Source organism: Podarcis tiliguerta, assembly GCF_965153285.1.
Source record: "Podarcis tiliguerta genome assembly, chromosome: 2".
Classification (NCBI taxonomy): Eukaryota; Metazoa; Chordata; class Lepidosauria; order Squamata; family Lacertidae; genus Podarcis; species Podarcis tiliguerta.
This window is the reverse complement of record NC_139535.1, coordinates 44,351,234-44,639,591: the sequence shown is the minus strand read 5'-3', so window position 1 is coordinate 44,639,591 and position 288,358 is coordinate 44,351,234. Positions and strand designations below refer to the sequence as shown.

Sequence of the window (288,358 nt, the reverse complement as noted above, 5' to 3'; positions counted from 1 at the left end):
TCACCTTGGGCAGAATTTTCATGGGCATCGCCTCCCTCAGTAGCTAATCCAGAGCAGATGTCAGTGGACAAGGAAGCCTTGACAGAGCAGGGTTGCTGTGTCTGAACTGACTTTCCAAGTATGGCTGATGTGGACGAAGTTAGTGCTGCCGCTTCAGTAGAACCAGTCTGAGCTTTAGCATTTTCTTTAGCCAGAGTGTCTTTGCAGTCTGATACACTACCTAAAAAAGGAGACATGCAAAAATCACCAAACGCCAAGAAACAAGATTGGCTGCAACTAGCGGGTCATTACTGAAGAATGCTTCAAATATTTTGAAACAGTGCAAGAAATCTACAGCTGCATGAAGCTGCACAGTCGAAACACTTCCAACTGCAGGTAACCAACCTGCTGTTCAGTTTGCAAGTGTTGATGCCAATATAATATGAAATAACACTGACAGCAGCTTTACAATAGAAGTAGCTTTAAAACAGTAGCTTTACAATAGGCCCATAGCTAAGCTAAGCTATGGGCCTTTAGCTAAGCTATGGGCCTACAGGTATCCTTGGACTACAATTCCTATGATCCCTGACCAGTAGTGGGTGGCATAGTGGTACTCACCTGATCTCCCAACAGCTGAATCACTTCTCCTTTCCAAGAAGGAGAAGGTGAGGAGGTGGGAAGTTTGGCACAATGCAAACACACCACCAAAACCAATCTAGTGTTTGCACCGTGCTGACCTTCCTACCACCTCACCCTGGCACCACCTTCTAGTAAACAGCAGTGATTAAGTTGTCAATGGGTCAGGCAAGTGCAGCTGCTCCACCATACTGTCTACTAATGTCTCTGACCTGTGGTCATGCTGGCTAGAAACAATAGAAGTTGGTCCAACAAAATTTGCAGAGCCACCCCATTTTACATTTTTGGGGCATAAGCTGTGCTTGTATGCTGACTAACCCCACTGAATGCAGTGAGATTTTACATCTGAGTAGACCTACATAGGATTATTGATGGATGCCATGACTGAGAGAGCTACATTAGGTGATGGCAAAGGTTTTTCAGGACTTTTCCATTGCCATGTCCAAACTATTTTTTAAAAAGTGTATTTTAGAAATCTGGTGTATGTATGTGTTTGTGAAAGACTGCTGTTTGGGAAACACAAGATGAAAACTCCAATGGGGACACAAAACAGTGTTGTTATTGTCTGGATTCTTTAAGAGACATGGGACTTGAAAGAGTTACTCGCGGCCTCATCCTACGCATGACCACTCAGAAATAACTAAAAGCTTATGCAATGGGATTCACTCCCAAGTAGGTACATAAAGGATTAAAGTCTTAGTCCATCCAGAGTCTGGGTGGAATGCACCCCACCCCCAGCCACCCAAACTTAAACCCATTTTCACAGGAACTCATCTGGCCTTCCCTTAAAATGATCTCCAGGGAAAGGAGAGACCATCACTTCCCTGAAGAAGCTTGCTTCATTTCCCAACATCCTATGAATGAATAACCCTAGAAGAAGAAAAAACTGGATAAAGGGCAGAGATGAAACTGCACTTCTGCATTGTGAGAAAAAAAGCAATACTGCTCACCTGGGTTGAGGGCAGTTGGGGGGAAGACTGAAAGGAATCATTTCAGAAAAACAGTGCAAGATCGAGCCACTCTATCAGATGGAATGGCTGAGCAAAACCCGTCCTCCCTTTCTCCAGGAACTACAATGGCCTTCACATTTTTAAGTAGAAATTAGTGGGAAATAATAATTAAAATACTGAATTTCATTGTCCCATTCTCTGGAGAATAGAGATTAGGGAGAAAAGATGGTCTTCACCTATCAAGCCAAACCTCTTTCATCTGTATTCAATAAAGTTGTGGCCTGTTTCGATCCAAACCCAGTCTTAGTGGTCTTTTATTTATCTGAGGTTGAGGACTGGGGAGCACCATGCCTGGACCCGCAACTACTGAAATTAATGCACATAATGTGGTCATGTTCATTCATTTCAGTGGGTCTATTCTGCGTAAAAATTAGTTGAATACCACCCAACAGAAACAAAAAGCAACTAAATCATAAAACAGTCTGTAGGGTTTTTAAGTGCATTATGAGAATTAGGGTGGTCCCCCCCCCCCATTTTATTTTATTGCAAAAAATGGTGTTTTGCTATTACTATTACTGATGTTAATATAAATATATCCTATATAGGTACAGCCACATGTGGAGGAACTTGAATGTCATGCTTCTTCCGTGCATGCCACCCTCCACATGCCTACTAATGGCTTGGTGTGCCAAGAGGAAGAAAGACATAAGCAGAACTCTGTCGGGCCTGGTGCTTCCCCAATACTGAGCTGGATCATGCTCAGACCACAAAAACTAAGCTGCAACCAGGCAGAAGAATACCATTTTCTAATCAAGACACAGTCTTATACCTAGAAATAAGGTTTTACAAATGTTTCCGTATGCTGTTGCTGCGGTGGTGTTTAATGTTGCTTCAGTGCTGGATTTACATGTTAATTTACTCAACAGGAAAATGTGCTAAAGGTCAATCTAAGTAAATCCATTTTAACAGGCCTTCGTTTGTTCTGGGGTCAAATAGTGCAAATGTAAAAAAACCCCAAACCACTGCCTTACAAAAGAAGTCCTCAATTTGAAATCTTGAGTCTCTCTGCGAGAACAATGCAAATGTAAAATTGACACAGATGCTTTTCACTACACATCATGTGCACTTCATAAACATGTGGCAGCAAAAGGATAGCACTGGTAAAGCTACTCATAGGAGAAAGTTATCTGATGTACGTACTTGTACTGGATGTTGTTGTTTTGAGCTGTTGAACAACAGGATTTATTAATTTCCCAGTTTTTAATTTGCTCTTGCTGGTTCTTCGTCGACGGCCAGTTGGCGGGGCAGAATGAAGGAACCCAATATTTGGTGGTAAAGGCTTCCCCAGCCGGATGTACAGGGCTTCTATTTCTTTCTTCTGCTGAGTCTGCAGCTCAGTAATTTCTTTCATGTGTCTGAAGAACAGAAACAGGTTGTTACATCAAATTCAAAGCGCTGCTTAGATGTGTGTGTTGGAAAAGGTTCAGAAAAGCACCACGAAAATAATCAAGGGGATGGAGCAACTCCCCTATGAAGAAAGGTTGCAGTGCTTGGGAACTTTTTAGTTTAGAGAAAAGGTGAATAAGAGGTGACCTGAAAAGACATTTATAAAATGATGCAGAAAGCACATACAGAAAGGTCTTCCTCCCTCTCTCATAACACTGAAACTCATGGACCACTGATGAAGCTGAATGTTGGAAGATTCAGGACAGAGAAAATAAATGACTTCTTCACGCGGCGCAGAGCTGAACTATGGGACTCACTCCAACAGGAGGCAGTGATGGTCACCAAGCTGGATGGTTCTGAAAGAGGATTAGAGAGGTTTAAGTAGGAGAAGGCTATGGGATGCTACTAGCCATGATGGCTATGCTCTGCCTCCACAGTTGGAGGCAGCAATGATTTTGAATACTTGTTGCTGGAAACCACAGGAGGGGCGAGTGCTTGGATCCTGCCTGCAGATTTCCCACAGGCTTCTGTTTGGCAGCTGTAAGAACAGGATTCTGCGCTAGATGGGTCATTTGCCTGATCCAGAAGGCTGTGTGCATGTGTGTGCACGCGCACACACATAAAAGACACACACACACACACACACACACAGAGACAGCATATGTCTAATATATAATTTGTACATACTATCCACATTAGGATCACAGGCAGTCTTTTTCATGCACACTGCCTGGGATATATCCCAAACTCTGAGTTAAACAAATATTTCAGTAGAAAACCATTCATATAATACCACCTGGGACACACACATAAAATCCTGTGTAGGAAAAGAAAAAGAGGCATGACCATGAAGGCTATTAAAAGTTAATAATGAAAAGCTTGTGCATGATGCAGGAGTGGACAGGAAGCCAGTGCAGAGCTTTAAAAAGGAATGACACATAAGAAGAGCAATGAAAAGGGTGAATTATTTTGAAAGAGTGTGGAATAGAGGTGAGGGGACCAAGTTAAGAAAATGGAAAACCAAACAGGAGAAGGTTGCAGTAGTCATGATAAGAAATGGCGACGGATTGGCTGGAGGTGCACTGGTCCAGGATGCCAGGATTGAACAACTAACTGAATAGTCCTGGTTGCTCCTCCTTTTCTGAGGCTGTAGGCAACCCAAACAGGGTGGTAGTGGTAGCAACTACAGAATAGTAAAACCCAGCTGGCAGCACTGCAGGGCTGTTGGGCAGCTGTTGGACAAGAAATAGGTGTGCAAGGCTTTCCTGAGCATCCTCCCTTTCTCCACAAGGAAATTACTAGTGATTTGGGTGAAAGTAGCATTAGTGAAATGCTGAAGGTGGCCACTGTTGGGAGAAAGGGTGGTGTAGAAATTAAGTAATTAAATAAATGTAATGTAATGTGATCAACAGCAGAGTTGGAGGAAACAAAGTAAGAAGGAAGCTGAAATATGCAAAAAGGAGAAGTTAAAGGTCAGAAGAGAAATTGGAGAGGGAGACTGGGATATGAAATAGGGTGAGCAGAAGGGGAGGAGTTAGAGGAAAGGCATAGGTTGATACTGTGACGGAAAGGAGGAGAAATGACAGGCTATGTGGTTTTAGAAGAGGACAGGACCAAAGCTTCACATGAAGTTAGATGAGGGCAACAGAATAGTGAGAGAAAGAGGAACGGTTTTAGGGACATGTAGGAGAAGGGAGAGCTGGAAGATGCGTCCTGTTAATGGAAAGAAAAACTGTGTTTACTTTATATTAAGCTATCATCCACAAGTGTCATGGGTCATGATGACCTTGTTCCTTCTCAGATGTTCTGATATAGGCCTAGTTCTTACTGTGTCAGGACTCTACCACTTCAGACTAAGTGTATATAACATATAACAATTCTATCTTCAAGAATGGAAAAAACCTATAAAATAAAGAGAAGGGAAATAAGCTGCTCCAACTGAAGAACATAAACCAGAGCCTGCTAGACCAGCCACTGGGTCCACTCTCACAGTCGCCAACCAGATGCCCATGGGAAGTCTGCAAGCGGGACCTGAGCACAACAGCCCTCTCCTCTCCCGAATTCCAGCAACTGGTATTCAGAGGCATGCTGCCTCTTAACAATGGAGGTAGAACATAGGCATCAGTGTTAGCAGCCACTGACAGCCTCCATGTATTTGTCTAATCCTCCTTTGAAGCCATCCTTCAACCTCAGTCCTTCACCTTTAACCTTACGTGATGCCGTCCAGATACTTGAGTGCCAGCTCAGGAGAACTAGGCCAAAAGAAGGAAGTTGATTTACTTTGTAATATCAAGCAACTCCAACTTGTAATAAACGCACAGAAAAGAAACAGAAACTGATTAAATGCTGTAAAAATATCACAAACGCACAAAATGAACCAGGCATTCTGATGGAAATGAAACATACTTTTCCCTCAGGTGCTGCAATTCTTTCTTCATGTCTGCATCTTCAAACTCTGAGTCATTGTCACTGCTCACATATGATGATTGTGAATGGAAAGAAGTTATGTTGATGGTTGGGATTTTTGATCCATGACCATTAGGAGAATCAAGGCCTTGTGAACTGGACTTTCCAGACTTTTGCAGAAAAGATGAGGTCTTTTTCACGTAGTCATTTCCTGCACTACTGCTCTGTGGTGATGGTGGAGCTGCAGATGGTTTCCTCTGAAGAGATTCATCACCAGAATCACTAGAATCCTGACCACAAAGTACATCGATAGAGGATGCTGTCTGCACACGCCGCAAAGAAGTCTTCATATCAGGGCTAGAAGGTTGATCATCTAGATAAACATCTGGTGGCGCAGAGTATCTCAAGGAATGCACAGGTGGTAAAGTTAACTCATCCTGTGTACTGACCACTGAAAATCTGCCAATAGTTTTTGCTGGTGTGCTGTCGTGTGTTTCAGCTTGTTTCTCACTACAGCTCGAGTCCACAGAGTCATCCTTTTCAGATTTACTTTTCTCTTCAAGTAATGGCACAGTATTCTCCTTTTCACTCCTCTTAGAAGCATCTTTCTGAGCAACCTGAAGTAACATACAAGAACACAGTCTAGTGGGAGAACATGGGTTGTATCTAATGCTGCTGTTACACCTGTGTAACGGGCTTCCACTTATGCAATGGAACTTCCCTTTCCTCTTCCCTCGCCAGCCTACCACACACCCTCAAAATCTGCTCAATGATTGGGGACCCTCTGAATCAGATCTGTGGGTGCAGAGAAAGGGTGAGTGGCAGAAAAAGGGTGAGTAGCTTGTGCAGCGCTTGTGCAGCACATTATGTCACCAGCCCTAGTTTTGATGACTACACCAGAACATGGAAAGCTGCCTTGTGGTGTGCCGGATCATTTGTCAATTTCTGTATACTGATGGCAGCAACTCAGGGTATCTAGCAGGAGTCTTTTCCAACCCTATCTTGATATGGGAGAGATTGAATTTGGGACTTCTTGTATGTAAAGCAGGTGCTCTAACACCAAGTGCTGTAAGAATGAGATGAAAATGTAGAAAGGAAAACAATAATACACAGGTAAATTGTAAGTTCAGAATACCTGAGGGAGTCCTGATGGTGTGCCAACAGAAGCAGAAGTAATGATTGCAGCTTGTCCTGTTTAATGCATTGGAAACAAAAATGGACACACATATGAGCAGACATATTTTTTTAAAAAAGCACACACAACGCACACATAGCTTAATGGTATCGTGCATAGATGTTGCACAAGGCTGAAATCCCGGTGTCAATGGGTCATAGCAATGTGCAAGATTACAGCTCATGTCTATAGAACACCATGTAAATTATGATGGCAGATGCAAGTTTTGAAAGCATCCCAACATTCATGATGTAAGACTATAAGAAGAGCCTGCTGGCTCATCTGATCCAGCATTCTGTTGACACAAGTGACCAACCAGATGCCTGTGGGAAATCTGCAAGCAAGACCTAAGCACAGGAGCTCTCTCCCCCACCTTTGAATATTCTGACAGAAGTTCAGTTTAATGAACTGGGCATTTCCACATTTCTCTGTAGAATTGAATGAAAAAGGTTAAGAAGGCTTTAATGGAAAGAATTGGATGTTTATCTGCACGCAAGGGATATGCTTAGCAGCTCTGATAAGCCTTTTCCTTATAAAATCTTTTACACCCTATATTTTGGCCCTTAAAAGGGCTCCCTGGGCAGCACAACTGAATATATGTGATAAAGGAATGAGATCATAGCTGCTTGCCCTACCCACAGTGAGTACATGATCAGCCCCAGTGCCTGATCTGTGGGTGTTTGATTTGCAATAGAGCTTACACATAAAAACATCGAACATGTGTAAGCTTGAATTGTAGGCTTGATTCCAATACTATATGTGCGATAATTGTCCTTGCCTTTTCATGCATTCACCCTATGGAAGCAAGGTCTAAAGGAAGGAGATGTGCCCATGGTGGGTGAGTTTAATACATGTAGCTCCTCAGCAGATCAGGCTGCATCTACACATTTTACATCCTCCCAGTCCGTGACAAATTACTTTCAGTATTCTAGATTTCAAAATATGAGGGTGGACTGACTTTGAACACAATAGGTATATATGTTCAAACCTCCACCTTTTGCATCTAGGCTATAGCATCCAGTTCATACGGGGAAAGTTATGCAGATCACAGATGGTCATGCAGTCTGCACATGCGACCTCCGGCCACATTAAGAAGGGTCAGAGGTATATATTTACACAGGTCAGGTTATTTGGCAACTGGAAATATCAATCAGATTCTGCATAAAGATATCTATGATTTTTTCCTTAAACCTTTTCTTTGCTATTGTGACAGGTTGATATTGGCTGTTGTTGTTGTTGTTGATGATGATGATGATTTTTTTGCCCTGGATTAATAACACTTGTATAATGCTTGCCTCTTTTTAAAACATAATTATATTTGAAAGAATAAAGGTGCAATCTTAATCCATGATACTTGAAGGGATTAGGAGCTAGGGGGTTTCTCATCAGCAGGCAGGGGATAGGATCTCTGCCTCTGCAGAGGCCTGAGCTATAGCTGCAGAAAGCATGGCAGAGTCAATACTACCACTGATGGTATTCCTACCAGCAATAGCTGAAACGGGATGAAACAGCAGCATGTTGGGGGCAGAGTTGGTCTGGCCAAGAATCTGCTGGAGCCTAAGGGGTCCAGCTGCCAGAGATCTGGTACAGCAAAAAAGGGGAGGGGATTAAGTTCCCCTCTACCTTCTGCCTTGACCTGTGCAAGTGGCAAGGTTTCTAATGTGCCAGTAGTTCTGCTGTTCTATTCACCCTGTTGCTCCCAGAAAGGAGTTAGGATGCTCAAGAATGCATTTCAGTTACTAGCAAGAAAAACATTTCTCCATTTGCTTGAGATTCTGCATGGCGAAATATCAGTCAATATCTTTCAGATTCTAATTGGTACTAAAACAAAACCCTTTAAAAGGCACTCAGATATCTACAAAAACACCCAATGTGATTTTTTATTAAAAGCCATGACTTCCTTCTCATAAATAAATAAATAAATAAATAGGAGGTAGGATGAGTGCACTCCTCAGTATATTTGGAAATACTTTTCCCTACCTTCTGTCTGTGTGTAGAAAAAGACTTGTATAGCAGCTAGATCTATGCCAAAGTTGAATAGGGTGTATATACCGTATTTTTTGCTCTATAAGACTCACTTTTTCCCTCCTAAAAAGTAAGGGGAAATGTGTGTGCGTCTTATGGAGTGAATGCAGGCTGTGCAGCTATCCCAGAAGCCAGAACAGCAAGAGGGATCACTGCTTTCGCTGCGCAGTGATCCCTCTTGTTGTTCTGGCTTCTGAGATTCAGAATATTTTTTTTCATGTTTTCCTCCTCCAAAAACTAGGTGCGTCTTATGGTCTGGCGCATCTTATAGAGCAAAAAATACGGTGTATATATATATATATATATAATATAATGTTTATCGGCCAAGGCCATGTGGTCAAATTAATGTGATCTCATTCACACATTACATGTTGGAGCAAGTATTATCCAAACTGGGTTTAAATGTACCATATTTTGTATCATATGTTAAAAATTTAGATATATTATAACATATCCTTATGCATAACTAGTAAGTAGTTACATATGAATAAAGGCAAATATTTAAGTTTCTGATGTAGTTGCTGAAGCTATATCTGAAGGAACATTCCCAACTGCACATAATTTGATTCCTAGAATTGTTGCCAGTCATTGACGTTAGTTGGTCTGAAGGGTATCTATTAGGAAGAATAGACATTAAATTCACTGATGCTACCTGCTCTGCTTGTTGATCCATGATTTATTTCTGAGGGCTGGATGCTGGTAGAAGTAACTTCTGCTTTTCTCACCTTTAATAAAAGGACCATAATACAAATTAACCTTTCAAAAGAAAGCAGAATGTTTGATTTACATAGAAATATGTATGCATTGTCTCTCAAGCTTATTTCATATTTATCCTAAAACAGGTATATCACACATCAGTAACCTGCTTTCTTCCATTTTCCAGGTTCCATGTTAGTCTTTCTTAGATAGCTGAATCTGGGGGTCGTGGATCCTGTCTGATGCCCTGCTGGTGGCTAGGGCCATGGCACGACCCCCAGTGACATCAGGGGAAGCTTTCAGTTGTATTTGCATCAACAAGCTCCTCCCACTGTTTGTTAACCTTCAAATGACTCCCCACTGAGTTGGGTGGAGTCATATATTGATTGTTTGATCCAATGCCTAAGCCAATACCACTTACATGCTGTAACCAATAAAGCTGTGGCCTTATTTAGCCCATTAACCTAAAATACATGTGTCCTTGTGTCTTATTTATCCCTAAGTGGGTGGTGGGTTCTCGACTCACAAACACCAATTCATTAAATTCCAGTGTTTGAGTCATAAGTATGACATAATATGTGTGGAGTGTTAAGGTGTATGTTGCAATTTTTAGTAAATTCTGGGGGAATCTAGTTACGATTATGAAATCATCCATACGCCAAGGATAATCAATTGAATTTGTTATTCGCCTTTGGCCCACCCCTGATTAACGCCTTATAAAGAAGGTAGGCATTTCATGTGGTTATGGCACCCAGGAGGTGCCAGACTGCACTAATAGGGCACTATCAGCCAAAGTTGGTAGTGTGCCAAATCCTGGTTAAAGAGTGTAGGGACTAGCAAATGGCTAAAGCACATCTCTCTCATGGAACTAAGGCCTTTACCCTTAGCTGAATGAACCCATACACTGGAGAAAAGTTTCATAGGGTGGGATTCAACTAAGTATGCAATAGTGTGGATGTAATAATGAATTGTGTGAATAGTGTGGATGTAATAATGAAACTGCGGGAGGCAGTGGAAGACAGGAGTGCCTGGCGTGCTCTGGTCCATGGGGTCACGAAGAGTCGGACACGACTGAACGACTAAACAACAACAACAATAATGAATTCACAGAGCTAAAATTCAACATGTGTTCATGCTGCTGGGCAAAATAACATCACAACTGATATTAGGGTGGGCCCTATTAGGCTTTTGGCAGTTCAGGATCCCAACATGTAAATGGATTTTTTTGACAACTCAGCTCCATGTAGCTTTCATTTAAAAAACAAAAATCTGTTCACTTGTTAAAGGTAAAGGTAAAGGGACCCCTGACCATCAGGTCCAGTCGTGACCAACTCTGGGGTTGTGGCGCTCATCTCGCTTTATTGGCCGAGGGAGCCGGTGTACAGCTTCCAGGTCATGTGGCCAGCATGACTAAGCCGCTTCTGGCAAACCAGAGCAGCACATGGAAATGCCGTTTACCTTCCCACTGGAGTGGTACCTATTTATCTACTTGCACTTTGACATGCTTTCGAACTGCTATGTTGACAGGAGCAGGGATCGAGCAACAGGAGCTCACCCTGTCATGGGGATTTGAACCGCCGACCTTCTGATCGACAAGTCCTAGGCTCTGTGGTTTAACCCACAGCGCCACCCATGTCCCACACTTGTTACTTTGCCCCAAATTCTTTCCAGGGTGAGATTAGGAGCAGATGTCAGATTTGTGCACACCTCTCCTACTTCTATCACTACAGGAAGAAGTTAATAAATGTACTGATAAATGTGTTTATCGGAACAGGAAATCTTTCTTGGGAAATAGAACCCACTAGAAAGGGGCAAAAGATATTGCAGAGTCAATATCTACATGCAGACTTCTTCATTAGACTTGGGAAGAAGGAAGAGCACAGAATTCCTACCTTGATCTCACCTTTGGCAAAATCCTATACAGTGGTGCCTTGCAAGACGAAAAGAATCCGTTCCGCGAGTCTCTTCGTCTAGCGGTTTTTTCGTCTTGCGAAGCAAGCCCATTAGCGGATTAGCGGATTAGCGCTATTAGCGGTTTAGCGGCTATTAAAGGTTTAAGGGATTAGCTGCTAAAAGGCTATTAGCAGCTTAGTGCCTTAGAAAAAGGGGGTGGGGAGTGGAAAAAAAACCCAGGAATCGCAAGACATTTTCGTCTTGCGAAGCAAGCCCATAGGAAATTCGTTTTGCGAAGCACCTCCAAAATGGAAAACCCTTTCATCTAGCGGGTTTTCCGTCTTGCGAGGCATTCGTCTTGCGGGGCACCACTGTACATCAAATAATGAGCAGCCAGCCAAATGAGAGAAATAAGGCTATGAATGCAGTATACCTTATTTTCATTCTCATATTCCAATAAACAATCTCTTAGTTAAAAAAAATGTTAAGTTTAAAATAAGGCTTGGTTTCACCAATGTTCAGAAAGTAAGGGCCAATGGTAACAACACATTAGAATTTATTTTGATCATGGGCACCAGATTTTTCTCTCTGTGCATAGAACATTTTGAGTGGAGGAGGAAGTAAACTTTACTTTAAAAAAAAAATAAGAGGACTTTGTACTATCTTGGTAGTTAGACCTCAAGTAGCCTGAAACACAATGCACCTCTCTCAAATGACAAGTTTGGTTTTTGTCTCTTAAGGATAATGACAGTGAGTTTGCAATGTTTGATGAAGGCATGTATTGTACACCACAAAGAAAGAATATTTTTAAAATTTGCACCAATAACTGAGAACCATGTATTTGCTTTGTGAAGCAGACCACACAGCATAACAAGTGCAATAGTTTGAAAAAGGCTACCATCGGCTCTTCGTTTCTGAATTCTGGTTTACAAAGCCCATAAACTGCAGCACTCTTAGCAGAGGTTTGCATGATTTCTGTGTCAGTGGTACCACAGGCACCACAGCCACAGGTTGACTTGCCAGAACAGGAGACGTGGTGAGTTCAGGTTGATCCTCAGCTGACGTAACATCCATGCCAGCTGCAGGAACTTTCAGGTCCAACACAAGCGCAGGCAAAGGTGCCAAGTTAAATTCACCATCTCCTTGGTCTATAGGTACAAAGCTGTCCGGTGTTGCTGCAGATGCAGAAGATGTCGGGACATACTCCTGGTAGAGCAAGTTGCGCAGCTTCTCATCCAGACTCTTTATTGTGTTGTCAGCAAAATCAACTCTCGGTGGCCCTTCACCGTCTGATTCTACAGCACAAGGCGGCTGAGGCCCGCTAACTGCAAGGCCAGTGGATGATGAGGGCTGGGACTGGGCTTGTAACTGGGATGTAGCTGCTGATGAGTGAGGGGGACTTGAAAGCTGAGGTGCTGCTAGAATCAGAGGATCGGGGACAGCAGACACAGGAACTGCCTGGCTTGCAAAAGAAGGAGGCATCTGACTAGGCTGACTGCTGTCTGGCAAGTTGGGGATTTGTGTTGGAGGCTGGTGTTCCAAAATAGTCGCATCAGAGACAGCAGGGAGTGGGCAGGCTTCTGCTGCCTGTGCAGGAACAGTCTGGATCGGCTCTGGCAGCCCAGCAGTCCCCTGTTCAGCCTCTGTCTCAGAGACACACGGGTTTTCATCTATTCGTTGGAGTGCCTGCAATGGGGGATTGAGAGGAAGCTGAGCCTCAGGACGTTCTTCGAGTGAAGTTGCACTGGGGGCAGCAGGTGTACCAGGCTGACTGGATGCAACAGGCTGTTGTTGCGGAGGGTACTCTGGTTGGCCTGTGTTGTCAGCAACCTGTTCTGGAGCACATGGAGCCGTCACTGGGGGTGTTGCAGTGGATGTTTCTGGCTGGACCTGTGGAAGGGAGGTTGGTGCTGCAGTGGAGACTTGTGTCGGAGGAGCAGGAGTTGCTTTGGGGCTGTCCGTGGCGCTCCTTTGACCTGAAAGCTGCTGATGGGCTGTGTTTGTGGGTTTGTCTGTTGCTGTAGAGCTCTGCTGCTGATCATCCGACTGTTCCACATCTGTAAATAACAGAAAAGGAAACCCTGAGTTCAGAGAATGGCACTTCCGTTTGTAGCCTCAAATGGAGCCTCAAACATATGACCAGAAATGTAAGAGCAGAATGATAAAACGCTTTAAACAGCTGAAGTGCTCTACTTGTATTAAAGCAGTTTTAAAACAGATACTTTTCTGTATGTAAACAAGAATATTGTGCACATTTTGTTTTACATCTACAGCTAAAACGTGATCATAACGACAGGCTACTCTTGCTTACTATAACAGCTATATATAGCAATTTTTCTAATGCAAGATGTATTGCCTTTTATTGGCTATTAGTAGTAATGATGCACTGCCCCATTTCAACCAACTGGAAAATTGAGATTAATAACAAGGTGGTGCATGCATTACAGAGTCTTTAAAATTCATTTATGTGACAGGAACTTCAATTACATCTACGCATGTAAAACAAAAAGGATCAAGTTCAGTGTTCATAAATGCGTACTCTTTTGTAGCAAGGTTTTGACACTAATTTGCCTCTAACTTGTTCCGCTTGCCCTTGGCTATTCCAATTCTCTTGAGTAATGAATGATTGAAATAAATGCCTTTTCCGGGGAAAGCTAATTGCTACTTTAAAGCTAGGGGACCCACACATTTGTGGATGGCTTCTGCATGCAGCTGCCTCTGCATTATTGATTGTGGCCCATCAAACCCTGGTGACAAAAGAAATGAAAATCCTGAAGATGGTATCTTGAACAAATCCAAATATATTTTTATTGGCCACGTAGTTAGTTTTAAATGCTTTCCTGCTATTTCTTTTCACTTTCCCATGTGTTTCCTTTTTGAAAAATAGTAAATGAGTTTTTAAAAGGTAGCGAGTTTTCTATCTTATGCTATGATTTTTGTGTAACTGCCTGGAAGGACAGGAACATATAGGAATTCTATGATTTGTTCTTAAATCTTTAAAGTTCTCAAGTACCTGGAGCGTCGGCCTGTTTTGCACTTTGAGGAGCTGATGAAGTGAATTCTGGTGCTTCAGCCGCTGGATTTTCCACAACAGGACAAATGATAAACCACCGCTTTCCTGTATGCAGAACTAATCACAAAAGGAGGGTTGGAAAGGTCACTATTTCTATATCAAACACGGGCAAGAGGCTGATATTGCTCAAATGAAATCAGCACATCATGCAAAAGATACACTGTCTTTAATTTCAAGAAGAAATTCAAAAAACAATAATGCAGGACTACCACATTTAAATATGATGCTGCCACAAGGCTGATGGAAATAATGAAGTCTAGAGCAATGGCTACCGTCATGCTTGCAGCCTAACCCTAGACATGTTTCTTCAAGAACAGGGATGGGCAAACATGCCAATATCAGTTTCTCCCAATTTCTTATCCATCTTAAATTCAGTTCTCCACATTTCCATAGGAGTTTGATTTTTTTTTCTTTAAAAAAGTCATCATGAAAATTCATTAGTAAGTTTCTCCTAATATACACATTTTTGTACAGAGTTCTGTGGAATATGCGCAGAGCAATTTCCCCTGATATATTGCATTTTTATGCACATTTCATTGTAGTATATGCATTTTTGTAAACATTATTGGACTGGAGAACTGAATTGCAAAATTTGGAAAAGTCTGAATTCTGATGGATGGCAGTGTTTCGGTTCATATATTTTTTCAGAAAGGTCTGAGCAAGGTAGGTTCACTTTTAAATGCAAACAGAACTGAATTTCCCTGCCATCCCTACTCAGAAATAAATCTCACCGTGTGCCAGTAATTGTGCACAGAAACACAGTGTTGCATTCAGAACATGACAAGATTGGGTTCATTAATTTCAGCAGGCTTACTCTGAACAAAATTTAGAATAGCACCCATAATAAGTGAATTGAAAGCTAGAAGCAATCTTTGCAGGATTTTGAGGCTTAGTTATGTTTTAGATTTCATCTTCTGCCAAAACCTGTAGACTACCAGAAAGCCACAGTTAATATGCTTACACTTATCTTTTATGTCTGCAGTAGTGCATATATGCACATGTAGAGACAAACCTCTTTTGAGGTGGAAAGGTATCCTAAAGGATGGAAGTGTCACTAGCACAGTGCTACTATGATATTCATAACTGATTTGCCAACGTAAGTAAGTGTCAGGAAGAAACATTACTTGCAATAGGGAGAACAATCAGTCAGTGCTCATTTCCCTTTAATGTGATGGTGCCATCTAGCAAGACTAATAGCAGTTGGAAGACTGTTCCCCCGTGACACTAATCAGACTTAAGCTTGGGGCTTGCTCTGTAGAATGTTTAGTGGCTGGGCTGATGAACTCTAAAAATAGATAATTGTCAGTGATATCCAATATAGATTAATTGCTTTACAGGGTTTTTTAGGGGGGCGGGTTGACACATATAATCATAGAAACACTTTTACCATTCTGTTGGTACACTGGCATTCTTGCCTGGGATTGCCGATTCACCTATTTAAAATGAAAAAGACCATTAGTAGTCTGCAGGCATTTATCTGTGGTTGAAAGTTATGCTTAATGAAATAAGCAAAAAATATTATACTATCACATAGTTCTTTTAATGGAAGCTGTTGAAGACAATTAGAGTAGACTTTCATCTACCTTTGGTGGGTTGGGTTTTTTTTAGCAATACCTCATTGTTTTCCATCCTGCAGGTGTCTTGCTGAGGGCTTGCACCCTGATCAGAACTTCGTTCCCCTTCTGTATCTTCACTAAGCATATCTTCTGCTTTGTCAATTATTTCTTTCAGTTGCTCTATAAATATCTCTTTCTCAGTAGGCAATATAAATTCGTTTTCTACCTATAGGGATACACAGATAGATATATATTTATTTTTTTAAACTGCATTCTCTCTAGTGTTTGCTCTGTAGTAACTTCATAACAAGTAACTGTATGGCCAATTTAAATCTTTTAAATATAGCATGCAGTGGAAAGAAGTTCCACATATATGGAACTGGGTGTGTATGAACCGTAGTTTATGCTTTACATTTGAAATGAATGAATCTTTTCCCTGGCCAGCAGAGCTGAGCAAAGCTACAGAAATTATTCATTGCTCTTATGTAACTGACCTATCTTGATTAAGCAGTAAATGAATGCATTAGCGCATGAGAGGCATTTCAAAATATGCACAAGCTTCAAGGACAAGTTGATGGGACACTGGGAACTTTCAACTTGCCCTGCTTATGCCAGAGTGATTAAGGATAGCATATTGAATATCTCTGAGCCAAATTAGCAGCAGTATTCATGAACACCTGAAGCATCTGTTGCACATATGCAACAGCAATAAATTGTGACTAGCATGTATGAAGACCAGAGTAGTACCTCTCATCCCACATGGCACACTGACTTCCTAAACAGTAAAGAGAAGAGTGCAAAAGTGGGTCACTCATAGGGAGGTAAAAAACATCCCCTCTTACTATTAGCCTGTGTGTATAGACTAAGTCTAGCTTCCCCCCCCCTGCTTACCAGGCATCAACACAGAGACCCCTTTTTCTTTTATTCTTCTTCTGGGAGGATGAGCACACTGCAGAGCAAAGCATCAGCTTGCAGCCATCAGCCACCTTTGCTTCTTAAGAACTCCTCTGGGTCCATATGGGTCCCAGGGTCAATTTGAAGAGGCCAGTCCTTTGCTTTGACATGATCCCAGCCAACTCAGAAGGTTTAAAGAAGAAGTTAAAAATAGGAGGGGTAGGGAGCCTTGGCATGTGGTTTCTATGGGTGCCAGGGTGTCTATCAGCACCATACTGGGCACCAAACACACATCCAGAAATGGGATGCTAAACAGAAATCAGGCTGCGTCTCAATAGCTCCCTTCTGAATGATCAGAAATACTTTTCTGTGGCTGTACAAAGAAGGCTGTGGCATCAATTCAGCTAATGAATCTAAAGAAAGATCTTACCATGTAAGTAGCAATTTCTTCTGGTGCATCGCCATCTAAATCAAACTTAAATGTAACCATTTTGTGATTGTGTGTTTCTAGCTGGCATTCCACCATCTTATCCCCTGTGTTGCATACCTATAAAAAGAATCAATAATTATTTCTAACACTCCCAAAGGAGCCCAGGGTGGCAAAAACATCTCATTCATAAATATTCTGTCATCAAAGTAATTCTCCCAACCAGAAATTTCAGGGTTGCCAGGAATAGTATCTTTTACCCATGCGTGGGTAGAACAGGAATATAAATATATAAGTAAGTCTTAAGCAAATGTAGCTGACTTACATTTAAAATTGTCAGTTTGGGCCTGTTGGATTTTTCCTGGCGTGAACGAGTACGTGTTGATTTCTTATGCTTCTTGGAAGATTTTCCTTCTTGTTTACTACTTCCACTTGTTCCTTCAAAACTGTCACTCATCTCTTTACCAGAAGCCACATCAGGACTCATGTAACTTTGCAATAAGGAGTAAAATGAAGACAGAAGACAAATAGTATGAACATGAAGCATTCTTTTAAAAGCTCCCCCTCAAAATCAGCACAAACTCTTCAGAACATGCCTTTTTGCAAGAGATCAAAGGTCCAGCTCATTAGGTATTCCATCTCTAATGCCGCCAGCAAGATTTTTACTATGAATTTTAACTGCCATGTTCACTGACAGATCTATCCATCAATGTGTCTAAATTTAGTATTTCTTTTTATTTGTCCAGAACCTACTGAGAAGCAGTACTCACTTGGTGACCTACTGGCAAACTACATTTGGCTTGGAGGGTCCCAAGCTATGCATTGGTAGAAGAGGATATTTCTAAATAAAATATAAGATTCTGTGCTTCCTTTTTCATCCAGGCTTTGATTGCACAGAATTTGCTCAAATCAAAGTCCCTCATATCAAATTAGGAAACAGACATCAGATGGACAACTATTTCTTTCAGCTGTTTAAATGAATTTACATTTTTAAGTAAAAATATCCTCATGCTCTTCTCACAGTGTACCTTGGGAAACATAATGATTAAGAACAACAACAAAACTGAAGATTTTGGGGGGGTCTGGAACAGTGTTTTTAAAATGGTGTTCTGATGAGATGATCAATAGTGGAAGACAAGTTGTCCAAAATACAATTTCTCCACTATTAGTAAATGTTTCTGTGGTACACATCAGCACAGTCTTGGGAACTGCAGCAGCAGGGGTGTTGCTAGCCCCATGCTTGGTGTTTCGCAGGGGTTCTTTGGCTTCGTGTGCCTGTTTCTCTGGTGTAACAAGAATACACAAACCAAGGATGTAAATGACAGGCTTCTTTTTCCCCCAGTCCAGAGAGAGGGGAAAAATAAGTGCTTTTCCAGTCCTAGGCTCCTTGCTAGCCCCTGTTGTTTGGGAACAGCTAAGCATAGGGCCAGCAAAATGCTTCTTTCTCTAACCAGGAGTGGGGGGTGGGTGGGAGAAAGAAGCCTGCATTTTAAATACAGTGGTACCTCGGGTTACATACGCTTCAGGTTACAGACTCTGCTAACCCAGAAATAGTGCTTCAGGTTAAGAACTTTGCTTCAGGATAAGAACAGAAATCATGCCCTGGCGCCGCGGCGGCAGTAGGAGGCCCCATTAGCTAAAGTGGTGCTTCAGGTTAAGAACAGTTTCAGGTTAAGAACAGACCTCCGGAACAAATTAAGTACTTAACCCGAGGTACCACTGTATTCGCTTTGGCTGCATGTGCCTGTTCCCAGCAGGATTTAACCCCAGCTGTTGAGTAGAGGTTAATTCCTGCTTAGTTTGGCTGTGTGCACCTTCTGGAAACAGGCACCCACACCCAATGCAGAACTGAACCCTCATCCTCCCACCTATCAGGTGACATCACAAGGGATGTAGGATGATTGACAGGCTTGGGAAAATGGGTTTGTGGGCCAAACTGGACTCCTGAGTGGACAAAGATTGGCCCGCAAGTCGGAGGTTCTCCACCCCTGCCCTAGAAAACGTTTCAAATCCTCTTGTGTAGACATGATAACAGTTAATGATTGGTATGCCACTGTACTAGACAAATGGTGAGGATACCTTTCACAGCTCTGTGATAGTGACTGCTGCTTTTCCATTATTCCATGCTCCTAAAATGGAAAGAAGAAACAGTTTTTTCACCAGAGGCATGCTTCAAAATTAATATTTGTGTGCAAATCCAGCCACGGCTAGCACTTGTAATTCCCATTGATTTCAATGGCCAACTCTGTGCCAGCATAGCAAACAATCTCTGAGGACACCCTCTCTTTGAGGAAATTACTAGTCATAATGCCTTTGAAGCTGTTCCCCCCTATGGAGCAGCATCATGTGCTAGCACTGATATCAGATGAATCAGCTGGTAATATCCGCAGTGGCAAGTTTCAGCCAAAGACTAACAAAAGACCAATCTTTAAAATGCAGGACACTTTATATTATTATCACTATGCTATTGTGGTGGGAAACTGAATAAAGAAGCATTAGTTTATGGAAAGGAAGGTACTCAGAAAGCTGTGGAATGAATATAAATATGAAGAATGAAGATTTTGAATTATTTCTTTTAAAGAACTTATAAATGTCATTGAGAGGAGGATCATAAAAAATTCACAGGAGGTGAATTGATTTTAGGAGACTCTACCCTGGCAATTGAGAAAACAGCTCATTCAACTAGACCAATGAATTTTATGATAGTTAACAGCACTAAGGATTCCTTAGCAAAAAAACAAGTACTACCTCTTGAGAAGATTCTGTAGCCTGTGGCATAACTGGGCATGAAGTTTGGACCTGCTGGCCCAGAGGCTGGTGATTATCTGGCTGAGGCGGCAGATAACCAGTAGACTGGAGAGGCAGCCCATGATCTATAGGCATTGCTGCATTTGATGGAGCAATGGTGCTTTGTGGAAGACCTTCTGGACCAATACAGGGTTGCAATGCTTCAGGCTGCAACTGCAGTGGTGGTGACATAACTGCAGAAGGCTGCACTGGCAATGCAGGCATCTGGGTCCCAATATCCACAGTATACTGAGGGTGTCCAATAATCTGTTGCAACATAGCACACACCTGTTAGTAACATCAATTCCATTTATGATATTAATAATTCACATAGCTAAACTCATAACTGTTTTAAATAAAAAAAAAACCTTTTTAATACAAATCATTGCACTGTAGTGTGATGAAACCATACTTAAGTGCTTTTTGTTTTGAAAAACAAAGGAAGGAAGGAAGGAAGGAAGGAAGGAAGGAAGGAAGGAAGGAAGGCCCATTCAGACAAACAGTGACTTATCATATGCAACAACTCACCACTTAGATCTGAAAATTTTCAGCACACCACTGCAGATTACTAAAGGGAGTTGTGAGTTAAATCACCAGATCTGCATGGCAAGTTGCTGCACATGAATGCTTTATTTTATGAAGCAGCTTCTAAGAGCCCATACACATGTCTATTTCACCACACAGCTAAACCTCAGATCTATTCACACCTTCCTTACAACTTGTCAGGATGATAAAGATTACCAACTTATCCCGTGGTGAGAGAGCTCACATCAGGGAAGTTTAGTTGTATGTACAAGGTGAGAGTGGTTGCATTTCAGACAATCACAACATCGTTATTTCTGTGAAATGGAGCTCAGTTCAAGAGTTAGGAACTGGATCAAGTCATAATGTCTAAATGCTGGATGTAGATTTTTTAATATAAAACTAGGGTCCCCCCCCAATCAACAAAATAAGCATAATGTCACATCTTTACACATTGCTGACACTATACCTTTGTTTGCACGTAACACTAAGCCAAATCACGCCTCAGAATGAGTGAGCAAACTGCAGGCTTCCAGAGAGAAGTTATTTAGCAAAGCGCAACAACAAAATTGCTGGAGAGCAAAGAATTCGACACAATCTCTGCTCCACGAGCCCACACGTTTCCGTGTTTGCACTAAACCATGGTTTAGCACGTGGTGGTGGGAAAAACAGACTTCTGTTTCCTTGCACCTATTAATTTGGTTATTGCATTTGAAAACCACTTCAAATGTTTGGGGCAGAAAACAGAAACATAATGCCACTTATTCCACAAATCCCCTGTGTGGTATATGTGATGGTCTCTAGAGCAGCTTCAGATGAAATGGATTCTTCCAAGTTCTAAATCTAAAGGATGAGTTCTACTAATGCTTGTGTTATGCAACAGGTATTCTGCGCCAATTCCAGTCATTTTGTCATGAAAATCATGTGTTCAGGCCTTATATTACTGAATCCCACATAGTTAAAGAAGCAAACACCTCAAAGTGTTTGCGCTAAAGAGACTCACTGAAATGAGTGTTTAAGATTGGGCTGCAAGCCCTTTCTTTGTGTACAAATGACCTATGATTTACAGAATTATAAAATTGTAGAGTTGGAAGGGACCCCAGGGCCATCTAGTCCAACCCCTTGCAATGCAGTAACAAAAGGGAAGTTCTCCATAACAGCACTGAGTATGGGCACATCATTATGCATATATTTCTCCTTGGTACAAGAAGCTAGAACTGTGCAAGTTTCAAATGACTGAATCAAGCTTTACCTGAGCAGGAAGCTGAAGCAGGGATGGGATACAGAAGAGAGACACAATAGAAGAGGCAGCAGCAGCAAAGGAAAGCACAGAAGACAGAGAAAGTCACTTTTAGTACTATTAATGTGCCTTATAATCGATGTTTGTGTGCGTTTTATATGTAGTGTGTGTTGTGACGCCAAGACAGAAAGAAAAAAAATAGCCTGCATTGTTAGCATTCACTGCACATAGTTTTAAAGTAGTTTAAATTTAATATAAAGGGATGTTGTCAAGTTTACATAATTGTTTCATTTTGGGTGAAAATGAACAATGCTTCCTTGAAAGGAACATGTGGACACAACAGTCCAGTACAGCAGTTCTTTCACAATCTCCATGCGCTGGGGAAAGATGAGGAAAGCCTATATTTTTGATCCATTTTAAAAGACTGGCTTCTAGGCAATGCTAGCTCTGCTTGGAGTAGGCCTGCTGAAATCAATGGACTTCTCCTGTCTGTGGCTCTACTCTGAGTAGGACGAGTTATTGGCTACAACTCATTACAGTTAAATTACAGCCAAGGGAGTTCCAAGATTTCTAAATCTGAAGACAGAAACTAAGTGATCAGTGCAAGTGAAATAGAGACAATCTGGGATGCCAATTTTTTCACATTCCCATGGCAAGACATAAAACATAAACATCTTCTGGTCAAGGCTCCTCATCATGTACCACAAGTCTCCTTTGAGAACAAATAAGGAATCATGAATCTAAGTCAAAACTGATAGATGTTTATCAGTATGTGACAGGCAATGCTTAAAGAGCTACCAGGCCTGGTGCAACTATTATGGAATCCAATGGGAGTAATACCATTGGTTCAGTGGAGGGTAGGTGGGAATCACATGAACTTAAGTTCTTCACAAACAATCTATGTGTACCAAATATATGGCTGAAGACAGAAACTTAGATACAGTAAAGCTGAAGATACAGAACAATAGGTTGAGATGAAATGTTATGAATTTTAAGAAGGTGGACGATAATGATAAAATGCAATGGCTTCTTATAAAATTCCCATTTTTATCATTCTTAAGCAGTCTTCATTCTCATTATAATCTCATTTCTGCTCAAATTGTGGTTAATATTCTTTAATTCTATATTCTGTTATAAACTTGTTTTATTAAGAGACTCCTATTTTCGTCTCCGGTAAATGCTAAAGCCATAGGTTGCACTTCAGTGACCCTAAAAATCTGCAGTTGCAACAATGCAGAATAATATTTGTTACTATTATCTATAAATATCCTCAAAATAATATTTCTGAAATTAGTCCCGAGTAAAAATCCCTCTGTTGAAGAACAGTCTGCTTTTAAAGCAATTTTGGTGGTATATAAGCAAAATTATAAATGAATTAAATCTAAGTAGATCTGTGTAGATCACCTACTTATTTATTTCTTAATTGCAAAAGCAACATTTTCTTCACTGTTGATTGGACACTTGATGCATGTCCATCAACTATCATTTGCCAGCCACTTGCTATATTCTACTTTCCATCACCCTAAGACTTTTATTAAACAAATTCCTTTTCCAAAGTGACTGGTTTTCTGGTTCTACCTCCGCAGGGCAAATTCCCCTATTTGCTTTGATAATGAAACAGGCTACAGAACTGTTACTTAAGAGTGATACTCCTATGTTCTAGTACCGAGAAAGTCCAATGTCAAACAGATTACCTGATTACCAGCCCCAGATGCAGACATAGTCTGTTCTGAAGGATGAATTATGCTTGGTTGAAGTGACTGAGGAAGTGGAGGCAGCTGCTGTTGCTGCTGTTGTGAAACTGCTTGCATGTTCTGGGTGTGATGGGGAGAGGGAAGAACTTCGTTCTGAATTATCTGCTGGAGGGTAGCCTGGTACATCTGCTGCTGGGAGAGCTGGGCTACTGCATGATGTGCTGGCAAAGCTGACACTCCTGGTGGAGCTACAGCGAGTAATGGTACTGGAGCAGCCGACATATTTGGCACAATTGTTTGGCAGGGCAAGACCAAGGAAGCCACAGAAGTATGAGGAAGGTTGACGGCTTGCATGGGCAGGGCAGGGGAATTTGATGTCAGTGGCAGAGCAGGGTTCATGGGGAAGCTTGGTAAAATCACAGCTGGAGGAAAATACTGAGAAGGAGCAGGTATAGGGGGCGCATTTGCAGCAGGTATATCAGACAAGTTTGGAGGGTGGCTATCAAGTCCTGCCAGAGGAGTAACTGCAGGAATGACGGGAAACTGAGGAATCTGAAAAAAAATATAATATTACGTGAATTGCAAAGAGCGTTCCAGGCTGGCACATTTGCCTTACTAATATGATAAGTACGATGAATAGTGATTTCCGCCCATTTTCTTGGTGTACGCAGAGAGCAAGCAAGATTGATTTTAGAACAAACAGAGAAGAAGACTTGAAAGCAACTGCGTGTTAATCTGAGCAGTTCAAAATTATTGCAAAGGAAACTTACTAATCATGCAGCAATCTATTAATAATCACTCGTTCTATGTACCTGCACTAGAAACATCTTTGGGCAGGTGTTTTGCACATCTCCCACACACAGGTTCTAAATACCACTGCCCTGATTCAGAGTTTTTCTATACACATGTGTAAAGTGTGTGTGTATATATATGTGTGTGTGTATGTGTATATATATATGTGCATAATATATACATACTCTAGTGTATATGTAAATATGTATACTATACATACAGTATACATGGAGCTCCTATTTTCAACAGGCTTTCTTGTTCAGTTCAGCAGAGTGCCATGCTACACATAGAGACTCTTGTAACTTGAAGTGAAGGGAGAATTTCCTGACCCGAGCCAGCCCAGGCATTAGGCAGGGTGAGGCCCCACCACCTCCACCAGCATCATCAGCACCAATTTCAGGCAAGATCACATCCATTTTGGGCAATACCTCACTAAAAATTGGTGATCTTGCCTGAAATCAGGGTTGATGGCGGTGGTGCTTTTCTGCCAGCAGGGCGGAACTTCCAGTTTTGCCTTAAGCAGTGAAAAACGACACAACACCCCTGATTCTGCCCATATTGAAGTTTCTGCAAGTCACTGCAATGTTACAGCTAAGTCAGGGCAAACTTATTTTGTTCTGCATGCAGCTTAATGTTTTCCACAAATCAAAATACTGCAGTGTTTCTCAAACTAGAAGTCTGTGCAAGGGTTTGCATGTTGTATCGGTAGAAGACCTGCAAGTGTTAAAATTCAGCATTTTCCAAAGTGAGGATTGGAAATCCACTAGAATCCTTGATAAGGAAGATGGGGGTGTTGAAAGGTCCCAACTGCTGTAGGTTCTTTTATTCCAACTAGAGACGATGTGGTGTGGGGAAAGCAGGTATGCAAAGGATGGGGAGATAGAATACTGCAGTTTGTGTGGGTGGAAGCAATGCAGGGGATATAAGAGCTGGGAAAGCATCCTTAAGGAAGTTCAGGATGGGCAAAGCATGTTAGACTGAACACAATTAGAAGCTGGGATGCAATTACATATAGTTTGAGAAACACTTAACTTGCATAATAAGCCTCCAATGCATGCCATTCAAGGTACTACATTTTATACATTATACATTTTTAAAAACTGGGTGATAACTATATACATATGATTAATCCTAATCATTACAAGCAGATATGCACAAAAGTGTTCAGCATTGAACAATTAAAAAAACCTCATTTAATGCATATATATCACAGGATAGCGTCTACTGAAGATATTAATCCTTGGAGTTACAGGGATGCAAACTGACATGCATTTGAATTTTCAGCACTAAACCATTTTTGGAAGCTCCTGCTTCCCTCATTTAATGCACATTTAAGTATTATTGCACACTAGCTTGTGTTCTAAAGATACTGGGGTATATTTTTTTTTAAAAAAATTGCATGTATGTTTTAAAATAGTTTGCATTATTGAATAAAGGCATGATCGCTCGGTTGTGTGAAATTTTGGAAATGTTAAGATTGATTATACAAGGATACAAATTGCACTTCTTTCATCACTTATGGTGACTAACAGTTGTATCTAGGTATAGAATGCATTTCTACTCCCATGTTTGCTTCCATGTTGAATGCTCTAGGATTCAGCACTTGACAGAGATGAAGCTATTTACTGTCCACTCTTATCTCCCTTTGATAATCTTTCTTTCGTCTTTCTCTGAACAGCCAATCCATGCAGGTAAACACCAGAACTCTGAAAGCAATTAGCATTGGTGAGCACAAACTCTCTAACAGTATATGTACTATCTGAGGAGGCCTTGATTGGTAGCAGGAGAATTTAATTTGGGTATGGGATACAGGCCAAGTTACAAGCAACTCAGCTTCTGAAAAAGAGCAGCACAAGTACCGTATCTCCTCAAGTGGAAAAAAGGCAGGAGGGAATCTGAGCAGAAATCCAGAAGATAAGTGAGCCATTTTCCTTTGAGTAAGGAACAAAACCACTCTCTTCTTCTCTCTCTACCCCTCAATTATATGTCCATCTTATATATTAAGTTAAGCATTTAGGGGGAAAGAACCAATTTCCTGGAATCCTAATTTTAATTTGATGTGGGCTTTAAGAGCAGCTGAAATTTCCCACTTTGTGGAAAAAACCGAGGGAATCAGAGTGTGAAGGGACTTCTGAAAATATTGTCTGAGCAATGTGTATGCCTCACTGTGTTCTGCATTTTTACTTTTCTTGTTCTTTTAGTTTTAAAAACATGGTGAGTGGTTTGATATTGCCAGTCCTACTACTACTGACCTAAAAAATTTATTTGCCACCTCTTGAGAGCCAGTGTGGTGTAGTAGTTAAAAGCGGGAGACTCGTAATCTAGTGAACTGGGTTCGCGTCTCCGCTCCTCCACGTGCAGCTGCTGGGTGACCTTGGGCTAGTCACACTTCTTTGAAGTCTCTCAGCCCCACTCACCCCACAGAGTGTTTGCTGTGGGGGAGGAAGGGAAAGGAGAATGTTAGCCGCTTTGAGACTCCTTAAAGGGAGTAAAAGGCGGGATATCAAATCCAAACTCTTCTTCTTCTTCTTTATCCAAAATCACCAGTACAGACAATCACATTCTTTCTGGCGGACTGAGATCATAAGGACTTGTCTGTGTGTTTGCGCACGCGAGAATGCATGTGCAGTATGCACAGTGCCCAAAGTGCTTCTTTGTGGACATGGATTTGTCAATCTTTTCCTTCTTGTGCACCCTTTGTGTGTCATGGAATGCTGATCTCAAGAGTCACCCAACCTTACACTGGCTTTTGAGGAAAGGAAGGGGATGATGACAGGAAGCTGAAAAGCTAGTATTTGTGTGCAATATATTGCACACAACCATTGTCCTGAAGCAGAAAGTTTCCTTCACAAATACTGGTGGAGCAATTACACTAAATGCTCAAAATTTAAAAAGTTTGTTGCACTAGCAAAATAAATGGACATAACAACTGGTGTAACTGTTCAGAAATATTTTGCAGAGATGTTGGAAAAAATAAAAATTGTGCATTATAGAGAGATACACCGACACATTTTTTTAGATTCAAGAAAAAATATATGAAAATGTAAATGCTTTCAAAATATGTGAGCACCCTCTCTCTCTCTCTCTCTCTCTCTCTCTCTCTCTCTCTCTCTCTCTTTTTAGGTAAGAGGCAAATGCATTTGAACCCAACATAAGGCAGTGTCAGCTATTACTTAACATGTGGATTTAACACAGGAAACAAAGTGCAGAAAAATCTAATCAGGCCAGGGACCTTGTCTTCAATAGGCATCTTCTGTTCTGGAACAAAGCATTGTGGGTTCCCCCTCCCCCATTTTGATACAGTCAGAAAAAGAGCAAAGGTACTTGTTCAACTTCAACTTGGTTCAGAAAATCTATTATAAGCCACTGAAAAGCATCTATATTTCTGCTGCTGCTAAAGGAAGTAACAACCTGAGCACTACAATAAGAAATGAAGGCAGGGGAGGTGATGAAGGTAAGTGAGAGATCATGGGGGGAAATGGAGTCATATTTTGTCCATCATGCAAAATTTTCAGTATCCATGGCCTGTCTACCCTACTACTAATTAAATTTTCAACAAAACAATTCAGAAAAAATAAGACCAAATGGAGGACAAGGAATGTAAATAACACAATGTATTCAAAGAAGCCCAAACATTATCTTTATTGCTATCTATTTTGGTTCACTGGTTGATTGGTCTTTGTTTTTGCTTCTCTTTGGTAATCCCTTTGTGTCAGCTGTTCTGTTGTTTTCACTGTCCTGCTTTGCTTTTCCTGTGGCTGGAAGTCTCTTTCCACTGTTCCCGACCTCAGTTGTTTTTGCATACATTCAGAAAATGCAAAGCAATAACAACAAATGGAGTCTGAGGAAGATTAAAATACTAACTGGCTTATTATGGCACAGAACTTATTGTGGGCTAGAGGCCACGCTATCAGATCATAGACTCGTAGAGTTGGAAAGGAGCTTGAGGATCATCTAGTTCAACCCCCTGCAAGGCAGGAATTTGCAGCTGTCCCATATGGGGATCAAAATTGCAACCTTGGCATTATCAGCACCTTCAGTAAGATCGTCTTCCGTAAACACATTTTTAACAATGAGCCCGTAAGTGACTGTGGAGGCCAATTCTGGACCCACATGTCCTTCCACAGTGGGGACATTGGTTCCTGGGCAGGGGTTGATCACGATGTGGATTTGCCAAGCGTGCCTTCCTCCTAGCATGTTTCTCCCTTGTGTTCTGCGTTTGAGTGTCTTCAAAGCCCATGACACCTTTGGTAAAGGCTGTTCTCTAACTGGAATACTCACAGCCAGCGTTTCCCAGTTGTCAGTGTTTATACTACTTTTTTTTAAGATTTGCCTTGAGACAGTCTTTAAACCTCTCTTGTTGACCACCAGAATTACACTTTCCATTTTTAAGTTCAGAATAGAGTAGTTGCTTTGGAAGACGATAATCAGGCATCCCACACTCTAACCAACTGAGCTATCCAGGTTGATGCACAAAGCATCATTCTTTGCACATAACACAAAGCCAGTAAACCATGGCTTACTTCAACAGAACAGACGGTGGAAAGTGTGCCTCTGGATTTTTTCAGTAACAGTGGCCATGTCTGGGCTGGTTTCAACAACTGGAAGACCAGTTCCAGATACTGGTACTTAGAAACTACTCCTCAGCCCCACAGCATTTTTGGTATCACATCCTAGACGTTTCCATTTTATCTCCCATACTTTTAAACATCTATATGAATTGACTGCACTAGGTTATCCGGGGGTTTGGAACAACGCCTCATTTGTATGCAGATGATGCCCAGCTCAGTTTCTCCTTCATATCTGAGGCAACGGAAGTGCTAAATCAGTGACTGAGACCAATGATGGATGAGGTTCAATAAGCTGAAGTTCAATCCTGACAAGCCACAGTTTTGGTTCAAATACATTCTCTTTCTTCTCTTATAGTTAAAACCTAGAATTTTTGTTTGCTTTTCCTACTTTTATATTATTCTTGAGAGAGAAACAATTTGCTCTGCTTTATAAATGATACCGTTTGCATATTATAACCACCCCTTCTCTTTTGTGTCAGTATTTAGATTGAAAGTCTTCAGGCAATGATGTATCTCCTTTAACTTTTTTGGATGTGCTCAATTTATTTTATGCACTATACAATTAAGTAATAAAAATAAATTTCCTAAGCAAGATGCAAATGCACAGAAGCCACACACTAATTGCGAAGCCTGCCATACAAACTATTAGCTGTGAAGTTCTACCAAAATTAATTACTTATAACAAAATAAATAATGCTTATTGAATTTGAAGTTCAGCTTACCTGGCCAGGTGGGACTGTTGGAAGTTGCTGCACAGGGGGAATCTGCAGAGGTGTGAGAGATGCATTGCTAGCTGCCACCTGAGAACTGGGAGTTTGATACTGGGGCAATAGGTGAGGTGCAGGTTGCTGCACTGGGCAAATGGGCTGGTTGGCTAGAACATGCTGTAGAGGAGCTGGAGGTGGGATGGACTGCTGGTAGAGAGAAAAAGGGAATACACCTGTCAGAGCTGGCTCTTGGTCCCAGCTCACAAAGGACCAACGCTTGCCAGTAGTAAAGTATCAAAGTCTTTATTGAAGAATAGTTTCCATTTCCAAACCTCAGCGTCCCAGCTCTACGTCTGGAGTCTAGACCGGCGCAGCTCCGTCTGAGTCTCCGCCCCCTGTACACCAGTTTAAGACTCTAATCTTACTCCACCTCTCCCTTCTCTCCTTTCTCCTCTGGGTCCTGCTGCCCCCCGGGGTCTCCTCCCTCCTGGACTCCTCTGACGCAGACGTTGACCCTCCTGACTCCTCCCGCTCTCTTCGGCGGGCTTTAGGACTTGGCTCCCTACCCGGGCTGCCAACTGGGCCGCCTTCCTGTACATTTGAACTTGGCGCGCGCGCGCGTTTAACTTTCCTCTTAACCGTTTCCTCGCTCCCTGACGGAGGCGTGGTCAATCCTGCCTCATGTTCTCCCGCTGGTAGTGCGCCGCCTGATCCCGATGCCTGGGACTCCTCCCCCCTACTTCCCTCTGGTGTGGACGCTGGTCCAGATTTCCAGCTGCTGCTCTCTGAGTCCCCTCTGGCCCCTTCTCCCTGAAGTGCCCCCCTGGGTACTCCCCTTGCCCTGACCATGGGAGCCCCTTTTTGTGAATCCTCTGATTCACTGGACAGACTCAGCGACCTCGGATTGCTGTCATCGCTGACATTTCCTTCGGACTCCTCCCCTTCGCTCTCCATTTCCTCCCTCTCCTGTGCCTCTGCTCCTGAACCCCTGACAACACCGTAAGTTCCCAAAGTGCTCTGGCCATGGGGGATAACTTTATTTGTCATAGGCACCACCTGATACCTCAACATAGGTGCCAACAACAACAACAACAACAACAGCAACATTCTACCCCCCTCTCTGTACCAGCTAAAGTGCTAAGAAAATAATAAATTAACACTGTTAAGAGAAAAGTTGAGGGGGGAAAGCCATGTAGTCTAGGAAAAGCCATCGCCTACCACCTGCAGACTGGTTGAATCATGCCATAGTGATATAGCATCATTCCATTGTGCATTGTGTCCCAGGACTGCACCAGAGGAGCAGCATGTTCAGATTCCACATCCCCCACAGAAAATCACCAACTACCTCCCCGTTTTTGTGAGAAATGAAGCAACATGGAAACTGCAGAGGTGCTATCTGGGTCAGTACTAGGTAGGTCACCCAAAGTTATGATGGATGAAAACCTTATTTTCCATCTCCAAAGAATGAAATGTATCCTCTCCTCCTGGTCATGGAAGAAAATTGAGGAGATGAGCTGTGGAAAGGACCGCAGGTAGGGATGGAGGCTTAAAAATTCAGCGCTCCCTGTCTTTCTTGCATATTAAATGGATGCAGCATAATTATAATAACTCATTTTAGAATTTGAGCACTGCATTTGAAGATTACACCACACTTGTAATAATGCACAAGCAGGCTTGATATAAAGGGTAATAAAACAGCCTAGGTTTATTCAGCATCTTCACTTAAAAGCAAAACAACAACTAACTACTTACCTGCTGGCTGGCTAAAACAGGCTGTGATTGTCTCATCTGGACAGGGGCAACGGAGGTGGGATGGACGAGAGGGAATGGGATTGCTGGTTCTTGATAATGTTGTGGTCGCTGAGAGACAACAGCAGGTGGAGCCTGAACCACTGGAAGTCCAGGCTGAAGGGAAGAAAGGGGGGGAAACTACTTTAGGAAACTACAACCTGCAAAAATTATTGGCTGTCAGGACAGCCAAGCTGTGTTGTGAATCACTCCTTAAAGGCAACCTCGTAGCTGTTCAAGAAGTGAGGCCCATAAACTGAGTGGACCTTTTCCTATGGTAAGCAGCGACGACAAAACTCAACACCCAAGTTTTGTAATCCATACTTGGTAGAAAATACAGAAAAGACGGCACAGGAGTTATGGCTGAAAGGATGGAACGAAGCTGCTGGAACCTCAATTCCAGTGCTGTGATCCTATGAATACCTCGAATACAGTATACTCAAAATGTGTCCACAAGAAACAACAACGATGTATGCATACATGCTAAGAACATAACCTGCAGGTGCAGTAAATGTTTACTGGAGACCTCCGTGCTTCCCTTCTAAGTGGGCAAGGAGATTTCTTTCTTTCTCTTTTTCTAAAAAAAAAAAATCCTTAATAAGTATGAGCATTGGAGCAGAAAGTCACAGATGGCTTTCTGTTTTTTACAGCCTTCATTTACACTGTTCTCTGCCTTAACAATGCCCAAGCTGGCTGGTGTCATGGTGTCCACTGTTTCCACCAAGGCATGCAAACTTGCTACTCGAGCAATTAGCACTAAACGGAGGCAATTATCTTATGCCTGTGAGACAAGGCAAGAGTGGGATGAGACCTTATTTATTTATTTTACAACTGATGCAATCTGCCTTTCAGCCCATTATGGCTCACAAGAGAAGTATATTAAAATATGAACATTCAAACAAACAAATATTCACACTAAAGCAACTAGCAATAAAAGCAAGGTTGTAAAACCCAAGCATATTGCGTGATGCTTATACTTCCCTTTTCCCTATGACTCAGATGACAGGTGTGGGAAAACCCTGGAAGCATGATTATGGTACTGAGAAATGGTAGGGGGATTGAAGGGTAGGGGGAAAGAGAGTGGAGAGGAAACTGAGGCATGCTGACCTGCACTGAATCTCCAAGTCACCACCAACAGTTCCTAGCAGTTCCACATGAAGGTAAATAATGTATTTACAGTGCAGTAGTGACCATTTATTTCTTGGGATTGTCAGAATGAGTCAAACCAGATGGGGGATAGGAGATTTGCCATTAGATCGCCTGACCTTTTGAGTGTTTACATATTACTGGCTTAAAACACAGAAAGGCTCGTACTTATTTTCAATTCAGACTGGTTTTGGGGTTGAAATGCATCAGAACACAGTGTTTCAGAATAAATGACAGGATAGATATGGGTTGTGGCTAACTGCTTCTCAAACCAGAAGTGGATGCACTATAAATGGGAGTGTGTACACAGCCTTCCTTAAACCAACAAAAGCAAGCAAGGAGTATGTGTGTGTGTATGCAATTTGAGCAGGACCAGTTACAGGGGTAAGGGATATTAACTTCACGTATGCCAAATTTCCCCTCCCTGCAGAAGCTAATATTTTCCCCCTACATGAGGTCTAAACATACAGCCTACTTTTCAACCATCTTCCTTTTGTGGGTGGTGATTTTTGTTTTTTAAAGGAAATGCTGGAGCATCCCATCTAGTTGGACTCTAAGATGTTATGGGAGGGCGGGGGAGGTGGTGATAAAGCAGAGAGCAGGCACACTAGGGCATCCATGCACCAGTCAGATTGCAGAACAATGTTTAGTTTTTAAAAGGAGAGGTGTCAAAGACTCAACCCTTTCTGAGACCATTTTCACTATTTCCAAAATGTATGGCAGAGCGTGGACTGGTTGTGGTGAGGGGAAATCATTCCATTCATTCTCTCCAGGGCACTGAAAAGTAATAAATGAATAGCCCCATAAGCTGATGCCTGCCCACAGCATATTTCCTACCCCGACTGTAACTTCAGCGGTTGGGCACTAATGCCTTAGAGAAGTCTTGTTTATTCACTAGACGCCACTACCTGAACAGCTTATGCAACCATGAAAAATGCATATACAAAAATGACTTTAAAGAAAAGAGAATTGAAACACATAAAGCACACTTTACATTTTCATGAAAGGCAGGCAAGTGATTAAAAACAGCTGATAAACTTTGGGGGAGGAGGGGATTTGCAACTAAAAGCATGCTGTAACACATTAGGAAAGGGAGAAGTTACTACATATGTGAGTTGCTTTATATTTTTATGAATGAAAAAAACCATCCATGTTAGCACTAGGTAGTCTACGAGTCGATAAAGAGCAGCTTTTTTCAGAAATAAAAATGGCTAGCCAAAAACAAATAATGTCTTGTTAAAAAAAATTAAATAGCATTGTTATTTTTTTACAGAAATGCAGGAACCCTCTACAAAACATCAGAATGTATGTGGCTGGATGCTGAATGAAAACTTGATGAGTTAAAAGCCACATTACAAAGGATGACTTCTGGCACTTTTCTTTGTAAGTGATTAATAGGAATATGTTATATGTCAAAGAGACCTCATTAAAACATAATGTCATCTACTTGAAGTCTTACTCTGATGTAAACGGTGTTGAAGAAAAAAAATGAAACAAAACTGATCAAATATAAATAATTGTTGTGATGACTAAAATTAAGCAAAGTGCATCTTTATGAAAAAGTATTTTACTTTTTAAGAGTTTCCATTTAGATAAAAAAGCAATAACCAATGTTTCTCACAAATGTCAAGTTAAAAGTATTTTACTTTTTAAAGCTATCAGGAGTGTCACATCCATACTTCACAACTGAAAATCAAATGTTGGGTGGGCACTGAGGCACCCAGCTACATTGTTGAATTTTGCAATTGCACAAAGTTGCAGGCCTTTTGCTATATATAATAAAGCAGCAAGATAAGAATAAAACTTGCAAGGTAGTACATTTATCTGAGGAACCGTTGCAACAACAAAGGAAGGCTGGTACAATCACCAAAGCTATTCCCCTCCCCCGGGTTAAGAAAGCGATGCTGTCATGGAATTCATGGGACCATACAAACTAAGTACACCTTAGGTTAATTACAGGCATTTTGGAGAGAGAAAAGGGAAAAGTAGGGCAAGCATGACTTTTCTAATTGATTGAAAGTCATTCCAGGTCAAACAGGATGCATTCAGTATCATTCTTGGAATTGCTCAGTCTTCTAAGTCAAGCGAGGAAGGAATGAGGCATTCCACCTACCACAGCTCTGGCATCTTTTTTACAAGCTAGGCTGCTCCCAATGTTTGGCAGGCCTTGAGTCAGGTAGTCATTCTGCATCACTGAAGTCTGATCTGGACCAAGCTTGTGGCAACACTGGGTACATTCTGCCTTGCTGGCTTGTTCAGAAATAAATTCTGAACATGGGGCTTTCATAGGCGTGCCTGCTGTTTTTACTGAGGCAGAGCTATTTTGTGGGTTAATTAGATGCTGCACAGATTCATTTAATAAAGGCAGGTCTAAACTTTTGCCATAAAGCTTACTAGTTTCGTGATGTGGTTGAGCTGCAGAGCTGGTTTTTAGACTATTGCAGAGGACGGAAGGAATGTGTATAGCACATTTAAGAGGCATTAATAATTCAGTTTTGTTCAGATCTGCTCCAGAATGCAGCAGATGAGCCAAGCACTCGTGGCAGGTTGGTTTAATGAGCATAAACTCGGCAGAATTTGAAGACTTCCACAATCCCGGTAGCTGTGATTCACTGGTTTCATTTTCCTTCTCCTGCAATGGCTTTAGGCTTGATCCCAGCAGTTCTGCTGTGAGAGGCATCGCATTTGGTGTCAAAGCCACCACTGAATCACTATGGCGACGGCAGCTGAAGGAACTGCTGTGCAACGCAGGTAGCAAATACTGTCGCGTACAGAAGCACTGTGTCCCAGGGGTCTCTGAGGAGGAGCACACAAGGCACGTGGCAGCTTTGTCATTGAATAAGACTGAAGGTTCGTGTTCGGCTTCTCGCTGCTCTTCTTGCAGTAACAGTTCCATTAATTTTTGCTGGTTGTTGAAACAGGAGCATGAGAGCAAGTGTGAATGACTTCCTAGGTACTGGTTGTTAGATTTAGGAGCTTCTACAACGGAAGTGCTTCTTCGCCTCTCTGAAATATTCAGTCCAACGAAAGAGCTACACAGGTACTGAACAGATGCCTGCCCTTTAGAACAGCTGGAAGAAATATCTGACCCGAAAGATTCTTGAGAAAATGAAGGAACAATAATATGTGGCTATAGAGACAGCGAGAAAACACAACAAATGAGAGAATGCTTAAAACAATAACGTTTAGGGGTTCTACTTTGGTTACAGTTAAACTAATAAACAAATTTGGGTTGAATTTGGTATTGCACCTGCTTAGTTTGTTAGAGTACACAGCTAAAGCAAACATACATACTGAGTAGATAAGCATATGTGTTTTTATGGCACCAATTCATATATATGGGTGAGCTTCATATATTTATGTGGGGAAACTGGACTCAGAGTCTAGAATCTGAAAAAGAATTTGTTCTTAAAGGTTATATGTGGGGATCCATAAATACAAAGTATTTTAAGAAAACCGTTATACTTACAACGGAAGGCTGCTGGTAGGGTCCCAGCTGCTGAAGACCATGGGGCAAAGTCTGGCTTTCGCTGAGAGGTGGGCTATAAACCCGCTGAATTGCAGGAGGTATTGCATCAGGCATTGATGAGTAGATGACACTTTGCTGGCTGCTCTGGGTGTCTGAATACACGGTTGATCCCTGCCCACTGTCGAATGTGCTATCAGCTGAAGGATGATTAGGGGGAAATAAAGGGTGTGTTAAAAATCAAAGGAACTTAGTTCTGATCGCCAACTCACTGATGTCCCAGCTAGTCTGCAACAATGCAATGCCTATGTAATATCACAGCCTGTGCAATGGTGTGCTAGTGCAGTAGCCCATATACCTTCTCCTAAAATTGTAATGCGGGATGCGGGCGACGCTGTGGGTTAAACCAAAGAGCCTAGGACTTGCCGATCAGAAGGTCGGCGGTTTGAATCCCCGCAATGGGGTGAGCTCCCATTGCTCGGTTCTAGCTCCTGCCAACCTAGCAGTTCGAAAACACGTCAAAGTACAAGTAGATAAATAGGTACCGCTCTGGCGGGAAGGTAAACGGCATTTCCGTGTGCTGCTCTGGTTCACCAGAAGCGGCTTAGTCATGCTGACCACATGACCCGGAAGCTGTACGCCCGCTCCCTCAGCCACTAAAGCGAGATGAGCGCCGCAACTCCAGACTGGACCTAATGGTCAGGGGTCCCTTTACCTTTACTAAAATTGTAATGCATTTATCAGCTTGCACAGCATGTCTCAGAATTGGCCCGCGGCTCAAATTCACTTTAGTTCTTATACACTAAATGGCTGTTGGGTTACTTTCTCTACCAATTTTCTCATTGCCATCTTTATCTGGATAGAGCCATACTGAAAAATTCATGTCAAGGCTAGCATGTTTTGCTCGTTTATGTCTACCAGACACTATTACAGACCCATAGCACAGTGGATTTGATTATGATTTCAATGTGACATGAGTTAGCTGAACACCTTGCTGGAATATTTTTTTCTCCTGTATTTTTAATTCTCTTTTATTCAGTGATGATATTACAAATTCCAAGGGGCCATATATACAGGACTGAAGCAGTCGAGTGAGCTAGGATTTTGTTATTGTAAATTTCCTCTAAAGTAGGTGTGGAATTAGGGGAAAATGTTAAATGTAGGAGTGGGATGGACGGATGGATGAAAGGAAGGAACTGTTCAGCAGCCTGCTTGCATACTCCTCCCGTGCTTTGAACCTTAAATCAGCCTTTATGCTTTGACTTTATAGGAAATCATCATAGCCATAGCATGTCATTTAAGTTAATGTTAATGTGGAGTATTCAATAGATATTTCTTGGTGCAGTCCAAAGTCCTGGTCATGCTGACACTACAATCTCTTTTCTATACAGCTCAGTGCTTTGAATGAGAATGGATGTTGGTGATTCTGTGTTATATTTTCTCTGCTCATAGAAGGCAGCAAAGAAGCATAGAATATGGGCTGTATGCAAAAGAAGTGTGAGCAGACTCCGGCTTACTAATGCCCATCAGCAAAATAATTTTTTAATATATACTTTTAGTAAAGCTGAAGGACATGTAGTAGAAAAAAAAAACAGAAGTAATTTGGGTACATTACTTTCTGAGTGATAGAAATACAAAGAGTGCTTTGTTCTATTGTTATTTATTGCTGGAAGAAAAAAACTTAAGAATTCAAGTTCAAGTGCCACTTGCTCTGCAATGATACATGGTAAAGAACAGAGAACTTTCTAGTGAAAGAGTGAGTTCAGTTTAATTTATATCGGGGTGGAGAACCTCCAACCCAGGGGTCAGATCTGGTAAGGTTCCAATTTGGCCCACACCACCTTTCAACCCCAAACGATGTACACCTGCCCCACACCTGACACCATATGTGGTAATATGTGTGGGGCTGTGCAGAAATGGCTGGATTGGCTGCCCTACCAAGTTCCCTGCAAGGAGCTCAACCACATAGCCAATCCTTGCAGAAAGCAGTTTTGCTAGCCCTGTGCTTGATGCTTTTTCCAAGTATAGGGCTGGCAAAGCCCCAAGTACTGCGGTCCCCAAGCACCCAACAGCCAGCTGGCTGTCAAGTACTTGGGAAGCACTGTGGAAGAGACTTTGACAAGTGGGCAAGAGAATCTGCCTGTTAATGTCATAAGAACATCAGGTGACTGACAGGTCACTTGCCCAAGCTGGCCTGCAGAGTTGGGGGAGATGGTGGGCAAAGAAATTCCCCAACCCTGCTTTATACGAATGGTTCCTGACCTAGTTTCTTCATTTACAACAAGTACACTAGCTTATTTAACCATAACCCTAAAGCAATTTGATCCCAGCTAACCAAGCAATTTTTTTCCCTGCCCCAAGGCCCTACTGGTCTTGGCAGTGGCAGCAAAAAGAGGGGGGAGGGAATGAAAGCAGACACAGCACTGGGGATCAGATTGATCAGCTGATGAGCAGGGAACGGGCAACAGCACCCCCCCCCCCTTCTCAGCTGATGTGCTTTAAATATGTCTTTGGAGTGTGGAATGTTTAAACACTATGCTATGTTATTGTATAGCTGATATCAGCAGTCCAGCATCTCCAAGTTTGATAGGGTACTATATTATTAAAATAGTTTCTCTTTACAAAGCAGGGAAAGGAACATATGCCACACAATTCCTAACTGGAGCCAAAATCAAGATAAAGCTCAGGCTTAATAAAAGTATTTGGGAAGTTACATTTCTTCTGATTTTGGGGGTTTCAGTTCTAGCTCTTATAGGTTTGGGCCAAATCGAACCATTAGCTGATGAAAATTCATTGTGGTCCAATCAATCTTCCTTTTAGTGGGGTGGGAGAAGCCACTTCAAGTTTTGCTCATGTATTTGTTTATAATCAAGGCTCCATGTATTTTATAATGTAGAGATGTTTACAGCATAGATGTTTTAATCTATTACAGAAATTATTTGTAACCACAAATGGGGGGGGGGGAGTGTAACTATACAGAGCTGAAGTAGCAGTAGGAAGCCAAGTCTGGATTTTTATGGCTCATCATGTCGTACAGAGATGCTAAATTATTTATCTTCATTTCTGCCTTCTTTGAGTATCACAGGCAGCGTAAAGGAAATTATTTATAGGGCTTTTAGACACAAAAGCACTATGCTACCATCCAAATAGCATATGATACTGGTGCTTTAAAGTACACCCAAAAAAATAAAAAAATGGAAGTGGTGGGATTAAACGGCTTCTTATTTTTAAACATATTTATGTTTTGTAAGCAGCTCTCATTGAATAATTATTTTATAGCTAGATGTTTTAACTAATTTAGTTAAACTGTATATTGTTATTTGAGGTCTAGTTCTCATATTAGGAAATTTGATCTGTTTTACTGAAACATAAAATTATAGTTGTCCATTATGATATTATTTCAGTTATTTCTGTAGTCAAAAATATTGCATCTCATCTTCGAATACGGTGGCCTACAAGCTTCAGCAATGAAGCAGAATACTATTGTGCTGGTAAGAATATTCAATCCTGACCCAATCCATTGTGCTTGGACAGAACAGTTTCAGAATTGTAATTTTCTAGATAAGTTTTTGCAGGGGTCCTACATGACTCCTGCTGTAGGGACTATCTGCTACTATATAGCATTTTAATTCTATTAATGTTTAATTGCTTTCTCCCCTGTGTTTTAGCTGTTCTTATTTTATCTGTAAGCCACCTTGAGACCTGTCAGGGAAAAGGTTGGGGAATAATAATAATAATAATAATAATAATAATAATAATATTAATAGAACTATCTATGATGGCTGCTTGCCATATATTAGTTAGTGCTTCACTCTAGCAGGAAACACCACCTGGGATGAAAATAATAGGTGTGGAATATGTAATCTCATCAGGAAGTAAGTCGCAAGAACACCTCTGTTACTTGAAGCTCTACGCAAGGATATGCAGAGAGTGCTACCAAGCTGCAGGGGTCTTGTCTGACTAACATCCCCAGGAACAAGAAGGATGTCAGATAATGACAATGCTTTGCAGCTTTCTTTGAACTGTTTAATGAAATCTTTAGCCCTCATCCCATTTTCATGTTCACTGTGTTCCAGATTCAAAGGGAACCTCTGGCCCCTGGCAGAACACCACTTCCTTCCATTTCTCTTCTCAACTGGTTGTCCCTTTTTTCCATATTTCAAGTCAAATATTCCATGCCATTGTGAGCTTATGGGGATGGTTGTTTTTCCCCCCACCCTACTTTAAGATATTTTTTCCTGAAGATATTCTGAGCATCTGCAAGCCCCAGAGCTACTTTAAGCCTGCCAGCACCTCCGTCTTGTACATGGGTAGTGCTGTTTTGGCTACAGCTCCATGAACATAGGAAGATTTGAACAAGAAATACAGGTCATGATAACTATCTGCTGACCCTTGAGAAAATGTTTCTTTATAGATCACTTATTTATTTTAATCACAAATACGTGGAGCATTTGGAACCATGCATCCCAGTTGTTTTTCTTTCCCTGCTATCTTTCCAGCATAATTTACCTGTTTCACACTCTACAAATTTGCTGGCATGGTAACTGTGCCTATATGATTCTGCATTAGACTTTAATTAGTTTACATGCAGTGCTTTTTTCTTTAAAAAAATGTTTAGTGGTACTCTTATTTTGACTCAAGAAAATCAGCATTTTATATTGGGGAAAATAAATACAGTGGTACCTCTGGTTACGTACTTAATTTGTTCTGGAGGTCCGTTTTTAACCTGAAACCGTTCTTAACCTGAGGTACCACTTTAGCTAATGGGGCCTCCTGCTGCTGCTGCACTGCCGCTGCACGATTTCTGTTCTCATCCTGAGGTAAAATTCTTAACCTGAGGTACTACTTCTGGGTTAGCAGAGTCTGTAACCTGAAGTGTTTGTAACCCGAGGTGTTTGCAACCCAAGGTACCACACTGTATAGTAAATGGACAAAGGTACAAAGATTCACAAAATGTTTAGGGGTTTGTTTAGGTCCCCTTGCGTCCCCCCAGAAAAAAAGCACTGTTTACATGTATTATTCACCACCAGTGCCTTGTTATATACTCTCAGTTGGGCTTCTATGAATACTAAAACCAAGCAACTTACATGCAAGTGAAGTGACGCTTGTGGGAAGATTCTGCTGAGAAAGATGCTGGTCAGCTTCAGGCTCTTCTGGTTCTGACAGGATGTGATGACCAGTGTGAGAAAGGTACATAACCTGAACTGGTTGTGCTTGTGGAATCTTCATTTTTTCTAAACTCTCCGGATCCCGTTGTTCTTCTGATTGCAGGAGAGGCCAAATCCTCTCTCTTCTCCACTGTATTAATGCTACTCTGTCACGTATTGACTTTGCAACAATTTTGACATCGCTCTCATGAAAAAATCCAGCATCAACCTGAAATAAAGCCATGATTGTTCAACTGTGAATCCACATACATGTAGGTGTTCATTCAGCAGAGTATTTTCTAAAGAGTTTTCGAAGAAGTGTGATATAACGCATGCCACAGTTTTTCATAAAATAGTGACATAGCTGCAAAACCAGCACCAGATCAAGAAACTATTATTCTATTTAAACATATGTCTGTCAATCACTCTAATTTGAAGATCTCTGGAGCACCATATAAAATCAGTTGTTAGCGAGTGTTACTTTTCAGTCAAAGCATAACAGATGGCTGACAGGAAGGGGGCATTTATAGGAATAATTAAACCCAGTGCACACTGCCATCATATTTGGCATAATCTCAGATGTCTGCTTCATGAATAACCTACAATTTTTCCAAACTGCATTGCAGCTTAAGACTACAGCTTTTCAGGAACTAAACCTTACAGAGGCTACCTCTGTTTCAAGTTTTTCAGTAAGACAGGTTTGCAGAATGGAACTAGGCACCTAGGCCAGATATTCAAGTTGCAATGTTTAAGACAATCACTCATTTTATGCTGTCTTGCATCTGAAATCTACTTTACAATTTCATTGACATGTATTAATCTCTGTATCTGAAACAGAATGCATATCATAATGGAGAAAACATAGAACATATAACAAGAGCCAGTGTGGTGTAGTGGTTAGCGTGTTGGGCTAGGACCTGGGAGACCAGGGTTAAAATCTTCATTTGGACATGAAGCTCACTGGGTGACCGTTGGCCAGTCACTGCCTCTCAGCCTAACCTACCTCAGAGGGTTGCTGTGGGGATTAACTGAGGAGGGGGAGAACCATGAGCTCATTGGAGAAAAATTTGGGATATAAATTCAGTAAATAAATGCCTTTCCTACTGTGAATATATCATTTGTGCAGCTGCTCCTGCAAACGTAGGCTCACCAAGCCATGTACCAATCTTTAGGTACTATGTAAAAAAGTCATCTCATGTCACATTAACTACAATATAAGCATATTCAGCTGATAGCATTTCAAAAGCTCACTTGGCACTGATACAGTGGTGCCTCGCAAGACGAAAAGAATCCGTTCCGGGAGTCTTTTCGTCTTGCGGTTTTTTCGTCTTGCGAAGCAAGCCCATTAGCAGATTAGCGCTATTAGCGCTATTGGCACTTTAAGGGCTAAAAACGGCTTTTTTAGGTGTGGGGGATTAGCGGTTTTGCTGCTAAAATGCTTTTAGCAGCTTAGCGATTCAGAATAAGGGGTTTTGGAGCGGAAAAAAAATTCAAATTTTTTCGTCATTTTTCGTCTTGCGAAGCAAGCCCATAGGGAAATTCGTCTTGCGAAGCGCCTCTGCAGACGAAAAACCCTTTAGTCTTGCGGGTTTTCCGTCTTGCGAGGCATTCGTCTTGCGGGGCACCACTGTACTTTTACTTTTACCTCTTGGGTTAGTCTGTCTTTCACCCAATCAGAAATGTATGTATTTCCATATTTATGTTAGGGTCTAAGACGTGGTATGAAACTGAAACAAATTCACCCCATGATTTTTAAAATGAAACATTAAAATATTTAAACCAAAAGGACTCAGGTGTAAGTGTTTTGTGTAGTCTAATTAAGCCTTTTAAAATATATACGTGCTGATTAAAAAAACTGGCATATCAGCATTAGCTTGCTGGATGGAAAAGAAATGGAGTTTACTGCAAAAATCTCATTTATTCCTCAAGCAAGCAAATAGATTTGGGCCCAACTGATACTGCCTAGCTTATTGGAGCCAACCTGCTTTTCATTAAAGACATATTGATGGGAGAGACAGAAGAGTACAGAACAGTTTTGGCTAAGCAAGGCTACAGAGCTTCCTTGTTTCTTGCATAACTTCCACTGGCAACTTTACCAATGTATTTGCTAACACAGCAACTTTGTGCTTCACACAAGAGCTCTTCATACACCAAGCAAATTTATTCTATGTTGGTAAATCACAATATGACGGACCCTATGGCAAACAATCTGAAAAATACTATACTGTACTGGAACCAGTGAGAAAAGTTTTTTGGGGAAAAGCTTTCTTGTGAACAAATTCTGTTGGGAAACTGAGGGCTAACAGTCTTGCCCTGAGAAGACCCCAGAGGCATTCTAGCAGTGTTTTGTCAAAGGCTCAAGCACACTTACTCTGATCAGCGCCTCATATTACATATCATCTGAATGTCCACAAAAGTACATCATGCTCTTCCATATGTATGTGGGAAGAATAAAAATGTAAAGAACCAACTTGTAGTAGAACTGATGCAGCAGTGTTTTTGCTGCAACCATCAGAAGCTACACATAATTGTACTGAACAATGTGTATACAGTGGTACCTCTGGTTATGAACCAGAGGTCCATTCTTAACCTGAAACCGTTCTTAACCTGAGGTACCACTTTAGCTAATGGGGCTTCCCGCTGCTGCTGTGCTGCCGCAGCGCGATTTCTGTTCTCATCCTGAGGTAAAATTCTTAACCTGAGGTACTACTTCCAGGTTAGCAGACTCTGTAACCCGAAGTGTTTGTATCTCAAGGTGTTTGTAACCCGAGGTACCACTGTATAGGATTGCAACCCAAGAAATGCAGAACTAATGGTTATTTAATCATGGTTTCTTCATATCTGACTCCCCACCTTCTACTTGGGTAGCCATTTTTATGCATTGGCTGCTCAGTCCTTACACCTAAAGAAGAAATCAGATCCACAGTGCCTTCCTGATATTACAAAGAAATCTGTTCTCCTGACACTGTGATTAATCTATAAATTAAGAAAGGAGCATTTGTGTTGCCATTAGACTTTACTTTGTTTTATGTCCCTTCTTAATCAGCCATTGAACTGCCACATCTATTTTGTTGCTGTTGTTTAATCATAGATGGAGGGAAAGGGAAGGGGGGGGAGCAATATATATTCACCCAACGACAATAGGTATCTATCTATTCAGTATATAAAACAACTCAGCAGCAAACTTGACAAAGTTTATCCTAAAGGTATCAGTATTAAACCTTGAATAGCCCTTGTTCTTTGTTTCTGCAGTTTTTACCAAGAAATTAATTTGGACACATCTCATCTTACTGGAGAAAAAGTTAGAAATGGTGCAGACTCTATTCAGTACTCTAATTCAGGATCTTTTATTCTTTCTTACCCAAGCCTTCTAAATCTCTCTGAGCTGAATCTTTGGAATGGAATTTACTTTACCAGATTTGCTCCTGGTGTCCTTTGAGATTAATGTACTACTTATATATATATTTTTGTCAGGAGAAGTTTATTTTACCATTTCTTGTGCAACATCATCAGGAGTTTCCTTCTCCAGATCAAAAGTAAACTCAATGGCTCCATTATCTTTGGGTTTTCCTTTCAGTTTCTTAGGATCTTCTACCCAGAGTCTTAAGGCAATAGAGGATTTCCTACCATCATCTTCTTCTGCAAGTTCCACTCTTACCCCAGTATCTTCAGCAAAAAAGGCATGGCTTAGTAAATCTTTAATTTCATATCTGGAACAAGGACAAATTACAAAAACCGTATTAAGGCACTACAGATTTTAATACATTTTAAAACAAAACAAAACTGTGTATCACATAAAAACCAGCAGAGGGGCCTTCAGTAATTAAAACAAAAACTGAAGGAGCCTAACCAATAACAACGTAAACAATGGATATATTTTAGGAAAGAAGCCTGGAGCAAATGTCTGTCTAATGTTTTCAGGCTCCAGCAAAGTTTATAGATGTACATTAAACATTTGGGACAACATTTTTAGAATGTAAAAACAGTGATGCTAGATCAGTATAAGGAATGCAACTTCTTTTCAGCAGTGACCATCCAACAAGCTCACAAGCCTAATGGGAAATCCTCTGGCCTTTTCCTAATTTGTACCTCAGTAACAGATATTCAAAGGTAAACTTTCTTTGAACGTGGAGACTCCATTTTGCTACCATGGCTGATAGAACAGAATTGAGCTCCATTAATTTGCCTACTTTTAACACAATCTGATTAATTACTTTATTCATTTCTTTAAGTGGATTTATTCATTTCTATTTTATAGAGGCACCATATTAAAGAGGCACTAATTGCAACAGGCATGGCTTTGCCTGGAGTACTCTCTTGTTTCTTTGCCCACATCTAGTCCTTCCATAATCACAAGCAATGGTTTAGAACCTCCACCTTCCCTCTTGAGCCTGATGGGAAATAAAGGTGGAGCTGTGCATCATCAGCATACTGATGGCACAAAACTCCAAATCGCCAGGTGATCTCACCAGTGGTTTCATGTAGATGTTGAACAGTATAGGGGGTAGGATAAAACCTTGTGAAATACTGTATGCCAATGGCTACTGTGCCAAGCAAATATCCCCCAAAACTATTCCACAGGAAGAACCCAAACTACTGCAATCTGGTGCCCCTCAAATTAATCTTGTATAGGCAATCAAGTAGGATTGGTCTAGCAAAACCACCAGGAAAACACTCGCCTTGTCTAGCTACCAAGGGAACAGAACTGGGCCAGAACCAAACAGAAAAGAATCCAGATCACATGTTTTATCCAAGAAAACTTGTAGGAAAACCCTAAGCCTTAGAGTTGCATCAGCTGGAACAGGATATTCTCCTGTTCTCCTCTCTCTGCCACAAACACAAAAGTCAGTTTAATATCTACTCAGTGATGAAAAAATTTACTATTTGAAACACACCTCTCTTCTTTATTTTTGCAAATGCATTCTCCAATTATCTCCTTAATTTCAGGGTCGGTAACTTTATCAAAACTTGCTGGTTTGACACCCTGCAAGGAAAAACAAATCATCCATAGGTCTACTCAGAATAGATTTCAGTTCAATAGTATTGAATTACTAGCAAACTTACTTTGGGTAGCTATTTGGTCTAATGCAAAACAATAGTATAGTATCTTCTGTAATCATGGTAAAGTAAAGATCAAACTAATTTGAAACTTAAATGGTAGAATTCTTTTCTATGGCATCTTCTGAAATCAACATATGTGCATACAGAACAGCTTGGATCCATAGGAGAGGATTTGCATCCAACGTGTCCTTTCGCTCACAGAAGGTATCTTCCACAAGCAAAAGGGCAGCCTGCAATCCAAGCTAATATTAAGAAAATACATCAGAGGAAATTAATGAAGATACTGAGAAGGACAACGGTTCTATTTTCCATTTTAGAATGTTAACAGTCCTCTAGTTATGAGGTTCAACACAGATGTACAACATAACCAGATTTCAAGGATCAGATTTGTAGGATCATACACAACCTCCACTCACACAACCCAGGTTGAACATGGTGAATCTATAGTTCCAAAACATTACTATGTTGTGATTTCTAAGATTGTTGTAAATCAATTGTAGATTACACAGTATTATTTGAGATTAATTTCTATTGAGGTAGCAAAACAGAAAGTTCCAGTGCATTTCTTACCACATCAAGCTGAGGAGATTAACAAGAACCAATTATTTACGCATGCAACAAAGGCACGGTTGCTTTTTCTTTTCTTTTAATGAAAATTAGCTTTGGGCTCTATGGTTCTGATTACAGGGTAGGTGGAAATGGGAATGGGTGGGTGTGAAAATAGAACCTATTAAACCATTTTCTTAACAGTTATCATCCCCACCCCCCAAAATTGTCCACATACTTTCCTTGTCCTCCCTGTAGGGTTCCAGATGTGTGTTGATCCTAATAAACACCCATATTTATTTTGAACACAAAACAGCTAGTGGGGATAGATTAAGTGCCTATCCTAATGAAATAGTCATTCTGGAGAGGCCACTTGACATAAACAGAAGGGGCTGCTCCACACAGCGAGGTATTCATTTTAAGAAATCCTCATATGGGTTTGTTGCCACCTCTGTGCGAGAACTGCTCCACTACAAACTGTTTCAACAGAAATGCTTGGCTGAGGCACAGAAACCAACAGCGTGGCTGTTGCACATGAGAAAGAGGCTCCTCAGCTGAAACAGTCAGCGCTTTGTGCGACGACCATCTTATGTTAAACTTTCCTTATGCTATTAAAAGGAAAGCAGTTCTTCATTATACTTTTGAACACTTCCCCCCTGCTAACGCTTTATTCATCCCCCACCCCATTGAAGCCTTAGTCATCTTTTAAAGAACTGGATCAAAAATATATGAGGGATATGGAATCCTCCTTAATCCTAGAACAGAAGACTAAATGTTTCATGTATCATATAAGACACAATTTCAATATGGTGACATGAATGGGGGAGTATTGGCGAGTGAGGTTAAAATTCTAGACAAAACTGGCAGACTAATGGACAGTTCTGCTCAACCTGCCATAAAACACAACTCTAGAGAGCAATCAATTGTTTCAAAAATAGCAGTATGGCAGGCCACAGAGATGTTTTATGGCCTACAGAAAAACTCCCGAAGAGTGGGCATTGTTGGTTTTAGGAAACAGCAACTCGTTTCTACCGTCTTAGCATTTTAAACCATTTGTCTGTTGATCAGTTTAGTCATCAAATATCAGAAGATGACTTGCAACTGGAGGGGAGAGGATTCTGTCAGGACAAGAGAACTTGAAAATAAAAGCTGCCCAGTAAGCATCCTGAGCAAAACAAAAAAAAGCAAAAGCTAAACCCTTGACACAATGCCCACCCAAACCTATATATACCAGATGGATATACAAGCTGATTCATTAAGCCAGTTCTGAGTCCTGTCTAGAAAATGCCAATTTTGTATTATTTTTAAATGTTTTAAGTGCTTCATCCAGTGCTTCATGAATTTCAGCAGCTCATTCTCTTTTGAGGTATTGGAATTTCAAACAGGGATGAACTTACCAATCAATTTAGTAGTATGGTCAACTAGACCTTTAGTGGAGATGAGGGGAAGCAATTCTAATCAGCAAGGATGAAAGTTAAGGTCACGCTTTTTGGAAGTGGTTTTGATCCCTATGTTTTACTTAAATAGGTTTTGAAGAATAAAAATGGGGTTGTATCCATTGCTAGTCAGTAAAAAGGTAAAAGGTAAAGGTACCCCTGCCCATACGGGCCAGTCTTGACAGACTCTAGGGTTGTGCGCTCATCTCACTCTAGAGGCCGGGAGCCAGCACCATCCGCCGACACTTCCGGGTCACATGGCCAGTGTGACATCGCTGCTCTGGCGAGCCTGCACCAGCGCAGCACACGGAACGCCGTTTACCTTCCCGCTATAAAGCGGTACCTATTTATCTACTTGCACTTAAGGGTGCTTTCGAACTGCTAGGTGGGCAGGAGCTGGAACCGAAGGACGGAAGCTCACCCCGCCGCAGGGATTCGAACCACCGACCATACGATCGGCAAGTCCTAGGCACTGAGGTTTTACCCACAGTGCCACCCGCGTCCCCTTGCTAGTCAGTAGACCCATTAAAATTAATAAATTAAGTTAGGCATGCCAATTAATTTCAGTAGGGCTACTCCAAGTATGACTAACATTGATGCCAACCCTTAGTTTCCTGCTAACAATGAGCAAGTGTAAGTTTAATGAGTAAATGTAATAATTTCTCCACGATAAAGCACCTATCTTGAGCTTTATGCGACTTGCTAATTTATTTAAATTTAATCAATCAATCAGTTAAAAGGCAGGAAATTAAGCAGCTAAGATTTTTAACTGGCCACGAGCCTAATTCACATACATATATTGGCTTGCCCATTAAATTTCATAACCATTCTCTATCATTGTTGATAGCATTTGGGTTCAGATAAATGTTGTCTACACATTTTAAGTGTGTGCATTTTAGGGGCCTAATACATGGCTATAAAACAGTGGTTCCTTGTGAAATTGGCAACTGTGCCTCTACAACATGATTAGTGGGAAGAATAAGCTGTTGCCTTGTGCATTCTGACTATAATCCTATATGCAAGCAAGGCATGTATCCACACAAAGAGTGATACATATCATGTCACATGTCTTTTTTCTAGGCAGGCTATCTTTATCAAACATCTACATTTCTTCATCCAAAGAACATTTAATTCTACATTCAGAGTTTGGAGCATTGCATTTTCCACTGTGGACAGACTTAGGACAGTTATTTCAAGGTTTGAAAGCATACTTTGTATCACGGAGATTTAATCACTTTATGAAAGAGCTCCATTCTAGGCTATTCACAAAGGGCATTAACAAGAATCTGGCATAATAAACTAAATTATGTTGACAAAATGTACCCAACTAGGCAAAGATTTTGTCACATGAAAGAGAAGCACTAATAATTATGACTGGAATGTACATTGTTCTGTTTTCCTAAGACCTAAAATAATTAGCATTTCACATTATTTTGACTCAATAATCATCACAACAGCTCTGTAAGGTAGGCAACTATTATTAGCATCATGTTACAGACAGAAGCTCAGACTAAATATGAAAGAAAGAAAGAAAGAAAGAAAGAAAGAAAGAAAGAAAGAAAGAAAGAAAGAAAAGCAGTTGCCAAGGGCTGTATATTTGATTAGGGAAGTTATGGAGAATTAAGGACTACTTAATCTGTTTCCCAAGGGCCTTTTCTTAACAAGATGCTGTTCCACTAAGGGGAAATTATATATTTTACTTTACATGTCAAAAAAATATGGAAACATGAAGAAGACACTGAAAATTTCAGCAGTAACAGGACATTATGATCACTTTTATTTGAGCCATATTGTCTTCTTAATTATACAAAAATGTGACTTAACAATAAAAAAATACACCACAAGTTAAGAGAGGAAATGCCCATATTATGAAGTCACTTACACAGGTTACTTTCCTGTAAATTTGAGCAGCATTCTGGCATTCTGAATATGGATATTCTGAGGTAGCCATTTCCAACATACACATTCCAAAAGCATATACATCCACGGATTCATCATAGTGTTCTTCATACATCTCTGGAGCCATAAATTCTGGAGTACCTGAACATAAAGAAAAAGCATTTGACTTTGACTTAGAACGCTTGTCTCTTTGTGCATTTAGAAATAAGTGAATTCATCAAACCCAGAGCTATTGAGAGTTTGCTGTTTGGGATATCAATGTGTTTGAATGACTTTAATGTTCAGTTTTATCATGATAGTGTTGTGTATATGGCTTTGGTATTCGTTGTGTAGTTATTGTATGCCACTCTGGTATCACTGCTGATAAAGGACAGCCAACAGATTCAACCAATTGATCAATGAATACACTAGCTAATGCATCACGTTGGCTGTGTGATAGCAACCATGCTGCATTATTTAACACTATACTTTATATAATAGTTATGCCACTGTGTTCTGACACTATGAAGGAGCACTTCTTACATCCATCTAATGTGAAACCAAGGACTACTACAGAAGCTATATTCTACTGAAAGATTCTGAGCCCATGTGAAAGCCTGAATAAATAGCTTAATTACTGTTTCAAAACTTGGAGATGACAACTTTTATAAATAGGTGATTTACAAGCCTTGCATAATTTTCATTTAGGTAATAATAGTAGTAGTAGTAGTAGTAGTAGTAGTACTAGAACAGAAATCACATCAGTATAGAACAAAATCCACTCAGAGAGTTAACAGGAGCTTGGTAATTAAGATATGTTATATCAGAACAGTCTTGTCAAACAGGTAACAAACAGAACAATCTCTTCTTCCTTGGAGGCATGCAGCTCACCAACAATAGTGGGATACCCATAAGGAAATGTCCAGAACATTGTAACACAAAGCAATTAGGCATATTGTAAAACATGATGTATAGTATAACTAGAACATAAAAAGATCTGGGTGAGTAGAACGTTTGGTTAATGATGCAGTAAACGAAAGCGGCTGTGCAGAACAACAGAAGAACATGTGTGCATGCCCATAAAATGTGTTTTCAAATATGTTTATGCATCAATTCTTTTTCTGTACATCCCTAGGAAAGAGGAGAGAAATGTTATGAATTTAGTAATATGAAATTGGTTTAAATAAAGAAGACTTTATCCAAGGAATGCTACGGAGAATAAAACACGCAGCATTATTCCATAAATTAACAGTGGGACACTGTGTTTGTCTACTCAAATATTGAGCTCAATGGGACTAACTTCCAGATAAGTGTGTATAGCAGCATATCCTTAGGAAACCTCTCCAGGTCCTGACACCGTTCATTGCTTGCTGCCAAAACTGGGCTCCCCAGATTAAAGCTCCTCAGCACCTTCTCTTTACATACTGGACTGCTTGTTCAGGGTTTCGGTGGTGAGGCCGGAGCATTTCTCTGCCAATTTGCCTCATGCTGGCAGAGTGCTCTCAATACCTTACTTGCCCTATGACAAGGGGAGAAAGCTGCGACAAGATCCAGCCTCATCAGCTGCCTCGTTGTTCTTGTTGCCAAGATGCTCACGACTGGCACTGGCACTTATAATCACAGAGCCAGGAAGTACTGTAAAACTGCAGATTTCCTTCTGTGCTCTGACATCGACCCAACCCAGCCCACAGAGATAGAGAAGGGGTGGCTTTGAAGAGAGGCAGTCCAGGCAGAGAGAGAGAGAGAGAGAGAGAGAGAGAGAGAGAGAGAGAGAGACTGTATGTGAATCCCTACAGACCCTGCTTGCATGTTCTGGGGAGATGTGCCATTCCAAGGATAAATAGTGCCCTCAGGAGAACAATCTGCTACCACACACAAACAGAGCTCCACTGCAATGTCCTATCAGATTTCAGCCCTGCCCAGACCTGGAACCTGGGGATTCCTTAGACTCCTCAGAGGAGTAGTCGTGGAGCAGAACAATCCCACAGATCTCCATGTTGCATGCCCTGTGGCTGACTGCTATGCACCTGGTGAAGGCATTCTTAGCATGAAGCTGGAGGCGTAAGGGACACGATACCTGTTACCCTGCTGCCTGTCCTGATGTAGAACAGCCCTGACTGACAACTGCATGTATGTGTCTTCCTCTTTCAGGATCAGCTCAATCCCAGATGCTGATCAATGAAGTTTATGACTTTGCTATATATGTTGTTGTGGACTGTACTCAGTTTCTTGGGCAAGTTGCTCGTTTCCAAATCTCACCACTTTGCCTTCTATTAAATGGGTTTTGGGAACAGCAGCGAATACCATTAGTTTCACCTATTGCTAACCTTGGCTCTGCCTACCATTATTGGCCATGCCTTCCACTGCACCAGGCCCCATGGGCACAAGCTACATTGTTTAAAAAACCAGGCTCATCACAAATCTGGGCATTTTTGAATCTAATGGACTCATCCTGACCAGTTCCAGCAACCTCACGAAATGAAATGCAAAGTAAAAAACCATAAAAACTTAGCTGCCAGTATGCCACTGCTAGGATCAAGGTGCTGGTTTTGGTATACACAACCTTATACAGCTTGGGACCAGGAAATCTAAAAGATTCCCTCACCCTGGTGCATAGCCAACAGATCCCTGGTTTCCACAGAAGAGAGCCTCCTGCAGATGCCATCCTATCAGGAGGTTTGTTTGACAGTGGAATTTGCTGCCAAGGAGTGTGGTGGAGTCTCCTTCTTTGGAGGTCTTTAAGCAGAGGCTTGACAACCATATGTCAGGAGTGCTCTGATGGTGTTTCCTGCTTGGCAGGGGGTTGGACTCGATGGCCCTTGTGGTCTCTTCCAACTCTATGATTCTATGATTCTACATGATGTCAGGATCAGGCCTTCAGTGTGGTGTTACTTGTCCTTTACAATTCCTTCCCAATGCATATCGGACAGGTGCGTTCTCAATTGTCAATTCAGCACCTGTGAAAGGCATTCGTCTTTCAACAAGCCTCCTAAAATCTTTGTCCCAATTGGTATCTATCATGGAATTGTTTATGTATGTGCTAGTGTCTTAAACTATGTTTGTTTTTCTTATAATAAAAAGACTATTTGAAATTTGTGTGTGTTTGTGTGTGTGTGTACATATTTCAAATAGATAATATTTGAAGATTATATATATACATATATATATATGTAATTCTTCTATCCTTTTTTAATATACCAACTGTTTTATCTATGTCATTACAGTGGTACCTCAAGTTACAAACGCCTCAGGTTACAAACACTTCAGGTTACAAACTCCGCTAACCTGGAAGAGTTACCTCGAGTTGAGAACTTTGCCCCAGGATGAGAATGGAAATCGTGTGCCGGCGGTGCAGAGGCAGCAAGAGGCCCCATTAGCGAAAGCACACATCTAGTTAAGAACAGTTTCAGGTTAAGAACGGACCTCTGGAACAAATTAAGTTCGTAACTAGAGGTACCACTGTATATAATAAGTTGCTTTGGGATACCTCATGGAAAGTGATTCATAAATGAAATAAATAAACAAGCAAACAAAGCAGATAAAACATCAATATAACAGTTAAAATAAAATAGCTAGCTAAAACAGATCTTGAGCGCTTTTTTAAAAAAGTCCCTTTTTAAAAAAAATAAAAAAATATTTTTAATCCTGCCAATATACAGTCATCAGAGATGAAGCTAGCCAAGCTTCCCTTGGCACTGAGTTCTTGAGTCAGTTGAATCAGCCCCCCCCCCCCCCCGAGTATAATTATTACTGGTATGCTGGCTCCAGTAAAAAAGACAAAGTAATGTGATGATACCATATACTGAATCAAACTATTAGGGGGACATTAGTTAGCTCTTTGAAGAGCTCAAAGAACCAAAATCTTACTACAAATGCTAGGCTGAGAAAAGGCACGATCGTCCCATCATTGCAGCTAAATTGCACAGAAGATGATTTGGTTATGATTACATTAAGACTAAAATCCTTTACTCACTTGGCTGTTAGTAAGTCTCACTCTGTGCAGCTGACGACTGAGTAGGCATGTCTAGGTTTGCAGCATAAAGCAATTATGGTAAAAAAACAAAACCATAATTTTAACAAGATTATGGCTAAGTGAAGCCCACACAAAGTCTGAGCTTCTTCTATAACAAATATTTTTTTTATTTTTTTATTTTTTAGGAAATCCAACAGGATGAAAAATTATGAGTTAGGAAAACCTACCATTCCAGAAGCTGCCATAGGAAGATAATTTTATAGCAGTTGTAAGGCACTTCAACGTAGTTTCCACAAAAATTATAAAAAGTGATTTGTTTGTTTTTTGAGGGTCTGTTATCACTTATCCATGTTATAATAATTTACAGATTTGTAGATGGAAATACCTTGCTTATAAGACTGGAGGAGACAATTGCTAAGGAAAAATGTCTTACCTATTACACTTTTGGCAAATGAAGCTCTTTTGAGAGTTGCCAGACCTAAATCTCCTATCTTCACAGATCCAGTTGGTCCAGTTATAAAAATATTGTCACATTTTAAGTCTCTGTGAATGATTGGTGGAGTTCTAGTGTGCAGAAAATGGAGACCCTTCAGGATTTGCCGGCACCAGCTACGAAGGACTTTGGGTTTCATCACTTTAAATCTCTTCAAATAACTGGAATAAAAACATATCAGACAGAACAAAAATCAATGCTACATTGAGAATTTAAGACCGCACAACAGTGATGTTACATTAATATGTATTTTAGATAACTGCATTTGGTAAAAGGTAATATCTGTGTCTATTTTAGATACTAGACGGAGGTCTTACCATGGATGATCAATATTAACTCAGTCCACTCAGAGCCTAAAACATTAAAGACCATATATTCAAATGATATGAGGGATCATGTAAAATTTGAAACTGATGTATGAATACCTGCATTCTGCTGGCTCAGGGGAGGGGGAGTAGCTTTGCTGGAAAGTGCTTGCAAAACTACAGATTTGGTGCTAGTATGTGGCAGAAGTCCCTGCTATAAATTTACTGACATCTATCAACTCAAATCTAAGTAATTAAGAAGTAGTGCTATGGCCTTAAAATGTTGAGTGATGTGTTCATATGTTCATATACCAGGGGGTGGGGGAGGAATATATAGCGTATTCTCATGAGCAGCGGAACATTTATTCTTCTGATGCCATCATCAAGCTGAACATGATCATCAGCACCATAAACCATTAATTAGCATGATTCAGATTAACAAAACAAAATTAACAGTTTGGTTTCAATGAGGCAAATGCTTCTTTTCCTCCTCTCCCATCAGCAGAGGATTGGTTTATTGTGGCTTAATAATAAATTGTGTTGACGCTCTGAATCTCTACATTCATCTTTCATGTGTAAAACAGAGGGGAAGAGGAAATAAGGGCAGAACAGCTACTGGTTACATAACAAAACAGACTAGGACGGAAAGGCAGTGAAACTCTGCCTTCAGCTCAGTTAAGATCAAAGACAGATAAGCTATTAGAAGGAAAGATACCTTCAATTCATGATAATGGAATATTTTCAAATGAAGCGAGTGATTTGCCCAAATACGTCATTTGGTAAACTATGCACTGCTCAATTTGTCCAATGCTTACGTTTTCAGGGTTCCAGATGTCATCAGTTCTGTAACCAGCACAATACACCTCTTTCCTTTTAAACATGATTCCCAAAAGTCATAAAACCTAACAATGTTCGGATGCTGAAGACCTTTCAACATCTCTGCTTCCTCTTTAAATCTCTGCCGTTCCACTTTCGTCAGCTTTCGGTCCTGTGTTTCAGAAGAAATTGCTTATTAGTAGCTGGCTTAAGAAAACTGGCTTGGATCTAAGGATCCTACTGTGCTAGCAAAAAAACAACAACACACATTTCTGCTCACAGGATTTTACCCATGCCTCTAGAAAAGCTGCTCTGGAGCACCTGCTTGACCCTCTGGAGTTGGATTTTACATTGCTTTCAAAAAGACACAGGTGGGAAGAAAAATCAACAGCAGCACATATGAAGATGAGGTACCTACACAGTTAGATCTTTGAACCTAAGCCATTATCTTCACTATCAGTTAAATAGGAGCTACTGCAAATATATCTATAAAGGTCAACCCTGATTACAAATCTTTCTGGTTTAACATAAGAGCAGAGACCTGAATAATATGAATCAAAAGGTTTATCAAAAGGATTTTTATCCTAATTTTGCCGTAACTGGAATAGCATGCCTTCATTTAATTAAATTCAAAGGCAAAGGGGTATAATGAAGCAAGCATCTGATTATCTTAACATATTACAGTTTCTAACCAACATAATAATGTATGATTAGCAGAAGTGATACTCGCTTTATGATTCTAGCTTCAAAGAACTCTCATTCCAGGCTATTTTTCTCTATGACCGTGTTCAGGCATTCACAACTGTGGTTTCCCCCTATATTGCAGCATATGACCACTAACCCCATGGGTAGGCAAACTAAGGCCCGGGGGCTGGATCCGGCCCAACTGCCTTCTAAATCGGCCCACGGACGGTCCGGAAACCAGCGTGTTTTACATGAGTAGAATGTGTCCTTTTACTTAAAATGCATCTCTGGGTTATTTGTGGGACATAGGAATTCGCCCCCCCCCCCCAAAAAAAAATTAGTCTGGCCTCCCACAAGGTCTGAGGGACAGTGCACCGGCCCCCTGCTGAAAAAGTCTGCTGACCCCTGATCAACTCTAAGGGGGAAACAGCAGCCCAGAAAGTAGTACAGTAGTGACTTGGTGAAGGCAGAATTTAAGGTAATTTGTACTAGCCTATCAATCATTTGGCTACAGTCTTCTAGTGTTTACTAATGGTTCTTTTATCCATTAAATATGGGCACTGTTAAATAGGTTTCAGTCAAGTTTGAATCAAGTGTGAAGGCTGTTTGACCCAGAAGCTCAGTTCTCATTACAGAAATGATCTTACACCAAAATACTGGATTAAAGAGGAGCTTTATCTAAAAAAAAAAAAAACTAGAAAGATACCTCAAAATAGCCCTTTACCCAATTAATAAGTACTGGGCAGAATTAAAGATGGACTTTTGTTTGAAAAGTATTTGGCAGTACCTACATGGGTGGGCCATTTAACTCAACGAAGTATAGCTCACTATATTACAAGCACAATTATCACCTACCCACATAATTTATTCATTCAGTGCAGCAATACCTCAATATGCCACCTTCAATTATAAAAAGAATACTGTTAAGAGATATGGTTGTTCAAAAGATATTTAAAGTAATTTGACAGATGAATAAGAAACACTAAAAAGATAGCCCTTATTATCTTAGCACCAATATATTTTACTTTCTTTAGAATGCCAAGATACAAAAATATCTACATGGTGAATTTTCATTGCCTTATATTTAAGACTGGGATGCCGATTTCAGACCATACAGAAAATACTTTGCACTTCCATCACCTGTAAGTGCAAAGTATTTATAAACTAATGCAGGGGTAGAAAATCTGTGACCTTCCAGGTGTTACTGAACTCCAACTCCTATCAGCCCTAGCCAGCGTGTTCAGGGATAATGTGAGTTGTAGTCCAATAACACCTGCAGGGCCACATTCCTCTATCCTTGACCTAAAGATTCTTCACATTGATCAAAGTGTGCTATCAGTACGTAATCCAAAGGTTTCTTTGAAACACTGTGCATTTCTCAAAGGCAACACAGTCACACAGTGCTTCAATTCTCCCTAAGTGATGGTCCAAAATGTGGTGCTGCTGTTGCTGTGCAGTGCTTGGTTTTCTGTAGCTTTCATCAAGCAGAATTAGAAGAGTGATTTGATCCAGGGTTGCCTGGAGCAACAGTAGCAATCTATTCAATCAGGGCAGCTGTTTGCATCTTGGGGGGCATATCTGTTGTAATGAGTCAAGGCTAGATTGATGCAGTTGGCGCTCGCAGCACCATTACTCCTGACAGGATGTCATCAACCACAGTGATCCACCATCAGTAACAAGGCACCCTCACAGCTTCTTTTCTACATAACAAAAGATTCTGACAATGGAATGAAACCCCATGCAAGCCAGAAAGGATGGCAAAACCCTCCTGCCCTTCTCTCTTCCCAGTCTAAGCCAAGTTGATTAAGTCACTTCCCCACTTTAAAAAGGAAGAAGCTGGAGCAATTTCATGCATGAAAAGGAAAGATATGGTGGAAGTAAGCAACACTCTGATGATGAACAATAAGAAAGGCATTCAATATACTTGAAACCATACCTTTTACCACCAATTTATCTGAAAAGTCAGTGTATGACTGGCAAAACAATTGTGGCAGGATATACTGAAATGCCCAGTAAGTTATAATGCTATTTCAAAGTTATAATCATAAAATAATGAGTAATACATCAAGGCCAGTAGAGCAGAATGCACCTTGATCTTGTGTGTGTGATTGTGTAATACAGCTAGAGTCTTTGCCTGTGAATTTACAAATGATAAACACAATGTCAGCTCATAAAGGATAGGAACATTCTGAGAACCACAAGAGCCCATTTGAGAAGTGCAGGGGGGGTGTATAAATAAAATGCTGTTTCAGACTATGATGTCCCAGTCATACAAAGAGTATTTATAGATCACTTCTGGCCTAATGCCCTTGCCGAAGTTCATATTCAGATTGTATAAACACCCCAAGGGTGAACATGACACTGAAAGCAAGCCAAAGTCTTCTGTAAGAGGCTTAAAAGTTCAGCTTCTATGTGACACAAAGGAACTCCACCTAGTTGTGGTTTTCGGCTGAGTGCTTCACCCAGAGCAAGCCAAAACAACCACAAAGAATAAGCCAACATCACCACAAATGATAACCTTTATGTTTTCACAAACCATCCATGCCACATAAAGCAAATACTTACAGATAGTGAGATGATATTAAGAGGCTTTAATTTTAAATGCATAGCCCGGTAAATTTTGTGCGGGGGGGGGGGTATGGAACGGACCCCAAGCTACAGCTAACCTCCTTAAGGATATTGGGCGATTTATTCAGTGACTCACCTACTGAGGGAAGGAGCAGGAAACGGAAAGCTCTGCACAAAAGCTGTGTGTGGTAAAACATAAGCTTTTATGAAACATTGGGAATATTTCCAGGGAAATGCTCAATAGGATGCTAAGCAAAAATTGTTTAAAAGGGAGCAGGATGTTTGTGTCACAGCCTGCGTATTTCCTGTTCACAGGATGTTTCTGTTGTGTCTTTTGCTTTCGTTTCTCTCTCACTGCCGGAATCTCATGCAGGCAGTCATGGCTTTTCTTTGTTCTGATCAACACTGAATAAACCTCTAAATAATGCTCTCCTGTGTGCATCTTCCGTTGTGCAAATCTGCTGATAGAGCGTGCAAGAGCTCTGGATCTTTGGGAAGCTATTTCTGGAGCTCCTGTCGCTAATTGCTGATACTGCGTGTCTACGGGAGGTTGATGGATGTCCGGAGACGACGTGGAGTCAAGATGGACTTTATCTCCCTGGCAGTATCTCCCAACAACAAGGTTTCGGGCCCAGATAAACAGCATTTACAGGAGAGTAAGACTGCGACAGACTGCTGAGGTATGTGTGGGAAAGCGAAAGTAAGGCTTTTCGTTGCCGCGGCAAGTGCCTTTGATGTCCGGCTGGCTTAATTGGCCTGGGAGTCAAGCCAAAGGCTTCGTGATTTATGGGCAGCCAAGATAAGAAGCCCCTGAAGTTGAAAAGGGCTCGGCTAGAGTGAAAAGCTGGGATGGAGTCTTTCCAAGCTTCTCAAGCTGCTTCTGCTGCTGAGTGCCCAAAGCTAAATCGGCAAAATTATGAGGCATGGGCAGAGTGGTGTCAGAGTTTGCTGCGTCAGTTTGGAGTGTGGCATACTGTGAGTGAGGCCCCTCCAGTTCCTCTGACAGAGAGATGGAAGACTCAAGATTCAAGGGCCATTGACATAATAGTCTTGTCCGTCTCTCTGGAGGAAATTGCCACGCTGGCTGGCAACACCACAGCTCGTGGGATGTGGAATGCGTTGAAGCTGGCCCATCTGCCAGTCATCCCAGCCCAGAGTTTGACTGCATCGGAGGTCCTGGCTGTTTCCCGGAATGCAAGTGGATGCAGGGATGCCAAGGGGACCGGTTGCAAGCTCCAGGGGGAGCAATGTGGGACAGCATTCCAGCCTCCAGGGGGAGCCAAGGAGTCGGCAGATGAGAGCTCTGTTTCTCGTGGGAACCAAGGTCACCGCCTTTGCAGAGGCCGGAAGGCCAAAGGTAAACAGCGACAGATGCCTGCAGATGGCCAGAAGCAGAAGGGGGGTGAAGAGCCCACGCCAGTGGAAAACAAGGCTTTGTTTGCTGGCACAGCCTCACCAAAGGCTAAGTCTCATGGCCAGGAGCAGGGGGGCAAGCAGTTTAAGCCCACGCCGGTGGAAAACAAGATTTTGCTTGCCAGAAAAGCTGCTCCAAAGGCCAAGTCCAGATTTGTTGTAGATTCTGCAGCGACCCGGCATTTAACGAAAGATAAGCATCTGTTTATCTCCTTCAAACCTCAAGATGGTGAGGTCCACCTGGCTGACGGAAGGACGTTGCAGATCGCAGGAGAAGGGACTGTGAAACTTGCAAGTCTGCATACTACCATCAGAAATGTACTTTATGTTCCAGGTGCTGTGAACAATTTGCTCAGTGTCCCACAGCTAATTGGGCGTGGTTTTCAAGTTTCCTTCAAGAGGAGCGGCTGTGTCATCAGAAAAGGCAAAGAGGACATTTTGCATGCAAAGTTTATGGATGGTTTGTTCTGTATAACTTATGATGACAATGCTGTTGCTGTGTCTAATGTTGATTCTTGTTGTGTTGCACAAACTAACAAGGTTCTTCATGCAGGTTGTGTTCATGAAGCACACAGAAGATTTTGTCACATGTCTTGGCAGGCGCTGGCCAAGATGCCTGAACTGGTTGAGGGTTTGAACATCAAACCCTGTAAGTTTCACATGAAATGTGTATCTTGTGCAGAGAACAAGGTGAAGGTTGCTCCAAAAGGCAAGGAGTCTAGCAGGCAGGCTTCCAAACCCTACCAGCTTGTTCACGCAGACCTGGTTGGTCCTCTTGCGCCCTCTTTGGGTGGAGCAAGGTACTTCATGGTTCTAATTGATTCCTTTTCCAGGTACATTCATGTGTTTATGCTCGAGCAGAAATCGCAAGCGTTTCCTAGGTTCAAGGCATTCTGTGCTTGGTTGGAGAATGCTCACAGTAAACGTATCGGCTGTTTGTTTACTGGTCGAGGCGAGCAATTCACTTCTCAGCAGTTTGAAGCTTTCCTGACTGAGAAGGGAATTCAGCATAGCCTCTCAAGTCCTGGATCCCCATGGGAGGTTTGTGAGCAAGCAAAGCAAACATTGCTTCAAGGCATGAAAACCTTGTTGCATGATGCCAATCTCCCTGAGAAGTTTTGGGGGGAGTCTCTGTCGACGTATGTTTACACGTTTAATCGCAGATTGTCATCACCTATTGGTTGTACCCCCTATGAGAAGATGTTTGGTAAGAAACCAAATGTCAAGCACATGAGAATCTTTGGTTCTGACATGTGGGTACACACCCCACAAAGCAACAAGCTTGGGAAGCGTGGGGCACATGGTTTGTTCATGGGGTACGAAAAAGGAGCATACAGGGTATGGATGACTGACTCTAAGTCCATTAAGTTCACAAGGAGTGTTGAGTACAATCCTAAGTGGGGGGAAAATGTGGGAATTTTCCAGAGTTACCCAGAGGAGGATGAAGGTGATGTGAAAAAAGCAGGTGATGCTAAGGAAGCTGAGGATGATGATGATGATGTTGATGATGATCAGAGTTCGGATTCCAGTTCAGTGGGCGGCGCTGCTGCTGGTGTCAGTGACAGTGATGACACAGCAGACTACAAGAGCGCAAAGGCCTCAGTCAGACCATCTGATGCATCTGACAATGAACTGGAAGAACCACTGTTCACCATTGGTCGTTTTTCTCCTAAGAAGGAGGAGATGAGTCCAGAAGACTTGCGTCTAGTACGCAGATCTGAAAGGGCAACCAAGGGCAGACCTCCAAAGAGATTTGCTGATGAGTTTGCTAAGACAGCAACTGCTGTTCTTAGTAGCTCAGAGAAGGTATGGGAACCTTCAAGCTTCAAAGAGGTTCAGGAGTTAACCTCTAAAGATGCTGAGCCTTGGCTTGATGCCATGAAGGCTGAAGTTGATTCCTTGAACAGGAACCAAACTTGGGAATTGGTACCGGTAGTCCCAGGAATGAGACTGGTTGGCAGCAAATGGGTCTTCAAGGCCAAGACAGACCAGAATGGCAAGGTTGTCAGACACAAAGCCAGATTGGTTGCCAGAGGTTTTTTCACAGGTACCAGGACAGGATTACCACGAGACCTACTCGCCCACAGTCAAATATGAGAGCATTCGGCTGATGCTCAAGATTGCTGCGGAGGAGAAACTGCATGTTTCCCATCATGACATTAATACAGCTTTTTTGTATGGGAATTTGGCGGAGGAGCTGTATATGCTTCCACCTGATGGAATGCAGATACAGAAGGGAATGGTCTGTAAACTGCGGAAATCCTTGTATGGTCTCAAGCAGAGTGCCAGGTGTTGGAACACAAAACTCAAAGAGACATTGCTTTCTCTAGGTTTTCACCAGGGCAAGGCTGATCCATGTGTGTTTGTCAAGGAGGAGGGGCAAAACAAACTGTATTGTTTATGTTTTGTTGATGATCTTCTGATGTTCTGGAAGAATCAGGCTTTGTACCAAAGCACCCTAGCTCAGCTGAAGGAGCACTTTGACATGAAGGATCTTGGTGAGGTATCCAACTATCTTTCTCTGCAGGTGGAGAGGGACCAAGCAGGTAATTTTCTGGTTCACCAAACACAGAAAATTGCTGATGTATTAACCAGGTTGAATTTGGTTGATGCAAACCCAGCAGACACACCGATGGTGACAGGTTACCAGGTAGATAGTACTGCTGAAGCGTTTTCTGACACAACGCTGTACAGATGCATTCTAGGCAAATTGAATTTCATTGCTAGATGCTCAAGACCTGACATAGCTGTAAGCACGAACCTGCTTAGCAGACATGCTAATAATCCTACTGTTCAGGATTGGAAAGCTCTGAAGCGCATAGCCCGCTATTTGAAAGGGACTATGCACTACAGGCTGAGGTTCACCAGTCAGAAGACTGGAGGTCTTGAAATCTTTGCTGATGCAAGTTTTGGAAGTGACACCACGGATGGTACAAGCACTTCTGGAGTATGCTACATGTACAACCACTGTCTGTTTGACTGGCTGTGCAAGAAGCAGATGACAGTGAGCCTAAGTTCCTGTGAAGCAGAACTCAATGCTCTGTCATTTTCACTCATGGATTGTGAATGGTTGATGCAACTGTTTAAGGACATCAGGGTTTCTGTGAAATGTCCTATACAAGTGTATCAAGACAATAGATCTTGTTTGGCTTTGCTGAACTCAGAGAGTTGCAAGCAAAGAACCAAGTACTTGCAGATTAAGTTACATCGTGCAAGAGAGTGTATTCAGAAAGGACTTATTCAGGTGTCCTACATGCCAGGAAATGAAATTCCTGCTGATCTGTTTTCGAAGGTTGTTAACAGAGAACAACTTAAGGTTTATGCACAAAGGTTGCAATTGGGTTGAACCACAGGTACTACAGGTTACACGGAAAGGGGGAGGATGTTAGGATATTTCCGTTCCACCTTAAAAGGGAGCAGGATGTTTGTGTCACAGCCTGCGTATTTCCTGTTCACAGGATGTTTCTGTTGTGTCTTTTGCTTTCGTTTCTCTCTCACTGCCGGAATCTCATGCAGGCAGTCATGGCTTTTCTTTGTTCTGATCAACACTGAATAAACCTCTAAATAATGCTCTCCTGTGTGCATCTTCCGTTGTGCAAATCTGCTGATAGAGCGTGCAAGAGCTCTGGATCTTTGGGAAGCTATTTCTGGAGCTCCTGTCGCTAATTGCTGATACTGCGTGTCTACGGGAGGTTGATGGATGTCCGGAGACGACGTGGAGTCAAGATGGACTTTATCTCCCTGGCAGTATCTCCCAACAAAAATATGGTTTGGGAACAAGGGAATGGCCTGGGGACACTGAGCTGCAGAGAGAAATGGAAAATGTGAGATTGAGTGGCAGCTGTAGTTTAAGAGGGTGGGGTATGTCTGTAACTGTAACAAAATAGACTATACAGAACTGGGTCCTTATTGAAGGTGACCTGAACATAGAAACAGCTACACACCACCCAATATATTGATTTAGTCCCCTTTAGTTCAGACTAAACAGATTCACGTTTCCAATCCATTTGTGACAGAAATAAGTTGTGGTTAAAAATAGCCTGCTCAAGTCAATTTAACTGAACTTTCTTGTAGTTCTGTCATCCATTTGAATACACAGTATTTCATCTAGAATATTATTAGATAAATAATTTGCCCATTAATTACTCTAACCAGCTGATTAAGATAGAACAGATGGACAAAGATAAAGATAAATCCATTTATAAATCCTTCAGGCAGCTGCAGCCGTGGGTGCTGCCAGATTTCAGGGAGGAAGATACGCTCTGGAGCCATCACCACCCAATGTGCTCCCACCATTCTGGTAAGAAGTGAGGGGGGGGGAGTCCTGTTTTGCTTTTTCCCTTCAGAAACTTGAGTCTAAAGTGGTGCATTAATACTGCACTCACAGTAAAAACAAACGGATATGCCCTCGATGGAAGAGGGAAGGCAGGTCATCTGGGAGAAACTTTTTACTCAAGTGGGAATATGTGTATTTCAGATCCCACAGAACATGCTCTTCAGCTTGTTCTATTCCCTGCCACACATATTATCTTCCCACTGCCTGTTCCAACCATAACTGTGATTTGTATACTGCCTAGAAGAAATTCATTGGTTTCTTGTTTTCATGTCAAAGTGTACTAACAAAAGGAGGATAAACAAATGGATATATATACCCTTGATGAGCGAGGGCAGGACAACTGGGAGGGATGTTTTACTCATTTTACTCAAGCAGGAATATGTCTATTTCAGATGCCACAGAACCTGCCCTTCACCTTGTGTCACACACAGTCATGCATAATATAGCCCCACTACCTGTTCCAGGTGTTGATTGTGGTTTGAGTACTGCCTAGAAGAAATTCACTGATTGATGGTATACCAGGAAACAGCTATTCTTTTTCTCTTGTCAAAGTGCATGAATAAAAGGAGGTTCTTCATATTAGATAAACTGACAACAATAAATTAACAAACTACCTTAGCTTCCTTGTGTTAGAGCTGGCCTTGACCAGAGGTCATTTCATCAATATTATATAATCCAAACTACCAAACAAATTTATAGTGTTACATACACTAGGAATTACATTTGGAAAATGCTTCGGAGTGGGGGGGGGTTACGTTATTCAGAACAAATATACTTCTACTAAGGGGGTTTCTTTGATCCTCAATTGTATTCATTCATAATTCTACATCAGGCTGTTATTTTGACCAGGGAAGCAGTGCCGGGGCAGAGTTTATTAACCTTTTCCTTTTGTGCTATTTCCCTGGTTGAAATCATTCCTTCCTAGAAGCTGCTATTGTACTTTTGTGCTTTTTCCTCCCTACATTGCTAATGGGCTCTGGGCAAACTTAAGGAGCTGAAAGCTTTAGGCTAGTCGTGCTTTCCCAATTTAGCATTTCTGTTTGGCAAAGTCCCACATGAAATCCTGATCATGGATTTCTCACATCACAGTTAGGGTGCAGTCTTATACACTATTTGCTGGGGAATTAGTCCCACTGAAATCAATGCGGCTTATTTTAAAGAAGGCATGTAAAGGATTGCACTGCTATTTGAGCCCCGAGTTAGTGGCTCGCGTTGGCAAAACCAAGTACTGGATCCCTAATTAGAATCCAAGATGAGGTGCATAGCGCATCAGCTGTTTGAAAGCATGTTCCAGGATACATCCCAAAACAAGCAGCTGAAGCAGGCATACTGTTGATGAACCATGCTTATGGAGGTTTATATAATGCACTTTCCACCGGTCTTGCATGGGTTTTACAAGATGTGGAAAAGAATCCTGCACAAGTGGCTGATGATTCTCTAAAAGCCAAATTGAGTACCTACCAGCACTTGAAACAGAGACATGAAACCTAAACTTTAACATTTTAGTGCCACATAATGTTCCCCACCTACCTTATGTGATTGTTGGTAGCTAGTAAGCCAAATAGCAGTACACCCTTATTTGGCTTAACTCTCCCATCTGCCTTCATGGATAAAGAGACAATTAAAGCTGACGCTGACAGCAAATTATCCTCCAGAGAAATATAGTGTGGGAATGATTTATGCATTTGCTAAAGACAACCATACTCATTCTCTGATTACACAAGAGGCACAGAAGGCCATTTTTGGTTAAAGAAACGCTGTCAAGGTTCGGTGGTCTAAGTTTGTCCTATCTTGACAGGCAAGCATACTGCAGTGTTTCATTTTGAACTGGCATCTTACCAAACATATGTTTTTCAAATCGAAAGCATTTAGAAGAAAAATCAGGAAGGACTTATAAGGCTAAAATCTGTACACAAAGTGTCCAACGTGCTCTTCTCCCATCCCCACCCCGAAACTTGATTCACTGTTTTTCATATTTTGAATACATTACACATTTCTGAAACCATGTGGTCATTTTAGACTGTGATTTCATGTGTGAATGTGCACGTGTATTGTTACATGCATCATCAACAAAGCTATCAACTTCACAAAACAATATATCAACTTCCCACAGGCGATGGGTTCTTGTTGCTGCTGTTGCTGCTTTACCTGGGAGCAATTCCTACAGTTCCATTATGAACTGGTACAGTCTCCAGGGGAAGCTGCCATATATTGTTTCCTGAGCATTTAGATCAGCTCAGAAAAGCGTACACACCGAGAAGAGATGGCAAGACTACTGGTTTTGATGGAGCTGAGCCAGAGGAAGATAGGGTGTAAAGTACAGGCACTGTTAACCAAACTCATTAACAGGGAAAGCGAAGGACCCAGCCTACAATTCCTCTGATATATGTTACGGTTGATTCTTGCTTTATAGCATGAATGGCATCCTGCATGTCAAAGGGCACAGAAACCGAGGCTGTGTGAACCCCAAGCTGCTAGAGGTACAGCAACATGTTGATGCCCTCCCTCCCACACCTCTTAGCTCTAGGGGTTTAGCCTTTTTGCCACTAGGTCCTCCAGACAGGGAAGGGCAGGGCACCAGCATGCAAAGAAACCCAAATTTCCCCTAAGTTTTGTAGTGAAGTACACATGAAGTCTCTAAATCCAAAATCCAAAAAATAGCACGATCTGTTATGCTAATCTCTGATTGAAACAAATGATCAATATGCTGTTTAACCAGCATTCCTGCTTTATTAAAATAAAGAAGAGGAATATTGCACACTTGGGTAGCTCAACTATTTGATCTATAATTGATCCTAAAAGAAACTGCAGCTTATTCTGAGGGTTCTAATGGACCAATCTCTGTAATTAGAGGTTTGGATAACCTCCCTGGCTTAGGACAGATGCAGCTGGGATAGCCTGGCCACTGTCATCCATGCATTGTTGACTTCCAGACTGCAATGCTGAAATGTGCTCCTTGTGAGGCCACCCCTGAGGTTAGCCCAGAAGTTGCAGCTACTACAAAAAGCAACGCTCACCGAAGCAGAATATTGCTATTATACTGAAAGGCTTGACTGGCTGCCAGCTGGCTACCAGGCAAAGTTCAAGGTGCTGATACTGGCGTACAAATGGCTTGGGACCAGGATACCTAAGATTGTCTCGCATCTTATATACCCACTTAATCACTGCTCTCTGCAAGAGAGGGCTTCCGTTCCTACAGATATCACATCTTATCACATTTCAGAAAGAAAAGCAAGCAGGATCAGATGCTACTATTCTAAGAAGAACAGTAGACTAGCAAGGAAGAAATCCGAAGAAGAATCAGAGCTATGCAAAACCAGACCCAGGATGCAAGTTATATAGACACACGTGGTGGTTAAACACAACAGTTCAGGATCAAATTCATGAGGAAATGGGTAGTCAGGCTCAGAAATCATATAAAACACGAGGCGAAAAAGTGTTAGTAAGACCAAAAAGCAAGAGGGTTAGGCAAATGTTTGCCAGCGGATTTTAAAATCAGGAAATAAGGTCTGAGACTTGAGTATGAAGGTCATGCAACATTCAGAATTAAATAACTATCAAATCTAAGTTATTGGTAGGGTAACTGGCACTTATGGATGCTTACTGGGAAGACTTGTATATTCTGGACAGCTATGGAAATCCAGAGGAGTGCCCGTGAATCAAGGCTAAATGTTAGTGCATGGCTAGATTTTTTATAACTATTTACCTTTTTCGCAGATTATACCTTTTAAATAATAGATGTACGGTAATAGATTTAAGTCACAGAAACACAGTTAATTTCATATTAATCATGCTCCTATGTTTAATTTCTAAAAAAGAAAAAAAGGTTCTCAGGCTCAAAACTGCCTAGAAGCCATGTTGAAAAAATACGTAACCAGTTCTAGGTGTTTGTGTTTGACTGTTGGTGGAGGGCCAACAGCTTATGCGAAGAACAGAGTTCTTTATTATTACATGATTTAAACAAAGTCCAGGGCTCAGCTATGGAAAGCCTTGCAAGAGTTGGAGATCTCATTTTGAAAATGGCTTAGTGTAAAGTTACCAGATTTTTTTTCAATGAATCCGGGGACACTTTTCAACTTCAGTAGGAATGATAGGATTTTGTCAAGGGACTGGTTTGTAAATCTGGGGATTGTCCCCGGAAAACGGGGGTGTCTGGTAACCTTAGCTTAGGGTGCACCTTGAATTATGGTTCAGGACTAAAGTCATTGAGGCAATCTACTTAGGAGTTTCAGAAGTCTTAAGGTTTGAACAGTCTACAAGAATTTGTCCCTGCATGAAGGTGAAACTTTGACTCAGCCAAAGCATTTGGCAGTAATGAAAGACAATTGGAAGGCAACATATGGAAACAGGTTTTGTTTTTCAGTCACTTGGCTGCTAAAGACAATATTTTGCTGTTGCTCTGCAAGGTTACCAGTAGGGATTAGGAAAACACTGCATTAAGAAGTGACAGGTTTTAATCCTTTATTTGACAGGTTCAGTATTGTGATTCCTGCTTGCATACTGTGATTTCATATCTTGCTATCCTCCTACAAAAGCTGTATTTTCTTTTAAAACAAGCCATTAACCTTGACTTATGGAGTCAGTGTTTTAATTTAGAATATTTTATATTAGATTTTACAGGATACTAATGTTTGGCGTTGATCATTACTTTTATGCACTGGCCACAGCAGAAAAAAAAAAGATAAAAGGATTAACCATTATCTCCATTTGGTCAGGATCCAAAATTAAAAGCTTCACAATAACCTTATGTTCCCTATAGAGTTTTTAAAGGCCTATTAACTATATTAAGATGATGGTTTGGTTGCCTGCACTGTATCAGGAGGGGAAAATAATTTAATAGGCAATATTATATATTTTAAAATTTAGATTATAATAAATAATAATAATAATAATAATAATAATAATAATAATATGGACATCAATATTTAACATTAGCAAAATCAGCTTTGGCAATAGGAGCTAAGTACTTAGGAGACTCATATAGGAGACTGATGAGTTTTCAAGAGATATTCATTGAACAAAAGCCTACTGGACATGAAAGTATTGCAAGTTGTGACATAAACACATGTATGTAAAGTCTCATAAAACTTACTGCATGATACCAATAATTTATATTGTCCCACATCGGGAATTTGACAGCTCGAGAAATGTGAGCAGTTTAAAATGTGCTCAAAATAAAAGGTAAATTGTATATGTTCATTTAATAGTAAATGTTTTCTGTACTACACCATAAATCAAACTTTCAACGGGCCTTTTATTTACTACACATTCCACTTATTAGCTAACCCAGTTCAGATTATATTTTTGCTTTATCTTACTGTAAACTTCAAAGTATTTGGTGATGGAATTTAAGAGCACTTAATAGAGGTTGCGTTGACATTGGTAGTTTCTATTGTAATAGTATGGAGTGGAAGTGGGTGTCTGGCCTCTCCCAAAGAATTGTGCTGCCATTTGGACTACGATGGATTGGTGTTTGGCCACTGCCAAAGCTGAAGGGCAACATTGTGGTCTGGCTGATCATCTGGTGCTAGCCAAATAATTGGGTGCATGACAGACATCTAGTCTCGCCCAAATGAAGAGGGTGGGTTTTAGGACTCTTTTGGGCTTTTAGTGGGGAAACAATTAAACTAAAGGGGAACCACCTCGACCAAGGAAGAAGGCTGGTGACCTCAATCCTACAAAAAAACATAAAACTTTAAACTAGGGTAGCCAGATTTTTAAAAGAAGTAGTACAACTCATGCAACCCGTTGGCAACTAATATACATACAATAATTACCAAAATAATTATACATTCTTTATCCATCTTCTGAGAAAAATACAAAACCTAGTGTAAAGCTACAGAGACTTACGAACTACCCAACTTAAGATGAACTTATGTCTGGTTTCAATGTATTTTTCAAATGCTTAACTCAGGCTTTTATTTTCTTTATCTTTTTAGGTAAGTTCATGAAGATACTCACAAAGGATTTCACTATCGGTTGAAACTTATCTATGCACACAAAAAAAATAGAATTTTTTGTATACGGTAAGGACACAAACAGAAGGACACAGCATTTCAGCTTTATTCTCTTGCAAGTCTAGCATAGCTTCAGCTTCAGATCTTACAAAGCAGCTGTTAACTGGAGTAGACAATAATAAGCTAGATGGTCTGATGGTTTGACTGGGTCATACCATTGTTTTATAATCCCACAGGGAGAACTGTCCTTCAGCAAAGAACATGAAGTAGAATGAACTGTTCTGAGCCAGAACTTAAAAGCAAAGTTCAACAGCAGTTCTATTCAGACTACATCCTTTCCCCCAACAACCTTGGGTATACAGAAACATTACAGCAGTAATGACAAACTTTTATTCCTCTCCTTTTAGCTTGCTGCACACATGCGTGTGTCACCATGCGCAAGCTAAGGCAAACTGCGGTGACGTGTTTCCACCTGTTTGAGGCAACTATGATTCTGCAATGAGGAAACGAAGAAAATGAGGGTAGATAAGGCTTAAGGGTCAGATTACTGTATATGAGTTATAGTAGGATGCTGGACCTTTGTATACATGAGTGTGTCAATAAGAGAATCAGGTAAAGAGTGTGCTTTGGTAAAAGGCGACAAGCTCAAAACTCATTCATTTCAGTGTCCAGTAAAAAATTTGAGAAAGAGATAGTCACAAAGGATTTAGGTTTCTCATATTAGCGCAGGAAAAATGCACCAATTGTAGCTTCAAGGATCATTCTGAGCAGCTATCCTCCACTCCAAAACACACTTTTCTTTTGCCCAGGCAAAAAAAGAAAAAGCTGTTTCTGTGTATTCTCTGTATTTTGCAAAGTATAGGCACAGATTCAAACATGGGTCACTGGAGGATTGCAATGCCAGGTTGTAATTAGAGCTATTTGCTATTTGCTACTCCATGGCAGGCCATAAAGGCTTCAAGTGTGTCCTGAGACCAAAAACGGTTTCAATCAGTGTTTTAGTTGCTGGCCCCAATGACACTGAAACACACTGCCTTTGTGTAATTGTAATCAAAGATGTGGCATGCATGAAAAGGCCTCTCCAGGGTTTGGAGGCCCTACGCTGGTATGTAACCAGCTAACTGTGAAATAATTATAGCAAAGGCACCGTGGATTAACTGAAAAGGAGGCTTTCCTTTGTTACTTGGGCTCCTCCTACATACATGGACTGCACCTGTGTAAGACTTTTTATTATTCTTATTATTAATTGATTTATACACTGTTTACTTTCCGAAATGTCTTCTAACTGGCAAAATTAACTCCTGAAGCAGTATAACAGAATGGCAGAGTGTAGACGCAACTGGTAGGTGTCTGAGATTCCTGGCCCCTCACATTACCATTAACACCCCTGCACAAAGTAGGTGCATATGCATGGACTGTGCAAGACACTCCTCTTCTTCTGAGGCTCTTCTATGCTCAATGCCCTTCTGCCACCTTCACTGCTGCTCTTGGGTCCCATATCCTAGTCTACCACTATCCTGGCAGTTGCAAAGGAGAAAAGTGGAAGTACAAATGCACTCACTCCCTTCACAACCTTGTAGCAATATAGATGGACTGTGCCTTCTACTAAACCCTAGTCTGCATAAGCTCTGTGTTGGGATAGGACACAATGAAACTAGTGTAAATAGTAAACTTTAGACTTCTTTTTGCATGTAAATAGCAGCCAACTATGGCATGTTCACATTGTAAATGAGAAAAAGAAGCACAAAGAACTGCATTCTATTTTTGACATTTCACCCTCCCACATATACTACCATTTTATTTAGAAACTTATATCTTTATCCCACAATTGCCTAAAGCGCCATTCACAAGGCATTTTCATAACAGCTGTTGAATTATTATCCAGCTCTAACTTCATGGCAATAACAAAACTAACAAGGGACATGTTTAATCCTAAATAGTTTCACAATATTCTGTAATTCCTTTCTGAAAGAATTCTTATAAGAGTTCTGATAAACACAGATTACCTTAGTCCAGTCAATACTTCATTACAGATAGGAGTAAATGTATATTTTATTTTAGTACTGTAGCCACTAGATCTAAAATTGATGGCTAGCACCAGGATGGGAGTATTGATTTTCATCATCTGAACTAAGAGGAGTGTTTATAAAAATAAACAAGACATATACTCCTTAATGTGTACACATCTTCTGAGTAATATTTTCAGCTTGCATTAACTCTGTTTATCTCCAATAGGCCTTAGATTGAAAAAAACCTGGCTTAAAATAGTCATAGAAGACAATTTTAACAGAAAACTAATCTTGTAAAAATACCCGTTTTCACCTGCTTAACAAAAAGAGTAGCAGTGCATTCTGGGATGTGAAGATGTGAAGTTACTTTTCTATACTTGCAACTATATCTGTTCCTAAATTATTCCACTATTTCAAAATCTCACACATTTATATACATACACTCAAATATCCCAGTTTTCTACTTGCTGAAGCCAACCTTTGGAGCCAATTTGCATCTGCACATTACACAGACTTTGGCTATTAAACCTACAAGTCAACCAGAAGGTAAATCTTACCAGAGTGATTTAACTTTGCCATTTCTTGTAAGGGAAGCTTTTTCTTTTGTCCAAGAATATAAAGGGCCTGGAGACTGAGCATGTGATCCTGAAAATCAAGTCAGTTTCTTCAACCATTGTACACAAATAGCTCCATTTACTACAGTTAGCATTCAAGCCTTATTATTGCTATAAGACCCAATCCAGGGTTCCATCGAAATGGCAAATTAATGTTTAGGGTCAGCTGCAGCAACTACTTTGCCAGTTAAAGCCAGGTTGTGTGCTCTTAATGTTGGCAGTACAATTCAAGGCATTGGTCAGAAAGAATAACAGGGATAAACTGGCTTATCTGCTGAAAATTTGCAGGAGGGAGCACTAATTATTCCATTTGGTGCATATAAACCGCCTAAGCATTTCATGAGAATGTGTTTCTCTATTAACGTGTCAATGGTGAGAAAGAAAATAAAGGTTCTAAACAGACTGAAAGCCCTTTATTAAGTATTTACTGACTTGCAGTGAACACCAAAATGAAAGGAAATACTCACTCAGCTTGCTACTCATAAGCTCTTGTACAATTGCCAATTTGTACGCTATGTTTGTCCAAATAACATAAATTAATGCTTGTTGTATAAATATGTGCTTTGATTCTGTCATTACCTAACCTTAGTTAAATGTGTATCAAGCAGTTGAATCATGATAGCTATTAAGCAGACTTCTAAATACCACTAGTGATTATATTTATAACAGGTCCACACAGCACCAGCAACATTCAGCTTGAACTACATCACTGGTTTCTTTCATATATACTTTTTCTTCGTCCCAATGCTCTCTCGTAATTTGCAGAAATAACATACAAGCATGATCAGAGCTCTACACAAGAAAATATATTAATTGCATTACAACCGATCAATACTTAGAGGCACCATGCCATGAGTGACATGTCAATGCCTTTCCTCTTATTACAATATTCAGTATACAGTTAGGTAATATACCCCAACTTACACCCTGTTTTATAACCCCCATTGACCATTAAGTTTTTAAAATACAACACCATATCAAAGTCTGCCCTAACCTATATAAAGTGATGCTGGGTGTAAATGATATAGCAAAGCATAAATTTTATTACTGTTTGTCTCAATACTGACAGACAATAAGAGCTATTTGCTGCAGTTTAAGAGTTTCGAAAACTAGAATATTTCCAACTCTAATTTTTCTAAAAGTTAAATTAATATTTTATTCATAATGACAACAAACTGTACTATTTTATAGGCTGTTGACTATATTCCAGTCATGTTCTTGTAGTAAAAAAAAAGTTTAGATTTTATATGTAAACAAATGTTGCATATTTCAATTTTGCCCCAAACTTTAAAAGTGTCCATCTTCCTCCTAAAGTAGGATGAAGTAAAAATTTTCCCAGGATGCCTCTCTTTCTAAAAATGTTAATATCTAGTTAAACTAATGTTTTATTCTATATATTGAAATCAGTAGGACTTTAAATTACATTATTCTGACTAGTAATGTTTATATCAAAGCAGAAAGGCCCATGCTTCATCTCATGCTGATCAAAAGATCTAGTCTCATTGCACCGAGTTTGAAAGGCTAACAGAGAGAATTATGCAGCAACCAAACATGAGGATAAGGATTGGACTGCCAGCCCTTTTTCCAAATGTTTTAATGCTGTACACCTGCTACTTGTCATTAAGGTTTTTTAACCCCCAACATTTCACTAAAAACAACATACCCACACTTCGTTACATTGCTGAAACTGTGTTGCATATATTTACAAGTCACAGTTGCGTCAACAGAACATGTGTTTAGTGATGACATTCTAAACATTTTAGAAGTAATGACTGTATCACTAACTTAAGTCCTACCATCCGGAAATGCTCCTCGGGTTTTGGGTGACTGATCATCCAGTTGATTGATCTCCCAATCGCATGAAAAACCAACCTTATAGAGATGTTGTAACAACAGGATATGGGCAGGATGGCCATGTGCCCTACTTTATAGAAGACAGTCTTCTCTAGTCCAAGTCCAGTTTGAAGACAATGAATCATAAAAGCGGTGAGCATGGGCCTTGAAGCTACACATCAACAGCAGACCACGCAGGCACACAGGTGACAGTTTGCCCATATGGTGAGTAGTACAGTATTTGTATTTAAAATCCAGTAATTAAAATGCATTAATTGACATAGGCATCTTTTTTGATGATGCATTTTCTCCTCTTTTTCTCAAGAGCAGCCACAGTGGTGAGGTGATGCCACACCACTACCCTCCTGCTGATACTTATTAGGACGATGGGGGGGGGGGTGCTGTAGCTATGGGGGGGGGCTAGCCAGGGGGGGGGTTGCTCCAGGTGAAGCCTCCAGAGGGGCACCATTGAGGCTCCCAGCCTGTGTGTGTGTGTGTGTGCAAATGTGCATGGGTGGTGCCAAACTTTGTCTTTGACCCAAGTAAAATAAAGCCTAGTTTCACCCCTGGCGGGGTGGGGGAGAGTGCTGGATGGCAACAAGGTCAGGGTTGCAGCAAAGCACCAGCAGGAGTGCTGAATTGATTTTGTTCATGCATCATTGCAACCCTACAACACCCGTCCAGGAACGCTGCTGTTGAGAGGGTGGGCAGTACAGTACTGACTCCCGGCTTTCCTGCAATAATTCCTGTTTTTTGGCAATGCACAAATGGGACACTCCAAAGATAAAGAGCATGAGAAGAGAGAAATGATGCAAATTTGAAATCACAGATTAAGCTTTTGGATTTGACAAGAAGTGAAGTGCAATTCGAAGATGGGCAGAAGCATAAAGACGTTTATATAACTTTTGATAAAATGTACCATAACAAACAAGTTCAAAAGAACAAATAAAATCAGCGTGAAAAATGCAGACAGAAACAAATCAGACCGCCAGGATGAGAAAGCATGAAACATTATAGCCAGACACTGGAGAGACCTGTCAGGAGTAAGAAGGGCCATTGGTATCAAATAGGATGGGAAACAGCCTTACTAGAAAAACTAACCAATAAACTGAAACTGACAAGGGGACAAATAGAAGAAGACGCCTTCACCCCGGTATGGCTCCCCTTTATCACATACACAGCCCAACAAGACAACGACATGACTCCACCAACATAATCCAAATCAATATTGCTAACCTGATATAAAAACATCCACCTACCCCACTCACACATGAAAACAAAGTTCACCACAGCCAACCGCAAACAACCACACCCTAGGCCAACCCCAACCTCTCTCACCACCAAAGCAACACAAGCAAATATTAAAAAGAACCTGAACAAGCGATGCTGACACAAAACCCCACACATACATTAAGCAAAACAGAAGCAACGCCACCCAGCCCCAGCCCCACTCACCATGCCCCCCTCCACCTCTTTCCCCCTTTCTTTCCTAATGTAACACTAATGTCTCAACAAATGAAACTGATCTATAGAAAACGTAACTTGAAAAAGAGACATTGCACATACTTTTGTAAACCAAGAAATCTTTAATTAAAAATATGTTAAAAAGCAAACAAAAACTACAACTAAGATAATGGCCATCCCAATAAGATTCCCTGAAGCTATAAACCCATTACAGGTTCTGTTGTGCTTCAGTTTTAAGATCAAGTGTGGTTTGACTCCCTGCAATTAAGGCATCTATTAAGTCAGTGCAAGAGTTATTTACCATTACATCTCAGAAAATCCTATTAGGAAAAAGTTGACATTTTGACCTTCCTCCATCTTGTTTCCAATACCTGCTCACCGTTAACTTAAACCTCTTATAGAATTAGTTTACTTTGATAAAAGAATTGTTTGATTATTTCAAGACCCCATTAACTAAACTAATCAAAGCATGTATGAGTTTCCATCAAAAAACAAACAGATGCAGAAAATAATCACTCTAGGTAGACCAAAACTAGAGCGCGCTATATTAGATTCTGCCCTTAACAGCCGTACAGGATCCTTGAAAAGTGTTTTACGTCCTATTATAGCAAAAACCACTGACCAGCAAATGGGGCTAAAGCTCATATTACTCTCTGGCTGTTTACCTTCCCAACAATGGCTTTTCATTACTCATCCAGGATTGTGACATTTTATTTAAGCACAGCTCATGCAGCTGACACATTGCTATATCGGTTCATAACAGTTCTGGACCAAGACATTTTGCTGCTTGAAGTAGAACCCAAATGGCACACTGACACCCTCTATGCTACACATTTTATAGCTGCACCATTCAGACATCAGTTGCTGCCCTCACCCAAAACCAGCTCTACCATTAAACAAGGTGAGGTGACTACTGCAGGCGGCAGCTGCTGGGAGGGAATGCTTCCAGACATTCCTGTCCATTACAGTACAGAGCTGTGTATGTCTCCATCGCTTCATTGGTACAGAAGTAAGATTCAGTTGCCAGTCCAGTCAACTTTTGTATTAGGTTGGGGGAGAAACCCCATCTTGTTCTTTGCCTCAGGCAGCAAACTTTCTTGGGCCAGCTCTGCCACCACCTGAAGAAATCAGCTTCAGCTTACTACACAGTAGGGCCCGCTTGTTCACATCATAACTACCCTACTTTTTAAGCATATGCTCATCACTTTCCAAAACATGGTTGTAGCATTAAACATACTTCTTTACAACTAAATAGAGTTTCTGCATCCTCGTACTTCCTAAAAAGATGAATTGGAATTATATACACCTGAGCAATTGCACAGCTTTACATTTTAAGCTTTAGATTCCTCCTAACGGTTATGTTATGGGGATGCATGCTGTGCTTAGGAAAGAGCATGATTGTGGCTCTATGTACTTGTAATTGTGATAGGAAAAACAGTCCTGACTAGGCATTTACTGTGTACTATATTATTTTAGGTATTTACTGTGCTTCTACCTTCACTCCCCCAACAAAAAACAAATATCTGGCAAATAAAGCAGTCATAAAGCTTCAGGAATGGGTCAAGAAAGGTACTGTAGATGCACCTATCCCTGGCATCTATTATGAAATCAATAGCTGAAATTCTAGTGCAGGTCCTTGATAAATAGTTTTTTCTGCAACCAAGCACTCTCCTTTCATTACATAATTTTTAAAGGACCTCATTCCTGTAGTTCATTTCCACCCCCACATTCTCAAAGCTCCATGCTCACATAAACACCAGAATTTCATATGCAGACCAAATAGAAGCAAGCTTGCAAAGGGCTCATGCTGAGATATCTCTCTCATTAGTAATGGAAGGTTTGGCTATTTAAACATCTTGCAAACATTGTAGCGTCTCCAAAATGGACCGTTGAATGATCATATGCTAGAATGTAGGGTAGCAGTCCTTGACCTGCCCCCCTGACTCATAAAGAAACTTTGATTAAATTTGTACCAACTTGTAGAGATCATTTTCCTGTGTTATTACAAACAAACAATCTGATGATGATACGAAGGACTAACCCCAAATCAAGCTACCTAAAGTATCACTCAGTGCCGTAACAGTTTGCCATGACAGTTTAAAAGTTTAAAATAATATAGTACACAGTTGGCATTCATATCTGAGCTAAAGCTCTTGATTGAAGGGGATTAGTGCTCTTTGCTTCTACAGCTAACTGGTTTTAGGTAGGGATAGTGGAACACCTACTCCTATTCCTCTGTGAGGTCACTGTAGGTGTGACAAGTGAAGGAGAGAAGCAGAAAATGTTGAGGAAGAGGAAGAGGGGGAGAAAGAGGGGGTAAATACCAATCATGGATTTGCTCAAGCCAAAGATGGAGCTTCCATGAACATGATTAAGGAGAAGCAAATGGGAGCACTGTGCCATCCAATGAATTTTGAACTGAGCTGCACACAGTGAGCCTCTACTGTGTAACCCACAGGACCATGGATGCCGAACTAAAACCCACAAGTGCATGCGCAAATAGTTTGATGGGGATCAACCACCTGCATTTGTTGAAGCTATCATGTAAGTTGATTAAAATATTTAAATTCAATGCTATGCAGATTAATCCATGTGGATGAAGAAAATGATGACCCTGACCCTATAATGATAGCTGGTTCTATTTTATTCATCCGCTTGGAGGTTTTCTTCTGCAGCATTGTACGGCATGCAACTGAAATCTCTTCATTAGTATACATGATGGCTAACGGCACTTCATCTCTATCAAACCATGCAGGCATGCGCGTGTCGTTTTTATGACTCTGCATGTTGCACAACAGAGGCTCACTTTCCATGGCTCAGTTCCAAATCCCACAAACAATATTTGTCCATGGGTATTTTCTGCTGGATATCGGATATAAATATGTATATTCAATGACACCATCCTCCCATTACTCTTTTGCTCATGTTTAGAAGAGAACCATGTTATGCCAATCCTTCACTAAACCACCACCTACCAGCCCATTCTTCCATAGCTTTCCTGGCTTCTTTGCCTCGGCACATAAATTATTCCTTGGACTGCAACTCTTAACTTCCCTTGCCTCACTCTGAATCAGATACTGCATAGATCCCACAGATCCAACCCTGTTGCCCTAAATCACAACGGGGTAGATCCCTGCCAGCTAGCCTAGTTCCTGAAAGCTTGCAATGTGCTGAACAACTCTCATCATTTGGGTTCCTGTGCTCACCCCCAGTTCAATAGAATTAGAAATATTTGCTATTTCTTTCATTGTCTCCCACCCTACCTCCAAGAAGGAGGTGCCAACATATTAAGAGCAGCAACATAAAGAGATTTCTGTGATAATGTTTTTATTCTTAAATAAATTAAATAGGTTTATTTGTATAACAGAAGGCAAGACAGCAAGAGTACCCCCCCACACTATCTTTCATTTTTTATTACTGAGAACATAGAGTGTTCCTCCACCAGAAAAAGCTAAAGCAGTTTGCAAGATATACATAGAAACATTCCAACTATTCTAAATAAAGACGATAGAAATGCCAGCCAAAGAAAGAGTACAGATCTGTCCTTTTACAATCATGGTTTTGAACATGCCCTTAAAAGATTACATAACCCAACTATACACAAAACCCCATCTAAATGGAGGTTCTTGGCTATTTGCTTCTTTCAAACAAATAGCTGGAGATATATTCTGACATGGTGAGTTCAAGCCAAGATACACAGTCATCACATGCCTTCTTTAGTTTCAACCGTTTCATTTGTCAACAGAAATCTGAACGCTGTTTCACACATTGCATTTCCTCTGCTACATGAAAGAATATTTCACACAATTCTGTAACACTGCAATATGTTCATGCAAATGTATTACTTCCAGCCATGTGTATTACACAGAGAGATACAGACAGACACGACTGTGAACTTCAGATTTTATCTTAATACCATGGGGAATAATAATAATATTAATTTATTATTTATACTCCACCCATCCCGCTGAGTTTTCCCAGCCACTCTGGGTGGCTCCCAACAGATTAAAAACAGAATAAAACATCAAATATTAAAAACTTCCCTAAACAGACTGCCTTCAGATGTTTTCTAAAAGTCAGCTAGCTGTTTATTTCTTTGACATCTAATGGGAGGGCGTTTCACAGGGCGGGCACCACTACTGAGAAGGCCCTCTGCCTGGTTCCCTGTAACCTCACTTCTCACAGGGAGGGAACCGCCAGAAGGCCATCAGAGCTGGGCCGAGGCAGTTTAGGGCTTTAAAGGTCAGCACCAACACTGAATTGTGCTTGGAAACGTACTTTAAAAACTTTATTTTGCTGGACCTAACATGACAGCCACCACCAAAGATCAGAACCAAGAAGCAGCTCAGTTCTCATGCAAAATGCCACTGCCTGGTGGGTCATCATGTCTCGGGGGGGGGGGGGTAGACACTGAGTAAAATGAATGGCAGCCAGTGCCAGTAAGAGTTTGTGAGAGAGAAACTGTGGCAGAGTTAGCCGAAGTGCCTAGCAGGGGTCTCATGGCACCATGCTGCGGGCCTGTTAAAGCTGGGTGCTGGCCCCAGACAGGAGGATAGACATTTGATACATTTTGATGATCTATCACTGACTTTGTGAAAGGTCTTTCCATCCTCCTACATGATTTCCGTAATGTTATTCAACTTTCTATTATGTAGAGGGATTGTTCAGCTTACTGAATTATAACCGCTTAAGTTATTTTTTTAAAAAAACTGTAAAAGTACTCTGATTGTAAACACAGAAATAAAATCCTTTTAAAGAGTCTTGGTTGTAGCCAACTAAGATATACTCTCAGTAGACCCCCTGAAATTAACAGAATTAAGTTAGCAATCACCATTAATTTCAAAGGGCCTTCTGAATGTAGGGCTAACATTGGATACAATCCTGTAACTGTCACTCTTCTACATTATTGGAATTTCACTTATCAGGCTCTAAGACTTGCATTCGGACATAACACTAAACCACTGTTTGGCACTACTACAGGAATGAGCACAGGAGCTCAAGTACTCTATTCTCAACTTCCAGAGCTGCCAACTTCAAACCATGATTTACAAAATCACTGGCATTGCCAGGTGGGACCGGGCTGGGAAGATTGCCCTAGCTTGTTCAGCTAAACCATATTTAAAACCAACAACAGTTCCAGGTTTGGATATAATGACAAACCATAGTTAAGCTAAAAATGGGAGCAAAGTCTTCTAAGGAAGAGTGAGTGTAGAACCCAAGAGTAACCTAGGCTCATTCCCATGAGCATGATATTATTTACTGTTATTACCATTATTACTGTTGTTTAAATTTATACACCGCTCTTCATCCGAAGATCTCAGGCCCATCCACAAAATTAAAGATACAAGACAGAAGCACAAAATAAATAGCTAAAACAAAACAACAACACCTCTTGCACAAACACATTTAAAAGACCAGAGAGCAGGGTTTCCCAAACTTGGATCTCCTGCTGTTTTTGAACTGAAATTCCCATCAGCCCTGACCACTGGTCCTGGTAGCTAGGAATGATGGAAATGATAGGAATGTGGTGCAACAACAGCTGGAGACCCAAGTTTGGGGAACCTTGCCACAGAATATTACTCAGCCAAAGGCCTGGTTGAAGAGGAATGTTTTCAGCTGGTGCCTAAAGATGTATAATGAATGTGCCAGGTGAACCTCCCTGGTGAGAGTATTCCACAAATGGGGAGCTGCTGCAGAAAAGGCCCATTCTCATGTTGCCATGGCCTGGACATGGCCTGGACCTTTTGTGAATGAGGCACACCAAGAAGCTCCCCAGATGATGACTGCAGAGTCCTGGTCGGTTTATATTTATATTTGACATCCAATCAAAGTGAATAAACTCTTAGCACTTTCACAATTCAATGCACAACAGGACAGATAGTGTTTCCCAACACTGAGTGATTTCTCTCTGTTTCATACATAAAGGTAAAGGTAAAAGGAGCCCTGACAGTTAGGTCCAATCGTGGACGACTCTGGGGTTCCGGCGCTCATCTCGCTTTACTGGCCAAGGGAGCCGGCGTACAGCTTCTGGGTCATGTGGCCAGCATGACTAAGCCGCTTCTGGCGAACCAGAGCAGCGCAAGGAAACGCCATTTACCTTCCCACCGGAGCGGTACCTATTTATCTACTTGCACTTGACGTGCTTTCGAACTGCTAGGTGGGCAGGAGCAGGGACCGAGCAATGGGAGCTCACCCCGTCACAGGGATTCAAACTGCCGACCTTCTGATCGGCAAACCCTAGGCTCTGTGGCTTAACCCACAGTGCCACCCGCGTCCCGTTTCATACATACATCCTAAAATATATACCCTTTTAAAAAGGGGGCTATGCTTTGAACAATAGTTGTAAGGCAATCCCACTGTATACTTGGCAGTCTGGGGGCAGCTGGTAATTGCAAGTTGTTGGGGTTTATAGATACAATATCTTTATCAAAATACATATATACTGTTAGATCATTAAAAAAACAAAGCAGTTTACAACAGAAATTATATACAATTTTAAAAGTTGTGTTTTTTTTACAATGTAAAAATTTTAAACAAAATATCATTAACTAACCATTACAGAAATGTGTTTTCGTAATTGCTTACATAAGCTTGGCAGCATAGAGAAGTGTTCGGCAGGCATTTAAAGTTTAAAACAGAAGGTGCCAGCTGAATCTCTAGTGGCATGCCACAGGACTGCACTGATGACACCAAAGGCTCAATTTCTTGTTTTCAGATGAGCTTCGCCAACTCATCTTTTCAAAATGCGGATAACACACCTTACTAGAGTAGTACAAGAAAGGGTTCATTTCCTGCAAAAGGAACTCCTGGTGAATGGGATCAGGGATATACTAAGCAGGAGCAGGGAAGGTAAGAGTGCCTGGGGGATGGATTTAACCCCTAAAGATGTCATTTGCCTAACAGAAAGAAGGTACAAAAAGAGTGACCAAAATGATTAGGGGTATTGATCCATGCTATTTACATAGGAAATATTAAGATGGGGCTTTTTAATACAGTACAGGAGGGGGATTACTTGAGATAACATAGAAGTTATGAATAATGTGATTAAAAAGTAAACAAAGAGATGGGTTTTCCTCTCTTTTTTTTTAACACTTCAACTTTGTTGCACTCTATTAAACTGGATGGCCATAGGTTTAAATATTTTCAGATGCATAGGCTGCTATTATGGAATATTTTTAAACAGATGATTTTATAAAACTACCAAAGTCATGACTGACTCCAGACAAGCTACATTATAGCACTCGTATTTGTAACTGGAATGATCAAATGCTAAACTGGATTGGATAATACTTCCTCCCTCTCTCATAAACCTAAAATGAATACAGGATGCTGCCTTAAGACTTTGGTGATAAAGCAGAGCCAACAATACATGGGGTGGTAACCAATGCTAGTCCTACTCAGAGTAGATCAGCTGCAGTTAATAGGAATGACTTCGGTTCAGTCATTCCAGTGGGTCTAGAACTCAGTTGGATACAACCCTATAAATATACATAGCTTCCTTTCAACAATGGCATCTACTTCTGTTACTAATTCATGTGCTTGCTCTCCTACTAGTCTCCAGTTGCACAAAAGCTTCAACATTATTGCAATTTGTTCCATTATAAGTAGCTCAATCAAGTCTAATGTTGCAGGACATAACACTTTAGATTCAGTTTACAATCTGACCCCTACAAAGAGCAGGATAATTCAGGACCAAGGGTCTTTTTAAAAAAAAAAAAAGGTCTCATTCTGATACTCATACACAAGCTGGTCAGCATCAATTTTATAATTCAACATTACAGGTCTGCTGCATGAAATATCACAGAATACAGAATATCCTAAGTGATTAGAAAGACGTAACAACCAGTCATCATTCTATCATAGTTTAATGAAAAGTATGCATTCCTTGTTGTCTGCAACTTTGCAAAAAGTATTTGAAGCAGCTTTTTGCCCTATTAATCAACCATTGTTCCAAGACCCCATAAAGACTATTTCTGCAAAATAGCTTCACAAACAAAACAAAAACAAAAATGTGAATTATGACCAATTCCCACAGCCACATCATAAATATAATATGCAACAAAAATAGAGAAGGGAAAAGAGAAGTGGACTGTAAAGATCATAGATGCTTTTTCTCACTTGAGCATGTGTGGTAGAGAAGATAAAGGTCTATTATGAATAAAGACATAGAGGGGGGGAGAAAGGGGAAAGTCTATTCTGTTTTAGAAAGGGAAGTGAGGTTCAAAAAGTCATTTCAGTATCCTGCCATATAATTTACGTGACTTTTGACAAATAAATGTTAGCCACAGTTATGATTCCCTTTTTAAGTTAAACAGAAAGTCTTTTTTAGCAGGAGGGAACAGATGACACTACTGTGTTTAATAACAAATCAGATCCTTCAGTTAGATAAATGCTCATATTGAGCCAAAGTAACATTAATATTTCCATTTTCCAATTCATTCAGGACATTTAAAAGATCTTCATAATAAACAGTACAATCCTATGGCCATCTGGGATTACTCCCACCATATGCAAACTTCCTTAAGAGTAAAACCTGTTGGACCCAATGGAATCTGCTTCTTATTCAAACTCCATAGAATAACCCTGCCTGTGGAATTTTCTACAACTAAAGTAAGACAAAGCCTGCCACTGTAAAACCAAGAAATAATCCTGTGGTGCCTTTAACACTTACACAAGCATTGTAACAACTGCTTCAAGCAATTACTGTACATTCTTCCAAAATAAATTGAAAGTATTTTGCTGTGATTAAGTGCTACATTTTGTGGAATATTTAGTTCAGATTCTAGTAGCCCACAATGCAGCTGGTCCAGGAACATTTTAACCCTTTGGAGGCCCTTCTTGACATTTGTAGAGCAGCTTATTTTTAAAAATTCTAGTTTACACTAGAGGCACCTTGCCCTTGGCAAATCACAGGGCTGAGAGAGTTAAACCTGGGAGGAGTGTGTATGCATATGATGTGGGGGAAGGGACCGAACCAATGAAAACACGGGAGCTATAGTTAGCCCAGGAACAAGATAAGCTGTAGAGACGATTCCAACAAAGCTTTTTTAGATGACACTCTCCTGCACCCTGTCCTCAGCTTACAGGGCATTTAAGCACACACACCTCCCTCCCCCCCCAAAAAAGTCATTCAGATAGTTCCTGCCACTTACCTGGAGTTCGCACCAAGCCACTTCCACCCAGGTCTCCGTGTCCAGCCCCTTGTAGACTGTTTTGAAAGACCCTCTTCCGAGCTCGATATCAAACTTTAGAAACCTGCCATCGGGGGAGGTGGCCACCGCCTTCATGTCGGCCTCTTCCTCCTCCTCCTCCGCCTCCTCTTTCTTGGACTTGCTCTGCTCCTTGAGAGATTCCGCCGCCTCTTTCTTCTCCGCATCCTCCTTGCCGCTCCTCTCCTTCGGCTCCTCGGCTGCTGCTACTGCTGCTGCTGCTGAACTAGGTAGACCCTCCGGGGCGGCGGCCGCTTTCGCCGGCTCGGCGGGCTGCTCCCCGGGCTGCGCCTCTTCCACCACCGGCCTCTGCCCTGCTTTCACCCTCTCCGCGATTATCCTCCTGGTTTTGGAGAAGAGGATGATCTTTTTCTGCTGCGGCTGCTGCGGCTCGGGCGGCTCGAAGGTGGGCTCCTCCTGGTCGGAGTCCACCACGCTCCTCCGCAGGAAGCGCTGGTGGGCTGCTTTGGGATCCTTGGCGTAAGGCACTCGCAGGAAAGGGGCGGGGGCCGCGGGCCGGCCTCCTCGCGGCACTGCAGCAGGGTCCATGCCCGACGCGCTGCCGCCGCCGCCTGCTCCATCAATATTCATACCCTTTCCACCCGCAGGAGCGAAGGCAGCAGCCGCGGCAGCCGCTGGGAAGCCGGCGCGTTCTGCAGCGACAGCAGCTCCAACCTCGCCTCCCCGCCGCGGAGGTGCCGTCCTGGCCTCGCCCCCAGTTTCCATTACAGCTGAGCTCTCGGCAGCTGCCGCTAGAGGAGAAGGAGGTGGCGGGGCCGCCGCGGCCGTCGACGGTGCTCGTGCCGCCGCCGCTCGGTGGGAGTCATCACGGTGCATCCTTCCGGGGAAGCTCAGCCCAGCCACCTGCCAGGCGAAAGAGAGAAAGAGCGCGGTGAGGAGGCTGCGGGCCCCACCTGGCGAGGGACCAGGAGGAGGAGGCGGACACCTGCAAGGGGGGAATCGCCGCCGCCGCCGCCGCCCCCCAGCCAGACACGCAGGGCGCAACTCCGGAGAGGATCTCCTGACAGCCTCTCTACACGCTCGAGGGCGTGAGGAGCGCTGGAAGGAGCATCAAATGCAAACGCTCCCGAGAGGCAGAATGATGGAGAGACAGGGACTCTCCGAGGAATTTTGCTAGTGTTGTCTCCAACTGCAGGTCCCTCCCAGGCAACTCGAATCAATGGCTCACCCCTTTCCTTAGCCAGGATCCCGGTTCCAACCTCGCTCCCCCCGCCCCCAAATCCCAGCCTTTCAGCCACGAGCTGCTCAGACCCTTCTGCAACTCCACGTTATCCGTCCCTTTAAAGAGCAGAGCGCAGTCTCCGTCGCCCAGCTCCCCACCCCCCGCCATCCCCGCCCCCCTCTGCCCAAAGTCTCCAGCCGGGCTTCCCCTCTCGCCTCTCCCTCCGCCGCGACGCGCCCACGCAGAGCCTTCGAGACCCCCCGGGGCCGCTCACGCGCTCTCACCTCACCCCGGGCTTCCGCCTCCCCCGCTCCCTTTTGCCCACTTCAGTCATACTGCAGCTCCTCGGTGGAAAGCCATATTGAGGCTGGAAAATGGGAGAGGAGGGCGGGATGCGAGCAGCCGAGGCGAAGCTCGCCCGGCGGGAAGCCCCGACCGGACCTGCCGCTCCCCGACACCCCCCTCGCCGCAAGCTTCGAGCGGTAAAAAGACAGGCAGCGTCGCCGTCGTCAAATGAGCACGAGGACGGGGCTGGTCTTTCGCCCTGCCCAGCTCTGCGAGAGAAGCCGCCGCTTAGATAATAGCGCGCAACAGCGGCGGCGCCAGCGCGGGCAGGGAGCACAATCGAGGCAGCCGCAGCGAGCCGGGCTGAGGGGGAGGCGAGGGGCTGCGGCGGCGGCCGACGTCAAGTGCCACCACCGGGGCGCCCGCAAACCACGCCAAAGAAGAGGGTGGCGGCGGCGGCGGGCGGCTGGAGGAAGCAGGTGCCTCGGCTGCACAATGGAGCTGCTCACCTGCGCAGCCCGGGAAGGGAGAGAAGGCAGACAGGCAGGGAGATCTAACAACAAGACAGGTTCCTCGCGCGGACACCGGGGTGACTTACCAGGAGGAGAGGGGGCCCCCATCTTCACTGCCGCCCATGGAGGTTGGGGGCGGGCGGGTGGCAGAGGGACGGCTCGATTCTTCCGTTCCCAGTCATGGAGCCCCCGCAAGACGCGCGCCCGCCGCCGCCCTCACAGGCCGGGCTCTGCAGCCCCCGCCTCCCCTCCGCCGGGCAGCCTCGTCCTCTCGCAGCCCCCTCCGCCGGGGATCCTCTCGGTTTCGCGGCGACGTCCAAACGTCGTCTCAGGGGAGAGCTCCGGCGAGCCAACGGGCAGGCGCTGAGGAAAAGAAACAAGAATAATCCACCTCAGGCGAAAGAGCGCGCCTGCTCTCTCCCTCGCTGCTGCCGCTGCCGCCGCCTCGCCGAAGCCAGCGTGCAGGAAGCCTCGGCCCGCGCTTGCCCATGCGCCCCTCGAGCGCGTCCTCTTTTCCTCTTTCCCCCCCTCGGCGCTTTTGTCAATGGAAACTGCTCTCTAATGAGCGTCCCATTTAACGGACGGGCCGGGAGCCACGGGCATCGCCGAGCAGCCAATGAGAAGGGCTGGGAGGAGGTGGCCCCCTGCTAGACCCGCCTCGTGTCACCGGGGAATGAGGAGCGCGCCGGCTCGGCTCCCCCTCCTCAGCGGCGGAGAGCACGTCCCGACGACACACACCCCCCGCCTCCCTCTCCCCACAGCGCGGTTGCCTATTTCGCTGCTTCTCCTTCTTATAAAATAGCCTTCTTGTCGCTTCGCTTCCAGTTCGCTGGTGGCAACTGTTTGCGCATGCCCTCTGCCCGAGCCGCAGCCTGTGCTGACCCTTGCCCTCCCCTGGGGCTGTAAAGCGATGGGGGCAATGGGGGGGGGGTGAGGGCGTGCGTGCGTGTGTGCGCGCGCGCACGCGTCTGGGCTGAAGCGGCCACCGCGCGGAGCTGAGGGAGGCCTGGAGAGGGCGGGTCGTGACGAGCAGGCGATGCCAAGGCGCGGGTTTAGTCCTGCGAGTGGAAAGGCAACTGGGGGGGGGGGGGGGAAATTAGGGACAGACTGAAAAAAATGGCGGGGTGAGGTCGGGAGGAGGAGGAGGACGCGGGATGTTTCCATATGATTGTTTTGCTCTTCGCGGCGTGGTTTCCCCTGCCTGATGCAAGCTCGCCCCTCTGGGGACTTGGTTCGGCACAGCCCTATTTGCCATTTCCTCGCTGGGAGCTTTCTCCTTCCTCATAAATTGTTAGAAAACCACCTGCAGCTTCTCCGGGCCTGTTATTTATTTATTTCACGTCGCGCTTCATTCGGTGCACACGACGAGAAAAAATGAATAAGCAAGAGAGAGAAACGAGTCGTGTATCTCAAGCTGTGGGAACACCCCTGACTTCTGCAGGATTGCGCTGCTCTGCGCCTGCAGGGAGGGAAAGGAGGGAGAAGCTGCTCGGATACGGCTGTGGTTTTCACACCCCGAGGGAGACCTCCTCTTTCCCTTCAGTCGGTTATTTAACATAAACGCTGCGAATCAAGAGGGAGTGGTGTCCGCACCCCCATGGGCCGCCGCTTGCTGCGCTTCAGCCAGAATGAGGGCACCGCCTCTGGCGGCTAATTTGGGGTGTCATGAAAGGGCAGTAAATTGAGATTTATTATTGCATTCTTATTGCTTGTGGGATTTCCTTATGGGATTTGGGGCATCAGGTGCTGAAATATCTTGGCCAGCCTTGGTTGCTATGCTCCTTGACTGGGGGAAGGGGAGCACCGTTTGCTCTTTTGCCTCAGGCAGCAAAGTGTCTTGGGCTGGTCCCTCCCCCCACCTGCCATTTGTTCCATCAACCCTTCTACCTTCACTGCCAAATGCAATATCCCTCAGAATATCAGGTGCTGCTAATCATAGGTGGGCAGAGTGGTTGTTGCACGCAGGTCCTGCTTGTGGGCTTGCCACAGGCATCACTCAGCACCTGGCTAGCTCAGTTGGTTAGAGGAGGGTGCTGATAATGCCAAGGTCACAGGTACATATTCCTACATTGTGGGTGGTTGGACTAGATGATCCTCAGGGTCCCTTCCAACTTATCCTGAAAACTGGATTCCGGACTAGATGGGCTTTTGAACTGATCCAGCCAGGGCCCTTCTTGTGCATATTACCTATCTATCTACCTATCTGTCTATTAGTAGTGGACAAGATCTTGGGTGACCTGCCAGCTGAATCACTTCTGTTTACTGGGCAGAAGAGAGGGAATAAAGCAGCATGGGAGTTGGCACAGGGCAAACACACCAATGGGACCAATCCAGCTGTCCTGCTGGTGTGTTTGCACCACTACAAATTCCCCATTGCTTCACCCCACCTGCTAAAGAGCAGCAACTCAGCTGCCAGGAGGGTAGGTGAGTGCCCACCTTGCCATCCACTACATAGATGTAGATAGGCAGGTGCACGTGCTTCTAAGAAACCTGGACATTTATGCAATAATACAGATTGATTCCCCCACTCACCCTTAACTATAGTACCTAACTATAGCTTGATTGTGACTTGGGTTGGAAAAGAGTAGTGCCCCCTTCCCATATGCTATGATCTCAAGTAACAATTCAATTCCATGTACCTGTAATTAATTCAGGAAAGAGAATATAGTAGTAGTAGCTGCTCACTACACATAAGAGTAACATGTAGTTCAGCCTCAGGGCAAAATTTGCAACCCAAATTCTCCTTATGCTCCTTATGTGTTTTCTCTAGGGAGAGAAGCTGAAGGGCAGAGTGCACAATACACACATTCCAGAGTGGGACTCCCTTCTAACTGGTAGATGGAAAGCCTCATTAGTCCATAGCCTCTCAGACTGGCTGCGATGAAATTACATCTCCCACTCTCAGTTCCTCATCTGCAAAATGCCTCCTTGCAAACGAAAGTTAGGAATCAGGAAAAGACGTAACATTATGCCCAGAGATTTTTAAACATTATATCTATCTAAATAAAATAATTGGCCAACTAAGCATTCTCTGAACATGATCATTAGTTTTAATATCTGAACTGTTGTTATTACTGCTGATTGTACACTGCTACACATGCCACCTGTTTGTCAAGGAGTATGGTGTAAAAGGTTTGAAATAAATAAAGGTAAATGAATAATGGTAGCAAACAATATCTGAGCCAATCTGTTTGAAATGAGGACTGAGACTAGAAGTGACAACAAGGATATTCATTCTCTGTGTAAAAGAAAAAGAAATGTAACAATCCACTGAACATATTTTCTGAAAATTAAAAAAACCCATTACCTAGGCAACCACAGCTTTATTTTTCAAAATATACAACTAATTCTTCTTTTTAAATGAAAAACTTGAAGTTTAATCCGACAGATGGCTATTTTAAACTGTGTGGAAATTCTGGTGATTTCTTTGTTAAGAAATATAATTGATGTATTTGATAATGCGGTGTTAATTGGTGCACTGAAACTTGTTAAGGACCAAATCATTTATCGTTATTATTTATAATTTAATATGAACCTTTAAAAAATTGTTTAGGCTGCTCCAGAATCCTATAGATTTTTGATAGTTAAATTTTGCTAAATGAGAAAATTAAATGCTTGGAAGTCATAGGCTGCCTTTTTCAATCCACTTATATGTGGGTGCTTTCATACAACTTATATAGTGTGCACTGTCTGGAAGCCTGTTTGTCTGCACAGCTGTGTTCTCCTGAACCACTTGACTGGTTTAGGTAAGAAAAGCATCATCAGAACACTGAAAAGAAAGATAAGGCTCTGTTTGGAGGACCTGTGACATTTAGTCTAGCAAAAAGGGTCATAAGTAACCTGCAAACACTCCCTTTCTCTTGGGACTACTTCCATCAGATTAGATATGCATAGGATTGCACTGTCAATCTTTATTTTTCAGTGATATATGCTATCCTTGTCTAAAATGGCAGCTCCCTACTCCAGCCTCACTGGGCATAGGGTCACACACATGCCCAAGCATCTATTTTCCAAGCAACTATTTTCCAAGAAACAAATAAATTTGTCAATTTCTGAATAACTTGCCTGTTCCTAGTGGGCAAACATTCTGGTGGGCATTTCTGTACCGTATCCTGCAAAATTATCTTGTAATTTTGCTAAATGGCAATATAGCATTTTATTTTTGCATTGGCTGGAATATTTTCTGGCCTTGGTTTTCACAAGGAAATAAAATGTATGTTTATTCACCTGCATTATTATTGCCTTTTGTTTGTCTGCCTGAAAACCCACGTGGATGTTTTCATACTTACCTAGGGTTTCATGTGTGGTTGGCTGCAATTCTGTCTTCCTTCTCAGCACTGCTGCTCTCAGAAAGTGATGACTGTTTCTTATTCTAGTTCTGAGCCTCTAATTCCAAAGTTCACTGTGTCTATTTCTGTTTTATGCAAAAGTTTTTCCGAGTTTCTGTATAAGATGCTAAAAATAACTAAAAGCTTATAATATTCCTTGCTAAAATTAATTTCAGTCTGATGTATGAATCATAGGACTTTACATATATAACTCCTTCAACCAAGATGTTGGATGGGCTGTTATAACTAATAGGAACCTAAAGGGCTCCTCAAGAGATGCCAAGCGAGTGGCATTGAAGTAATATATAGCCATTATCCAGCCTAAGAAACAGTCTTCATGTGCTTTCTTATGTTGCTCTCCTTTGAGAGACATTTTAAATGCTATGGCTTACATGTGGAAGCAACCAAACATATAGCACTTCCATATGGTGGGGTCAACATCTGAAAACCACCACATATGTGGTCACTGCCATTGCATATGGTATCTCCATCCCAGTGATGCACAGGCAGCAAGTGCTTTCATGGGGTCCACTGCATGTGACTGGGGAGCAAAATGATACATTACAAATGAAACACGGGGGTTTCTAACCACCATGTTTCGTCTGTAATGCTTGTGTGGGTGTAGGTGGCATTTGCAATGGCTACTTTCCGGTTCATGCTTTCCAATGAAACACCATTTTTTATAAAATGAATCCACTGAGGATCTGGGAAATTAGAGGCTCATTAGCCTAATGTCTACCTCAGGAAAACCTGTGAAAAGTATGGTTAAAGATGAAACAGCAACAACAACAACAACAACAACAACAATATTTATTACTTATACCCCACCCACTCTGGGTGGCTTCCAACAAGAGATGAAAAATACATTAAAACATCAGTCATTAAAAACTTCCCTAAACCGGGCTGCCTTCAGATGTCTTCTGAACGTTAAATACTTGTTTATTTGTTTGACATCTGATGGGAGGGCATTCCACAGGGCGGGTGCCACTACCGAGAAGGCCTTTTGCCTGGTTCCCTGTAACTTTGCTTCTTGCAGTGAGGGAACTGCCAGAAGGCCCTCGGCACTGGACCTCAGTGTCTGGGCAGAATGATGGTTGTGGAGACGCTCCTTCAGGTATAGTGGGCCAAGGTCATTTAGGGCTTTAAAGATCAGCACCAACACTTTGAATTGTGGTCAGAAATGTACTGGGAACCAATGTAGGTATTTCAAGACCAGTTTTATGTGGTCTCTGCGGCCGCTCCCAGTCACCAGTCTAGCTGCCGCATTCTGGATTAGTTGCAGTTTCTGGGTCACCTTCAAAGGTAGCCCTACATAGAGCACATTGCAGTAGTCCAAGCAGGAGATAACTAGAGCATGCACCACTCTGGCAAGACAGTCTGCAAGCAGGTAGGGTCTCAGCCTGCAAACCAGATGGAGCTGGTAGACAGTTGCCCTGGACACAGAATTGACCTGCGCCTCCATGTACAGCTGTGAGTCCAAAATGACAACATACCTCATGACAGACCCCTGAGTAAGCTTAGCAGTCATGGAATAAGAGGATAAGTCATCTTGTGGATCAGGAATAGGCTAAGGAGCAGGAAGCAGAGACTTGGAATAAATGGACAATTCTCTGAATGGAGAGATGTATGAAGAGCAGTCCCCCAAGGACTGGTTTGGGACCTGGGACATCCAATGAGACTGAATGTGGAAGATTCAGGACAATTAAAAGAAAGTACATATTTACATAGTACATAGTTAAACTGTGGCATGTGTTCCCACAAAAGGTAGTGATGGTCATCAGTCTTGGAAGTAAACTCGGCTAGGGTAGGAAATGGCCTTGAGGATATTTGTTAAGGATAATTTATTCAATTTATTGCACCAAGCGGTTCAGGGAGGCATACATAGTCCCCTACCTCAGCACTCCCATTTTATCCTCGCATCAGCACTGTAAGGTAATACAAGCTGAATGACTGACCCGGTTCTCTTAAGCTTCATGGCTGAGTGTAGATTTGAACCAGGGTCTCCCTCAGTCCAATAGTCTAACCACAGCAGCACACTGGCTCTCTATCACTGAGTACTTACAGGGTTAAGTAGCCCTCTCTCACACCTGCTGATCTTCTCCTGCATTATATCAGGAAATGTGCATTTGCGAAGGGATATTTGCCAAGATACAGTGTAGTTCTGTCCTGTGGCATGCATCTATTACTATCAGAAACACTCACCATCCTGAGATGCTGTCATTTTCAGTATCTATCACAGGAGAGGCTACAACATTCGCCCCTAGAAGATCACCTCAATTGGAGATAGAAATGTGTTTGAAATATTTTCCCCACCCCAGGATACGTATCCTTTATTATGTATTGTTAGCCTCGCTGGGAATTTATTTGAAGGGCAGGGTATAAATTTATCTAATTAATGAATCAAGATCATTCATTGATCACTTAAATACAAGCTTTATTTGTGTTTTCAATCTGGAGGCCAATTTTTTTTTGGCCTGTATCACTGCTAACTTTTGAAGTGGTCTTATCAGTCATCACTTATCAGATGTTCAGCATGCTCTTAGGCAATTTTGTGAGGGTGGGGCATATGCCTCTTGTGTATCAGAGTTAACCGAAGTATATCCCAGGTGTGCATCCCAGTGAAGTTTAAATCCCACATGCTTATTAAACACAAATAATAGATCATTTAATAGATGAGTGACAAAAACTGCAATTCATATGCCACTTAGCCGGGAATAGACTCAGAGACATGTATCCATAAGACAATGAGTTGTGACTTGGAACCAATTTATTAGGCAGAAACAATATTTCTTATTATGTATTGATTGGCTGCAGAGTTCTGGCTGTTACATTCCCTAAATAAAATAGCATAGCAGGTTTAAATATTTGATGTCTTCTAGACTAGGTAGATTTCAAAGTAAAAATATTTCATCCCATGTTCTTACTTTATCTGCATATTCAAACGCATTTCCAGAGACTCCTGCTGTTCGGTAGGTGGCATTGACAGCAGTGGTTCATTTGGGATAAATTTTATTCATTAATTCATTAAAAAAAATAATTAACCTGCCCTTCACCATAAGGTCCTCTGGGCAGGTTTCAAATGGAACAGAACCAAAGCCAAACAGGTGGGTCCCCTAAGGAAAATACTTTAATTGTTAAATGCCTTTATGGTGAACAACTATGAAAACACCTAGTGATTCTGGCTTACTCAGTGACCTCTAGTGGTCAGGGCCTTGAGCAGGACACCAAAGGATGTCATCTGCAGTAGAGCCAGCCACATTGTTCATCCAGCCAGCCCAGTTCCACTTGCTCTGAATGGTAACAGTTCTCCCAAGAGATATTTTGAGTCCTTGTGCCCAACATCCATTGTAACTGAAACTAATCACTATTCTAGGGATTTTGTGTAAACAAAGTATCTAGTGCTAACTTATATGGTCCTTCCAGTTCTGTCTGCTTCAATGGATTTTACAGGAAAAACAATTCTTTTAAGCAGGGTGAGGATAAAGTAATTTCACGTAGCTGTGCATTATCCACAGGTGAACAGCCGCATTGCCTTCACATGAAACAGGTAGTTCTTCTGCATGCTCAGAGAGATATGCACCCCCCAGAAAGCTCTGGTGGGTTTTGTGTGCTTAGGAAGAGCACTAGAGTATTATCCTTAAGCTATGTGCTAGGTTGAATAAAACTGAACGTATTCTGTAAAAGGTTTAAGGCAGCCTTGAACTGGTCTCCTATATTTTAAAAGGTTTTACAAACAGAAATTGTATAGCACATGCTATTTATAAAGCTACAAACAAGGACAAGGCTCTATACCACTATTTTAGTTCCCTTGGTCCTTTAGAAAGTAAAAACTAGCTTTGAAAAAGAGGTGATCCAGGGATCAGGAACCTGGTTCCTTTTCCATGTCAGCATCATATGCATGGATAATGCCCCAGGTATTTCATATTAAAAGGAAATCAGGAAGCTGGGCTTGGAAAGACCTTTAGCTGAGAGCTTTTGGGAGCTGAAATGGACTATGAAGATCAATTTTGGGCTTATTCCATTGCATTGCAATTACATAATTTCATACACACACACACACACACACACACACACCCCACCCACTCTTGGCAGCTCCCAACAGAATATTATTAATAATGATGATGTTTGATAAAACATCAAACTTTAAAACTTCCCTAAACAGGGCTGCCTTCAGATGTCTTCTAAAATTCAGATAGTTGTTTATTTCATTGACATTTGATGGGAGGGCGTTCCACAGAGAGGGTGCCACTACCGAGAAGGCCCTTTGCCTAGTTCCCTGTAACCTTAGTTCTTGCAAGGAGGGAATCGCCAGAAGGCCCTTGGCGCTGAACCTCAGTGTCCGGGCAGAACAATGGGGGTGGAGACGCTCCTTCAGGTATACTGGGCCGAGGTCGTTTAGGGGTTTAAAGGTCAACACCAACACTTTGAATTGTGCTCGGAAACGTACTGGGAGCCAATGTAGGTCTTTCAGGACCGGTGTTATATGGTCTTGGTGACCACTCCCAGTCACCAGTCTAGCTGCCACATTCTGGATTACTATTCATGCTGCCAATATCATAATTAAAACCAGTTGTTTTGACAATATATTTACATTGATATCATCAAAAATAAGACCCTGATGTTGGGAAAGATGGAGGGCACAAGGAGAAGGGGACGACAGAGGACAGAGGACGAGATGGTTGGATAGTGGTCTTGAAGCTACCAGCATGAGTTTGACTAAACTGCGGGAGGCAGTAGAAGACAGGAGGGCCTGGCGTGCTCTGGTCCATGCAGTCACAAAGAGTCGGACATGACTAAACGACTAAACAACAACATCATCAAAAATATCCAGTAGCATTAATTTTGGACCACAAACACTAGTTTCTTTAGTAATATTTATCTGTCAAAATTAAATTCCAGAAACCTTGCATCAACTGACATTTCTACCATCAATGATGCACCACGTTTATTGCAAGATACGGCAATCATGAGTGAGTTTGCAGATGGTTTCCTTTTGTTCTCTTCCCAATGCCCTGCTGAGTTCATGAATGGCTGTGCATCCTTGAGCGTCTGTGAGAGACTCACAGGTGTGCATCACTATGGCAACCAGGTACAGAAGACAGTGGTGGGCTTGTCCCATCATGGCACCTGCTTGGGCTCCTCTTCAGACTGCACAATGGAAATGCAGGAAGTGGGAGTACCAAGAATGCATCAACTTGCCATCATCTGAAGGTAATCAGGCCATGTTTGTAAACAGGACTTGCTCTCAAATAAATATTCCAGCCATGCAGCGTGTTCCTGTTCACTGTAGGGAAACTGCCCTGGGTCTAATGAGATGTACTCCCCAAATAAGTGTGGGAAATAGATATTTCTTGGGAAATATTTATTGGGAAGTAGATAGGTTACTCTGCATTTCTTAAAGGCAGCTTTCTCGCTGAAGCACTAAGGGACTATATTAAGGGAATAGCTTATTTTCACAAATCCTCATTTGAAATATTAGGGTTGAACTGAAGCCAGTGACACACATGCATGCAGGTTCCATCATGACAGAACTAGTGTCATTGAACACTAGGATTTTGCTATGTTACTGTAAACATAACAGGACAGATAGGATGATCCTGTGAAATATCAGGCTGGCTATTTACAGGCCTCCCCAGAGACTCAAATATTATCTTTTGGTTACACTAAGAAAACCATCTGGAAGTTACAGATTTTTTTTCTCATGACACAGAGTCTCTGAGCAACCAAAGTGTTATTTTTTCTCATTCATCTGTGGACTGACCAGACAAAATTACTATGAAGCAAAGTTAAACCCATAACAAAAGGCAATGTGTTACGCTCAGCTTTTAATCGCTGTAGAGGACAATGCAGGGCTATTTTTCCACCCTCTCCCCCCACCCCCCATATGGATATGTCACTGTGGATAATGACAAGAACGTCACCACCACAGGAAACTAAAGCTGTTTTCATGTTCTGAAGTATAAAAATTGTGAGGGGAAATGCTTTTCAATATAAAGTTCCCATAGCAACGCATGCTCTCCATTTCCATTTTATGCCAGTTTCCCCCCGCAATGATGTCATATTAGTATTGCGTCAACATACCTCAGTGGCAGAGCGCATGCTTTCCACACAGGAAGTCCCAGGCTCAATCCCTAGCAGTTGCAGTCAAAAATATCAGATAAAGTGAAAGACCCAAGGCTAGCAGAGTGGACAATACAGTGGTACCTCGGGTTAAGAACTTAATTCGTTCTGGAGGTCCGTTCTTAACCTGAAACTGTTCTTAACCTGAAGCACCACTTTAGCTAATGGGGCCTCCCACTGCGGCTGTGCTGCCAACACACAGCACATCCTGTTCTCATCCTGAAGCAAAGTTCTTAACCCTGGGTACTACTTCCAGGTTAGTGGAGTCTGTAACCTGAAGCGTCTGTAACCCGAGGTACTACTGTACTGGCTTGGACTAAGAGTATGGACCTTGCATAAGGTAGCTGCCTGCAAACAATTTTAAGGGACAGCCAGTATGATTTACTTTTCTTGCAGACTGATCTTCTCTTGTGTACACCTCTTTCCATATGAACCTACTTAGAAGAGTGAATTGTATGCATGCATGTGCTAGTCATGATGACTATGCTCTCCTACCTCTGCTACCACATGCTGGGCTACTAGAGCAAGAGAGTGCTATTGTCCTCATGTCCCACTTCTGGGGATAAACATAGACATCTGGTTGGCCACTCTGGGACTAGAAAGGTCTCTTGTCAGATCCAGCAGGATTCTTCTCAGGTTCTTGCATTCTTATGTTCACATATCTGCAGCTATGTGAGCATTAATATTATAATATCAAGGAATATCATTACAAAATCAATCCTGTCCAATAGGCTTGTACTGAACAATGGGAGCATTTATGGGGTTTGTTATAGAAAATGAATAAGCCTGGGCATTCCATGGAACAAAAGCGACAGAAACCTTTTCAAGCTGGTTTCCTCCTAGCTTAGGGATAGGACTAAAGAAGATACAGAAAGGACCGATGGAATTTCTTGAAATTGTCGGTGTCGCGTGCCAATTAAGTATGAAAGGCCCTGCTTGCATTATCAAGGAAGTCCCAGAGGGAAAACACAAATAGGAATGAAAGGAACATTATGAGTTTTTCCTCTGGTAGCCTCTTTTATGAGAATGTACAACAGCAGATCCACAAAGTCTCTTTCTTAGCTCTATGAAAAGGGGATTGGCCTGGTAAATGTTACTTGAGGGATTCTCAAACTATTTTTAAGCAATGACAATTCCTATAAAAAGAACACACGTTTGCCCATGTTTCCTGACAATGTCCATTATTCTCTGTCTCTTATACACTGCCTCTTCTGCAATGTCCCTCCTATAGGGCTATTGCCTCAGATTTAGCCATTTTCAGTAATAAAATCATCCTCGTGATGCATTTCTTTGCATAAAAAGCTACGGTTTGCATAGAAAACATCTATTTGCAGGGAAAACTGCTTGGAACATAGGTTAAAGTATATATATATTATTGCTGAAAACAAAGCAAATGTAACTGCCTTCCAGCATATCTCATGCAGCGCCTTTTCCAATGGTCACAGTTGACAGTCAATGTGGCTGCCAGAGAGGAGGAACGTTCAAGGGTTTGGGATTGAAGATCCACCGGCTTCATGCAGAGCTCAGGACAAATCATTCCACATCCCACTTAATTTTGCAGCATCTCCACAATGGGAGAAAAGCCACCAATAAACTTATTTTTCCTGGATTGGTATACAAATACCAGATAGGTCACAACACAACTCATTTAGGTGCATTTGGCTGAATGAGTGTTCATGATGGCTTATGCCAAAATGGCGAAGATGACCATGAAGACCAGACACCAAAATGATTAAATTTTAGTCAAGAGTGGGGGGGGTACCTTAAAGACCAATGTAGATATTAAAAAAAAATAATTAGCAGGATTGTTATAACACTTATAATGTATAAGGTAAAAAAGGGAGACAAAATGAATTAAAAAAATGTAATTAGATGTAATAGAACGAATAAAAGAAATGGAAACGGGGGGGTGGGGGAAAGCCCAGGGATCCAAGTAATCCCAAATGTGTAAAAACTGAAAATGATTTGAATGTAAAAGAATATTGTTGAAAAAAATGAAAATATTATATATAGGGTGTTCACGTGTGGTCTAAGGGGAAAGTTTCCTGTGGACCACCAAGTGTCAAACCAGTATAGGACATACTTACTACACACCAAATATTTAGGGAAAATCAACATATTGATTATGCAGTGTAATGCAGTGTAGTTCTTTACATTTAAGTTGCATACACTGATAAAACACTTCAGGGTCATGTTGCTGCAATTAATTCTAACAGAGGTGCTTTTTTTAAAAAAAATGCAGGTCAGAGTGCACACAATGTAGCTGAATGGATGCAGCTGTGAAAGCAAAGCTTTTAAGTCTCCCGACTCTTCAATATAATGGCTAAATTGCTATGCAGAAACATTATATTTTCCCACCTTGACTGTCCTTGATAAATAGATTGGATTAAAAGAAAGTGCATTTGATGGTGCCATTCAATGGCAATCACATATTTAGCTATAGGACTGCTTGCATGTGGATTATTCAGTGTGAGAGCTCCAGCCAGTGTTGTTCTATTCTGCTCCAAATTTCATTAAGCTCAGTGGAACGTGCAAACGCCTGCATCAGGGATATGGAATCTGTGCCTCCTCCCCCGCCAAGATGTTGTTGAACTCCAGCTCCCATAATCCACTGGCTATGGTGGCTGGGGCTGATGAGAGTTGGTTTCCAACAACATCTGAAAGGCCAAAAGTTCTCCACCTCTATCCTAAATCATTAGGAGCTGAGCAGTGCTGATCCTAACACACACCACCGAAACAGCCTGATGTCACTGCAGAAGATACTTCAAGTCAGGGAACAGTAAGACATGCCAGTCCGTAGTTAAAAGCAAAAACAACAGTGGATGACATGCAACTATAAAAGGAAGAGACTGTGTTGCCATTGTTGCAGGGTTTTAGATGTTGTTGTATTCCCAAGCACAATTAATAACTGCAGCCCAGTTAGAGGGTGTACTTTGAAATATGTCACTGTGGAGGAGGCGGTTGTCTGCAGGGAAAACAATCAGGAGGTATAAACCCACTCAACAGTTTTTGAGAACATGTAATTCCTAACAAGAGGCAATTTGTTCACTCCACTCCTTAATTGTGCTACATTGTCTTCCCTTTTGGCAGAAGATAGTGGCTTCTTCAATAGGTTTCCTTTCTCTTCTTACTATTATGAAGCAAAGATAGGAAAACTACCTATTCCCTCTCCTTCAAGTGCAAAGTAAAAAAAGAAAAAAGAAATAGGTTGAATAGATCTGCACAATTATCTAGAAAATTAACTAGTCTTCATTAGTGCCTCCCATTCTTCTTCCCCCTTGAAGTTTGGAAAACGTTGGGTAGTTGTGAGCAGATGCATACCAAGTGCCTTTAATTCATGTCCCACCTACAGTTAGCCCAAAAAATGTCCCCAAAAAAGGCCAGGAAACCCAGATTTGCTCAAAGACATCGATCGTTAGGGTACTGTTACAGCACAGAAGCTTCAAAGATCCCAAGGGACTGCTATCTTGAGCAGAACAGGATTGGAATCAAAGAAAATCGAGGTAAATCAAGCATCCATTGTAGTTAGGTCATTTAGTGGTGTTAGATCTGCTTCTCCTTCAGTTCAAACCAATCTTCTTCCCACAGAGGCCTTCAGAGTCAGAAGCATTTCCAGGCGAGGGGTGAACAATGGTGGCCTCATTGGAACAAGCTAAGTATGTCTCAAGGCTTGGGATGTTGCAGGCTGGCTCCCACTAGTGGGACAACATAGTGTCTGAATGCCTTTCTGTTTGGAGTCCATCCAGTCCTGTCCCCCGGGACTGAGTACGAATTGACCTTCTATCTGGAGGTCCAGCTTGAGATCGCATTGGAAAGTGTTAAGACGTTTCCTGTGACACCTTGGAGAAGGTAAACCCTTTCCTCAGCTCTGCTAGGGAAGACCCTGGCTGGGTGGTTTTTCTGGGAGGAAACCCCTGTTTCCAATCCTGGTCCCTGTCCCCCCAGGCTGCAGTCTCCAACCAATATTCCTTAGCCAACACTGGAATATTTTGCCTCACTTCCTAGTTCTTGGCACCAGCTGGACTTCTTCCTACCCACTGGGCTGTCATGCACAGGACAGCCTTGCTCCTCTAGTTGGGCCTCTGTGGTGAGACTGCATTGGCTACCTAAAAGGCCAATCATAGTCTTTTAAAAGATGCATTTCACATGCGCAGAAGGGGCCAAACCTGGCTGTCCTCCACAGAAAGTCACTCAGAAAATGGGAATCATTGAAACAAATCCTCCCACTGCCAGCATCCAAAATGACTGCCAGCATCCAAATACTTTCTCATTATTTTACATGAAAATGAGTGATAATGGATGCGCCTCTAAGTGCAAGGCATGCTTCTGGATTTTTTTATTTTCAATTCCACCAAGAGAAAGGGGTTGATACAAGTGTTGTGGAAATTTCTCATTCCCTTTCGTAACTTGAAATCCGTAACTGGCCTGGTAACATCATTAGAAAAACAGCTCATTATTTTCTCATTATGTATGGAAGGAAATGGCTGCAAATGACACTAAGGAACCTCTTGTAGTGAAAAACTCAGCATTCATTTGGAGTGAGAAACAATCTGGCCACTTCCTTGCATGCTTCATACCTTCTACTTTTCTTATTTTTGAAAGACTGCCAAAAAAAAAGGCTTGCACAATGTCTTGACTTTGTTCCAAGTATGCCAGCCTTAAACCTGGCAAACAATAGATGACTCTTTTAGTCTCCTTATTTTGTTTGTTTGTGTGGACTACTTTAGCTAGTCATGATGTGATGTGTATCCTTCGCATCCACATTTGGTGCCTTGAACAAATCAGGAGAATTAAGAAAAGGCTTGCAATGATCCTGTGCTTCAGTTTCTACACGTTTGTAGCATTAGTGGCAATATCCCCAGTTACGGTGGAGGTGGAGGAATGGGGGGGAAAGAGTGCAGTAAGCAAGAAAGCCATGGAAGCATTAGTAAGAGTGTTTACAGAGGCCAGTGAGTTGCTTAGTTTGTGAACGAATCATTAGAATATTGCAAACAGGATGTTTGTTTCTTACTTATTGGATTTCCCCCGGAAAAGAGTAAATCTGGATTAAAGGAGGTGATATGTTCTGGCATTTCAGTGCCAATGACATTGCATGGGCACTGCACAAACAGCAGTAACCCCGGTCACAAAAAATGAGCCTGAAAGTTGCTGCCTCAGACAGGCATTATTTCACCTCAGAGCTTTTAGCATTTGGGATAGAGTTCATGGCCTCTTTCTCAGAATTAAATTGGCCACATTTTGTTTTCTTTCTTTCTTTCTTTGGTCGCATAGTTTTTATTCCTTTTCATCCTTCCAGCTGCAATTCTATGATTCTGTGATCTTTAAACTGTTTGACATGGTTGTATGGAGATGTATTTTTGTTTACATTAGAGCATATGGCATGCAACAATTTCATAAAATTAAAATCAAAATCAAAATAAACACTCAGATAAACCATTCCAAATATATTATCAAAGATGTGCCAAAGTGTATATACCAATATGATTGCATTTGTTCAGATATGAAATGGCATATAGTAAAGTGTATTGCTTAGACTGGTCATCATAAGCAGTGCTTTTTTTCTGGGGGCACACAGGGGTAAGCACACCTCTAAACATTTTGTGAATCGTTGTACTTGCATCCATGTACTGTATTTATTTTTCCCAATTTGAACTATAAAATTTTGATTTTCTTGAGTCAAAATGAGAATACCCCTAAACATTTTTTTAAAGAAAAAGAGCACTGACCATAAGTAAAAAGTAATTTGTATCAATAACAATTAGAATTTATAGGAAGCAGGGAGGGAGGGTAGAAGGAGAACAAAAATACAAGTACTTCAAGCACGCCACACTGTGCTGCAAACTATGGGTACTATTCTACCCCTATGCCTCATTATTTGCAGAATCAACAAACTCACACTAGACTACATAAAAATTGTCGTGCTTCTTTTGGTCTCTTGCTACTTTTAATTTTTGTGTCTGTTTTTCCAACTGTGCTGTTTGCCAAATGGCATTATCCCATTGGTCCATACCTAATAATCATAATGGTTTTGGCACATTTTGTTGCTATTTAAAACAACAGCCAATATCTGTAGGGAGGAAACGAAATGGTAATTGATGCTACTATAATCCTATTGACTCCAATGGTATGGCATGAAGGTCAGTGCACCAGTGCTCTGCACATGGGCTTGTGCAGTATATACAGCTGGTGCTATAGCTGTTCAAACAATAAAAACCTGCAGGCATAAGGCTATTCCTAACACTTCCCAAATCCCTTTTCAAACAACACTTGGTTTTTTCTAAACACTTTTCAGATAACACATGGTTACAGTATTTCAAAACACTTCTCAAATAGCACTTGGTTCTTTGCAACACTTTTCAAAGCCTATGAGAAACTCACCCCAGGCATTCCACAACTTCTCACATCATTTGGGAAGAATGCACCCTGATGGTCCCAGACTTTAAAAGAACAGATATTTAAGTTCCCTGCATATTAAGGCTGCATTTCTTGTAACCCGGCCAGCACACAGTATTTGCTATTTCCCATTCTAGTTATATGCATATAAGCAATTCATGCAAGACACCCAGTCACTTTAGAGTCAAACACTCTTTTCTGTTGAGAAACTAAAATAATAGTCACATCGCAGGGAGCTTATTTCCATTTGCAATTTTCACCCGGCATGAAGCATTTAGATTTTAAATTAGAGTCGAGAGTAATAGGAAATCCTAATCAAAAAATCCCAGTTAAAATACCTGAAGTATTTTATTGATCCTGCCTGCGTATAATTTCTTATATAGAAAACCCTCTGCTTTCATTTCTCTCTCCTAAATGAAGCTGTTTCTGGAACGCTATAGGCAGGGCAGTTTATATAAGTTTCTGAAAGCTAGGTCAAAAGTAGCACGGTTTTCTCTCTTAGCCAATTTTTACATTGCACTTCATACTCTGGCACAGATAATTAAGTACAAAATCCACACATCTCTCCCCCAAGTCTGAAAGGTGTGGGCAAGTTGGGGGGGGTAGCTGGTGGGGGTTGCTGGTACCTTTTCAATGATTAGAAGTGGTGAATAGGAAAGAATAGAATCTGAGTCCTTTTGACTTTATATTGAGCCACAACTTTGATACACTCTCACTTCCTAGCTGTATGATTCTTACCACAAAGTTGAGTTCATGCCTTTCCTTCAACCCACATTTTCTTGTGGCTGTGGTGATAACCCTGAGGATCTCTTGCCCTCAAAGGCTTTCTGCAGCTTCAGCACATATTGAATGTTTGGCAGCAACGCCTGATCTACCTGGCATACGCAACCAGTCCAGCACACAGAAGCAGCATGTTGGAAAAGCCAGTATATTTTGCATAAAAATGGTTCATAGCACTAAACAGCTCATCCACAGCACCTCCCAAATGATCCAAAGACTTTCCCCAACCACATAGAACTGGTCAAAAATTCTGGTCAAATCTGGTCAAAAATTCAGAAGCGAATCACACACATTTGGAATACAGAGCTGCACACGTACACAAACGTGTGCTCTTGCATACGCAAACACGGAAGATACAGACAAGATGCACATGACCTGGTGACTGTGAGGCTTCATTATTCAGGACCTTAAACATGGAAAGGGAGAGCTTGGATGGGCTGAAACAACTATTGTGCTTTATACTGTTGCCTTTGTTTATTAACCAGTGTGTGTGGACTGATTCATTATTGCTAAGATGGATACCTATGAACTTTCTTCTATTACAGCATACAGTCGTACCTTGGTTCTCAAATTTAATCCGTTCTGGGAGTCCATTCGACTCCCAAAATGGATCAGAAGCTGTGGAAGCCGTGTTGGATGTTTGGCTTCGAAAAAAATTTGCAAACCGGAACACTCACTTCCAGGTTTGTGACATTCGGGAGCCGATTTGTTCGACAACTAAGGCATTTGACTACCAAGGTACGACTGTACTGGGGATTCTCAGGTAGCCTCTTCTCTAGGCACTGACCAGAAGCAGACTTGTTTAGCTTAAGCAAGTGATATTTTTACATCATTGGTCCTCAACTAGTGGGCTGAGAAGCATTATTGGGTCGCAGCACTACACTGTACAAATATATGATAACAAAAAAAACAGAAGAAGTTGTTCCCAATACATGTTTGGTCGACTCTAAAAATAAGAAACAAGAGAGGTATTGAGAGGACAGAAGTCTACTGCTGTAGGCCTTGTCCTGTTATGGATATTTTGGTCCATATGCAGCTATTATGGTTTCATAATGGGATCATAGTTTCATCTTTTGTATTATAGTGGTACCTCGGGTTACATACGCTTCAGGTTACATACGCTTCAGGTTACACACTCTGCTAACCCAGAAAAAGTGCTTCAGGTTAAGAACTTTGCTTCAGGATGAGAACAGAAATCGTGCTCCAGCAGCGCGGCAGCAGCAGGAGGCCCAATTAGCTAAAGGTTAAGAACGGACCTATGGAACGAATTAAGTACTTAACCCGAGGTACCATTGTAATTCAAATAAATATATATTTTCAGCTAATCAAGCATTGCATAGTTATCTGAGTAAGAACCTTCAGAGTTTGGACTCATATTTTGCTTCCTAGAAAGGGCATTATGACCTTTGGGCGAGTGCTCTATAGTGGGTAACACTGAGAAAGAGAACAGAATTCATTTATTCAGTTTCATATTCTTATCATGGGTATTTCCACAACAGTCCTGCAATATTTCACTTTACAAAGTCTCGCTTTGTTTGTCTTTGCTCACTGTCAGTGGCCAGAAAGATGGCACAGTATCCTTTCACTTTATTTTGAGAAGGGCTGAATGATACACTACCTAACATGCACAAACTTTCCATTATTCAGTATGGCATTTGATACACAGATAAGGAGGACTGTAAAAAAAAGGTGGGCACTCTTCATTCCTTTTTTGAAGGGAAGGATGAATGCATCCTTTCTGGAGCTACAGAAGATCCGACTTTTAGGTGGCAGGCTTTCAGTAATAGGCTGAAGGATGTCTGCTTGATTAGTAGAGCAACGCAACAGCTGCATCACAAGCAATGTTCTCTCCAGCACCCCTTATTCCTTGTCACTCTGTAAAAGCAAGAAGTTTAATCCTAGTTCATCCCAGTGTTGCAAATCTGTTGCAGCAAAGGCAGAACCTCTCATGCTGCTGTTGATTCTCTCCCACAGTGCATTGGTTTACTTTTGCTAACATTTATACAAAGGAAGGAAGAAAATGGCCACATACACCACCACTCTAAACACAAAAGCCATGTGTTGATTTTATGTCTCTCCCTCACTGAGCCTTTATATACAGCATTTTAGGCTGTTGAAAGCAATTTGTGTATACCAGCGGTGGGAAGGTTCAGTCCCAGAGGCCAAATGCCTGCTGGCCGGATTCAAAGGTCACAACCTAGGCCACACACCCCACCAACCCTGCACTATGCTCTTCTTGAATGCTTTTGCCTGGCTGGAATGTGTCGTTGAACTGTGATACTGTTTCTTGCTTGCCTGAATGGAAGATGGAGATTATATGTGTGTGTTTGAGTAGAAACCACCGACTGGCTGGCATGGAGCCTACTGAACAAAGGTTTTGCCTCTGGCCCTTCCCACCACAGGCTTGGAAGGTTGCCCATGAGGAGATCCAGCCCCTGGGCTGCAAAAAGGCTTCCACATCCCTTTGAACACTCCTGTAAGGTATTGTCATACTATATTAATCATCACCATCCCATTTTATTACAATGACATTTGAGTCAGGAACTTCCCAGCTCAGACTCATAGTCACTTTGCTGCAATAGCTCCAAAGGAGGCCACTAATTTGTTGAGGTAGCCATGTAAAAGTATGCTGAGAGAGTATACTGTCTTCTAAACCAGGGGTTGGGTATTAGTGGCCTTCCAGATGTTATTAAATGCCAGATCCTATCAGCCCTAGCCAGCATAGCCAATGGCCACTATTGATGAAAGCAGCAGTCCAGTAACTTCTGGAGGGGCAAAAGTTCCTTATTCTGTTATAGACCATCAGTGCTAGAATTCATATAGACAAGCAACAAGCAGAACTGCATGTGGTCATTTCAGAGTTGGTTGGGTTTTATTGACCCTGGAGTAGGTGATTTTAAAGGAGGCGGGGAGCGACATTCCTATGATGCCATCATAGAATTTCTGCAAGCAAGAGCAACCTTAGTCTTCCAAGCCACACCTTGACTACACCACCTGGCAATTCCTCTATTGCTTTTTATAGGCTTATCACAAAATGAGGGACCAGATTGTAATTATCAGAACTACAGATTTAGAGGGAATGTTCTCAGAGGAAAATGTGAAATGTTCCCAAAGGAAAATATGCTGGATCAGTATGGTTGACTTAAATTAATTCACCATCTTTAAAACAAACAGGACCACCCCCTTCCCCCCCCAAAAGCAGTGTGCAAAATTCAGTCTGGATTTGGTAAGCAACAGGTGGCTTTTACATCTATGATTTCACTTTTAGTAGTTATTTTCTTTTCTTTTTAATGAACATGATTCCCAGATTGATCTATATTCTGAGAGGAATTCCAGTTCACATTCGCTGAAAATATTTCCAAAAAGAAAACTCCTTATTAAGGAAATGCCTATGGGGTTTTTCGGCTCCCAGATTATCATTATACATACATACATATATCCTAGGGCTGCCATATCGAGCAAGTCAACTGAGCTTAAAAAAGCTCAACAATTTTGGGGTATCCTGGGGTTTATTTAAATGGACATCATTGGGATCAAAATCCATTAAAACCCAGGGTTCACCTGAAACAATTTCATCAGTAAGAAAGCTATGTCTTGTAAAATTGTATTTGACCAAATTTCCCATGCTAAACTGGGGGAATCCTACTTTAAAAGTTGGTGGCGGATGTAGTATGGAAGAATTGGATGGCTGCAGGTAAACTAGACCAAGTGACAGATGAGAATGAAAAGAAAAACGCCAGTTATCGCATTTGGCCCAGTGGCAATATTTACGGCTGCAACATATGTTAACATCTTTATTTGGGCCAGTAGCTTTTAGCTGAGATATTAGAATAATTGGCTAAATCCACTGAGACTAAAAAGCCAGAGATTGTTTATTATAGATATCTGGTTTCAATTAATCGATTTGATGTACGAATGAATGGAATAGAGAACTGGAGATTCCTATTTTACCCATTCAGTGGGACAATGCTTTAACTTTGGTAGGCAATGTGTCATTAGATTATAAACTACATATTATACAACAAAAATAGTATTTAGAATACATTGGACTCTAATATGCTTGTACAAAAAGAGACTATCTACAACCACATGCTGCTGGTGATGTAATAAGGAAAATGCTTTTTTGGAACATGTTTATGCAATGCCTGATGCTTACAATTTTTTGGTGAAAAGTATTAAGATGTATAAATACTACTTTGGGGGGAAATTAAAATTGTCAGATGATAATATTCTCCTAACCCACATAACAACTATATGTGGTTTGACAGCAGCTCAACGTAAATGGACTCTCCACACCCATAATTCTGCTAAAAGACTATTGATACATTGGAACGATAATACCAAGGCCTCCTTTGAACAATGGATAGAAGATATGACTACTCTTGCAACAGATTGCTTTTAGATGTAGATTGTGTGGACAAATATAATGATATTTGGAATGCACTTATGATTCTAATATATGATCCCTTAAACAAAATAAGTTACTTAATATTTAAGCCATGAATTTGAAAAGAATGACAGAAAACTGTGTTTGCATTTAAACCGTTGTGTTTAAAATGTGTTATTTAGCTTGTCTATTATATAATGTGGAATTGTTTCTTGGTGGTGGTATTTTTAGAAATAAGCTGCATCAAGCAGTTACTGAGTCAATTCACGATGGGGGCTGCCAATGCAATGCCCTCCAGGATGTTGCTGGACTCCAGCTCCCATCAGCCCCTGTTATTGTGGTCAATGATCAGGGATGATGAGAGCTGCATTTCCCTGATTATGCAATTCCACTGATAGGAATTGGACTTCCTGTGCTATTTTTTCTCCCCTAATGCACAGGCTGATGCAAAGCCAAGACCCTGGAAATTTGTCAAATTATATCTACGGTACCTATTTTCCAGTTTGGAAAAAAAAAAAAGCTCAGGATTAAGTCTCCTAGTTTATGTGAAATCAAGCTATCAATATTAATCATGGATATGACCCTAGGGCTGAAGAAGGAAAGGGAAACTTTTTATTGCATATTGAATGAGAGATCAATCGTTTGTGAATGCATCCTCCTCCTCAGACAAGCTGGGCTGCAGCCATTGATTATGTCAAATGATGTACACAGAATTTATTATTCACTGAGTATGTAGGTGACCTGCTTCCAAGAGAGACAGAGAAAGCATCCTAGTGCTTCACCACCCCTCGTTGCAAGTCAAAGGGCAGGGGTGAGCGACCTTTCCAAATTGTCATGGAGATAGCTTGAGAGAAAACCTGCCCAGGCTTCTCTTCTGCAAACACAACACAGGCTTAACTCTGTGTCAATGAGATTGTCCGCAGCCTGAAGTGGAAAATGTCTGTGTTGGCAGATTCAGAGCCCAAGAGAACAAATCATCTAGGTGTCAGTATTATTAAACAATCAGGGCAAAATGTATTACTGGACTGGGATAGGGTAGATGGCTTATTTCTAGATGAATCTTGCGCACATCTCAGTGCATTTGTTAATGAACTGGATCCCAAGGACAGACCGTACACGAATTGTTACACAATGATATACAAGTGACTTCCTAGCTTTTATTCGGATAACATTTGCAAAAAAAAAGCATCTATTTCTCACTGAAAATTATGAGAAGCTGGTGGGATTTAATGTATACATGTACTTGTGTTTTAAATGACATAGCCCATACCTGCATATGAATTGTCAGGAAGAATCGTTATACTGCATAGTTGCTAAAATTTGCTGGCATTGTGAAATTAACAGGGCAGTCAACAGTTAACAAGTGTCACAATGCTTCAGCTGCATTTTAAGCACCAGAAAGAAAGTGGTTTAATTAGTCATTATTGAGATAAGTGGCCTTGAACTTGAGATTAAAGGGATCATTCTGCTTTTAAATGAAGGGTGGTAGTACTGGTTAAAGAAAAGCACCTCGAGCTACAAAATTGGACTGGATGTCTGTATTCACAGAACTAAAACTGGAATTTGCTTCCTACCACAAAGTGAGTTCTTGTGTTTACCTTGACTGCATAGTTGTAAGTACCAGGGTCTTGTGAATGGTTTAACATGTGTTGCTGGAGTGGGATAGACTTGGGTGTTTGTATCCAGAGTCTCAAGTTGTCAGGGTTCTAGGAACAGAAATGTCGGCACTGTGCTCAAGTTTCCTCTGTGTATGGTTGGGGAAGAACTGGAGATCTGTGATACAGCATCTGTCTTGCATGCAGAAGGTCCCAAATTCAAGCCCTAGCACAGGCTTCCTCAACCTTGGCCCTCCAGATGTTTCGAGATTACAATTCCCACCATCCCTGACCACTGGTCCTGCTAGCTAGGGATCTTGGGAGTTATAGGCCAAAAACATCTGGCGGGCCGAGCTTGAGGAAGCCTCCAGATATGCCTGGAACACGGAAGAGCCACTGCAAGTCAATGTAGGCAATACTGAGCCAAATGGACCAATGGCCTGACTCGGCATAAGGCAGCTGCCTATGTTCCTATGTGTTCTGAAGGAGAGCTGGCCCAAGGCATTTTGTTGTCTGAGGTGGTGCAACAAATGCCTCCCTGCACACATACACATCATGGCGCATGGTACCTAATGCTGGTCAAGTTATTTAGACACCTGACACAAAACCTTACAACTCCTGGGAGTAAAAATGCAACAGTAATGAAAAGCGAACAAGTTCATGGCACCCAAAATCTGCTGCCTGAAGCAGCTTCCTCACTCTGCCTAATGGTGGTCCTGTTCTGTGGACAGGCTTATTTTCAAAGGTTGCTCCCTTTTTGTGCACTGAGCAGCCTGTCCCCATAGTTTTCCCTCGCCACAGTTCTCTATTGGGAACACTAGCGTGTGTGAAATGAAGTCAGAGTGATACCACTGCATGCTGCATGCTCTATTGTTAAGCTGTGGTCTCTCTGCGTGGGGTTTTATACACTGGCAGTAGTGTGCTGTGATTGGCTGCTGAGCTAAACTGTATCCTACTGCTGTGGTGATATCGAAGAGTAGCTTGTTGACTTGTCGGCAGCTATTTTAAAATTCCCCTCCCACTATTGAAGTTAATGAGGACTGAAATCCTTTGTTCCCATATCTAGAGCTGGTGTAGAGTTACACAATGCTGGTGGCATAGCTGGCATTTCACTGGCATAGTAGGGCTTCCACCAAATCCAATAGACCCTCAGCTTGTGGATCTGGAATGTGAGATTGGACCCGAAGTTACTGATAGCTAAAGCCTTTATCCTAGCCAGACATGCTTACATTATCAATATTGTAATCAGAAACAGCAACAAATGTATTATACTGAAATTGACATGGTGCAGTAGAAGGAAACTTGATTTCCCATTAAATCTGACCCCAGGTTCATTTTCCTCATACAACAGGTGGGCATTTATTTACATGTTTACGAATTTACATATTTACACACATGCATACATACATACATCAAGTCTTGCGGTTTAACCAGAGGGAAAAAAATTATTAGCAATCATGTGTGGTTCTTAAGCACTCCAAATGAACTGATTTTGTACTTTCTGAATAGCTCCCTTTGTTTTCTTCAGCTGGAACTTTCTGTAAAGGACTGCCCTAAATAAAGGCACATTGCAAATGTATCAAATCCCTCATTATACACTGAAAAGTAGTTAAGTCCACCCGGGCCATAAATCAGTGCATAGCAGAAAGAACTGACCCTTTTATTCCCCCCCCCTCCTTTTTTGGCAGACTATGATAACAAGGCAGGGACCATTCATGGCTGCATTTCCGAACAGGGCTTCCACGCAACCAAAAACACTTCAAACATATTTTAAATTGTGGGGTTTTACATGTGAAAAATGTCAGGATAACACTGAGAAGCTGTACAGATTTTCAACTGTAAAAAAGAAATCTGTTGCCAGTTGCAAAATAATAAATAGCTGAGAGCACAATTCTTTCATTTTTATCAGTGACAACAAGGCTTTTCAGGATCATATGCATTTCCATTATGACACTCAGATAATTCTGTAAACTATGGTTGTATTTTAATCTTGTTTTTAAGTTGTATTCATTCAACTTGTTTTTATTATTGCTTGCTAGCTGCCCTGAGCCTGGCCTTGGCTGGGGAGGGAGGGGTATAAAAAAGTATTATTATTATTATTATTATTTTGAACTGCAGGCCTGTGCACAACTGACTCCCTTCTCTTTCATGGCTTTCTTCTCAATCACGTGTTTAGTGCTAACCATAGTTTGTCAGCCATTGCAGAGCTGACCAATTGTGGTCTAAAGCCCTTGCTCTCTAAACTAGAACCAGAACCCCACTTCCAAACCATGGTTTCTACTTCTAACTGGTGCAGAGCTAGCACAGGCTCTAGTTAGCTAACCACTTTTGACATATTCAGAGAAAAGCCAAGCACCAAAGGGGTAGAAGGAGAGAGCAGAGATCTCATTTCTGATCTCCAGAACTGAATCTTATTGCAGACTTTAAAAACAAACACCCCTAAAATAACAATGAAAACTAAAATTTTCTAAGGATTGCTCTAATATCAACTGTAAACTCAGTTAACCAATTTCACTTAACTATTTACTGAGCTATAAACACTGTAATTATCTAATAGATACAAGATATAGAAATATTCCTGGTTGTTCTGTCTGAAAATATCTCCAGGAAAGGGTGTGCATTTTTTTTATGGCTGGTTTGCTGGCTTAGATAACATGTTTACATAGAAGTAGGTTGGGTCTGTATTGCTTTTCCAGCTTGACAATATATTTCTAGGATAGCTCTTTATTATAACACACACACTCCCAAACTCCAGCTGTAAAGACAAAGCCTTCGCTGCAGTAGAAACCACCTGTATGACAAACCACAATTGCTCTCCTACTGTGGACACTCAAATTCATAATAAAGCCTTTCTTTGGTCTCTTTCTTTATGTTTTATTGAAGAGAATCAGGATACCTCAGGGGACATCCATTCCAGAGATGCCATTTGGGACAGAAAGTGTGCGTGAAAACTTGCTAGCTTACGTAAAAAGATTCCAGATATCAATTAAGAACTCCACGTTTGTGTCAGCAGAGACCCAACAGGGCCAGACTCAGAGAGGATTTAGGGAAAGAAAGGAAAACTTGGTGTCTATTTTCATCCATTCACATGCGTAAATGCAATTATTAATTAATTAATTGGATTTTATATGCCACCATTCATCAAAAGATCTCAGGGTGATTCACAAGATAAAATCACAAATAAATAGTTAAAACAGAAAAAAAACCCCAAAACAATAACCCTGCCTCCCACAAGCACATTTAAAAAGTTGTTGTTGCTGTTGTTTAGTCGTTTAGTCATTTAGTCATGTCCGACTCTTTGTGACCCCATGAACCAGAGCACTCCAGGCACTCCTGTCTTCCACATGTTAATCAGCCAAATGCACCTATAACCTAGCAAAACAACAGAGCTTGAACGCTTAATCATAGCATGGAAGTACCTAAAAAAATTGTCTCACCTATTATATACCCAAACAAGCATTGCAGTCCTGCAGATGCCATGCCACCAGGACGTCCATTCAGTACAATGCCAGAATGGGGCCTTTAAAATGGTGGCACCGATCCTTTAGCACTCCTTCGTTACATATATCTGTTGTTGTTTTTCAGTGCCTAATGAAGACCTTCCATTTTCAACAAACCTTTTAAAGTGGAGGATCTTATCTGTAGCTGTGCAGGATTGGAAATTGTTTTTATATAAGTTTTTATTGTTCATATTTTTACGGCTGGGTGTTTTTTTTATTGTTGGTCACTGCAGAATGCTTCACGGGAAGCAATACCGGCGGCTATTTGGAAGCAGCAGGGGCAGCTTTCCGCCGTTGCTGGAGCAAATGTTCCCTCTTCCCAATGGGTGAGCCGGCCCCCCTGGCTCCGAAGCTGGTTGGCTAGGCAGCGTGTCTAGGAATTCTACCTTTTGTTACGGTGCCAACCAGGCTGCTTTGCCTTTCTGCACATGAAAGGGAATTGAACTGAATTGGGTGGGGTGGAGGGGAGAATGTTCCTACCGCTGCTGCTGACACAGTCAAACATCAAAGGGAGAAGAGCACAGTGTTTTGTTTGTGTGTCCAGAATAAAGAGAAATTGGCACTGAGAAGCTGGGGGTAAACATAGACACCTACAAGGGCTGCTTCTTCTTTTTGTTCCAAGGCTGAAATCTGTTATTGTTCTTAGCAGAAGAATGCTGGGCAACAGGTAGTAAGTTTGCAATGGGAGCAATAGCTTCGGGACTCATTAACTTATTGTGCGCATGGCTGACTAATGTTATACGCAATATTCTTAGCGTTGCAATATGGAGATACAAGTGTTAGGAAGGATTAACACAATTGGGTCAAGGTTAATCCTAAACACGAAGTTAAACCCCATAGGAATGGAACTTTAAAGTTTGCATACATCTCGCTTCTCTGATGGATCTATATAAGTGTACGAAATCCTCCAGCTTAAAAAATATGTGTGGTAAATCCCACTGGAATTAGTGGAACTTACTTATAACTAAACATAACATAGGATGTTATAAATTAAGTTCACTATTAAATGGATTTATATTTTTATCTCAATTTTGACTATGGTAGTCTCTGTTCTCTTTTTTTCTGCAGTGCTTTGGTATTATATGTCATCACAAAGAGTCTAGAGAAGTTTCCATCTGGTCAGTTTTTTAAATGTAGGGATAGAAATATGATTATATATCACTTCTATGGCAGGCTTTTCCTCCCACAAAAGCTAAGGAACCCTTGGAGATTCATTTCATGGTGACTGATGTGGAATACAAGTAGGCGTCTCAGACATTAATGAGCTCCATAAATTAATTATACATTTTGCAAGAGTTTCTTCTTTCAGTGGTTTTAAATATGATACTCTTCAGTTTCACTGTCTATGGGTCTTTATACCATGAGCAAATAATTTAAGGTGTGCCTGTTCTACTATATTCCTCACAATTTCCATGTTAATCTCACTTTTATGCTAAAAGTCTTAAAGCCTGGATCTATACATGTTTTCTCAGATGTAACTCCAACTGAATTTAATGAGCTTACTCCTAAGTAATAGTACAGTTATGATTGCCATATTCTGAAGCGCAAAAAAGAGGACGCTATGACAACTCTCAGTTTAAATACCCCTACTATATGTAGGCTATAGAGGCTGTGATATATTGCTGAGGGGAGCAGGAGAAGAGAATAGGAAAGTTAAGTCTTCAGCTACCAGTTATGTCTATGTCTCATTAAGAAAGTATAGCCTGAGACATTTTGGCAAATTTAAAAGATCTAACTGGACAGAAATTTTACCCTTGAAAAAGAGGACATGTACATTATGACCTTGATCATTTCATTTTTTAATGACATACCTTCTACAGAGTTGGTGTTTTCTAAATTGTTTTTACACGTATTTTCTGAAATGCATCTCATGGCTCTTTGGAGAAAATACGACTCACGCAGAACATCAAATAACTTTAGGCAAAGTTTAGCAGGTGTTTTCTTAAATAAGATGATTTTCAAGTGCTGCTCAGTTTCAAAAGTGGCAGCATGTGGCATGGAGAACAAAAGGCCAAAGCTCCCTTCTGCATGGAAGAAAGAGAGCATCACAGTTCTTCGGATCACAGATAAATTAAGTCCCATTGCAATGACTCATACCATTGGTGGGCAACCTTCATCCAGGGAGCCCAACTGGGCCCACAAGACCCTTTATTTGGATTACCAAGTCATTTTGGCCAACAGACCTGCCCTGTCATCATAACATGAGGTGGTTGACAGGTGATGGCCCATGGGAGTTGGGGGACCTAAGAATTTGGCTCACCCGCTGAAGCTGGTTCCTGAAATATACAATGGCAGCAAACTTTTAATTAATACCTTGTGTTTTATTGTCTATGGATTACTACAAATCTAATTACTGTGGGGAGAGGTTGTTAGCCGCCCTGAGCCCGGCTTCGGCTGGGGAGGGCGGGATGTAAATAAAATTTATTATTATTATTATTATTAGTATTAGTATTAGTATTAGTATTAGTATTTCATGAGAATAAACTTAACAATATGAGAATATTTTACCTTGGTGCTTAGTTTAGAATGACACAATCTAGTTCTTCCTACTATGTGAGTGTGTCTATATTTACACAATACTTTACCACTCCATGTATGCTGATCTGACTTAAGAGATAGATAAACAGACACTCACATTCTTATTACATAGGCTCATGAATAAACACTGCTGTGTCGAACTGTCTGTCAGATAACTATATGTTTCAGATTAACAAACCTTCTATTGGATTATGCCTACCATTGAGGTGGCCATAAAGAGGAGAGAATTTTCTAAAGAGAAGGAAGAACTGGTTCAACCAGTTCCAGGACAGCATCTGCACAGGAGCCTCCTGGACAGCTGGAACGGGGACAAGAGCTGTTCATATGCAACCTGCTTCTTCCTTCTCCTCAAATGCCTTTTTTCTTCCCTTGATTAACACCAGGGAAATGTTCTGCAGAGACAGTTCTTCAAGAAAATGGGTATCTGAGATGGCTAAGAAACTAGACACCCAATTCTTTAGATGCCACCATATTCTTTCTCTAGCTATCACCCTAAACAGTACTTAAGTTCCATGAATAGCCTCTTTTGAGGGACTTTAATTTTACCCACCAGAAAAGCTGCTATCAAAATATCCTGGTTCTTAATAAAGCCCACCCTGTTCAATGCACAGTCAGAGTTGTGTGAGCCCGTAAACAATGAAATGTGCCTTCAACCATAGGCTAATATCTTCAAGAAGTCTAAAAGAAGTATGATATTCCTCTCCAAGCTAAAGTTCATTTAAAAAGAGCCAATCTGAAAAGCTCTAATTTCCTTGCCTTTATCTATATTTCTGCAGCTGCTTTTGTTCTATTTGTGAGGTTAATTAGTAACTAGTCTCGAAAGGCAGTTTATAATTTGAAACACACTATCATTGCTATAAAACATGCCCAGACTTTTATTACATTTGGGAGGAGTGTGAATCTATTTATGGATAAGCAAAATGATCTGGAGGGTGTATCCAGCAATCCAAACCTTCCTTTAAAATTAATGTTTTGTTTCAACATTATCTGACACACAACTAGTACCTGTATGTATGACGTATGACATATACATCTCTCTCTCTCTCTCTCTCTCTCTCTCTCTCTCTCTCTCTCTCTCTCCCTCTCCCTCTCTCTCTCTCTCTCTCAGCAACAAAATGGAGCATTTCCTTACTAACACAGGTTGATATAAATGCTTTTATAAGGATAACTGGTAAAATACCACTAATATAGGCAGTATTTGGCACTGTTGTACCGAAAAGAGAGAAATGTAATTTCCACTTCTGCCTCCAGTACTGCATAGTTCTTCAGAAACTATGGCCACCTCCAAAACATCAGGACTTTGCGGAATGGATTCAAGCACATGCTGGCAAATGTAGCTTCCTGCATTTAAAGTAGATTGAAGTGCTTTGTCACCTTAGTGCAACAAATCATGTTTTAGAAAAAGAAAGACTTTTGCAGTTAGGAAAGTGATGGGGAAATGCATTGGAAAGTGTAGAATGAACAAATGCTTGGCAGAAATACATAAACACCCCACAAACAAATCAGGATGAATATTCATTGTCATATAATCTCCCTGGTAACAAATCAGAAGGAAGGTTCAATAAAGAATGGATTTAATCTAAGCTCTGCATCGGATTTGGGACCACAAAATCAGGATGAATGCTCAATGTATTGGCTGTCTGGAGAAGCGCTAGACCACTCTGTGCATTCTAGCCATACAAAAGTCAGAGGTTTTTACTCTTGCCACGCACACATCCTCCTGCTTTAGATTAACAACATTCCCACAATGATTCCTTATTTAGAGCTCTACTTTGGAGCTTTGATGGGATTTAACGATATTGGAGGGTTGTGGTGGCACATGCAATAACTTAGCTGGATGCAACCTAGTATATTATTATTATTGTTGTGGTTATTATTAATGATAGAACTTACATATTATTATTAATATTTATTTGATTTCTTACCTACCCTTCACCCTAAGGTCCCAGGGCAGGTTACAACAATTTAAAATCCTAAAACAATTTAGAACACATTACAATCATGGAAATAGGACAGGTCCTGAAAACATGCATTTGATGTGTCAAAGGCCAGGGCTTCTCATGTTCCTTCTTTGTTAAGCTTCCTTTTCCAAGTGGTTTTATAGACAAAAACACACATACACACACACACAAAGTGTAGCCATAACCTGCTAAAGATATGGCCCACTGGGTTGTTTGGCAGCTGAATAATATCCGTCATGTGGCAAACTGGGAGAGGGCTTGTGGCAGTGCCCTGTCCTTGGAATGCCCTTCCCGCCAACCAACAGTCAGCAAACCTTTGCTAAGCTAGCCAAAGAAACACCCTTACACCCAGACTTGTGGTTGAGGCCTGCATTTTTCTATACGCTGTTGTCTGAACTGTGAATAAGTTCTGTTCGTTTTAATGGACCTCGCCCTGTTATCGTTTACTTGGTGGAGAACAGGTGATAAATCCTTTTTAATAAATAAGAGGAAATAAATAGCTTGAGCACGGTGCAAGAGTTCACATAGTCCTTTGATCAGCTTCTAATAACGAGAGGGGTAATTTAGAAGTTCACGCTAAAGGTATTTGCTGCTGGCGAAATGGCATTTGCTGAGGTGGAATTAAGTGGTTCTTTTAAAACACATGATTGCAGTAGGCAAGATGTATTCTCCGTTTTATGGACTCTTAAAGTCGCTGGCCTATGACACTGAGAGCCTGAGAATTAAGAAACCCTTTGAAAACCAGCATTCCAGTCAGCCGAAGTCACCTGACCGTTGAAGAGAGCCACTGTGTGGGACACGGTGACCAGACTGCCAGCCTTGAATGTGAGCGAGCCCAGGCTGAAACCACGGCTTCTCACAGGCACAAACCTCAGTGGGTGGCCTTTGGCTAAAGCGGCCTCCTGCGTTAATTGGGAAGGCAAAATGAGGGAACTCTGTGTACACCAGTGGAGGAAGGGAAGGATATAAATGCGAGAGATAAAAGAGAAGCCCTCATTCCGCATATAGCTAAAGGCTGCAGTCTAAAAGATCATATGCACACCATCTGCTACTCCACCAAACACCTCTGCTCGGAGCAGCTGCCTCCCTCAGAACCACCCAAATGAGGCTTCCTTCTATTTGGAATCATTTCAATAATTAGGATTCATTTCAATAATAAATACACGGCTGTGGCGGCTGCAAGAGAGATTTTGGATTGTATATTGCATTTAAAAAAAAGTTCTCTCTCTTTCTTTTAGGCTTCTGAACTAATAAAAGAAACTCCAGCCTACAGTATGTTTAAAAAAACAGCTTGGAGATAAAGTGTGAACGTTGCGAAGAACCATCTTCGCTTTAAGTTTGGGGGAGTTAAAAACAACAACAACAACAACAACAACAACAACTGTGGGGTGTTGTTCCTGGGAGGCAGATGCGGGGGAAACTTTCAGAAGAAAAACCTCCTGTTACTTATGCAGATGGAACATACATGCCTCCCTGGATTGCAGCCAACCAAGTCAGCTCTGGTAAAAACATAATTCTAAATTTAGCTTTGGCTGTAAAGAATTAGAACAAGGATCAAAGGAAATAGCAGTTAAATCTGGTCCCTTTCCCTTCCTTCTCAGGCCATATGATCTGTGCTTTCCATCATTGGTTACATGGGAATGGGGCATCGTGGGTGACTTTTGAGGCCAAAATGGCTACCTTTGGGCTTGCCCCCTCAAATTTTATTGGGATATGTGTGTGAAGACCCCTCAGCCCCTATGAGTTGGCTCCTATGTCTGAGCCCTATTTCCCAGGACCCCTTTCCTGCAACCCAGCACTAAAGGAATAAACAAGAGAAAGAAGCTTTGGATTTTTTGTTTCCCAAACCCAGTGGACACAGAACTTATAAAACCTTGTAAAACATTCCTCCTCACATCTCAAGGGATAGCATTAATGACCATGCAGTCAGTACATGGGTAAAGATTTTAGTGAGAAATCCCAGAAAATTGCCTTTGGAAACCAAAGAAGTGAAATGTCAAAACATAAAAGAATTTTATTAGGGGAAAGAGGGGAAAGGAAAGTCAACCATTCCTTTCACACACTTGGGTTTGCAAAGAAAATCAGTCTAGCCTAGCTTGCTACATTGTTAGCTGCTTGGGTAGAATCTTGGGTTCCAGAGCACGTGCAGAGTTCCTTGCAGAAGAGAGATGCAGAAAGAAAAAGAACATCTTTGGGTCCCTTGTCAGTTGTTTGTTTGTTTAACAATACCTAAGGTTGTATCCAGTTCTGCCATTCTGCTCATGCAATGGACTTCCTGCCTGCTCAGCTGCCTCTGCCACCAGTGGAGAAGCAGTGCCAGTTTCCTGTGAGATCTTGCAGAAATCTCACAAGATCTCACCAGAACCCGCTGCCGCCACCACTTTCCAGGTAGGGTAGGCTTCACAGGGGGCAGGACAGGGTAGTGGCATTTTCCCATTTTGCCTCAGGTGGCAAAACAGGACATTCCCCGCCCCCAACAGATTGTAGCACATCAGGCCTCCTGGATCTTCACTTCCCCACTCTTTCTTGTTCTCACAAGATACAAGAGCCATGAAGGGAGAGTGGTGTGTGGAATAAGAATTGAGTGAGAAATCTTACCACCAGTTTCCCCTGGGATGTTAAATGCATGTGAAATAATTCTGCATACTTTAAGAATATAACAGAAGACAAAAACGGTACACTGTGTGTGTGTGTGTGAGAGAGAGAGAGGGAGAGAGAGAGATTTGGGGTCGCAAAATGTTGATTGAAGGCAAGGCTATGCCCCCTGCCACTCACTTTTTGATTGACTCCAGTAGGCACAGCCTTTCACAATCTACATTGGCTGTTTCGTTACATGTCCTTACATGTAATGTGTAATACAGACCTTAGGTTTGGTAAAAATAAAATAAAATAAAAAGCAATGCTTGCCCCCATTTTCCTTCTCTGAAGCAAAAAGGCTGAAATGTTCCTTTTGCTGCCTCAGGGCTGCCATTGCTTCCATCAGCAGCAACATTTGCCAAGCATTGTGTCACGAGCGAATTAAGCTGTGCTAAAGGTTATTGATTTTAAACCGGTTGTCTTTTTTTAAAAAAAAAATATTAAAAGAAGGACGATGGAAACGCGTTGGTTTTTAATAAGACTTCCCCTCCCCCCTTCTCTGCTCAAACCAACAAGGCCAGATTAGTTAAATAAATGGTGAGATGAATTGTTGCCTAGTTCCATTTCATTCCTTGCTATTTAATGAATTATTAATCTTAATAACAGGGGATGCAAAGGACTGTTGGCAGCTTTCGCTGGAAGGTGTCGCAGTTCTCAGCTATCCCTGGTCTAATAATTAAATGGTAGCTTCTGGCACTAACTTGTACTTGAAGTAGAAAGTCCCAAGTTCAAAATGTAGCAGTGTAAAAAAGCAGGGAGGGGAATGCACAAAATTGATGGCTTTCATTCAGACTGGTGAGTTCCATTCACAGGTATGAGCACATGAAAATACTCAAGCACACAACCACATAGTCCTGATTCTGGAATTGTAAGTGGGTTTTTAAAACCTCTCATAAGTTATCACTTGTGCTGAAGGCTCATGGATTTCAATTGGATCACTATTGTTGTTGTTTAGTCATTTAGTCATGTCCAACTCTTCGTGACCCCATGGACCAGAGCACGCCAGGCACTTCTGTCTTCACTATTAGGATCACTATTAGGCCTGGGCAATGTACTGATACATCACCCAGGACCGGTTTGAGGGCCAAAGCACAATGGCACCTTCACTCGACAGTATATTGAGAGTGGAGTTTGCCTGAGCCTGATTCCCTCCGCTGCAAGTGCCCAGTGTGTGGAGGGAAGAACAAGCTGCATTGCGAGGCACCAGGATCAAATTGCCCCCACTCCCACTGAGGGAGCTATAGTTCGCTATAGGTGCTGAGAGGTGTCAGAAGACCCCTGTTCCCTTCCCACAGTTACAATTTCCAGAATGGTTTAACAGCCAGTCCCTCTTCATGGGAAACTCTGGGAACTGTAGGTCTTTGAGGGGAATAAGGGTCTCCTAACAAGTCTCAGGACCCAGAGCAAACTACAGCTCCCATAATTCCTTGGGGGAAGCCAGGACTGTTTAAAGTGGCACCAAAATGCATGTTGTGAAAGAAGCAGGTTCAAAGCTCCATTGACTGCAAAGCTCACAGTGCATGTGACCTCGGATTAATCACACAAGATTGCTACGAGGCTAGGAAGCGGTGGGTGGAAGACCTTGTGTGCTGCCTTCAGCTCCTCAGAAGAAAGTGGGCAGTAAATAAACAATGAGATTCCTCACTCACCCCTGACTTTGGATTGATGCAGTATTTGCCTTCTTACCATGCTGTATTTGCTTGTGCTTGTCTAAATACAGCCTAGCTGTCATATGAACCATGTCTGGCATATGAACCGTGATGATGGGGTAGGGAGAGTGGGGGTGCATAGGAAAGAGCAAGCTTCTTTTCTCCTCTGTTTGCTGACTTGAACCGCGTCCAGATGAAGGGATCTGACCAAACCCCTTCCCTCATTCTTCTCGGTTTATTCAGGAAGCAATAATTTGTCAGCAATAATTTGTCACTGGCAAAATGACATAATTGAGGACCGTGCCAGCAAATTCTCTCCGCTTGTGAAAGCTGCAGACTGTGCTCTCTGTGTTACAGCAGCTTCTCAGGGTTCAGAGCGTTAGCATAAAGGGAGAGTCCATCTTATGAACACATGAGGTTTCCATTTAAGCTCTAATGATCTAACGAAGGATTATCTGGAAGAAAATCCGATTGTCTCGAGCCCTTCAGTGTGGTAGGCGTTGAGCCAATTAATCTAGTTTATGTGTATCCTCTTATTTCTTCCTTCACAGACTGGCTTCTTTTTTTAGTAATTGTGCAAAAGAGTCTTGGTTTTGACAACACTTGTGGTATCACAAACGCCACTGCGTCACTCTGCTTGTGCATGAGATAAAATGAAATAATATAACATGAATAGGTACTTACTAAACTAAAGCTTTGTCCTCCCTCTATTCTCTGTGTTATTCCATGTCATGTGGGGATGTATATGCAATCCTTTATTATGCTTATTCAGAAAAAAAATTATTGCTTTGCTCAGTGGAACTTATCTCTGGGTATGTTATTTTATTTATTTATCTAGGAGCTCAAGGAGGCATACATGGTCCCTCCCCCCATTTAATCTCCACAAGAAGCCTGTGATCTAATAATAAGGTGAGAGAGGCAGTGACTGGCCCAAGGTCAACCAGTGAGCTTCTTGGCCAAAGTGGAGATTTGAACCCCAATCTCTTAGGTCCTAGTCTAACCCTCTAACCACACTGGATCACACAAATGGACATATACAAAAAAACCCCAGCCTGAACATATTCTAAGGTAACAGTGGTACCCAATGGACATTCTCCAAACCTTAATGGTACCCTGCCCCTGCAATATATACTGTAGCATGCAGAGATAAGCGCCTGTGATTATTATGGGCTGTGATTATTATTTCTTGGAAATTTATTTATTTTAAATAGTTACTACCTGCTCTTCCTTGCCAAGGCAATCCCAGAGAAAGGTATGTTAAAATAGTAGGCTTGTATCCACCCTAAATATAATTCTAGGCTCAGGCCTAGCCCAATGCAGTTTGCTGGCTGGCCATGTTATTTTGGCACCTAAAACCAAAACAACCAACCAACCAAAAAACCTACAAGCACCACACCCTGGCAAGAAATTTACAGTAATAAGTAACGGACAATCTGCAGCCCTTTCATGACACCCCAGATCAGCTGCTTCGCTCTTTCTGGTGGCAGGCCTGAACCTGATTTTAGTTCATTTCTTTACAATTCTGGAAGGGGATGCCAAGTTTGTAAGGCCCTGGGAAAGTTGCCATCTCAAGTCACACACATCCCAAGCTTTCCAAAGGAGAAAGAGGGGTGGGTGGGTGCGCACCAGACAGCAGGATGGATGAGCAGTGATGACTGTGTGGTCTTCTCCCAGCTTGGTGCTGTAAAGAAAAGTAAATGGGCAAGGCGCTCACCAGCACCCCTATCTACAGCAGGGATGGTGAACCTGAGGCCCTTCCAAGGCTGCTGGACTCCAGCTCCCAGCATCCCTCACCATTGGTCATCCTGGCTGAGGCTGATGGGACTTGGGAGTCCAACAAGATCTGGAGGGCCAGAGGGTTCCCATCTACATTACCCATAATGCCTCTGGAAGCTGACTCCAAAAACCAGCAGGGCCCAAATATTATTGGTTATAATGGCAGCTGCATCCACCTGGCCCAGAACTTCCCTTTATTGTAGTGTTTTTCCAAAAGGAAGTCAGCATTAGCCATGGCAGGTCAGACCCTCCAACACTTCTCCGATGAAAATAGAGTTGTCATATTTATGAAGAAGAAGAAGAAGAAGAAGAAGAAGAAGAAGAAGAAGAAGAAGAAGACGACGACCACTCTGGGCAGCTTCCAACACTTATAAAAACATAATAAAACATTAAACATTTTTTTAAAACTTCCCTATACAAAGCTGCCTTCAGATGTCTTCTAAAGGTTGTATAGTTACTTATCTCCTTGGCTTGGGGGGGTCCATATCCTCCAATATTTCTCTGATGAAAATAGGGATATCCTAAGGGAAAGTGGGACATTCCAGGATCAAATCAGAAACTGGGGTGGCTTCTGTAAATCCAGGACTGTCCCAGGAAAATAGGGAGATTTGGAGGGTCTGAGGTCTTGACATTTGCCTCTGCATTCTGGATGCCAAAGGAAGACCTGTCAGAAACTCTGCAGATTGCTAAAATTCACAGAGAAAGAAAACTGGCCATTTTTCTTTTCCATGTTAATATATTTCAATGCGTACAATTTTATACACTGCCCTTCAACTAACATTGAAGCTAATCTAAAAATAAAATGGCTGAGTGACAGAAAAAGAGAGGGGTGGGGGAGGAAACTGGTTTGGCTGGTTAAAAGCCGGACAGATGAGCCTTGCAACATCCCCTTTCATAGCCTTCCTCTGACAATCAACTTGGCCATGTTGTGGGAAAAGCCAGTTTTATTATTTGTTTTACAACAAATTAAAATATACACTATGGCTATACAATGAAACAGATTATGCAACAGAAAAGTCAGAGCACAGCAGTAAAAAATTAAATACATCCATAAAACTGAGACCAACACAGAGATCTACAGAGCATTCTCTGAGACCAACAGCCAGCCTATAACACAGTCAGAGGATTCCCAAAGCCCTTGGAAACAAAGCAGCCATTGTCAGGTATCTAAACACCACCAGGGGGAAAAACATCTCTATTAGAGGAGTCTCAGAGTTTTGGTACCACCACTGAAAAGGCCCTGCCTGCAGTAGTCATTCATTTCACTGCTAGACAATTTAGCCAAATGTATAGAATAAAGCTGTTTCATTTCCTCCCCGCCCCCCAAAGAAATACAGCCCCAGGAGTTGGACATTTTGAGGAGATGAATGTTGTACGTTCCCCACTGGTTACCTTTCTTGTAAAATCACCACGTCTGTTTTCCACTCACCATGGTTTCCCATGCCAGACTTCTGAACTAGACAGGGGAGCTCTCCAGACATGTCAGCAGTCCAAGAGTCTAGTGCTGAGCAAGAGAGGAGCTGTCCAGACAACTGCTAGGCTAAGAGCAGGTCTATGAATGCTGTTGTATTAGCAGCTTCCAGGAAGTAACTGAGGAAATGCTGCCCCGTCCTCCCTGGCTCCTCCCCACCAAGCAAGACACTAACAAGGGGGTGCCTTATATTGCCATGTGAGTGCTGACTGAGGCTCATTGCTCTTGCTGTTCTTCATGATCCTTTGGTGGCTGTGGATCATACAGAGTTGGGGAATGAGCCCCGTTGGGGCGGATAATGTCCTTCAATTTGTTAGCTTCCCTGTGTGTTATTCTCTTAGGATATTGTCTTAGAGGTTACCTTTGGGTCCTCTGCTTTCCCCTGCTCCTGGTTTATGCTAGGGACGCCTGGCAATTTCCTTCCAGGTAGAATCATAGCAAGTTTTACATACTTGACATCAAGGCTGCAATCCTAAACACACTGAATAGAGTGGGGCGTACTTCTAAAAACACATACAGGGCAGCAAAGTAAGGAAACCAGGGAAGTGGTTAGATTAAAAAGAATGGTACACAGCATAAAAGGCATTAGATCCAGTAAAACGGGTCATTCAAAGCTTTCTGAAAATTCTTGATCAGCCTAGACAGCTGATCCTCACCCAGCAAGACGTTCCAGAGATGTGTTCAAAATGATTCATTTGCATTGCCTGAGAACGGTTGTGTGGGATACACATTATATTGCCATTTCCCTGTAGCTGCTGAGAGACTGTGGCTGGCTGAAGGATAATGGCTTCACTGAGATCACATAGCTGAGATAGATGAGCAGATAACATCTAGACAAATATACCACAGTCTGTTCAAACATCCCACAGTCAGGAATGGAGGCAGGATTTCTGTTGTGGTGAATTATTCATCAGTTCCCTCTCCTAAGTCCATACCACCTGCCTAGGCACATAGGGCATAAAAAGACAACCCTGACTTGCTTCGTTAGTATTAAAATATAATCTTTTGCAAAGGAGGGAGCTTCGCATCAGGCTCAACACCACCGTCACAAAGCAGAAACTCTGGGGGAAGAAATACGCCCATTCTTACTTCTCTCTTGTCCAGGGCGTACACACAGGCTGAATTAATAATCGTGCTAAATATGTTACAGAGAAGGAATTCCCTGCCAATGCTTATGTACTGACCACTCTTCTGTATTGTTCTGTATCATTCTGCAAACAGTGTATGTTCAGTGATCCTATAATCACAGCTGTGCTCATATTCCTACAGGTTGAAAAATTTCATGTCGTCAGTTCATGAAGAAGTGTGTTCAGTGTGGCCCTTCTGCTCAGCCTGTACCATCACAAATGTCTGAGTTTCTTCTTTAAAAATCGCCCCCCAGGTTCCTAAACAGATCTTTTATTTCATTTTATTTCAAAAAAGCAGATTGGGGGAAAGTAAGACTGACATGAAATGAGGGCACCATCCATTAACTCCCTAATACCCCTCCCAATTTGTTCACCCCAGTTTTGGTGGGTTGGTGAGATTTTAAAAATGGCAATAGTTTGTGTTACTTTCTGAATTGGCTTCAAGATGTCTCTACATAGCCAGATCTGATTGGCTACATGGTGTCATCACAAAGGCAATTCAGAATGCTGGCAAGGAACCTTGCCCTCAGTGGATCTGTCTTTTTTATGCTAGACAGACACAAAAGGCGGCTATGCAAATCCAAGCCTGCAAAATTAGACTTAAGACTCTGAATTGGATGAGAGAGAGAAATGCATGTAAATGCTAAAGTGTATGCAAGAATAAAATGCAACACTCATCCCACAAAAGGTCTGAACGTATAATAAAGATATGGATAAAGTTACTAAAATACAATACAACTGTTCCCACACACACACTTTAAACCAGGGGTCAGGAAACTTTTTCAGCAGGGGGCCAGTCTACTGTCCCTCAGACCTTGTGGGGGGCCGGACTATATTTTTGGGGGGAAATGAACAAATTCCTATACCCTACAAATAACCCAGAGATGCATTTTAAACAAAAGGACACATTCTACTTATGTAAAAACACGCTGATTCCTGGACTGTCCGCGGGCCTGATTTAGAAGGCGATTGGGCCAGATCCGGCCCCAGGGCCTTAGTTTGGCTACCCATGCTTTCAACAATGTGATAAAAGCATTTAAAATGAATAAATATTTACTGCCAAATTCATTTTGTCTTGCATTATAAGTCTGTTTGAAGAGGTGTGCTGTTTGTCTGTCTCTGTTCACCCATCAGCCTGTGGTGGGGTTTAGGGGGTTGGATCCGTAATAAGAGAATACAGGTCAGCATTCGCTCTTCACAGTGTCTAATGAAGTGCAGGCCATGCCTGTTCCGCTGCTTTTCATGCTTAAGGATCCAGCCATCTTGGGAGTTTAATACAGGAAAACAGTATGAACCTCATTGCAGCTTAGTATATTTCTGCTTATATTTATCCACACATGTTCCAACAACGGAGACCAAATTTATATGCAAGTAGGAATGGAAAGATCCGTCAATTTCAGTTCTCTCCATTTCCCTGTTTTCCAATCATAAATTCCATTATCTGCTTTACTGCAGCAATTTGTATTTTTTTTAAAAAAAAAATCTCTTTTAGTGCAGATTTTTCCTGGAAAACACATTTATGTATGCAGTTTTGACTAACGTACACATTTTTGCAAGCAATTTCACCTAATATAATGCATTTTTGTATTTAATTTTTACGAATATATATTCCTTTTTATGCACACTTTCCCCAAATATATTCATTTTTTTATTTAAAAAATTGGTTGGGGAACTGCCATGCAAAATTCAAATAAGTTCAAATTTTGAAGGATGTCTGTGTTTTGGTTATCATGGTTTTCAGATTGTTTTGGAAAATGTGAATTTGATAGACTGATCATTTCCCCCCCTCCAGCTGCAAGACAAGCTTTTTCTACTGTGAAAAAGATCCTCCTGCAATTTACATGTTTAAAAACACCAGGAAAATTTTAGTGCTGTCATCGATCAGGGTTTTAAATACTGACAGCTGGGTGATAGATAAGCATCTTTAAAGAGGTTCTGATTACAGCTATCTAGACAAGAGATGAATAAAATACAAAGTCAGATTATTGACAGACCATCTTTTCTAGCGTGGCTGTGTGACTACATTGACCATTGCAGCAGGAATTTGATGGCTCAAGTAAGGCTTAACTGTTGCAGGATTGACAAGTACCTCCAAGCTACAAACCTAAACCTTCATGAGGAAATGAGACCCCATCCAGAACTGGTCCTATTTCCGGAACAGAAATTCTATTGTACAGAAATGCTATTTTGAGAGGGATTTTCCTTGCTCTTTGTTGCCATTGCTAGAAAAACAGATCGTGATTACCAACCTGATATCTTCTTCAATTCTTTGAACAAATAAATAAGGGGGGGAGGTGCTATTAAGAACTGTTGTCTCTTTCGCATTCCAATCCCTGTTCTCTTCCTTCTAAGAAAATTATATCATGCCTGCTTTGCCAATGCCAATATTTACTTCTAAAGACCCAAGAAATTCAAGCGGTTTATCCTGACTCTGTTTATTTGGGCAGCGTACCCTTCTGCTGCATAATCCACCTCTCTTCAAATTCTTGAAATAAACAGCAGATTTTAATTTTGTCTTCAAAGCCTGCACCTCCTTCAGTTCCTTGTTCAACAAAAACAATGCTATTTGCATTTGTTTCAAAATGAAATGTTGTGTCACCTGGAGCACCTAATCAGTTCCTCTGATGTTAGACCAGGCTTCCTCAACCTTGGCCTTCCATATGTTTTTTGGCCTACAACTCCCATGATCCCTAGCTAGCAGGACCAGTGGTCAGGAATGATGGGAATTGAAGTCTCAAAACATCTGGAGGGCGGAGGTTGAGGAAGTCTGTGTTAGACTTTCTGAGAATACATCATGAAAAGACAAAAGCAGCTCCCAAAAATATGTAAACATATTTTTAAAAACCCATTGTTACTTAAAACATCTGGGGGAGAGAGAGAGAGCACTGCTGTCAGGTATGCACATTTTTCTAGAATGTAGCATTTTCCAGATGTACAGTGACTTCCCCACAAATAATGTAATGCTGACAGAAATATGTCAGACACAAATGCAGCATTTGTAACAAATGCATTTTGTGAATGTGTGCATTGTACTAGCTGTATGTGCTTTTTCTAGGACAAGGGGTGCCAATGCCAGGTGGTCCCACAGTGTCTCCTCTCATCTCCAAAATTAGGCTTCAATGATGCATTCTGTTTGGCCTATAGAATAGGTTGTGGTGTGAACTTGGTTGTGGGGTGCACACAACAGTTTCTCTCACTTGCAAGTGGGCGCCCAAAAGTTTGGCAACCTGTGTTCTAAACCTGTTCTTGTTGGCATCCATCTGTCTTGAGAGACAATGGAGTTGGTCTCCGCAGGTGAAGTCAAACCACTGTGGCAGCAACACCGAAATGGCCTCCCTGGGACGCAAGCCTGGACAGTGTGTATGGAGGTCCTGGGCTGCCTCACTCTCACACTCGCTGATGTGGTCCAAAGGAAAGCAAAGGAATACAATTGGCACCAGCTTGGCTGCAGGAGTTGACAGAAGGTGGCATACAAGGCCCTAGTCAACCGTCTTAGGGACTCCACTCCGGATTTGTGAAGGGTTTACTCCTTAACCTTTTCTTCTCCTGAAGATTTTCTGCAAGGCAGTGGAGGTTTAGGATCAAAGTTTTCCTTCTCCTAGATGGGCTACCTTCCCAGGTTGATGAGCCCCATCTGCCCCATAATTCCCTCTCCAGCATGTGCCGAAACTGCCTTCTTGACCGCTGGACCTACAACTGCTTTCATATGCTCATTCTGCCAGAGCCTGTCTTTGCATGAAAGGGAAGTCCCTAACTTACCAAGGGCTTGAGACCCATCAGCTACCTTCACCCAGTTTAGCCAGCCAACTAAGCCATTCACAGGGTGTGGCCACTGTCACATGCTGACAGCTTCTAGGAGCCGCAGGTGAGAGCTGACTTCAGGGTGGGGATCAAAAGCAGACAGACTACCCCAAAAAGAGCACAACATGTCCCCCACCAGAGATACTACCCCTCCCCTAAGACCCATACACCCTGATTATTCTGATAGGATAAAAAAAATTCCCCTGATTATTATAGAAAGAATATGCTGCCATCTCCTGACTCCTATTGAAAGCAACAAGTAAACAGACTGATAAGCAATTTAGGTCCCATTAATTTCAATAGGAAGAGGATGCTACCAACATTCTGTGGATTGGAGTCACACTCCCCAAAAACCTAAGAACCAATTCAAATATGTGATGGGACTGTAGGTCTGCTTCTTTGAAAACATACATAGGTGAAAATTGCACCCCTCATTAAACCTTTCTCCTCTGAAGAAGAATGCTTTTAGCCAACTGTCGCTGAACCTTTCTGTTGGAAAGGTTCTTAACATGAGAAATCTGTTCATGAAATTGTCCGTAGATGATGGCATGCCTGTCATTCCTCCTTTGGTTACATTTTTATTTCTCTTTCAGTTCATCTTCAGTGATCCCAATTCAATACGGCCCTGCAAGCCACTGCAGACATTCTTTTGTATGGAATAAAGGATTAGCCACAAAGCTCATTTCCATTTCCTCATTATCCTATTGTACTAAAGTCAGCTGATATCAGCTATGGATGGAAGTGGTTTTTTATTTTTTTTGAGTTTATTAGTAACATGTTTTGGACTGCTTAGGAATGAAAAGGAAAAGAAAGCCAAAGAAGCATACAGGTTGCTGTTAAAAAACACACACAAAAGCACCTCTGTAAGCAAAATCTGAACAAGATTAAAAACCGGAAGTGGAGGCCGGAGAAAAGCAACACAAAACTTTTCAGAATAATCCTATGGTTTAACTAAAAATGCATGGACTCTTTCTTTGTTTATTATTTCAAGTGTGCAACCTGTTCGACCTTCCCAAAGTGCTTCATAATAATAAAATTACATTTTAAAAGTTCAGAGCAACACTATAATATACAGTGGTACCTCGGGTTAAGAACTTAATTCATTCTGTAGGTCCGTTCTTAACCTGAAACTGTTCTTAACCTGAGGCACCACTTTAGCTAATGGGGCCTCCTGCTGCTGCCACACTGCCGCCACACGATTTCTGTTCTCATCCTGAGGTAAAGTTCTTAACCCGAGGTACTACTTCTGGGTTAGCAGAGTCTGTAACCTGAAGCGTCTGTAACCCGAGGTACCACTGTACTACAAGCAGCAGCTGAAACCAACAGTGTAAAAAAAACCTCCATAAAACTGCCTGCCACCTGCCTGGATAAATAAAAAGACCTTTAGATGTTTCCTGAATGCAGGTATAGAGCGGAACTGCCTGAGTTCCTTTGGGATGGAGTTCCCATAGCTGGGGTTTGGTCAAATGAGCAGATTGCAAGAACAGGACCAGCCCTACCATTAGCCAAGGTAGTGAGGTGACTGATTGGCTTAGCAGGTGCTGGGAGTCAGGCCCTGGGTTTTCCTTCTGAGTCCCCAAACCATACCTCTCTGTTGCCACTTGGCCTGCCCTGAGCCTGGTAAACTGGGGCTAAAAAGGTAAGGAAGCATTTCATTCCTTTTTCATCAGAACAAAAAGTAGTTTCTGATTGAAACATAGATACTGTCGATCCAACTGAAAAGTAAGGTATTGTAAATTCTGGAAATAATGGTCATTGTTGGCTGTACAATTGAGTTTCCAACAGGGAACGTTGCCTAGATACTTGTTGAACCAAAATGTAATTGTTTTGCAGAAAACTACAGATCTGGAAATACTCAGAAGCCACCAGTCTTCGTAGCTTTCCATATAATGGTATAATTGGACTCAACTTCGCTCTGAACAGAAATCATTTTTCAGACATTCTTCCTATTTCAGCTCACACTTTTTGCTCTACATTTGCTTCAAGATATGTCAGGGCCAGAAAAAAAATCATAGAATCATAGAATCATAGAGTTGGAAGAGACCACAAGGGTCATCGAGTCCAACCCCCTGCCAAGCAGGAAACACCATCAGAGCACTCCTGACATATGGTTGTCAAGCCTCTGCTTAAAGACCTCCAAAGAAGGAGACTCCACCACACTCCTTGGCAGCAAATTCCACTGTCGAACAGCTCTTACTGTCAGGAAGTTCTTCCTAATGTTTAGGTGGAATCTTATTTCTTGTAGTTTGTATCCATTGCTCCGTGTCCGCTTCTCTGGAGCAGCAGAAAACAACCTTTCTCCCTCCTCTATGTGACATCCTTTTATATATTTGAACATGGCTATCATATCACCCCTTAACCTCCTCTTCTCCAGGCTAAACATGCCCAGCTCCCTTAGCCGATCCTCATAAGGCATTGTTTCCAGGCCTTTGACCATTTTGGTTGCCCTCCTCTGTACACGTTCTAGTTTGTCAGTGTCCTTCTTGAACTGTGGTGCCCAGAACTGGACACAGTACTCCAGGTGAGGTCTGACCAGAGCAGAATACAGTGGCACTATAACTTCCCTTGATCTAGATGCTATACTCCTATTGATGCAGCCCAGAATTGCAGGTCCTTTTTGTTGAAGTGCCCCGTAAGAATAGAATTGCATGGTGAGGGCAAACCACTAAGCATGGGTAGGCAAGAGGCATATAGTAGGCTGCCATCAGAAAAGAATAAAATAGTTTAATAGCTTAAATCAGCAGTTCCCACCACCTGCTTGGTTCCATAAACTCATCCCCAGTACCCCTTCTCTGTGAAAAGCCTAATTCATGACCCACTGAGGAAAATAATAACACAATAAAATTCAAAACAGAAACAATTAATTGCACATTTATTCCAAATCCCATTAAAACCATTTCATTTAATCAGTAAAATTGATGAATTTATCAGTGATAATCCTGCCATCCCCCAAAGTGTCGAGAATCGCTGGTTTAAGTGTAAACCTAAAATCACAATCCATGCAAGTGTAAACCACAAATCAAATCCATGCAAGGACTTCCGGGACAAGTTTTGGCACACGGGTTCAGTGAACAAAGGAAAGTATCACTTGCTGGTACTGAGATACTTAGCTTCCCTCTGCAGACACCCAGAACCAACCTGATAGCTTCTCAACTGCCCTCTTGCTGAGTATCTATTGAATTAATTCCCATGCTTCCTAAGCAGTCAGATCCACAGTCAGTTTCCTGACTAAAGCACTTGACGCATCAAGGATCTGAACATAATAAGTTTGATCTCGCAATACGCAATTATAGAGATGGGCAAATCCATCAATTTTAGTTTCTCTCATTTCTCATTTTCCCAATCTTAAATTCAGTTCTTCACATTTCCGCAGCTAGCTATTTATTTATTTGTTTATTAATTTATTTATAATTCTCATGAGAATTCATCAGCATTTAATGTGGATTTCTTGTAATATACACATTTTGTTTGCAGTTTTGAGTAATAGAAACTTTTTTGCAATATTTTTTGTTTTGTTTTCCAAAATAATACAACTTTTAACAACAATAACTGTGTACAAGTCTAGTTATATAATAAAATACTCACAAAAAAGAAACAATCTTTCATAATATTCTTCTATGTGATTTTTCACTAATGTATGCAATTTTATGCATGTTTTCCCTTAATACACGCACATTGTTTGGCTGGGAAATACTGCATGACAACATTCTGAGAAGTGTGAATTAGGTAGTTTCTCATTAAAATGCAAACAATATCAAATTTATTGGGCCGGATCTGGCCCACGGGCCTTAGGTTGCCTACCCCTGCTATAAAAGAAAAACTACAATTGGAAGAGAAGGGTAAGGAGTTCCTGCTATGGAATTATGTGCAAACCATAAAATGTATATCCGAACTGATATCAATTATTATTCAATGGCACTGTCTGGGGACTTATTACCCCATAAAAACAAAGCAACATGAACGAAACAGAAAATAGCAAATGAGCAAATACTTTTAAATATCAAGGGCAAGATCCAGCAAAAGCTATTCATTAATCAACTAAAACCCCAATTGCCTCGCTCTATTTGGAAGCCATGCCTACACAAGGAAGCCTACAAGTATGGGGGCAGGATCCTCTCTCTCTCCAAACCTTCCCCCCCCCCCCCGATGTCTGGATGGGGGTGGGGACAGTGGGAAGGAGATTTGACAATGGGGCTGGCAGGCTCAGCCCGGTAATTAGAACCACATGAGGAGATAATAACCAATTAAGGCTTCATGTTTCCTGGACTCTGTCCTTCCAACCCCCCCCCCCCAAAAAAAAGTTAAAATAAAATACAATGTCAACATTTGCAGTATGTGTTGTAAAAAAAAAAAAAAAAGCATTATATCTGGCTTTCTAATGTAAACACACATCTCCTATTTAATTCACAGGCTTTCTTCAGTTCAAATTTACAGAGTCATGCAGGAAACACATCCGTACAGTTAATTTGTGCCTTTGCCTAGCAACCAGTCTTCTCGGTGCTCAATCCTCTGAAGAATGACAGTTTCATTAACAACTAGGATTACAGTTCCTTTAAAAGGAAAAAAAAAATCCCCACCACTGATGACAGTAGAGAAAATGGAGTAAATGTTCACAAGGAAGGTCATATGAAGTTTATAATGTATTTTAATTGCTGCTGTGTGGAGTAAATCACCATGCTGTACTAATGACCTAATCCTTGGTGACATCACCAACTATATAAAAAAACCACCTGTTCCATAGTGCACTGTTTTTTATTGCTCTGCATTAGGTCAGAATGAAAGTCTATAATACCAAGTCTCTGGAGAAAGTCATATTTTAAATGATTTGCATTTAGAAATAATGTGAGGAATTCAGAGTCACGTTCTTCTGATTGTTCCATGAGCAAAAACATTTCAGCTTGCCTGTTGGGCTCATACACACCCCTTCTCCACCCATGTGCTTTTCTGCGGGTTCACACATTCCCCCCAGAGCCAATTTTGGGGGATGGGATGAGGGGAGGAATTCCTGTTCCACAAGCAGAAGTCCATTTTTGTAGCTTGAGGTATACTTTTAAGTGCCAGTACCATAGCCTTTTATTCACATGTTGGTATGTGTTAGCCCTGAGTGTTTCCCATAATTCCGCAGGCAGTATAATACCAGGCACTTTACTATACCCTAACATAATTTTTTTTACACCTTCTTTTCCTTTATCCACTGCTCTAAAATTTTTAATATATTTGGGCATGGTTCTGTTTTCTGGGAGGGATAGGGAGACATTTTGACAATTGGGCAAAATTCTTGGCAAGATTAAATTGAAAACAACCAGGACTTTTTAAAATAAATAAATAAATCCCAACATATGCTAAGGAAAAGTCAACAAATTACACATATCCTCACATATCCAGTAGTGTTTTCAAAATATCTACCTGAAAATACATATCTGTACTTTACTGAAATAAGACTGTAAAAATAGATACTATACATTTTTTAAGCACATTACCACCATATATATATCATCAGCAAAATATCATCAGCAAGGTTTAATACTATTATGTAATCCAATAAAAGCATGCTATTTTTCTAGCAAAGTGGTGCTTATTTTAATCCTTCCCTCCTGCAGCCATTTACACAGCAACCCTACATTACACCAGATGGAGAGATACTCTGCCACTATGCCAGTACATGGATCTCTTAACATAAGAGCATAAAAACATCAGGATAGTGTTGCTGGGTCAGGCCAGAGGCCCACCTAGCACACAGCATCCTGCTCTCATATGGCCAACCAGATGCCTATGGGAAGCCCACAAGCAGGAGATGATTACAACATTTCCCTCTCAACTTGTGGCTTTGTGGAGGTAGAGCATAGCCATCACGACTAGTGGCCATTTTAAAGAAACCCAAGTTGACTGCCGTCACTACATCCTGTGGGAGCAAATTCTATAGTCTGACACTGTGTGAGGAAGTTCCTACTTTTATCTGCCCTGAATCTTCCAATATTCAGCTTCTTTAGATGGTTTGAAGAATCCTCGGAATGACTGCTGGACCTTGCATGGGTAAGCCTAGCTTGAGGCCAAACTATTGCTGAATAAATATGAATCCTCCACTGACGCAGAGTAAAAGCATATGGCAACTTACCAAGTAATAACGTTGTGTTCATGTAACCGTTTGACAACCTCATCGCTGACAGCTTCCTGTCAAGTGGTGAGGAAAATCTTGCTACTCCCATGATTGCTTGGGTAACTGCTGAGATTTCCCTCGCTACTTGGATGGGCAATACAGATGACCAATTTACCAAGCGGCTACATTCTCAGCATGCTAATTTACCACACAGTAAAGCAAGAGGAAAATGGCTGGCCCTCACACTGTCGTTTCAAACATTTCAACTGTCATTTTCTGCTTTCTGCACTACCTTGATTTCATTGTGGGTCTAAAGTTGCTGTTTTTTCCTGGCAACATCCCCCTCCCCAGCAGTTGAGTGATTGGTATGCCGTTGTGACATGCTCCTGACACAGAAACTCTTAAGAGCCGCCTGGGCTGGAATCTGTGGTTGCTGTTGGGTTCTGAATCTCTTCACTCCCCATCAGGAATGAGGGGAGTTGTAGTCCAACAATATCTGGAAGACCACAGGATTCCCTCTTCTGTTTCAAGCCATAAGAAAGCTCTCAAAATTCACACATGCAACCTGGAAAGGTTATATGCCCATATTCATTACAAATTTCTTCCCTGGTTTTAACAGGCCTGATAGGACTTGGTTTTAGGATTAGGTCCAGGGTGTGGTTTTTGTTGTTGTTAACAGCAGTGAGTAGGGATGAAGCCAGGAAAGGGCACTGCAAAAGAAGAGGTGTAAGAAATGGTGAAAAGAAAGAGAAGACAAACAAAAGGGTGCAGTCACATAGAGCCATTTCCCTGGGCTGTTGTTTATTGGCATTGTAGCCTTTGCAGGAACTCCAGATAGCACATCATCTTAATGACAGTGTCACGGTGTGAAGGCAGGGGGCCAGCTCAGTGCAACTGCTGTGTAGGGGATGCTGCTGCTGCTGCTGGGGCGATAGACTACTGCTGTCTTCACTGATGGAGTTGGAAATGGACTTGCTGTCAAAAAGCAGATGTGCTTCTCCTTCATCTGAATATGAGTGTTTATGTTGCTTCGCTTATTCTCAGCCGTCTGAAAATTATGTACATGTTGGCAGAGGCATTTGCATTCTTTGACGGAGAGAGTTTTGACTCACTTGGGGGTATTCGAGTAAGTTTTGCTCAGAGTTAGATCTGTTGAAAGTAATGGACTCATCCACTTTCAAGTGGGGCTCATCCACACTTGTCATGTGCCTAGAAAGCACAGGTTCAAGTGGTTTTCTGTTTGTCCCACTAATTTCCCTGGGGAAACCTGCTCATTTGCTCCAATTCAGAGTTAAAGAGCAAGTTTTCCCAGAGAAAAGCAGCGAAACAAGTGCCAGTCTGGATAAGGCCCCAGTCATGTTCATTCATTTCAGTGGGTTTAACTCTAAATAAAACTTAGTTGAATGCCATCCTCTTTATAGATATCAATGACACACGTAATGTCCTTTTTCATAGCTCATTTGACAATACAACTATTGATAGTTCAATTATTGATGTTGTTATTAAAAACAATCAGGCTTGTGATGGGCTGTTTGGCCTTTTCTTTTTATGGATCTATTGTTTAGGAACTGTGGTGATCCAAAGGCCTACAAAAACTATCAATATGAAAAATTGCCCTTTTTTTGCATTTTTATTCATGGGTTATTAACCTTAAAGGGAGGTACATTTGTAAGCAACAGAGGAATCTGTTTTCCTCTATTAACAAAGCACGCACACACACCAAGTTGTGACAAAAACATGTCCACAGACTGCAACAGCATTGTTCACTCTCCACAGATAACACAGCTGCGGAATAAGCTTGAAAGGATTATGGACTTGTTAGCACATTGGAGACAAAAATTGATGGAACAATGGAGCAGCCAAAACAATGATAAGCAGAGGCACATTCACAGGCAGCTAGAAAGAATCAATTCACACACATGATCATATTGCCATAAAAACAGAATAATGAAGCAGAGGATTTGCTTCCCTTCCCCACTTTCCCTAACGCCAAAGGAATCTTGTTTTTGTGTACAGTGAAGTAGAGTAGACTTCACTGTTAGGACTGACAGCACTTCCTCAGCAACCTGCTAGAAGGGAGAGGAGGTTTGTACATTTGAAGAGAAAGTTGTTGTTGTTACTATTACATTTATTTGTGTTAGAGCTGGAATGTTAGTTGATTCATTAGTCAGTTAATGAATCAGAATATTCAAGCAAAGCTTTTTGACTAAAATGGTGCCCCCAGTTAATGGATTCGGACTCTTGAGTTTTTGGTTCCCCTGAAGGAGATATGGATGCAGACTCGTTATTTCAGTGCAGCGGAAGTCTCTTCACCAGAGCACTGGTGTCCAAGTGTATCGGATAACCCCTGCCTCAAAGCGGCTCTTTGTACTTGTTACTACAGTCCATCTGAAGTCAGCACACAATAGGCCCTGTGGTAAGGCTAGCTCTGTATGATGCCTTGTTCTTTGTTTTGCCTCCTTCAAGGCAGAGTTTCAGGGTTTTGTTTTGGAACTTGATCCTGTAGCACCCGCAGCACTTGTATAAGACACAAGGAAGGCATCCAGAAAATAGTCCCTTAGTCACTCTATAGAACATTATTGCTTGGGGTCGAGGGATGGGCAAATCTGTCAGTGTTGGTTTCTCTCGGTTTCTCATTTTTCCAGTCTTAAATTTGATTCTCTGCATTTCCACATTTTGTTTTATTTTTTCAAGTCCTCATGAAAATTCACCCCATTGTCGCATGCACTTTCCTCTAATACTATATACACATTTCGTGCAAAGTGTTTTTTTCCTTATGTAAAGTGTTTTTGTATGTTATTTTCCTAATATATACCATATTTTTTGCTCTATAAGACTTACTTTTTCCCTCCTAAAAAGTAAGGGGAAATGTGTGTGCATCTTATGGAGCGAATGCAGGCTGCGCAGCTATCCCAGAAGCCAGAACAGCAAGAGGGATTGCTGCTTTCACTGCGCAGCGATCCCTCTTGCTGTTCTGGCTTCTGAGATTCAGAATATATTTTTTCTTGTTTTCCTCCTCCAAATATGGTACATTCACATGAACATTTCACCCTGGTTTATGCATTTCTCTGTACGTTACTTGGCTGGAGAATTGTGTTGCAAAATTTGGAGAAATGCGACTCTGGAATGATGGCTGTGTTTCAGTCGGTGTTCTGTTTCAGAAAGTGGAAGGAAATTCACTAAGTTCACCTGTGAACTAGTTTTTCCACCATCCCTGTTGGGGCACAATCCACCAGCACAGGTCCCATTAAAATACATGTGCAAGAGGACCGCCATGAAGCCTTTGGGGACAGAACCTACCCTGACATTCTGTCACGCAAGATGCAGTGCAGTAAATGGGACCTGTACGAAATGTCAGTTCATGGAGCAACTTTAAGTTTTTGCATGTATTTGCATGTTTATTGAAAAATATGTATAGTCCGCTTTTCAGTTTAAATACATTCTTGCAACCAAAGACAAACCCTTAAAATATACTGAGGGCAATAAACTATAACAATACACCAGCCTTCGCCAACCCGGTGCCCTTCAACTGTTGACAGGGGCTGATGGGAGTTGCAGTCCTAAACATATGGAAGATATCAGCTTGGCAAAGGGTACAATACTCAAGAGGAAGAAATGCAATCAATACATGTAGGCTTTCCAGTAGCTTTTAAAAAAACCTTTACAAAAAATTCTACACACACACACACACACACATATATATATATATATATATATATATGAGAGAGAAATTAGAAAGATTGTTGGCGGCGGTGTCCGTCTGTCTCCAGAGACAATGGAGTGTGCCTCCAAGGGCTAAGTCAAACCGCTGTGTTAGCAGCACTGGAGTAACCGCCCTAGGGTAGTGGGTATGGAGGTTCTGAGCTGCCCAGAGAACAAGGCCCCCCTCTTGTCCTCACTGAGGTAGCCCAAAGGAAAGCAGACAAATATGTTTGGCACCAGCTTGGCTGCAGGGGTTGCTGGAAGGAGGCATACAAGGCGCCATCCAACCTTCTTAGGGACTCCATTCTGGATTTGCGTAGAGTTTATTACTTAGCCTAAGTACACAAATAAAGAAAGTAAAGAAAATAGAATTATCAGGCGTAAGACCCATACCAGCAATGTAATGAACATTATTCATGGCATTAATCACACTGTTTGCCCTTGAGTGCAATATTTTTCTTTCACAAACAGAGCCACAGTCCCTTCCAGATCAGGACCTTGGGGTGAGAAGTATCATCATCATTTTTACTCAGTGTGTTTCTAGACTTCAGGATCACAGCACAATTTTCAATCTTCATATTACAACAATAAAAACATCCATAAGCTAATAACTAATCCAATTCAAAAGTTTAAAACACTGTGTCAAATGCAAAGCAGAAAACAGTATTTCAGTTTCATTGAACAACTCAACTCAACATGCCCCCCAGAGGCCTAAGAGAAAAGGCAGGCGTTAAGGCCATTACAAAACCATACTAACTAAGGTATTCTATGTAGGCTGATGACTCGAGCTGCTGTGGAGAGTAAGTGGAGGATGAAAGGGTACAAGACAAGAACATAATGTGCACATTTTGCAGCTTCATAGAATAAAAATGCCTTTTATAACTTACCAGAGTTGCCCACTTAAGTTTCCATGAGATCAAAGGACCTGGCATGTGAATGGAAGAGGGGACTGTTGTCGAGGGAAGAGGAAGAGTGTCTGGTGTGGTGTCTTTGTTTGAGTACTGCCCGGTCCCCTGCACAGGCAATGGTTCACTTGGCTGCAGGCCTCAGTGAGTGAGTGGCCACTGCCAAATAAAACACAAATGTCCACATGGGAAGAAATCTATTTTCCTGCTGCACACAGTCTTAGTGCAGGTTTGCTCCATCTGCCCAGTGCCAGATTTTCTCAGTCAAAGCAATCCATTAATTTTCAGGTATACACCAGCAGTTCTGTATGGCGAAGCATTTTGGGGTCTGCAATAAGCAGGAGTTCAACTTCCTATTGCAAGTAGAAAGGTTTCAACCTTTTGCCCCTCCTGCAGTCCTGGTCCAGATCAGGCCACTCTCACCTGCTGCTTGCATCGGGGAAGGGGGTAGTTCAGGTGAGGGAAGTTCCCAATGGGCAATGTTTTCCCATGCAAACAGCAGGCATGAGGGATCAGGATCTGGAATAGGATCACAGTTGGTGCAGGGTCTAGTAGAGGGTCTTGGTCCAGATCAGGGGCCCTGTGCTGGCTGCTTGTGGGAAAGAAAAATACTGCATTCAAAAACAAGCCACATAATTAATGTGGCATGGAGTTTGGTCCTGAGTAAGGCTACATGAAACCTAACAGTAAGAATAAGAGTAAGGCTGACCTAGACAGCATCTTAAAAAGCAGAGACATCACCTTGCCGACAAAGGACCGTATAGTGAAAGCTATGGTTTTCCCAGTGGTGATGTATGGAAGTGAGAGCTGGACCATAAAGAAAACTGATTGCTGAAGAATTGATGCTTTTGAATTATGGTGCTGGAGGAGACTTGCAGTCCCATGGACTGCAAGAAGATCCAACGCATCCATTCTTAAGGAAATCAGCCCTGAGTACTCACTGGAAAGACAGATCCTGAAGCTGAGGCTCCAATACTTTGGCGTGCTCTGGTCCATGGGGTCACAAAGAGTCGGACACAACTAAACGACATAACTAAACAACAACAAGGCTACATCCACACCATGTGTTCAAAGCACACTTATGCCTCTTTAACAATCATGGCTTCCTCCAAAGAATCCTCCAGCCAGATGGATGGGGTATAAATAAATTGTTGTTGTTGTTGTTGTTGTTGTTGTTGTTGTTGTTGTTGTTGTTATTAAGCTACAGTTACCAGCACCCTTAACAAACGGCAATTCCCATGATTCTTGGGTGGGGGAAACCATGATTTTTAACCTGATTTATATCAGTGCTTTGGTTGTACTGCTGTACCTTGGAAGTCGAAGGGAATCTGTTCCGGAAATCCGTTTGACTTCCAAAACATTCGGAAACCAAAGCGCAGCGTCTGATTGGCTGCAGGAAGCTCCTGCAGCCAGTCAGAAGCTGCGGAAGCCCTGTCGGGTGTTCGGCTTCCAAAAATAGTTCACAAACCAACAGTCACTTCCAGGTTTGCGGCGTTCGGGAGCCAAAACATTCGGGAACTAAGCTGTTTGAAAACCAAGGTACAACTGTACATGATTCAGGACACTCTCTTGGGGGATGCTGTGGCATAGCTTCACCAGTTGCCCACAACCGTGTATACAGGATCTGAAAATTGCCCCAGGCTGCATCCTCAGCAACACTGCTATGGATGCTAGACTGCCCTTCACAGATGCTACATGACTTCGCCAGCACCCTTAAACATACTGTCCCCTCCTTGTGGAGTTGCAGAGGCCTGGCTTTTGTTTTGCGCCCTCCTCTCCTGAGGCTTGTGCCCTTTCATTTCCGCTGCCTCACAAAAGCTGCTTTTTAATCCACCAGTTTAATCCACTTTGGCCCAAGTTATTTATTTTCTTAAAGCTCTTCTGAAGGAAACTGTAGAAACCTTTCTGAACGCCTAATTAAATTACTCACGCCAAGTACCTCTTTATCAGCTGATTGGAAATCCTACCAAAAAATGTTAATATACTCAAAGAGTGTGCTATGCTCCCAGTTATGCTACTTTGTCACCCTCCTCTTAGGTTTATTATGCAGCTATTCGAGCCTCATGCTAATCTCTTCTATATTACACGTTTAATCAATTTCACAAGTGGAGCTAAACAAACTGCCCTGACAAGCAGGAATCTTAACTGTAACCAATGCAAGCCCAGGACCCTTAAGCCAGTTTTATGACACATCGTGGTGAGTCTTCGGCGGCAGAAGAAACTATTTCGGTACCAAATAAAGTTGTGAAATTATGGATGGAGGGCAGTTCTTTCCTTCTTCCCATCAGTGAGAAATGCCTCATTTTATTTTTATTTATCAGGGACAGAGCCATGGGTATGAGCCTCCCCAGCCTTCAATCAAGTGGTGTATAATTTTTATGAAACAAAGAAACAAACAAACCTGATGCCCTCCAGATTTTGACTGAGGCTAATGGAAGTTTTAGATCAAAATATCTGGAGGACACCAGACTGGCAAAGGCCACCATCCATGGAGGTTTGGTTCACATTACTACTTAGCACGCATCTGTGTCCTGATTTTCCAGGGACAGTCCTGGAATTACAAAAAACCATCCCAGCTTCTGATTTGATCCTGGAAAGTCTGCTTTTAAGGACTGAACCCTGACATCTTTTCCTTTTGCTAAGAGGTGCTGTGGAGTGTGTGTGTGTGCATGTATCTGATCTGAATTGGGGCCATGGTGCTGGGAGAGAAGGAGTCCAGCATTGTTTCCTAATGCAAATTACTCCCTGAAGTTGCTGTTAACTGTAGAGGGGGAAACATGCAAACACAGTGGGAGTACAGTGGTACCCCGCAAGACGAATGCCTCGGAAGACGAAAAACTCGCAAGACGAAAGGGTTTTTCGTTTTCTGAGGTGCTTCGCAAGACGGATTTTCCTAAGGGCTTGCTTCGCTAGACGAAACGGCCCTGCCTCTCGTGTCATGGCGACGGTCACTGCACGCACGCACGCTCGCTTCCCCGCTCCTCCGGCTCCCTCCCACCTTCCGGCTGACGGTTAGTGCCTCGCGCCGCTGCCCACCCCCCTCGCGCGCTCCCCTCAGAGAGCCGTTGCCGCCAGCGCCTCTCTCTCCCTGGAGTCGCGCTCCTGAACCCCGCCGCCCTCCAGCAGCTGCGTCGCACGGTGGCCACAACGCGCGGGTGAGTCTGAGGTACCGGCTGCGGCAGCTGTCCTGCTTCTCCCTGCCCCTCCCCGCCGTTGTCAGTGTTTAAATGCAGTGGTGCTTCGCAAGACGAAAAAACTCGTACAACGAAAAAACTCGCGGAACGAATTAATTTCGTCTTGCAAGGCACCACTGTATTTGCATCTGTCCTGAAACTACTGTCATTCGTTTTCATCGGTGCTCTCGTCCTATGCACCATGCATCATTTTATGCGCCTTTTATCACATTATTTATTTATTTTCTAAACTGAAAAGTCCCTGGTGCTTTAGCCTTTCCCCATGAACGTAAGGGAAACGTGAGCTGCTATGACCTAATCTAAAACAGGAGCAGTGTTACACTGACACTGCATAGCATAGGGCAGTCAGGACTATGTATGTGAGGCCTGTTGCAAGTGCTGTCTTCCTTGCTGCTGCAAGTTTATTCCATCAGTGCCATCAACGCTTCTGTGGCATTATTTCCGCTCGTTATGTTAATTGCACATTAGACGAGCTAGAGGGCGCTATGTTCTTTAAGCTGTTTTGCTAGCACTGCAGAAGACCGTTTACAAAACGGGGGAGAGAAAAAGAAAATGTTTTAAAAGAAATGAAAAGCATGGTTTTAACTTCCTCATTCTAGGGAGCCAGCTGCACAGTTGCAGGCTATCTAGTATTCATCATGAAACACAAAGGCAATATTCAACCTAATAGTTTGTCAATAAAATTGGCAAAGCTGAGTCTTCCAGAGACACAGAAAAGAACAGCCAGCTTTTTCTAAATAGGTTCCCACTCCTCAGACACCTCTAGAATGACAAGACTTCTCTAAAAACTTGGGGGATAAACACAAAGCGCTGTTTGGGACTCCAAATATTTAAGCGCCAATTTTAAACCTTATAAATAAAGGTAAAGGTAAAGGTACCCCTGCCCGTACGGGCCAGTCTTGACAGACTCTAGGGTTGTGCGCCCATCTCACTCAAGAGGTCGGGGGCCAGCACTGTCCGGAGACACTTCTGGGTCACGTGGCCAGCGTGACATCGCTGCTCTGGCGAGCCAGAGCCGCACACGGAAACGCCGTTTACCTTCCCGCTAGTAAGCGGTCCCTATTTATCTACTTGCACCCAGGAGTGCTTTCGAACTGCTAGGTTGGCAGGCGCTGGGACCGAACAGCGGGAGCGCACCCCGCCGCAGGGATTCAAACCGCTGACCTTTCGATCGGCAAGCCTTAGGCGCTGAGGCTTTTACCCACAGCGCCACCCTTAGTGCATAGGATTGACTAAAACCCACAGTGAAGGAGATATCTTAGTTGCACACCCTCCAACATTTCTCTGATGATAATAGGGACATCCCATTCCATAATGAAATTTTTTCTATTTATACCCCACACATCTTACTGGGATGCCCCAGCATTCTGGGCAGCTTCCAACAATTATAAAAACATAATAAAACATTAAACATTTAAAAAACTTCCCTATACAGGATTGCCTTCAGACGGCTCAAGGGTCGGATAACTCCATACCCTCCAACATTTCTCCAATGAAAATAGGGACATCCTAAGGAAAAGTGGAACATTCCAGGATAAAAACAGAAACTGGGACAGCTTCTGTAAATTAGGTATGTCCCTGGAAAATAGGGACACTTGGGGGGTCTGTAGTTGTAAGGGGCAGCTAGAATGTCACACAGGAGTGGAAAAGATTTTGAGGTCTCCAGAACTTTTCTTCAGCTGAATGTGAAGCCAAACAAGGAGGCTGGGAGACTGAAAAGCTGGCAGGCACGAGGAGAAACCTCCACACTTTGCTGTTTTGTAAGAGTCCTAAGATGGTGGGTTGAGAAGTTGAATCCATTTCACTTTTAAGGGAGAATCAAATTTAACACTTTCTGAAATAAGAGGGAAACCAAAACACTGCTGTCCTTCAAAATTCATGCTGCTCTGCATTTTTCAGTGTGGTTCTCCAGCCAAGTAACGTTTACAAAATAGGAGAGAAACGTGTTCATTAGAATGCTTATATTAGTAAAAAAATAACATTCAAATGCATAAAATTAGGGGAAACTGCCTTGCAAAAAAATGGATGTATTTGACAAAAATGCATACAAGCCTTTGAAGGCATTTGCTGATGACTTTTCATGAGAACTATTCAAAAAGCAAAAACCCAAACTGATGTGAGCACCCCCAGGGCTGTGCCCAGTCTAACCAAACCAGTCACACTCCCCTAAATCTGCCTCTGAAGCTATGCAGAGATGGGCTGGCTGTCAATAGACTGCAGTTTTGGTCCAGGGTAAGGGATGAGACAAAAACATGTCCCTGTTCCAGCTACTAGGTCACATAGTGGCTCACATGCACCCTTTGTGTACGCGTCTATGTTGCCGCCATTTGTTCCGATGTGGAAAAGTAAAGTACTGCACTTGAACACAGGGCCGAAACCTGCCGCTTCCCACAATGACACTGACAAGGACCCGGCATGGTGGGTGTGCATTGTATCATTTTGTGCAGAGTGCTCAGGCCACCCTCAGGGACTCCCCCCAAAATATACCTCGCTGCACATCGCCTGCCCCTTACAATGCTGGTTTGTAAACAAAGAGCCTGGGTAGCAGAATACTTTTGCCAGCACTGCACAAACGCCCTTGTTTGCCCCTTGTTTGCCACTGCTCTCTGACCGAGCATTTTCCATCCCCCCCCTTCCCATTTTGTTGATGTGAAGTGGCTCTTGGCAGGCAGCTGAAAGAGACCTTTTCTTTGAAACTAATGAAGGCTTGGATGAGCAGGCACTCGTCCCCCTCTCCTTTCAAAGTGCAACTTGAGTCCAGCTGATGATTTCTCCCTGAAATCCTCAAAGTGCTTGGTGGTGGCGGAGCTGTCTGTAGCATTGTCAAGTGCCTTCTTTTCACAGGCATTCCTTCATCCTTAAAAATGTGGAGCAGTCGAAAGGCTGCGGTGGACGGATGGCTATTTATATATAGATATGCACTATCAACATGATGGCCCTCACAGAAACATGCTGCTGATTAAAAGAGAGCAGGCCCAGGGGATAGAGACCGGCAAGGCAAGCACTAATGTTTGCAGGAATGCAAGTTCATGCAAGGACAACTTTCCCGGGGCAATGGCTGCTTTTTTGCTCGGAGAACAGGCTGCATTATTAAATAAATGTTAAATAAATCAAAAAGGCAGCATCGTGAAGATAAAACCCCTGCATTCGTCAGCTTTGCCACATATGGGTCTTCTCTATATACCTGGACAGTTCAATCTGATGGGCTGCTTCTGGTTTATAAAACATGTAGCATGGTTCATTTGCTGCCTGCATGGCTTTCTGTGTAGATAATGGCATCGATCCAACACAAGCTGAAAGACTAACGTTGCTGGGGGGCAGCGATGGGAAAGAGAAGAAGCAGAATCGCGACCCCTGTGGGTATGTTTCATTTGTATCACCCATCCTCAGAGGAGGGCAAAGAAAAGACTCAGCCCTCCTGATTTTTTTTATTTTTGTAACACAAATGAATGGTTATATAACAAAATATCTGGGTATTGTTGGAATGTAGGAGAGCTGATCCTTTGTCCATTAGTCTTCTTTTCAGAGGGCCAGCAGTTTGAAAAATAGACAGGGAAGAATCCATTTTAGGAGATCGAGACTTTGTCTCTAACATTTAAACACCACACTCATGCCAGTTTGAAGCTGTGACTTTCATTTTATGTTCTCAACACAATTTGATGTAGTGATGCTAAACACAACACGAGAGAGAGAGGTTGCAGGAACTTGTCCCAGTAGCAAGTCACAGAAATGTATTTTGTGGATTTGTGTGCTATTTAGTGATCTTCTCCTGATTATTCTGTCCACACCACTTCAATTACAGCATATGATTTTTTTTCATTTACTGTTCCAACTGCAAAAAAAAAAAAAACAGAAAGGAGGAAATAAGATCCGGCTTTACGTTTTAAGCAACAGCAGGAAACCCCAGACAAGCCGAGAGAAAGGAAGGAAAGGTTTGTTGACCAACATAGCTTGGCTTTTGCTTCGGAGTGTCACAATGCATTACTATGGAGGAGGAGAAAGAAAGTGCTCCCAAAAATCCCAAACCAGAAAAGCACACAGAGGCATGACAGGAAATCCATTGAAGCAATTTGTATTCATACTCTTACAGCCCCAAGGATATATAAACTGAACTGCACAAGTGCAATAAATTTCAGGGAAAAGGTGAAAGCCCTGAAGGAACAGCAACAGTTACTTACATCAAGCGTTGGATTTGTAATCTCTGTTCCCATGTGAATCAATGCTCCCCTCCACTTTCTTTGTATATCTATTGCTTTGTTTCTGTTGTGCATGAATGGGTGACATCCGTTTTTCCAAGTGAGAGAGAGTACTGTATCACATCAAGTTTGTTTAAACTTGTGCACTTGCTTGGACTCGCCAACTTATGTAACAAGCTTTTATAATGGCCACCTAGGTCAACTTTCAACAATGTTCTTTTCATTTTGGGAATCTCTTTGGACACTTTCTCCAGCCGCAGACGATTACGATTTAAAGGTTTTTTTAAAATATGAGTTTTCAAAAAGGAATAATTGGAGAACTATTTTTACTACAGCACCATTTTCTTCCCACTAAATAACCTGTCCTTTCATAAGAACTGTTGTCTTCATTGAAACCTCTTCCTCCCCAAACCTCAAAAGCCGATGTGTAGAGAAGAAAAATGATGTTTGAGTAAAGCAGGGATGGAGGAGCCCAAGGCATAGGAACAACTGCTAGGCTTTGGCCCCCACAATAAAATATTTGAGGGAGCTGGGCCCCCCCAAAGTTGATGGGCATTCCAATTCAAATAGAGTGTGTGCACTGCATCATGTGATTCATTATGTGGGGCAGGGCTTACCTGGGTCCCCACAATATTTTTTTTCAAGTTGGCACTCCTGCCCTAAGGTGTTGGTTTTTTTAAAAGTAAACAAAGAAACCCGTTTTAACAAGGAAAGCTAGAACAGATGGGTATAGCATAGAAGATAACACAACAGACCCTTTCCAACTCCCTTCTCGCTGTACAGTGGTTCCTCGGGTTAAGTACTTAATTTGTTCTGGAGGTCCGTTCTTAACCTGAAACTGTTCTTAACCTGAGGTACCACTTTAGCTAATGGGGCCTCCCGCTGACGCTGCGCAATTTCTGTTCTCATCCTGAAGTAAAGTTCTTAACCTGAGGTACTATTTCTTGGTTAGCGGAGTCTGTAACCTGAAGCATATGTAACCTGAAGCGTATGTAACCCGAGGTACCACTGTACTCAAATCTTGTTCAAAACTGCCACTTCCCCCCTCAGTGTCACCCCTGCTCGCTCTATGCAAACTCCCGCAATTGTTTAAAATTGCCACTTTCCCTCCTGTCAGTATCTTTCCATTCCTGCTTTACTCAAACCTCTGAGGTTGTTTAAAAATGCCATTTTCCTCTTCGTGTTACTCTACCTCTGCTCTTCTCAAACTTCTGCCTTTGTTTTAAACAGTTATTTTCCCCCCCCCCTAAGTATTTGTCCCTTCTCGCTGTACTCAGGTTTCTCTGTTGTCCATTTCTCAGCTGCCAAATGTGAGGGAGATAATAGATGAAAAGCCCTCAGTATTCCAACAACTCAAACAGCTGTTGTTGTTTAAAAGCATCCTTTTCCAGTGTGGTGTAGTGGTTAAGAGCGGTGGACTCATAATCTGGTGAACCGGGTTCGCGTCTCCGCTCCTCCACATGCAGCTGCTGGGTGACCTTGGGCCAGTCACACTTCTCTGAAGTCTCTCAGCCCTACTCACCTCACAGAGTGTTTGCTGTGGGGGAGGAAGGAAAGGAGAATGTTAGCCGCTTTGAGACTCCTTCGGGTAGTGATAAAGCGGGATATCAAATCCAAACTCTTCTTCTTCTTCTTCTCTCAGTTCTTTCAACCCCTGCTTTACTCAGATATCTGCCATTGCTTTTAACTACAATTCCCGCCCATCTCAAGGTTTCTCCTTTTTTGGTCCCATGCTATGGCCACTGCTGCTGTGCCTTCACGCTGGCTTCCCTGCCCTACCCTGATTTCATGCAAATCCAGAATTGTGACGCAACACTACATATACTCCAATGTGGGGTGCACAATGACATTGTTTCACTTTTATTATATAGAGAGAAATTCCTCTACTATTTCTTCATCTGATCTTGTAAAGCCTCCTTCCTCCTTTCTTGGAAGACTTGTTTTCAGCTGTTAGTCTAATAATCTAATACTTACTAGCCCATTCATAGGTTTTGTTTCATCAAGTTGAGCTTTTGATGTGGTTTATATTTCTAATTAACTATGTATGTATATATATATATATATTCAGCATTTCAAATGCTATGTTAGCATTTGTTTCATATGCTCTTTTTTCCTAATTTATCAGCTTCAGTTTGTAGCACTTAACAGTCCCCATACTCCCTTTAAAAGGATCCAAAAGAAACTGGATGTCCCTTGATAAATGTTTTGCTAGTATCTGAAACTACGCCTTCTGATACCTCCTAAGAATCATTTATAAGAATGAGTACATTGTAAATGGTTTCATTTATAGGAATAACCTCTGGGTTCATTAATTAAAAATATTCAGTTTCCACTGGCAATCCCCTCCTCCATATAATTCCATTGCTACAAGGTTATGATCAGCATGTGCACCTGTTTCAATACTGATTGGTAATACCGCTGATGTAACCCAGATCAGATCAGCTCTTGAATACAAATCATGTAATATTGAGTGCAATGTATAATCTCTCTCTTCTATGTTAAAGTATCTCCAAGAATCTATTAGCAATCAATCTTTCATGTTTATACATGCTTTTTTTCAGGATCCCAGCTTGTTTATGTTTCCTTACAGACTTTCTCTAAGCTCTGTGATCTGTCTACTTTAGGATTTGAAATGCCATTCATATCTCCTGCTAATAGGTTTTCATGTAATGCAAACTTTTAAAATTTAGTTTGATCATTATTCATTATTCAGAGCACAAATTCTGCAGTAATCATACCCAGTGATCCAGGGATAGGCAATATAACATAAATCTTCCTTCGGCATTCTACTTTCCATTCATTATTTTGCAAATATATAAAAACAAGTCTCTTGCTTCATTTGTACCATAGGCTTTGGATTTTGTTCCAGCTATTCTATTTTAAAGTAAATGGTCCTTTCATTTTCTTACATGTGTCTCCTGAAAGCAATGGATAGCTGTATACTTGCTTCCTTTTAATCATATCATTAATACCTCTGTTGGCAAAACAACCACTTTATTTTATGTACTTTCCCTTTGAAACAGCTTCAGTGACAGAAATTCCTAATGTTAGAGATCATTCAGGCAATTAGATATTAGATTAGATATAAAAGAAGATAAAGCAGCCTTAAAATAGTTAGGATGCTTTTTGTTGGCTAGAATGGCAGTTTTATAGAATTGACCTAGAAAGGTAGGGTAACAATAAGAGAATGTGCTGACCTACTAAATAGTTCGTTCTCTCTTTGCTTGGTGGGATGGTATGCATCCATGAGTAGAAAACATTGCAAAGAGTGTGTGCATGCAATGCTAGATTTATGCTTTTTCAGAAATCCACATGTTATGGTACCAACATCCTGGACTTTTGTTTTTAACAAAACAAAAAACTCAGATCATTTTTGAGTTTTTGAAGAAAATACACCCGGTCTTTCATGTATACATCTTTTAACATTTGATGGACCACACAGAGAGTTTGTACTAAGGAAAGTTTACCCAAGCACAAGAAGTGAGAATTGGCTCTATGAGTTCATTTAAAGACTGGTGCCTTTAACCTTTTTAGTAAACCATCTAAAACTACAAGTTAATACTCATATGTGGACCAGAAAGATAAATGTTTGGTTTTAGCAATACTGTACTTGGAAAGTGGAAACTATATTTAACCCTATTTTCAAGCAGCCCTGTCTCTGTGTAACCAAAATCCTAGCACATTCACCTCCAATAAAACTTGAGAAGAATCCAATTGCAAGGTGCAGAGAATAGCTATTTATTTGTTTATGTGTGTGCTTTGGGAAAGATTTGTGTGATCTTAATGATGTCAGAGTGTTAAATGTCAAGGTTGGAGACCTTCTGCTGTTACCATGTTGTAACCTTGGTAGCTGCTTAATGACAGGTTCTGAAAGGCACTCTCTTTTAGTATACAGTGGTACCTCGGGTTACATACGCTTCAGGTTACAGACGCTTCAGGTTACGGACTCTGCTAACCCAGAAATAGTACCCCGGGTTAAGAACTTTGCTACAGGATGAGAACAGAAATTGCGTGGCAGCGGTGCGGGAGGACCCATTAGCTAAAGTGGTGCTTCAGGTTAAGAACAGTTTCAGGTTAAGAACGGACCTCCAGAATGAATTAAGTTCTTAACCCGAAGTACCATTATAGTAATAACAGCAGAAGCAACCCCCATCAGCCACTAGGTGGTGCTGTTCTATATCCCTAGTGCTTAGCTAAGGTTCTTCTTGGTGTGTTGTCTTAGAAATGCTCCCATAAGGATCAGTGTTGTGCTGGAAGTCTGTGCTGTCAGTTTATCTGCCAGATATGTAATAAAGTGTTTTGTTCCAAGCCAATATCACAGTATTTATCAGGGCCGGATTTAGGTTTGATGAGGCCCTAAGCTACTGAAGGTAATGGGGCCCCTTATATGTCCAGCTGTCCTTTGGCAACAACAAATTGTTGCTTGTTTTGTGTTGAATATATGCTATAGGGTAATTTATGGACCTAATAGGTATCTAAGCCATTTGCACATAACAAAATATGTATTTTAATATTAGATAAACAGGTACAACAGCTTGACCTACATTCAACTGTGCTGCACTGCAGTCTGCAGTCACACGCTACATGTTGCCTGCAACTAGTCCATGCAGAATGTAGGCACCATATATATAGAAATGAGCAAAGCAGTGATATTTTAGGGAGCAGGCTAGCAGGCAGGGCCTATTACTAGGAGTCTACACAATACAAAACACTGTTGCTATATGTAGGTTTTATTTTATTTGTTTTTTATCTTATATTTTGGAAATGTACATCCAGGGGGTTTTTTCCCCTTTAATTCCCCCCCCCCAAGAGAGTGGGGCCCTAAGCTATAGCTTGTTTAGCTTATACATAAATCCAGCACATATAGATGGGGCCTATGATTTAGGTGGACTCATTGTTACTGGTCTGGGAAACAACAGATTCTGGCTGGCTGGAGGTTCTGCTACGTGAACAAAGAACAGTAAACTCAGCCGAAGTCAGCTACGGATCACATGCAAGCCTATTGGTTACTCCAGATATGGTCCATTTACCCGAACCCTACACCATCCTAAAATCAAGGACGAGTTCCCTAAAGTTCAGCATCCCTTTATTAAATACATTTAAGTAAAGGAACGTGATTGGCAGTTGCCCTATTGTCATGGATTCCTTTGGGAAAACATTTGTGTTTGTGAAGGAAAACTTTCTGAACTATAATGCAGCTTTGGGAATACCACCACTCCCTCCTTTCTTGCTTTGATCTTTATTGTTGTTATTATGTATCGCTTTTTGTTTTAGAAAATGAAAACAATACAGAAAGAAAGAACAGTAAATGGAGGTAAAAAAACAAAAACCCTTCAGTTTGTTGAAGATGGAGGTGTGAAATAAAGACCAGGGAAGTGAAGGTGGGTAGCTGAGGCCTGAATATTATGTAAGTTTAGGGTCCCCATTTGGCCATCGTAAACTGTGTCTGGATGGAAATAGCTGAAATGTCTGCTCTTGGAGGCAGCTGTGAGATGATAGTGACGATGACGGGGACTTGGATGTATGGGAAGCCATGTCTGCAGCGTACTTTTTCTGTGAATTTGCTTAAAAATAGCTCAAAATCTTCATTATAGATTTTTGAGATTTCACAAAAAAACTCAACAACTTTGGAGAAATACCCAAAGAAACTTTTTTTGTCCTGATTTTTGCCTTTGGAAATATGGGAACCCTATTTAAGCTATTCCTTCCCAGCGTGATAATCATACTTTGTTGCTGGTGATCAGAAGGGGTGGGTGTGTTAGGCTAAGAGGCTTTCTTACCAGAAGAGTGCACAAGCAGGCTTTTAAATGCAGGCCTTTCCCTTCTTGCCATTTGCCCACTCAAAATCACCTTGCCCAAGCTACCAGTACTTTTCTCCCTGCAAAGACAGATATTGCATTGCATTTTCATTGTACGCCACCTTGGGAGTGTTTTTCTCTCTTTAACAATGTCATTATAAAAGTTCAACTAACAATTAGAATACATAAATAAATACATTTTCCCCCATGCCAAGCAAGCAACTTGGCAAATTGTAGGCACTTTTGACTGGACAAAGGGCAAGAAGGCGTTCAGCTAAGATCATCCCACTGCTATTTCATCTGCTCCCTTATCAACCTCTGACAAGGGTTGATTCAAAGTGTCGGTGCTGACCTTTAAAGCCCTAAACGGCCTCGGCCCAGTATACCTAAAAGAGCGTCTCCACCTCCATCGTTCTACCGGGACACTGAGGTCCAGCTCTGAGGGCCTCCTGGCGGTTCCCTCACTACGAGAAGCCAAGTTACAGGGAACCAGGCAGAGTGCCTTCTCGGTAGTGGCACCCGCCCTGTGGAACGCCCTCCCATCAGATGTCAAGGAAATAAACAGATATCTGAGTTTTAGAAGACATCTGAAGACAACCCTGTTTAGGGAAGTTTTTAATGTTTAATAGGTTATTGTATTTTAGTGTTTTGTTGAAAGCCGCCCAGAGTGGCTGGGGAAACCCAACCAGATGGGCGGGGTATAAATAAATTATTATTATTATTATTATTATTATTATTATTATTATCTGAGGCTGCTTCTCAAGTAAAATAAAAGGTGGGAGGAACTGTGTGTAAATGTGTAGCTAGGCACTACGAAGAACTATCCAGACAAGAATAAGCAACATGTCAGGGTGTGTGTGTGGATTTCTTCTTGAAGATCTAGTTTGAAGAAGAGCCCTGTGTAAGCTTAAAGCTGCCTTAATGCATTGTGAAACGTAAATGGCTACTTTGGGACAGAATATACGGTACTTTGATCTACTGTCAGGGTGTCTTCCATCTCGCCATGTGGACTGCAGCACTATCAAAGAGCGCGCAAAATCCACTAGGATGATTAGGGAGCCAGCTGTCGTCTCCCTCCTTTGTTAGACGTCGAAGGGCTTAGCCGTCATCCTCTGGCGAGGAGGGCGGGCCGCTTTCCTGGAAAATAGGTATCGCGCCGGGCCGCCGGCTGAAGTCATTCTCTGGCAAGGAGAGCCCGACACGCGCCTGGCCCAGGTTGCACCAATAGCAGGAGCAGCAGCAGCAGAAGAAACTGCCCTTTGCAAACAGGAGCAGCGCGCCGTCGGCGCCGCCCCAGCAGGCAAAAGGGAAGTACCGCGGACCGCTCCCCATCTGTAGCAGCGCCCGGCCCTCGGAGGCGGGACGGGGCTTCCCCCCCTGCAAGGCTGCGGGGCGGGAAGGAAACCCGGCGCTCCGCTTTCTCGCTCCCTCCCTCCTCGCGCTCTCCAAAGTGCCCGTAGCCCACAGCGCGAGCGGAGCTCCCGGGCCTAGCAAGGCTCCCATTCCCGGCTGGCCAGGAAGAAAGGCGGAGAAGGCAGCTCCCACAGCAGCAGCAGCGGCGGCGGCGGCGACATGGGCTCCCCCACGGACACCCACGAGATGAATGGGCTGACCGCGGAGAACGGCGACGCGACGCCGCCCGAGCAAGTAAGGAACGCCCCGGGGGGAAAGGAGAGGGAGTGCGCGCGCGCGGAACGGCTTTGCAGTAGCCGCGGGCTATTGGGCGCGCTTGCCGCGAGTCCGGCGTCGCCGCCTGAGGGAGAAGAGGAACGCAGGCGATGCAGCAGGAGACGGGGAGCTGGCGTTTCAGACGCCGTGCGCCCTGAAGGGCCTTGTTTGTTTCCCGGGCGGCAAAACGGGCAAAGGTCCGCTCTGGGAGGCAGCTGGGGGGAGGACGGGGACGTAGAGGAGACCTGTCTTGCCTGGCCGGAAAGACTTTAGGAAAGCGGTGAGGTCAGTACCAGCCTGGCTGCTGCTTGGCAGGGATTTCCCGCAAATCTCAGCCAGCCTCCCACAAATCTCGGCCTCCAGGGAAGGGCAGGGAGTAAACAGCGAGGGCGGCTTCTGGGCGACGGAGGAGGGAAAAGGAGCCTCTGGGCCCAGGCTGGCAGGAGATTTGTGTTCCCTAGTTCTGCTGCGCTCACAGCTGCTTTTGCATAGTGTAGCCGGGGCAACTGCGGCAGACGGGTGGGGTACAAATTATTATTATTATTGCCCATCACTGTCACAGTGAAGAGTGTTGGAAATGAAAATAGCCCGAAAGAGGAGGAGCCAGAGGATAGCTTTCTTCTACTGATCTACAAAAGAATGTAAACAAGTGATCAGGTGACATGTAGACTTCAAAATGAGCAGGGAACTGCATCAGGCCCAGGAGGAATTCATGTCCTTAAGCTGAGGGCTTGCCAACTGGAGTTTACTTGTGTTTCCCCCATGACCCACCCAGTTACCATCTTGGAGAGAAAGGAGGTGTGGAGCGGTATCCGTGGCAACAGAACCTGATTTCACTGAAAGTCTGTTTTGAAGCACTGGTCCATCCTCCTAGATCAGGAGTCAGTAAACTTTTTCAGCAGGGGGCCAGACTAGATTTTTTTAAAAAATGAACGAATTCCTATGCCCCCCAACTAACCCAGAGATGCATTTTAAATAAAAGGACACATTCTACTCCTGTAAAAACACACTGATTCATCCATGACAGGTGGCCATCCAACCACTTTTTAAAAACATCCAAGGAAGGAGAGTCCACCATGCCTTGTGGGAGCCTGAACAGCTCTTACTGTCAGAAAGTTTTTCCAAATGTTTAGTTGGAATTTCCTTTCTTGCAATTTGAAGCTATTGGTTTGAGTAGTACCCTCCAGAGCAGGAGAAAACAAGCATGCTCCCTCCTCCATGTGACAGCATTTGAGATATTTGAAGATGGCCATCATATCTCTTCTCAGTTTCCTCTTTCCAAGGCTAAACATACCCAGCTCCTTCAAGCGCTCCTCATAAGGCTTACTTTCCAGACCCTTGATCATCTTCGTTGCCCTCCTCTGCAAGCATTCCAGCTTGTCAACAAATTTTATTATATTACATTGGTACTGTTTGCCCTGCCCTGCCCTGCTCATTTTCTTTTGATTTTCATACAAAAGCTTGCCCTTCCTCTTGTCAAATTTCCTTAGATCCAATTTCAGTTCCCCTTTCCCTCTGATGTGAGATATTGCTGGATGGGGAGCTGGTATCCACTTGCTCATTGGAGCTGTTTGTCCTGTCTGAAAAGGGCAGGAGGTCCTTTGTGCTAGGGTGCACCAAGGCTCAGCCCTGGCATTTATTTTAAGTGCCACAACTCAAAACAACACACAACAAGGGCGGAACAGATTCAAAGCCATAGATTCAAAGGCCAAGGCTTTGGCTTCCTAGGCAGCTCCTGCTCCCACCACCAACTTCATCCCCTCACCCAGTTCTACTGGCAAGTGCAGAAGACTTGGGAGAGGGAGGTGAGGATCTGTCTCATTTGTATTGGACTTTAGAGAACATCAACAAGATGTTCTCTTGTCCAAACCTTAGAAATAAACCCCTGTTAGTCTCCCAAGTCTTCTGCTTTTGCCCTAGAGTTTGGAAGAGATTTGGGGGTGGGGAGATGTTTCTCGTGTTGTTAGAATAGCGTAAGAATACTCCAAGGAGGGTATATGTGCTGCTGGGTTCTCTTCCTCAGAAGATTAGAAGCATTTGTCCCTGGTGATTTGTTGAGTAGATTTGTGGACACTTGAAAATGCCTCTAAGTCACAGAATGCATTTCAGTTACTACTGAGCAATTACTGAATCCCCCCTCCCCCATCATAGATTCAGTTCATAAGCGTGGTGTTTCAAGACAATCTCTTCTTTGTCTAAGAAAATTTAAGCATAAGCCTATCAGAGTGGGAGTTCTCATCATAACCGCCTTGAAAATGGATTATTGGCTGGTGGCGAATCCTCAAATTTTTGATTGGTTTCTTAGTTCACCTTTTTGGGGGAAACATGATTGAACTTGTAGTTATTTTGCAACTCTAAGCAACTTTGGGTGGTAGACCTTTTTTCGATATGCTTTAATCTGGTTTCTGGTTTGGCCCTCAGACTGAGATTTCTTTATTTGCCATGGGGAATGAGTGGTGCCTAGAGGCTGAGAAGTAGTAGAATCTTTTTGATTTTACTGGACCTGTCAACAGCTTTTGATCTAGAAGACCATGGCATTCCACTTGAGTACCTGATTGACCTGCCAAGAGTTAGGGGACTGCTTTTAAGTGGTTCCACTTCTCTCTGACAGGACAGTTTCTGAAATAGCCACCAGCCAACTGTTATTTTTAGTTCTCTGCAACTATCTGCACTTAAATGGTTTTATCCTAGCCATTTTTAACATCTGTATGAAACCGTTTGTAGAGAGAGCCTGAAGTTTTGGAGTGCAATGTTAGCAGCATTCTGTTGACACTCACCTCTATATTCTTCACATCCAGGAACACCAGTCTTAGAGCATAAAATGAGATTTGGTGGTCATGGAAAATTGAATGAAAACAAATAAGCTGACACTGAATTATTGCAAAGAAGAACTAGAAGTAGTGATGGTTTGAGAATTCTAGAATCTGTGGAGATCCACTGGAGATCACTAGAGCCGTAGCCCTGGTAGTGATCAAGTACAAATCAAGTGTCATACTGCAGATCATATTGTCCTAGGATAGAGAAGTACCTGTTCAGCATTCCTGAACAGGAATGAGGTCCGTGGTACTTTAGGGATCACCTGAACCCTTATATCCCAGCTCTGTCGCTAAGATCACTGTTGATTGTGTCCTGAGTTGGGGAGGCTCATCTGATGTCGACATGAAACCAAGTCTTTGTGTTATCATCCCAGTCCTGTGGAAAGCTCTTCCAGTAAATATTCGGCAGGCACCATCTGCATTAACTTTTAAATGTCTGCTGAAAACTTTGTTATGCTGCCAGGCTTATGCAGACAATTAGGAACAATATTTTTTTGGAATAAAGGTAAAGGTAAAGGTACCCCTGCCCGTACAGGCCAGTCGTGTCCGACTCTAGGGTTGTGCGCCCATCTCACTTAAGAGGCCGGGGGCCAGCACTGTCCGGATACACTTCCGGGTCACGTGGCCAGTGTGACGAAGCTGCTCTGGCGAGCCAGCACCAGCGCCGCACACAGAAACGCCGTTACCTTCCCGCTATAAAACGGTCCCTATTTATCTCCTTGCACTTAGGGGTGCTTTCAAACTGCTAGGTTGGCAGGAGCCAGGACCGAACGACGGGAGCTCACCCCGCTGCGGGGATTCGAACCGCCGACCTTACGATCGGCAAGTCCTAGGCACTGAGGTTTTACCCACAGCGCCACCTGCGTCCCCTTTTTTGGAATAGCTAGCTAGTAATTTGTGATTTTAATTTGTGAGGGGATTATATGGTTTTATTTACAACAGTCTGTATAACAGTTGAAAACTGCTTTTTAAAATTAAATTTGGCATATAAGTATTTTTTTTATAAACAAACTAATTAAAAGGCAAGCGTTAATTGCTAATTAACTGGCAAGTGGTAGCCTACATATCTCCAAGCATCCTGTTTACACCCACAAGCTCATTTTTCTTCCCCTGCCCCACATGAGTGTTTTGAGTAACTTCTGATCAGGTGTGAAAATAAAGAATGGACAGAGTGAGTTAAATATATAACAATTACAATCAATCAATCAATAATTTATGGAAGGTTTAGTTTTGCATTCCACCAGCTTCCGCCCCTCCCCCTCGCCCCGCCCAATTCAATGCGTTCTGAAGGCCAGTGGTAATATTAGTTGGGCCAGAAATGCATACTTGCATACCAAATTTACCATGCAGAATTAAACACTTAGGCTTGCTAGCTAACCATTTTTATTGCATATACATTTTCATAAGGCAGCTGCACACAGTTCAGTGGTTCTCATTTGTATGAAAGCAATCGCTAGCAGCACAGAACTGCTAGCCTGGTAGAATTTGACTTTCAGCTAATTACTCCATGCGTGAAGGCATTAGAAAATGCCTGTGTGTCATAACATTAATCCCATGACTCAGATCCCTGTTTATATTCTGAGTTTATGCAAATGTAGGTCTATGTGCAGGCATGAGTACTTCTGCAACATAATAGCATGCCCACAAGCCACAGCAAGATTCTGCTGGATATGATTTTTTTGGAACATCTTCCAAGAGAATATTCCTGAGTAAATTAAGACCTTGATATATAGACAGGATATAAAATGTAAAGGCCATATTTTGAGAAACTGCCATTCATCTCAGAAAGTCTGACCCACAGATGGGAATGTTTTCACATGTGGATCTACTATAATGCAAGGACACAACTGCACTGCTGTGAGTGTGAAATGCAGCAATTTCCCTGCAAACCTTTCCCTATTTCTTAGTACAACAGCTTCAGGAGTACTGTTTCTGGAGTTTGCATAATCAGGATCCAAATCTCTGAATACTTTTAAAAAAATGTTTTGTTTGCTTGAAATTTGTTTCAAAAAAGGAGATTTTTAAACATGTACTTTTAACGGAATGGCACAAGTCCTCGCTATGTTGAATCAAATGTTTGTTATAACAGGGTGGGGTTATTCATTTAAAACCACTGAGCTTCACATTTGAAGGCCAGGTGCAGCCTCGGCATAAGCAAGTCTGCAGCTTATACTTTCCCCCATGAGGTCACACATGCAGGATTTTGGGGTGAGACTGTCTACATGTTACCTTCCTTATAAAACAGAAGCTGGAAATGGTCTCCATGTGATGGGAGTCTTCATGTACTGTGTGCAATCATCCATCGCATAATTATTCTGTGGTGAGTTTCTGTCTCAGCACCAGCCATAATAATGTGCTGCTGACATAGAAACTCTCTGTGTAATGTGAAAGAATCAAAAGATAGTTAGGTACTGGTGTGAATGGTCCATTGTGTCACGGCTGCTTCTATGTACCTTCTTTGTGATGAAGCTATTTTGTAGACAAGTCCTCTAGAGCGGTTCTGCACAGTTTTAACGGCCTAACTATCTCTTACTTTAAATCTATGGTTTGGCACAGCATCAGTGTTACAACCATTAAACGTGGAAGTCTCCATGGGGACCATGTAGAGAAGCAGGGAAGTGGGGTATGGTCCACATTTCTTCTAGATTCTAGTCAAATATTTTAACAGGCTTTATTTATAAAGGAAAATCTTCTCATTGTAGTATTTTTCCATGTATAAGACTAGGTTTTCCCCCTTAAAAATAATGTCAAAAATTAGGGGGAGTCTTATACATGGATACATCTCCTCACATTTTCTTAAATCTGAGTCTCCAAAAATAGGGGGCGTCTTATACATGGGGGCATCTTATAGATGGAAAAATACGGCATTTAAATCATACTTTACCACAGGCTTACTAGCTTCCCTAGTGCAAATTCCTATCAAGAGTCTTCTTGTTGTTGTTGTTGTTTAGTCATGTCTGACTCTTCATGACCCCATGGACCAGAGCACGCCAGGCACTCCTGTCTTCCACTGCCTTCAGCAGTTTGGTCAAACTCATGTTAGTAGCTTCAAGAACACTGTCCTCTTTCGTCCCCTTCTCCTTGTGCCCTCAATCTTTCCCAGCATCAGGGTCTTTTCCACGGAGTCTTCTCTTCTCATGAGGTGGCCAAAGTATTGGAGCCTCAGCTTCAGGATCTGTCCTTCCAGTGAGCACTCAGGGTTGATTTCCTTCAGGATGGATCGGTTTGATCTTTCTGCAGTCCATGGGACTCTCAATAGTCTCCAGCACCACAATTCAAAAGCACCAGCCTTTTTTATGGTCCAGCTCTCACTTCCATACAACACTACTGGGAAAACCATAGCTTTAACTATACAAATCTTAATTCTGGCTTGGGATTCATCCAGTCCAGCCTTTCGCATGATGTATTCTGCATATAAGTTAAATAAGTAGGGAGACAATATACAGCGTTGTCGTACTCCATTCCCATTCTCCATTTTGAACCAATCAGTTGTTCCATATCCAGTTCTAACTGTTGCTTCTTGTCCCACATAGAGATTTCTCAAGAGACAGATGAGGTGGTCAGATCAAGAGTCTTAAGCATTACTTAAGAATACCAAAAAGAGATCTAAATAGAATATGGATGTTAAAAGACATGTATTCTGGGAAGCAGTCTATTGTGGTAATTAAGTGTTTGAGATTTCCAATTTAATTCTAATAAATTTGCATTTGCTACAAGTGAATTGTTTCTTTATGTTGATCTGTACTATGTTTTTCAGACATGCTTTTGGAAAAAGTCACTGATTTCTGAAGAGGCAAAGAAACACATGGCTAGAGTTTAACTGGATATCTTAAAAGCAGTTCAGGTCTTGATTCTGTTTAAGCCAGGGCTTAACTTATAGATGACCAATATTACACAATGCATACATAGAGCCATACTACCTTGAGGAGCCATGTCACATCCCATTAATATAGCCCTGCCTTAGCTCTTAAATGCTCAAGTTGGGAAAGTGAATAAGAAACAGATGAGCATGATAGTGTGAAAACATATGCTTGATGGGAACAGAGCACAAGATGCTAACCAGAACAATACCCACCCACATGCCAAGATTAAAACACCACTTTTAAGTGCTTAACAGATGTAAAGCTTTTTCTGGAAGAAAAGGCTAGTTAAAAAGAGAACAAGGAAGAGCTAAACAACACAGATCACAGTTTCAAAACGAATAAAATAATTCTGTACATCTCATGGTTCCAAAAACATTATAAGTAAACGAGATGTCTAATCCACCAGAAAAGCAGTTAGTATTAAAATGTATGTTTGCTAATCATAGGCTTATAATTGTGAAGACCAACATACAGCCCCAAAATAAGGAGTGGGAAATGATTTTCTTTCAGGTTGAAATGGGCTGCTGCATTGGAGCTGCAGGGAGGCACCTCTTCCTACACTCGAGTAGGACTCTGGCAGAGACACATGCCCGATTGGCATGTTCTCTCCCTCCTCCCTGTAATATCTCCCTCAAACAAAAGTCTCAGTTCTTTCCCCCACTACCCCGCTGTTTCAGCAGTTTTGATGCAAGCAATCAGAAATGAAAACATTCTCCTGTTCCGGGAATTAGGCAGGAGGGAGATGCCCAGCTCTGCCTCACTTCCTAAAAAGAAAAAGAAAAAAGTATCTCAGTGCTGGACTTCGTTGCTTGCGGCATTTAATTTTATTTCACTTCTTGTCCAACAGTTAATATTTGTGTGTTTTCTTCATGTATGTACTTGTTTATCCCAAAAAAGACGTCAGAAATGTATATTCCTGATAGAAACCTGGATAAATACTATGAAGGGTCATTTACAGATCTCTTAAAAATGCAGTGCAGGTTGTGTTCATGGGCCCAGAGGGGGTGGGGTGGGGAGTCAGTGTGGTGCAGTGGTTAGAGAGTTAGACTAGGGAGACCCAAATTCAAATGAGACCTACTTTGCCATGTAGCTTAATGGGTGACCTCGGCTGGCCTAAGCCATCTCACACGCTGTTATCAGGATAAAGTGGATGGTGTATGCCGTCTTGAGCTGCTTGGACAATGTATAAATATACTAACAAATCAAGACCCCTGACCTCACTTTAACAAGGAGTATGCCCCACCCTACATCATCCCACATGCACAGATGTGCAAAAAGATGATATTCAAAAAAGTGGGTGAATTTGCACAAAAACCAATGTAACTTGAAAAAAAGTTCTAATAACGGGGGGCGGGAGGCAGGATGGGGCAGTAGCAGGGAGGTGGGGAAACACATGCATTTAGTTTATATCAGGGGTCAGCAAACCTTTTCAGCAGGGGGCCGGTCCACTCCCTCAGACCTTGGGGGGGGGGTGGACTATATTTGGGGGGCGGGGTAAGAACAAATTCCTATGCCCCACAAATAAACCAGAGATTCATTCTAAATAGAAGCACACATTCTACTCATGTAAAAAAAACACCAGGCAAGCCCCACAAATAACCAGAGATGCATTTTAAATAAAAGGGCACATTCTACTCATGTAAAAACACACTGATTCCCGGACCGTCTGCGGGCTGGATTTAGAAGGCGATTGGGCTGGATTCGGCCCCCCAGGCCTTAGTTTGCCTACCCATGGTTTATAATAACAAGAAGACTTGTACCTCTTTAGTGAGGCAAGAAAGTAAAAATGAAGTGGAATGCTAATGGCTGGGAAAAGACAATATATTTATTTTCCAGATGGCGTCATAGAAGCTTTGTTGTCTTCTGTCTTGTGTCACCCTCATCCACTGCTGTCTCTGTTCACAGATTTTAATGTTTCTGTAATGCTTCAAAACTCTGCAAAATCTGTTTCACCAGAGTCAGTAATGGAACAAGAGAATTTCTGCATCCTGTTCCTATGAAACAAGATAACATCTGATTTTGTCCAGCTCCTAAGACTCAACCATAAAACAATATTCTTTCCCCTCACAAATTCTTCATAGGCTTGAAATGTTTTGCTGATCCAGGGCCAGTGTTTACCAGATGACAGTAGGATGAAAGTACTGTACATGCTGTACATATGTGTATCTTGGAAATATAGATGAAAGTTTTCAGGGTCCAGATATTGGGGTCCCCTCTTAGCCTTAGATATTTTGATTGCAGGGAAGGTCTGCCCAAGTGTGTATATTCTGCAAAAAGGTCAGAAACCTGTTTATTAAGTAAATGTTGGGAAATGCTTGCCAAAATATTGCACATTGAAGTTCCACTTCCCCCACAACTCGGAGCTTCCTTGATGGAGTAGGACCAAAAGTTCACATGGCACAGCATCCTGTTCCCAGCAGTCTCTGCTTCAGAGATGCCCACAAAGTTCACCACCCCAGCTCTGTTCCTTTGACATTAAGCTCTCCCATTCCTCCTTTCTGCAGAGCCAATGCAGCTTTTGCGTCCTGCTCTTATAACTGCTTCTAATCATTTCCTGTCTCCTCTCCTAGCCCTGTCTTACCCCATCCTATTCCATTCCACCCATCAGGAGGTGTGTTGGGCAGGAAGAAATGCAAAAAAGAGAGCTGTAATGACCAGAGAGCTGTTGCTTCTTTTCCACCCAGTGGCTCGCATGGGTCAGGGGAGGTACATATGTACTCCTTCTCCTGCCATATATACCACTCCTGTTTTCCTGGCAGCACTGTTCTTCTTCCTTATACTAAATGCATGTGGTCCATAGGTTAGGGTAGGGCACAGGAAGCAGGTGAAGCCTCTGCCTGCCCAGGGAAAGATGCACTATCTGTCCATGCCTTTAAGAATGTGTGGGATGTTGCTGTCCTCATTCATGGAGGTCCCTGTGGAACTGACCCTGGTTTAATGGCAAAAAGATCCACTGGCAGCAGATAGGCTTCCCTCAGGACACCTTGGCTCCCATGGTCCCCTCTCCTTTCACACACAAATGCCAAAGTTGTTCCCGCTTTGGCCAGCTGCGCATGTGCACAAGAGTGCTAGCGTGATGACAGTCATACATTCTTATGTATATAGGAAGATACTCTGAAATTAGGGCAAATCTACCCTATTAAATTATCTTCTTTTCCATTAGTGTGAAACACTGACTTCTTTTATGTTTTGTAACTAGTCATATAATTTCTTTCTGCCCAGAAAGTATCTTCTTGTAAACTGAAAAGCATGAGTCATACTGGGAAATTTCCAAAAACACACACACAAAAACCCCCCTCACTGCACATTGCATTGCATTGCATTGCAGCAATACTGAAGTGTCACGCTTCTCAAGGAGAGTTCCTTACCCCCAATTTAGAGCTCAAATAAAAGTGAAAGAAAGGAGAAGGGCATGCTGGAAGTCAGCAGAAAAAAAACCCCATCAAACTGATTTATGCTGTTAGGAAAAATCTCCAACTACATTTTACTGCAAATACATGATCTGTGATGACACAATTAACAAGCTTACTGGATGCTTAATTGCACACCTTGTTAACTTTTTGCTTGGTAAACTGAAATTTACCAGCTCATGATGGACAGGTCAATGTTCCATTTCCCATGAGCAACTTCCATGCTACAGTGAGGGAAACCGCATTTGCCTCAGCAGGTTGCTGATGTGCTGGTGAGGCCCACAATATTCTTTGATATTCAGATATTCAACAGGGGTAGAGGAGCAATGATTTGTGAGCAGGAGCTTCTGATCATCCATTGTCATTTGACAGGATGTCTCTCATTCAACCTGATTTTAATTCCACCCTGTGCCAGGAATTAATTTACCATAAGTATTAGAACAGACCCAAACTACAGTTTCTTCCAAACAAATGTCAAGACATTGGGATAGGGAAAGGATGCTGACATGACTAGTTATAGGAAGCAGCAAGGTGGCATAGATGCTGGGGCACAGAAGCACATGGCAGAGGGAAGGGCTGGTGCTGCAGCCTGACACAGACATGGAGGGGGCACTCTTCCCTTTGGAATAGGCAAAGTGAGGAGACAGAGAAGGAAGGGCCATCTGTCTTGGCAGGTGGGATGGGGCGAGCCGACAAAGGCAAAAGTGAAACCACTTCGTATGTATGTGGGGGTGGTTGAGCTAACCACAGATTGGCTGGCAGGCTGAGGGCATCTGTGGCGCAATGTGTGACACTTTAGAACCCTAAGGTCTGATGAAATGTATAACTTACAGAAGATTTCATCAAATGCCTGAAAGGACAAATCTCAACACTAATAGGGTTGCCATACATCCTATTTGGAATACTGTAGTGTCTGGGCTGAAACCAGCAAAAATGTCCAGGAAAATCCAGCCACATGGCAGCCCATTAAAATTGCCAAAAAAGGGCAAGTTTTAGTGATTTTTCCAGAAAAGCTTGACAACTTTGCAAAAAAAAAAAAAAAAAGCACCACAACTTTTCTGTCCAGATTTTCACTGTTTGGGATATGGCAATCCTAACTAAACTTGTTAGTGTAAACCAAATCGTGGTAATAAACTTCATTCTGCTATTGTGATGGGGCATGTTTGGTGATTTAAAAAATAGCTACAGGCAGCAGCGTATAAAACTTATCTTTGTCAAACAGTGCAACTTTCTCAAAGTAGTTCTGAAGCTCTTACTTCCTACAGTTTAATCAGGACTTTACATGAATATCCATCTTACTCACTTTTTCCTAGAATATAACTTTTCAAATGGTGAAGGAGAGCTGCTTTCAACCATGAAACAACCATGACCAGTTGGTGTTCTGTATTTATGTCACACTGTCCTGCCATAGAGCACAGAAGGGCTTATATGGGGTCTCCCATCTCAGCACTGCTCACAGCCTGTGCAACCTGCTTCCCATATAATGTATTTTTAAACACGGCTGTAGCTGATAGGAAGCAGGGTATTATCACACACTGACCATGCTTCTAATGCTGCCTGAATCATGACTCTTTGAAATGTTGTGCCTTTCAGCCTCGAACACAATGGCTGCAGAGAAACAGACAAATTAACATCAACCATTATGCCAATAAGAAGAGTGCGGCAGAAAGTATGTTGGACATTGCTTTGCTTATGGCGAATGCATCCCAGCTCAAAGCAGTTGTGGACCAAGGACCTACCTTTTCAACCTACGTTCCACTTGTTGTCCTCATCGGCATCTCGCTCTCACTTCAGATCATAGTAGGCGTGCTTCTAATATTCCTTGGTATGTATAGTCACATGGATTTCTTCTGATTTTGTGCCGTTTATAGTATTCGTTTCTCTGTTTCAAAAGAGGCATGCTCATATTTTACAAAAATAATTGTTACAATCTTGGTGTTCATTTTTCCATTTTAAAATGGGCGTGTAAAAAGAAACTTCTTTAAAAAATAGCTATATCCTACTCTTTTAACAAAGTTCCTTTAAATAGTTCCATATAAGTGGATGGGTATATTATTACATTTTTTATTATTATTATTATTATTATTATTATTATTATCATCATCATCATCATCATCATCATCGTGTTCTTATCAGATTCTGTGCACTGCATGAGAGACAAAATGAATACATATAATACATGAATAAATACAATATAGGACCAGTTCTCTTTGAATAAGAATATTATTGATTAGCTCCTTTCAGGTAGTCCCCTTGATGTTATTGCAGTTGTGTCAATGGGGAAGGTGGAGCCAACTGCTAGCCTAATCCATACGTCCCTCACAGGTCGTATCCCCACACTTGTGAGGGACATCAACAAAGGAAAGCAGACTGTGTGCCCTGTGTGATCAGGTTTCCCATTCATGAAGAAAATAGGCTTCCATCAGACCACGAACATGTGCAGGTTAGGAAATATATGAGCAAATGCTACAGTAACTTTTGTTGGGTTATTTTGCAAGGCTGCCATGGAATTATTTACATGAAATATTTACTGAAATAAGATACTAAATATATTCTTTTCTGAAAGCTTCCCTGAATTTTACCATTCATGTTGTGGAAAAGAAGTATCAAAAGACTACAGTTATGACATTTGTTTCTGAGGAGTAATTTTTAGCTCAAGAAGTATATAGGAACTGTCCTTCCAAACCCTGAATTTATGTAGCCTGAACTATACTTTTCTTCCATCTGAACTATACTCTTCTTCCATGCTAAGGAAGTCATACTCAGTATTTTAACTACTCTGTCATTTTCTCTATAAATAGTTTTACTTTGGCTTATAGCATTACAACACTACAGTCTCATTAGGAAATAAAAGTAATTGCATCAAAAGCAAGCCTTCCAAGGTTTTGAAAAGGAAAATAGTAAATATGGCTTGGAAGCCAAGGACTTGTGACTGGAAAACTCCAAAGCTTGTATAGCCTTTCACCACAATGGGTTTATTATACAGGATTCCCTTGGGCATCTTATCAACGTCACAATAGTTTTCTATTACATAATGTTCCGAGGTACTTACGAAAGTAGCTAAATGACATTTCTGCTTCTGCAACAGGAGATAATCAGTCACTGACCACATTTTGCTTTTACTTTTAAAGAATATTTATAAACCACCAGCTCATAATAAATATCATGAAATATCATAACTAAATATCCTAATTAAATAATTATGAAACCATAAAATGCGCAACAAGTGACCAACACTGAATAAAATTCATTCTCTAATGAGGAAAACGAAAATGTTTTAAGCAGGCAACAAACTATCAGGATTGTAGATGCTTGTCTGATTGCAATAGGAACATTGTTCCAAATTACTAGTGCTACTATGCTTGGTTTACGCAGAAATGAAACAAATGTTCATCTGTTTAGAAAGTGTAAACATGAGGTCAATTTATAAGGAAGAAAAGCAGCTTAAGATTCTGTCCCCCTCCATGTCAGCTGGTCAGGAAGGGGATAATGTTTCTCAAACACCTTGTGGAACATTGAGTTAGATCCAAATTTGCTCAGAGCAGACGTCTCTGAACTAAATGCTCCCAAGAGCAAAAGCAGAGAAGGCAGTTTGGGGCAATTCCTCTTTCTCCATACAGCCACCTATCCTCCCTAACCCCCCCCCTTTCCAAAAATCCACTTTACGCAGAAGAGTGAGTCTATACCCAACCGGAAGTTTTCATCAAATGCTGTGATTTTATATTTTGTTTGTATGAAATGAAAGCACATTGTGAGGGCTTGGCTTTAAAAAGCACTTTTACACTTTAAAAAAAAAAAGATTTTAAATACGTAACAAATAATGTTGGTAGAGTATGAGATTCTTAATCCTGGCATCGTGGGTTCAAGCCCCACATTGGGCAAAAAGATTCCTGCATACCCATCCAGTACAAAAGGCAGAGTTGAAAACATTGGTTTATTGGCAGCCTCAGTTTCACCTCAAAGTTTGCCTTCCGTAATCATTTTTCTTGATTCAGGGTAGAACTGGGTAGTCCAAATGTTGGGCTACTTTCCCCCCTACCCACACAGTGATATTGAGAGGTTTATAGGAGCAGCTCACTTTGCTTGTTATCAGGCCTGTTCATTTTAGGGCAGAAAGGGAAGGAAGGAAGTGGTCAGATCCCTAGCCAGAGAGATGTTTTGTTCCAAATGTTGGCCTGGCAGCTTCTCTTGCCAGATTCCAAGCCTATATTTTAGCAGTAGGACTCTTCCCCTCCCCCTTTACAGTGGTACCTCAGGTTAAGAACTTAATTTGTTCTGGGGGTCCGTTCTTAACCTGAAACTGTTCTTAACCTGAAGCACCACTTTAGCTAATGGGGCCTCCCACACCGCCGCTGCGCGATTTCTGTTCTCATCCTGAAGCAAAGTTCTTAACCTGAGGTACTATTTCTGGGTTAGGGGAGTCTGTAACCTGAAGCATATGTAACCTGAAGCGTATGTAACCCGAGGTACCACTGTATCTGTCTTTTAAATTGCGAGAGCCAGAGAAGTTTAAATCCTGCACCCCTGTGTCCTGTATTGCCATGCTGCAAATGAGAGCATAGATTTGCTTTCCTTGATCCAAGTTGAATTGGGAATTGAGCTAAAGCGAACTATTAACCTGTTTTAAAATGCCAAGATTACCTGCCCAGATCACACTTTAAAAAAAAGAGAGAGCAAACGCTCTGTATGTGGAATGTCTCCTTTTGGTGGCACTGAAGTTCAAATTTATTCATCAGGCAACCAAATACAGACATTCATCCCATAGATTCTGTAGTACCAAAAACCCTTTTGTAAGACCTTTTTCATTGGCAGGGGGATGAAATAGATTAGGCTACATGAAATGACAGTGGGATTGGATTACTATAATAAAATGCTTAACAGTACCTGTACTTAAGAATGGTTTCAAGTTTAGCTCTATTGTGTAGTACTACAATAATGAAATAAGATTACTGCAATTCCCTCTGAAAGCTCGGAGCCTAGCTTTGTTAATAGACAGTGTTGCATTTTTTAAAAAAATAATCAGACCCATGCTTTATATCTCCAGTGCTGGTGAATCATCTGAAACTGGGTGATGTCTGAATGCATAAACCAGAGAGTTACACCCTGAGCTCACTGGTTTCTTTCCTGCCAGCAGCCCACCTCATTGATTAGAGCATTACAGTATTATTATTTTCTAACAGCTGTGTCAGCTCTTAAAAATCATGTTGTGTAATAGCAGTCACTCTGGACTGCTTGCATTTCTTGGAATCATATTATTGTGATTTTAGAAGAAAGAGGATAGCATCCACATGATTGAGTCTGTACTCCAAAGTTAATTTTAGGGCATGCATTTCCCACAGAGAGCAGCTCTTCCTATCATACAATATACTGCTTTTGAAATTTTTGGGAGTTTCCAAAGCTGATAGTGATGTAATATGGGAAGTCTTCTGTTCAAATAAAGAAAAAGAGATTTCGTTGAACCTGCACATGCTTCAATCTGGCATTTCTCAACAGGTTCTTTGAATCATGGTTCATATCATATCAGCTGCAAACTTTATTTTGAAAAGTCTGAATTTAAAATTAAGCATTTTTGGATCCTCTCCAGTCACTTCATGGTGCTTTTATCTGTCTCAATATGAGGCTATGTTACCCATCCTGCCTAATGCTTTTGAAAAAAGTATCTTGCTCTTTGTTGATTGAACTTTGTTACTATTTTTTTTCATAGTACTCTGCTCTGTAATAGATTGATTGTGCTGTATCAACAGCTTATCACATTTGAATACTGAAATAACTGAGCCTCGTTTCTCCCTTATTACTCCTAATTCCTCATAGAATGCAGTGTTCTGGCAATTAGGGGAGCCTGGTCTGTTGCATTGTTAGGAATTTGATTGTGGAGAAATGTGGCCGGGTTTAATTTCGGAGGACCAGGAGGTTCACATATAGCACCCATGGGTCATGGTTCACTGATTCTTTAGATTGTTCCTCATGTCTGTGCAAACTTTATTTTTAAAACTCTGAATTAAATATTAAGCAATTTTACATTGTTTCCAGACAAGTGAGAGCATTTTGAAAAGCAGTATTTATAAAACATGAAGAATCTGTGTAGTTGGAATTTTTATTGTGCTTCTTATTTTGTACAAGCCACTTTAAACAATTCAAAATAAGAGGAGACTTTGGTGCTAAGTCTTTGCTAATGCCAATTTCTCCCATTCATATTCTCACAATAGTTTCCGTCTCACAAATTTCTGTGGTAGGAAAAACGAGACAAAACCATCACTGCTCAAGTTGCCCTAGTCATCTCCTGCCTTATGGAAAATCTGCTCATAGAAGGTCGTCTGAGGAGAGCCTTCACTCTCTCCAAATGTGGAGCAGTTCCTTCAGACTTCATGCAATTCCATACAAGAGCATGCATATTTAATACGGCCCATTTATACATTTTTCAAAACCTGGAAGTAAAAATAACAGGATGCAAATCCCATCTCTCTTTTCATCCTGCTCTCTTTCCACCTCAGCCACTCAGGCAAAGAAAAAATGCAAGAAAACAGCAGGTAATTGTGATTCACACCACTGAAGCCCATCGCTTGCAAGTCCATGTCATTTAGCTGAGCAGGCATAAATGTTTTCTTTAGTAAAAAATAAAGCAGTAGGAAGTGAGCAGTGAGCTCATTTAGAATTCAAAGGTCGGAGAGACCAGGCAGAAACCTGTGGTAGAGGCTTTTAAATAATCTTAAGCAGCACTGCCTCTGGTAACAAGGTATCAAGAAATGGATAAAGCAAAGCAAATGACAAAATGTCACATAAAATTAGGGAAACTCTAGAAGCATTCTAGCTTAGGATAGAAGACCTCAGGCCTGGTGCAGTCAGGTTGAGGGAACATTCTTTCATATGTGGTGGCCCTGTAAAAGGGTAAAAGAGTATTGGGAAATAATCCACAATGATTTGAAAATTTAAAGTATTTTCCCAAAAAAACCAGAGTCCTTTTTGTTGGGGATAACTCAGACGGAAATTCCCAGGTGTCAAAAAAGGTCATTTATGTATGCCACTACTGCGGCCCATGTTTTGTTAGCCCCAAAACTGAAAACGAGCGAGGTCCCAACTAAAGAAGAGTGGCAACTTCAACTCATGAAAGATGCGCAGCTTGGTGACCTAACATATAGAATGAGAAGACAAGAAGAACATACATTTAAAGAAGACTGGGAAATGTTTATTGAATATATGGGGAAGAATTGTGTACACTTGAAATCGTTGGCAGCATTAAGATAAACTCAACAATGTAGACAGGTTTTGAGGGATGCAATAATGGAATACTGAGTGGTTTAGTTCATGTAAAATTTGCAGGGATTTATGATATGCAAAATGAACCATGGAAAGAGAAGGGAAGTCACTGATATTTTAAGGTTGTTTAAATGAATATTTTAAATTGTAAAACATTTGGTGTTCTCTTCAGGCCATGTCTTATCAAGCCACACCTCCTCACCAGGCCTGCTCCAAGCCACCCTCAAGAGCTTGAAGGTGTCCTTGAACTGTGACAATGCTTGCCTGGATGGAGAACAGGGACAGGTGCATGCGTGTGAGTGTGTATGTGTAGAAACCTGGCTTTTGTGGCTGGAATGTAGCCCACTTATGCAAAGAAAAGCACTCCAGCAGTTGCTCCACCCACTTTGCCTCTGGCTTGTGGCCTCCGAAGATTGCCAACTAAAAAATAATGTCCCTCAGGCTGAAAAAGTTTCCCTGGCTGTTGTAGTTGATAAAGCCTAGTTTGTATGGATGAGTAAAGTAATCATTTCCTTAATAAAAAAAGCATTTCATTTCACCTACTACTTCAGATATTGGCCTGTGATTGCAAATTCTTTGTCAAGACAGCCACTGAAAAGCATCCAAGAATAATGTTTTTTTGCTTTTTTATTATTCAGATAGTTGGCGCACATATCTCTCTTGAGTTCTACTGGCACACAAATTTTGTTACCTTCCCTTGCTGATATCTCCCCCCCCCCCAGCAGAATTCCAATAATAACAACAACATAGTTCTCATATTTGTGCTTGTTTCTCATTGGTAATACTTCTTTTGTTATTTCCCCCCATTGCAGTCAAATATGACCTTAATAATCCTGCAAAACATAGCAAGCTGGATTTCCTCAATAATCTGACAACTGGACTGGTGTTTATTATAGTGGTTGTGAATATCTTCATTACGGCCTTTGGAGTTCAGAAGCCAATGGACTCAAAAGTATAGGTCATAGAAGGTGAGTTCCTACCCATAATATAGTTTCCCGATTATTTTTCATCTGTGATGTGGGCCTCTGTGTCTGAGGAACATGGAAAAGTCCCCAGATCTGAGGCATTGAGGGAGCCCCTCCCTTGAATGGAGCAGCCCGTATTTCCTCCTCATCTGTATTTTCCTCACGATTTTCCTGCCACAGTTGTGGCAGGCATGTAATTTAGCATCCCATGCACAAACCTGAGGCTTCTGGGCTTTCTTTTCCCACAATGAGACTAGAAACTTTCCCTTCCATTTTCAGCTACCCTTGGTTTGTTATTAGGGCAAAACCCTAACAACAGAGTTGTGATTATCCAAACTGTGGTTTAGGGAAACAAGACAGGCTTTGAAGTTGTGCTTTGAGGATGGCTTCTTTCACTAAACCGTAGTTAAGTTTGACTAGTGTTGTCTGGGTTCACCCATAACAACAAGCTGCAGTTAGTTGAAAATGGAAGCAAAAGCTTCTGAAGTCTTCACAGTCCCAGCAAGTTATAAGTCTGAGGCTTGTTTGTGTAATGTTAAGCTATGATTTAGCATTGTGTTTGAATGCAGCCACTGAATCAGAATGTGGATAAAGATTTAGAGTGCAAAAAGGAGGAATAACTAGTGGTCTTTTAGCCCTTCTTTCCCCCTCCCCTTGTCATAAATGACATTCTCTCAGAAGCAGAAATGTTTTCTCTTCACTGTTGTCCATGAGTGAAAGCACAGTAAAATTAATTTCCTCTGTCATTATATTGTAATAAATAACCTTTTAATACAGTCACAAATTTGCATTAAACCACATCTGTAAGCATTAAATATGTGGGAGACTCATTCTGACGTAACCTAAATATGCAGTTTTAGACTGGGCAGTGTTTCCCCCTGCTCAATACACTTCACCTCGTCTCTACAGGAAACCCAGCCTAGGAAATTCTGAACCACAGTTTGAACCACGTATTTGTGGAAACTTAGAACTGTTTGGGATTTTTCCTCACTAGATCACTTTAAGAAAACCAAGATGCCTCAAAGCACCACCCTCCCCCCCCCCCCCTTGTAAAGGGTCAAAGTCAGTGCCTGGTTAATATAAGAAATCATTATGGAAATTCACACCTTCCACAAATACTCATTTACTACCAGCGCTCCACATTTAGCCCTTCCAAAGGCAGCAGAAAGGCAGAAGTGCAGAGCAGGCAGTGAGCTGATCAAGTATGAGAATGCTAAAGGAATGGAGTCAGCAAATTGTTAGAAAAGCAGAACCCAGCACTGTACCACTGTGAAGGAGGAAGTGGGACAAGGGGGTGGCGGGGATGTAGACAGACAGACAGACACTCAGAGAGAGAGAGAGCAGCAGTGAGTGGAAAAGACCAACCAGTGGAAATGGGTGGCTCCTTGCTTACACAATCTTCTCATCTACAGGGAGCTGGTAAAATTTGGGCTCCTCCCTTGAGGGACTGTGAAGGGTGTCTTCGCACCCCTCACCCTTGTTGACACAAACGTTAACAAGTTCAGGTTATTTTGGAGCAAGCTGGAATTTCTAGGCTCTCTGACGGTACACGTACTCTCAAATGCCACATTGCCTTGTCAAAATACTAGCACCAACATTTGCTGACACCATCTATCAAAGTGACAGGAGGAGAAACCGTATTTCAGGTAGCATGTTATCTGGGAGACGTTAGCTTATATTAAGGCAAATGAGTTGTAAGGAGCTACTGGGCCACCTGGAGAGCTCTGCATTCTGGGGTGTGCCAGAAAGGGTGTGGCGAGGCCACAGGCAGGAAAGAAGAAAGGCATGTAGTCACCAGCCAACCTGGTAACTGCCTGAAGCAAAAACACTAAATACAGAAGCCTGGTCATGAGATAGTATCCTCATCTGAGGCAGCAGACTAATTTAGAGGGGTAGGCCACCTGCATGCCCAGTATTAGAACATAAGAAGAGCCTGTTGGATCAGGCCAATGACCCATCTAGTCCAGCATCCTGTCCTCCCTGTGGCCAACTGATGCTTGTGGGAAGCATGAAAGCAGGACCAGAGCTCAACAACACTATGTCCACCTGCAGTATTCACACTTCCTCCAACAGTGATGGAACATCATGGCCAGTAGCCATTGACAGCCTTATCCTCCGTGAATTTGTCTAATCTCCTTTTAAAGCCATCTGGGTTGGTGGCCATCACTGCTTCCTGTGGCAGCGAGTTCCATAGTTCCATTACATGGAGAAGTAATGTATTTTATCCCATCTTGAATTGTCAAACATTCAGTCACATTTGGATGTCCACAAGGTCTAGATGGAGAATAACTTTTCTCTAACTACTTTCCTCATAGGGGAGTTGTTCCATCCCCTTGATTATTTTCATTAGCTGACAAAAAAGACGAATGGCTGGGGAGGAACAGCTGGAGGCTGTTGCCATTCCCCCCAACATCTGTTGCCTGGGGTGGTTGCTTACTCTGTCTAACGGCAGGTTCAGGCCCAACAATTCAGATTGGAAGCTCTTCATGTTCTCTTACACTTTGTAAAATGGCATGCCCATTTCTAGTTTAACGAAAGTGGTGCTGTCGCTGGTGCAATCTACTGGGTGCAATCGGCACAGTGTGACCCAGTTGTGGGTCATGACTCACCAACTGAAGGTCAATAATTTTATATACTTATCCTCGTATTTAGCATACTCTGTAGAACAGTAGGAATCAAAAAGGACTGGAAGGTCATATGGGAATTTTGGGGTGAAATGTTGAAGTGACTTCAAAAGGGAATGTCTGTTTTACAAAATAGTCACCATTCTGCTTATAATAATCATAATAACAACAATTTCTTATTTATACCCCGCCCATCTGGCTGGGCTTCCCCAGCCACTCTGGGCGGCTTCCAACAAAATATTAAAATACTGTAATGCATCAAACATTAAAAGCTTCCCTAACAAGGCTGCCTTCAGATGTCTTCTAAAAGTCTGGTAGTTGTTGTTCTCTTTGACATCTGCTTGCATCCTTTTAACTACTTTATTTTCTTTTCTTTTTACAGAGACCCAAGATCTTAAATGTTGGGAGATAAATGTTATGAACTTGAGCCAGTATCTCTTAAATGGAAAACATGAAGAACCTGAAGCAATTCAAAAAAACATTATTCTCTTTCAATTGAACTGTTTCTCCGGGAACTGTTATCCCATGCCTCCATTGGCAGCTCAGAATTCCTTGCTCTCTGTGCCTTATATGTTGAACAGAGAAAGAGGTGATTTCTACACTTGAAAGTATGGGCTTCACAGGAGTAGAAAGACAGCTGAAAATTCTGCACTAAAGGAAGGCTAGTTCATCTTGCAAAACTCAACTTTCTGATCCCAATATTTAACACAAATGAACTAATTTTTGTAATTTTTTCTTTACATAATTCTAGCCGTAAAATGTCTCGTATTTGGAGCTTTTTCTCTTCTGCAAAGGCCATTATACCTCATGCTCCTTCAGAACTCAAGTGTTCCAAGAAACAAGGCTTCGGCCCCCCAGTTCTTTTTAGAAATAATTTGCTGTACTTCTTTCTGAGGCCTTACAGAAGTGTTGGCGTAAACTCTACTGCTTTGAGAGCAGTATCTTAAAATACAGCCCGTAGCATACACTTCTCAGTGCAATCCCAGCTTATGATCAGTCATTTAACAGTGTTGATAGATAATAGTAGCATACTTAGCTGATCACAACTCTAAAGAGATATCCCCAGCCACCCTCTAGATTTACTCTAAGGACTGCACACATCACATTTATAAAGACATGTATGAGGGGAAATGTGTACCCTAGTGCTCTGTTGGATGTGAAGATGCCGCATGGTTGTAGACTCGTGCTCACTAGGATATTTATTTGGATTTATAGTTTATCAGACTTGAGGGCTCAGGTGGCCACGAATTTCAGTTCTGTAAAAGAATGACAATAAAAACAAATGATATAAGGAGATCCAGAAGGAGAGAAAATTAAAAAGGGGGAGGCAATATTCCCAAACCCTCTCTAAATATATATAAATATCATATGTGAAATAACCCTTATTGGGGAGGAGAAAAGGCTAAAGAGTAAATCCAAAGTGGTCCCAAAGGCAGTTGGATGGTGTCTTGTATGCCCCTTTCTGGCAACTCCTGCAGCCAAGCTGGTGCCAAATGTATTGCTTTGCTTTGGACCACATCAGCAAGGCCAAGAGGGGTTCTTGTTGTCTGGGCAACCCAGGCCCTCCATGCAAACGGCCTGGACTTGCACCCCAGAAAGGCTTCCTTTCAGTTCTTTATTACAATAACCAAAAAGTTTCTAATTCAGACAGTGATTCTAACAATGTCGACTCATTGAAGGCTTATTGAATTCAATGGGGCTTACTCCCAGGTAAGTGGAGTTAGGATTGCAGCATTAGTCAACATTATCTCTCCACTGAAAGGTCCTCTGTCTTTTGATAGCACTTCTCGTATGATCCTTGTTGTACAACGATTTTCACAGAGGACTTCTTAGAGGAAAGTCTTAAAGCTTTCCTTATTTTTAGTGCTTCAGGGGGGGAAAGGCCAGAGACTTTTCATTCCCAGACTCTATTAAAGAGGCTCTGTTCAGACCTCTTTGATTCTGCAGTGATATACTTGAGAAATCTACTTTTACTTGAGTTAACTCTCAGGTTCACTCTACAAAAGCCATGGTGCATTTATTCCAGACTTCCAAAGGTAACTCTCAAATTGTAAGCAAAGGTCATCTTCAGTAGGAAAGACAGTTATGCATGCTTACCCATCGAAATGGGCTTTAGGGCTTCTAACTCTCTGCTGGACTATCACCATTCCCCCCCCCCCATGTGATTTCTTATTTTCAGTGCTTTTTTGGGTAATTCTGCATGAACACAAGAAACAAAACTATTCTTGAATATATACTGTTGCTGGCAATTGTATGCATCACACGTATTTTCTATAAGAAAATATACTCAATATTTTTCTTAATGTACTATATGTTAGAACCTGCTCCTAAGATATAGCTATGTAATTATTGTATTCCGCTATTGTTTTCATTTATTATATGTATAAATATTTAAATGTACATAGAACTTAAGGTAATTAGTCAGAAAGTGTGGCATTTTCATTTACCATTTCAGTTGCTATTTTCCCCCACTGATTGTAAGAATAGCAGATTATTAGGAACTAATTTTTGGAGTAATATTCAATGGTAGGCATCCTCAGAGTAGACCCGCTTAAGTATACTTACTTAAGTTTATCGATTTCACTGTGTGTACTTTGAGGATGACTGAAGTTGGCTATCACCAAAAGAATTATTATTATTTTTCTGTTTTGCCAGTAGGAAAATAGAGAATAAGAAGAGCACAGATGTCTCTTGAGATGAGGTGGTTCTATTTCAGTGAAACTGGTTGGATTTTTCTAAAACTGTATGTTAGTGAGAAGAGGAATGTGTCGTAAGACATGCAATGTACAGTGTCTTCTTGTTAGAGTATAAATGTTACTTAAAGGGCTGCAGAATTAAGGAGTGGTTTGGCTAACATGTATTGTGCTTTCTCATCCATTTCAGCTGCTTAAATAATGCAGCAAAATATTCAACCCTTGGGGCGCAGTGAATGGTGCAATAAAATAAGATTTCTCATTTATAGAAGAAGTGCAATGCTTTTTTATGATCTATAGAGGTAGTGCAGGTTTTTTTGTGAACTTTTTCAAGAACAGAATGTATAGCACTGATTTTACAGATTTTTAAAGAAAGCTTTAGAAATATAGTTACTTAAACTTTTGTGGCATTAAGGATGCAATCTTAAAGAATACTTACTTGGAAGAGACTTTTAAGCAGATATGCTTAGCATTTGCCTTTGCCTTCCATGCTCCTGGTTGCTTGCAATTAATGTGGAGTGGAGTGCATTTATTCCCGTAAGCTTAAACATGCTTTTTAATTCAATATTGTGTTAAGGCTGTAAGTCCTGTACTGTACACATTGACCTGGAAGAAAGGACTATTAAACTCAATGGGACTTTCTTCTGAGTAGACGTATAGAGCACTGTACAGCATAAAACATATACATACAATTTTTTAAAATGGGAGAAGTGTGCAGGGGAGGAAGGAGAAAGCTAATGACTTCCAAGCCATAGAGGACCAGAATTTTCTATCCTGAGTGCCTCATCCCAAAGCTTGTAAATGCCCACTGCTGGAGGCAGGAACTGCAGTGCTTCCGATCCTTCTTCTCAGGTTGGGATCTTTATTTTTTCACTGCCGCTGAAACAGTGATGAAGATGAATTTTCTTTCTCTGATAAATAAAGCATTTTTGTTCATTGTGTATACCATTTGTTTCATTTCATCTGCACTGACCCTCTGATCCATTTGCAGTACTTAAAACATGAATCTGGTGTGAATGAGGACCCCCGTGAGTGCAGGCGGAAACTCAGTTGAGTGCTCCAGGCATCTCTCTGTCCCTTGCAACTCTCCCCCAGCAAGACACCCTCACTGACCCTGCTGTGCACCCTCCTCAAGTGTTTATGCCTGGCTAGAACGTGCCATTGAACACTGACAATGCTTCTTGCTTGCTTGGATGAAGAGTGTGGGGTGGTTGAATGGGTGGAAATTAGCCTACTGTACAAATGGAGTCCAGTTTGTGGGTAAAAGCCTCAGTGCCTAGGGCTTGCCGATCGAAAGGTCGGCGGTTCGAATCCCCGCGGCGGGGTGCGCTCCTGTTGCTCGGTCCCAGCGCCTGCCAACCTAGCAGTTCGAAAGCACCCGCGGGTGCAAGTAGATAAATAGGGACCGCTTACTGGCGGGAAGGTAAACAGTGTTTCCGTGTGCTGCACTGGCTCGCCAGATGCAGCTTTGTCACGCTGGCCACGTGACCCGGAAGTGTCTCCGGACAGCGCTGGCCCTCGGCCTCTTAAGTGAGATGGGCGCACAACCCTAGAGTCTGTCAAGACTGGCCCGTACGGGCAGGGGTACCTTTACCTTTATTAACCTTATCTTCTCATGAAGAAGATCTTTTCATGAGAAGAGAATACTCCCTGGAAAAGACCCTGATGTTGGGAAAGATTGAGGGCACAAGGAGAAGGGGACGGCAGAGGACGAGATGGTTGGACAGTGTTCTCGAAGCTACAAACATGAGATTGACCAAACTGTGGGAGGTAAGTGAAGACAGGAGTGCTTGGCGTGCTCTGGTCCATGGGGTCACGAAAAGTCGGACACGACTAAACAACAACAACATTAACCTCATCAGGTATTCAAGGAACTGGCTCTTTCCGATCGACTTTCTCCACAAAGTATGGTCTGGTGAGATAGAAACACATTTGGTGAGGAGAACAAAGCTTTAAAATGCTCTCATTTGTTTCCCATTCAAGGAATTCTTGCCTTGCCTTTACCCTGTAACTTCTCCGTTCCCCCCACCCCAGTGCCAGAAACTGTGCTAATATGGCCCACTGAAGCATACCCCTGTTCTTTTCTGTAATCCCTTCTCAGCTGACCTTGCTGACTTTACACATGATCACAGAGTTGGAAGGGACTTCAGATGTCATCCAAGCTACCCTTGCTTGATGTAGGCTGCACCTACAGCATCCCTGAAAGGTGGCCGTCCAGCCTCTGCCTAAATACTTTCAGTGAGAGAAATCCCAGCACCTCCCAAGGCAGCCTGTTCCACAGTCCAACTATCTCCTAATGCTTGAGATTTGCCTCCATGTAATTTCTGCCCTTCCTTTTAACATGCCCTGCGACTGGGCCTTCAAGAGCAGGTTGATATAGGATATACAGCAGTTAGCAAGTCGCTCTGTGGTTGCGGTTTTCTTTTTTTATCTTCCTATTATGAAAAGCCTCATCGCCTGGTGGCTGCAGTCTGTCGCAGGCTGCTCCCAGCAACAACCTCTTAGTGATGCCATAATATGCAGTTGTGAATGTTTCCCACCACTGGCCCAGTACAATCCCCAAACTTACTTTTATTTAAGCCAGCAATGGACTGGGCCCTGGGGCTGGCACAGAGCTGTGTTGCTTACCTCCCTATGCACACCTGGGAGAAGAACACAGACAGGTGCCTGCATGCACCTGGAACCACTGAAGCAAGAATTGGGAAATCTCTGTTACTAGGCTGGCAGTTGGACTAGATCAGGTATGGGGCTCCTGTGTCCCTCCAGATGTTGCTGACAGCTGCCATCATCCCTGGCCCTTGACCATGCTGGCTGGGGCTGATGGGGTTGTAATTCAGCAACATCTGGAGGGCCAAAGATTCTGGGCTAGGTAGCTGACAAAGCCCCTCCAGCCCTTATGATTTCATATGGCGAAGGTGGCCAAGATTATAGGATTTGTTTCATAATCCCCACTTCCCGAACGAGCACTAAAGCAGCCGCAATAAGCTGCTGCTAACACTGCTAAGAAACCTCTCGTTTTACAGGAATCTGCACAGTAAGTGACTTAAGGGTTGTATTGTTTTGCTTCCCTTACAACTTTTTTTTTTGTTTAATCTGCTCTCTACATTATCGCTGTTTCCACATTTGCGCCATTCCTGCTCACTATGCCTATCTCTCATGTTCCGTTTCCTCATATCTCCCCAGAATATCCCATTCAACGCCTCCCATTTCCTTTGCGTGGTAGTTTGAGCCTCATAAAACAAAATTCCAACTATGAAGAAACACGATTACCCAAAAGGAAGCACGTTTTTATTGTCAGCACTTCCTGCCTCAGGGCTCAATGTCCTGGTTATGGGAGACACCATTTAGCACTATCTCTTGACAACATGAAGTACACAAAAGTCACTATACATTTTCTTCTATTTAGTGCCAAGCTAAAACTGGCCTAAATTCTGCACCCCAACCCCCGAAACATACATTTGTAAATTGGTGACAGGGAGGAGGATGCTATGGCATACTGCAATTTAGGAGCAAAATCTACACATCTTTTTTTATGTTGTAAATTGTTTTAACTTTTTTATCGATAATTGTAATATTTCTTGCATACCGCTTAGGGTTTTACCACAATTAGGCAGCATACATTACTTTGGTTAATTGCAATAAACATTTTTTGTTTAGGCAGGCCTTCTCAGTAGTGGCACCTGCCCTGTGGAACGCCCTCCCTTCAGATGTCAAGGAAACAAAACAACTATCGTGGCTTTTAGAAGTCATCTGAAGGCAACCCTGTTTAGGGAAGTTTTTAATGTCTAGTTTTCCCCCCCATTTTTTATGTGCTGTAAGCCGCCCAGAGTGGCTGGGAAAACCCAGTCAGATGGGCAGGGTATAAATAAAAATATTATTATTATTATTATTATTATTATTATTCAGAAACTGAGGTGCTGACCTGTTTCAAACTTTTTTACTGTTAATTTTATTTATTTTCAAACGTTTTTTTAAAAAACAAATTTAGCATTTCTTGTAAACTGCTTAGAGGTTTTGTGACAACCAAGTGGTATATAATTGTGCTAAATCACTAAATAAAAATATCAGATTACTCTTATATCCCATTTAAAGCTCGCATAAATAGGCATTTTTAGTTGGCATTTCAACACCACCAAAGAGCATTTTGGTGAATAGACTTTTTTTGTGGGGTGAGGGGTGGAATGCCACAGACAAGGTAACACAAGTGAAATGGCACCGTCCCTTACTGCCAGCCACCTCCCTTCAAGGGTGGAGAGCTTTAATAGTGAGGCAGGTTCAAATGGGAACAGATCTCAAGCTATTTAGGGCTTCATTGGTCAAAGTCGCCACAGCGAATTGTGCCTGGACACATAAAATGGAGGTCAGCAAAGCTCCTTTAAGTACTGGCAAAATACAAGCCCTGTTGCCAATACTACTTAACAGCTTTCCCACTGTGTCCTGGACGAAATTAAGTTTTGAAAACAAGTCTTCAGAGACAGGGAAGTGCCTTGCAATAATTTAGTCTAGATGTGGTGAGATCCTGTATTGAAAGAAACAGGAAGCCTCAGCTGGCATAAAAGGTAAAGGTAAAGGGACCCCTGACCATTAGGTCCAGTCGTGATCGACTCTGGGGTTGCGGCGCTCATCTCGCTTTATTGGCCAAGGGAGCCGGCGTACAGCTTCCGGGTTATGTGGCCAGCATGACTAAGCCGCTTCTGGCGAAACAGAGCAGCACACAGAAACACCGTTTACCTTCCCGCTGGAGCAGTACCTATTTATCTACTTGCACTTTGACGTGCTTTTGAACTGCTAGGTTGGCAGGAGCAGGGTCCGAGCAACAGGAGCTCACCCCTCACGGGGATTCAAACCGCCGACCTTCTGATCGGCAAGCCCAAGAGGCTCTGTGGTTTTACCCACAGCGCCAAACTCCCTAAAGGTATTACTGACCATGGAGAATACGCAAGAACCCATCTGTAAGGCTGATGATTACCTAAGATGACTGGGTCTTCACCCATCCTTGTTCTCAGTGAAATTTTGGAGGGTGTTCGGTCCCCTCTGATGCTTGCTCCAATGCCTCTTACTCGCCTCCACTTCTTCCATTCAGCACATATGTGCTCCCAACCCCTGAGGTTGTTATCCTGCCACAATTCAACCACCTCCACCTCTGCCTGCCCCCCCCCCTTTTTATTCCCTTCAAACTGACTGGGCTTTATCGTCATTCCAACAGTGGAGAATTATGGCTTGCATCCATTCTGTCAGATCTCCAGCTTAAACCCAACTCCCCAAACCCAAGCCCTAGTAACCTTTAAATAAATACATAAATAAAGTAGTCAGCCCTGTATGAAAAAACCTGCTATCCAGCAATGCTAATAAATACAACATACTAAAAAGCAGATTCCAAAGAGAGATCATTTTCAAGATTGAATGGAGACACTTTTATTTTGCTTTTAACACAAATGTTCTTAAAGCCACACAACCATGTTCAGTCAACATTACTTTTTTAAAAAAAGAAAGAAGCATTTTATAGTGGACATTACACAAACTTGGTTTTTGTTTTCTTTCGCTCATACTGGCCATACACTTAAGAATGTCATTATCAGAAATAAGTAAAAACTCCAAAGTGTCAAATGCTTTGATTATTATTTTTTTGGAAATTTGTGCACACAGAGACCCCAAAAGCTGTATAAGTGATATTTATATCTAAGGTTTCTTGTTTTTTGTTTTTGTTTTTTTAGAAATAGACATAACCCTGGGATTCATTTTAAGAAATGGAATCTGAGCCCCCAATCAAGTCAAATACTGTAGGAGCTGCAGCAGATACCTGAGAGAATCAGAATCTGAGAGTGAAGATACTCATCCCTGAAAACTACATCACTGCATTCACTTAATTTATACTCAGTCCTCCTTAGGGTCCAGCTCAGGGGGAGAGGCTCTGCAAATTCCAAGCAGATGAGCCTGTGATGTCACACAGTCATAGAATTTTGGTGTTAGAAGGAATCCCGAGGGTCATCTAGCCCAACCCGCTGCAATGCAGGAAGCTCAACTAGATCATACGGAATCACCTTCGCCAAGAACACTCCCCAATCCCTATATGAAACATGTGCCAGCATTTGATTTGCTGGCATGCATACCTGTCATTTTGCTGCGAAGGCATCCTTGCAGAGCTACTGGAGAACTTGCTGTGAATTCTGTTTTTATGTTATGACTATCTTCACCACTAGCATATTTATTGATAGCAAAGACATGTTTACATCAGCGTAGTGCCCTTATTCAACCTGAATTGGTGCAAATCCAACTGCAGGCCTGTCATTTAAACATTATTCCCTTTGCATGTTCATCGTGCCAAAACATCTATTCATATGAGCTTCTTTCTCCAAGTCAGCATATACAACCAATATGTGCTGAGAATGTGAGTTGTAACAGCCCTTTAGGGAAGTTCAGCCAGGGCTGGTCTGAAACGCCTTAGGCCAACAATGATTGATTCAGTTGAGTAACATTTCCCACACCCACTTCCAATGCACTTAAAGAGAAGCTTTAGAACAATGTGGCAAATATGAGCGGAGAAATAAACAGGTAAATAAATACTGCATGGTGAAGGGATGGTGTGAAGCTTCCTTAGATTTTTGAAACCCGCCACCTTAACACACCAATTTGGTTGTGTGAATGATTTTGGTTAGAAGTTGTTCTTCTCCTCTGGAAGCAAGTCAGTCGAGAAAACAATAACCCAGCTCTAAAGCATTGTGAGGCACTTTGATTGTTACATTAATAACAACACACAACATTTAGAACAGAGCACCGCTAGCGGTCAAATCACGACAGTAATCTAAAATTTAACCAGGGACAATGCGACAAACAAAACGAGTTGGTTTGGACCCTGCCTTCATCCTGCTTGAATGCACACAAAAACACGTCACTGGCAGTGCTCCTCCAGCAGCAACATGCAAGAGACGGAAATTGTGCCAAGAACACAGAGCTGGCAAGCATTGCTGAGCAGCTATTCCACAGTTTTGCCTTTGAAAGCAAAGGGTAGCTATATTCCAGGAGTACAAACCACAAACTGAGCAGAATAGAAACCTTGATGCTATAGGCAAGAAAGCCCTCCTAGGGTTAAAAAAAAAAAAAAAAGCATCACCAGAACAAGCCAGATTTGCATAAAACTGGAGAGGGTAGGGTTTTCCTTCCCCAGCAATGGATGGAATAAATTAAGAAAGCATTCGCCAAAATCAGTATTAGTCCGTAGTTAATACAAAACTACACAATCAGTACGTTTTAAGGTTGTCACTGACATCAGTGAGGCTCGATCTTGTCGTCCGGGCAACCCAGGAGGCTCCATACCTCCTGCCCAGGCTTGCACCCAGGAGATGTCACTTCTAAGCTGCAATTGCAGTGATTTGACTTCAGGCACAGAGGCACACTCCACTGTCTCGAGACAGACAGATGCCAACAACGACAAGCTTTTATGGAGCACAGTCCATCAGATGCAAATGTTATCCTGAGTTACAGGAATATATAATTGGGGCTGGTGTGGGGGAAGACTTGAGGAAATGAAATCCAGAAAGTATGTGCCTTTCTGCTAGGTATCATTTCACCCAAAGATTGAACCATGCATTTTGGCATCGTACTTGCAAGTAGGCTACAGAAGCAACATGTTAAGTGAGCCTCTGTCTGACACAATGCATAAAAGACCCAGGCATTTCTATGTACATATACAACATCAAAATGCTTTATTCCCTGTCCCTGCAAGGAGTGTGTGAGAGAGAGAAATCCGGAATTCTACCTGCTCTTTAACTCTTCTCAGTATTGCTCAGAGAGAAAAAATGCAATTTCTCTTTCTAGATGCTTCTAGCATAATGGCGTGAGTTGTTTACTTTGGAGCTGGTTGATATATTGGCCACATAGCCAGTGTGACACTTTAAAACTACTTTCAATCCTCGCTGGAGCCATAGCTTAACTTTCAAACCTGATTTATTTGTCTTTAACTTTGATACTAAAAGTAAACTTTGAAGCTGCTCGAGATTTCTAAGAATTCTGAGGTACACACTGCCCTGTCGCAGCCTCCATTACAGCATGTTCTGAAACATAAGTAATACCCTTTTTCTAAATAAATCCCCTGACTTAACTCCTAAGGTTCCACTGGTGGAAGAGTCCTGTAAGCAGCCGTCTGTTCACAGAATAATCCTATTAATTGAATGGGGGTGTAGTTTTCACTGATCTTCCTTTTTAACTGCAGCTCTTTTGTCCCTCAAATCTTCTGGGTCTCTTGGGAGCGACATGAGAAACGGAACAGGGCAGTTAAGTGAAAAACGCCACTCTGCCCCAGGAGCCTCCACAAGACCCCAGTTTCCCCCATGACTGCAAGAAGCTCTTTAGTTTCCAGATGGTCAAAATCTTTATTTCCAAAAGGTTAAGTGGACAATATCCTTTCCACACTAGGAATTAGATACTCCTATCTCAAAACTGTCGATTGTCTTTAAAATGACTAACGGCTAAGCACTTGACTCCTACTGCTGTGTAGAATATAAGTGGCTGACGCCTCGATTTAAAAGACATTATTTTGTAACTAAGACTCATTTATTTAATTGGAAAATCCAGGTAGCAATCAGAAACACAGCTCAGTTGACAGGTCTAATTCTTACTTTATAACATGGGGAGTATAGGGAGATAATTTTTTTAAACTCTTCCATACAGATTGCCTAAATCCTAAGCAGTAAGTGAACTGATGTTTCATTTTAAATTATATTTGCTAACATTAAATCCAAGTGCCTCTCTGTTGGCATATCTGAAACCTCTGTGTTCTTTTCAATCCACACAGGAAATACTAGAACAGGCACAGGCAAACTTGGCCCTCCAGATGTTTTGGGACTACAACTCCCATCATCCCTAGCTAACAGGACCAGTGGTCAGGGATGATGGGAGTTGTAATCCCAAAACATCTGGAGGGCCAAGACTGCCTATGCCTTTCCTAGAACATAAATCTGATGAAAGGAACATGTCTAACTAGAATTCCCCAGCACAGACACAACAGTGCTTCTCTTAGCCAAGCTAAGAACAAGACTGAATTAACAATCTAGTGTTTCTATACTGGCCTCTCTTGCAATGCATGCAAAAAGCTGTGTGTAGTTTATTGCAAAGTAATTCACACACAGGTTGTGGTGCTCCTTCTCCCTCTCGTGGTGATTCTAGGAAATGCATGTAGATGAAGCTGCTGCTGGGTGTGGTCTCAGCTGTTTTTGCTCAGTCTCTTTAGGTGGCCGTGACACCTTATATCTGATATATCTGTAAGGTAAACCCTGAAAAGAGGCTATGGCTATAGCCATAAAGTCAAATGCCTGTTCAAGTTACACAATAGTGCAGATATCTCAAAGGAAATAAATCAACACAAGTGAGGCTAAATTAAAAAAAAAAAAAAAACCCATCCATCCATCATAACCTTGATGATGTCATTTTAACTTTAAGGTCTGCCGAGCAATAGTGAAAATTGGTAAGTAAAAAGTTTTTTGCACCTATGAATGGTGTTCTGATTTAAATTATACAAACAGCATGAAAAGCCTAATCCCACAGCCCCAGAGCTTCCTATGGTCATTCTCCACCTTCCCACATTTTATGGCCTCAATAATTACATTGAGTCTCAGACTCATCAGCTTCCCTTACACACCCATGAGGAAACCAGAAGCTTCCACTTTCATTCAAAACAATGGTGTATTGAAACAGGGAAACTTCAAACTGTTGCTTATGAAATTAGGCTGTACTGTATGCTTAAACCATAGTAAAGATTAGCCAGTTCATGTCAGAGGGAAAGGGTTAAGGGGGGGGGAAGCACCCACATGCCTAAACATGTTCACATTGTGTCTGAATCCGGCCCTTAGCAAAAGAAAAAACAATGAGGTGTCTACAATTCTATTATTGTGGCACATTAAAGAAAAAAACGAATTTATTATGGCACAAGGTATCATAGACTAGAGTCCATTTCATCCAATCATGAAGTAGGCTCTAGTCCTAAAAAAGCTTATGCCATAAATAAACCTGTTAACGTGCCACAATACCTCTTACTGCTTTTGTTTCAACAGACTAACGTAACTACCCTTCTGGAAGTCGAACGAAAACTGTCCTTAGAAACCTACACAAAGAAGGTGAAACCTAGCAGAGAATCATTTAGGGAGGATGAGAGAATATTTGCATGTACATGTACATACACACACACACACACACACACACACACGTTTCAGACCACAAGTTATGCTTTAGTAATCTTTCTATTTCTGGCCAGCTCACTGGTTTTATGAGAGTTTTCACAAACAATGAGATGGTGCTATAGAATAGGTACACATTCCAGAGGCACCAATTAATGTGGGTCCCACCCAGCTTCAAAAAAGCATGGGGGGTGGCTTTGGTTTAGGGTTGTGGTGGTGCTTGTTGTTGATGTTGCCTTACTAGTAACACTGTTATAGGTATCATGAGGTACAAAAACAAAAGCTCTTAAAATGCACAATCCACCCTCCTCAAATTAGCCTTGAACATATGCAGGTCAGGATTTTTGACCCTGCTAAATTTCTTCCCCCTCCCCTCCTACCTTAAACAGGGCACCTGGAATCTGGCCTAGGATAGGCAGTAAATATTGCACAGATGGACTAGCAAACAAAAAGACAGGCGTTTGTTTTTTTGAATTCTTGCACACAAAGTACAGAAAGAACATGTAGTCTACCATTTAAAACAAAGAAGAAGAAGAAGAAGAAGAAGAAGAAGAAGAAGAAGAAGAAGAAGAAGAAGTTAATTTGTTTCAAGTGTTGCTCTAAAGTTAGCATTTTTTAAAAAAGGTTCCCTTGTCTGAAGCCACCTGAGTTTACAGAGGATCTCCCACCATTGCTAATGGATTAACTGATGCACCAAGCATGATGTCTTCTGAGGAAACTTCAACCAGCAGTAACACAAAGTTTACACTGATATTCAGGGGAATCCTTCTGTTTGTTCTCTGTGAAGCAGGGAAACGCAGAGGCCTTCTATGTGGATTTCATAGCTGTCTGGATAAAGATCGCCCGCCCCCAGCCAGCAGGTATTAGGGTTCAAACACTGAGCAAAAGCTCTCTGCCTATCTTGGAGAGGGAATCACTTTTTGGTAGGCCTCTAGACCAGAATAGAATACAAATACAGGACATGGGAGGACTTTTAAGACTTTGCAATGACTTAGGGCACATGTTTAAAAGCTTGCATTAAAAATTATTATTATTTTAAATTCAAGTGATAAATAGTTTAAGCTTGTACAAAAATAAAAACATCCACTCCCACAAGTAAAAGGCATATATAGCTGACCCTTGGAAAGGCATATAAAGCTGACCCTTTGAAAGCCCTTGGAAGCAGCAAATATACACTGCTGAAGCCACAGGTTGGTTATATCTTTGGTATAAGAAAATAGCATATCTTTTGACAATGTAGCTCTTCTGCCGGCAGGAAAATTTCATGCTAGACTGGTGAGCCAGTTTATGCTTATTTGTTTCTTGGTGCGTCTTCCATGTACAACATGCAAATATTCCTAACATGTCTTCCTATGATGATTGGAGAAAACCCCAGTATCTTCTTGGCTCCTCCTAGGACTTTTGAATCTAGAATGAAACATGAACAGGGGGGAGGGGATGGAAATGAGAAAAAAGCTGAAGTAAGTCAGATTTGCAGCCATAATGGGTTTTGTTTCCACAAATGATATTTGACACACACACAAAAAAACTTGCCGGAATTTTGGCCAAGGAGAATTGCTCTATTCTATGACTTGCAAATTATGTAACAGAAGAAATTGTGATTTGTAAAAAGAAGAGTTCTTCACCTAATTTTGAGTGACTGATTATTTTTGTCATGAATAAAATATTCATTCAAATCACTGCTTCTGCTGAAGTCTACAATTAGCTATAAATCAACTCCGCAGCTTTGACAACCAAATTGTAGGGATAATAAAAAGTTTTCCGCATGTTTTATACCAGCCTGATGATTTTGTACTATGGAGTATCTTTCCCACTGGTCTTGCCTCGTCAGGTTTGGACCCCAAAAACGCTTTGTTTTCCATATTACCAAACTCATACAGAAAGCTTCCCAAGACTAGCAGTACAGGATTAAGGAATCACCACAAAAAAAGCCCAAATAATAAATGGGTCACAGGGTTAAACAAAAAAGGAACACTTCTGTTTACAAGGCCACACACGGTAGAGCAGAGGCAGAAAGAAGTGGATTGGAAATTGCTGGTTGATCTCTGTGTAATCTGCAGTAGATCAACAAGGGTTTCCGTGACTCCCAACCACCCAACAATAGACAAAAACTAACACACACACACGCCTCCCAAGATTAGGTTGCTGAAAAATAATAATTGTGGGAGGAAACCAGGACCGGGGATTTTGTATGAAAGAACTTCCTCAGCTACTAGAGGAGCTCAATTCTATCTAGCACTGATCACCAATGTAGTGATCCTTAGCATATGTCCACTTGGTTGAACCACTAGGTAAAGGTAAAGGGACCCCTGACCATTAGTCGTCCAGTCGTGACCGACTCTGGGGTTGCGGCACTCATCTTGCTTTATTGGCCGAGGGAGCCGGCGTACAGCTTCCGGATCATGTGGCCAGCATGACTAAGCCACTTCTGGCGAACCAGAGCAGCGCACGGAAACGCCGTTTACCTTCCTGCCGGAGTGGTAACTATTTATCTACTTGCACTTTGACATGCTTTCGAACTGCTAGGTTGGCAGGAGCTGGGACCGAGCAATGGGAGCTCACCCAGTCGTGGGGATTCGAACCGCCGACCTTCTGATTGGCAAGTCCTAGGCTCTGTGGTTTAGACCACAGCGCCACCCGCGTCCCTTAGGTTGAACCACTACTTAACACCATTTCTGCTTCAGTTTATTAACCCTCCTCCATTCCCTCACTTACTGCAGACACTGGTCCAAGACTTACACTGCCTCAACTTATTCAGATGTTACAGAGAGGTAGAGCTGAGTGTCATCAGCATACCTGTGACAACCTTGCCACAAATAGCTTTCATGTAGGTGTTACATAGCATTAGGGACCAGATGGCACAACAGCACAACTTTTGGGGGCATGAAAGACAATCACTGAATGTAACTACCTGAAAATAACCTGAGAGTTAGGATCAGAGCCAATGCAAATCAGTTTTTAAATACATTTGTAAATCACCTTGAGATTCAGGTAAAAGGCAATCCATTAAACGTATGTATGTATGTATGTATAACCCAGTGAAAGATTAAATAAGAAGAACAGGGCCCCTCTCTCAATAATGATCATTCATCAGGGAAAGCAAGGCCGATTCAGTCCCCAAAACCAAATCTGAATCCAGACTGGAATGGATCAAGATAATTGGTTTCATTCCAGAATACCTGCAACAGTTGTGCCACAAATGTTGGGGGGGGGGGGTACTTGTTCTGGCAAACCAGAGTGGGACCTAGATGGGCTTTTTCAGAATTGTCAGATCACCACCTCTTTCAAAATGTCCAGGGCCACAAAGATGTGTTGACCACATCCTGGATCTCCCCCAGCCATACCCCCTCAGCAAGCCAGGATGGGTAAGTGTCATCTGTTGGCTGTGTTGCTGTAGGCCCCTTGTAGACACCATCAGGCTACATCAACTGAAACTGATCCCATGACACCACACTGGAGACTGCAGTGAATGCACATGTAGTCATAGAATCATAGAATCATAGAGTTGGAAGAGACCACAAGGGCCATCGAGTCCAACCCCCTGCCAAGCAGGAAACACCATCAGAGCACTCCTGACATATGGTTGTCAAGCCTCTGCTTAAAGGCCTCCAAAGAAGGAGACTCCACCACACTCCTTGGCAGCAAATTCCACTGTCGAACAGCTCTTACTGTAGTGTCAAGGTATATGACAAGAGTCATATCTTCCTCACCCAGTTTATATTTCTGACTTCCAGGCAGCTTATGAAGAACTTGTCAGTCTTGCCAAAATGTGTAGCCATGAATTATATAGCTGGGGCCCCACACATCAGCCTTTTCTGGTGTGTTCTTTCATGTTCCTGATGCAAAAACACTTCCAAAACATGTTTTATGCCAAGATAAACAGGTTAACAAGACAACTACTAAACCCATCCTCTCAGAAAGAAAGAAAAAACCGCAAGAGTTATTTACCTGAGTTACAGCAATACATGTAGAAAGCTAATCCTGCGGCGATGCTGAAACAGGCAAGGAAGAATGTAGGACCTAGAGAATAAAAAACCGGCAGAGGATTAAAATTATGTGTTCAAATTAATGGTTCATCAGTTATCATTGTTGTTACTGTGACTACAGTGATTCAAATGTAACTGGCACAATTATGTTTGCTTTGGGCTTCATCTACTATAATATATAATCATCATTTCCTGCAGCAATTATTTTTTATTACAATTATTATTACCATTGTGAAGGTTTCTATTGCTTGTAGCCCACTTATTTTTCTTTTTTTGAAAAATTAATCCTTATTAAAAACTTGCAGGGCAAGAGAAGAAATTTTAGGGTGGCATTTAATAGTGTCCTTGTATAAATGGAGCAGAATTCCACCTGAGAATTGGAATTTCCCCTTCCTCTTCTCCTGTGCATATCCCAAAAGTGCTCTGAAGGGTTGTGAGGAACCTCTGGAGAACAACTGGTGGGATGCAGTGAGAGGAGAGGAAGGAGAAATTCTGCCTGCTCATGCAACAATGGATATAACCCAGAAATTTTAATATCTTCTAGCCTTTAAAATTAAATCAGGCTTGTCATTAGCTACTTATGTGAATATAATAATTAAAACATTATTCAAGCAACCAAATGATTCCTATAGAAATACCACAGGGCTTCTCTATGATGATCATAGGATAACACATGATGCTTAATATTAGAGTAATGGGTTCGAGCCCCACAGTGGGCAAAATACATCTGCATTGAAGGGGGATGGCCTAGATGATCCTTGTGGTCCCTTCCAACTCTACCATCCTGTGTTTCTGTCTTTGGTTGTTTCTCCCTTCCCCCCTCCTTAGCCTCCCTTCTACCCTTAACTATGTGAGTTTTGTGTGCAACTATTATAAGGCAGTTAAACACCTGCTCTAGCAGTAGAACAAAAAGGGCTACTTCTCTCTTCCTAGCCTAAGAACCCCATATATGCTATTTGGGTCCAAATGAGCAGTCCCAGCGTTGCCCTCCACATGCTCAAAGGCACCCTTTGCACAGAAACGACCTTTCATTTCCCAGGGTCCTGGGTCATGCATACCTGAGCCTTCAGACATATGCACATGTAGGCTCTGTGAAAACAGCATCTCTGAATGTGTAGAGGTCAAGGCAGGGTCCATGGGCGCAGTGCTGACTGTACCCAAAATTTAACTTTGTTAAAAAGGAGGTTTTAGAACAGAAAAGCCAAGAGTGTGCAGGTGATCACTGCACTCTGTATTTCCATGATGCAACGTTAACTGTAACTGCATGCCCGGTGCCCCGCCCTGCCTTCTGGCTTTAAATGTGCACAATGAGGGCCAAAGGGAGGGAGCAAGAGCATTAGGAGGGTGGAACAGCTCGGCTGAGTGGAGCAGGCATCTTTAATATTATTTGCACTGCTGCCTTAAGCTTATCCACTGCACAGATCTGCAAACTCAGAAGCTCCACAAAACAAACCCAGCAGCTGTACCAAGAAAAATCATGGGCATGGGTTAACATTGAGTCGCCACTTAAAGGTAGAAACTAACTGAAGCCTATGCAAATGTTTAAAAATGCCAACACAAATGTGATGTAAAAGGCTGTGCCCCACTGTAGTTAGTACTTTAGAGATCAGGGACACAGTTTTCCTGTGCATGCCCCAGTGAGATAAATGGGGTCAACAAGCTCTTGCACAACGCCTATTAATTGCAGTGGTGTCTAGATTATTTCCTAAACACATCCCTAGAAAATTTTGGATTTTATATTACAGAAAATGGGAAGTGGTTATGGGTTTTTCTTTGTTTTTGTTTTATTATGTATTTTGTATTTTTATGTTGTGAAATGCTCTGTGATCTTCGGATAAAGGACAGCAAGCAAATTTAATTAATAACAATAATCATCATCAGTTTGAACAACCCAGAAATTACTACTGGGGAAAAAATCTTGATTATACGTGTATATCTTTCATTTATTAAAGCCAAAGCACATGCCCAGAGCAAACACACTTAGAATTAGTATCATGACATTCAACTGCAACATATATTTTTATATATTATTTTCCTTGTTAACCTTACTGTCCAATATTGATTTAGCCAACAATACTTTACACGCATTATTTACCCCTGTCATTTAGAATACATTTCTCCTTCTCAGGGTTTATCCCTGTGGAATCTGAGGTTTCTAGAAACAAAAGCAACACACCAAAGAGTTAGTGTAATATTCAGCGCAACACACGTCTGAAGCATGTCATGCACAGTGGGAGGAAAGCAAGGACCAGTTTTCAAAGTACCGCATTTACTCGAGCCTAATGCGCCATCAGATCTAATGCGCACCTCAATTTTCAGAACCTTGAAACAAAACAAAGTATTTGCTGGCGAATGTCACTGTGCCATTGAATCTAATGTGCGCCTTAATTTTCGCAACGTATTTTGGCCAACAAAGATGAGCATTAGATTTGAGTAAATATGGTAATACAATAACGCAACATAAAATGGCTGCTAATTCCCCCATCCCAACTTTATGTGACGTTAGTGTTCAAATTATGACAGGAGTGCGGGTGACCTTAATGTAAGGTTACCAGATTTTATTCAATGAATCCGGGGACACTATTCTACTTTCTACTAAATAGATGGGTTTTGTCAGGGGACTGATTTGTAAATCCGGGGACTGTCCCTGGGAAACAGGGACATCTGGTAACCTTACCTTAATGACACCCGCAACCCATGCTCTCCCTGATTCCCTCCAGTTTTAGCCAAATAATGCTGTTCTCGAAGAAGCAGCTAAGGAGCGGTCCTGCCCCCCTCTAACTCACTTGAAACTGAGCAACCCATTCTACCCCATGGGAGCCCATTGCACACAGGTTTGTCTACCAAGGGACTCCTGCACAGCTGACATAGCACCCCTCAGTGCGGCAGATGAACACTGAAGACAGAGGAGTATTCTAGGGAGACACTCCATTCACATCAGATTCTGGGCAGGCTAAAAGTGCATCTAGATCACAACCAATATACCCCCTGTGGTTGTGCATTCTAGGGAAAGCTCAATAATGTCGACTACTATTGATCTTCTCATTGGGTAACCTGTGACGAATCACAGGGGTCTCCTAATACCACTGGTATAATTATGGCCATTGACATATGAACAAAAAAAGGTAAAGGTACCCCTGCCCGAACGGGCCAGTCTTGACAGACTCTAGGGTTGTGCGCCCATCTCACTTAAGAGGCCAAGGGCCAGCGTTGTCCGGAGACACTTCTGGGTCACGTGGCCAGCGTGACAAAGCTGCATCTGGCGAGCCAGCGCAGCACACGGAAACGCCGTTTACCTTCCCGCCAGTAAGCGGTCCCTATTTATCTACTTGCACCCAAGGGTGCTTTCGAACTGCTAGGTTGGCAGGCGCTGGGACCGAACGACGGGAGCGCACCCCGCCGCAGGGATTCGAACCGCCGACCTTTCAATCGGCAAGCCCTAGGCACTGAGGCTTTTACCCACAGCGCCACCTGGGTCCCCAATATGAACAAAAGGCAGTGGTAAAATACATCGGCTTAAACATTTATATAGGTTGATCTGCAAGTGTAGGGCCAAAGGCAACCAGCTTATCATCTTTGTGCGTTTCATATGCAAAGTTGGCAAACAAACAACATTTAAAAGTGGGGTGGTAGAGAACTTTCATGATAGGCCGAGTATTAAACCACCTATCTATTTTCTTTCCATGCTAAATAAGTTTTAATTACAGGCAATGCCATTGTTTAAGCCAACAATTGCTGTCTTCCAAGGTCACTCAAATCTTTGTGCTCTTTACAGTCAATTGACACCTTGTGGTATTTTCCAAGGACTTTTTCTCCTTAGTTGCACCTGCAGATCAACCTTCATGCTGCTCTCTGTAGAAGCATTGGAGTGCTGTGCACCAGCCTGCCACATGGATCCCACCCTGCCAATTTCTGAAAAACGCTTTCAAGCACACTTTTCAGCCAACATCAGGAACATCTGGTGAAGCAGGTTGCTTGGCACGACAAAGATTAATTTAGCTGCAATAACGCAAGCGCTGATTTTCATTCCACTTTCACCCAGCTCATGTGCAATGCAGACATCTCAAAAGTTTATGTGCACATCAAGTCTAGAAGATGCATAGCGAGATAAATGCCTGTGTTTAGAAGAATCTTGAGCAAACCTGTGTTTTTCGTTTTCTCTCAAACTGTTAAGCATTTTCCTGGCACCATTTGATAATACACTGGTTTGAATGGAGCTGGAACGTGCAATTTGTGCATCTCTCAAACATTTGTTTAAACACCAGTCACTTTCCCCATAAACTCCTCTTCCCTCCTACTTCTTTTTCCATGCATTTTCCCAGACCCAAGTTGGCCAGGTATGGATGAGTCTGGAAGGCTACAATACTAGCAAGGCTAAAATGCAGTTATGAGTGTGCATGCGGGAATAGTATTAGAGGGAAAATGGCTGGTGGGAAGGGATCCAGTGTTCCTCAAACTTGGGTCTCCAGCTGTTGTTGGACTACAACTCCCATCATCCCTGACCACTGGTCTTGCTAGCTAGGGCTGATGGGAGCTGTAGTGTAACAACAACTGGAGACCCGAGTTTGAGGAACACTGGACTTTGCAGTTGTGAATTGTCTCCTTCAAACTTGAAGGCATTTTGCAACTGGGATGAAGTCCTCTGGGGTTTCATTACACACAGCTGCAGTGTAGCATACTGCTTGCTGGAAAGCATCATGCAAAAGGTTTATTTGACACAAGTGGAAAATGGCCTAGAACTCAAGTTTGGAATGAAGCTACTTCACCTTTAAACATAGCCAAAAGTATCTGTTGCGACTGATCTTTTCACTTTCTTACTTGAACATGCTGCCCCTCAGCTACAGATGGACTCAATTAATGTTTGCGTTCTCACAAAGGCTAAAGGTTTCCAGTACTACATGGTTTCTGAAAGTCAGAAAAGCAGAGTTCTGGAAAATATGCTGGCTTTTGAAGACAGTTAACTTCTGGCTAGTTCAGCAATGTGTAATTGGCACAAAGGCTATCGCTGAAGAAATATGTCCATTGGCTGTCAACCATGGTCTTCAATTTGCAAACTGGGTTGCTAATGTATTGAGTCAAAGATTCAGATTAGCTGACACCATCCAGTCCGTGATATATTTCTAATATGGGCCCTTGGTGCTAAATACATTGTCAGCTCCTGAATTAATCTTTCCTATGACACAAAGAAATATATTAAGTGAACATAACTAGGTATTTTATAGCCACAGGTGTCAAAGCCAAAGACTGATTTCTTCCCATGATACTGCGGTTCCATTTCATGAACAGTGCAATCCTATGTATGTCCACATAGAAGGAAGTTTTACTCAGGTCTGTGAGACTTGGGGCTTATCCACATTTCCATTTCATCCACACTTTCCAGGTGATTTAAACAAAACCTGAATTGTCATCTGTTGTGCTTCAGCTATAAAGGGTGGGTTTTTCTACTGGGGGGGGGGGTGCTCTGACATGGAGCTTTAAAAGCATGGACCAGTTCCTAGAATGTGCACGGTAAAAGTTAAGTGTGGATAAGCCCTTACTCCCAAGTAAATGTGCATAGGTCTTCACCTTAACTGCCCAATCCTATGCAGGTTGACTTGGAAGTAAGTTCCACTCAGCTCAATGAGGTTTGTTCCCAGGTAATTGTGGATACGACTGCAGACTTGTAGCACCATCACAGTACGAGGTGCTTTATCAGAGGGGTGGCCAGCCTTTAACTCTCCAGATGTTGTTGGACTACAACTCCCATCATCCCTTTCCATTGGCCATGCTGGTTGGAAATGATGGAAGTTGGAGTCCAACAACATCTGGAGGGCTGCAGTGTAAACAGAGTTGCAAAAACGGGAAAAGCCAGTCTCCACACGAAAGGCATCATAAATCTGGCATTACTTTCCAGAATTCCTTTGTTCTCCATGTCTGGTGTCAATGGCTAAGGAGCTGGGCTGGCACAAGGGAAGACCAGCTTCAACTTACTGTTCAGAGATGCCTCTTCTGTTAAATTCTTAGGCATAAACCTAAGACTTAAAATGAAGGCGACAAAGTATGTTTGGAAAATGAAGGTACTGTGCAGATATGCATATAAAAGGCAGCCAAGACTGGCTGCAGCTCCCTGTTAACGCCTACACCTAACATCACAAATCTGAGTTTGCTGCTGCGTTGTGTGTAGAATGGCCCTGGGCTCACTGGATAGCCTTGGGCAAGTCTCTCTCTCTCCCTCCCTCTCTCTCCCTCTCCCTTTCTCTCAATCTTGCCTGCCTTACAGTTGTTGTTGCTGATCTGAATTCCTTGGAGAAAGGACAGAATACAAATATGATTATTAAATCCAGCTCTGAACATATTCAGCATGTCTCAGTGCAGGAGAAAGAGCAGTCCCAGAATGTTGTTATTTTCTTACTGTCTATACAAGTGTTATGTGCTCTTCTGTACAACAGAAAATTATTTCCATGTAACCCAGTACACAGGGACATAATATAGCAAGGATTGGTTCCTATCCACCCCCACTGCCTTTCTGGAAGAGCAGCCTGGTACTACTAACCTTGATGCCATTTTAGCTAAAGAGGTATTCCAGGAACTAAGTCTATTTGATTCATGTTTTGTCTTAATCACCTCAGGAGAAGGGAGTTGGTACAATGTAGTATGTGGCTGCACAAGAGGAAAGGGCACCAACTGGATGGTAGAGACTGGCTTCATTCAGCTCTAACACTGAACCATGGCTTAGCATTGTGAGAACAAATCTCCACAAACCTTGGGATCACATATTCCTCCCCACAGCAATGGTGCAGCTTGAGAAGATTAGAGGTTTCTACTTCCATTTTGAATTACCCAGTTTATGGTTCTATTTATGGACATGCTAAACTGTGGCGAATCTTAACTATGGTTAGATGAAACAAGCCTGCTTTATAAACTATGGTTTGAAGTTAGTTTGCTTCAACAAGCCATCACTACGTTTCACCATAATTTGGATGACAAAGTGAGCTGAAGTGAAAATTTCCAAATTCCTCCTCACAGCTATGGAGAGAAGGAGAAAGGAGGGGGAGCACGCAAGGCAAAGGTTTATTCTTTTGATGCTAACCCATGGTTTAGTGCTGAGTCCAAATGAGACCATGATAGTGCTTCTTCACTTTGCCTGCACCATTTTGTGAATTTATTTATTTTTTAAAGACATTCTTCAGAGCAGGTGTAGAAAATCTGTGGGTCTCCAGATGCTGCCTGACTATCCCTCCCACCTTACCTGGTCACTGACTGTGGTGGTTGGGGCCAATAGAATACACTTGGGTGGGGGCTCAGTCAATCAATACCTCCAGGTATAGGGCAGTATATAAATTGAATAAATAATGATAATGATGACACCCCCTCCCCCTTTCTATGCCTGCTGAAAGCCCTCTGCCCCATTTTTTATTAAGATTAACTTGGACCTGCCCTATTCCTTTTCCCAGAATGCCTCTGGGCCCCACATGGAAGAGGACAGGGCTGTTGTAGGCCTTGGCCTTGCTTTCCAGCAGGCTGGCAACCCCAACTACCCTAAAAAGGAGGGTCACTGCATGGCAGCAGAGTGTCCTTGGAGGTTGGGTGTTTTTTCACAAATTTTCAGCATGCCCCCAGCACACATAGGAACGCCGCCACAGGGGTCTACAGGGGCTTTAGCTCTTTGCCCTCCACAGTAATCTGCATTGAAGTAAAGGTACCACAGAATGGTCACTTTTAAAAATGCAGCTGCAGGGACGGGAGCCTCTAACTGGATCAGGGCCACAAGGGGAAACAAAGGGTTGCAGCCTTTCCAGCCCTGCATGCTAGGATCCTAGGATGAGACAGAGACACAGAGGTTGTAGGCAGACACTTAAAAACAACAGAACCCTGTCGGGTCACACCAAAAGCCTGTCTAGTCCGGCCTGCTGCTCTCACAGTGGCCCACCAGGTTCTTATGGGAAGCTTGTAAGCAGGTTCCGAGCACAACAACACACTTCTCACTCATGATTCCCAGGAACTGGCATTCAGAGGTAGACTGCTTCTAACACTGGGGGTATAAGATAGGCAAACGTATCCTCCATGACTTCTTTGCCTAATCTTCCTTTAAAGGTAAAGGTACCCCTGCCCGTACAGGCCAGTCGTGTCTGACTCTAAGGTTGTGCGCTCATCTCACTCTAGAGGCCGGGAGCCAGCGCTCTCCGCAGACACGTGACCAGCGTAACGAAGCTGCTCTGGCGAGCCAGCACCAGCGCAGCACACGGAAATGCCACTTACCTTCCCGCTATAAAGCGGTACCTATTTATCTACTTGCACTTAGGGGTGCTTTCGAACTGCTAGGTGGGCAGGAGCTGGGACCGAAGGCGGGAACTCACCCCGCCGCGGGGATTCGAACCGCCGACCATACGATCGGCAAGTCCTAGGCACTGAGGTTTTACCCACAGCGCCACCCGCGTCCCAATCCTTTAGAGCCATTCAAATTAGTGGCTGTCACTACATCTTGTAAGAGTAAGTTTCATATTTTTAACTACGTGCTACAACTTCCTTTCGTCTGTCTTGAATCTTTCAGCACCGGATGCCCCCAGTTCTAGGATTAGAAAAGAAAGAGAAAAACACCTCTCGATCCACTTTCTCCACAATGTGAATAATCGTTATAGACCTCGATTATATGTGGCTCCCCTCGCTCACTCACATTTTCTCTAAACTTAACTAAATCTGTTATCTTTCCTCCTAGGGGAGTTACTCCAGCCTCTTAGTCATTTTCTGCACCTTTTTTTCCTCACTGTGGTTTTGTTTGAGGAGTTGGTGTCCCCACGAAACAGTTTTGCATGTTTCCAAATGCACCCCCCCCCCCCCGAAGAATCACAGGGCAGTTTCAGCAATGCGGTATGCCTAGCATTAACAACACACATACACAACTGCAAAACACTCTGAAAATGCCAAAACTGTCTAGGCCAAAAAGGACTAAATAGATTCCAGACCAGTCTAGATATAGCTGAGGTAAGTATGTTCCTAGCTGGCCTGTAACTGTTTATCTCATTTGTCTAGAGTTGAACACAGCACTTTTCTTGCTTAACATTCTGTGAGTTTAGAAACAAGGGTGATACAGGATTATTTATTTAACTATAACTGGCTATTACTAATGACTCTCAAAGTCATTAGTAATAGCCAGTTATATTTAAATAAATAAATATTTAAATATAGTAAATATAGTAAAGCTGGGTAAAAACAGAAATCCCCCTGAAAGTTATTGGGAAACGATATCAACCTCAGTTGTTTATATGACTGGCTGATTATTTATGTAGCTACATTTGCCTTTAAAATAAGTATTAACAGAAAACAAAAGCCTGGGCCTTGGAGATATCCCTTGTGGAAGAAAAGTTGGCCACTGCAGTTTTGAGCTGACTACATAGAAAAACAACCTGGACTCAAAATAATCTCACATTGATCCTGTGCAAAAGCGGGAGAAAGACCCTGGATAGAATAAAAACACTCCAAGCCAAGCACTGAATCGCTTTTCCTGGGCAACAACACCACTTTAGTCCGGAATCCAGCCTTTGCAGCTCATAAAGGGAACACAAAATATCTGAAAAGGTTGCAAAGCTGCCAGATTTATTATTCATATATAAAACAAAAATTCATAATTGCCAGATTGGTGTGCATGTACAACTGCAGCAGCTATAAATAAGCATTTGTCTGCCACATATAATTTGGTCAGTTTTTAGGTATATCAAAGAAACAGCACGCAGAAAGTTCCATTTAGTTCCTGAAGAGGCAGCATTGTAACAGGGCACCCAAAGAAATCTGCTAGCACTCCGACTTACTTAGAATTCTTCTGCTTGGCAAGTTGTTATACAGCTGTTCAGCATTGATCTGCAAAGCACGGTAAAATTCTTGACAGGGTTTGTCGCCTTCCTTCTGCAAGTGGGCTAGAAGGTTTGACAGCCGACTATGAAGTGAAGCTTTGGGATTTCGGAACTGCAGGGAGGGTGGGAACACATTTATTAGCAAGGATGTAAAAAACAAACACCAATGTTAAAGCAACCTCTGCCTCCCTTCGATGGTACGTGAAAGAATATAAATGTAGCTTTATATTTTTGTTTAAAAGTTCTTTATAGCAGAGCGTAAGATCACGAGAGTTAGCTATTCCAAATAAGAATAAATAACAGACTTTCTCTATTGTACATAATAGGACAAAGAAGCAGCGGTGTCCGTCTTTCTACTATTTGCAGATCTAAAAGGCTATACGTTCAGCACTAAAGTGAAATCACATATAAATATTTTAGATATTATTTTAATCTTATCGGTCTTTGTTGTATATGGCTTGTGCAAAGGGTGGCATATAAATAATATACAAATAAGCTTTAGAAGAGGATCAGAGGTCAGATGGACAGAGAAGTAATGGTGAAGACCGTCTCCCCAGCCTGACCCTTCCAGAGAAGAAGGCAGTTCAGAATTACAACAGGGGTTTGAGGGGCTCAGAGGAAGATGAGGGGGAAAGTTGGGAAATAATGGGAGAGGAGGAGGCGGCAGAGCCAGAGCAGCTGGCTGACACGTTATCACTAGAAAGCATTCCAGACCCACCATCTCCTAGAACTGGCGAGCCTTAAAAATAGGAGAGCAAAGGACTCAGAAGCAAAGGGCCCTCGGTGCCAACCGTAGAAGGGATGGTGCATAAGGAAGTGGGAGAGAAGGGGAGAGGAGATTTCCGCCATTATTCCAAGAGGCTGCCTTTCTAAGCCTCTTGTCTGTGAATATTGAATAAAAAGCAATTGGCAAGAACTTCCTTGTGTTATCCATTAGAGGCAACCTACCGTGGGGGTTGGATCCTCTGACACTTGACATCAGACAAATTCATGAAGGGTAAGACTACCCATGGCTACTAAGCCTGAGGGCTATGCCTTACCTGTACTGCTGGACGCAGTAATGCTTCTGAATACCAGTTGCTGGAAAACGCAGGAGGGGAGAACGTTGCTGTGCTCATGTCTTGCTTGTTGACCACTGTGAAAACAGGACACTGGACAAGGTGGGTCACTGGCCTGATCTAGCAGGGCTCTTATGTTCTTTATTTATGTTCTTACCAACTCCAGTTCCCAGCAAGTCAACAGCTGCCTATAAAGAGCCCTACTGGATTAAATCAAGGGCCGCATCTCATTTCCACAATGGCCAGTCAGATAGTGCCAAGATTGGTATTCAGAAGTATTCTGCGACCGAGCACAGAGTCCGCATAAGGATGTTCCATGGACGTGATGTATACTGATCTATGGCACAGTTCAGCCATTTCCTTAATTCCAGTTTGTGTATAAGAACTTTTTGGTGATCTTGATCAATGCCACATGCTACACCTTCCTGCCTCTTTAACAAAAATTCCCAGATATACAGAGATTGGCCTAACCGGCCACAAATTGGACCTGCTCAGAAATAAGAATCTAAGATCGCAGCGTCGTCAGTCATAAACATTCGCATTAGGCAGTGGGAAAAAGATTTATCTGTCTTTACAGCGGCACACTTTTTCTTAGGAATCCAATAGTTATTTCATTAGTGTGAAAATGCGTACTTGTCTGTGAATGCAAAAAGAGATAATTGAATCTGGTGAGACAGACAAAATTCTGTTCCTAACGGGATGTTTGGATTGCAAACAGAGGACTACACTGCCTCATGAATATGAATGAACACATGGAAATGTTTACTGTAATTTCAGAAGAAGAGTTCAAACGCTGTGGGTGTACGATCACAGCATTTTGAGACCTGGGGCTTGTTTACATAAACATTTATGGTTTGTCTTGACAAAACAACTTTAGCTTAAGGTATTATAATAGGGATCTATGAAGTGGGTGCCATTTTCCACCTTCTGCATAAAATTCCCTACCTATTTACGGATGTCACTGGGCTTCATCACTCCTTGGACTGCAGATTGCAGTTACTTGTTAACTCTCTCCTCAAACAAGAGACAAACATTACAACACAGAGCCCTCTTGAGATCTCCCCTAATTTAGATTTTAATTCAAACGAAAGAAGAACTCACATTTCTCTCCTTAACCCTCACCCGACCCTCTGTTCCAGTTCCACTCATGGGAGGAAGGAACCACAACAGCCTGTGAAGTGCCAGGAATGCAATAACTTTTTCTGGAACTTGGCTTAGCAGTGCAAGTGCCAGCAAGCAGGCAGGAGAGGGAGATCTCTTCACCAACAGAGCTGGAGCCACAGCTGCTGCTGCTGCCGCCACCCCCATAAGGAAAGTGGAAGAAGGGAGGTTAAAAGGTAGCTGGTGAAGCAATCGGACCTTATTGCAACTGATGGGATCCAGTTTAGCGCAGATATGCTTAGAATTAGCCAAGCTATTTGCCAAATGGGAGACGGTTGGAACCGTTCAGCTTATTCTAAGAAAATCTGAGAAGAACCAGGGGAGAAAGCAGTTTGCTCACCCCTCTCTCCTCATTTTGCCAAGGAGCTGATCTCAGAAGGATTCTCTATTTTAAAAAACCTAAATTATTGCAGCTATTTTTATACCACTTAATCACTTAAGTGTCTAAGTGGTATTGTAAGAACTTGCTGTTGGAACTGGTTTTAAACAACCAGAATTAAACAGATGTGAGGGGGTTTTCTCTGCTCAGGTATACGTGTGTGTGTGTGTGTGTATGCACATGAGAGGGAGTGCTATGCAATTATCTGCATAGGTTCACTCACCATCAGGGTTGGCGTTCCTATGCTATAAAAGGGTATAATCCTAGACACACTTACTTGGGAGTAAGCCTGCTTAGATTTAACTGGACTCCCCTTTGATTGGTTTCTACAGATGATAAAGAAGGGGTGCTTGCATTCAGAATTCTCTTCAATGGCTTTACTGATTAAAAAGAGCTGCCATTCCCCAACATCCCTGGCAAGAGAGACTGAGTGTTAAATCGCGAGGGTCATCTAGTCCAACCCCCTGCAATGCAGGAATCTCAACACACGATCCCCCATCCAGTTTGAAACCATACTGGACTCTTGTTTAGTTTCACAAATGTGCTAGCAGTTGTAGTTCTGTGAAGGTGGTCATCTAACAATTCTCAACAAACTACAGTTCCCAAGATTCTTTGAGGGAAATTGTGGCCGTACGATACTGCTTTAAATGTATAGTACAGTAATCTGGGAAGTGTTTTCTGTGTGATTATTCAAGTGTTCACTTCACATGTGGAGTCTAAACTTGGCTCATTTTCTTATCTGCTTGAATTTATCAGGTCCACAGTTTTGGTGTGGTTTGTGTTAAGAGGAACATTGAAGAGCGGGGAAGGGCTGATATCATGTGCAGAGAGGATTTTAATGAAGCTCAATCGCTGTATACCTTAGCTGAACAAATACCGTATTTTTTGCTCTATAAGACTCACTTTTTACCTCCTAAAAAGTAAGGGGAAATGTGTGTGCGTCTTACGGAGCAAATGCAGGCTGCACAGCTATCCCAGAAGCCAGAACAGCAAGAGGGATTGCTGCTTTCACTGTGGAGCGATCCCTTTTGCTGTTCTGGCTTCTGGGATTCAGAATATTTTTTTTCTTGTTTTCCTCCTCCAAAAACTAGGTGCGTCTTATGGTCTGGTGCGCCTTATAGAGCGAAAAATACGGTAGTTTTTCCTCCGGTTCCCATTGTCAGTCCTATTAGAGAAGGCCCCAGAGCTGCCTTTGGCTCTCCTGGGTGCCACCACCCCTAGTCTCAATGAGGTACCAGAAGTTTTGCATTTAAAAAAACCAGCAATCCTAATCCTGGGTCAAATGAGCTACAGCAATAGCAAAGAAACACTGCAGGCGGGATTCCTTCAATTACCTTTTCTGCTTCTTTATTGGTAAGAATTTGAGGGTAAACTCTGTTCAGCTGAAGGATAATTTTGTCAACCAGCTGCTCGCTCAGCCTGCCGTTGCTTGTTAGGAATGCCATGTCCTGCCGTAAACGATCACAGTAAGTCGGATCTACAAAACAGAAGCAACACATTTAAAAACAGGCCCCTGGTATCACAAAGTGCAACTGGATGGAAGTGCCATATAATTCACATCAGCTACCAAATGTTTCACACTAGGACATGATTTTGTGTGCACTGTCAAGCTTCAGGAACATCCTGGGTGCGCCATAAATGCTCTCAGGAACCATTAAGAGCGGCTGACATTCATGAAAGATGAATAATACAAATACTGAGCATTCATAGGGTGTATTTCACATACAATGCAATCTTTACACATTGCGTAGTACAAGATCTCAGATAAAACCAACAAGCCATGAGGTCTCATCAGTGGCAGCCCACCAAAACCATGTGTGTGTGTGTAGTGAGGCATTTCCAAGTGGTTTAAATTTCAACATAGCAGCCCTCCCAGGCTACAACATAGCAGCTACTCTCCCATCCTGCTTGTGGTCTCATGTGTTCCTTCACGTTCCTGAACTCTACATGTGAACTCACCTCTTCCTTTTCTTTTCAGAGCCAACCATGGTCAGAATCACAGTTGCAGTTTTGCAACCATGATCAAAAGTGAGTTTGCAGGGGGCTGAGCCAGGCATCCCCAAACCTGGCCATCCAGTTTGGGGACTACAATTCCCATCACCCCGACCACTGGTCCTGTTAGCTAGGGATGATGGGAGTTGTAGTCCCAAAACATCTGGAGGGCCGAGTTTGGGGGTGCCTGGGCTGAGCTAATGGTTAGAAAACAAAGCTGCATATAAGTCTTGTTACCTTTGAAAATGAAAAGATACAGAGGAAGACAGAGAGGGAGAGGGAAGACGCAGACAAGCTCAGCAGAGAAATAACAGAACAGAGTTGGGGAGCTCCTGATCTCCTATATATGTTTAGGAGACTGGACAATATCACATCTGAACAGGCCTCAGTAAAAAATGCATTTTTTAAAGGTTGGAATGCTCAATTTTTATATCTGCCTTCAAATCCTAGCCACTAAAAGGGAAACTGTGCAGTCTAACCTGACCTCAGAACAATTTCAATTGCTGTATTTTTATTGCTGCATAGCCGAGCATGGGATTTGTTTGCTAATCAGTGCTTCAAAATCCAGAGATTCTGCTATAAAAACAGCGGGATGGCCTTAAAAGAGGGTGATTTTGCTGTTCAACTTTAAACCTTTCATTGCCTTCAGATTCTGTCCTCTCTTTTTAAATAATGTGATATTCCCCAAAAAAAATTCATAAAAACCTCCATGATTATTGTAATAAGCAAAGGCTTTTTGAGAGCCTGAGTCATTCCCATTAAAATGAAAAAAAGAAAAGCTTTCTACAGGCATTGCACAACTTTTGCAATTCCATAAGTATCAACTGGATTTCCAGCAGACTGTTACCATTCACCCCATAAAATTAATGGTTCAAATGGCAAGCAAAGCATCTTTTCTGCATTGTCTCAATGCACCTCAATAAAATCCATGTGCTTCATTATACTGTTTGCTAAAATTCTTTTCCAGTTGAGATGTTATATAGTCTTTATGTTTCAAGATGCGATGAGAAAGGAAGATTGAAGAGGTCAGAAGTCAAGTCAAGAGCTACGTTCTGAAAGATGTACTGAGAATACATGGATGGGGATATGGAGAAACCGAAGACAAACATAGAGATGGTGACAACACAGCATATCAATGATTAGGGTTGTTTCACATAGGACAACATTTCCCACAACTATATTCTGTCCCCAGGGGTGAAATTAGCAGTGGCTCGCAAATTACAGTGGTACCTCAGGTTACATATGCTTCAAGTTACAGGCTCCGCTAACCCAGAAATAGTGCTTCAGGTTAAGAACTTCGCTTCAGGATGAGAACAGAAATTGTGCTCCGGCGGCGCAGCAGCAGCAGGAAGCCCCATTAGCTAAAGTGGTGCTTCAGGTTAAGAACAGTTTCAGGTTAAGAACGGACCTCCAGAACAAACTAAGTACTTAACCCGAGGTACCACTGTAGTCATCTCCTTCCTATGCTGTCCCCTCACCCCTTGCCCACTTTGAACCTAGGACTCAGCTACATTAGTCAAAAAACAGTGTTTTGAATGCGTTATAAACAGACGCTGTAGAGCACAAAACCTTTCTATTTGTTTTTACATAGTGTTTTTTTTCTTTTCTTATAAAAATTTATGATTTATTTTTAGCGTTTCCCCCTCATGTGTAGACCCCCCCTAGACTGTACACTTCTGAAGGCAGGGAACAGTACCATTTCAGAAAATCAAGAACACCTGATTCTCCCCGTCAGAAACTTCCTAACATGATAATTGAAATGTCTTTGAAAGAGGCTTCACATGACATGACACAATTGTCCTTCCATATGAACTCCTCACAGTATACGTCAAGAAAATTAGACCTCAAATTCATGTAATTTCCCTGCATTGGGCATCCAGTGAGGTTTTAAAAATGAAACTCCTGCCACATCACAAACTTTTTTTGACGCCACCCTAAGTTCCCTAAGACATTTGCTGCGCTGCTTAAGAAATCGAGGCCAAGGTACTCTTGAGAGTCTGGAGTTCTCTAGTTCCAAGGTTTACCTGTGAGAATGGCCCAATGAACGAGGTAGAACTTGTGTCTAAGGCTACAATACATACCACAAAGTTAAAACACATTTAATGCACATTCCCTCTTTCAAAGAATCCTGGGAACTGTGGTTTGTTAAGGGTGCTGTCTACACTGCCATTCTTGGGATTCCTTTTTGGGGGGAGCAGGGAGGAATGTGCTTTAAATATGTGGTGTGTATGTAGTCTAAGTGCTGTGAATGAACAGGAAAGCAAGGCGAGCTCAGGGTGGCTTCCCTCCCTTGGCTCTCTCCGATGTCTTCTGCTACAAGTCACATATGCAACAACATACAAGAGCATATTAGCAGCAAAAAGAGTTTACATCAGTTAAGCCTCTCTCTTTTTTAAAAATGTATTTCAGTAAACTGGAATTCTGCCTACAACTGCAGCTCTTTAAATTATGCCTCCAAACAACTGTTATTATCTGCTTTGTGCTGACCCATACAAATCTTGTATTTTATGCAGCACACATAATTATGCAATGTAAGCTTCTCTGGGATTTTAGGCAAGGCTCCTTTTTATTTTCTTCAATCAACGGCAAATGCAAGGCAGCATTATGTAAAGGGCAAGTCCCCCTCCCCACTACGCTACCTTTCTATAAGTTCCCTCTGCTGAAAATCCTTACATGCAATTAAAATGTCTTAACCTTAACCTTCAAGCATAACGATAAATGTATGGTAGTTAGCCTTTTCAGGCCAGCGGACACATACAGAATTCTGAAAAAGTGCTGCGAGCACTTGGTCTGTCCACCATTACTGATCTTCCCGTTGCAAACTTCCAAGGAACTCTACCTTCCAAAGTACAGAATTTGGATGTTTCGACTAAACACACCCCAGTCCCATCAAGTGTGCTCCTGGACCTTTCACAGTTCCTTCAGAAATAGCTCTGAGGGTGTCAATTACTGCCATTAAAATCAAGTTTTGTCACTGACTTTATCTGAATACATCACAACACACAAGACAATTTGCAAACAATGGCTTCATAACCCTTGGAAGATTTCTAATCAGTCTCTTATTATTTAGGAGCGCACAGAATGCAGAATTTCAAATGGTAAATAGGACTCCTATTGTACTGTTTTTGTCTATTGTACGTGCCAACAGCTAAATAAAAATGTGTTGTTGTTAAAAATCATTGTAGATCAACTATTTCATTTTTCTTTCTTTGACAACTGCTCTATCACCATTAACAAAATGAGTTTTTGAAAATATCCAGCCCGTACTCTTTTAATCCGGCCCTAGCTTTATTCCCTCATGAAACTGTAAGCATAGACGATCACAGACTCTGAAATCGCTAGATGCTGAAATGAATTCAGCCTTATCTTGGACTCCACCGTGGAAACAGATATGCAAGGTAGACTAGAGGTATTTCAATGAAACTTGACTGACATAATGTTTTTTAAAGCACTGGTATTTTTTTTATCAGAGAAATGATGAGGAAAGAAATCCAAGGCAGGAAGAAATCTCAGTGTTTCATTGCACTGGAGAGACGTATACAGTTCAGTACCTCCCATGCTTGAGGAATGTTTACAGAATTGCTAGCTACAGACCTGAGTTTTGTCCTGCAGCAGCCTTACCAATTGTCAATGTTCAATGCTTTGTTCACTTGTCTTATTCTCCCGTCTGCTGCAGGCTCCAGGGAGTAAAATGCCAGCAGTGAGCCCAGGGAATGCAGAGGTCACTAGTGCTGCAGAAGGACCTGTCAAATCGCAAGTCACAGTAACTATGGCTTCTCAGGACTCCCCTCCCAGGGAAAAGCTTGAATCCACTTTGCTCCTAAACTCCGCAAAGCCAAGGTCTGGCTTAGAGTGTTGTCTGAACGCAGTACAGTGGTACCTCGGGTTAAGAACTTAATTCATTCTGGAGGTCCGTTCTTAATCTGAAACTGTTCTTAACCTGAAGCACCGCTTTAGCTAACGGGGCCTCCCACTGCCGCCGCACGATTTCTGTTCTCATCCTGAACCCAAGGTACTATTTCCGGGTTAGCAGAGTCTGTATCCTGAAGCGTCTGTAACCCGAGGTACCACTATATCATGGTTAAACTCGTTACTCCTTAACCACAATCTGTAGCCAAGTGTTGTTCTTGGTTAAAGAGGACAGAGCACCAGAGGACACAGCAAGCGAAACCTTGGCTTAGCTTCTATGGGTGCTAAGAGGACTCAGAGAAGAGCAAAGTTGGCACCAGTAGGTTCATGCTAAGCCATGGTTTGCCTCAGTGCTACATGCAAACATGGCCCCTGTTGTCATCACCCTGGAGCTCTTAAAGATACACACTCTGGTGTAATCTACACACATAAAAAAAAAACGCTTTGAAAATGGCTTTCAAAAAACGTTTTGAAAAATACACTGAATTTTGCATAGCTCACTGTCGCCATCTAGTGTCACATTTGTATATTGCACTTTACAACACATTTAAAATATTTTTTTTGCAGTTGTATAGCTGAGTTCACTGTTTCCAAGGCTTGCACTCTACACCCTTAATGCTTAGCACTTTCCTTGGCCAATTATGGCAAACTGGAGATATATATTGTATGTATACTACCATGAACACATTTATGTTTGGCATGTGTAAACATGCCGGACACAATTTTTAAAAAAAACCACATGCAAAGAGCTCATTCAACATTTAATCCAAAGCCTATCCCAAAACAAACCACATCCCCACAGTTTACATCGTCAAAGCAATTCAGCAATACTGAAAACAATAATGCAACTATTTTAGTACACCAAACAACAAGCAATGCTAACAAAGCAAAATGCTCATCATTTTGGCCTTCAGGCAGATCATAAAATGAGAGAAGATTACTCTTCCCACAAAGCAGGCAATTATAGCACTAACAATGATTGTTGAATGACCAGGTCATTATGATAACTGCAGATGGTTTAAAGCTTTCTCCCCACTTCCATTCATTCTGTTCTTGGAAAGAATCAAACAAATCCATAGTTTGGTGCAGATTCTGCAAACAGACTGAGGATTTTATTGCTGCTGGCAGCCAAACATAAAGAGGAGATCATTTTATGAAAGTAAGATGTTACAAAGCCATTAAAAATCAGGAGGTTTTCCAGATATAGATTTGGAGAGCACTCTTATTTGTTTTTGTTTTGCCTCATTTATGTCCTGTCTGCATATTTTTTGGGTGTTCTCTCAGATATCCAGACACTGGAGGCAAGCAGTGGGGAATGGCTATCTCTATCTTGCTTGACTTAGGAACTGGTTTCCATTTAAGATGCTGGTATCAACTTTTAAAGCATCTTGTTTGGTTGGAGTGTTGCCTGCTTTTTTGGTCGTGTGTGTGTGTGTGTTGGTAGGGGGGATCTGAGCATCACCAGCTTTCCTTCTGTGAAACTTTTTTGTGGTGTCCACAACAGTTTCTCAGGTTTCCAAATATGCCCCCAAATCCAAAAAGGTTGAAGACCCTGAAGGGTAAGTGTTCAGGGGTAAACACCTGAGGGAACTCATAGAGGTGCAAACTAGCTTCCCAATTTTCATTGGCTCCTAGGCTTCCCAACTCAGGGGTTGGTGGGGTTGTGAGGGAGCTAAATAGCAGACATCTGTCCTTGGAGATACAGTTCAAATGCTCCACAATTGCTTCGCATCAGGGAACAGCCGGCCGATGCTGATAAGTTTCAGTCTCCAATGATCTAAGCTGGATTTGAAGTGATGCCTTCTAAGTGAAAGGTCAAGCAACCAGCCATGTGAAACACGCGGGCATTAGCTCAAGAAAATAGTGTATCTGAAGGTCAGCATTTAAAATAAAGACTATACAGGGTAGCAGAATCAGCAAACCATTTCTGTATAGGCCAAAAGCACTGCCTCTGATCATTGCAATCTTACGTCTGCTTAACTTTTGTCTCACCTTCACACAAGAGCTAAAATAAATGTTTCCATCTCAAGCATCCGCATGTTCAGATTCTTCTAGCATGAGCAACTTGAACATCACAGCTATTTTTGGAAAAGTAGTTTCTACAGTCTATTATACTAACCTGGCTCACAGTAAACGCTGCTGTTTAATATATATATAACAAGTTACGTGTGTTACTGTCTCAAACCTTTTACTTACACAACCAAATTATCTTCTTGCGTTTATTTACAAGATCAATTCCGCCAAAGCTTCCTGTAGCTGTAGTTGTGTGTGTTTTTGTACATCTGCGCAACAAGTGAGTAGCAAGTCAAATATTATTATTGTTATTAATGGCAATTCTATTGCTTTAACCAGTGGCATCACTCTAGTTACATGATGACCAATGGCTATGTAAGCAGCATTGCAAAAAGTAATGAATATGCAGCACTATTATGTGCAGAGCCTACTCCTGATTTAAATGCCACACCCCCCCATTTACCGTATTTTTCCGTGTATAAGACTAGATTTTTTCCCTTTAAAATAATGTCAAGAATGTGTGGGTGTCTTATACACGGAGGCCATCTCTCCCCCCCCCCCCATTTTCTTAAATCAGAGTCCCCAAAAATAGGGGGTGTCTTATACTTGGGGGTGTCTTATAGAAGGAAAAATATTATATTATTATATATTATATAATAATATAATGCAATTATTCATTGGACATCTTGAGACCAAGCAACATACTGCTCAACAGATGATACCTCAGTAGTAGGGTTGGGGAAAACCAGTAGCACTCTAAATGTTGAATGACTTTAAAAGAGAATTAGATAAATTCACGGAGGAGAGAACTATTAATGGCAACCAGTCATGATGGCTATACTCTGCCGCCACAGTTCAACACAGCAATGCTTCTGAACACCAGCTGGCAGAAGCCCCAGGAGGGGAGAGTGCTCTTGTATTCAAATGCATTTTGTTGGTTTCCCACAGTACAGTGGTACTTCAGGTTACAGACACTTCAGGTTACAGACTATGCTAACCCAGAAATAGTACCTCGGGTTAAGAACTTTGCTTCAGGATGAGAACAGAAATCGTGTGGCAGCAGTGGGAGGCTCCATTAGCTAAAGTGGTACCTCAGGTTAAGAACAGTTTCAGGTTAAGAACGGACCTCCAGAACGAATTAAATTCTTAACCCAAGGTACCACTGTACTCTGGTTGACCACTGTGGGATGCTGGCCTAGATCACTAGATTCACTCATCCAGCAGGCTCTTCTTAGGTTCTTATATTATTAAAGTTTATTCAAGTCGTATTTACTTGCTTGCCCACAGTGTACTACACAGAGGCTGCCTGTTACCGAGGCTGATGACTCAGGCGGAGAAGCTGACTCACTTGGCATCAATTACTTCCATCTTTTGGAACTCCTGCTCTGAAAAAGTGCCCTGCCTTGCCCATTGTGTTATGCTGTTAGCAAGAGAACTCGACGTTTTTAAAGGCGGGTGACAATCAAGAAACTCTAAAAAACACAAAGCTTGTAAGCAGCTGCCGCGAGCAAACCAATGTCTAAAAGCAACGGTAACTGTGCAGTCCCATTAAGATCGACGCGGCTGGTAACAGGGTGTAGGACTGCAGACTTAAGACAACAAACAGAAATGCAGGTTTAAACAAATTCCTTCCACGGGAGAGGCATCTCCCAAAATACTGAAGGCTGTCTTTCAAAGGGAGGGTGCTAAGTTGTGCAGGGCACATTCTTCCGTCGCCTTGCAAGGCAGTCGTGGGCTGACCTCCGCAGAGCTTACTTCTGAGTAAACACGCCTAAGATCGGGCTGCTTAAACGCACCCGCGGAGAGGAACGCCCCGAGCGAACATGCAGGCGGAGGCACTGCACGTCTGCAACCTCGCGCACGCTTCCTCGGAAATAAAACGCGAGCAAGCACCCACGGACGAGATCGGGATGCACAATGGTAAGAGGAGACCTCGGCTCCGGTGCATGCAAAAGCGAGGCGAAAGTCTCCTCTAGCAGTGCCTGGGGCTTCCTTTGCACACACCCGCCCTCCGAGGTGTCCCTGCCGCCCTGCTCTGTGCGCCCCCTGCAGCCGGGACTTGGCGGCGGCCCGCCGTCCTCTCCCTCCTCCGAGGGGCGTACGAACCTGGCATAATGGCGTCCAGCGGGAAGGAGGGCCGGCCCGGCAAGGTTGGGAAGGTTCCTCGAGCTGCCGCCGCCGCTGCCAGTCCCGCCCCTGCGAGCTCTGGCGGGCGCGTCTTGCTCCTTCCTCCCGGGCATGCAAGCAGGCAGGAGGCCTTCCGGACGCGACGCGACTCTCCGCTTGCAGGCCGGCCTCGGCCACGCGGCGCTCAGGCAAAGTTGCCAGAAGGGCCGCCGCAGGAGGAGCCGCCGCCCGGCTGACAAGGGGGGCAAGAAAGCGGCTTCTCCCTCGCAGCTCCTCGACGGAAGAGTCTCGCGCTTTCCCTTCTCACTTGTCTGGGCAGGAGGAAAAGGAGCTGCCTCGCCATTCTCGTGCGCAGCGAGGAGCAGGGAGTTGCACACGCTGCTGCTATCCCAAGTGCTCATGTTGGGGCCCGGGGCCCTGGGCTTCCTTTCTCCCAAGCGCCATGTTTTCCTTGGGAGTTCATCAATGTGCGGAGCAAAAGGGCAAACGGTGTGGTAAACGTAAAAAAATGAGCCTTGTTAGGGAAGAATCTGATAACATGTTGTGGTCTCCCAGTCTGGATAAATCAAGTGCCTCCTTCCAGAAGCAGCACCCATCCACACTTCCTAGATCAGGGGTAGGCAACCTAAGGCCCGTGGGCCGGATGCGGCCCAATCGCCTTCTCAATCTGGCCCACGGACAGTCTGGGAATCAGAGTGTGTTTACATGAGTAGAATGTGTGCTTTTATTTAAAATGCATCTCTGGGTTATTTGTGAGGCCTGCCTGGTGTTTTTTACATGAGTAGAATGTGTGCTTTTATTTAAAATGCATCTCTGGGTTATTTGTGCAGCACAGGAATTCATTCATTATTATTTTTCAAAATATAGTCTGGCCCCCCACAAGGTCTGAGGGATGGTGGACCAGCCCATGGCTGAAAAAGGTTGCTGACCCCTGTCCTAGATAGCTGGACCTGAGCAGAAAACTTGTACAGTCATACCTCTTGTTACATTCGGTTCAGGTTACGTTCTTTTAGGATACGTCCCGCAGCGACCTGGAAGTAATGGAATGGGTTACTTCCGGGTTTCGCCGCTCACGCATGCATAGACGCTCAAAATGACGTCATGCGCAGAAGCGGCGAATTGCGACCTGCACAGATGCGGGTTACATTCTGCTCATGTTGTGAACGGGGCTCCGGAACGGATCCAGTTCGCAACCAGAGGTACCACTGTAATGCTGTTAAAATGAATTGGGGGCAGAACTGCACATGCCATACCAGCCCCAACTGCCACAGCCACTACACAAAACCTATGCTCACATGCAAGCACAAGGGGGGGGGGGCTCCAGAGGTGTTAAGGTAAAGGAACCCCTGACCATTAGGTCCAGTCGTGGCCGACTCTGGGTTTGCGGCGCTCATCTTGCTTTACTGGCCGAGGGAGCCGGCGTACAGCTTCCGGGTCATGTGGCCAGCATGACTAAGCCGCTTCTGGTGAACCAGAGCAGCGCACGGAAATGCCATTTACCTTCCCGCTGGAGCGGTACCTATTTATCTACTTGCACTTTGACGTGCTTTCGAACTGCTAGGTTGGCAGGAGCAGGGACTGAGCAACGGGAGCTCACCCCGTTGCAGGGATTTGAACCGCCGACCTTCTGATCGGCAAGTCCTAGGCTCTGTGGTTTAACCCACAGCACCACCTGTGTCCCAGGCTGTGTAACCAGAGGTGCTACACCCACCCAAAAACACTGAAACAAATCATCTTTGACTCCCAAGTGAAGTGGTTCAGAACCCAATTCTCCCCAGTTTATCAGATTATCCCCATAATTGGGTAAACCTGAATTTACAGGGGGAAAGCATGAAGTCTGGTGTTTGAAGGTAACATCATCTGGATTACTCAAACTAAATAGGAATGTAAACGCTGTAGGTCCCATTGAAAGCAGAAGTTATAAATGGCCAGTGTGGGGGGTTCAACCTCAAAGAATTTGCACCATCTGCTAGCAGTGACCTTTCTTATATAGGGGGACCTCATGTGTGGGCTATATCCAAAGTTGCTCTAAGTGCACTTTCATGGAAGAAAACTGGAAATCATGTGACTGCGTTTCCCAATGGCATATGAGGATTTATTCAAATGTGCCTAGGGCAGGGGTTATAATCTCTACATAGGCATCCACACACACATAGGCTGTCACAAAGTGAGCCACTTCAGTGCAATGGATGGAGTATTTGATTCATTGTCATTCTAAGTCTCCTATGTAGAGTGCTTTTTTTCTTAAAAAATGTTTAGGGGGTACTCATTTTCCTACTTATCTTGAAATACTGCTGCTCAATGAGGCCAAACTTAGATTCACAAAATATTTAGGGGTCTGCGTACCCCCAGAAAAAAGCACTGCCTATGTGTATTTACTTCCCAAGTGACATGCATGGAATTGCTCTGTAAAACATTTTCTGTAGTTGTAATTATTTCTTTCTAATGGTATAATTATCAAAGTTCTAAAAGGTTAAATTTGTAACCAATTTGAAATGCTTAGATAGGAACAATATTGAACCGAAGGACAAAATTCTATCAGCGTTTCCATTTCCATTTCTTGTCCTGTGAATTGAAATATAATTCATGACTATAAATAAGAGCTGATGGCACATTTAATTTTCTTGTAGTTTGAACGGTGAACATAAATTTAGACACAGAAAATTAATTGCCACTTTTGGAAACAATTGTACAATTTCAAACAACATAATTTATTTTTTCACATAAGTTCTCAAATTTAAAAAAATTCTACATTTTTCTGATTTGCATATGCAGTTTATTATTATTATTAGAAACATGAGCTCATCCATTTGTGTGCAGCTAGGAGATAAAATGCACTTTGATACGTTTCGTAGTATAAAAAAGCACTTCCCTAGCTAGGATTTGATGCTGCAATCCCAGGCCTCCTTCTTGTAAGTAACCTTCATTACAAGTAAGCAGGGTGTAATTCCATCTGCACCACAGTGTCTCTTTAGATACCCACAAATAAAGTTTGCAAAAATGCAGATAAAAATAGAAACTTACAAATATAAGTTTGTAAAAAGAAATAAATCTGTATGGATTATGGCGTATATGCAAAAGTGTTGTGTATGCATTATTTGGTTATTGCTAAACGGTATAGGCTATGATCACAGTGTATATATGCAAACCCACAACACTCCACTGTCCGCAAAAAAATATACATGCATGTATCATTGGGGCAGTGCCACATAGGCAACACTGGCTAAATACAGATCTAAGAGAGAAAGCAGAAATCACACTGATCCAACACTCTAATTTCCTATCCTGGGCATCTGATTAGCACTGTCATTAACATTAAATATGTTCAACATTAAATATGAAACTAAATATTATTTTAACGACATAAAACTGACCTGTTGCTGACCTGATTGACAACCTACAGCTCAGACCTCAGGATAATAAAATCAGCTGTTTCATAAGAAACTGGGCATCTATATCTTCTCACCTGGGAGTAAGCCCAATGGAATTCAGTGGGACTTCTCTCTGAGCAAAGAATTGTTCGATAAGTCTGCTAGGGAGTGCAACATATTTGTCTCAGGATTGGAAAGCAATTTGTGATAATGAGGGATGCATAACTTGGTAAGGATTGATTAACATTTGCTCATCTTCATTCTTCAAAATGAGTCCTCTGCATAAACTAACCAAATGAACCACCCTGGTGTGAGACCTTTCAGCTGAGAAATCCTCAGAGGTTGTAAGCTTCTGAGAGCCCTAAACCATTAGGATGTGCAGCAGAAGCTATTGAAGGCCCAGCAGCCACTTTGGGGGCCAAACCACATACGTGTCCCCCAGGCCATTTGTATTCAAAAATCCTCATATAACTAGAGCTATACATGCTTTGCACTCTAAGGGATCTTCATTGGGGCACAACAAATTTTTGGACATATAATTGGATATTACAATGTTAGGGCAGTATCAAACTAACATACACCCATCACTGCAAGGATTTCTGCTTGCACAGCTGGACTCATAATCTCCCTCCATGTACACCCTGTGTCCTTCCCAAATCTGCTCTGGAAGGTTGGCGAAAACCCCTAGAACTGATTTAGGAGGCACGTGGGGGGAGGAGAGGGGGAAAGTCCCATAGTGCAGGCAGAAATATTTGAACGGATGGGACAAACTTGTGCTACTTTGGATACAACTCTTGATATGTTAAAAACTGTACTGAGCAGGTAGTCAGACCTGTGTTTCTTTGCCAAGCCAAACAACTTTCCAGCTTATGACTGCCAGGTGTATGTACCCAAGCATGGGCATAGCCAGGATTTTTGTTAGGGGCGGCTGGACTTTGGGGGTGGGGGCAGAATCAATGGGATAGGTCAGTTAAGTATTTCTATTGTTTTACATGATGGGGAGGCAGCTGCCCCCCCTTGGCTATGCCCATGTCCCCAAATGTTTAGAGATGTACTTCTCTTCTTTTACACCTCAATGGTTCTTGGCAGAGAACTCTGGATGTTCCTGAGCTGGCTTAGAGTTGTCATTTGAATATTGGGTTGCCATGCCCAGACACAACACGGACAATTACATCACACCGGCAATGTTTTCATACTCATTCCCAGCGTGATGCTTGAATTGTTGCACATTAAAATAATCGGTCCATTTTGCTATAAGTTTATAACTAACCCCTGGATAAACATGGTTGCTACGCATGATTTGAACCACCACCCTCCCATCAGCCGCAGTCAAAGCATCAGGAGGGCGCAAGGTTGAGGAATGCTGCCCTTATTTCAATCATGAATCATTTTTTAATATGAAAGGAAATATAGGTAAAGATCAGAGCCTGAACTAATCAGAAGCTCTCCTCACTTTGGCATAACTGGCCATGGGAACAATGCCAGGCTTGTTGTTTCAGATAGAATGAGTTGGGTGGAGTTCACAAATTGAAATGGCAGTCGGAGTTGCATTAGATATTAACCCGGGCCACAACCTTAGAAACAAATAACCCTCTGTTGCGCCTGCATTTCACAGACATTCTTAGATCAACATGGTAGGGCGTTGCCTTATAGCTTATGCAGTCCTCATGCTGAGCTCTCGCTGTCTCTGATGCACCAGCGGGGATGAGGAGAAGCAGTGGGAAAGTATTGTTGGGAAGAGTGTGATTCATAGATTTTTGAGTTTTTATCTACTGGTGAAAATGCTTTGGCTGGGGGATGGAAGCAGTACAGTGTGATGCTACTGCTAGTTCTGCAATCCAGATGTCAACAGGTCTAGAAGCAAGGAATTACAAACACTCAAGGGACCCCATTTAGTAGCCAATGTTTACCATCATTATACTAGCAACCAAGGAGTTGTTGCAAACTAATCATGTCAATCCATGTCCTGGTGAACTGATAAGGTGGCTAATGTGGAATAGGAACCAAGAGCAACATCTGAAGCAGCCTTGGTATGGCAGATTATGTAAGAGGACCCTTAAAGTTCGCCATAGCTAAGGAACTGTGTGTCGCCCCCTCCCCTAAACCCTCCATTTTACAGAAAGGACTGGGGAAAGTGCTTTGGGGGGCGGGGTACAGTTGTACTTCCAAGCTGGAAGGAAAACACTAATCTAAATAATTTTGAAAGCAAACCCACAGCCATCACATGATAATATTGGTCACAGTAGCAATTCTGGAAGAATGTGCGTCTATTTTTGATCCGCAAATAAAATTATCAGTGTGGAAACCTTTCCCTTCAAGCATAATGTTTCATTGCATGTCCTTGTGATGTGCTAAATATATACTAAAATATTATGTTAACAAAAGCAGAAAGCTTTATACTGAAGAACAAGTCCCAAAATACTATTTTCAGTTGAAAAGGGTTAGCAGACCATATGACTACTATTTTCCTATCATCGCTGTACAGACAGATTCTTTGTTAAAGATAATGAACAGGAAGAATGACATATCCCAGCAACAAGAATGCAAAAGACATTCACACAAAAAGGACCAAGTCTGGGTGAATCAGACTTGCAGGCAGGCACTCCCTTTCCCCCCAAAGTCATTTACAGCTGCTCTTGTTTTCAAAGCAAGGCTTTTTGTCTTGTCTTTTTAAAAATCCCACCTCTTTATGAACATAAGCTTTAGGAAAAATAATTCACTATGACTTACATTTTCTGAAGAGCATTGTCCATGGGTTTGGCAGCTTTTCCTGCTATGGCTGAAAGAAATCCATGAAATCGGGCAAGTTGAATATCTGTCCCCTTACTGAAGTTGCTGTCAGGAACGGAAGTTCAGTGACGACTTCGGGAGGGCGAAAAGCGAAAGTAAAATCTGAGAGCCAACTTAAGGCTTTGGCCAGCAGAGGTCTTCATTCCGCCCTTGGAAAATAAATGGATGCGTACTCTAAACGGTTCACAACGGAAGAAAAGGGTCACCGTGACCTGATCACATTTGTCCTTTAATATCAAGCAGTGAGGCTTTTGCAGTTTTAAAAACACTTGAGTAAAGCTATTAAATATGTACGCACACAATCGCTTCTATTGAACTTCTCCAGCCTGTTCCAACAATCGCTTCTGCAAAAGCTGCCTTAAGTGCTTAAAATGGGATGTGCCAACAGGTGTACAGGCACACACTGTAACAAAACATTGCATACTTCCCACAGAAGTTTTGTGTTCCTGGCAGAAACGTTTTAAAAAACGACTGTGAAACCTTTTTACAAATTTTCCATGGCATAGTTCCAGGTATCTAAATAGCAGGACTACAATGTTTAATATGACAGATTAATCAGATTTAAAACTATTAATCAACCTAAAAGGTGCCCCAAATTAATAACTGCAACAGTTTTTTTTTAAATTAAAAAACTATACATTTAATACTTTAAAAAAATGAAGGTGGCAAGTACCATATTATTGAGCTTGCTGCTTTTTTCTCTTATGCGGGAAGAAACAGTTCTTCTCAGAATATCTCAGCCATGACTCATAGACACAGAATCTTAAAGTTGGAAGGTACATGAATCCTGCCCACAGTCTCAAACACCAACCTTCTTGTTAACAGCCAGATGCCCTAATCCACTACTCTACCGGGGAGGTCTAAGCATCTAAGCTTGAAAAAGTTCACGTCTTGCTTCAGAAATCATGTTTACCCATATGCAAGTTCAATGAACAGATTAACCATGAAACTCATATGAATGATTAAATGCATTACTTATTCCTGAGGTGGGAAGGCTCTGGCCCACAGCCTAATTAGGTCTAGCATCAGACCCCTGATGTGATAGTACCCCTTTGTAGGTCTGGTAAAACCACAGTGTCCGATTAACCCATAAATGTATACAAACCAGAACTACCTTAGATAACAATGGGCCATCCAGGGTAAAAGGTACCTGGGTAGCCTAATCATACCCTGGAGGCCTTTGCCCTACAGAATCAAAGATTGTAGAGTTGGAATATATCCCAAGGGTCCAACCCACTACAACCACACCCCCAAGAATCTGGCCAGAGAGCACTAGTGGGATTGAAGGTGGGCCAGTGGAAGTTCTCATTCTAGAAGTCCTCATTCTTTCAGTGCCTTTATGGACTTATTTGGGCTCCTGTTGGAAGCGGCTTGGCTCGCCCTGCTAGGACCAACAGAAAGCCAGTAACATCTTGTACAGATTGTGTAGTGGGAGCTCAGAGATGGGGACTTCCCTGGAAGGACGGCTTGTCCAGGACTGAATGCTCTTTTGTGCTGCCACTGCAAAAGTGAACCCACAAGAGCTGCCTGCCGAAGTTCATTAGATGGTAAACACTGGAAGAGGTTAATTTAATGAACGGGTTCTCTTTATGTGTTGACTTAATACTCTCCACTGCTCTCATCTTTCTCATGCACTTTTTTCTGATGATAAGTAATTTTTACATGAGCAATAAAGCAAGTCCCGGGGGGATAGCTGTCACAAAAAAAGCATATTCGCAGGCATCACCAAATGATCTGAGTGCAGTTTATATATATAGCTGTAACTCTGCAGTTAATAGTACCAGATTGTTTATATAAATTACAGTGTTCTAATATTGTCACTTCTGTATACACACCTATTGCTTCACATTAGTCCTTATCTCTTGCTCCAGCCATTTCTTGCCTGCTCACAAGGCACATGACACATGCCCCAAACCTGTAGCAATATCGCCACTCCTGCCACCTTCATTCTGGGTTTTTTCATCCTACTTTTATGATAACGTTTATGGTGACTTGAATTGTTCTACTGCTATGGCTTTCCATGTGAACCAGCTGGTCACTATTACTGCTATTGTTATAGGTTTTTGGGAGAATGGGATCCACCTAAACCCAAGAAATTAATAAATGGTAAGATTTTGCCAACAAAGGTCTGTATAGTAATAGCTATGGTTTTCCCAGTAGTGATGTATGGAAGTGAAAGCTGGACCATAAAGAAGGCTGATCGCCGAAGAATTGATGCTTTTGAATTATGGTGCTGGAGGAGACTCTTGAGAGTCCCATGGACTGCAAGAAGATCAAACGTATCCATTCTTAAGGAAATCAGCACTCACTGGAAGGACAGATCGTGAGGCTGAGGCTCCAATACTTTGGCCATCTCATGAGAAGAGAAGACTCCCTGGAAAAGACCCTGATGTTGGGAAAGATGGAGGGCACAAGGAGAAGGGGACGACAGAGGACGAGATGGTTGGATAGTGTTCTTGAAGCTACCAGCATGAGTTTGACCAAACTGCAGGAGGCAGTGGAAGACAGAAGTGCTCTGGTCCATGGGGTCACGAAGAGTCAGACACGACTAAACAACTAAACAACAACAACAACAAGATTTTGACCATTTGGGATAAGATGGGAGAAATTTTAGCTGCAGAGGAATTCCTAGGCCAGCCTATACAAAGTGACCTGTCCAAGCTAGAACCATTAAGAAACAATACAGGCTATTGAGGGCCATTGGCAATTCAAGAGAACTGTCTCTCCCCCCCCCCCGAAGTGTAAACAAAGATGGGATTTGGAAGGTTGCCAGGGTAACTGGGCATGATGTCATAGGAAGAGTTTGGGGCCTTTGGCAGAAAACTTGGGATAGCTGAGAGAAGCCCATAACCATTTTGGCAGGCTGGCTGAAGGCAAGTAGGGAGAGAGAAGCCTTGGACTCCACTGCTGCACTGCTGTGGGGAACAAGCCCCTCTTGAGATGACCATGTAGTAAGATCTGGACTCCCTCCATTTAGATTCAGGTGTAAATATGTGAATAAATCATATTTTTAAAAGCTACTATAGCCTCCTCTGCATTCTCAGTTCTCCAAAGAAGCACAGACACTGGTTGGGGGTCAAGACCCCTGGAATCCCGTAGACGAGTGGCCTGTTACCCTATAATCTATAATTGGTGTGCATAGATTTGATCCTGCAGAGCTGGTTCTACACCACTCTCATCTCGGCACAGCCAGATTTAGGGCAGTGAGGGCAGTTCTCATGCACAGAATATAATAAAATTAGTAGTAGTAGTAGTACCTACTCAAAGTTGGGGGTGGGGTGCACCCAATTTTGTCCTCGCTCAGGGCAACACATTACCAAAGCGCCCCCCCCCCAACTTCCTATCTTCAACCTTTAACTTTGAGGATGGAAGGTGGGAGTGAATTTGTAGGTATGAGGTTTATGTTCCATTTTACTCTCAACAACTGGACAGTCCTCCTCAGTTTTGTTTAATGCTACTTCTCAGTGCCATGTAGATATCTGTGCTTAATTTGAAAGCTCTTTCCCCTGAACCTTCCATTTTAACTGGGGGTGAAGCTACACTTGTGATTGTGTGAGGAATGTGATTACGCTGGTAGTACGGGTTTTCCATAAACAGTTGGTAGGGAGGGAGAACCTCACACTCTCCAGTCAGGACCCTGTTACCCCAAGTGTCATTGAGTGTGGGCTTCTCCTCCTCCTCCCAGTTGTTAATGGGGCCGAGTCTCTTCTTTTTCTATTAACTCCCATTGGGAAAGGGCAATCTCCCCATAAACTTGCAGGCAGAAGGGAGAAGATGCTGTACCTCAAAAACAGCTGGGGTGGGATTTTCTTCCCCATACAAGTTAAAGTAAAGATTGCACTCTCCATTAACTTGCATTAACTGTCAGTGCACATAGGTTAAGGGACGCGGGTGGCGCTGTGGGTTAAAGCCTCAGTGCCTAGGACTTGCCGATCGAAAGGTCGGCGGTTCGAATCCCCGTGGCGGGGTGCGCTCCCGTCGTTCGGTCCCAGCGCCTGCCAAGGTTCAAAAGCACCTTCGGGTGCAAGTAGATAAATAGGGACCGCTTACCAGCGGGAAGGTAAACGGCGTTCCGTGTGCTGCGCTGGCTCGCCAGAGCAGCTTCATCACGTTGGCCACGTGACCCGGAAGTGTCTGCGGACAGCGCTGGCTCCCGGCCTATAGAGTGAGATGAGCGCACAACCCTAGAGTCTGGCAAGACTGGCCCGTACGGGCAGGGGTACCTTTACCTTTACCTTTCTTAACTTGCATTAACTGTCAGTGCACATAGGTTTTTTAAAGGTGTCCTTTCAAGCCCCACCCGATCCCCACGTGACTTAAGGCTCTCCTCCTTTTTAGTGCCCTCTGAATGCATTATAAGCAAGGCTGATGCCGTGTAGTACGCTGTGCCCCATGAGCGGCGATTCATTCGTGCAAAACAGCAGCACAGCAGTACCTCTGCCACAAATGAAAGGGACTTCATGTAGACCATACCTTACCTTTTCTGTATCGGTTCAGCCAACGAGTCATTTCCATTTTGAATTTCCCATCTAGAAGTATAATATGTTATAAGCATCCCTGTAGCTTCCCCCTCTCTGTTCATCACTCTGTCTTCAAGTTCCTGTGGAAGAGCCATTCGACGAGCAAAAACCCATCACAAACACTTCCCCTCCCGTGGTTTCCAGCCTATAAGCAGAGCCTGAACACAGCAGCACTCTCCCCTTCTGCGGTTTCCAGAAACTGGTATTGAGAAGTACAGTGCCTCTAGCAGTGAAGGGAGAACATATCCATCAGGGTTAGGAGCCACTGATAATCTCTTCTTTCACAAATTTGTCTAATCCTCTTTTAAAGCCCTCCAAGATGGTGGTCAGCAATGTCTCCAAAGCTTAATTATGCAGTGTGTGAATAAATACCTACTTTTGTCTATACCGGTATTTGCATCCCTCAGCCCCCTAAATGAGTCCATTTGAACACAGATAACATAATGCCTGAATTATTTTGAGCATCTGATGAAAGCTTTTGTTCACCAAAGGCTTTCAAGGGTTTGAGTTTATGAATAAGCTTTCATTCTATCCGAAGTGATTGCAGCTTTTCGTCTGATGTTTTAGTTTGATTTTTGCCTTCAAACTGTTGTTTTGTTTTAATTGTATGCCAACTGCCTTGGTAAAGGTAAGATAAAGGCAGTGGCGTAGTGTGGGTTGTCAGCACCCGGGGCAAGGCAAGTAATTTGCGCCCACTAACCTGTGGATTTGCGCCCCCTAACCCGTGGATTTGCGCCCCCTAACCCTAACCCCCAGATGTTGTGCCCGGTGCGGCCGGCCCCCCCCTGCACCCCCCACGCTATGCCACTGGATAAAGGACCCCTGGGTGGTTAAGCCCAGTCAAAGGCAATTATGGGGTGTGGTGCCAAGGATCCCAGTGTTTGTCCACAGACAGCTTTCTGGGTCATGTGGCCAGCATGACTAAACCGCTTCTGGCACAACGGGACACTGTGACGGAAACCAAAGCACACGGAAACAGCGTTTACCTTCCCCCTGTAGCAGTATTTATTTATCTACTTGCACTGGCATGCTTTCAAACTGCTAGGTTGGCAGGAGCTGGGACAGAGCAATGGGAGCTCACCCCGTTGCGGCGATTCGAAACGCCGACCTTCTGATCAGCAAGCCCAAGAGGCTCAGTGGTTTAGACTACAGTGCCACCCGTGTCCCCAGCTGCCTTGGACAGCCATATGTGGGAAAGGCAGGATGGAAATCTTTTAAATAAATGGATGCCTTTAATATGGGCTAGCTGACGTATGAGAAACTAAAAAGTTAGAAATGGAAGGTTTCCTCAGAATCTGAGCAATGAAATCACAGCTAAATTTGACATTTTTTTCTTAATTAAAAATCTTTATTATAATCCCCTCATATTTATTGTGAAAAAATACATTTCATGAATTATCTGATATGCTTATAAAAACAGAGGATAAAATAAATTTGCAGTCATGTGCATTTGTCCTTGTTGCTGTCAAAAACCTTCAAAGGCAGCAAAAGCACAAACTGTTAAGAACAGAGATACAGAAACATATACCGGATATACGTGTTTCCTTGTTTTCATGATAGGATCACCTTCTTTTTGGGAAAGCAAATTGCTGTTAAATTCTGAGATGTACTGTTTAATTTAAAAACAAAAAAAACAGAATGTATTTTCAAATAACATTTGTCAGATCTGTTAAATCTGTCGGTATTCTGACGTTTATTGTAACTGATACATGGGAACAATGCAGTGATTCATTTCTATACAGTGTTTTAAGGCACATTCAGCAGGTATCTCTATTCACATTTGGCTTTGGTCCAGCAAATCCTTCGTTGCGTTGATGAGACTGCCTATCCAGGTAAATGAGTATCCATTGTCCCCTGCGGGTCCTTTTCATGCCCATAGACCTCGACAACATGTATCGTACTTATGGTATGTATGGCAACGTTATGCCCCGGTCCCAGCTGTCTACCAAGTGCACTGCTGGGTTTGGCTGGTTTGCTGTGTAAATCGTTTTCTCCAAAACAGCCAGTCTCTGTGATGCCTCCAGCCCATTTGTCATGGAAACTGGAAAAGAAAAGAAACCTTTTAAAAATTTAGATAAAACTATAGCCTTGATACTGTCATTGGATTTCTCTCTCCCCACCACCACCACCGCAGTAAAGAAGTTGTCAATAAATAGCAGAGCAGATAAAAATCTAGAATACCCAATAAATATAGCACGCCTCGCCCAGGTCTGTCAACCACAAGATAGGGAGTTGTCCTTTCCTTGGGAGGTTCGGTTACCTCCCTCACTGTTTAGATTTGCTTATCATATCTATACATAAATTTTATTAAGTTTTCTGTTTTACAATTTAAAATACTCATATTACATCCTTTAGATGTCAATGATTTCCCTTCTCCTTTTTCCCTGGTTCATTTTACATATCATAAATCCCTGAACGTTTTACAAAAACTATACCACTCAGTATTCCATTATTGCATCCATCAAAACTTGTTTATACTGTTGGATTTATCTTAATGCTGCCAGCGTTTTCAGCTGTATACAATTATTTACCATATATTCAATAAACATTGTCCAATCTTCTTTAAACGTATGTTCTTCTTGATCTCTTATTCTATATGTTAAGTCTGCAAGTTGTGCATATTCTGTCAACTTAAGTTGCCATTTTTCTTTAGTTGGGACCTCGCTTGTTTTCCATTTTGGGGCTAACAAAACACGGGCCACAGTAGAAGCATACATAAATAACCTTTTTTAAAATTAAAAGGGGGGGGGGATTTGCTTATTCATTCTGTCTACAGCAGATCTTACCAGCTTGCTTATACATTTATTTATAACATTCCTAGATCTTGTATTTCCACCTTGTGGCGCTCTTCCTAGATCAGGTCTGGGGACCCTTTTTCAGTCTGAGGCCTTATTCAGTTCTGGGCACCTGGTGGTAGCGGGAACCACACCCCAGTGGTGGAAGGTGCCAGAGGCAAAAATGAGTAGAGCAACTAAATTTTACCTCTGTACAGGTAAAATTTTACATCTTTGCATGTTTCTACGCATACCTCTGTATCCTCCATCCCAGCAAGCAAGAGACATTCTCAGAGTTCAAGGACACATTCCAGCCAGGCAAAAACACTTAAGGAAGGGCAATGCAAGGTAGTGAGGAATGTGACCTGAGGAGAAGCCTGTAGGCTACATAGGGAGGTCTGGAGGACCATGTGTGGCCTATGGGCCTGAAATTTCCCACTCCTGTTCTAAATGGAGATTTTATAAGTTTCTGCACAGATAAAAAAACACACAAATGCTTTTATGGCAGACAATTTGATGCCTGCATAAAAGCTCAATATATTTTTTAGATAAGACAGTTGTACCTTGGTTTTCAAACAGAATGGGTTCCGACAGTCTGTTCGACTTCCAAAACATTCAGAAAGCAAGGCACAGTTTCCAATTGGCTGCAGGAGTGTTCTGCAGCCAATTGGAAATTGTGCCAGACATTTGGCTTCCGAGGCAAAGTTTGCAAACCAGAACACCTGCTTCCGGGTTTGTGGCATTCAAATTCCAAGTTGTTTGTGAACTAAGCTGTTCAAAAACCAAGGTACGACTGTACTAGACAAATACAAGTCTTTTCTAATAATAATAATAATAATAATAATAATAATAATAATAAGTCATTCATGTAGGCTACTGGAACCATATTAGAGATCCCTGAAGCTATTTCTCAGAAGAGACATCTACTTTTTTCTCATATTAGCTTAGCACAGCCAAAGAGGAAATCAATATATTTCAACAGGAAGTACTGTAGAGGTGTGCAGATTGCTTAACAACTGCCGTTCAAGGGCAACACGTTGTAAAATACACGGTTCAAAAGCAAGTACTTTGAGAAGCCACAGAAAAATCAAAGGATAAAGATTTTCCAATCAAACGTTGGAAACCGACATCCAACACAAAATGTTATTGACCTAATTTTTGACTTATAAGAATCAGCTTTGGAGGAGGGGGAAGGCTACAGCAGTTACAGGTAACATTTTCCTTTATCCCGTATGTTGTCAAAAGCACGTGCTTCCCCTATTGTGTCATATACAGAATTCAATTTTCTTGAGGTAATAATACAAGTGGTTGCAGGTCAAAAGCCAAAGTGATATAACGACAAGGGAGGAAAGGAGGCAGGAAGATAAAGATTACTTCAGGGAAAAGGTGTGGTTGCTTTCTGCATTTATATCTGATTGCTAGATACCAGGTGACACATAAAAACTACTTTTATTTTCAAGGCCTCTGTCAGGAGGAGTGCTTTTTAAAAAAAGAAAAAGAAGAAGAAGTTACGTTCTCTTTACACTACAGTTGCTTTCCAACTTCTATAATTGATCCCAGAGTGATAGTGTTCTCTGAAGCTTTATGTTGGAGTGTTGAAGAGTCTTTTGGAGAGTGTCAAAGAAAACAAATGATATCTGGATAAACGATGCCCTTTGCATGTGGCTAGATAGTGTGCAAATACCACCAAGGACTAGATATGTAAACCTTGATAAATTCGAATTGACTCAAATAACAACAATCTGACACAGTATGATTTGTCCACTGCAGGTATAAACGCTGGAAGTTGTGGGACAGGAGGGAGATAGGAATGTGTTTTCACAAATTTTGACCCTACCACATACACACAAAATCTTGTTTCCCTCAGCCATATCATTGGTTCCTTTTACTGTCAACTCTTTATAGCAATCGCAACATAGTGTACAATTATATTATATGCCCTTGCATTCTGTTGAAATCAAGGCCACTTCTGCACATCTAACTCAGTGCCTGGTTCTGCTCAGTGTCTAAAGGAAATTGCCTGGCCAAATTCTTCACTTGCATCAGCATATAAAATCCTAGTAACAATTTCACCTGTTAGAGGTTAAGAGACTCCCCTGTCATCATGGGCCATGATTCTGCTGAAGAGATAAGCAACTAGTTGTGTATTAATGTCTGGTGCCCAAGTTGCACCTCCCCACTGGAAATGTCTCCACTGTGCTTGAAGGGGTATAAGGCTTTTGGGATTAATGGCACATGCAGAAGGAATGTGAACATGCGATAAGATTTGGGGGTAACATGAGAGAGATCATGAAATGGCAGGCTGGAAGGACTCATATGCCAGCTCTTTAAAGAGAGGTGCATGTATGGGATATCGTGAAATATTGCCACACCTGGTGACTTTGATAAAACATGGCATCCCTTTATCAGAAGGATGGTTTCATAGACCACCACAAGCTTGGATACTTGTATGAAAAGGAACTCTAGGATTTCTAAAAAATGCCCATGGACACTAAGAGGGTAGAAGTGCTATATGGGATGTATTATTTGCACGCTTTGGCCACTCTGTCTGATTGATCATTGTTCATTCTTCTCAACACTTTGGTAAGTCTATTTGGTTTTTAAAAATGCATTTCTCCAATTCATTAGTGTTCTGATGAGAATCCACATGAACAGCCATATCAGCAAATGCATGCAGAAGGTTGCATTCATAAGCAGATCTGTCTTGCTGGATCAGCGGGAGGCTGTCTTATTTTGTTGTTGTGTGCAGCTTTGATCTCCGTTTGCATCCCTCCATTCATTATAAAACAGATAGACAAAAAGACAAGTGATCACCAGCTGAGTTCAGAAGAATCAACTTAATTCCCCTTTGTGTTCTTCCTAATGATAATAATGTGAACAGGACTTGCAATAAGACTTCAGCACTGTAAGACATAACAAGTATGCTCTTCTGTTTCCTGACTGACATTGGAAATTGCTTTGCACAGGAATTTCTTCTGAAAGGTGGCGGGTAGAAATTTTTGCTTGTGTTACAATACACAACATTTTGGTGGGAATAATGCAGCTGTTGTGGAAACAATAATGGCTTGAATATGACAAAGCATACAGAGTACAATGTTTGCAACAAGATTTTATAACATAATTTCATGGTTATAATACAACTAACTTTATCTTAATCAAAGGGTTTGGGAAGAGTATACCAAAAGCCCTATTTATTTTGAGCTTTTATCCTGCATTTTTATCTTGTGAACTACCCTGAAATATTTGGGTGAAGGGTGGTATATAAATTTAATGAATAATAAAATGATAATATTCATATCCAGAGTTCAAATCATCCAGATTTCACTAGGTGATGTTACAGCCAAAATAAGTTCTCCAGCAACTCACAGGGGCAGATGCTCCTCCAGATTATGGAGTCCCAAGCCGTTTGGGGCTTTAACAAAAGCACCTTGAATTAGGTTCACTACAAGCAGCCTGTGCGGATCTTTCGAGCACAGTGTTCTATGGTTTCATGCAGCTGTGCTGATCAGCAATCTCTCAGCTGCATTTTGCACTACCTGCAATTTCGGAACCCTGTTCAAAAGCAATCTCACAAAGATCACATTGTCATAGTCAACCCTGGCACATGGATTACTGTACTAAGGTATCCCTGTCCCTGAACAGTCAGAACTAGTAAACCAGCCAAACTGGGAAACAGATGCTCTGCACCACCACAGCCATGAGCCTCCAGCAACAAGGTTCAAGGAAGAACCCCAGACTACGCACCTGATCCTTCAGGGGTATGCAATGCCATCCAGAAGAAGAAGAAGAAGAAGAAGAAGAAGAAGAAGAAGAAGAAGAGTTTGGATTTGATATCCCGCCTTTCACTCCCTTTAAGGAGTCTCAAAGCGGCTAACATTCTCCTTTCCCTTCCTCCCCCACAACAAACACTCTGTGAGGTGAGTGGGGCTGAGAGACTTCAAGAAGTGTGACTGGCCCAAGGTCACCCAGCAGCTGCATGTGGAGGAGCGGAGACGCGAACCCGGTTCCCCAGATTACGAGACTACCGCTCTTAACCACTACACCACACTGGCTGATCATCCAAATCTCAGACCTGATCTACAACACCTCCATCTTGTCAGAAGCCAACTTCAGTTTATTGGCCCTCATCCAATTCATTGACAGCCCAAACTCTGACTTAGCACTTGAGCAGCTTCTCCTGACTCTTACTGAAAAGGGAGCTGGATGTTATCAGCATACCAATGACACTTCATCCTCAATCCCTTGATAATCACTTCAAATGGCTTCTTAACTATCATAAATAACATGAGAGGCAAGCTGGATCCCTGTGAGGCCCCACAGCACAATTGCCATGGGGCTGAGTAAAAGTTCCCAAACTTGGTCCTGAAGCTAGAGGCAGAACGACCAGAATCTCATATCTTTTGATTCCCAGCCCACAGAGCCTATCCAGGAAGATACTGTGGTATTTAAGTCTGTTGCAAGATGAGGGGAATTAGCAGGGTCACCCTCTCCACATCCTTCTCCCAATACAGACAGATCATCAGTCAGGATGACCAAAGCTGTTTCATACCAAAACCAAGTCTGAAGTTGGATTGAAAAGCATCCAGCTAATTGGCCTCCTTTAAGTATGCCTGGCACTGAACAGCCACCACCCTTTGGAGTTTGGGGCCCTCAAAGGGGATATGAAGGCTGGATGGCTCAACTGGTGAGAGCATGAGTAACTGGGTGGAAGTTGTCAGACACACTTCTGGGTCCAGAGAGTGCTTCTGAAGGAATTTAACTGGGACTAAGCCCTGTTTTGTGGAAGAAAAGGAGAATATATTTTCTGAGTAGAAGCAATGAAGTTAGTGTCTGCAGCCATGTTCATGCCCGGCTGGCTGCCCTCTAACAAGAAAATGCTTTTGAACATAAGAAGAAAGGAAGGATGCTGCAATGCCCAGCTGCAGTGACTAGTATCTGCCCGAGTGGGCCCTCTTTTGTCCATGATGGTGCAGATGTTGCTTCCATCATCTGCCAACTTCCTGAGTTCCAGCGCCAGCTGTGTTGCAGCAGACTTTGGATGTGCCTAAAAGCAACTGGGCAAGTACTTGGTGAAGGCAAAGGATGGAATCATCAGGTTAAAAAGAAATCCCCTTGCCTTCTAGGAACACCAAGTAGCATCAAGTCTTAAAGGGCACCAGAGGACAAAAACCTTCTGAACACAGAGGGAAAAAGAGAATTTTGATATTTGACAATAAAAAACCAAAATTTTAAAATGCAGCTTAACTTTCTAAAGTTAACTTTCCAATCTTTTCACTTACAGTACACCATCTTGAAAAATACATTTGACCCTATTTCACAAAGATTGCAACCTTTATAAAAAATTTTTTAACTTGCTACCAATTTGACAGCCTACTCCCTTAATTTGCCCCCACAATGCTGCTAAGTACTGAGGTGTTGAAGCCTACTCATAGCACTTTAACTGTCACTTTTATATATATATATATAAAGTTTAAGCACATGTAAATTCTTGGTTAATTTGTGAATTTTCTGCCAAAGGATACATCAATGGCCACCAGCTTAGATGCCTTTAATAGCTGACTAAAACTTAGTGGAATCCTAAGAGCAGAAGATCTGGCCAAAGGCCTGTCTAGGCCAGCATCCTGTTCTCACAGTGGCCAACCAAATGCCTATGGGAACAAGCAGGGCCTGAGCACAACAGGCCTCTCCCCACTTTGTGGTTCCCAGCAACTGCTATTCAAAGGCTAGGCCTACTCAGAAGTAACTCCCTCTTCATCACATATAACCTGTACAGTCCTATATACATAGTTTGGGCCAGGTTCGACTAAATAGCTGTGTTAGTGGGAGCCACTGCAATGAGTCCCACTAGTGTAATGGGACTTTCCACACGTCTCACTTCTGTCCCCGTTTCCTCCTCAGTACTGCTTGGGAAGGTCAGGAGGTCTGCCCAGAACACCCAACAGGAAGGAGGAGAGAGGAGATTGTTCCATCAAGCAAGCAGAAACACTTGGGCTGATGGAACCATCGCCTTAGTGTGACATTGAATTCCACACTTTATATTCCTACCATAAAAATAAAAAACGGGGAGATCAGTTCCCTAATCTGACTTTGCACTTCTTTCCCCTAATTTGTGGCTATGCTTGGCTGCGACAGCAAAACATTTTTTAGCTCTTTAAGGGGCTTGTGTCGCTGTCTGTGCTAAAAGCACTGTGTAGATACCCTGGTGGCATGTTCATACTCTCTGTCAGTGCAGGGGTTTCACTGACATTTGCCCACAGTTAACAGACAAGAGTGTTTATTTGAGGAGCAGTAAAACAAATCCAAAGTAAACTGAAGTGTGGGATGAATTAGTAAGAACTACTAATCTCTGAAACCTATTCCCGGTCAGTTAATACCTCTGCTTCCCACCCTCTCTATCTCTTGCAACAGTCCTCTGACATAAATTCCAACCATCACTCCAACTGTCATTCTATTCTCTCTTCCGTTCCACCTCCCACTTACCCCTAATCTTCCATACTCCAAGTGATCTCCACCCTCTGATCCCAAACATGGTCGACTCACTTATTTTTTGCATAGCCTCTCGCAGGCAACAGCCCATTTCATTGTGTACATTTATTCCTTCCTTTCCAAATGCAGCCAGGATATTGCTGTTTTGTTTTTGTTTTCCCCCTGGATGCTTGCTTTGCTTGTTTTTGCTAAACAGGCCACTTGGTTGTTAAGAGATTTTCCCTTTTTTGTTCATAACACACAGCGCTAAAGCATTCTGAATCAACGCTTCAGAAAAGCCACAGCATCTCAGTCCTTCAGAGGCAACTTCTAAAAATACCCAGTAAATACTTCTTTAGGAGTGCACCAATTAGCAGCCCTACAAAAAAAAAAAAGAAAGCAAGATTTTTCATGGAAATACACGCCAGCTGCTCCTAATGGAGAAAACGCAGCCTCTTACACCTAGAGTCAAATGCACAGCCTTTACAAGTCACCCAGCAATTAGTTCACTGAACCAGGGCTTTTTCGCCATTAGCATTTCAGCTAGATAAAATTGTGGCAAAGTGGGGAATGTTAAGCCTTTGAAAAGTGGGATGATGTGCAGTGTGTGTGTAGCATTCAAATCTTCTGAAAACAATCATGCCAGAAAATATATAAATATAACAATACTCAGCATCTACAGCTTTGAAGGCCAAACTAGATTAACATTCATCGGCTTAGGAAGCTACTTTATGCCATCAGATGATTTACCCATCTAGTCCAGAATTATCCACTATTGAGGGTCTTAAATTGTTTACACCATCATCTGCTTAGCTGGTCCTTTAAAACTGGAAATACTAAGGACTGGACTTTGGGCTTCTTGTATGTGATGCATAGGCTCAGCCACGGAGCTATGGCCCTGCTCCTAAAATCTTTCTCTGAATATCTCTTTACACGCTTTGGTTAAAAGTAGGAATGGCTGGGGCTCTTGTCCTATCCACCTCCTCTCTTCAGCTAACAGAAGCTTTGGGACACAATTTCCACTGGAATATCCTTTGGAGTGGGGAGAGAGATAAATTCCTCCTGCCAAGCTCCAGCTCTCAAATCCAAATCACACCTGTTCCATGGCTGCTTTGACCAAAGGGAAAGAAAACATGACATTGCCAGTCCCCCACATCACACTGAGTTTGGCCCTTTAAAAAATGCGTGTCTCTTACTTGAAAAGACTGGATGTCAAATGCAAAACATTTTCTTTAGGTTCTTGTTTGCATTTGCCCCATGTGCTCAACAGCCATTGCCTCAAGAGGTAATGGAAAGAAGAGCCATTTCTGAACACTGGGCAAGGAAAAAGCTTTCGGTTTGTCAAGGGCAGATATGGGCCCTCTCTATCTGGCTCTTAGAACTCTTCCCCCCCTGGTCCTTGAGTGTTTTTGCCTAGGTGGGATGCATCCTTGAGCTCTGATCATGCCTCTTGCTTCCCTGGATGGATGGAGGGGTATGTGAGGCTGTATAGGAACTAGCCTACTGTACAAAGGTAAAAATCACATTTGTTGCTCCACCCACTTTTGCCTTTAGCCCTGCCCACCCCTGGAAAGTGTCCCTTGAGGTGAAAAAGGTTCCACACTCTTGGTCAAGGGGAACTTGGCTAGAAAAGGGAAGTGTCTGACTTTTAATGTAAGAAGTCCAGTTCAGTCTTTTCAGAACAGCACCGCCTGTAGGCCCAGGGAGGGATTTCCTGCAGTGAATGAATGTGCAGCCAACTCCATAACATGAGGCTTTTTCACACAACAGCCTTAGATTTCAGTGGCACAACCATGTGGTGAAAGTCAGAACCGAGGGAGGGAGGACAGAGACCTTGAAAAACAATGTGTTACAATGACACTTCATTTGTTGACTTCCAATTTCATTTGTTATATAATGCATTACAAGGCTGCTTCAGACTGCACTTACTCTGCAAATTCCTCTTTACTGCCTTGCTATTTGCAATAATTTATGTGTTCAGGATGAAGAAGAAGATTTGATTCTGTCTAATTCATTACAAAACAAATGTCCCTTAAGTGATGCACAAAGCTGTCACCCCATTTGTCAGCTTCAAGGCATGCCACATAATACATTGGACCCATGGCTGTTAAGTCATTTAGTGAATATAGATTTGCATTCAAGAACTTACTACATTGCCCAAAAGAGTTAGGCGTTTTTGATTAATGGGCCATAGGCTGGCCCTACCATTAGGGAAAATGAGGTTCCAACTCAAGCAATGAAGTAAGGGCAACGTTTGCAGCAAAAGGCTCTTGTCCAGTCTCCTGTAGGCACCTCCAACTATTTCTGTCCACTAGAACCACCACCATCTCCCAGGGAATCACTTTAACAGAAGACCTTAACAGATTGGGGAACTGGGCCCAAACTAACAAAATGCATTTCAGTAGGGACAAATGTAAGGCCCAGCATTTAGGCAGGAAGAATCAGCTGCACAGATATAAGATGGGGAACACTTGGCTTACCAGTAGTACCTGTGAAAAGGATCTGCAGCTCTTGGTGGACCACAAACTTAACATGAGTCAACAGTGTGATGCAGCAGCAGCAGCAGCAAGGGGGGGGGAGGTAATGCAATGCTCCAGGCACCTGGCATCTGGCCCCCAAAATATTGCACAGATGGAAATGTGGCCCATGGACTGAGGTCTTCCCACCCCTGGTTTAAGGTGATATACAAACCAGGGCAAAGTGTGCAGAGCATGGACTCAACCTCAGACATGTCTTTCCATAACACATGAATGGAGCCACAGGAGAATGACAGAATGGAGCCAGGAAGTGTGGCCTTGCTCATCCCTTCATATCCCTGAAACCAAGTGAGGGCTATAGTAAAACAGTCTGTGCTCCGCAGAGATTAGCACAGAACAGAGACAGAGCCGTAGCTAGGTGATCTTGCACCCCTTGCAGAACTGTCCAGATTGTGCCCCCTAGGGAATGTGGCACAGAAAGAAATAGGGGGAAACAGGGCCCCCGCATATCATATAAATACCCTCTATTTAAAACATTTTCTTAAGAGGCAATAATTGATATTTTTATTTATAGACATATTTATGGAAATATTTTTAGCAGATTTTGCGCCCCCTCCTTGCCTGGGCCCCTGGCGGGGGCCTTCCTCACCACCCCCTAGCTACGGCCCTGAATAGAGATTTTAGTGAAACAGACTGTTGCATGCCAAGTATTTGCTGCTTTATATATTTTATTTGTGTTTAAATTGAAAACAACTGTCCTGCTTAGTAAACAAAATGGTACAAATTCCAGAAATGTAAATATGGACTGCATATTCATCTAATCTCAGCACTTCATTACATGCAGGTGTCTAAAATTTAAAGCAAGCTCTTAATCCTTTTGACGAAGTGCCTTAGGATATAATCACTGTGTAATTAGCTTTTTAAGTATATGTAAAACCCCTCAAAACTCAAAAATTGATTAAGTAGCCACTAGACCTTGTACCAAACGTACCATTTCCCGTGTTTTTTTACAGGTGCATCACACTAGTTTAAAGCTTGTGTTAAACTATACAGTAATTAATTGAATTTGCTGTGGTCAATCCTGAACTCTTTTAAATGCCAAGCTAATGCTTACACTAGAATCTGCTATCAAAAGTAATTTTAAAAAATACCTCACCACCATATGAAGCAAGAAGTTTTAATTTATTTGTTTATTATTTTGTTTATGTTATGTATGCGCTGCCCAATGACAAAAGGTTCTCTGAGATTACTCTGAGTATGATTTAGTTGGCTATCCCCAATATAATACAATAAAAAGACAAGAATGTAAAATGCGGCATTAGAACTTCAGGTAACATCAGGAGCAGAACAGAGAGCAAAGAATAAAAATCAACAAAGCTAAAATAGAGTTGAAAGTGACAAGATTTTTTTTTAAAAAAGCAGTGGCACCCCGTTTACAAAGACCCTTTCACTTTTAGCCACCTGCCAGCTCAGTGGGCTGAGACCTTTTAATAAAGGCCTCAGGTGAAGACCTCAGGTTTGGGCAAGGAAATATGGGCTTGCAATACATAGCTCATTTCCGTTTTTGTATGTTAGATAGAAATGGGACACGTCCATGCCTCAGTCACAGATTTGATCCTAAGGAGGGAGCTAAACACTGGAGAGTTGCCACTGCAGCCATTCACACTGTTGAGGTCGCTGGCATCCATTTGTCTTAAGAGGCAATGGAGTGTGCCTCCGGGGATGAAGTCAAACCACTGCATTAGCAGCACCAGGCTCCAAGCCTAGGCAAGTGTTATGGAGGTCCTGAGCTGCCTAGATGACAAGAAACCCCTCTTGGCCTCACTGATGTGGTGCGAAAGAAAGCAGAACACGTGGCACCAGCTGGGCTGCAGGAGGTGCCAGAATAATGCATACAAAGCGCCATCCAACCATCTCAGGGACTCCACTCTGGATTGGTGTAGGGCAGGCATAGGCAAACGGCCCTCCAGATGTTTTGGGACTACAACTCCCATCATCCCTTACCACTGGTCCTGTTAGCTAGGGATGATGGGAGTTGTAGTCCCAAAACATCTGGAGGGCCCAGTTTGTCCATGCCTGGTGTAGGGTTTACTCCTCAGCCTTTTTCCCCTCTCCCAATGAAATCACACAAGGCAGCAAAGGTTTAGGATCAGAGTTTTATTGACTGTTGGACCCACTATTGGTCTCGTCCACTCAATCTGCCAGAGCCTGTCTTTGCACGCAGGGCAAGTCCCTAACTCACTGAGCATTTGAGACCCATCGGTGACCCTCACCTGGTTTAGCAGCCCAGTCAAAGCCATTCCCAGGGTGGGGCCGCTATCGCATGCTGGCAGCTTCTGGGAGCCACAAGTGAAAGCTGAGTGCAGGGTAGGAATCAAAAGTGGACAAACTATCCCAGAAGGAGCCTGACCTGCCCCACACCAGAGGTACTACTCCATCCCTAACACCCCACCATTCACACTAACCACATTTTAAAAAAGCAATTCCACCAGAAAAAATGGGGGCCTAATAGGAAAAACAATATGCAGTTCCAGGGATGGCTACTAGAAAACAGGAATGGTTGGTGCATGGTGGAACCTAGCAGTAGGGTTCCTGCTTTGCAATCAGCAGGTCCCAGTTTTCATCCTTGGCATCTCTAGTTAAAAGGATCAGGCAGCAACTAATGAGAGAGACCTGTGCCTGAGACCCTGGAAAGTGGCTGCCACTCACAGCAGGCAACAGATGGAGGAAAAAGTCTGACCTAGTACAAAGCAGCTGAAGTGGTACTGCTGATGCCAAGATGACCTCCAAGGAGATCCCCAACAGCTTAAGAACTGTTAAGAGAGCTCCCTGTGCTATGCAGACCAGAGTCTGCAGGCTAGGGGATTTCCTGTAAAATGTTGCAGTGCATGAACACATATGCCTCCCTCAAAGTACCTTCCTGTGCTGCAGCACAAGGCTGTGCTGAGCAAAGCAGTGGCCAGGATTGGCCTATGAGTCAGAACCAGGCATCCGTCAAAGCAGGAGCTGAATTGAATGTACCGTAATTTATTTGCATTATCTCCTCCGACCCTCTCAGCCTGAGTGTTATTGCAACATGCATCTGCCATTTAAACTGTTCGCTCTCCTCCAGCTACTAGCAGCAAAAAAAGCAGCAGTAATAAATTCAAAAACAAAGAGTGGAATATCTGACAATAAAAACAATTGCTATTATGGGGTAGCTTATAGAGCTCAGCTCCCCGCTGCTCTAAATAAATCTCCTTCCCAGAAAAATTGCAGACTGCGCCTACACTCTTTATTCAACCAAATAAAACCTCCACAACAAGTAAAACGACTCCTTTAAAAACCCTAAATGAGGAGTAGACACACTGCCTTCATGGGCAGCCTTCCAGGGGCTGCAAGCCAGAGGTAGTGGGCCAGCCGGAGACAAAGAAGTGGGCAGGGCAAGGAAGGGGACTCTGATTTTTGGACAGGGGCTACATTTGAGTCACACAGGTCAGTAGTTTCTACATACAAATCTCTCCATCTGGGCAAGCAGCAGGGACACATTCCTGCCAAGCAAATTCACTTCAGGGTGGTGTGGAGCAGAGGAATGTGGCCTAGGAAAAGTGCTAAAGACCAGTTAATAAGGCTTGGCAGGATGGAATTGGCCCAAGGTTCCCCACCAATGCCCTCAATGGAAATGAAGGCATTGGCCTACTGTTGTTATCACTCAGGGGCACTAAAGACTGGCCTGCCTCCTTAGCCAAGAATGGAAGAAGAGGCAAATGACATTAGTTTTTTTTTTAAAAATATTGCTTTAAGTTGGGGGTCATAGAATCCTAGAGTTGGAAGAGTCCACGAGGGCAGGAATCTGTTGCCCAACATGGGGCTCAAACCCATGACCCTGTCTCATGCTCTACCAACTGAGCTATCCTACATTCCATCATAAGCAGTCTTCTGGTGGCTGGAAGCCAGAGGCAAAAAATGGTGAGTGCAACAGAGGTTTCCATACACCTCTCTGAGAGGCATTGCCAGAGTTCAAGGAGACATTCCAGTCACGCAAAAGCATGAGAAAATGGTTTGTGAAAGGGCATGGCCTGAGGAGAGTTCCACAGGCTGGGCAGAGATACGTGGAGGGTTGCATTCAGCCCAGGGGGGCTCAGGTGCTGTTTCTCTCCTTTAACTATTCTGAAGAAGCAACCAGTTGGCTGGTTAGTGCTCCTGTAGGACAGATAAGTATGGAACAGGGAGATGACCCAAATGAATGCAGTGGCCTCAGAGAGATATCAACAAAAGTTTCCCGCCCCCCCAAAAAAAAGAATCTATCCAACTTTGCTCTATCAGATTTTGTATTCTGATTTAACCAGATTTTGATTTCCTCCCACGAAGGGAGAGAAGCATTGAGTGAAAGGGTGCAGATTCCATCAGCACATACACCTCGAATGGACTTTGCATCCCATGAACTGGGTGTGCCCATGGCCCAGGGAAAGCAGAATCTGATGTGTATGCAAGCATCAGATGACAATCGTGGTCACAAAAGGTAATAAGGCTGAACTTTCTGTTACTACATCCAAATCAGAGTCACTGACCAGTTCGAATTACATAGCCCCAATGTATACACAATCAGGACTATAGCGTCATACTGTGTTCTATGTTGCATTATCCCAAATAAAACTGCATCACGTAGGTAATATATATTAAGTTAAACCAGTGAATCATGACATGTAGACAAAGACTGGAGGCACGATGCCAAGAATGATCAAAGGTTTTCATTTTGAACTGTGTTTTTTGTTTGGAGAACAGAGGCATTTTATCACTATCTGAATGGAGCCCATACAGTCAAACAATGTACTATATGATAAAGGGCTTTGTATGAACACCAGAGAAGTCAGTCATTAGCCGCTGTCTAGTACAGGGGTCCACAGACCTAAAGAATTGGTTCAGACCCTGATTTGGCAAACAGCCTACCTCAGTGCAAGGTACTTTGTAGACTGTTCAATGTGTTAAAGAGTTTTGGTCTTGCAAAGCTGCATAACCCAGTACCCTGGGCTACCTTACCTGCAGAAGCCTCGGTTGTCGTACGCCATATTACTACCATCATCAAATACTGGCTTATTCTTTATTTTGTTATTGTTGTTATTTCTGCCTTTAAAACCAAAGTAAGCCGCTTGCATGTTTTCCAGTTCTTCACTTCTGAGCTGGTACCATAGTTGCATATCCCTGTAAAAATGGATACAGAGGAAAGGATAAACATGGGCGGCAGCAGTGTCGTTAGCCAGGCAGGTGACTGAGCTAAAAAGGTTTCAGTAGCACAGGCAAAGAGCAAAGCAAAGAAGAGTTTCAAAGGAAGGACACCCAAATATGAAGAGCACCCATGAGAAGAGACCACGTGACATCAACAGGCAGAAAATAAATAGGAAACAGTATTAAATCTGCAGGGGATACTTTCAATTTTTTATTTTTACTGCCATTCCTCTTTTTCTGCTACTGCTTTAGAAAGTATACACCCTTCATGTAGACACGTATGGGGCTGTGAATGAGTGACAGGGGGACAGGGAGCTTTTCATGCTCCTTGAGCTCATGGTAGCTTTTGACACCATCAGTCACACTATCAGGACTTCTGGAACAGCTGTGCAATTTGGATGTGGGTGGTTTTATTGTGTGTATTTGCAATTGTAGCAAACAACTAATAAATCTGGAAAATAATAACGCATATTATTAAATAATATCAGGGTGGGTAAAGGTGCCATTTGGGAAGCAGGAAGTGTTTAAATTATGGTAAGAGCTTGTTGCTCTGTCCCAGCTCCTGCCAACCTAGCAGTTCAAAAGCATACCAGTGTGAGCAGATAAATAGGTGCCGCTGCAGCGGGAAGGTAAACGGCATTTCTGTGTGCTCTAGTTTCCATCACGGTGTTCTGTTATGCCAGAAGTGGTTTAGTCATGCTGGCCACATGACCTGGAAAGCTGTCTGTGGACAAACACTGGCAACCCTCGGCCTGAAAGCGAGATGAGTGCCACAACTCCATAGTCACCTTTGACTGGACTTAACCATCCAGGGGTCCTTTACCTTTCACCTTTTAAGAGACTGTGAACATGACAACGGCTGGGAGCAGAGCAAGCTGCCACATGCATTAACGAAGTGTCATTGCAGACAGACAGATGGGACAACTTTCACCAGAGTTCCAATAGCCACATTTAGATTACTTTTAGAAACTTTTATTGCGGTTTTCTGCAATAAACGCAGGAAAATTGCCATCACAAAACAAACTTCTGATTTTGAAGCAAAACGGTGTTTTGTTTTGTTTTGTTTGTTAACCTTTGGCATACAGACTAAACCCACCCCCAAAAGAAGATCTTCATGTGTGTGAGGGGGCTGCTTGTAGTGGATAAGAATGAGAAGGATCCAGCAGGGTACTAAGGATCCCTAGTATCTAATCCACTAAATACTTGCATAAACAAGAATTTGGCATTTGGGAAAGTCCAATACAATTCTCAGGAGATGTAAGAACAAATGACAGGTGTCAAAAACCCTTCAATTATATAATATGGAAGCACTAGTATTTCAGAAATTAAACTATAATTGCCATTATCTGCCTTCCTGAACAGCACTTATATAAACAAGCTGTGCTGCTGTCACTGGCTGTTTCCAGCTAAAAAAATAATTTAATTGGTTTCATGGCTTTCATTCTTTTACATTAAAGCACTGACGACCCACCTGTTGCCCTCTCACCACAGGCCTATATTTGCAGGACATAATACTGATTAACTTCCTCCTCATACATAATAGTTAAATCTTTAACAAAAGGGACACATCTCTCACCCCTCCATGGTTCAGTCAGGTGATAGAATTAAAAGTCTGTTCTTTTTCTTGGTAATATTTGTGAGTTCTTTGCTTCTGCCCTATCTACATTATTTAAAAAATCAAGGTGTGTTTGTGGCCTTTGTACGACCCTCACAAATAGCATTGGAGATTATAAAAAGCTGGGCTACACATAACATTTGCCAACTGGAGATGCCCAGCTACAAAAATTATATACAGAAATTACACACCATGCCTCTTGAAGAATCTCACACCCCTCCTTTCCCAGACCATACCCCTAAACTTTGAGCCCCTCCTTGGGTATTTCTGCCTGGCTAGAATGTGTTACTGAGCTCTGATAATGGCTTCTCCTTGGCTGGATCAAGGACAGAGAGGGGTTTGAGAATAATTTGGCATATATTGCTCCACCCACTCTTTCTTCTGGTCCCGCCTACCACTTGCATGTGGCCCCCAGAAGGTTGCTTAGAAGGGACTGTGGCCCTCAGGCTGTAAAAGTTTTTCTGTCCCTGCTCAATAAGTTTCTCCTGAAATTATTCCTATTATAAATTAAATTTGTTACTCACTTCATCTTGCTCAGGGCAACTCATCTGTCCCTTTTTTAAGCCAGTTCCTCAAGAAAAATTGTGTGTGTTTAGGATTGTCATATGTCCTCTTTTTCCAGGACACACCCTCTTTTTCATGGGTAGAGTTGTCATACCGTTCCATAGTTAAAAGTAGAAGTTGGCAAATATGTTCTCTTTTTTGCTCTTCAAAATATGGTAACCCTAGTAGAAACTACTGTATAAAGGGAAAGTATACATTTGTTGGTCCAGCCACTTTTGTCTCTGGCCCTGCCCACCACCTATGTGTGGCCTCCAGAAGGGAATGAGGCCATATGTCTGTAAAGGGCCCCCTGGCCTAGTCTACAATTTGTTACTACAGGACTCAGCTGCTGCTGCTGTTACATCAGGGCTCAGAACCATTCTGGGGAAATGAAAATGGTGGTGGTTATTGCAGTAGTTTGCCACACACTTCTCTTCACAGTGCCAGGCTGAGTACTGCCGCTCTCCAAATATATATATTAATATATATTATATTAAAGGAAGTCAGTGAGCAGCCTCAGCTGCAGTGGGAGCCCAAAATTTGCTTCCCTAAGCCCAGTCCTCATGTCAGGCCTGCTCTGTTCCACTGACCCTGCCCATGATTGTTCAGCATGGTGTAAACATTGTTTCCAAGGCAGCAGCAGGAGAAGAATGGCTGCTGATATGGCAGGGAGTGTTGCACAGATTGGACGAGTCGTGGCTTCCTTGAGGTATGCTGCCTCTCCCTAGACACAGCAAACACTGGGGTATCATCACTAGAATCAAGCTGAGAGCTGTCAAAATCAAACAATGCTTTAAACACTTGTTTTGTTATCAGTTATTCCAGAGCCAAAAATGATGTGCAATGCTAGCACATAACTGGCTTTCTTCCCCTCAGCAAAGTACATCCCCAAATTTTCAGACACTGTAGCATGGGAAACCAAGGGAATCTTCCACTTTGCACGTCCATACTACACCAACAACAACATTGCAGAGGGTTGGACTGCAATGTTGGGGTCCCTTCCAACTCTACAATTCTACAAGTACAGTGAAAGTCTCAAAGAAAATCAGCAGTAGAACAATAACATGCTATCTCTCGTATAGCTGAGCCTTCAAGTTACCTCTCTTAAACCTTTCCCCTGAAACAACGTTCCCTGTCAAACATGACATACCTTTGAGCTCTTCTTCTCTCACTTTTCTTAACACACTTGATAAGACAGCAGGTTAAAAAAGCCATCGACATCAGCAGAATAATGGCGCAGCTCACAATGGAGGCAATGACGGCAACTTTAAATCCAAAGGTTTCGTATTTGGAAACGGCTGCAATACAGCAAACACAGTCAGAGATTGACATCCGCCTTGATATCTACCTCCTTTGTATTCCTGCTAATGAACCCCTCACTTTCGTATGTGCTGACAAGTGGAGTGTTTTGGCTTCAGTTCAACCTGGGAGCATCTCAAGGCAGACTATTTAAAAGCGTCCTATTTATAAGTGAGCAATGAAATACTCACAAGTAACTTGGCACAGTAACTAATCCTGCAGAGAAGAAGATTGGAAAAAAGAAGGCAGAGGGAAGCACTCTGTCTATATGCACAGCTTGTGGCACAGGCCTGGCGCCAGGGACTGGCATTGTCAGGCACCCTGTCCAGAACCATGCCTCAATAAGGGTCCCGTCGCCAATTCCTGGAGTCTCCTGGTTGTGCTACTGCCCTTCTTCCTGCTGCTGAGTGTTCACCTTCCATCTCCAAGAAAGCAAAGAGTATGTACCTTGTCTTCTTCCTCTAGAAGGCAGTGCTGATTGGGCCCAGAGGGAACAACCAACCAATCAGCAACAGCGGCAAGAAGAGGAAGTTAAAGTACTCAGCGAGGAGGGCACTGATAGCATATTTTCCAATATAGCCCATCAAATTCAGAACCGACACGGCCAGGGTCGGCCCAAGACATTTTGCTGCCTGAGGCAAAAGGCAAGATGCCTTTCCATGAACAGAAGTTGACTGAACTGGCAGCTGAATCTTACTTTGGCACTGGTGATGGGATAGCATCCCCCATACACCTGAAGCAGCAGGTCAACGTAGGCAGTTCATGAGAAACATACATCTCTGCCTTCCGACAGAGCAGAATGGACAGGTGGCTCAGGAGAAGCAGGCAGCTGCCGCTGCTGCCCCGCAACACCTGCTGCCTAAAGCAGTTGCCTCATTTGGCCTAATGGGAGGGCCGGCCCTGGGCGCTGTTGTGGCACGCCAATCCAAACACAGTCTACCGGTTAGGTCTTTGCAGCCTGTTCAGTGCTAGATTGTTTCTTTATTCTTTCAGTCCTAGGGAGGGTGGTGGTGGGGACACTAGGATGTTTATGAAGCCCTTGGTCGGACACCACATAAGTAGGTCGCATGCTGTACAGTCTTGAATCAATACAATGCATGCATTTGAATTTTTAAAGGAATGACATTAACAAATCCTAGAGCTACCAAAAAAAATGGGTGGAGGGGAATGATGGGAGGCAAACCTTTAAAGAAGTTAATGGTTAGGACAGCTCTTTAATTTAATTGTATACTTCGCCTGGCAGCTGATATTTAACGGGTTATGTTTATGGATAACAGTGTCAGGGTTCATCTTCCCAGCAAGCAAAGCTATAACACTGCCCAGGGTCACACTTTTTCAAATCTAAGGAGGTGTAAGAGATTGTCCGTCATCAATGCAATATTGGTAGGCATACTTGTGATGCTTCAGCACACCAAAGAATAGGGAGCAGGAAGGATCAAGGGGCAAACAATAAGAAAAGTGATACTCCTAATATTAGAAAGGAACATGTAAAGGGCTAGTTGTGAGGCACAGACAGGTAAGCAGCAGTCATTGTCTGCTGTGCCATCCTGCTGGCAGTTTCACATATTACACTGGGGTAGAATAATTCCTCGGGCTATTTCTTTCAGTTAGCTTGGACCTAGGTAGATATCAGGCACATGTGAATACCGTAATCTTTGGTTCTGCTATATCACCTGCTGCATCCGCTAAAGTCAGCACACAAAACTAGGCACCCTTGATGGCTTGTATGAGGGTCAGTGGCGTCACAACAGGGGTGGTGGTTTGCCCCGGGTTCCATGTCTGGGGGGGGGGTGTGACAAGAAGGCACCCCGTGGGGGCTCGCGGCGGTGCCAGCAGCCATTGTGCTGCCGCAGCCACATGTGAAGGATCCTCTGTTCGCGGCTGCAGCCGCAAGCAGAGGATCCCAGCACTGGCAGCAAACCGCTATGTACAGCGCATGTGTGGTGTCGCTACGTACGGCACATGCACATGAACATACGATGCTGCACATGCGCCCTATGTAGTGACGCCCCGCCCCAGGTGTCCCGACACCTTCGTTCGCCGCAGACTTTGGTGGCCCGGTGTCCTCTCTCTGAAGGGCTATCAGATGAGAATCTTCTATTTGATGGGCTGTTTACTCCAGCTGTGGTTTGAAGTTCAAGAACCGCAAGAAGGGAGATCCAGGGCCATGAACATATTGGCCATCAATAGTGATATCAGACTAAGCAGCCCACAATCTACAGGTACACCAGAGTGCAAAGAAAAGGAGGAACAGAACCGAGCATAATGTGTATGTTGATTTATTTGAATAAGTGGATGTCAAGACTTTAACATGAGGCTCAGATATTTAGGTAATATCTTATTAAGACACCTTCCAAAGATGACTTTTATACTCTTTAGAGTAGCTGTTGCTGCCAGCATCTTGCTGTGATTGGAAACACAATTAACCAGGAATGCACCACTGTGGTTCAGCTTTGCAAGCAAATTTCAGATGAGTGGGCAAGCCACGCAGTCCCTTGTCATTTTAAAATTAGATGTGGATGCACTTCCAGTCTATTTAGGATTGATAGCAACTTGCTGAAATCCTATGGCTTGGCTGCAGCCTCTTTTCCCCCAGTTGGACCATTACCACTGATAGAATAAATAAGAAAAAGAACAGAGTGAAAAGGGGCTAATATTGTTGCCATTTAAGGCCCATTGTCAATGTGACAGCCTCTTCTTTCTGCTATCTACCGGCAGTAGCCTAATTGCGCTTTACAGAACTATCCATATTTTTAGGAGATGAATCAATTTTTTTCCTAAAAGCCTAGCATTAAATTAAAGAGAGCGAGCGAGAGCTATTCACAGACAAGTTATATAAAAATTCAGCCTGATTGGTCAGACCTCAAGTTTTCTGAGAAAGGCTACAGAACATGTCTCACAGTTGCAAAAATGAAACAAGTACAAGGGTAAGCATTTATATCCCTCATAATGCTCTCCACAAGCCTTTCTTTGATGGTAGCTGGTAATATCAGAATGTGACTCAAGTATTCTTGCATATGGTAGTACCATATTTTTCCATCTATAAGATGGGGCCCCCCATCTATTTTGGGGGCCTCAAAACTTAGAAAATAGGGGGGATTGAGCTTGTGGGGAGGATTATTTGGGGGGGTGTGTTGAAAATGGCTCACCTGCCAGAATGCAGCACACAGCCGCTCGCGTCACTTACAGTTGCTGCTTATGATCTCGGGCTTGCACTTCGTTCTGACGGGTGTGTGATTTTCGGCATCTGCCCCCCCCCCCCAACAATCAAGTGGCCAATCTCCACTTAAAAACTTGGGCTCGCGCTTTGTTCGGGCGGGTGAGCGATTTTCGGCATTGGCCGCTTGATTGTTGTGGGGGGGAATCCGAAAAATCGCTCACCCACCAGAACGCAGAACACAACTGCTTGCTTCACAGCTGCCTGATCACCGCCATTAGCCCTCCTGCTTGCCGCTGTGGCAGCCAATAGACAGCTGCCTTTGTCAGAGCAAGCAGAGAGTGATTGGTGGCCGCTGGCAGCGATCGGGGAGCTGATAGGTGGTTTCTGTGACACAAGCGGCAATTGTAAGTGATGCGAGCGGTTGTGTGCTGCATACTGACGGGTGAGTGATTTTACGCATCCCCCCCCCCCAAGAAATCAAGCGACCAATCGCTTTCAATCTCAGGCTCGCGCCAAAAAATCATTCGCACGTCCCCCCTCAGCACTACCCGTGTATAAGACGAGCCTAAATTTTGAACCTCATTTTTGGGTCAAAAAAGCTCATCTTATACACAGAAAAATACAGTAACAATCATTCATTGTCCCCCTACACATCCATCATCAGCTTTGCCAGTGTTATGGATCAAGTCAGAAAAGATAAGGTAAAAGAATTGTCCATATCAGTTGAGGGAAAGCACTTACGTTTACAAGAAGGAATGTCTGCTGTCCACTGTGTGCTGTTTCCTTTCCAAATGCATGTGACAACGCCCTGTCCAATCAGCTGGTGTTCTGCAGAACACTGGAATGTTATTACTGTGCCAACGGTGGTACCATTGCCATGGATTATCTGTGATGTGCCAAGGTGAGGTGGGAATATTCGGCTGCATTGTCCTATTAAAAGGAGAGAGTAAATAGCTGCTATGCTTTTATCAGCATGTTCCTTCAGCAGACCTGAAACATCTTTGGCATTAGCCCATTCCCGTATTACCATCAGATTAAAATGGCCATTGATATATGGTGCAGAACAGTGAAGACACATAGGTGCACTATAATTCCAAAATTTCTGCGTTCAGATCAACTCAATAGCACGCACACGTGTACATATACACACAAACACTGAGTGAGGCTAGCGTCTCAGCCTCAGTTTCCCATTTGCAAGAGGGAGATAATGTGCTGCCCTACATTACAAAGCTGGCAATAAAGATTACTCAGATGATGCATAGAACTGCTTTACATGCTTGAAATGTGCTCTATAAATGCTAAGTAGTAGCATTAGAATATCAGAGATGAGGGAGAAGATTTACTAGCTCTCGATCTCAGCTACGAAAAGCAAACAAGCTAACTGGATTGTAAGTGCATAGCTGTCAGACTCTGACAATCTCAAAAAGATAAATGGTGGTCCCTCTCTTCTTCAGCAAGGAGCCTGGTCCCTATCTCATGCTGAAACCAAAGCCAGGTACATTAAGCCAAAGATTTCCATATCTAAATTAAAGGTTTATTCTTAGAAGAATGTTCAGACACAAAGCAATTTGTAAACACTTCACATTGTTGTATGTATGTTAAGGCTAAAAAGTATACTGACATGCTTTTCATTGACTAATTAAATAAACATCTAGCTAAAAGCATCTAGTCTTAAACATACCACTACAGGATGATTATGGCAGCAATCCTATGCACAGTTTCCTGGGAATAATGTGCCTATGTTTTTGAGAAAACGTGCATAGGATTATGCTGTAATTCAGTTTAATTGAATGCAGTGCTTGATATAAATACTAAATTGTATAACCATGGCATTTATTTCAAAGGTTTTAGTAGTATTGCGGCATTTTCTTCTATTCTGGGATTCACTTGAATAGCAATCTCTTTCATTCTGTACATATTAGGCCCGTTTTTATGAAGACTAGGGTGCTCAAGTCTCCAGCTGCAACAGCAGCATCTTCATCACCAGCAAAATAAAAACGAAAGACTGGTACAGGAAAACCATTAGGAGTGTTAGACAATTACATCCAACTCATTTCCCAGTTTAAAATAAGTCGTGATCTTCTCGTTCCGTTTAATTAGAGGACACTTATCAGTAAAATTGATCACAGCAGTACAGCGCATTCAAAATGAAGATACCATTAGAAGCGTTTTGCTCCCATGAACAGTTTTACACCAACACTGCCAGCCAGCCCCCAAAGAGCAGCCACCGCAACAATCCACCCCTTACTCTATGTCCTTGGCGTCACTAGTAAGTACATTGTTGGCAGCAGTCACGGCCATTACTTCAGCTGGAGAAACCCAGGATGGAATTTATCACTACATCAAATCTCCCAGTACAGCTGTTTACTATACTACTGAAAGAAGAAGAAGAAAAGGGTGGCTACAACAAATGGGATCAACCAGTTTATGAAAGGAAATCTTATGAATTTTGATGGAACTTGACCCTATGTTCAATTTAAGCCACATTATATAATATATATTGGGGGAGACACAGGTGTACATCTAATGTGAGGTCCCACAAGAGTTGTAGGGTTGTATCTGTATAGGCTTCTTCAAGATGAAGAAGTCCACAGCCTAAGGAGGAGTCTCCATTCACAGGTGGGGTGGTGTCAGCGAGGACAGTGGTGACAAGAGATATGATCTCTGATGAAAGAAGCAAGATCAGCCATCACAAAGCAATCCAAAAACTCAAAAAGGGGAGCAAAGTGTGAGTCTAAGACGGGCTGGAAAGGAAGAGGAATTAAGACTATTCTTCTAGGTCAGATCCTCAGAACCCATTCCTTCAGAAGAACTGAGAAACATCACGAATGTCAAGAATAAGACCTGCTGGCTCCAAACCAACAAAAGCTTCATAAATCGGCCACACACATTCCCTTTCATTAGCCTACATCTGACAGGAGTGGGGTGGGGGCCACTCAGGGTGGCTGGTTCTGAAGAAAACCTCACTCTCTGCACTCACTTTCTGGTTGTAATGCACAACCAGGCTGAGTAGGACAAAGTAATATGTGGACTGGTCCTAACAAAGAAAGCTTTATTGATTTGAGGAATAAACAAAGGGGAAAGAGGGAAATCAGATGGGTGGACAAAAAGAAATTAAAAGATTCCAACTGTTCTTCCTAGGGCTGATTGCTGTGCAGAAAATCTTGAATAGTACTGATTTAGATAAATGTAGACAACACTCATCACAACATATTAAAATGACTTGCCAAATGGCAAATTAATGTCTGGAAAATGATGTCCATGAGGTGGCATGCTTGATTTTTTATCTGTTGTCATTTACCTGCAGTCGTATTTGTAGAATAATTAAAAAGTACAGTGGTACCTCGGGTTACATACGCTTCAGGTTACATACGCTTCAGGTTACAGACTCCGCTAACCCAGAAATAGTGCTTCAGGATGAGAACAGAAATTGTGCTCAGGTGGCGCGGCGGCAGCAGGAGGCCCCATAGGCTTAAGTGGTGCTTCAGGTTAAGAACAGTTTCAGGTTAAGCACGGACCTCCGGAACGAATTAAGTACTTAACCTGGGGTACCATTGTATTAAGCTTGTAGGCTTTTCTTCCTGAGCCATGTATTTTCAAACGTTATCTTCTCCTGTTCCCTTCAAAGGGTGCTTAGGACTAGTCAGTCGATGGCCCATTAAGCTACATGTCCTTTGCCTGACAGGCCCTTCCTGCCCTAATAGTATTATGTCATTACTACTTGTATGTGTGGACTAGATTAAAAGGGGAGCCAATTTGTCACGAAGGGTGTGTTTTCAAAGATTTAATACCTGTGTTCAAAAGAGCATCTCAACATTTAAACGTCTATCTGAAAGGTGTTCCAGTGACTTAGCTCTCTGATCTAGAGAGACAGCTTAGAGTCTTCCTTGATCAGACTCAGTGTTTCTTCCCTGGGACTGAGTTGTATTCAAACACGCCAATGAAGGCGCCCATGTGTCCATGTGCAATGCTCTCTTTGAGGGACTTCTCTCTGAAGGCTTGTCTAGTCCAGGTCCAACTGAAAGATAAAGGACCCTAAGATGAGAGAGTAGGGAAGGACCTTGAAGTCGCCCATCAATATCTCCGTCTTCTTTGCCATGGTGAGATGTATTGTATTTCTGCTAATTGTCAATAACCGCTTCTAAATTTGCATAGATACATACATTGCTTTTTTTCTTAAAATATGTTTAGGGGTACTCTCATTTTGACTCAAGAAAATACCATTTTGTACTTCAAATTGGGGGAAATAAATACAGTAAATTACACAGCTGACAGCTCATAGTAACTTCCACATTAGCATGAGGTTGTGTGCACTAACATCTTCCCGATTCCTCTGCTTGTGTCTGAGACTCAGGAAACACCGGGCAAGGAAATGAAGCTGCCATCGGAGGTGGAAACTACGAAACTGACCAATCACCATGCTCAATTCCATGTCCTACTTCACACACTAAACGCTCGCTTCCGTCTGAGACTCAGGAAACACCATGACAGGAAATGAGGCTGCCATCGGGGGTAGCAACGGAACTGATGATTCACTGTGCTAGAGAAGAAACTAAAAATTTTAGGGTTTTTTTTAGTTTTTTCTCCCGTTAGATTCACAAAATGTTTCTGGGTACATGTACCCCTATGCCCCCTGAGAAAAAAAGCACTGGATACATATAAATTAGCAAATTTAATGCAATCCAGTGCCCCATTTGCCCTCTTCTTTACTGGTACAGTTCCTCCTTCTTGTGATTATCCAGAATCCAACTATCCCTGTTTGTCAGGCATTGTCCCTATTTATTAGTCCCTGGTAAAACACTGTCTCAGCTTTTTGCTTTTTCTCTGTCTTTATCTTCTGTCTGCACTTCACAAGAGCTGTCATTTTTCAAGTTTCGGTTTCCTCCCCAGGGCCATCTCTAGAAGTTATATATCCGAGTCGGTGAATGAAGACATTTTGGCTTCAGCTCACATGTAGGCCAGTGGGCATGCGTGAATACCAAGGCACCGTGCAGTGCACAGCCAGATTTACACACACACACACACACACACACACACACAGAGAGAGAGCAGCTGTCTTGAATACTGATCACATATGGTAGAAAATGTGTTTTCCCAAGTATCTCTTTAACACCTTCCTGGGTTTTCTCTGGTGGAACACAGAGAACTGCAAAGAGAATGAAGACTGAATAGAGAAAGTGGAGGAAAGCCAGGAAGGAGAGAAGGTAGCCTGGGCAGTGATCCTTGGGAAGTGGGGTGTCACAAGGATGTCCCCATTTTCACTTGTGACATATTGGAAGGTATATACCAAACGCTACATCAGCATATCTTTTGCATTGGAATCTCATGTTATGCTCAAATTTGAACAGGAGCATATGATGGGAAGAAAGGATTAACTAGTCCCATTGCCATTCGCTCTTCCAAATGAGCTGGCAGCTGCCATGGTTTGTATTTCAAGAAAGGAAATACTAGGAAGCAAATCCTTGGGTCCTGTCATAACATGTGGGGGGTGTTTTGAACCTCTGGCTGCTTTAGTTGGGTAATGAGAAAATCATTTTACAAGACGTTTGCTAAGCAGAGACATCGGACAGAATCAGTTTTCCATAAAGGCTCACATTTTATGGTTGCTCATTAGTCTTAAATGATTACATATTCTTGGTCATAGTCTGAAAAACCAGCAAACTTTGCTTTGTCTGTTAACACAAGCCTAGGCTTATTCTACTTTGAAGGTTGAATTGACTCTTAGGGTGTGCTTAAACTTGCTTTGTGATTCCCCCTACACACGCACATTCATTTGCATCCAATAAGGCCACTTTAGAATAGATGGTAAAAGGTAAAGGGACCCCTGACCATTAGGTCCAGTCGTGACTGACTCTGGGGTTGCGGCGCTCATCTCGCTTTATTGGCCGAGGGAGCCAGCGTACAGCTTCCGGGTCATGTGGCCAGCATGACTAAGCCACTTCTGGCGAACCAGAGCAGCGCACGGAAACACTGTTTACCTTCCCGCCACTGTTTACCTTACCTATTTATCTACTTGCACTTTGACGTGCTTTCGAACTGCTAGATTGGCAGGAGCAGGGACTGAGCAACGGGAGCTCACCCCGTCGCAGGGATTTGAATTGCTGACCTTCTGATCGGCAAGTCCTAGGCTCTGTGGTTTAACCCACAGCGCCACCTGCGTCCCTAGAATAGATGGGGCCAGATACAGTTAGCCTGCAATAAGGGGCAAGCTGAAATGCTTGCACTGATGAAACAGTCTCCTTAGCACTATGCTGAATTCCACCCTACAGTTTTATACAACAAACTTTCAAGATACCAGAGTAAACATCCTTAATATTGCAATCCTATGGATGTATATTCAGAAGTAAGCACCACTGATTTCAAAAGTTTTGAGCTTTTGACCAGGTTACTTTAATAATCCCCTTCTCTCACTTAAATCTCCCCTGGATCTCCCCACCTTTAAACATAAATGTGACCTTTGGCAGGGTCTTTACAGTTGTGGCACCACATCTCCGGAATGTTCTCCCTGAGACTTGCCTGGCACAGACTTTGATTTATTTATTCTTTGCCTTCAGATAAATACCTTTTTTAAAGTTTGAATCCAACTCACTGTTCTTGTTTTAATCTCCGCTGCTAAAGATTTTGTAAAGTTTTATATTATAATATTGTACTTACATTTCAGATTTTATTAGCTGCTCTAAAACTTCATTTTTTAAAAACGTAGAAAAAAGTTTATTTTAATCTGAAAAATGCCATGTACATTTTTCAAACCAATAAGTTAATAAATAGATTATAAGTTATATATGTGAATTTTATATACACAAAGAAGGAAAAGTTAAGAATGAGCAGAGTTTTAGGGAGAACGCCATATATATTCCAGATACTGAAAAATGAACAAATGAAATCTACCAGGACTTAAATGAGCTCAAAACATAATCTCATCCTGTGCAATGCCTGTATGATTTGCATAGTAGGAGGACTTCTTAGAAACACTTACCATATGGTTTCACTGCTGGTAAGCTGTGGATTTAGCTTTGTTGATGAGAAAACAAAAGACGAGAGAGCAATTTCACAATACCTACCTATAAAGCATTTGTATGGTACCAACAAAAAAAGGGACAGAAAAAGACAAATGGAAAATTCCTTTAAAAGATGGGCAATTAATGGAAGAATAACACTAATTAAAATCCTAATTAGTTTGTGGAAGTTTAATTATAATAGACACAATAGGTTGCACCCAAAAGTTGCGTGACCAGAAGAAGGCTGTGCATATAGCAGATCTTCCTAGACTTTTCTCTCTCCTTCAGTCCTCCTATGCCCTCTGAAAAGTATATTCTAGGGGGAGGACCCACAGAACCAAGGAGGAGCTGCACAGGCATTTTATTCTTATTACTATTATTAAATTTGTATACAGCCCTTCATCAGTTGATCTCAGGGCAGATTCAGTCCAGTCTGCAACCCCCTCAGCTTCTCAGTAAGCAAATATCTGTGTTGTTTTAATTTAACATCTTGAAGATATGTTATTCCAACCTGACTTTAGTAACCATCACTCAATTACCAAATTCCAGGCCCTTAAAATATTATATCTATGGTGCACTTTTGTGAATTAGAGCCCAAGCAGTGCGAAGTGTTATCCTTAGCTGGTAGGGGGATGCACACACACAGATGCAGGGTAAAGGAAAAGTAACCACTAGGTGTTGGGGAGCAGAGACTCTTAGTAAAAAAAGTAAATCCAAAAGGCGAGGCAAAAGGTGTCAGTATTATTTGCACGCAGAGCCCAGAAAAGACAAGAACCCATTGATGATAATGCTATCCTACTCAGCGTTGTGGGCCCAGTTCTGTGGAACTACCTCCTGGTGGAGATCAGACAGGTCAAACTTCCATTTCAGCAGGCATTTTAAAGAAGCTAACAATAACAATAACAATAATAATAATAATTTATTATTTGTGCCCCACCCATCTGGCTGGGTTTCCCCAGCCACTCTGGGCAGCTTCCAAGATTAAAAATACATTAAAATATCACACATTAAAAACTTCCCTAAACAGGGCTGCCTTTTTAATTTTATTATTACGTACTTTTAAATTGGTTTTATCCACCGTGTGCTTTATGTAACCCTTCTGAACACCGCTTAGAAACCCTTGTGCCCCTGTGGCATAAAAACAGCTGAAATAAACAGACAATATATTACGCCACCATTGAGCCGCACAAATTGCACGGTCTTCGTGGATAAAGGTGTTAGGGGCGAACTTATTTGCTTGTGCAACCTCAAATAATTAGCTGACTCCTAGGATTCGCCACAGCTAGAAGGGTACATGCCCAGCTAGCATAGCCCCTTACGGGAGATGTTATTCACCAGGCACTCCTAATTTCACTGGGTTCTACTGCTGTTGGCATAAACACAATTTCACGCAATAGCACAGTTTCATATTGTTCTTCAACCATAGCAAATACATTGTATCTATGCAGATAATCCTCAAATCACATCAAGCATTATGAGGAAATGTTATCCAGCTGAACCAGCAGGTGTTAGGTAGGCTATACATCTGAGCAAATAATTAAAAAGTTATCCTCTCAAGACAATTTACTACAACAGGGAAATCTCAATTTCACATCCACAACACAGAGGCTGTGTACACACTAACCATTTTGTAGCACAAAAATGTATTTATTTGTTTTTTCCCAATACCGACGCATTCACACTTGTCCTCAACATGCTGTATTCAATGTAGATGGATTCTAGAGACTGCCTTCCACAAGGGTGGGTATGGTTTCTTGACCGGCATTTGAAAATCCTCCCGTTGATTGGGTTATTCATGCCTTTCCCACCCTGCTGATGGGGAATGAAGAAAGAGTGGCAACTGCAGATTTGGGATATGCGCATTCACAACATCATTGGGTAGGAGTGGACACTCATACACACATCCCTATTGCCAGTACTGCATACATCTGTTTTCAATGCAATTGATGCATTGTGAGGTAATGCAGAGTCAATCAGAATGAAAACAGTTTCTCAAGAAGTGCTTTTGGGGGCCAAAAAACATGCAGTAGATCTCTAGATTACATGAGTAGACTAGGTAGAACAAAGGAATGCCAAGTTTCCATTGACTCTAGAATAAAATGTAATAGGTGTACACAGCCAAAATCTTTGGGGCCTGTAGGTTACTTAGTCTAAGTCAGGCATAGGCAAAGTCAGCCCTCCAGGTGCTTTTGGGACTACAACTCCCACCATCCCTAGCTAACAGGACCAGTGGTCAGAGATGATGGGAATTGTAGTCTCAAAACATATGGATGGCTGAGTTTGCCTATGCCTGGTCTAAGTCCACAACTGATGCAGAAAATCCAGAGTTAGAGGAATCCCATCAGATGGCTGACCCAACTTTTGCTTGAAGACTTCCAGCAAGGCTGAACCCACTACCACTCTAGGAGGTAATTGGTTTCGTTTTGGAAGAGCTTGCCCCTTCAAAAACAAAAATGGGTCTGGAAAACCTCAAGCCCAGGGGCTGCATGTGGCCCTCCAGGCCTCTCTGTGTGGCCCTCTGAACTACCCTCAGGCTACATCCCTCACCATTCCTGCTTTGCTCCCTCCTTGAGTGTTTCCGCCTGTCTAGAATGTGTCCTTGAACTCCATTAATGCGTCTTACTTGACTGGAAGAAAGGGTAGTGAGGGCTGTGTGAGTAAATTAGTATTTGTTGCTCCAACTACTTTGGCTTCTGGCCCTGCCCATGTGACCCCAGAAGATTGCCTAGAAGGTCCTGTGGCCTTCAGGCTGAAAAGAAAGTCCTACCCTCCCTGCTCTAGAAGTTTCTCCCAATGTTCAGGTGAAATCTGTGCTTCTGTATTGTTAGCCTGTTATGAGCTAAGAATCTCCTAAAGAAATTTTCAGTATTTCAATTGAAAGAGAGACTAGTGCATCTTCTCTTGTCAGAGTACGTGGAATCTTAACAGGGAGATTCTTTCCTGTGCCTTTTATGTTACTTTCTGAGGAATGGGTTTTTTCCTTCCAGCTGCTAAGTTTTATTATGTACATCGAAGCCAGATGTTCAATAAGACGTTGTTCTCTGTCATGGAGCAGCATGGAAACTGAATCTTCCTGTCCTTCCTTTGCTGAATTCAACCGTTTGAAGAAGAAAAAACCAGCCAAATTAGTCTATTTAAAGATGAAAACCTCCAAATGCATCAAAACATCCATCAACATAGAAAAAGCTCTTATAATAAAACACCTCAGATAATTATAGAGATGGTCCAATTAAAAGAAATCCAAAAGGTGTTATAGAGTTACATCTTGACTGTTATTTTCTAGTTAAAAATAGGCTGCAACGGGTATTGTCGGAACAATTATGCTTCTGTGCAATGCCATCTGCAAATCTGAATTACTCACAGAAGAGATGTAAAGTGCCCATTCTTTCATTCATTTCTTTTGCAATTAACATATATCACTAGTTGCTAACTCTTGAGTTTTCTTCCTTTGCCACTGGGGACAATTTAATCACGTTATATACTTTCAATCATTCCACTGCAAAGTAAATAGAGAGTAGAAAGATGAAGTATTTACCGAATCACTTAATTTCTGGGCTTTTAAACAGAAAGTCTAAAGAGGATTGAACTGAAAACAAGCTCTGAAAGAGAAGAACACGACTGCTTGTTCATCATCCTAAGAACCAGTACATGGACTTAAAGAAGAAGTATTTTCCCCACCCCAAATATCAGCACAGTCTAATAGCCCAATGAGGCTGACTAAATACTGTGCGCAGCCATCATGTACAGGGCCATTGAGATGATGGTGGAAGACCGCAACCTCACTGCAACCCATTGATTGTCCACAGAGCATCCATGGGTTATACTGAATGTCACAAGAGTGGACCTTCCTCTTCCTCCTCCTTGGGTTCCCCAAGCCTCCAGAGCAGATTAGGAGTTGTGTGTGTGGTTCATAAGGGACAGAAAGAAGCAGATGTTGCATTCAATGGGCAGTAGATCAAGGGGCTGTAGCAAATAACCTATGATGGAAGGTTATAATTGTGAGCCTTAAGCTGCTGCAGAATAAGGCACCAGTCGGAGTAGACAATAGTGGGTTGGGTGGACATAGAAAACAATCTGACTTCATATAAGGCAGTTTCCTATGGTCAAGTGTCAAACAGGAGCCCCACCCCTTGGGATTGTTTTTTCCAGGGATCACTGCAAAAGGCAATTAAAGTGTTAATGGGCCAGTGTGATCCTTGATTGGTTAGTATTGTCTATATTGCCTATAATCTACATTAGAAGTGCTCCCCCTACTTCATTTGCCCTCAAAGACATCAGGATATAGCCAAATCTGATTGGATTATTAGCACGAAGACATCACCATCCAGTGTCCAGTTTATTTAAGGCTACCATACACCCAGAATTTTCCAGACATAGCCGGTATTCGCCCGTTGAAAATGGCATCTGGGCAGAATTATCTGAAAGCGGCAAAAATGTCCATATCGGAAGTGTTGATTTTTTTTCGCAATTTCCACCCCAAATAGAAGAGTTTAGATTTGATATCCCGCTTTATCACTACCCGAAGGAGTCTCAAAGCGGAAGGAGTCTCTCCTTTCTTTTCTTCCCCCACAATAAACACTCTGTGAGGTGAGTGGGGCTGAGAGACTTCAGAGAAGTTTGACTAGCCCAAGGTCACTCAGCAGCTGCATGTGGAGGAGCGGAGATGCAAACCTGGTTCACCAGATTACGAGTCTACTGCTCTTAACCACTACACCATGCTGGCTCTCAAAAATAGGCAAAATACTTCTTTCTTTTTTGTTTTTGAGATTTTGCAGAAAAAGCTCAATAAATTTGGCCAAAAACAGATTTTCACTTTTTGAACTATGGCAAGCCCAGTTTATTGGATAATGCCACTCAAGAAGAAATAAAACTGATTATTTTTAAAATATATATAAAGTGGCACTGAAGCACCACGAGAGAATGGAAACATACAAGTTGCTACTAGCAACCATGAAAAAATGCAGTATTAAAGATTAAACACGGGGATAGGGCCAGACACCCCAAATTTCTGCTTCTGAGGCAAAAAGCAAACCAGAAGAACATTTGGCTCAGCCCTAATCATTATTCTCTACCTGTACTCATGAATAGCCTCTCATTTGTTAAATGTGTGCAGCCAACCATGCTACTTCTGGAGACAGTGCCAAATGGTACCTATTAACTACAACCCATATTTTCGAATGGAAGCAGCAATGAAGAGAAAAGTTAACTTTCCCATGCCCTTAGTGAAGCCGACATGTTATCTGGGGATAATGTTTAAATAATGTTCAACATTTCCAATAACCGTAAAAGAGTTCCATTAAAAGTGTCACAGCACTCAATACAAAAAAAGGGGGGGAAATCCAGTCTATGCATTTGTGAGGCATGTATAACTTTCTCATAAAAATTCTAATCTTAACCTCCATCTAAATATCTTGCTGATGTATGAATCAAGCCTCAACAGAGAAACAAGGCTTTTCACAGCGAATCTATCATTAGTTTTGGTTCTATGTGCGCAGAATGCAAAAGTGGCAGAAATCCTTCACATTACTAAATATGTTTGCATGCATGTGCAACTCATGTATGTGTAATTAATTCATTATTAATTAATAAGTTTGTTACTTAATTCCACAGGAAGCCATTAGCAAACAACAAACCTCAGCAAAATCCAGCTACAATTAAACACTTTGAATTCCCATTGATTTCAATGAAAGAGTTAAGCGCACACTTAAATCTCTCTCATTGAAATAAATTGAAAACTAGAGTGTTTAACTTCAATTTTCAAACTGTATCATATTGAACATGCAATAAATAAATATTACGCAGACCCACATCTTGCCAGCTCACCAAAAACAAAGCACATCTAGAAATGAAAAAATTAAGGACACACGCTTAAATATCTCCCATTGAAAGATATTTCATGTTAGATCCTCTTTCCAACCTGTACAATATTCTATATACAACGAACAGACAAACATTACAAAAGCAAACAGATCAATCTCCAACTTGCCAGCTCACAAAAACCACAGTATTGGGAAGAAAGGTGTCAAGAGACTGAACAAGAATGTTGAGCGTCCTACACACATTTCACAGGAAAACATATTTGATGTGTGTGTGTGTGTGTGTGTGTGTGTGTACACACCCACACCCCAGAGGTACTGACTTGGTCCCCAGACTCTGGGTGCCCAGCAACACACGTGCACAACATGACATCACGATGACATGACATCACATCTGCCTCCACCGTGGGGCTTATGTTGGGGGCCACTGTGGTCGTGGATGTGCTTCTACGGTGGCAGGGGGCAGCAGAGCATGGTGCCCACAGTCCCATGGAGATGGCGTTCCGCCACCCCACACCCTCCCACCACTGCAGTGACCAGGCTAAGGCCTCCACTTAGGCCACAAGCACACCCTGGGCACACGTCCGTGGCCACAGTAGGCCCCAACAGAAGCCCCGAGGCGAAGGCCCCGGCCCAGTCACCACCGTGGAGCCAGAGGTAAAGCAGCAGGTAGTGGCGATCGGTGGAGGCCAGGCACCCACAGTGAAGATTTTGTGGGTGCCCAGGCATCCAGGGCCTCCTGGAGTTCTCTCTCTCTCTCTCTCTCTCTCTCTCTCTCTCTCTCACACACACACACACACACACACTGCATGCATACCATTCTTTTAAGGCACATCATTCCATCACACACGCACAAAAATTTATGGGAACTGCAGTTCATTAAGGGTGCTGGGAATTGTGGCTCTGTGCTAGAGGAACTACAGTTCCCAGGATTCAGGGTGTGTGTGTGTGCTTTAAATAAATGCATAGTGTACACAGCCCCAGGGATGCTATAAGGTACCTAAAGGGAACACTGCCTATCATAGGAGCCAAAGAACCTGCCTTATACTGAGTAGCACTGTTGGTCCATTAAGCTCAGGGAATCCTGACTAACAGCAGTGCTCCTGATTCCAGACCGGGAATCTTTTTCAAAACTACCTGGCAGTGCCTAAGACTGAAGCCAGAACGTTTTCTAGGCCAGGCACATGCTCTGCCACTGAGATGCATTTAAAAAATGGCGAGGCAGCTAGCGTGTCAACTTCCTTCTTCTATGCCACCTCTCAGTCCAGGCATGAGGATCACTGATACTCACCTAGGTCATATCTCCAGTATTCAGAACAAAGGGTAACCATAGCACCTTCTCAGTAGTAAAGGAAGCTACAACCATGGGGTTTTGGATCCAGACTTGCTGGAGACAGGGAGGCATCAATATGCCTTAAATTAGTCATCGTTTCATTGGGTGTCCTCTTAGCATGACCAAGTCTAGAGCTGCCCCATTGTCCAAGGTTGGTTTAAAGGACAGAGGCAAGCAGCTCAGGATGGCTGAAGGCCGGCAGACCCCAAACTGGAGGATACTGAAATCCAAGAAGGGACAAGGAGTATTAAATGGGGGTTGAATTGGCAGAAAGGGCCCAAGACAGCATCTCAGCAGTAGCTTTAGGGAATTTCCTGCCTTTTGTTGCAGCACACACACTTTGTATAACCAGCATTAGCAGACAAAACAATCCTTCACCTCCCCCTCAGAACTGTCAAAGCAGGGAGGTGTGGACATTTGTATGGAAAAGGCTGCCCATTTGCCAGGCTTTCTTTGAGCAGACATTACCTTCATAAATTATCCAGCATTTCAAACCAGAGCATGGTTTATGTTCAGGTAGCTCACTGAACATGCTCAGCCAGTTTGGTCCAGAGGAGATTACGGTATATATTTTTAAACATTACATTTACTAGCTTCTTGGCATGTTATCAAAAAAAGCTGTCATAGTCATCAATTTGTGCTGTCCTGCAAGAGGCATATTTTGTTGTCACGGTGCTGTGCTTAAACTAAATCTCAGCCACAGAAAAAGCGTGTGCTGGGGAGAAAAAGAAAATATAAAGACAAGCAACAGACTATTGATACCAAGTGGATGTTCTGTCTCTATGAAACACAAATATCAACAGATGCATTTATTCCACCCTCCATGCCAGTTAGAGCCAGCTGTTAATCAGAGTCTAGAGACTTACAGCAGGGATGAGGTCCCTGTGCCCCTCCAAATACTTGCTGCACTACAGCTTCCATCACCCCTAACCATTGGTCATGCTGGCTGGGGCTGATATGAGCTGGAAGGTCAAAGGTTCACCATCCACATGATTTAATATTTGGAGGGTCACAGGTAACCCACACCTGGTTTAATGTATGCACTACTGGGGCAGGTGACAAAAGGAAGAACAGAAAATATTATCTGAAATTTCACAATTTCACAAGTATTTCACAATGTGAAAACTTCTAATAGTTTGCATTTGTTTTGCTTTAACCTGTAGACCTTGGAGTTGCAAAAGATATACGACATGAAAACAACAGAAGATCCCAGTTTTAAGAGCCAAGCTTCTTTCTTTCTGGAACAGAACTAGTAAATCTTACAAGCCCACTTACTAAGAAAAGAGTTCCACAGGGCTTCCTTTTATTTCAACTTTTTACAACATGGAAGCTATTATATTCGAATGCTGTTCAGAACCCCAAATAACGCCCATGGTGCATCTACAGAATCTCACAATGGCAACATGACCATGCTGAAGCAAGAGTGACATGACATCCGTCAGACTGGATCGTGCCAGACGAGGGAAATGTTCTCTGTGGGAGGAAGGTGAAGATGTAAGCCAGTTTTTCGTTTCTGAATTTTCAAGCTGACCCAGCTCAAGGCTTAGCGAGGCTCATTCTTTTCGCACCATTTTGACCTCCATTACAGAACCGCTAGAACAGAAATGTACTTTACTGAACCCAGAGGAGGCAGCCACATGAATTCCTGCACTAAAACCATTAAAATAGTGGAAGCACAGGAGTGGATCAGTTCATTTTATGACAGAAACCAAAAAGCTTCACCAGGACAGGTAACAAGAGCTGTACTTTTCATCGCAGAGAATTAGTAAACCTATGGTCTGTTCTTCTGAATGATCTGCAGTAGCCATTACTGGGTATCGTGACCAATTAGTCAGCCATTCCATCTTTTAATATGAACAAGAGCACTTGTACATATTTATTTACTATGCCATTTATACCCTACAGTTCCTCCAAGTTGTTCAGAATGGTGTACATTATTCTTCCTTGCCTTCTATTTATTCTCACAACAACCTTTTGAGGTGGGATAGGCTGGGAGGTGGTGATTGATCTATTAGTACCACAGCACTAGCACTATTCATACAATGGCTCTTCTTACTACTAATATGTAGGGGGGGGGTCTTTTTGCACTATGCATATAGACCCTTCGTGTTTACAGTTTGGTCATGTAAGAATCATGTAGGCAGTCAGATGTATTGACCAGAGAGGTGGACATCCGGCTGGACTCCCGCCCACACATCTACATGAAATGCTTGTACATGCAATAATTGTGCAAATCATATACACTTAAGCTTCTACAATTAAGCAGATACCATTTCAGCTCCCATCAGCCCTGCCCTATGCCTATAAGATGGGATCGTAATTATACCATCATCCAAAATAATATGGACAATGCACGTTCAGGTGATCCTACCCTGTTGAAAATCGCACACCAATCTTGGCAGATAAATGTCGTGGCAAACACTGTTGTTTGGCAAGGCAGGAATATGCATAAGATAACCGGGAAGCCTTTGCACATCCTACAAATGATTAAACTGCCGTGCCCAAGCTTTTGCTCCCCTGACCCTGGGGGACGAGGGGAAGATGACAGGGATCAAGCACAAGTTAAGCTTGTTTATCACTGTAATGAAAAGAATGGCAAAGCAAAACGCCGCAAATTAGTTCTAACAGACTTCCTCGGTTAATGTAGCAAAGCAGAGATGGCCCTCACCTTTTCAATCAATATCAGCACATCTGCCTAGAAAACAAGAGAGGCAAACCCAAATTGTGTCTGATTACTTGCTCACTACCAATTCTAACCTCATGTTAAACTTAAAAGATAGCTAATCTAATTCTTAAAAACAAACAAACCAAGAGATGGAGAGAATATGACTTTTGAGCACTAGCGAGCATTGGGGTGCCATCACTCAGCTGACTCTGGTTGGACACATCACAGCTGCTTAACAGGTGATAAAGAGAGAAGGGAGGTGGATGTGGTGCAAACACATTGGCAGGAGTCTGGACTGACTCTGCAGGCGCATTTGCACTGTGTCAGACTCACCACCACCTCCCTCTGTACCTCCTAGTAAGCAGCAGCAAAATGACCAGCCAGAGGTCAGGTGTGTAGTGCTGCCTCACCACCCCATCCACAGCTGCTTTCTAGGTGCTTCTCACACTCGAAATTCAGACTACTATCACAGGGTTTATTATATATTATGATTTCAGCCACACACTCCTTGTTTGGGCCTTGCTCATATGTCCGACTCTGATGGTGCTTCACATGTGTATGTGTTTATTCCTATGTTTGTGCAGCATGTGATTTCCATCAGCAAAGTGGTCGTCATCGGCTAAGCACCACAACTAGAACTTTCCAAAAGCTTCACAGCATCTGAAGCATGAGGATTTTCACACAACTCTGTCAAGCCAGCCCTTCAAAGCACCCCACTTTTTCAGTTCTCAAATGATGATAAAGTAGAAAGACAAGTTTTTCATACATTGTCTAAAGAAAGTATTGAAGAGTAAGGCTAAGGCAGGGGGGGGGGTGTGTGTGTATGTATGTGTAATGGAACTTGTGACAGAATGTTGTGGTGTGGATTACTTCTATTCTGCCATACCTCCTTCCAGGATACTCCATTCCATTCCCTCACGCCTCCATTTTCAGCCTCCCATCAACATCACCCAGCATTCTGTGGCCGCAAACCGTGTGTTCAGTCCTTATTGAGATGTCTTTATTTATTTATTTGGTATTATTTCACAAACTGTATATACCACTTCATTGTAATGAAACGTCCAAGTGGTTTTTCCAAAAGGAATAAAATACAGTGGTACCTTGGGTTAAGAACTTAATTCATTCTGGAGGTCCATTCTTAACCTGAAACTGTTCTTAACCTGAGGTACCACTTTAGTTAATGGGGCCTGCCGCGCCACCACCACACGATTTCTGTTCTCATCCTGAAGCAAAGTTCTTAACCCGAGGTACTATTTCTGCGTTAGCGGAGTCTGCAACCTGAAGCGTCTGTAGCCCAAGGCACCACTGTAAAATGATTCTAATAATATAAAATTATCAGTAAAAACAACTATTTAAAACATTAAAAAATAATCAAAATCAACAATAAGCTAAAACCAGGTTAAAACGCATTAAATAGTTCAATATGTCTGGATTAGCTTGCCTAAACAAAAATGTTTTTAGCAGGCATTGAAAAGAGTACAGTGAAAGAGCATGCTTGATGTCAATAGGCAGGGAGTTCGAAAGTCCAAAACATCAAAAGACCAATTTCTTGCAAATGTGGAAAAAGTATGATGTGATGCTTGCAACAGTGCCTGTTTTAAGGCTTTAAGGCTTTTTTCACCCCTTCCCATATCCAAGCCGGCTGATACTGCCCTCTTGTTCATGCACACATTACACAGTGCCATTTTCATTACACAAGGATCCACACCTGGACCACCAAAGTCATGTTAAGTATATGTCATATTAATTCTTTTCACACAGTCAACTATCCTTTATGGCAGATTCTAGCTGAAGCAAGGATATGCAGCTCGCCTGGTGTGCTCGCATTTTATATTGCAGGTAATATATTACTTATATCCTGGCTTTGATCTCTTCGCTCGGAACGGGGAGGACGGACATTGCTAGAAGCACAGTTCCCTTGACCTTTTCATGGCTGAGCAGCAGGCAGCTTTTCAAAGTGCAGGTTTGCGGACCATTGCTTCTGGAAACACTGACGTCCGAAAAGGGATTCACAAGGTTGCTCGGGTCTGACTAAGGCAGAAAGGTAGGCAAGCGCCTTGCAAGGTGAAGTCTTTGCTCACCCCCACCTGCCCACACTTTATCTCTAAGCATTTCCCACAAGGTAACATCACTGAAACAAATCATTTACAAGCAGCTGGGCAACACAGAGAGACACCCCGTCCTTTATCCTTTACCTATTAATTCTGAATCGCTGACAAAGCCCTCTTCCTGTGAAGAGGAGGCCCAGTTTCAATGAGAATCATTCCTATCACCTGATGAACTTTACTCAAGATACTCAATGGATGCAATGAGCATAGAATGGACTTGCCTGGTTTTTTGTTTGGGGGCAGAGATGCTATCTGCCATATTGGTAGGAAGGCATCCTTGCCTGTGACCCTGAGTCTGCCCATTGATCTGTCCAGCTCAGGACTGTCAGCACTGACCGGCAACAGCTCTCCAAGGTTTCAGAGAGGAAGTCTCTCCCAGCCCCAACTGGAGATGCCAGGGATTGGACCTGGGAGCTTCTGCACACAGCATAGATGCCCGACCACTGAGCTACGGCTAGTTCTGTGGAACCAACCACCACATCAGCCTATGCCCCGAGAGAGAGCCAATTTGGCGGTGTTCAAAAGATATCACAAAGCCCTTTGTTCCCTTCACCTGTCTTCATACAAACACCGCTGCAGAGCTTTGGAAATCACTGCTACTAGATGCAATGGTGGCCACCATCTCAGCCGGCTTTAAAATGGGATTAGAAAATTTATGGAGAACAACACTATCAATATAGCTGCTAGTCTTCATGGCCATAAGGGTCAGAGGTAGCATACCTCTGAATGCCAGTCACCGGAGGAGCCATACTATGAGAGGGATATTGCTCTCATGCCCAGTTTGTGGGCTTCCCAAGAGGCCTCTGGAAACTGAATGCTGAACCAGAAAGGCCTTTGGCCTGACCCCAGAAGGCCTCTTGTTACACTCCAAAATGCAGAACTCCGGTGTCCATTAGTATGCTGGCTAAAATGGGAGTGCCTGGGAATTATTAATAGTTTTCCAGCCAGATTAATTACCCTGCTTCTACCTCAGGCCTCTGGTCTGCCTAACTAATAAAAAAGCAATCAATGGCTATTGTAGAACCTTGAATTAAAGACTGATTGAGACTTACATTCTCTTAATTCACTCCAGGGTCTGTGTCTGAGGGGAATAAAGTCAGGACTCAAGCAGCTCCTCTATAAGGGAATATTATATTATTTTACTCAGTGTTTTTCTTCTAGAATAAATGGTGCCGGTACTCACAAGTTGTTACAGTACGTGCCATGCTTTTAACCAGTGCCCTTTCTTCTAGAAAAAAAAGGTGTTGGTACTGTGTACCCTTGAGTACTCCAGAAAAAAGCACTGGTTTTACTTCTGGAGACTGGCAATTTGAATGTCTTTGCCTGCTGCTATGAGTTCTCTAGTTAAAATGACTGGTGATTTCTGGGAGTGATCATAAAACCATGGAGCTGGAATAACCTCAAAGGCCACCTCATTCAATCCCCCGTTAATGCAAAAATACAGAAGCAATTTTTTTGTGCTTTTAGCTTTTGGTCATTGTTTTGCAGTGAAATTGGGTCTCTTGGCAGTAATGGCAACCGTAAGGTAAATGGCCTTTGCTGTAAGCTGAGAAATGACAGGACTATGACAATTATGCCTATACGTAAAGTGGGGACTCTAGACCTTTTGCGCAACTCAGTGCCAGGAGCGGACATTTAATGCAGCCTAAGGCAATGCAAATGGGCGCACTTTCCCCTCACTAAATTCCTGTCCAATCCGCTTTGTCTATGAATAAGAAATTGTTTTACATGTGTAAAATTTGTGTTATAAATGCTTTTCAGGTAAATGAAGTTATTTATCAGCAGTAAGCATTTCACACAGAGAAGCTCCCATGCAGTCACTTCAGGGATACATATGCATGGTCTGCCCTCTCATACACAAAAACATTTTTATGGCTCTGCAGGTCTTTCCAAATAATAAGTCCACTCCAGGATAATCTGTCTGTTCACCCAGCCCCTGACGAAAGAGAAGCTGAATTTCTAAGTGTGCTCTCAATCCTGACATGATTTCTTCTATCGTTTTATGACAAAAAGATTTGAGCATCTATCTTGACTAGATGCCATAACTGTATTTGGCAAGGGAAATCAGAGGGCCCAGCCCACTCCCTGTATACAGTTTCTTTCAAATTCCTCATGACCATTCATCGCTATTGGTTTTTACAATCCAATTCACATGGACTGAGTTATCACTGTGGATTGCCTTAAGGCAACAGGGTGCTTCCCCAACGTTGTTGGATTGCAGCTCTCATCATATCTGACCTTTGGCAAAGCTGGCTGGGACTGAAAGGAGTCCAACAAAATTTGGAGAAAACCACACTGACTACCCATGTCAATATGCAGGGGGCAGAGTCTTGAACTTGACAAAGGGGTGTTAATAGCCCGGGGTATTCTGGCAATGGGTCTCCATTGGAGATAATTGTTAGAAGACTGCTTCTTGATGCAAGACCACTTAGGAATGTTCTGAATAGGGAAAGCTGATCAGAAGAGGGAGCAGGCGGGCATAGTTTTCTCCCTAGGTAACTTTGATGCAATATAGGTCTCCATAGGTGTGTACATCAATGAATTGATTTTTGGAGACACACAGAAAGTCAAAGAGATTAAGAATCATAGAACCGTATAACTGTAGAGTTGGGACCCCAAGTGTCATCTAGTCCAACCCCCTGCAATTCTACACGTGGTCATCCATCCAATTCAAAACCATACTGGACCCTGCTTAGCTTTGCAAATGTGCTAGCAATTGTATTGCTGCACTATTAGAGGCTGTCTATAAAGAGCATTCTGGAATGCTGAATGCCTTTCATTTTTATTACTTGATTTATTGCCTTCCATTACAAAGGTCTGAAGACGACTTACAGCAATGCAAGAAAGTAAAATATGAACATTACAAACAGTAGGGCCCGAGGGCCGCAATCCCTTCTGGGCAAGCTTCTGAGTGCCACATACCAATGGTGAGCAGGGCCAGACACAGACAAAAATACTTAGTGTGTGAAGATATGCCAGAAGCCTAGAGAGAGGGTGTATGATCTGGGTAGAGTCCTAAGGGTCAAGCCTGGGGGACCTCATTTCACACACACCCTGGCCTGATGTTTACCATCCACTAGAATGTAATAAAAAGCTCTGATGTGAGGCAATGAAGTTGGCTGTTTTTGGAGTTCAACCTGTATACTGGTAAATAAACCCAAACACTACAATATGCCATAACCCCATTCTCTAGGACACCAATGCTTGGTAAAAGCAGCACATCTGAACTTCTCATCCCTTGAAGAAGTTGTATGAGCGTAACATTATGGACTGTCATCACAGCCCTGCAGTAGGCTACTTAACTACAACCAGTAAGAATTCCTTCTAGAAAAGCATGATGCATTGCACAAACCACCCCCTGATACACAGACACACATCATCTATGAGCACCAGTGTAAGATGTTTCAAAGGGCTGACAAGCAGAAGGGCAGCCATTTTCTTAGAGGAATTTTGAGGCAGCTGACAGGAAGAGCTATGGACTTGCACTCTCTTGACGCCACAACATATTTAAGGGGTGTGTGACATTTGTTGGGAAAGGGAAGCGTGCTCACCACTGTGCATTTCTATTTGAATAGTTTTGTAAGTGAGGGTGGAATAGCAACATAAGAGAGAGATGCCACTTTTCATACAGATCACTCTGTCGCTTCAACTGCCAGCCTCCCAGCACCTTTGACTGATAAGCTGTATGGGTTCAGTGAGGCAGCCAACCTGGAACAGGCCGTTCTTCTTAGTGTACGGCTCCCTTGGTGGTCCATTACTGTACCATAAATAGTAAAGTAAAGCCCACAGAATCAGGCTTTATGTGAGCAAAGTAGATTACATTTCTAATAGCCTTGCAACAAAACATACAAGTGAAAAGAAGGACATGAAAGACAGGTGCACTCAGTGCTGCTGCTCCGGGAGCAGGAGATTTAGGCGGGCAACTTCTGCCGCTGGCACAAACGTTTGGGCTGTAAATGGGGAACAGAAGACTTCCCCGTTCTTCATATTTATATGGGCTGCAAAAATAAATGGAAGATATCTATCTTGGTAGCGTTACATTTTTACGTGATCAGGGAGGGACCTGTGGATTTCTCCAGCAATATATACTTTTAACGTTACAGAATATGCATTTGCAGCTTTGCAAAGATGTACATCTTGCAAAGCTCATTTATAAGTCTTAAGAATGCGGAGGGAATTTTCTGAACTAAATGTTGTTGACATGTTCCCCTTCTTTTCCCATAGCCTTTCCTCTAAGTAGAGTCTTGACAGATTTTCAGTACAATTCTACCAACACAAGTGAGCCTTTTCAAAAATGTATGGTACAAACGCCAGCTGCTAAATAGCCATTATGAAATGACAAGTAGAACCTGCAACAAAATATTGCCATGTGGAGTGCTCCTGTTCGTTGTTCCAGTCAAGCCAGCCATGCCCCCCTTCACAGAACTCCATTCCACTGCTTCTCCAACATGGTTTCCCATCTCCTCCTGACTGTCAGTCAGCATTCAGTGACAGCACTCAGTCTTCACCGGACTGCTTTTGGGGTTCCCCACCTCACTTTGGGGTTTCGCCCCCAAATAGTTTTATAGTTCTGTAAACATGGGGGCTTCCCTGACCTTGCTGACACCTCCAACTTGTATGTGGCCGTATTGGCTTCAGAACATCAGAAAAAGGTGAAACTGAAACTGCATTAAGGAAATTATCATTTGCAAAAGGTTTGTTTGGTTTTATCTGAAAATATTGAGATGGCTTCTGCTAAAAGAAAAGGACTAGCACAACCTGTACCCGTTCATTTTGATGTTCAGTGAATGCTTAGCATTGCACTCAAAATTCCAGATAGCAATAAAAGCAGGGAAACTGCTTTATTTTATCATCCTCATCATGAACTGCCCAGCAGGCCATTCCTCCCAGGTCCAGATTTTGGAAAGCGCAATGAATCCTCTCTTTTAGCTCAAGGGGATAGGAAATAAAGTTTACTGCTGCTGTGAATGGATGACTTCTCAAGAGAGCTGCACCACAGCGTCAGTTTCATTTTCTCCTAAGTATAAAGGAACTCATTATTGACTTTCAATACATACTATTGTCCTATTCTCCGTATCACGGTGTGTCTGCAAGCACATTCCACTAATGACCACTGAAAGTGTCTTTGCCGAGAAATCCTCGCTCTGCGTGAGGCCAGCTTATTGCATGACCTCAGCTGACATCACTTCCCTCTTTACGGTAAGAATTGTAAAGGAAGCAGAAATGAGTGGTGCACAAGCAAGAGGGAAGTGAAGGGTACGATTTTAGTCTCTTTCAAAGGATGTGCATTCTGCTCTGCTCAAACTGAGCTGAAATCAGCAAGTCAAAATAGGTTTCTCTTTATTGCCTCCTCTACTAAAAGACAATGGGCAGCATTTGTTCTAGACACTAACAAGCTGAGCAGCAAAGTTAAATCAGGGCCAACTACATGTCACTTGGAAGCATGCCAGTTTTGTTTTCTTTTTTTAAAAAAATAGTAGACACAAGAGGGAATTTTCATCCAGGAAGAGCAACAATGGGAGCTTTTCTAAGGCAATGGGGCAGGGAAAGCTAGTTTCATTGGGACTGTGGCTGGGTACTGAAAAGTTAATCCTTACCTACCTGCACCTGATAGCCTCAATGGAAATCAATGGGGGGGCATGTTCACTGTTACATTTTTAAAAGGAAACCCCTGACATGCTTCAAAGTAATGCATTTACTGGGTAGTTTGCCCCTTGGTGATTTCTTAGTTCTGAATAACTGTTGTATCCGGCCAAAGATACACATGTGCCTAGATTTCCCCTATAAAAAGCAATGAATCCCCCCCCCATCTCCCCTGGTACATTTAGCATTGAGTATATCACTTTAGGATATACTCAATGTTTGACAGTGGAATTTGCTGCCAAGGAGTGTGGTGGAGTCTCCTTCTTTGGAGGTCTTTAAGCAGAGGCTTGACAACCATATGTCAGGAGTGCTCTGATGGTGTTTCCTGCTTGGCAGGGGGTTGGACTCAATGGCCCTTGTGGTCTATTCCAACTCTATGATTCTAGGATGCCATCATGATGAGCATATATTTTTAGGATATCCTGAAGGTTGCCCAAATCAAAAGTAAGTTGCTTCCTCTGAAGACGAGGAAGAGAAAAATCCTCTGTAGGTATACTAAAGCCAAAATAGACATCACATGAAAACTCTATTATTAGATTGCCCATCGTCTTTCTTTTTTTTTACATTAAAGCAGCTGTGGGGGCTTCACATTTGACTGGAGCAGTATCAGTGTTGATGATTTCACACACACACACACTAACCATTTTCTCATTCTAAATCACACTCAACAACCTGCTTTTAACTCTAGAGGAGGGATGTATCTGCAATTTCTTTCCTCCGGTGGGCTAACAGCAGCTTGGTTATCTTTTTTTTCAGAGACGGAAAAGGTTAGATCAGGAAAATAGTGCAAGGAGAAAGCTTCCACTTTAAAGCAAGAACTGTTATGGATTTCTCACATAATGTGTATTTTTGGCCCTGAAGTCAGCTTCATTAAATCTGAATTTACATTCAGAAGCTAGTTCCTCTTCCAGGTAGCCGGATTGGGCAAACTACAGCACAGGCAGATATATTATCCTGTATCTTGCTTTACTACGCCTAAGTCACTCCTCTGATCTGATATGGGTTACCCAAAAATACAGCCTGAAGTGCATGTCAGATTTGGGGGCCTCTTCATAGGTTCCAAACACCCCCACCAAAAGCTCAATCCAACATTTATTTCACTGCAGGGAAATGTTTCCCATACAGGAGAAGAGTCGTGCAGGATACATACAGCAGAGGATCCCTTGAATGCCTTTGAAATCTGCATCCTGATCCAGTGCCGTAGCGTGGGTTGTCAGCACCCGGGGCAGGGCAAGTAATTTGCGCCCCCTAACCGGTGGATTTGCGCCCCTAACCCTAACCCCCAGATGTTGCGGCCGGTGCGGCCGGCCCCCCCTGCACCCCCCACGCTACGCCACTGTCCTGATCTCTCTGTGAATCTGGAGGTGGTATTGCAGACAACTCACTGTCTCTAAACTTCTCCCTAAGTCTATAAAATAAGAAGGTGGCCTGTCTCATGAGGCTGGGGTAAATGAGATAGAAACAAAAGGAGCTGCCTTATTCAGAGTCGTACCTTTGATCCATCCACTGGCTACAAGAGAACAGTAGCAGGTCTCCAGAATTATTTCCCAGGGTTGCCTAGAGAGGCTGGGGATTGAACCTGGGACCAAATGCAAAGCAATTTGCTCCTCAGAAATGTTACAGAGTTTGGTTAGGCCCGTTTGAGGATGAAAGACCACCGCAGGGCTTCAGGAGGGAGCCTCTGAAGGATCTTCCTGACCACTAGCAAACTTTGCATTGACTCAGCCCGCTGGCCAGTGCAACCCAGGACTGTGTATTCTGACAGGCAGCAGTTCCCCAAGGGCTCAAGAAAAGATCTTTCCTACCAGCCACCTCTGAACTTTTAAGTGGCGCTGATGGCAGAAGATGAACTCGGGAGCCTGTTCCATTCATGGCTTGCGCCTGAGCGGTGGCTCCTCCGCATCACGGAACAGAAGCAGGGCTCAGCCCCGGAACCTGTTTCGGCGCCAAGGTTGGAGCTTAGCAAGCAACGCTCCAAACCAGAGCGCCTCGAGGCATCTGCAGAGTGCCCATCCTTCAGCATCGTGCAGTCATAAGGACGACAGGTCCTCGGAAGAGCAGCCCTTCCAAAGGAAACCCGGGGCTTCTCTTTTCAGGGGGTTCATCATGCCTACAGGGAAAGTGTGCGGGCGGGGGTTGTCTCTCTCGGGGTACCTGCCCAAACCCAGATCCCACACCTGGCTGGGCTTTCCCACCCATACAATCCAGGACCTCTTCCCTTGCCCCCCCCCCCCAATTTTGTGTCGTTGCGCCCATCTCAAGCGCCAGGCAGCGCAGCGCAGACCCCCTCTGCCTGCCCCCTTTCCAGGCGACCCTCCGCTGCCAAGACGGCTCTTTCCTTACCCGTGTAGTTATTCTGGGCATGGTTGCCGTCCTCGCGGATCACCACCGTCCTTGAAACGTCGAGGATCGAGGCAGTCGCCGTTTGCATCTCTCCGTCTCTGGACCCTTCGTGCGACCCTCGGGGCGCCCAACCTAGAATGTGTGCGTGCGTGTGGCGGGGGGAGGGAGGAGGTAGTACTGCCCAACGGTGAGTGCAGCAGCTTCAAAGCGGAGGTGCTCCAGCCCGCCGGCCTCTGGCTCTTCCTCCGGCAGCCGAGGGATCCAGGCATGCAGGGGATTCCGAGGAAGGGCTGGCGGCGTCGCGCCCCGCTCTTGCCGGCAGAGGATTCCGCGAGGGGGCCGTGGCAGAGGGACCCGATCCGTTCCCCGCGACTTCTCGCCGCCCAACTGCCGCCTCGCACTTCTCCAACGGCGTCTGGCTCTCAGCGAGCGAAGGACGGTGCTGAGCACCTGAAGACCCCGCCCTCCTCCTCCTCCGCCGCCGCTCCCCTCCTCTGGCCCGCTTCCCCCAACCTCCTTAGCCGAGATCAGCAGCGCGGAGCTGCAGATGGCAAGATCGGCTGGGCTTCTTCCACTTCAACCACATGCTCAGGGGCTGCGCGGGCAGCGGCGACGCCTCCCTCCCTTAGAGAGCTGCCAGCAGGCCTGGCTGGAGGAGGAGGGTCGCTGCCCCGTCTGCTTCCACTACTAAGGCTGCCCGGGGGGAACGCATACGGGTCGGGAGGTGAGACAAACGCGCAAGTGCCAGTGGGCTGGATGGATCATGGTCGCTTCGTGGGAAGGTTGCCAGGCTGATCTGGCGCAAAACGCAGACCTGCCCGATCTTCACACGTGGCTGAAGTTTCTTACTCGCGTGTAAGAATAACACGTGTGAAGACATCAGGAGAAGGCTTCCATCAGGCACGTGTCTCTGTGCCTGGGTGTTTACAAAATCACGGATTTGTACTTTGTGCTTATACTTTGCACTTCCTTTTGGAGACTTGGCTTTCAATTTTAATTTTTTACCCATATATTAAAAACGCCCTAACGTTAATGAGTGAAGATCCTTAGATGTGCACCTACTCGCCCTTTGAAAATGCCTCTGTGCAAATTACCCCCCAGTTTGTGGAGAGGAAGTAAAAGGAAGAGTCAAGGGCAAAGAAAATGAATGAGGGGAAAGTCAAGAACCAAGGAGGATAAAAATGGTGTGCAATAAAGAGGAAGCATCAGGAATCTCACATATTTCTCTCAACCTTACCCAAGAGAGAACTCTTAATGAATTTGTCATTATTAATTCTGAGCCTTGGAAATGATAACCTAATCCCCGCCTGGTAGCTTTCGCCACCAGCTGACTGGCTGGCTGGCTGCAGGAAATTAATCTGATCTGGGCTGGGCTAAGTCAGGGCAAGGCCATCTGTTTATATTCCTGTGGCCTGATGATCTGCAGCGAGCAGGGTGCAATTTTCAAGGTAGAAGCCACCTTTTGTGAGAAGGAGGCCTTATCAGATCAGCAGATCAGGAAGTGGTGGGAAAGAATGCAGGTTAAGCAAAAGCACCAAATGTAGCCACAGGCACGAATGCAGGCGAGGCATTGTCTGTGGGAATCCCAGATTTGCTGTGGCCCTGTGAACCAAAAGCAAGGTGGAATTCTTGGGTTATTAAGTGAGGGGCTCAGACAATTTGACAATCTGGCTAGAAGAAGGGGAACCTGATTACTGAAAGAGCAATCTGCTTTTTGTTATTGTTGTGATGGTTAGATTGTGGTAGACCGCATACAGAGATAGCGAGCAGTCACAGAGAGAAGACCCCCAAATTGTTGCATGGGTGCGTAGCCTATAGTGTAGATGGTACAGTCTCCAGCATGTTGGTTAGTGTGGCATTGAAATAGAGGGAATGGTGGTCTGTAGAAAATCAGGTATACTTAGGAATTGCAATCTTAAAATCAGCACCAGGGATTGCTTCTGAAGCAGTTACACATTTCTGTTGACAGATGCCATGCATGCTTGTGGGCACAAAACCATGCAGATGTCTTAAGGCCAGAATAATACAGATTGTCCTGAACAACCACAACAGGTTAATAATAATAATAATAATTTATTATACCCCGTCCATCTGACTGGGTTACCTCAGCCACACCGAGCGGCTTCCAGCAAAATATAAAGAAACAAAACGTCAAACAAAGCTAGATTTAATCTGAGCTCAATTTGCCTTCCATTGTGCTCCTGTGACATCACCAAATGCTCAGTTATAAAAAATGAATGTGTATGATTTGTGTTGATGGTTTTCAGTCACTTAATTTCCTACTAAGATTCTGTGTGGTACAAATTCCTTCTTCCCCTGGAGACCCTGAGGAGGCTGAAATCCTGACATTTCAGATCCAAACCCTGAGACCAAACTGACCTAATCTTTACACTCATGGCCTCTTTCCAAGCCTTCATTATACAAAAATTCACAGAAGATCAACACAGATTCAGCTAGCAGTGCTAAGTTGCCAGTTTTGAGGGTAAGCACCAATTTGAAGTTTTACTGCAGTTCCCAAAGCTCATAGGAAGTAGAGTCCTTAGTCCATCTATCTCAACACTGCTGACACTGACTGACCCAGCAGCTTTCTGGGGTCTTTCTCAGCCTTACCTGGTGATGTCAGGGATTAAACCTGGGACCTTTCCCATGTGCTCCAGCAGCAAGCAATAGTGCTTCCATACCTGAAAGAAGAAAGGATTGTAGTCTTATTAGGATGCTGTTGTTTAAAAGCACTGCTAGCCACTGGTACCACCTGAAGCACGAGGCAATGAGAAATTTAAAAATCCTTCCCCACCACAAATGAAAAATATTCTTACAGATAGAAGTAGTTTTTGTATGTTTATTATGGTTGGCGTTTCATAAAAAGCGCTTTTAAAAAATTCAGCGAAGGAGTACTGTCATTATTAATTCTGTTGCCCCTCTCCCACTTTTCCTTTGAGGAGCTCAGGACAGCATATGGGCTGGGCCTGGGCCCAATTGACCCTTGTGTCACACCTGTCAGGTAGGTTAGGCCAAGAATTGGTGACTAGAGCAAAAAAAAAAATTTTCTCTAATTGTCCAGTAGCACACAAAGCTTATACCCAGAACTTCTTAGTTGGTCTCTAAGGTGCTACTGGACAATTTTAAAAAAAGTTTTGACTGCATCAGACCAACACTGCTACCTTCCTGACTAGAGCCAAGTCACTCACAGGACAGAGATGGGGAACCTCTTGTTCTGGGGCTGGCTATGGCCCTCCACATCTCTTTCCCAGGCCCTCCTCATGCCACATATTCTCCATTTCTCTCCTGGATGGAGAATAGAGAGGGGTGCCTACTGTACAAAGGCACCATTCACATTTACTTCTATGACCACTGGTGCTTCTGATACCACCGACCACTGACATGAGACACACCCAGAAGATGGCCAGAAAGCAACGTGGCCCTCACCCCCCCAACACTGCTGTAGGAGATTTGAATGCTCCCATCCAGCTGTAGGAAGTTTATGCATTGCTTTCCCAAGGAAATAAACGTTGTTTGAAGGGGCTTAGGGTTGGCTGGGATATGCCCAATACTGCCACCACCCTTATTAGACATGGCCTGAAGGCTGCAGCCCAAACAGTTGTAAATTGCCACACTACCTGCACATTGACATCTATTTGCCTCATCACCACAATGCGTTTGTCAACTTTCTCAGCCTTAGGTCATCAGCCCTGTGTTTAGCACAAATTGATCCCAGAGTGCCTGTCATATTGAGGCAAGGCTGTGACACACAGCAGCAGTCTTGGATGTTTGGGCAGGAGAAACCAAGCCACACGCTCCACAGGTCCAAAGCCAAAGGGAGACAGAACTAGTTATGAGCTGGAACGATCAATAAGGCTAAGCTGCCTTTTGCTCCTCCATCACAGCTACAGAAAAAGGCCTTTAATCTCTTGTAATTGGGATATATAATCCTGTTGAACATTTTTTAAAAAAAAAATATGAGCAGACACTAATAAACTACCAAAAACTGTTCATGGGAGCAGGTGAACAGTGTTTGTTGCTCCCGAAGGAGCTAGTCAGGAGGGGCTGCCAATACATTTTAAGAACAAGACAGTCTGTAACACTCATCCGTGCTCCCAAATTCTGTCTCATGTGGGAGCCGCCCACCATGGTTCTTTGCCAAAGCCAAGTAACTAAGTTTGTGATGGTCCTATAATGTTAGCAGGACCAGATAGGACAGAATTTGAGAGTGCTATTTTTGACTTCCTGTTCTTTCCTCACTTCAGCTTGTCTCTCAGGGTGGGTGGGTGTACTATACATTTAAAGCACATTTGCTAGCCTGGTAGTCACTTGAAAACTTGCAGCACTGGCTTGTACTCCCCATTGCAGCCAGTGCCACTCAGAAGACTGACAGTTTCCCCAGATAGCTTATTTACTGAGAGTTCATCCTGATTTGATTGCAAAAATACCCTACATTTAAAGAACATCTGCCCTACATTTAAAGCTCATCCACACCTGCTGAAAGAATCCTGGAAATTGTAGTTTGCCCCTCAGAGAACTACCATTCCCATAATTCTTAACAAACTACAGTTCCCAGGACTCTTTGGGTCGAAAATGTGCTTCAAACATTTGATGCGTATGCAGCCATAGTTTGGTCTGCCAACTTATTCAAGGTCCTGAATTCCTGCTACATGAAATGTTGACTTGCAACAATATTATTCTGCAAAAAAATGCTGTGTTGTCATTTTTCCTACCAAAGAATAGTGACATTTTAAATACTGAGCATTGCTGAAGGACCAGTGTCGTTTTAGGAGCGGCTGTCAGTGATATAAAAGAGGCTGTCTTTCCTTTCTTATTCTTTCTCCATAGAACAATGTGTGGCTAGCCGGCTGATCAAAGGCGCCTTCTTTCACATGTAAATCCAAAGGGGTGGGAGATTGGCAGCACTGCTTCTTACACAGTGATTTCCAAACTGGGTTCTCCAGTCTTTATACAGTTATGGGTTACAATGAAATGTAACTCATTGCGTTATACAAATCTTTGGCGCAGCTGCATTTGCAATACAGTGGTACCTCGGGTTAAGTACTTAATTCGTTCTGGAGGTCCGTTCTTAACCTGAAACTGTTCTTAACCTGAAGCACCACTTTAGCTAATGGGGCCTCCTGCTGCCACTGTGCCACTGGAGCACAATTTCTGTTCTTATCCTGGAGCAAAGTCCTTAACCTGAAGCACTATTTCTGGGTTAGCGGAGTCTGTAACCTGAAGTGTCTGTAATCTGAAGCATATGTAACCTGAGGTACCACTGTACTGTGTGTGATTCTGTGATTCTGGTCACCTCACCTGAAAAAACGGATATTGCAGAGTTGGAAAATGTTAATAACAACAACAACAACAACAACAACAACAACAACTTATTTATTTGAACCCCACCCTCCCTGGCTGGAGCCAGGCTCAGAGTGGCTAACATAAAAATAATACAATATGCATAAAAAAACAAGCAATTGTTTAAAATGCATCCCAAAATTAATTCAAATAAATTAAAGTTAAAGTTAAAACTGAACAACAGTCGGACATTGTCGTAGTAACATCTCAGGAAACAACGTGGAAGGTCAAGTCCACCACGATAAGGAACTGATGGAACTCCTATCTTCAATGGATAGACACTTCTGGATGACTTTAAAAGTAGATTAGGCAAATTCATGGAGGATAAGTCTATCAGTGGCTACCGGTCATGGTGGAGGCAATGCTTCTGAAAACCACAGGAGGGGAGAGTGTGTTCCGGTCCTACTTGCAGGCTTCCCACAGGTATTTGGCTGGCCACTGTGAGAACAGGACCAGATGGGCTATTGGCCTAATCCAGAGGGGTCTCCTTGTGTCCTTATGTGACCCTGAACCGACATAAAATCCATACAAATGTTTAAAATTTGTAAAAGACTTTGACAAACATACTCAGCAACCAGCAAATCCCCATTTAGGCACAGTGCTTGCTGGGTGATTGGGGGGGGGGGGACAAGCAGTCACCATCACATAGCCTGACCCATCTCACTGGGTTACTGTTACGAGGATGCAATGTGGAGGGGGATAATGATAGCTGCCAGCCTAGACTCCTTGGAGGAAGAGCAGAATAGAAATGTAATTTTAAATAAGGTATATGAACATGCCTTTTTCTGCAAATCAATGACATTATATGTTCCAAAACAAGCAATGCAGACTGCTTTATACTGTTTACTTTATTCATTTTGGCCCCTTGTCAATGATCAATGGGGGAAATTCTGCTCTATAGCATCCATCCTTGCTCCCATCCGACCTCCCTAGAGGCATCCCTTTTGCATTCTGTTTTTGCCTCTGTCATCACTTCTTAAATGGTAAAATATTCATCCAAGGCTTTTCTCACTTCCTCTAGATTTTCATTTTGGGATTAGCACCTTGACTGGCATTTCAGAGCCCTACGGCACATTAAGGGGAGGGGGGGATAATGTGTGTGTGTGTGCGCACACACACACCTTCACCATTTGAAATTGTGCAGCGCACACTTTTGGTTTTGAATGAGAAAGAGGAAGCAGGAAGTGTGGAGGTGAAAAGAAATGGAACATCGACCTAGGGTCTTGAGGAGCCATTGCTGATCAGAGAATACAATATTGGGCTAGATCATCTACAGAGTCTGGACTAAAATTCCCATTCACGTTAGCCAATGGTCAGGGATGATAGGAACTATAGTCCACTTTTTGAGATCACCATGGTGGCTACCCCTGTCTTGATGGACCAGTAGCCTGATTTGGGGGAGAAAACTACTGGGGTTGTAAGTTGTTCAATTATCAGCACCAGAGTACCTGTCTTGGATGCTGAAATCCCAGTTTCAGTATCTCCAGCAAAATGGGCAGCAAGGCTGTAAAAAGCCAGTACCTGAGATCCTAGGAAGCCACTAGTCTTCAAAGAAATTGATCCTAGTTGAATTTATATTCTGCCCTTCCTCTTAAAGGAGCCCAGAGCGGGGAAAATGTCCATTTTTTAAAGTGTTCCAAAACATCTAAAACATTCTAAAAACAGTTAGAATCATAAAATCAGAGAGTTGGAAGGCATCCTGAGGGTCATCTTGTCCGATCGCTTGCAATGTGAAAAACACCGAGAAACAATTACAGCTAAAACATTATTTCAGCCAGTGTTGTGAGATTGAGAGGTTTGAACAGGGGAGGGTTAGCAGAGTTAGAATGACTGCAAAACACTCCTAGTAATTAGTTGGCGAAGGGGAGGGTGACGCTGAGGTTGATGAAGCCAGTAGAATACAGCTTCATCTGATCAGCCACTCGTTGAAAAAGCAAATGGAAGTCTGTGCTTGCTTGAGCTCTGCAAGGAACTGAAGCAGCCCACTGGGGTGGGATGGAACCACTACACTTGCTTACTGGTTGGTCAGGTGGAGTCAGGTGACAAGGAGAGTAGGTAAAGGTAAAGGTACCCCTGCCCATACGGGCCAGTCGTGTCTGACTCTAGGGTTGCATGTTCATCTCGCTTAAGAGGCCGGGAGCCAGCGCTGTCCGAAGACACTTCCGGGTCACGTGGCCAGCGTGACGAAGGTGCAGCTGGCGAGCCAGCACCAGCGCCGCACACGGAAATGCCATTACCATCCCGCTATAAAGCGGTACCTATTTATCTACTTGCACTTAAGGGTGCTTTCGAACTGCTAGGTGGGCAGGAGCTGGGACCGAACGACGGGAGCTCACCCCACCGCGGGGATTCGAACCGCCGACCTTACGATCAGCAAGTTCTAGGCACTGAGGTTTTACCCACAGCGCCACCTGCGTCCCATTGACAAGGAGGGTAGCATGATGCAAACACACCAGTGGAGCCAATCTGGCACTCCTGCCAGTGCAACTGCATGCTTCTGTCAAGGTGAGTGTCAGGAGCAGGTCAGCAATAATTCACCCGGTGTCAATGAAGTTAACTCTCTTTTTTCAAAGAAATGGGAATAGCTCAGGAGGCCATCCCTTGTGGGCACAGTAGGTCTTGCCCCAGTGAGGCAGCTGCAAGGACTGAAGGTCCCTGCCTTCTCACAGCTACCTAAGTCTCCTCCTTCCCCAGTTCCTTCCCAAGCAATCTGAGACTCTGATGCCTTCTCTGTCTTTGCCTGCCCCCTTCATACCTCTACTGGTCCTGGGAGACCAGCAAGGAGGGGAGCTGGGCACAGTAGGAGTGGGAGACCCCCTGGCTTCTTCAGCAGCCTGCCTCATCTCTGCCTCTCCCCCCCCCCAACCTCTCCAGCCTCCACTTCTGCCTCTGATTCTGAACTGCTCTCTGCTGCTGTCTCTTGCTGCTCACGAAACCCTGCTACCTCTTCAGCTTCCAACACCACCTCCTCCTAGTCTGCTCCCTCTTCTCCCTCTGACCACTCATCGTTGTCCCACCACCAATCCCCTGGGGGATCGCCTTGGCCTTCTCCCTCTTCGTGAGCAACAGAAACCCACTCAACAAGCTATTTCTAACAAGGAGCACAGAGGTTTTTCAACATCTGTTATTCCTGTTGGGTCATTTATTTATTTATTTATTTTATTAAGTTAAATTGGTTTAATCTGTTCTTAATATTGTGTTTTCATATTAATGATTTTTTTTAAAAAAATGTAACCTGCCCTGGGACCACTGGATAAAGGGTGAGTAATTAAGAATAATAATTTATATTCTGTGACTTAATACCATAATAATGAACAACTTGGAATTTTATACATTTTAGTGCAGTTTCTCCCTTTCTGTTGCAAAGAAAGATTTATGCACTTTTACTAGGTTAAAAATTGACCCGTAAAGGTCAATCTTCTTCCCCCATGTTTAATTTCTTCTGCTTTTTTTTCTAGGATGGAGAGCACATTTCTAAAAAAAGCATATGAGTCTTGTCGCCAAACTAGATTTCTTACCACTTGCATGCAAATTATTCTCTTCTGGTAATACAGAAATGGATTTAATTGGTATGCTATGTCTAAAGAAGACAAGCGCTCACAACTCTGACCCTTTGCTACGTCAGCCCATGAATAAGCCAGGGTTCTCTAGGGCCCTCTATCAATGTGGATCCATCACTCAAAAGGTTGTGTCAAGGATGCTCAGGGGTCAGAGTCATTGCATAGATATTGCACATGGCGCAGAGACAGCGTGAGCTGCTGCTGGGAGGATACAGGAGAAGTCTATGAGATGGGCTAAGAGAGAGAGAGAAATCTGCTTTGAGATAATAATAAGAACTGTAATCACCCCAATCCTTATAATGAAAAGTCTTACTGATTTTTAGGAGGGCTGAGCAACTGCCACCGTGTTGTCTATTTGAAAAGAAGCTTTGACAACAGTTGTGCTAACTCTCTCTTCAGAAACATTTGTCCTTTTTAACCTTCACTTGAAAGAAATGTTTTGTCCTGTGAGATAAGTAGCTCCATTTCATCCAAGCCTAAAAATACCACGTTGTTTACTTAACATCGGTTTATTCTGCAAAAAGTAAAACATAAATCAATACCTGAAATTGTTATCTGCAATTTATTTGTACATTATGTTCTCTAGACTTGAGATGTACTGCTGAGTAAGTATATGAGGAGGCTGACCATTTCCCTGAAGATCTAATGCAGGAGGAGTGGACTTTGGCTGTCTGTTAAAGTGCTAAGTTGTGTCTAAACCTAGGCCAACCTTGACATTTCTAAAGAAATGCAAATACTTTAAAATGACAACAAGCCCCCAGGAAAAGGACGTGTCACTTTAGGAGCTGAAACTTAATTTTTGCACATTTCTTCGGTGAGGGGTCTTTAAAATATGTTTTGGGGTATGAGGAATTCAAATCTGCTGGGGGTTTTT

At 42.5% G+C, this 288,358-nt stretch overlaps 4 protein-coding genes and 2 long non-coding RNA genes across 19 annotated transcripts in view; 3 read left to right on the top strand and 3 right to left on the bottom strand.

Annotated features, from left to right (window-relative positions):
• Nucleotides 1–88,422, bottom strand: part of WNK2 (WNK lysine deficient protein kinase 2) — a 116,320-nt gene extending 27,898 nt beyond the window's left edge. For 2 of the 9 annotated variants that reach the window (XR_014506316.1, XM_083420218.1), the window contains exons 1-25: nucleotides 87,677–88,236; nucleotides 85,554–86,474; nucleotides 55,523–55,695; nucleotides 54,343–54,563; nucleotides 49,941–50,098; nucleotides 45,911–45,999; nucleotides 44,506–44,725; nucleotides 40,956–41,244; nucleotides 35,872–36,068; nucleotides 31,221–31,373; nucleotides 29,484–29,675; nucleotides 23,399–23,950; nucleotides 19,904–20,209; nucleotides 19,235–19,284; nucleotides 17,481–17,646; nucleotides 17,159–17,275; nucleotides 15,893–16,060; nucleotides 15,666–15,711; nucleotides 14,219–14,335; nucleotides 12,226–13,262; nucleotides 9,269–9,341; nucleotides 6,553–6,608; nucleotides 5,418–6,034; nucleotides 2,766–2,980; nucleotides 5–220 (exon numbers count right to left, since the gene is read on the bottom strand). Coding sequence is in view for 8 of the 9 variants with exons in the window: in XM_083420218.1 (XP_083276344.1) it covers nucleotides 5–220; nucleotides 2,766–2,980; nucleotides 5,418–6,034; nucleotides 6,553–6,608; nucleotides 9,269–9,341; nucleotides 12,226–13,262; nucleotides 14,219–14,335; nucleotides 15,666–15,711; nucleotides 15,893–16,060; nucleotides 17,159–17,275; nucleotides 17,481–17,646; nucleotides 19,235–19,284; nucleotides 19,904–20,209; nucleotides 23,399–23,950; nucleotides 29,484–29,675; nucleotides 31,221–31,373; nucleotides 35,872–36,068; nucleotides 40,956–41,244; nucleotides 44,506–44,725; nucleotides 45,911–45,999; nucleotides 49,941–50,098; nucleotides 54,343–54,563; nucleotides 55,523–55,695; nucleotides 85,554–86,447 (6,322 nt within the window). In the remaining variant the exon portion in view is untranslated. Of the gene's footprint in view, nucleotides 1–4; nucleotides 221–2,765; nucleotides 2,981–5,417; nucleotides 6,035–6,552; nucleotides 6,609–9,268; nucleotides 9,342–12,225; nucleotides 13,263–14,218; nucleotides 14,336–15,665; nucleotides 15,712–15,892; nucleotides 16,061–17,158; nucleotides 17,276–17,480; nucleotides 17,647–19,234; nucleotides 19,285–19,903; nucleotides 20,210–21,716; nucleotides 21,729–23,398; nucleotides 23,951–29,483; nucleotides 29,676–31,220; nucleotides 31,374–35,871; nucleotides 36,069–40,955; nucleotides 41,245–44,505; nucleotides 44,726–45,910; nucleotides 46,000–49,940; nucleotides 50,099–54,342; nucleotides 54,564–55,522; nucleotides 55,696–85,553; nucleotides 86,475–87,676; nucleotides 88,242–88,360 lie in introns of those variants that run through there. The other 7 variants (XM_083420219.1, XM_083420217.1, XM_083420220.1 and 4 more) reach the window with 7 other exon arrangements.
• Nucleotides 88,423–156,722: 68,300 nt separating this feature from the next.
• On the top strand, nucleotides 156,723–181,781 carry NINJ1 (ninjurin 1). The gene is made up of 4 exons (XM_083421957.1): nucleotides 156,723–157,192; nucleotides 168,896–169,127; nucleotides 175,369–175,524; nucleotides 178,528–181,781. Exons 1-3 carry the CDS (start codon nucleotides 157,118–157,120, stop codon nucleotides 175,512–175,514), a joined length of 453 nt encoding a protein of 150 aa, XP_083278083.1. The 5' UTR covers nucleotides 156,723–157,117; the 3' UTR covers nucleotides 175,515–175,524; nucleotides 178,528–181,781.
• Nucleotides 158,418–163,630, top strand: LOC310668743. The gene is made up of 2 exons (XR_014506826.1): nucleotides 158,418–160,534; nucleotides 160,913–163,630. It is a non-coding gene; the product is annotated as an uncharacterized lncRNA (long non-coding RNA).
• Nucleotides 181,782–186,228: 4,447 nt separating the features above from the next.
• CARD19 (caspase recruitment domain family member 19) lies at nucleotides 186,229–224,089 on the bottom strand. 6 transcript variants are annotated; one of them, XR_014506699.1, is made up of 7 exons: nucleotides 223,561–224,077; nucleotides 208,753–208,895; nucleotides 204,779–204,932; nucleotides 201,121–201,274; nucleotides 197,089–197,139; nucleotides 194,956–195,027; nucleotides 192,347–192,414 (listed from the first exon to the last, which is right to left on the bottom strand). XR_014506699.1 is itself a non-coding variant. In XM_083421869.1 (6 exons), exons 1-6 carry the CDS (start codon nucleotides 223,574–223,576, stop codon nucleotides 192,299–192,301), a joined length of 561 nt encoding a protein of 186 aa, XP_083277995.1. In that variant the 5' UTR covers nucleotides 223,577–223,856; the 3' UTR covers nucleotides 186,229–192,298. The 6 variants fall into 6 exon arrangements, 5 of the variants coding, with proteins under 5 accessions (XP_083277995.1, XP_083277996.1, XP_083277997.1 ...); XM_083421869.1 differs by lacking the exon at nucleotides 201,121–201,274 and having other exon boundaries at nucleotides 186,229–192,414; nucleotides 197,089–197,148; nucleotides 223,561–223,856; XM_083421870.1 differs by lacking the exons at nucleotides 197,089–197,139; nucleotides 201,121–201,274 and having other exon boundaries at nucleotides 186,229–192,414; nucleotides 223,561–223,830.
• A 5,377-nt stretch (nucleotides 224,090–229,466) lies between these two features.
• Nucleotides 229,467–280,719, bottom strand: SUSD3 (sushi domain containing 3). Its single transcript, XM_083421785.1, has 5 exons — nucleotides 278,585–280,719; nucleotides 252,420–252,608; nucleotides 248,370–248,517; nucleotides 244,876–245,037; nucleotides 229,467–230,181 (listed from the first exon to the last, which is right to left on the bottom strand). Exons 1-5 carry the CDS (start codon nucleotides 278,670–278,672, stop codon nucleotides 229,965–229,967), a joined length of 804 nt encoding a protein of 267 aa, XP_083277911.1. The 5' UTR covers nucleotides 278,673–280,719; the 3' UTR covers nucleotides 229,467–229,964.
• A 4,912-nt stretch (nucleotides 280,720–285,631) lies between these two features.
• On the top strand, nucleotides 285,632–288,032 carry LOC310673146. The gene is made up of 3 exons (XR_014508878.1): nucleotides 285,632–285,979; nucleotides 286,362–286,429; nucleotides 287,383–288,032. It is a non-coding gene; the product is annotated as an uncharacterized lncRNA (long non-coding RNA).
• The last annotated feature ends 326 nt before the right edge of the window (nucleotides 288,033–288,358 follow it).

What these genes read in the sequence shown, in the direction of transcription:
- NINJ1 (XM_083421957.1), top strand. Translation starts at nt 157,118, where the DNA reads ATGGGCTCCCCCACGGACACCCACGAGATGAATGGGCTGACCGCGGAG. An exon ending in ACGCGACGCCGCCCGAGCAA is followed by an intron (nt 157,193 to 168,895) that starts GTAAGGAACGCC and finishes TGTGCCTTTCAG; the next exon opens with CCTCGAACACAATGGCTGCA. An exon ending in CGTGCTTCTAATATTCCTTG is followed by an intron (nt 169,128 to 175,368) that starts GTATGTATAGTC and finishes CCCCCATTGCAG; the next exon opens with TCAAATATGACCTTAATAAT.
- CARD19 (XM_083421867.1), bottom strand. An exon ending in CCAATAAAGAAGCAGAAAAG is followed by an intron (nt 204,933 to 208,752) that starts GTAATTGAAGGA and finishes CCCTCCCTGCAG; the next exon opens with TTCCGAAATCCCAAAGCTTC. An exon ending in GCCAAGCAGAAGAATTCTAA is followed by an intron (nt 201,275 to 204,778) that starts GTAAGTCGGAGT and finishes CCTTTCTCCAAG; the next exon opens with GAATTCAGATCAGCAACAAC.
- SUSD3 (XM_083421785.1), bottom strand. Translation starts at nt 278,672, where the DNA reads ATGCAAACGGCGACTGCCTCGATCCTCGACGTTTCAAGGACGGTGGTG. An exon ending in AGACATTCCTTCTTGTAAAC is followed by an intron (nt 248,518 to 252,419) that starts GTAAGTGCTTTC and finishes GCTGTATTGCAG; the next exon opens with CCGTTTCCAAATACGAAACC. An exon ending in GACAACCGAGGCTTCTGCAG is followed by an intron (nt 230,182 to 244,875) that starts GTAAGGTAGCCC and finishes TTTCTTTTCCAG; the next exon opens with TTTCCATGACAAATGGGCTG.